Source organism: Hemiscyllium ocellatum, chromosome 13 (assembly GCF_020745735.1).
Source record: "Hemiscyllium ocellatum isolate sHemOce1 chromosome 13, sHemOce1.pat.X.cur, whole genome shotgun sequence".
Taxonomy (NCBI): Eukaryota; Metazoa; Chordata; class Chondrichthyes; order Orectolobiformes; family Hemiscylliidae; genus Hemiscyllium; species Hemiscyllium ocellatum.
The window spans coordinates 22,499,732-22,786,658 of NC_083413.1; the positions used below are offsets into that span (position 1 = coordinate 22,499,732).

General features: G+C 43.7%; 6 protein-coding genes across 7 annotated transcripts; 5 read left to right on the forward strand and 1 right to left on the reverse strand.

Moving 5' to 3' along the window:
* The first annotated feature begins 33,101 nt into the window (after positions 1–33,101).
* LOC132821704 (arginine-glutamic acid dipeptide repeats protein-like) lies at positions 33,102–34,820 on the forward strand. The gene has a single exon (XM_060834410.1). It carries the CDS (start codon positions 33,102–33,104, stop codon positions 34,818–34,820), a length of 1,719 nt encoding a protein of 572 aa, XP_060690393.1.
* A 7,084-nt stretch (positions 34,821–41,904) lies between these two features.
* On the forward strand, positions 41,905–57,992 carry dynlt2b (dynein light chain Tctex-type 2B). The gene is made up of 5 exons (XM_060834064.1): positions 41,905–41,992; positions 43,480–43,613; positions 47,287–47,356; positions 53,111–53,174; positions 57,794–57,992. The coding sequence occupies exons 1-5, from the start codon at positions 41,949–41,951 to the stop codon at positions 57,839–57,841; spliced, it is 360 nt and encodes a 119-aa protein (XP_060690047.1). The 5' UTR covers positions 41,905–41,948; the 3' UTR covers positions 57,842–57,992.
* Positions 57,993–73,344: 15,352 nt separating this feature from the next.
* LOC132821804 (choline-phosphate cytidylyltransferase A-like) lies at positions 73,345–122,641 on the forward strand. 2 transcript variants are annotated; one of them, XM_060834614.1, is made up of 9 exons: positions 73,345–73,416; positions 82,460–82,588; positions 91,376–91,475; positions 93,283–93,399; positions 97,153–97,304; positions 100,917–100,995; positions 110,084–110,226; positions 112,003–112,191; positions 116,182–122,641. In XM_060834614.1, the coding sequence occupies exons 2-9, from the start codon at positions 82,460–82,462 to the stop codon at positions 116,377–116,379; spliced, it is 1,107 nt and encodes a 368-aa protein (XP_060690597.1). In that variant the 5' UTR covers positions 73,345–73,416; the 3' UTR covers positions 116,380–122,641. The 2 variants fall into 2 exon arrangements, with proteins under 2 accessions (XP_060690597.1, XP_060690596.1); XM_060834613.1 differs by lacking the exon at positions 73,345–73,416 and adding an exon at positions 73,469–73,539.
* Positions 122,642–122,808: 167 nt separating this feature from the next.
* Positions 122,809–158,725, reverse strand: LOC132821805 (organic solute transporter subunit alpha-like). Its single transcript, XM_060834615.1, has 9 exons — positions 158,694–158,725; positions 150,327–150,418; positions 149,054–149,208; positions 144,007–144,080; positions 141,438–141,596; positions 135,806–135,917; positions 132,956–133,102; positions 128,837–128,942; positions 122,809–124,870 (listed from the first exon to the last, which is right to left on the reverse strand). Exons 1-9 carry the CDS (start codon positions 158,723–158,725, stop codon positions 124,707–124,709), a joined length of 1,041 nt encoding a protein of 346 aa, XP_060690598.1. The 3' UTR covers positions 122,809–124,706.
* Positions 158,726–185,732: 27,007 nt separating this feature from the next.
* On the forward strand, positions 185,733–218,449 carry LOC132821806 (tumor necrosis factor ligand superfamily member 10-like). Its single transcript, XM_060834617.1, has 5 exons — positions 185,733–186,025; positions 208,760–208,936; positions 209,153–209,198; positions 212,793–212,912; positions 216,040–218,449. The coding sequence occupies exons 1-5, from the start codon at positions 185,903–185,905 to the stop codon at positions 216,513–216,515; spliced, it is 942 nt and encodes a 313-aa protein (XP_060690600.1). The 5' UTR covers positions 185,733–185,902; the 3' UTR covers positions 216,516–218,449.
* A 31,875-nt stretch (positions 218,450–250,324) lies between these two features.
* On the forward strand, positions 250,325–284,116 carry ghsra (growth hormone secretagogue receptor a). Its single transcript, XM_060834065.1, has 2 exons — positions 250,325–251,105; positions 283,812–284,116. Exons 1-2 carry the CDS (start codon positions 250,325–250,327, stop codon positions 284,114–284,116), a joined length of 1,086 nt encoding a protein of 361 aa, XP_060690048.1.
* Positions 284,117–286,927: the final 2,811 nt, after the last annotated feature.

A 286,927-nucleotide genomic window follows, 5' to 3' on the forward strand; every position in this document is an offset into this window, starting at 1 on the left:
CAACAGCATTGTACACAGACCCACTCCCCGAGAGCTCAGTACTTAATCCTACTCCCCGAGAGCCCAGTCCCCAATCTCACTCCCTGAGAGCTCAGTACACAATCCCTGAAAGCTTAGTACACAATCCCACTCCCCAAGACCCCAGTACTCAATCAAACTCCCTTAAAGCTCAGTACCCAATCCCAATCCCCGAGAGCTCAGTACTCAATCCCACTCCCAACTGCACTGTACCCAGTCCCACTCCCCGAGACTCAGTACCTAATCCTACTCCCAGAGAGCCCAGTACTCAATCACACTCCCTGGGAGCTCAGGACACAATCCCACTCCCTGAGAGCGGATACCCAATCCCACTTCCTGAGAGTCTGTTACCCAATACTACTACCTTCGAACTCAGTCTCCAATACCACTCCCCAAGAACTCAGTGCCCAATCCCACTCGCTGAGAGCTCAGTACACAATCCCACTCCCCAACAGCTCAGTACACAATCCCACTCCCTGAGAGCTGGATGCCCAATCCCACTTCCTGAGAGTCTGTTACCCAATACTACTACCTTCGAACTCAGTCTCCAATACCACTCCCCAAGAACTCAGTGCCCAATCCCACTCGCTGAGAGCTCAGTACACAATCCCACTCCCCAACAGCTCAGTACACAATCCCACTCCCTTAGAGGTCAGTAGCCAATCCCACTCACTGAGAGCTCAGTATCCAATCCCACTCCCTGAAACCTCAGTATACAATCCCACTCCCCAAGACCCCAGTACTCAATCTCACTCCCTTAGAGCTCAGTAACCAAACCCAATCCCCGAGAGCTCAGTACCCAATCCCACTCCCCAACAGCATTGTACACAGACCCACTCCCCGAGAGCTCAGTACTTAATCCTACTCCCCGAGAGCCCAGTCCCCAATCTCACTCCCTGAGAGCTCAGTACACAATCCCTGAAAGCTTAGTACACAATCCCACTCCCCAAGACCCCAGTACTCAATCAAACTCCCTTAAAGCTCAGTACCCAATCCCAATCCCCGAGAGCTCAGTACTCAATCCCACTCCCAACTGCACTGTACCCAGTCCCACTCCCCGAGAGCTCAGTACCTAATCCTACTCCCAGAGAGCCCAGTACTCAATCACACTCCCTGGGAGCTCAGGACACAATCCCACTCCCTGAGAGCGGATACCCAATACCACTACCTTCGAGCTCAGTCTCCAATACCACTCCCTGAGAACTCAGTAGCCAATCCCACTCCCGAAGGCTCAGTCCCCAATCTCACTCCCTGAGAGCTCAGTACACAATCCCAATCCCATTCACCGTGAGTTTAGTACCCAATCCCACTCCCCAACAGCTCAGTACACAATCCCCGAGAGCTCAGTACACAATCCCCAAGAGCTCAGTACACAATCCAACTCCCCAAGACCCCAGTACTCAATCTCACTCCCTTAGAGCTCAGTAACCAAACCCAATCCCCGAGAGCTCAGTACCCAATCCCACTCCCCAACAGCATTGTACACAGACCCACTCCCCGAGAGCTCAGTACTTAATCCTACTCCCCGAGAGCCCAGTCCCCAATCTCACTCCCTGAGAGCTCAGTACACAATCCCTGAAAGCTTAGTACACAATCCCACTCCCCAAGACCCCAGTACTCAATCAAACTCCCTTAAAGCTCAGTACCCAATCCCAATCCCCGAGAGCTCAGTACTCAATCCCACTCCCAACTGCACTGTACCCAGTCCCACTCCCCGAGAGCTCAGTACCTAATCCTACTCCCAGAGAGCCCAGTACTCAATCACACTCCCTGGGAGCTCAGGACACAATCCCACTCCCTGAGAGCGGATACCCAATACCACTACCTTCGAGCTCAGTCTCCAATACCACTCCCTGAGAACTCAGTAGCCAATCCCACTCCCGAAGGCTCAGTCCCCAATCTCACTCCCTGAGAGCTCAGTACACAATCCCAATCCCATTCACCGTGAGTTTAGTACCCAATCCCACTCCCCGAGATCTCAGTACACAATCCCCGAGAGCTCAGTACACAATCCCCAAGAGCTCAGTACACAATCCAACTCCCCAAGACCCCAGTACTTAATCTCACCCCCTTAAAGCTCAGTACCCAATCCCAATCACCGAGAGCTCAGTACCCAATCTCACTCCCTGAGAGCTCAGTACCCAGTCCCACTCCCCAAGAGCTCAGTACCCAATCCCATTCCCCAACAGCACTGTACCCAGTCCCACTCCCCGAGAGCTCAGTACCTAATCCTACTCCCAGAGAGCCCAATACTCAATTGCACTCCTCGACAGTTCCGTACCCAATCTCACTCCCTCAGAGCTCAGTAACCAAACCCAATCCCCAAGAGCACAGTACTCAATCCCACTCCCCAACAGCATTGTACACAGACCCACTCCCCGAGAGCTCAGTACCCAATCCCACTCCCTAAGAGATCAATACCCAATCCCACTCCCCGACAGCCCAGTACCCAATCCCATTCCCCGATAGCCCAGTAGCCAATCCCACTCCTCTAGAGCTCAGTACCCAATCCCTCTCCCCGAGAGCTCAGTACACAATCCCACTCCCTGAGAGCTCAGTACACAATCCCTTTCCCCGAGAGCTCAGTACCCAATCCCTCTCCCTGAGAGCTCAGTACACAATCCCTCTCCCCGAGAACTCAGGACACAATCCCACTCCCCAAATCCTCAGTACTTAATCTCACTCCCCGAGAGCCCAGTATCCAATCCCACTCCTCTAGAGCTCAGTACCCAATCCCACTCCCTGAGAGCTCAGTACACAATCCCTCTCCCGGAGAACTCAGTACCCAATCCCTCTCCCTAAGAGCTCAGTACCCAATCCCTCTCCCTGAGAGCCCGGTACCCAATCCCCCTCCCCAGGAGCTCAGTACACAATCCCCCTCCCTGAGAGCTCAGTACACAATCCCCCTCCCTGAGAGCTCAGTACACAATCCCACTCCCTGAGAGCTCAGTACCCAATCCCTCTCCCTAAGAGCTCAGTACCCAATCCCACTCCCTGAGAGCTCAGTACACAATCCCTCTCCCTAAGAGCTCAGTACCCAATCCCACTCCCTGAGAGCTCAGTACCCAATCCCTCTCCCTAAGAGCTCAGTACCCAATCCCACTCCCTGAGAGCTCAGTACCCAATCCCTCTCCCTAAGAGCTCAGTACCCAATCCCACTCCCTGAGAGCTCAGTACCCAATCCCCCTCCCTGAGAGCTCAGTACCCAATCCCTCTCCCTAAGAGCTCAGTACCCAATCCCACTCCCTGAGAGCTCAGTACACAATCCCCCTCCCTGAGAGCTCAGTACCCAATCCTCCTCCCCAGGAGCTCAGTACATAATCCCAATACCAATCCCATTCCCTTCAAAGTCAGTACCCCTATCTGTCTGCCAACCATCCAGTGACCATCTCACAGGATCCCAGTCCCCCACAGTGTCCAGTTCCATCCCCAAAACAGGTTGACCCCTCATGCCCTGTAGCACCCAGGTTCCCACTGCCCTGAGCCAGCCTGAAGGCTGCTCCTCCATATCCCATTCTCCAACTGCCCCCTAACGGCTGCTCGCGTGAGCTGGGGCGGGGCGATGCGTTTGGGGCGTGCATTGGGCGTGGCTACAGTCAGTGGGTGGGTCATGGGTTGAGGAAAGGAGCGGGAAGATGAGTCGCCCACCTGTAGCGGGATAACATTGGTGGGCGTGGTGTGGCATGAGGTGCGGCTCGAGGAGGGCGGGGCGATGATGGAAGGGCGGGGCGTGAAGGGAGGCGAGCGCGCTGCGACGGGAAATAGGGTGGGCGATGTGGCAGCTCGTGCTGAGAGGGGGGCGATGTTTACCAGGGGCGGGGCATACGTGGAGGGGCGGGGCGAGAGGCAGAACAGGGCGGACAGCCACTTGATTGAGTGAGTCCAGGGGCGGGGGCATGGAGAGAGGGGCGGGGCTTGAGGCAGAACAGGGCGGACAGCCTCTTGATTGAGTGAGTCCAGGGGCGGGGCATGGGGAGAGGGGCGGGGCTTGAGGCAGAACAGGGCGGACAGCCACTTGATTGAGTGAGTCCAGGGGCGGGGCATGGGGAGAGGGGCGGGGCTTGAGGCAGAACAGGGCGGACAGCCACTTGATTGAGTGAGTCCAGGATAAGAAATGGAGTTGGATTACGACGGTGGAAAGGAATGGCAATTGGAACAAAAAAGTGAAGGCATAAGTAGGACTAGGGAAATATGGGAATGGAAAAAGAGAGATAGGATGGAATGAATGGAGTGGAATTGGATAAGAAAGAGATGAAGGGAGTGTCCATCGAGAATAATTGGGAAGAGACTGAGGAATTGGAAGAGATGTATAAAACATGAAAGATGGGAGGATAGTAACATGGAATAGTGACTGAGGAATTTGATGAAGGGCTTATGCTCGAAACGTCGAATTCTCTATTCCTGAGATGCTGCCTGGCCTGCTGTGCTTTAGCCAGCAACACATTTGCAGCTGTGATCTCCAGCATCTGCAGACCTCATTTTTTACTACTTAATGGTAGACAATTATCCAACATTGTATTCACCATCTCAGCAGCAGCATTGAGAAGTGAACATGTCGATTTATACATGTCCAAACCAATCTCCCTTTATGATTTGGAGATGCCGGTGTTGGACTGGGGTGTATAAAGTTAAAAATCACACAACACCATGTTATAGTCCAACAGGTTGGGCTATAACCTGGTGTTGTGTAATCTCCCTTTATGCTGAGACGGGTCCGCACAAATATGCACCATCGCTGCTTGAATTAATGCAAGATCCAACTTCTCTTCCTCAACTTTCATTTCTTCAGCTCTTCTTCACAAGTGCCGAGAAAGCCCAATAGGACTGCAACAAACACCTGTGGCTAGTCAGGGGCAGAGGTAGCGGAACGAAGTGAAAAAGGAGCACGGGGGTTATGAGATCGAGATCCCAGTGTTGAACGCTATCTAAATTGACTATGTACCACACATGTCTGAAGGAGGACAGGGTCAGATTCACTTGCACTCCACAGCATTCACTGTTACCTGAGAAACATAATGACAAACCACCGAGATTGCATTAATATGTGGGGAGGGGGGAGCTATAGATGTCTGGAGAGATGAAAAATGAAAGAACAAGTTCCCCGTCAGCTGTAGAGAATACTCTTGTCAAAGAACTTGGGAGCAGATTGCCCGCAGTAGGAGAAAAAGAAATCCACATGTAGAGGGTAAAAGCCTTTATTCAAATCTTACCACTATCGCAGTTTCCACGTCTGACAGCTACATTATCAATCGCTGTGTCGCCATATTCAGTGCGTCCACGAACAGCCTCGAATATTACCTATAATATTAACAAAAACTGAAAATCCGTTCAATTTGTGAATCCACGACAAAAATGATCCACATTGTGCAGTGCTAGCTCAGCACTAATGTACTCTATCACTGCCTGAACAAACATGATCCATTTTCCCTTCCGTTTAAGATTTCTTTGGTTCCCCTTCTGAATGGCATTTGTTAAGATTCCTCAACAAAATTAATTGTGAAAATTGTAAACTCGCATAGGGATAACAGGAAGCAGAGAGTATGCAAAAACACCTGCAATGTTAGCACGTGGAGAATCACATCTGAGTGCAGATCTGATCCTGTACTCAGTCTTCCAAGGGAATTGTACTCCACCAGTCCTGGACAAGATTAGAAATTTATACTTGGAGCCTTATAGAGTCATAGAGATGCACAACATGGAAACAGAACCTTTGGTCCAACTCATCCATGAGGACCAGATATCCTAAATTAATCTGGTCCCATTTGCCAGCATTTGGCCCATATCCCTCTAAATCTTTCCTATTCATGGAACCATCCAGATGCCTTTTAAATTCTGTAATTGTACCAGCCTCCACCACTTCCTCTGGCAGCTCATTCCATACACACACCGCCCTCTGTGTGAAAAAGTTGCTCTCAGGTCCCTTTTAAATCTTTCCCCTTTCACCTTACACCTATGCCTCTAGTTTTGGACTCCCCTACCCAAGGAAAACGACCTTGGCTATTTAACCTATCCATACCCCTCATGATTTTATAAATGTTGATGAGAAAAATAAAATAAACCTTGCCAAGAAGAATAGCTGAGAAACTAACTGAATGAACTTATGCATCTACAGAGTGAGAAAGATTAATTTTTTTTGTCATTGTGATTAGTTTAATTGTTGGGCAGAAACAAAGGGGTTGAGAATTGATTAGTTGGAGTATGTTTCCTTTGTGGGACAGTAGCAAGCTAAAGGTCACAGTTTAAAGCATCAGTGCCACTGTTTGCAACAGAAATGAAGATTTCTTTTTTTCAGTGGCATGTTCTTCAGTGGTATACTATTCCTCAGAAAATAGTGGAGGCTGGTTCATTGAATATATTCAAGGTAGGTTTGGATAGATTTTCAACAGACAAGGGATTCTAGGGTTATTTAATATGATATTTAGTACTAGCTTCCTTTTTTAATAAATTATTTTATAACTTAACCAACCCATGGGGTTGGAGTAGCATATTAGCATAAATAGAAGATTGGCTAAGTAATAGAAGACAGAGTTAAAATTAAGGTGACAATCTGTAACTAGTGGTGTGTCACGGGGACTAGTGTTAGGGACAGAATTATTTACATATATTAATGTCTTGAATGAGGAAAGTGAATGTACAAGTTTGCTAATGACACAAAATGAGTGGGAAGGCAAGTACAGAGGATGACACAAGAGTCTACAAAGGGACATAGACGGTTTAAAAGAGTGGCAGAAGAAACATGATGGTGGAAAAGTGAGGTTTGGCATTTGGACAGAGCTGAATATTATTCATGATTTGGAGATGCCAGTGTTGGACTGGGGTGTACAAAGTTCAAAATCACACAACACCAGGTTATAGACCAACAGGTTTAATTGGAAGCACACTAGCTTTCGGAGTGTCGCTCCTTCATCAGGTGATAGTGGAGGGCTCCAATCGAGTGTTACGATCGAGCCCTCCACTATCACCTGATGAAGGAGCGATGCTCCGAAAGATAGTGTGCTTCCAACTAGACCTGTTGGACTATAACCTGGTGTTGTGTGATTTTGAATATTATTTAAGTGGGAAAATACTGCAGCACAAAGCGATCTGAGGGACTTGGTCCGTGCATCACAAAAGGCTAGATTCTAAGTTCAACAGGTAATTGGGAAGGCAAATGGAATGTTGGTCTTTATTTCAAAGGGAATAGAGAACAAAAATAGAGAAGTCTTGCTAAAGCTATACAAGGCACTGGTTAAACCAACCTATAATTCTATGAAGAGTTTTAGTCTCCTCATACAAGAGAAATGTACTGATATGACAGTGAAGAGAAGTTTAGTTACATTGACCCTGAGAAAGGAGAATTTCTTATGAAGACACGTTGAGTAGATTGGGGCTGTACTCTTTGGAATTTAGAAAAATAAGAGATGACCTTATTGAAACGTACAATTGGAGCCTTTACATGGTAAGTACAGAAAAGTTGTTTTTTCTTGTGGGAGAATCGAAGACCAGAGGACATAATCTCAGAGTAATGGGCATATTTAAGACAGAGATAAGGAATTTTTTTAAATTTCAGAATGTCATGAATCTGTATAATTCATTTCTGTAGAGGCTAGGTCGTTAGATATATTCAAGGCTGAGATAATCAATAAGGGAATCAATGATTATGGAGAAAAGGCAGGAAAGTAGAATTGAGGCTAATCAGATCTGCAATGACCTAGGAGAACGGCAGAGCAGACTTCGCTTCCATATCTTATGTTCTTATGATCTTATGATATAGAGGGTTAGGCAGGAAAGTAGACATGAAGCAGCAGCCATTTAAACCATTGTTTCATTGAATGGTGGAGTAGGTTTGAGGGGCCGAATGGCTGATTCCTGCTCCTTGTTCTTATGTTACATGTTTGTATTATTCTCAGCCATAAGCAGCTCAGAAGGAATGTGATGAAAGATCCTCAGAGCTGGCGGTCTGACTGTGGACTCTTTTATATGAACTAGTGAGATTTTCACAGTGAAAATACAAAGGAAAAGTCATAATGTCTTTGTGCAAGTATATAATCTGGTTATAATGACACATTTTACAGACCTGTATGTTGGACTTTGTTGGAAAATTAACTGTTCTTGAAGCGTACAGCCAGGAGGAGCCCTGATTGCCTCTTTCACTCCACACCTCTGTTTCAGTTGCATAGTCTGTAACCAACACCTTCAGTTCATTTTGGTCCTCTGATCCCATCATGTGGTACCAAAAATCGATGCATATTTCCCCAGACACACCGATCTCCTTACTCTCCAACCTAATGGATCCAGATGGAGCAAAATTGCTGGCTTCCTGATAAATGAAGAATCCATCTAATATACAACAATTCAAAAAAGAAAAGTTTCAATACAACTTTTAACCAGAGTACCATAATTCCACAGTGAACTTGCCTTTCAGTCTGAAAATCTTGTAGTCTATCTCCACTCTTTGACTTGAGTCTATGATCTAAACTAACATGTTGTTGCCCTCCTGCCTCTGAATCTTAACACTGAGGATTTAAACCCCAAGCATTGTGGGAACACTGCATGTTTGGAGGCACCATCTTTCAGATCATGAAAGGAAGGAAAGAAAGACTTGCATTGCAGTAGTGTCCTTTTTAAACCTCAGATCTAGCCAAAGTCCCTTTACAGCCAATGTAATGCTCCTGAAAGGTGGCCACTATTCCTCTTCATCCACTGAGCTGATGATGATCTAGGTCATCATCTGCAGCTTTGGATTTCACTATCGCAAGGTAAAAATGCAACAGCAAATGCGTGACCTTGTCACTGTTAGAACAACAGTGATGATCTGTTTTAGAGAGGCAAATTAAGTGGTAAGTATTGACACAGACACCAAGGATAATTCCTTGCAGTTTGTCAAAATATGCCTGAGGAAGCAGACTGGGCGTCAGTTTAACGTCTCATCTAAAAGATGGCACCTCTGACAGTGCAAAGTGTTTTCATTTTATTTGTTGGTCTTCCATGGAATGGGGGCATCATAGGCAGGGTGAGCATTTTTTTGCCCATCCCTGGTTGCCCTTGAACTGAATGTTTTGCTAGGCCTTTGCATTTAAAAGTCAACTACATCATTGTGGGTCCAGAGTTGCAGACCAGAGAAGGATGGCAGATTTCTTCCCCTAAAGGGAATAACTGAACCAGATGGGGTTTTTTTTACAATATTCAATAATAGATTTCATGGCCATCATTAATAAAACTAGAATTCAAAAGTTTTCTTACTGAATTTAAATATCATCAGCTACTTTGAACCCATGCCTCCAAGGCCATTAGCCTGAGTCTATGAGTTTCTAGTTCGGTGACATTCATGTGAGGATTTTGTCATCTTGTATAGAGTACTGGTTAAGAAATAAAATGGAAGGGAGTTATATGGAAAAGGATTCAGCACCACTTGACAAATGCATAACATACCATAAGCTACTAGGAAGGATACAATGTCTATTTTGAGTGGATTTGGCAATCTAACTGTGCACAAAATTACATTTGTTTTGAGAAGCACTTTTGCTTGATTTTCACTTATAGTAGTTTACACATCATTAAACCCGAAATCTGCTGTGAGCCAACTTAATTGAGCAGTATTATGAAGCATAATTTAAAAAATAATGCTTCAAAATGTTTAATGATGCTTTGGTTGGGCAACTTTGTGCAATTTGCTTAACACAAGTCAGATAAAGGTAACAGTTGTTAAATCACATCCTCAATCCATTGTCAATAAGTAGCTGATTTTAAATCACTGAAAATAGCTTCAGAAAACTTAGAGAAACATTTCCTTCTAGTCCTTTTCTTAGTAAGTTGAAAGGAAGTGATGTTCAAAATTGTTTTAACATTAAAACTGAAAGACCTGCGAATTCTGTAATTCAGAAACAAGAATAGAAGTTGCTGGAAAAGCTCAGCAAGTCTGGCAGCATCTGGGGGAAGAAAGCAGAGTTAGAGTTTTGGGTCATAGAGTCATAGAGGTATGCAGCATGGAGACAGATCCTTCAGTCTAACTCATCCATGCTGACCAGATATCCTACATAAATCTAGTCCCATTTGCCAGCATTTAGCCCATATTCCTCTAACCCTTCCTATTCATTTACTCATCCAGATGCCTTTAAAATTTTGTAATCATACCAACCTCCACCACTTCCTCTGGCAGCTCATTCCATACACGCACAACTCTCTGTGTGAAAAAATTGCCCGTTAGGTTCCTTTTATATCTTTCCCCTCTCACCTTAAACCTTTGCCCTCTAGTTTTGGACTCCCCCACCTCAGGGAAACACCTTGGCTATTCACCCTATTTATGATCCTCATGCTTTTACAAATGGTCTATAAGGCACCCCTCAGCCTTTGATACTCCAGGGAAAATAACCCCAGTCTATTCAGCCTTTCCCTTAAGCTCAAACCCTCCAACCCTGGCAAAATCCTCAAAACTCTTCTCGGAACCCTTCTGAGGGTCACTCGATCTAAAACATTGACTCTGATTTCTCTCCACAGATGTTGCCAGACCTGCTGAGCTTTTCCAGCAATTTCTATTTTTGTCCCTTTTTTCAAATTGCCTGTTAGTGACCTTGTGCCCAAAGGTCAAACCTGGAATTGAAAGTCAGTAATGGGTGGGCGGCACGGTGGCAGTGGGCGGCACGGTGGCAGTGGGCGGCACGGTGGCAGTGGGCGGCACGGTGGCAGTGGGCGGCACGGTGGCACAGTGGTTAGCACTGCTGCCTCACAGCGCCTGTAGACCCGGGTTCAATTCCCGACTCAGGCGACTGACTGTGTGGAGTTTGCACGTTCTCCCCGTGTCTGCGTGGGTTTCCTCCGGGTGCTCCGGTTTCCTCCCACAGTCCAAAGATGTGCGGGTCAGGTGAATTGGCCATGCTAAATTGCCCGTAGTGTTAGGTAAGGGGTAAATGTAGGGAAATGGGTGGGTTGCGCTTCGGCGGGTCGGTGTGGACTTGTTGGGCCGAAGGGCCTGTTTCCACACTGTAAGTCTAATCTAATCTAATCTAATAGTCATGAAGCTATCGTCAATTTTCCCGGAAAGAATGGAAGGAAATCTTACCGGATTTGGCCAGTTGGTGACCCCAGACCCTTAGTAATATGGCTGACTCATAATTGCCCTCTGAAATGGCTAAGCAAACTATTCCAAGGCAAATTCAGAAGGCAATTGGGGATGAGTCAAAATGCTGGCCTTGCCATGTGAGTGGATACCACATCCCATGAAATAACGCATTTTTTAAGAAAAGCATGGCTTGGCTAATAAAATTGTACAAAATAGTTTTTTTTTAGATTCAATAAAATATAACTTTATGCTTATCACTGATAATATTTCAGATGATAAGTTTGCACATATTGCTAAAACTAACAAAAGTAACTTGCATTTATATTGTGCTGTCGTCCTAGTGAAATATTCCAACTAGCAGTTGTTAAATAAATTTTGTCGCTGAGATACCAAAGAAGATTTTAGGATGGCTAACTGAAAGCTTGGTTAAAGTTGTTGGGTTTAAGGGGCTTTTTAATTGGAAAAGGGATGCTGAGAAACTTGGGGCTTCAACCAAATCTCAATTTTGAGAAATCTCACCTCCATTCGGATAGTCTCCATTTGGACCTGTTCCCAGTGTGGGTGTAGCATGCTTGTTCCTTATCCAATTTCCACTGTCACCCTTGCAAGTTTGGATCCAGTCACAAAATGGTCTTGAGTTGTTGTTGAAATCACATCTTGTGATGTAGTCTGGAATAAAGACATCAAAATGTACAATTTTTATTTTTTAGCTTTTTCACAGACTGACAAATAGCAACTGGAAGAAGAACAACAATTTTTTGAGATACACAAGAACAGAAAAGGTCCTGAAAACACTTGTTCAAGTCTAGCAGTACCTGTTTTTTAAAATCATGGCCATCGCTGACCAGGACAACATTTATTGGCCATGTCTACTTGCCCTGCAGAAGTGAGTGCTTTCTTGAACTGCTGCAGCCTATGGGCTGCAAGGACACTCACTGTGGTTTGAGGGAGGGAGTAGTAAAAGTTTAACCCAGCGACAGTGAAAGAACAGCCAGCATGATATGGAGTGTGACTTGTGGGCAAACTTGCAGGAAAGAATCACCTTTAGTTTGCCCTATTTTTAACATGTATAAAAATATATACTGTGGCTATAAAAGGAGATCGTAGCCTGGGAATTCTACAGAGAGGAACTCATTCTCTGACTTCGCAAACACAGTCCATAATCTACATGATACAAGTCCAGAAAGTGATGGAGCTCCTTGGATGCCGCCTGAACTGCTGTGCTCTTCCAGCACCACTAATCCAGTGATAGAATACTTTTCATTTGCATAGATGCATGCAGCTCCAACAAGACTGAAGAAGCTTGACACCATCCATAGCAAAGCAGGACACTTAATTCATACCCCATTCACAACCTTAAACATTCGCTCCCTCTGCCACTGATGCACAGCGACTTCAGTCTGTACCATCTACAAGATACACTCCATTCTCCGAGAAAAATGGCAACAGAGTAGGATGCTCCAGCTGGAGCTCCTCTTCTCCCCCCAATACTTTTCTTCTTTTTCTTTTTTTTACTCCCGCTGTCCTCCCCTCTCTCGGCTTCAGTCATCCAATTCCACCCACCGAAGCAGGGTTGGCGGTCGGTGGAGGTGCCAGCAGCCAGAGCAGTGATGGCAGGGACCACTGGCCTAGTGTGAAGGGAAGTAACCGCCAGCAGTCAGACCACGTGGAGGCCCCCTGCGCTGGTCTTCTAAGGAGAACCTTTGGAGAGAGACTAGATGCTTGTCTTTTTAATTTTGCTTCTTGCTTTTCTGACCTATAGTCATGCTGTGTACAGCTGTAGTATAATTTTTTTTTCTTCAGTTCTCTATTCTGTAACTAAGATTGTACTTAGTTATCTTTGTACATAAGATTGCAGTGTAAGTGGTGACTTATAAACTGTTCACTGTACTCATTTGAATATGTGTGACAATAAAGCTAATTCAATTCAATTCATTTCTTTGACAGTATCTTCCATTCTGACTCCCAGGAAGACCCATAACCTTTATAAAATGATATGTATTTCCAAGGGATAAAACCAGAAATTACTGGAAAAGCTCAGCAGATCTGGCAGCATCCATGGAGAGAAATCAAAATTAATATTTCGGGTCCAGTGACCATTCCTCAGAACTCTGGGACCTTCTCATAGAGTCAGATAGCAAGACTGTTACTGCAAGACACCAACAAAAAACCAACATTGACTAGAAGTAACTTAATAATCAACACTAAACTGCAGATAAGATATTTCTTCGTAATTTGTTAACACTGTGCTCCTAGGGTGATGTAGTTTGATACTGGTGTTTTGGAGATACTGGTGTAGGACTGGGGTGGACAAAGATAAAAACCACACAACACCAGGTTATAGTCCAACGGATTTATTTGGAAGCACTAGCTTTGGGAGCGCTGCTCCTTCATCAGGTAGCTGTGTTGCTTTCAGCTACCTGATGAAGGAGCAGTGCTTGGAAAGCTAGTGCTTCCAAATAAATCTGTTGCACTATAACCTGGCGTTGTGTGATTTTTAACTTTATGTTTGATACTATCTCCTTCAATGATAAAATGGAGTCATCCAGGAGGGGAATTGGATCTACTACAAGGTCTACTTTTATTAGTGTATATTCACACACACATGTCATCCTTTGAAAAGTAATGGAAGATGGTAGGAGGTTACTGGACTGGATATTGAACCCATTGAACTGTACCATGAACATTTCTTACATGGCCAACAAGTCCTGGCATAAGAGTTGACCCTGAGATACAATTCAGAGGCAGTGATGCTGCGGCACAAAAAGACCTCCAGATTCAACGTAATAATATTAAATCTATCAAAACAAACCCATGTGATCTACTCACTATGGAGATAGAAACTCAAATTGAAACTTATTCAATGTCAGGCTCAAGCTTAAAAGATTAACTTCTCACACAAACTTTCAGAAATGAAAGCTGCACTAAATTTATAGATTGGATGCAATTTCAGCAGAAATGCATTCTTATGGTTAATATTTAACTTTATCAGTGTCTCTTCACCTAGGCTTTCTAGGGGAATTTTGCGGTATCCTTTCAAACAAGACTTCCCTTCACTCAGTTGTCAGTGTGTCCTCTGATGATCGTTTGATTATTAACCATCCACATACGTTTTTTTCTTCTAATTTGGATCTGAAGTCAGATATAGGCCAATACAAATTATAAATTTCTTTCCTGAAGGGTTGAGTGAACCAGACGGGTTTTTACAGGTTAACTTTCAAATTCAAATGTTGAATTTGCTGAATTTATATTCTGCAGTGATGGGATTTGAACCCATGTCTCTGGAGCATGAGTCTTGGCCTCCAAATTAATATTTCAATGACTTTATCACCACAGCAGTGTCTCACCTATTTTGTCTATGTGGTAAACCTTGAACCAAACTTTGATAAAACTTCATAAGCACGAGAGAAAGAAATTAAACAATTGAGGCTTTATTCTCAACAGTAACTGAGGATAAGGAACAAGTTTGTAGCCTGATGTTCACCTTCACTCTGTCTGGTCCAAAGCTAGCCCTTTTAAATTTCTGGTTCTTTGTTAAATTTATCAGGATTGAGACCCACCCAACACAGTGTCCATGTCTGCAAGTCAAGCAGGAGGCAAGTTATTGAAAAAGACTGGCTACCAATGGAAATGGTCACCGATGGATAACTAAGTTATAATATATAAACATGCACCTCTTAATCCAATAGTCTTCTGACTCTCAGGGAGTCCCTCTCCCACTGCAAATCCCAGGTTATTTCCTACTCTATGCTACTTTCTCCCCGCCCCTACCCTCCTCTCATTTATCTCTCCACCCTTCAGGCTCTCTGCCTGTATTCCTGATGAAGGGCTATTGCCCGAAATGTCGATTTTACTGCTCCTCGGATGCTGCCTGAACTGCTGTGCTTTTCCAGCACCACTGATCCAGAATCTGGTTCCAGCATCTGCAATCATTGTTTTTACCTTGTTGATTTTAACCCTACTGCAAATCCTCTTGCAAGGATGTCTGCCTTGAAGAAGTTTTCCTCCTCTCTCTACAAGAATCTCAGGGAGTCCCTCTCCCACTGCAACTCCCAGGTCATTTCCTACTCTATGCTACTTTTTCCCCACCCCCACCCTCCTCTCATTTATCTCTCCACCCTTCAGACACTCTGCCTGTATTCCTGATGAAGGGCTTTTGCCCGAAACATCGATTTTGCTGTTCATCGGATGCTGCCTGAACTGCTGTGCTTTTCCAGCACCACTAATCCCGAGTCTTCTGATTTCAGCCTGGTCCTATATAATCTTTCATATAGTTTCCTAATCTACCTATTGAACGATGTTACTACACACCTCTAGAGTAGGTGGAACTTGAACACATGCTTCCAGCTCACAGGTAGGGGCAGTAGCTGTATACCATAAGACCCCTCCAAGATATTCTTTCAAAGCAAATTCAACCAAATTAACATTAATTAATAAGTGCCAGTTCCTTAAAGGAGTAAAAAATAGCAAATCCTCAAATTAAGTTTATGAAAATTGAATTAGAATTTAGTGTGGCAGGTCAGGATGAACTCAAGTCCCAATAGTGCCTGATGGACCTATATGTAGGAGCAAACGTGATTCCCCTGTTAAAGCCCAAACATTGAATACAATTAAATAATCAAATATTTATACAGTCAACTTATGTTCAATTTGAAGCACCCTGTGCACAGTATAATATTGGCTTGATGCAAAATATAGCTCGATCGATACTGCAATAATAATGTGCCTCAGTCTCAATCCAAGAAGACTCAATCAACCTTATTATGCTGTTTATAAAACTCATATTTTAGCTAATCCATTTCATTCCTTTGCATTTTCTGTGAAGATATCCAATGAGAAAAGCAAAATAATTTCAATCAGAAGAATAAAAACCAACAAAAATTTCTGACTTAGAGTCAGGGTGTTGTCGTGTTGCTATTTTAACAATTCTAATCTTGTATTGTACACTGATTACTTCTATCAATGCTGCCCCAGACAAACATATCTGCGATGGGTGGTTTGGTGAGAAAGGGTTACTTCTTTTGTGTTGGCTTACACATTCTGTGCTGTAGGCCTTGTGCGCTAAGTGCAATGTCCTCATGATTTAGATAGGTGGGTCTCTTGAAGTATTATTAACCTATGCTGGCTGGTGGACTTTGAGATGAGATGCAGTCACCAGGAAATGCCAGAAGTGTAAGTTATTCTTTTTTGATTACTTTATTACTTTCTCTCTGAGCAGGAGGAATAGGAATGTCCCTTGTGGCCCCAGAAGGAAATAGAAAATCCTGACACCGTTCAACAGAAGTAATCTCTCCTGCTTCTGCTCTCTATAAAAAAACACTTCACAGAATTGCCAAAGAATGAGGCAGAAGGAGGCCATTTGGCCCATTATGACTGAGCTCACACTCTCTGCAGTTTAACTTATTGCCATTGCCTCACCTTTCCCACAATCCTGCACCTTGCTTCTATTTAAATAATCCTCAAATGCACCTTTGAATACTTCAATGGAACCTGCCCTCATTGCATTTTCAGACAGTGCATTTCAGACCCTAACGACATGCTATGTGAAAAATAATTTTCCCACCTTGCTTGCATTTGCTTCTTTTGCAAACTGCATGAAAACCTCTTGATCTGGTTGTCAATCTGTTTATGAATGGGATCTTAGTTACCCATCAGTGACCTTTTCAATTGGTAACCAGTTGTTTTCAATAACTTGCCTCCTGCTTGACTTACAGACTTGACTTATAGTCTTGACTTACTAACAAAGACCCAGAAATTGACAAGGGCTACCTTTGGACCAGACAGAGTGAGGGGGAACATCAGACTAAACTTGCTCTTTATCCTCAGTTACTGTTGAGAATAAAGCCTCAATTGTTTAAATTCTTTTTCTCATGCTTATGAAGTTTTATCAAAGTTTGATTCAAGGTTTACTACATAGTCAAAATAGGTGAGACAGTGCTGCGGTGATAAAGTCATTGAAATATTAGTTCAGAGGACCAGAGTCATGCTCCAGAGACAGGAGTTCAAATCCCATCACTGCAGAATGTAAATTCAGCTAAGACGTTTGAATTTGAAAGCTAACCTCAGCAAAGGAGCTGAGAGAAACCAGAGTCTGTTGTATTAGAAGGTGCATGTTTGTAATGATTTGGAGGTGCAGGTGTTGGTTTGGGGTGTACAAAGTTAAAAATCACACAACACCAGGTTATAGTCAAACAAGTTTATTTTGGAAGCACTAGCTTTCAAAGCGCTGTTGCTTCATCAGGTGGTTTGTAATGTACAACTAAAGAAAAGCTTGCAAAGATTGGCTTACGTTCTATTCTTCATTGTCTAGCTGTCTGGTTTAGGACAATATGCAATGATTTCCAGCAAAACCATTCCTGATCTCAATGAACATAAACAATGGGTTATCCTTCTCCCCACCCCAGAACCCACTGTTTAAGCAGAACATACCTGCGTCTGGGATCCAAATGTTTACCCTCCTTTCTGAGTGTGATAGGACCTCCCTGCTGTGTTTAAAAAAAAAGACATATAAATATTGCAATATTAAAATGTTTAAAATTTTACATGAATCATAACAATTAAAAATCAAAGTATGAATTTTGTAAATGTTCTTCAACCTTCCCCTCCATGTTGGACTATTTATGTCAAAAAGAGCATGGAATGTGCAGCTCAAAAACAGATGGATCAGCCCATTATGACTGTACTGGTTGTTTTCCTCGCAATTCCTCTTTTATATGAACATAACAAGATAAGAGCAGAGGAAGGCCACATGACCCAAGAGCCTTCTCCATCTTCAATAAAATCATACCTGACCTGATTACTCTACATTCCTGCCAACCCCTGACAACTTTCACCCCCTTGCTTATCAAGGATCTTTAAATCTCTACCTAAAAAATATTCAAAGACTCTTCTTCCACCTCTCTTTTTGAGGAAGAGAATTGCAAAGACTCACAACCTTCTGTGAGAAACACTTTCCCATCTGTCTCTGAAATGAGTGATGCCATTATTTTTACAGTGACCCATAGCTTTAGATTTTGCCATGAGGACACATCCTCTGCACACCCATTCTGTTATGATCCTTCACAATCTTATATGTTTCAATCAATTTGTTCCTTAGTCTTCTAAACCCTAGCAGATATAAACCTAGCCTGTCTCAACTTTCCTCATGACATAATCTACAGATTCCAGGTATTAGTCTATAAATGTTTTTGAATTTTTTCCAGTGCTTTTACATCCTTCATTAAATATGGAGACCCATTTCCTAATTACTTGCTGTACGTTTTGATGTTCATGCATTAGAACGCCCAGATCTCTCTGCATCTCACAGCTCTACAACCTCTCACCATTTAGTATTTTTAAATTCTGCATATCAAAATTGACAATTTTACACCTTCCTATATTGTACACCTTTTGCCAGATTTTTGCCTACTCACTTAACCTATCTATAATCCTATATAGCCTTCTTATGTCTCCTCAAAATTTACTTTCCTATATATCTTCGTATCATCAACAAATTTAGCAACCAGACCTTTGATTTCTTTATTCAAGTCATTTAAACAACTTGTAAAACTTGAAGACCTGAGCACTGATCACTGCGGCACACCACTTGCTATAGCTTGTAAACCATTTACACCCAGCCCCTACTGCCTGATAGGGGGTCAGTTAGCTTGGCTAAATGGCTGGTTTGTGATGCAGTGTGATGCCAACAATGTGGGTTCAATTCCTGCACTGGCTTAGGTTACCATCAACCTCACTCCTTGTCTGAGGTGTGGAGACCATCAAGTTAAACCTCCACTGTTGTCTCCCAGTCTTATGGTCTGGTAAGACAGCTGATAGCTAATCAATCCTCTACCCATGCCAATATGTTATCTTTGCGCGCAGCAGCTAAATGATAAAATGGGGATAATGGGGTGAGTTTCTCTCCAGGGCCAATTTGCCACAATATTTCTCCTCCTCACCACCACATCAGTACGTGGAGTGCAGTATTGAAGGTATGCTTCGCTGTTAAACATGCCACGTTTCAGTAAGATGTGAATTCAATACTCTTCTGAGCTAGTAGTAAAATAAAATCCCTGCCATTCTTCTGAAGAAGAGTCCTGTGTAAGGGTCAACACTTATCTCCCAACCAACAACAAAACCCATATAAACTTGTCATTGATTTCGTTGTTGTTTGAGGGCACTTGCTGTGTGTGCGAATTGGCTGCTATATTACAACCATTAACTACGCACAAGTGGATACAAAACATTTGGAATGTGGAAACTTATGCACAACTGCCGAAGAATGAGTTGAGAAAGAATGAGAAATTGGGAAAAGAACCAGAGAAAACATGAGAAAAGCATTTACATCACAAGTTATTGTCAGGATGTGCTGCCTGAAAGTATGATGGGAGCAAATTCAATGATAGCTCTTAGGCAAAACAGAGTTGGAAAAATCTCTAGGGCTACAGTGAGTTAGAAAGGAGAGTGAGTCAAATTGGAAAGTTCTTTCAAAAGTTTAACAATGACATGATTACCATAATAGTCTCCTCCTGTACTGTATGTTACTTAGTCTGTTATTTTTGAATTGCTTTGTGTTTTGTAGTTGCCTTTAATCCTCACCTATTTCTACACTAGAAAATGGCTCAATACATTATTTGGAGTTTTTTGTCTCTGTAACAAATCTTTTTTTTCTTATTTATGTTTGTTTTGTAATTAGACATTTCCCCCTGGTTTGTCCAACTGTACATTATCCATTTGATATTTCTATGTTTTAATCATTTTTTTCATATTCCTTATAATAATCTGTATATTTAAATATTGCTTGTTGCTGCATTTCCTCTTTACACTCCAACTGTCTCAGCTTTGTGTGATATATTTTAGTTCTTGGCTAGCCTTTCTAATTTTTTAAAAAATATCCACTAAAACTATTGATTCATTTCTGAATTGTTTAACAAATTTCACATGCCCTTTTTTTCCCTTCTTCAATGTCCAAAGAATATTGAGAATAAATATTGTACTCGTTTCTCCATCCTGATAAAGAGCTGAAAATCAAGTCCACACCTGGCCATTCCGTTTAGCTCATTATTGTAGAAAGCAAGAAGATTTGCATTCATATATTTTGTTCATAGCAATTGGATTTCTCAAAACTTGCCAATCAAGTATTTTTGAAGTGTAATATGTTTATAGCATCTGACAAATAGCAGGTTGGCAATCACCAGATAACCTTTTGTTTTGTAATGTTCCCTCAGGGATAAATATTGGCCAGGATACTGAGAGTGAAGAACTCTCCTGTTCCTCTGAGAAGCAGTGACCGTGAATTCTTTTACATCCACTTGAGCAGACAGGCGGAGGGTCTCAGTTTCAATGTCTCTACCAAAAGAAATGGCATCTCCAACAATGTAGTAATCTCTCAAAACTGAACTGCATCATCAGCTTTCATTTTTGAGCTCACACCTCAGGGGAATCTTAAACCCAAAACTTTGTGATAGCAGACATAGGAACGCCAAAAGAAAACAAGATCAATATCCAGTTAGTTCACCTTATTATTTGAGTTGTCGCATAATACAAATGATGCGAAGGTGCCAGTGTTAGATTGGGGTGGACAAAGTTGAGAGCTTGATGCTGGAAAAGCACAGCAAATCAGGTCAACTCTAATCTTCAGCCTCACTTTCTCCTGGAGTGGACAAAGTTAAAAATCACACAACATCACGTTGTAGTCCAACAGGTTTATTTGGAAGTACAAGGTTTTGGTGTACTCACTACCTGACAAAGGAGCAATGCTCCGAGGGCTTGTACTTCCAAGTAAACCTGTTAGACTATAACCTGAGGTTGTATGATTTTTAACATAATATAAAAATAGTGATCAACTGTGATTAGGGCAGTACAGTGGCTCAGTGGTCAGCATTGCTGCCTCACAGCACAAGGGATACAGGCTCGACTCCTGCCTCAGACCACAGTCAGTGTGGAGTTGGCACATTCTCCCTGTGTTTCCAGGTGCTCCAGTTTTCTCCACAATCCAAAGGTGTGCAGATTAGATGAATTGGCCAAGCTAAATTGCCAGGTGTGTCAGGGATGTGTAGTTAGGTGAGTTAGTCAAGATAAATGTAGAGTAATAGGGTAGGTAATGAGTCTCAATGGGTTACTCTTTGAAGGGTCAGTGTGGACTTGTTGTGCTGAAGGGCCTGTTTTCTCACTGTAGGGATTCTATGATTCAAATCTCTATTAATATATTGATTACAGACCCATTGTGAGATGAGAAAAAAGAAGCCAATGATCTAGAAACTTGGGAATCAGAAGTCCAAAGTAACCTGTTCTTCCCAATTCTCACTCCTTTCAGCACATTCCTGACACAACTGGCAACCCAATTTTGTAAAGAAATCTATCTATTGAAAACAGAATGTTTGAGAGAACCTTTACAGTATTAAACAATCAACCGTGTTTCAGTGCTAATAGTACAGATGATAATGTGCAAATCATTGTCATTGTATTGTTTGATAAATAATGGGAATATTGGATTTTATTGTAAGGGGATGGCCATTCAGCCCATCAATCTGCTCTGCCATTATATATGATTGTGATTGATCTGATTGTGGTCTCAACTCCACTTTTCAGTTTGCACCCCCATAACCATCAATTCCCTCACTGTCAAAAATGTCTAACTCAGCTTTGAATAAGTTAATCTTTCAGCCCTCTCTGAGGGAAGTCATGATTTGAAGTGCCTGTGTTGGACTAGGATGGACAAAGTTACAAATCACACAACACCAGGTTATAGTCGAACAGGTTTATTTGGAAGCACTAACTTTCGAAGCACTGCTTCTTCAACAGGAAGTAAATTGGATGGTCCTACTGTGAGTCAGAATTGAAATTTCACCTTGCAAATTTTCTCTTTCTGTCTGGTGATTTTAGTGCCTTGATAGGGAAGAGTGGGGAGTCATAAACTCTAGATTATGGTACCAGTCTGTGAATCAGTGACACATTGAAGACTAATAGCATTTCATCTGAGCTGCGATGGCACCTATTGTTAAAGCTGTCTTAACAGAGAATGTAACTTTAAAAAAGTTCTGCATATAAAGGAACTGAAACTAACATGATCATTCTAAAAGATGAAAGACTTAAACTAAATTTGTTTAATCTTACATTCCATGACACTGCAATCCTGTTACTATAAATTCTGTGACTTATGATTCTGCTCCACAACCACCTGATGAAGAAAGTTAAAAATCACACAACACCAGGTTATAGTCCAACAGGTTTAATTAGAAGCACGCTAGCTTTCGGAGCGACGCTCCTTCATCAGGCGATAGTGGAGGGCTCAATCCTAACACAGAATTTATAGCAAACATTTACAGTGTGATGTAACTGAAATTATACATCGAAAAATTGATTGTCTGTTAAGCCTTTCATCTGTTAGAATACAGTGATAGTTTCAGTTCTTTATGAAAACTTTTGCTATAAATTCTGTGTTAAAATTGAGCCCTCCACTATCAGCTGATGAAGGTGCATCGCTCCGAAAGCTAGTGTGCTTCCACTTAAACCTGTTGGACTATAACCTGGTGTTGTGTGATTTTTAACTTTGTACACCCCAGCCCAAATCCTGATGAAGAAACAGCACTTCGAAAGCTAATGCCTCCAAATAAATCCTGTTGGACTATAACCTAGTGTTGTGTGATTTTTAACTTTATCTCTGAGGGAAGTGAGTACAATAAAATAACAAAACACAAAAGGATTTGCTATGAGGCATTGACTTGACTTTGAATGTATGGTTCCTAAAATATTGAACAAAGCCTCTAATAGAGCAGAACATACATTCAACTGACTGTAAATTCTGTGTCTATAGGTTTCTATCTTTTGGTACATTTGGAAGATTTAACAAAATATTTTTAGAAATGAGACCTTTAAATACAAGTATAAATAACCAGACTCTGGACTTCCATCAATGTTCCATAAATAGGTCCTGTCCATTAAACCTGTACCTTTTATTGGTAAATTCACACTTAACACTTGTCCATTGCATTGATTGAATATATTATAAAACACTGAGGTAATAAAGAGTATTAGGCAACTGTCCTGAAATGTGCATTCCAATTCTTGGAACTGGTAATTGCCTTTTGACTAAGGAGAAACTGTCATTGTACTCTGAGTGAAGGAACTAAAGTTTAACCTTCACTGATAAGGAAAACGTAGCAGGAAGTAAAATGGATGGCTGAACTGTGAATCAGAAGTGAAATTTCGCCTTCGAAATTCTCTTTCTGGCTGGTGATTTTAGTGCCTTGACAGGGAAGAGTAGGGAGTCATAAGCTCTACTTTCTGGTACACAACCAGTCTGTGAGTCAGTGACACTTTAAAGACTAGTAGTATCATGCAGAAAATCAATTGTGTAATATATTAAACAACGGCCGTGGCGGTGGAGTAAATTGGTTAAAATAATTCACATTGCCATTACAGAGAGAGGATTATTCAGTGAGCTGTACTCCCACCAGGAATTACGGGCGGCACGGTGGCACAGTGGTTAGCACTGCTGCCTCACAGCGCCTGTAGATCCGGGTTCAATTCCCGACTCAGGCGACTGACTGTGTGGAGTTTGCACGTTCTCCCCGTGTCTGCGTGGGTTTCCTCCGGGTGCTCCGGTTTCCTCCCACAGTCACAAAGATGTGCGGGTCAGGTGAATTGGCCAAGCTAAATTGCCCGTAGTGTTAGGTAAGGGGTAAATGTAGGGGTATGGGTGGGTTGCGCTTCGGCGGGTCGGTGTGGACTTGTTGGGCCGAAGGGCCTGTTTCCACACTGTAAGTCTAATCTAATCCTAGCACAATACTGTAGAGCAGAGAGGTGAGCTCTGGCATTGATTGATATGTCTAAAATCATCTTTGGAGCAAGGGAGAGAAGGTGGAAAACTCTTCCCCTCCAACTATCAGAATTTCTCACCAGGCTGGAGAAGAACAGAAACCAGGCAATCTTAAGCTCCCTACCAGACTGTGAAACTCTTTCTTTCAAAGGCATAGATCTCCATAATCAGGAGAACAAATTCAGAGAGGATTTGCTTCTTTGGAGGTCACAGTCCAATTGTCTGGAAATGAAAAGTGTTCATCAGGGAATGATGTGATTAGACCTGCCTGTGATGAACTCCACTTCTTCACCCCTCGCCCCCATCCCAACCTCTATCCATTCCACCCTCAACCTGTCTGCTCCATCCACTACTCTGTTTTGACTTCCCTCAGGCACGAATGGTATTTCATATCATTGTCTGTCAATGAAACAGCTAATGAAGAGGCAACCTACCTTTTCTGTGATGTTACAACTTGCAGAAACAGCAGCTGAACTATGATTGGCACTAGGAACATGAAGCGTGCCATTTTGAATAGAGTTATACTCAGATCCAGGCATGTGGTTTCATAGCTGACTGCTTTTCCTTTGCTCTGGGAATGATTCTCTTTGCTGGGCTTGCTGAATATATAGCAGCAACAGATCAAATGGCAATAAAACTTGGAAAGCCCTCAGTTACTAATCAATTTATGAGCATCGCACCTAAGAATTGGTGTGCTAACTAGCAATGAATCATATGCAAATGTTTCAGAAAGAGTTTCACTGTGCTTGGGGTGCAGTTTACCCAATGCACTCTTACATATCACAATGATTAAAGCTTTCCTAACTCTGCTGTTTTAATGCTTTCCTGAAAGACAGCATTTCTTTAGCAACTTCCATGATCTCAAGCATTGAAATACTTTGAAAGTGATGTTGCTGTTCTAACACAGGAAACACAACAGACAATTTGTGCACAGCAAGATCCCACAAATCATGATTTTGCAGATAATCAGGGTTAGTGATGTTGTTTAAGGGATCAGCACTGGTTTGGATAGCAGGAGCGATACCTGCTCGTTTGTTTGTTTCAATATTTGCCTCTGAGGGTAACCAGGGGCCTCAGAACAATTCAGTTGAAAGATGAGACCTCCAATAGTGTAGCGCTCTCTCAGTGCAGGACTACAACGTCAGCCCAGATTATGTGTTTAAGATTCCAGAGTGACATTTCAACATTTGGACACTTGTTTTCTTAATTTTGATGGACGGTCATTGACTAGAAATGTTAACTTTGTTTCTGACTCCACATACCCTGCCAGATCTGCTGAGTATATCCAGCATGTTTCTTTTGATTTCAGACTTCCAGCATTGGCATGTATTTTACTTTTGAATTTACACCTTCTGACTCATGGCTTCTCCAACAGTTGTTGTGAAAATATCCATCTATTTATATTGATTGTTTGGTTCTGTTTTAGCAAAATTTATTAGGCAGAAAAACTTGACGCTGTTCAGACTTACTGCAACATTTTGGCCTACCTCACTGATAGTTTGCTTATCATTTCTTATGTATTCTTAATAAAAGACTTTTTTTTCCATGTTATACATGAGTAAATTAATCAATCCTACGATTTTGGTGAAATAGATGCACAGGATGGAAAATCATGGATACAAAAACAACTTATGTTTATATCTCACATTTAACATTGTGAAATATCCCAGGGGAGTATTGATAAACTCAGTATGAAGTGGAGCCATTGAGGAAGAGGTTAAGACAGATAAGATTTCAGTTTTTAGGAGCATCTTGAAAGAGGAATGCTAGAGAGAGAGAGCGAGAGCTGTGGGGGGGAGGGAGGGGGTGATGGTGGGGCAGGGGGGAGGAGAGGGGAAATTCTCATTTTAGAGCTTTGGGCCCAGGCAGCTGAAGATGTGATCGCCAAATGGTGGAGTGATAAAATCAGGGATGCTGGAAAGGCCACAATTTAAGGAGAGCAAATACCTCAGAGATCTGGACGGGCGGAGGAGATTTCAAAGTTAAGGAGGGCTGATACCATGAAGGGATTGAAACAGCAAATTTGTCTGTTTTAAATCCAAGGCCTTGCTGAACTGGGAACCAGTATAAGTCAATAAGCTCAGGGGGTGATGGCTGAAAGACACTTATGATGATTAGGACTTTTTATGCAGAACTTTCAGTGAATTTTAGTTTATGGAGCGGACAGATGTGAGGCTGAGCAGAATAATTTGAACAAGGTTTCAGAGGCATTCATAATTGTAGTGTTGTCATCCTATTTTCATTCACAAGGGAGGCAGTGGTATTGTGGTGAAGTCATTGGACGAATAATCCAGACACCCTGGTTAATGTGTTCTGGGGACATGGGTTCAAACCCCATCACAGCAGGCCAACCACCCTTCTCTGCTACGGCCTACATGTGTCTTCAAACAGCAATGATGGCTCGACCTGCTCTCCAAAATAGCTGAGAAAGTCAATTAGTATGCAAGGACAATTTGGGATGAGCAAAAACTTTGCCAAGTACATCCATATCCACTACAAGAATAAAGGAAAATACCTCTATTGTTTGACCAATATCTCTCCTGTCAAATGTCTGAATTCATCCCAACCTCTCGTGTAGAGAAATGAAGGACTCCTGGCCAATGCAGCTACTCAGGGTTAAAATTCATCAAGTGTAGCAAGACAAGACAGTGGTGTCTTGTGGGGCAGTGGTACACTGAAATACCTGGTCTACCTCTGGACCAGACTAGACCCGGATTCAAGTCACACCTTTATTTTAATTCACTCCTGGGATGTGGGCATCACTGGCTGGGCCAGCATTTATTGCCTATCCCTAGTTACCCTTGAGAAGGTGGTAGTGAGCTGTCCTTTTGAACTGCAGCTGTTCATGCTTTTTTTAATTTCAAAAATGTACCTTATTAATAAAAAAAATTCCATACATGGTCACTAGAGCAGTTCAATTTTGTAGACGTCTTTACAAGTGTAGAACAACAAACCCAAGGTATTTCTTAACTGATTCAAGATTACATTTACATAAGTTTGAGGCACCAGGAAGGTCCAATAACTGAACAGATCCCTCATTGTACTTTGGCCAAAGTCCTCAAACAGTGGTCTTTCCCTGCTGCACCTTGACAGCAGATGTCCCATGTATTCTTGGACATTGGAATGTGTCAGTCTACAACATTCACTCAAGATCAACTCCTTGATCTTGAAGGTCAACAAGTTTCAGGCAGAGAGTGCCTTTCACCAAGTTGATGGTCCTCCAAGCACAGCCAATGTTTGGATTGGTGTGGGTCCGGGTGAACAGAGTCCTGTGTTGCACACCTGCTCAGGATGAACCTTGACTAAAACCACTGCATTGCTCTCCAAACTTCCTTTGTGGAGAAATTTGCAAAGAGAAACACCTTTGACCGCAAGTCCATCAGGAAGTGGTCAGTATGTAGTGTCCTTGAGACCCTATAGGAAAAGGAGAGGATGGATCCTGTCAGTCATTTGGCAGAATGCCTCCTCACTAGAATTTTCCAACAAGCACCAAGACATCACTCGGCTGCCTGTGAGTTCCTTCATGTATGCCCAGAATCGGTACACTACTGCACACTGCCCTTGGAGGGGGTGGGGTGGGGTGATGGGGGAGGGGTTACAGACTGTCACACGCTGCTACAGTCCATGTGCTGTCGATAAACCCACAATGCCTTTAGGGAGGGAATTCTAGAATTTTGACCCAGTGACAGTGGATGAACAATGCTCTGTTTCCAACTCAGGATGGTGAGTGGCTTGGAGGGGATCTTGCAGGTACTGGTGTTCCCATGTATTTGCTACCCTTGTCCTTCTGGATGGAAGTGGTCAAGGGTTTGCAAGGTGTGTCATAACATCTTTGCACAGGCTGATTAAAGAATATCTGAGAGACAATGAGAATAACAAATATCCTTTATCAGAATGTTGTAGGTTTTCTTTTCTTTCGTACAAGACTTTCTCCAGTATGGTGGAAGGAAAGAAAACTTGTTCTTTTGCTGATTACAAAACAAAAAGGTTTGTCACAGAGGAAAGTTTCCTTCAAGGTTACTTGATACACCCAGACCACTGAGCTATTCATTGAATAAATATATCAAACAGATATTATGAGTTAATTTGTTACAGATGCAATTGACATATAACACAGCATATATAAGAAGTTAATATTTTGTATGAGGTTCAATTTTGCCAACAGGTCATTTACAGAAAAATGTGAAATAAGATTGAGAATAATACAAGTTCATATTTCTAGGTGCATTTACAGTAAAATGTTGGCCAGAGCCAGCATAATATGCAAATAAGTAAGGATGTTGTATAAGTCTTGCACAATTCTCAATCACACCTGGCTCTTTAAGACAGGGTTAAAGAGATCACGTGTGTACGAATTCAGTTCATATAACACTTCTCACCATCGATTACAACACATTGTTCAGAATAGCCGCTGGCCTTCACCTTGCTTATCTCTCTGTATAACCATGGGTGAACAAAGTCTAATAGGTTCTCAATTATTGCTGGCGAGGAAGACATATCAATGAAGTAAATTCTAATCCAAGTTCCTGCACACAATTTCTCATGTCAGTTTGTGCTTGTAATCATGGTTCTGCATCTACAGCTGGTTTCAAGATCAGGCAAAATGAATACTGGTCTGAAATTCCACTGGAAATCCACTAAGTGTTAATTTCAGCAATTTTGAAGGTTTCTCTGAGGTCTAGCAAGTTATCACACACAGTTGTTTGCTGCTCACCTCATTACATATGCACTGTGCCTTGATGGTGTCGTTGTTGTGCTATCTTGAGTTCACCAGTGACAGAAATACTTCTGCTGTTGAGAACTTCCAGGATTTGCACAGCCAAGATTATATTTAAAGCTCAGATGTGCACCAAGTCAAATGCTGGAATATAGGAATAAGAATAGCTTCACAGCGTGTATAGTGGGAGCGAAATATCAAAGAAATGCTTCAAAGGGCATATAGGTGGCATGAGTGATAATATATTTCAGGCAGAATACCCCATATTTGTAAATGTTTTGTTGTTTTACATCATTGCCTATCTGATCATAAAATAGAATCCCTACAGTGCGGAAGCAGGCCAGTTGGCCCATCGAGCCCATACTGACTGTCCAAAGAACAATGCACCCAGCCCCACCCCTCTACCCTATCCCAGTAATCTCTGCATTTCCCATGGCTAATCCACCTGTCCTGCATCCCTGCACACTATGGGCAATTTGACATGGCCAATCCACCTAACCTGCACATATTTAAAGACAGAAATCATACAATAGCAGGTTAAAGTCCAACAGGTTGATTTAAAATCACAAGCTTACAGAGCGTGCTCCGAAAAAAAAACCTGCTGTCATGTGACTTTGTCCATCCTAGTCCGACATCAGCAAATATAGTCATAGAGATGTACAGCATGGAAACAGACCCTTCGGTCCGACCCGTCCATGCATCGCAACCTAATCTAGTCCTACCTGCCAGCACCAGGCCTATATCCTTTCAAACCCTTCCTATTCATATACCCAGCCTGGAGGAAACCCACACAGACATGAGGAGAATGTACAGATTCCACACAAACATTTTCCTAAGGTGAGGATTGAACTTGGTCCCATGGCGCTGTGAGGTAATAATGCTAACCACTGAGTCACTATGGGCAGCCACCTGCTCAGCTATCATCAAGAATCAAGCTATGAGAGCTAATTGTCCACAGTTTCATTGTTTGTTTGAACCTTGTATAAGGGAATGCTAATCTTTCGTGGATGACTAGCATGGCATCGTGTCTTGGTGGTGTATGCTAGAACTCTGTGGGAAGCTACAGAAGTGATTGCTGGGCCCCTTGCTGAGATATTTGTATTGTCAATAGTCACAGGTGAGGTGCCAGAAAACTGAGGGTTGGTTAATGCGGTGTCACTATTTAAGAACGGTGCTAAGGACAAGCCAGGGAACTATAGACCAGTGAGCCTGACATTGGTGGTGGTTAAGTTGCTGGAGGGAATCCTGAGGGACAAGATTGACATGTATTTGGAAAGGCGCAGCAGGTCAGGCAGCATCAAAGGAGCAGGAGAATCGACGTTTCGGGCATAAGCCCTTCTTCAGGAATGAGGAGGGTGTGCCAAACAGGCTAAGATAAAAGGTAGGGAGGAAGGACTTGGGAGAGGGGCGTTGGGAATATGATAGGTGGAAGGAGGTTAAGGTGAGGGTGATAGGCTGAAGAGGGGGTTTGGGCGGAGAGGTCGGGAAGAAGATTGCAGGTCAAGAAGGCGGTGCTGAGTCTAAGGGTTGGGGCTGAGAAAAGGTGGGGGGAGGGGAAATGAGAAAGCTGGAGAAATCTGCATTCATCCCTTGTGGTTGGAGGGTTCCTAGGTGAAGATGAGGCGCTCTTCCTCCAGGCGTCATGTTGCTATGGTCTGGCGATGGAGGAGGCCAAGGACCTGCATGTCCTTGGCGGAGTGGGAGAGGGAGTTAAAGTGTTCAGCCACGGGGCGGTTGGGTTGGTTGTTGCAGGTGTCCCAGAGTTGTTCTCTGAAACATTCCGCAAGTAGGCGGCCCGTCTCCCCAATGTAGAGGAGGCCACACCGGGTGCAGCGGATACAGTAAATGATGTGTGTGGAGGTGCAGGTGAATTTCTGATGGATATGGAAGGATCCCTTGGGGCCTTGGAGGGAAGTGAGGGGGGAGGTGTGGGCGCAAGTTTTGCATTTCTTGCAGTTGCAGGGGAAGATGCCGGGAGGAGAGGTTGGGTTGGTGGTGTGTGTGGATCTGACGAGGGAGTCATGGAGGGAGTGGTCTTTCTGGAACGCTGATAGGGGAGGGGAGCGAAATATATCCTTGGTGGTGGGGTCTGTTTGGAGGTGGCGGAAATGACGAAGGATGATACGATGTATCTGGAGGTTAGTGGGGTGGTAGGTGAGGACTAGTGAGGTTCTGTCCTGGTGGTTATTGGAGGGGCGGGGTTCAAGGGCGGAGGAGCGGGAAGTGGAGGAGATGTGGTGGAGAGCATCGTCGATCATGTCTGGGGAGAAATTGCGGTCTGGGTTATTCGGTATTGGAATTGGTCCTCCTGGGAGCAGATGCGGCGAAGGCGAAGGAATTGGGAATATGGGATGGCGTCCCATATTCCCAACTATAAAAACACCATCCCATATTCCCAATTACACCCCCTCTCCAGCCTATCACCCTTACCTTAACGTCTTCCACCTATCGTATTCCCAACGCCCCTCCCCCAAGTCCCTCCTCCCTACCTTTTATCTTAGCCTGCTTGGCACACCCTCCTCATTCCTGAAGAAGGGCTTATGCCCGAATCGTCGATTCTCCTGCTCCTTTGATGCTGCCTGACCTGCTGCGCTTTTCCAGCAACACATTTTTAAGCTCTGATCTCCAGCATCTGCAGTCCTCACTTTCTCCGATGTATTTGGAAAGGCAAAGACTAATTAGGGATAGTCAGCATGGCTTTGTGTGTGGGAAATCATGTCTCACAAACTTGATTGAGTTTTTTGATGAAGTGACAAAGAGGATTGATGAGGGCAGGCCAGTTTACATGATTTAGATGGACTTCAGTAAGGTGTTCGACAAGTTTCCCATTGGAGACTGGTTAGCAAGGTTAGGTCTCATTGAATGCATGAAGAACTAGCCATTTGGATACAGATCTGGCTCAAAGGTAGAAGACAGAGGGTTGTGGTGGAGAGTTGCTTTTCAGATTGACCTGTGGAGTGCCACAAGGATCAGTGATGGGTCTACTACTTTTCATCATTTATATAAATGATTTGGATGTGAACAGAGGAGATATAGTTAGTAAGTTTGCAGCTGACATCAAAATTAGAGGTGTAGTGGACAGTGAAGAAGTTTACCTCAGATTACAACAGAATCTTGATCAGACGGGCCAATGGACTGATGAGTGGCAGATGGAGCTTAATTTTGATAAATGTGAGGTGATGCATTTTGGGAAAGTAAATTTAGCAGGATTTATACTTTTAATGGTAAGGTCCCAGGGAGTGTTGCTGATTAAAGAGACCTTGGAGTGCAGGTTCATAGCTCCTTGAAAATGGAGTCGCAGGTAGATAGGATTAGTGAAGAAGGCATTTGGTATGCATTCCTTTATTGGTCAGAGTATTGAGTACAGGAGTTGGGAGGTCGTGTTGCAGCTGTACAGAATGTTATTTAGGCCACTGTTGGAATATTGTGTGCAATTCTGGTCTCCTTCCTATCAGAAAGATATTGTGAAACTTGAAAGGGTTCAGAAAAGATTTATAAGGATATTGCCAGGGTTGGAGGGTTTGAGCTATAGAGAGAGGTTTAATAAGGTGGGGCTGTTTTCCCTGGAACGTCTGAGGCTGAAGGGTGACATTATCAATGTTTACAAAATCATGACGGGAATGGATAGGGTAAATAGACAAAGTCTTCTCCCTGGGGAGGGGGAATCCAGAACTAGAGGGCACAGGTTTAGGGTGAGAGGGGAAAGATATAAAAGAGACCTACGGGGCAACTTTTTCACACAGTTGTGCATGGGATGACTTGCCAGAGGAAGTGATGGAGGCTGGTACAATTGCAACATTTAAAATGTATCTGGATGGGTATATGAACAGGAAGGGTTTGGAGGCATATTGGCCAGGTGCTGGCAAATGGGACAAGATTGGGTTGGGATATCTGGTCGGCATGGACGGGTTGGACCAAAGGATCTGTTTCCGTGCTGTACATCTCTTTGACTCTATGACCTTGTCATTGTTCAATGTGGGAGTATCACTGACTGGAAACCTTCAAAAAGGTTGAAAATGTAATTTATTGAACAACAGCAAAAACAGAAAAAAGGGGGAAGAAAGATCTGTACTTGCTTTTGAGAACAAAAAGGGCAACTTGCCTTTTGAATATCACCAAAATTATTGTCGATGAATGATCACAGCACCCAGCTCACATCTATTGAAACCAGATGTCAATGAAGTCAAGCCTGGCTTGTGCCTAATGCTGAAGTTCCTGAAAGTTGTGTTCCTCCTGCTCAATGTCCTCAACTTCCTCTTCAGAAGACTGCTGTGGTTCTCCCAGCTCTTCAGAGTCCAACCACCCCTCTTTAACTCTCCACTTACGGAGGACACAGCATGCGGTGTGCTCTGCCTGGACTGGACTCTCAGGCTACAACCTGACTATTCTAACCACTAGAATCAGATTTTAAGGAGGACCATCATCGGCTCCGCCCTGCTCTGCATTGTACCTGTGCTTGACCTTCATTGGGGGGTTGTGGAATGTAGCCATCAGCCATCATTGCAGACGCAGCTCTCATCCCCCAGCAGATGTCCAACCATCGTCCCTCAGCAGGTATCCAGCTCTCGTCTCCCACTAGGTATCCAGCGTTCGTCTCCCAGCAGGTATCCAGCCAGCCCTCGTCTCCCAGCAGGTATCCAATCCTTGTCCCCCAGCAGGTATCTAGCCCTCATCTCCCAACAGGTATCCAGCCTTCAACCCCCAGCAGGTATCCAGCCCTCATCCCTATGCAGGTGTCCAGCCCTCATTCCTCAGGATGTATCCAGCCCTTGTCCACCAGCAGGTATCCAGCGTTCGTCTCCCAGCAGGTATCCAGGCTCTCATCCCTCAGCAAGTATCCAGCCCTCGTCCCGCAGCAGGTATCCAGCCCTCATCACCCAGCAGGTATCCAGCCCTTGTCCCTCAGCAGGTATCATGCCCTTGTTCCCCAGCAGGTACCCAGCCCACGTCCTTCAGCAGGTATCCAGCTCTTGTCTCCCAGCAGGTATTCAGCCTTCATCCCTCAGCAGGTATCCAGCTCTCATCTCCCAGCAGGTATCCAGCCATCGTCCCTCTTCAGGTATCCAACCCTCATCCCCCAGCAGGTATTTGGCCCTCGTCTCCCTGCAGGCATCCAGCTCTCGTCCCTCAACAGGTATCCAGCTCTCGTCTCCCAGCAGGTATCCGGCCCTCATCTTCCAGCAGGTATCCAGCCCTCGTCCCCCAGCTGGTATCCAGGCCTCATCTCCCAGCAGATGTCCAGCCATCGTCCCTCAGCAGGTATCCAGCTCTCGTCTCCCAGCAGGTATCCAGCGTTCGTCTCCCAGCAGGTATCCAATCCTTGTCCCCCAGCAGGTATCTGGCCCTCATCTCCCAACAGGTATCCAGCCTTCAACCCCCAACAGGTATCCAGCCCTCATCCCCCAGCAGGTGTCCAGCCCTCGTTCCTCAGGATGTATCCAGCCCTTGTCCACCAGCAGGTATCCAGCGTTCGTCTCCCAGCAGGTATCCAGGCTCTCATCCCTCAGCAAGTATCCAGCCCTCGTCCCGCAGCAGGTATCCAGCCCTCATCACCCAGCAGGTATCCAGCCCTTGTCCCTCAGCAGGTATCATGCCCTTGTCCCCCAGCAGGTACCCAGCCCACGTCCTTCAGCAGGTATCCAGCTCTTGTCTCCCAGCAGGTATTCAGCCTTCATCCCTCAGCAGGTATCCAGCTCTCGTCTCCCAGCAGGTATCCAGCCATCGTCCCTCTTCAGGTATCCAACCCTCATCCCCCAGCAGGTATTTGGCCCTCGTCTCCCTGCAGGCATCCAGCTCTCGTCCCTCAACAGGTATCCAGCTCTCGTCTCCCAGCAGGTATCCGGCCCTCGTCTCCCAGCAGGTATCTGGCCCTCATCTTCCAGCAGGTATCCAGCCCTCGTCCCCCAGCTGGTATCCAGGCCTTGTCCCCCAGCAGGTATCCAGCCCTTGTCCCTCAGCAGGTATCCAGTCCTCGTCCCCCACCAGGTATCCAACTCTCATCTCCCAGCAGGTATCCAGCCCTCATCCCCAGCAGGTATCCACGTCTTTTCTCCCAGCAGGTATTCAGCTCTTGTCTTCCAGCAGGCATCCAGCCCTTTTTTCCCAGCAGGTATCCAGCCCTTATCCCCAGCAGGTATCCAGCTCTCATTCCCCAGCAGGTATTCAGCCCTCGTCTCCCAGCTGGTATCCAGCCCTCGTCCACCAGCTGGTATCCAGCCCTCGTCCACCAGCTGGTATCCAGCCCTTGAACCTAAGCAGGAACTTGGGATTTCTCAAGACTGTTGCCATTCCGGATAACTGGCTCGGCGTTGTAAGATATGATATGTTGATCACAGATTATTTGCAGTTTGATTGAATGGAACCCTTTTTTTAATTAACAAGTTAGGCTTTGATATTCAGAAGACAACATGTGTACGTAGTCTAATGTGGTGAGAATGGGGGATGTCAGCTATATTGGCAAAGCCTTGTGCCCAGGCTGTATCACTGACCTCTTCATGGGGGAATAAGATGCAGCATTGCGATCTGGCATAAATGTCATCAAGCAGCAGAGCCTGCACTTTAAGTTTACTTCAATATTTCGCTAAAACACTCTCTATTTTAAAGTTAATATATATGCTTTCAACTTTGTAACAATATTAAACTGATTACTACAGCTGGGTTATGAGATTTGTTTACAATTTGCCGTTGTGAGTTTCATTCATTCATATAATTTCAAATAAGCGTTGTTTTGCCAGTTTCTTAAAGGGATATTTAACCAGTACATACTATTTGGGGAAACTGCTTGGTGTTCTATAATGTGTTCAGGCCCGGAAGATGGTTGGTAAGGGATGATTAATAATATAATGTTTCATGGAGACATGATGGCGGGGATGATATTGTTCTGTGTGCTACACTTATTCAGATGTAGCAAAGGCTGATAAGATGTGAAAGTGCAGTAATGGATTTGAAAGTGTTGTTTTAAATTTGGTCTGTCCTACGATCGAAAAATATACTGCAGAACCGCAGTTTTATGAACGAATGGAACAGTGTTACTAATGATGAAATGGGAACACAGTGTTCACTTGTGAGTGGGTTAGTAAAGGAGTTATGAATGAATGAGTGTTTACGAGTGTGTTAGTGAAGGGCCCTAGAATACAATATCTCAAGGGACCACTGGGGCTAATTTTGAGCTTATTGAATGTTTTAAAATTTAATGTGTTGAAAATACAGGGATAAGGAGGCTGATTTGATTTGCCTGTCTTTGTGTCATAACAAATATTTATAACAAGATGCTTGCAAATAATTCTTATATTGTGTAATATAGTGATTGTTTTCTGATCCTGTTGGGTGCAATAAACTTTGAAATTCTTCAGTTAAAAGTACATTGGCAGTTTCATGTGAAAATGTTCAGTGACTGACCACTTTGGTACCAAGATTGCAGAAGTAAAATTTACGACCTATCAAGTGAGGTTTCACTCCGGGATCTGACTTGTCCAGTATTAATTTGGGATCATAGTATTAGGCAAGAGGAAGTATTAATGGAATTAGTATCCTGAAAAGTGAATAAATTCCCAGGGCCCGAAGAATGCACCCCAGGCTATAAATAGAAGCCAGAGAGGAAATCACAGATATACTCATTTTCCAATCTTCTCTGACTGCAAATGTGGTGCTGGAAGATTGGAGAATTGCTAACACTGTACCTATGCTTAAAAAATGGAGGAGTGACAGACTGAACAATTACAGGTCAGTCAGTCAATCTTGGTACTGTTCAAATCATTGGAATCAATTCTGAGAGACAGGGTAAGCTATTCATGAGAAAGAGATGGAGGAATAGAGGACTGTCAAATTGGGTTTGATAGGGAAAGATCATTTCTGACAAACTTGTTTGAATGTTTTGCTGAGGTAACAGGGCTGATTGATGAAGGTACTGCAGTTGATGTGGTCAACATGGAGTTTAGCAAGGCTTTTAATAAGGTCCTATGTGACAAACTGATTTTGAAGAAAAGCTTTTGGAACTTAGGAAATGTAACAAGCTGGATACAAAACCGGCTGAATGGCAGGAAGCAAAACGTTACTGACAGGTATAGGTGACTGAAATTGTGTGCACAGGACTTAATTCAAGTCCCCTAGTTTTTATGGTACAGGGTTAATGATTGAACTGAATTGTAGGAGGCATAATCTTGAGGTTTTCAGGAGATAAAAATTGGCGGCAAGTTTAATAGGTGGGATGGGGTTGGGGGTGGAACATAGCTGGACACTTGAGGAAGATATCACTGGTTGGGGGACAGACAACTAGCAAATGGAATTCAGTCTGGAGAAGTGTGAGGTGAAGTATTTAAAGAAGTCAAGCAAAGCAAAGAAATACACAATAAATGGGAGGATATGACTGACATTATAATAAATGCCCACAGATCTCTGAGGATGAATTGAAAAGATTGTATAGGAGGCAGACAGAATACTTTATTAGCAGATGTATAAAATATGAACATAAGAGCAGGGAGTTGATGCTGGAACTGTGTAAATCATCATGTTAGGCCACAATTTGAGTACTGCAAACACCTCTAGTGATCTCAGTACCAACAGGATGTCATTACCCAAAAATGGATGCTAGGTCTAGGATAGAGTGGTGCTGGAAAAGCACAGCATGTCAGACATGGAGCAGGAAAATCGACGTTTCGGGCAAAAGCCCTTCATCATTCCTGATGAAGGATTTTTGCCAAAAGTGTCGATTTTCTTGCTCCTCAGATGCTGTCTGACCTGCTATGCTTTTCCAGCACCACTCTAATCTAGACTTTGATCTCCAGCGTCTGTAGTCTTCACCTTCACCACTAGGTCTAGGATGTTGCCAAGACTGGAAAAATGCAGCAGTGAGAAAAGATTGGATAAGCAAGGATTTTTTTCCTTGGAACAAAAGACTGAGGTGGAGGTTGATGTTTGATTGAGCTGCATAAAATAGTGAGGGGCCAGGATAGAGTGAATGGGAAAGATCTACTTACTTTTGCAAAAAGGCCTTTGACTATGGGGCATAGATTTAAAGTGATTAGTGAAAGGATTAGAGAGGAGAAGAGGAAAGATATTTAGTGCAGATGGTGGTCAAGCTCTGGAACTTGCTGTCTGAAAGCATGGTAGAGATGGAACCCCTCAAATCAATTAAAGAACGCCAAAAATCACACAACACCACGTTTTACTCCAAAAGGTTTATTTGAAACCACAAACGTTTGGTGCCTCACTCCTTCCTCAGGCAGCTATCACAATTAAAGAAAGACACTGGAGTATGCAGCTAAAATTCTTTTACTTGGCAGGGATATATACTAAATGCTGGAAAATGGGATTAGGCTGCTGGCCTGTTTTTCAGCTTCATACATGCAGAGTGACATGCTTCACTGTCATAAATATTTCTACATTTTCTAAATATGAGAAATATCAGAAGTGGGAGAATGTGATATGGGAGGTGGGTGGGGCAGAAACAGGAGGGAAATTGCACCCTAGGTGGCCAGCTGAAATGCAATGGATTGTATGTTTATGAAACTTGTACCTGCTTGCTATCCTGTAATAAACAGCACCTAATTCAAGATAAGAGCCTCTTTGTTTAGATGACCAGGTGATATGAAAGTTTCAGCAGCTAGGGTGTGCACATGATATACCTGCTCCAGCCCCATAAACCTGCATGCTACTGATAATTAGAAACTAAGCGTACTCGGAGACAGATTCCACAACCCTTTGAAGTCGAGAATTCCAAAGGTCACATACCTCTAAGTTTTTTTTAAAAAACTTCTCCTCCTCTGAAATCTGTCGGAGAACACCTATAGCATCAGGCCGGCTTTTCAGCACAGGTACGGGGAAGGGGGAATACTGTGTACCCCCGCAGTAAGAGGGAGACTTGTGTACCTGGAGGAGGAGGGAAGGAGAGAGAGAGCGTGTAACCTAAAGGAGAGAAACCGAGGATTCTTTATTTTAATTGTTGTCTCCTCTGATTTTAACATCAGGTGGTCAGAAGAATCAGTGGTAGGCAGCAAACCTCTCTCTGTCTCTCTCTCTGTCTCCTGTTTGAAATGTGGGTGTCCAATAAATTCTACACCTCAGTATTTTGATTACCTTCCACAACGTTAAAAACTGAATTGTGACCATTTCTGAACATTTAGATCCAGCTTGATTTTCAGGCAAACTGAACGTTTTGTTTAATCAACCTACGCAGCTGTCAACAGTTTTGAGTTTGTTAACTTGAAATTGTAAGAATTCGTCAAACCCTAGCTGGTGGTGTACTGACCATTGGTCAATAAGGATGTTTCCCCCTTTTCTGGTTAACATCGTCTCTTGTGTATGTGTGAGCATGTTTGTTTGAGATTACATAGGCTATACTTCTAATTCTGGGTTATAGTTTAAATTTTAACCAGTTTGCCCCTTGTTTTTGTTAGAATACCAATAACCTTTGTATTATAACTCGTTTGGATGAGTGCAACATCAACAATACTCGGATGTGGCCTTGGCTGGAGGATTTCAGCTGTGTAGAGAGACTAGATAGATTGGGGTTGTTTTCCTCAGAACAGAAAGCTGAGGGGAACCCTGATTGAGAAGTACAAAATAGTGAGGGACATAGATAGGGTGAATGGAAAGAAGCTTTGCCTCTTTGGAAAGGGGCCTCTTTCAGTGTTGTAAAGCTCTCTGACTCGGAGTCAACCTTGACACCATTGAGCACAAAATAACCCACTTGTTTGTTGCACCATTAACCACCTAAAACATTTGCTTTCTTTACCATTGATGTAAAGTGGTAGCAGTGTATATTACTTGCAAACTGCACGATTGTAACTCAGAGGATTCCACAACAGCACCTTCCGAACCTGTAACCTCAGCTATCTAAAAGGACAACAGCAGCAGATGCATGGGAGCACCACCACCTGCACTTTCCTCTCCAAGTCTCTCAGCATCTTGACTTGGAGGGAAAGTGCATTCGTGTTCCTTTCTCACTGGTCATTCCTAACAGTAGTGTGGGAGTCTCAACACCATGTGGACTGCAGCGGTTCAAGAAGGCAGTTCAAAAGCACCTTCGAGGGTAATTAGGAATGGACAATAAATGTTGGTCCAAAATGTTGATACCAAACTCCTGTTAATGTGGACAAAGAAATTCTGTACCCTAACATTTTCAGGGGAGATGGGCAAGTAATTGCTAAATCAAAAAAAGCTGTTGCCATGATTCACTATATATTAGTCTTTTGTTGTATAAAACGGTTATAGCTGTGGTGTAATAAGGCTCAGACCAAGTGCACATTAACTGTTAAAGCTGTGGGCTGAATGTACTAATTGCTAACATAATTGTCATTAGGTTCAAGACAGCTGTTGTCAAAGGGAAGATCAATAATGTGCTGAAGGAAGAGTTATCAAACAAGGCTTATAATCCAGAGGAAGTTCCTTTCATGACTAGGAAGATTGCAGAGGCTATAAAGACTCAAGTAAAAGGTACTGTATGTTTGTAGTTGAAGAGTGTGGTGTTGGAAAAGCACAGCTGGTAAGGCAGCATCCAAGGAACAGGAGAGTCGACGTTTCGAGTATAAGCTGATGAAAAGCTCGTGCTCGAAATGTCCATTCTCCTGCTCCTCGGATGCTGCCTGATGGGCTGTACTTTTCCAGCACCCCACACTCTGACTCTGATCTCCAGCATCTGCAGTCCTCACTTTCTCCTAATTGTATGTTTGTGTCCCATTGTGTCCATACTTAAGCTAACTTTACAAGGTACAATTCGGGTGAGTTGGGACTTCAAAATTGTAATTCATACTGCTTAGAACATCTCTATCCACTGGAAATAAACAGCTTTTGTATATTTAAATGCACTAATATAGCACTTTCAACTTGGTAAAACACCTCATGGTATTTCCAAAGAGAGCATTAAGGAGGAAAATCCAAAACTTGGGGCTGAGACAGAAGAAAACTATGGATGCTGAGAAAGTAAATTTGAGAATGTGGAAGAGACCAGAATTAGAGGAGGGCTGTAAAACATAGTTTTTAAACATCTATTTTCAGGAAAGTGGCCTTTCTTTATGTATATGAGGCACCCTTGCTTGGATAAGCCCATTCTCTAGCAGAAGTATTTGAGACCTGACAATTGTCTATTGACAATCATTTCTATCTTGATTTGTGTGGCTATGTATCATTGCAGATTTTGGCCAGACATTGACATTTGGAGAGTCATGGGAGCACCTCAAACTGGAATTGCACGTTGTAATTATGCACTATCTTCAATACACATAACTCCATGGGAATTCCTGGGAAGTTGAATTTTCTGTTTTTGGAACCCTCCAAATTAAAGCTGGAGAATTCAGAGAGTTCCAACTCAGAGATTAATAGCTATCCAAGAAAGGTTAGAGGATTAGACATTTGCTTTGGCTCCTGAGTAGAAATTAAACCAATATTCTGACTTATCACTGATCTCTCCACACCTCAGCTATACCTCCTCAAATCCCCTATAACTGTGCCGGGTGTCTGACAGTACCCCAACACTCCCTAACCCAGGGAAACATCTTATTCATACACCTACACTGTCTATTCCTTTTAAGTATTTAATTCAATTTTATCAACAGGAAACCCACTGAACTGTGACACATCATCAAATTCAACCTTAGCTTTTAAATCATTGATCACTGAGGGTGGGTTTCTTTTACTCTTTGTAAATATCATCTTTGCAGAGTTATTGTGGTTTTTAGTGCTGTGCCAGTGTGTCTGGGATTGACAGGAATATGGTTTGAATTCTAGATTATAGTTTAGATGTTAACTAGCTTTGTCATTTGGTTAGAGAAAAAATAAGTTTTGGATAAAAACATTGATTCTGTTACATCACATTTGCTGCTTTTACGAATCACTTTACATCTAGGCATTCTCATTCTTGTCTTCTAGATTTAAAAAAAAACCTGATGAAGGAGTGGCACTCTGAAAGCTAGTGCTTCCAATTAAACCTGTTGGACTACAACCTGGTGTTGTGTGATTTTTAACTTTGTAGACCCCAGTCCAACACCGGCATCTCCAAATCATGTCTTCCAGATATTGTTGCTTGGTATTGACGCTGCGGAGCATTTTTCTGATATTGACCTTCTATGCTCCCATATGATTTGAAGCCCTCTGTATTCTGGATTGTGACATTTTAATATGACGAAAAGCATCCCTCCACCTGGAGAGATAGGGATTGTTTTTATATTGAGGTTGAAGGGGCAGTAGAGAGGATTGACAGGGAGCAGTAAGCTTGTGGGAAAGGGTGGTGGTGAGACCAACTGAACCCCGGTACTAAGTAGAAGAGAAATGTTCCTATCGGAGCGAGAGGGGGACGGACAGCAAGCGGGGCGGAAGTGCATGGGGACCGGCTGTGGCGGGGCGGAAATGCCTGTTGCTGGGGCGACCGGGCCTGCGGTGAGATGTCGGAGAACACCTATAGCATCAGGCCGGCTTTTCAGCACAGGTACGGGGAAGGGGGAATACTGTGTACCCCCGCAGTAAGAGGGAGACTTGTGTACCTGGAGGAGGAGGGAAGGAGAGAGAGAGCGTGTAACCTAAAGGAGAGAAACCGAGGATTCTTTATTTTAATTGTTGTCTCCTCTGATTTTAACATCAGGTGGTCAGAAGAATCAGTGGTAGGCAGCAAACCTCTCTCTGTCTCTCTCTCTGTCTCCTGTTTGAAATGTGGGTGTCCAATAAATTCTACACCTCAGTATTTTGATTACCTTCCACAACGTTAAAAACTGAATTGTGACCATTTCTGAACATTTAGATCCAGCTTGATTTTCAGGCAAACTGAACGTTTTGTTTAATCAACCTACGCAGCTGTCAACAGTTTTGAGTTTGTTAACTTGAAATTGTAAGAATTCGTCAAACCCTAGCTGGTGGTGTACTGACCATTGGTCAATAAGGATGTTTCCCCCTTTTCTGGTTAACATCGTCTCTTGTGTATGTGTGAGCATGTTTGTTTGAGATTACATAGGCTATACTTCTAATTCTGGGTTATAGTTTAAATTTTAACCAGTTTGCCCCTTGTTTTTGTTAGAATACCAATAACCTTTGTATTATAACTCGTTTGGATGAGTGCAACATCAACAATACTCGGATGTGGCCTTGGCTGGAGGATTTCAGCTGTGTAGAGAGACTAGATAGATTGGGGTTGTTTTCCTCAGAACAGAAAGCTGAGGGGAACCCTGATTGAGAAGTACAAAATAGTGAGGGACATAGATAGGGTGAATGGAAAGAAGCTTTGCCTCTTTGGAAAGGGGCCTCTTTCAGTGTTGTAAAGCTCTCTGACTCGGAGTCAACCTTGACACCATTGAGCACAAAATAACCCACTTGTTTGTTGCACCATTAACCACCTAAAACATTTGCTTTCTTTACCATTGATGTAAAGTGGTAGCAGTGTATATTACTTGCAAACTGCACGATTGTAACTCAGAGGATTCCACAACAGCACCTTCCGAACCTGTAACCTCAGCTATCTAAAAGGACAACAGCAGCAGATGCATGGGAGCACCACCACCTGCACTTTCCTCTCCAAGTCTCTCAGCATCTTGACTTGGAGGGAAAGTGCATTCGTGTTCCTTTCTCACTGGTCATTCCTAACAGTAGTGTGGGAGTCTCAACACCATGTGGACTGCAGCGGTTCAAGAAGGCAGTTCAAAAGCACCTTCGAGGGTAATTAGGAATGGACAATAAATGTTGGTCCAAAATGTTGATACCAAACTCCTGTTAATGTGGACAAAGAAATTCTGTACCCTAACATTTTCAGGGGAGATGGGCAAGTAATTGCTAAATCAAAAAAAGCTGTTGCCATGATTCACTATATATTAGTCTTTTGTTGTATAAAACGGTTATAGCTGTGGTGTAATAAGGCTCAGACCAAGTGCACATTAACTGTTAAAGCTGTGGGCTGAATGTACTAATTGCTAACATAATTGTCATTAGGTTCAAGACAGCTGTTGTCAAAGGGAAGATCAATAATGTGCTGAAGGAAGAGTTATCAAACAAGGCTTATAATCCAGAGGAAGTTCCTTTCATGACTAGGAAGATTGCAGAGGCTATAAAGACTCAAGTAAAAGGTACTGTATGTTTGTAGTTGAAGAGTGTGGTGTTGGAAAAGCACAGCTGGTAAGGCAGCATCCAAGGAACAGGAGAGTCGACGTTTCGAGTATAAGCTGATGAAAAGCTCGTGCTCGAAATGTCCATTCTCCTGCTCCTCGGATGCTGCCTGATGGGCTGTACTTTTCCAGCACCCCACACTCTGACTCTGATCTCCAGCATCTGCAGTCCTCACTTTCTCCTAATTGTATGTTTGTGTCCCATTGTGTCCATACTTAAGCTAACTTTACAAGGTACAATTCGGGTGAGTTGGGACTTCAAAATTGTAATTCATACTGCTTAGAACATCTCTATCCACTGGAAATAAACAGCTTTTGTATATTTAAATGCACTAATATAGCACTTTCAACTTGGTAAAACACCTCATGGTATTTCCAAAGAGAGCATTAAGGAGGAAAATCCAAAACTTGGGGCTGAGACAGAAGAAAACTATGGATGCTGAGAAAGTAAATTTGAGAATGTGGAAGAGACCAGAATTAGAGGAGGGCTGTAAAACATAGTTTTTAAACATCTATTTTCAGGAAAGTGGCCTTTCTTTATGTATATGAGGCACCCTTGCTTGGATAAGCCCATTCTCTAGCAGAAGTATTTGAGACCTGACAATTGTCTATTGACAATCATTTCTATCTTGATTTGTGTGGCTATGTATCATTGCAGATTTTGGCCAGACATTGACATTTGGAGAGTCATGGGAGCACCTCAAACTGGAATTGCACGTTGTAATTATGCACTATCTTCAATACACATAACTCCATGGGAATTCCTGGGAAGTTGAATTTTCTGTTTTTGGAACCCTCCAAATTAAAGCTGGAGAATTCAGAGAGTTCCAACTCAGAGATTAATAGCTATCCAAGAAAGGTTAGAGGATTAGACATTTGCTTTGGCTCCTGAGTAGAAATTAAACCAATATTCTGACTTATCACTGATCTCTCCACACCTCAGCTATACCTCCTCAAATCCCCTATAACTGTGCCGGGTGTCTGACAGTACCCCAACCCACCGGGGCTATCCCCTAAATGATCTACTCAACCCATGGGTGCCAATAACCTCACTCCTCCCTGACGCGCTGACTCCACCCAACCCACCCAGAACCCGACGCCCTCTTCCAAAGGTTGGACCTGACTTCCCCTGACATCCAACCTACTTTAAGCACTCATCCACTTACCAGGCGCCCTAATATCATACATGTCTGATACCTGGCATGCTACCAACCTCACTCACATGGTGCCTTACCCCCTCAACTGCCACCCTAACCCCACACTTACCTTACATACATCCCCTTTTGTAGGACCTAACAAAATATGTGCTGCTACACTTTGAAATCTCAGCAGTCTTGCTTCTGCATATGGGGGTGTGGTTTCTACACTGATTTCTTTTGCTGCTAGATTTGGGAATTCCTGCAATAGGAGAGCCTTGTCCAGGTACCTCGAGTGCAGGATACACTAGAAGATAAGTTGGCAACTTTTAATTGGATCGAGGTCGGAAATAGGGTTTCTGAATTCGATTAGAATATCTGGCTATTATTTTCACCCAACACTTTGAAATACTATTGAGCTACTCTGCTTGTTGCTGTCAAAATAAAAGCCATCCCTTACGGACCTCCAGGACCTGAGTGACATGGCCAATAGTCCTGCCCGCACCCATCCTAAATAAAAAAATCTCGAGGTGAGACCGTTTTACCATTCATTGATTCAGCATCCTCGAACCTTTTCGGTCCCCATCACTTGTTTGTTTCGCCTCTCCTCCATTGCTCCTGAATCTATTTATCATATTACCTTTTAATTTCTCAAATGAACTGCCCTTGTCTGCACAATCTCAAACTGCCTTTGCCCCGCCCATGTCACGCCTTCTATTCTGGCAGCCTGATTTAAAATGTCTTGTCATCTTGACTCAGTGGGTATCATACCTGCCTGTGATTCACCATGTTCTAAGTTCAAGATACATTCCAAAGCTAGAGCACAAGGATTAAGGCTCAGTGCTGTGTTGTCAGACAATGCTGACGTTTGATTAAGATGTTAAACTGAAGCCCCACCTGCCTGGTTGACCGAATGTATAAGATCCAATGACAATATTTCAAAGAAGAGCAGTGAATTGTGCCCAAAGTTCTAGGTAATATTTGGCCCTCAGTCAATATCACAGAGAATACACAAATTATCTGGCTATTGTCAGACCTTGAAATGTGTTGCTGGAAAAGCGCAGCAGGTCAGGCAGCATCCAAGGAGCAGAAGAGTCGATGTTTCGGGCACGAGCCCTTCTTCAGGAATGAGGAAAGTGTGTCCAGCAGGCTAAGGTAAAAGGTAGGGAGGAGGGACTTGGGGGAGGGGCGTTGGAAATGCGATAAGTGGAAGGAGGTCAAGGTGAGGGTGATAGGCCGGAGTGGGGTGGGGGCGGAGAGGTCAGGAAGAAGATTGCAGGTTAGGAAGGCGGTGCTGAGATTGAGGGATTTGACTGAGACAAGGTGGGGGGAGGGGAAATGAGGAAACTGCAGAAATCTAGGTTCATCCCTTGTGCTTGGAGGGTTCCCAGGCGGAAGATGAGGCGCTCTTCCTCCAGCCGTTGTGTTGCTATGGTCTGGCGATGGAGGAGTCCAAGGACCTGCATGTCCTTGGCGGAGTTGGAGGGAGAGTTGAAGTGTTGAGCCACGGGGTGGTTGGGTTGGTTGGTCTGGGCGTCCCAGAGGTGTTCCCTGAAATGTTCCGCAAGTAGGCGGCCTGTCTCCCCAATATAGAGGAGGCCACATCGGGTGCAGTGGATGCAGTAAATGATGTGTGTGGAGATGCAGGTGAATTTGTAGGAGACAGGCTGCCTACTTGCGGAACATTTCAGGGAACACCTCTGGGGCAGCCACAAATTCACCTAATTGAATAGGGTGGTGCTGTTTTCCATGGAGCGTCAGAGGCTGAGGGGTGACCTTACAGAGGTTTATAAAATCATGAGGGGCATGGTTAGGATAAATAGTCTATTGGGGTGGGGCAGTGCAGAACTAGAGGGCATAGGTTTAGGGTGAGAGGGGAAAGATATAAAAATGACCTAAGGGACAATGTTTTCATGCAAAGAGTGGTACGTGTATGGAATGAGCTGTCAGAGGAAGTGGTGGAGGCTGGTACAATTGCAACATTTAAGAGGCACCTGAAACATTATATGAATAGGAAGGGTTTGGAGGGATATGGGCTGGGTGCTGGCAGGTGGGACTCGATTGGGTTGGAATATCTGATTGGCATGGACGAGTTGGACCCCCGAAGGATCTGTTTCCATGCTGTACATGGCTATGACTCCATAACTTAAGAGAGTAGGTGCCTGATCTTCTCAATCTCTCCTGGTAGGACAATAATAGAGTCATAGAGATGTACAGCACGGAACCAGACCCTCCAGTTCAACTCGTCCATGCTGACCAGGTATTCTAACCTAATTTGCCAGCACTTGACCCATACCCCTCTGAACCCTTCCTAGTCATATAATCTTTCAGGTGACAATCTAATGAATCTGTTGCATTCACTCCAAGGCAAACTTACACAGTGCTCCACCAATGTCCTGTGAATTTTAAATTTATTATGTATGATAGCCATTAGCTTTGCTTTAGAAACTTGGATTCAAAAGCAATAATGTTTCACATTTTGTGTTCTATTTCTGCAGAATGCGCATTCGAGCGTTACAAACTGGTGGTTCAGGTCGTTATTGGAGAGCAGCGAGGTGAAGGAGTGAAGTATGTTACTTATTTATCCTGATTTGCTTTAAACCTGGCCCAATGATACTTGGTATTACATTTCGATCATCATCACAAGGTGCTCTTTCTTTGGATTGGTGTTCTTTGACCTTGCCAGTGAGGCTGTTCAAGGAAAACCTGCGATTGGTATGATTTGCAGCAGAGATCTCTAGGGGCATGGGCAGGGGTAACCACAACAGTTGAAAGCTTCTTCCCAACTGTATGCTGGCTAGTTGGTTAGCTGAATTGGTTGGACAGCTGGTTTAATTCCGACACTCGCTCAGGTTGCCATGAAGGATTATCCTTCTCAATCTCTTCCTTTGCCTAAGACATGGTAAAACCACCACCAGTCCTCCATCTCTAATGAGGGAACAACCCGATGGTTTGGTAAGACTGTGGTGACTTTACTTTTTGCTGGCTAGTTTTAGTTCCTTCTAATGACCTCACTGCCCCAAATATCCACTAACAGAACACATAGCAGGATTTTCCCTGTGATTTTCAGGACCGTTTGTACTCTGTGCCTCTCTTTATTAAGCCCAGAATTCTGTATGCCATTTCTTTTCTTCTTTTACTTTGAAGTAAAATCAGAGTAAAATCATTGACTTTCGTTTTGCAGTTTTTCTAAACTACTAAACTGTGCTCGCCTGTTTACCTGATTAACCACTTACCGAATATGATCTCCGACCGTCAATGATTTATCTACATAAACCAACTGTGTTGCTGCACCCCCTTTGTGTCCTTTCTTACTTATTGTCTCTTTAGTCTTTTGATAGAAACGTATCACTTCACATTTCTTTGTATTAAATTTCAACTGCCACATGTGCTTCTATTTCACCAAATTGTCAATATCTCTTGAATGTATCATTGAACTCCTCACTGTTCACAATGCTTCCAATATTTTAGTCACCTACAAATATTAAAGTTGTGCTCTCCATACTCTGTGACAGCAACCTTTCACCTCAGATGGTTGAGTTTGTCCCATGGTGCCCATCTCCGTGTTAAGCATCACCTGGTGTAACACAGGAACCCCACTCTGGTCTAGCAGGCTTTGCTGCAATTGCAGCACACAATGACAAAAATTGACTGTCTTCTGTTTTATCTGGGCCCTTTCCTTGGCCAACTGAGCTTTATGTTTTATGTTGCCCCAATCAACCGCTTTCGAAACAATCAGCTTCTAGAGGTCATGTGTATCAGCAACTGTCTCCTAGTTGATAATGTCATTTTCAGATATCCTTGTAGAGTTATGGATGCTGAAGAGGCTGTGACCCAACAGCCAGTTCTCCATGTATACAGAAGGACATATTACAACCAGTATCCATCTGATGAACATTGCTGAGCCATGGTAAATTACATTAGTTTTGCAAATAATTTGTGCTGATGGAATTAGCTCCAGAACCTCTGAATGAGTGACTTTGTACCAAGAGATGCTAAGGATATATCTGAGACAGTGAAGGCGGAAACTGTTTAGCCAGTTTCCTGCCTAACATACATTGTTCTCATCTCAATCTTGTAGAGGAATGCACTGAAGACACAGGCTTGGCAGCTTACAGTTTGTTTTCTCAGGTAGGTTGCTACCAGTCAACACTCTCTTAAACAGCTTGGCCATTATCGCAGCAGCTATTGCAATACATGTATTAATTTCAGCGTCAAGTGACAGATAGCTGGTGATGACAGAGCCTAGATATGTGAAATTATCATTTAGCTTGAGAATCACATTTTCAATGATGGATAGCAGTATTCTAGACTGTGACATCTGTCTTCCTGATGCTGATGGTCAAAGCAAACTCTTTTCTAGTGTTACTTAGCACTAAAGGTATTCATTAGTGTGGTATGCTAGTGTAGTATTATCATGGTGGATCTTGGTGTGCCTTTGTTTTTGATCCCAGGTAAGCCAGACTGGCAAGTTTTCTTTCCGTTCTGGTATGCAAGTGCATGACCTCCGTGGAAAACATAGTACAGTAGCCATCAGAAGAATAATCCAAAGAATACTGAGACCTGAACACTACCCTACTTTATTCCATTATGGACCTCAGAGCTCCAATGTTGCCCCATCATAGTTTGCCTTATTCATCATGTTGCCATAGAAATGTGATCACAATGAACAGCTTTGACAGGCAGCCAATTTCCTTGAGCAGTTTAAATTGACAATTTCTGTTCAGCTTGATTGCTTTGGTGAGATTCGTGAAAACAATATGTAAGTCAAAGACTGTAATGTAAATTAAGGTGGCTTGCTAGGTCATTTCAGAGGGTAGTTAAGAGTCAGCCACACTCATACGAGACTGGAGTCACCTAGAGTGAATAAGGACACCATAGTTCCTTCTATAAAGGTCTTCCATTCAGCAGATTTTTTTTAATGATAATTCAGCAGCTTCACAGTTACCATGGCTGCAACTGGCTTTTTACAGCAGATGGTATTTGCTGCAGCAGTTTAGTTTTAACCAGTATTGCAAATTTGCTCTTCTACGCAGTGTTTTATGCGATTTCTGTTTTTAAAGGCCTTCCACAATCTATCCTTGCTCTGCAATGTTGGGTATTAGCTTTCTGGCTGTTCCCTACAAAAGTAGGGAAAATGTACTTTTACATACTGCTATTCAAGCCTCAGGACAGCCAATGGAATGCTTTGAAGTGTAGACTCTGTTTGTCATAGGAAACACAGCTATCAATTTACACACGGCAAGATTTCAGAAACAGCGGTATGATGATCATCACAAAATTTTGGGCTCATTGATGTTAGCTGAGGGATAAAAATCATCCCAAGATGTATGGGAGAACTCTTACTGCTCTCCTTCTTAACATTCCATGGGATGTTTTAAATCCACCAGAAATGATACATGGAGCTTCTGAAAGGCAGCACATCTGGCATTGCAATGCAGGACTCCCTCGACCCACAGCTCACCAACTCAAACACGAGTGTGATTCTTTTACTGATGCAGTTGAAAAATGTTGTTTCGAGTAATTCTTTTTATATCTTTGATGATATATCCAAGTAACTGGTTTGTCTGGATAAGAACAATTTCTCATCATTTACTTTTAAGAGCGAGGTCAGATATGAGTTATTTCTCTTTAGAAAATTTCCATGCATATTTCACATTCTGCCTTGAGGTCATGCACAACATTCTTAATGTATTTATCAGCCAAAATCATGGATACACTGTAGCACCAACAACTAGTCATTCTGGTTTAAAGCCTGTCCTAATATAGCAATAAGGAAAATGTTTGTGGGGGAAAAAACATTTGTAATGTGATACATGCTACTATGAGAGTAGCTTAGAAACCTTTAAAGTGAAGATAGAAAAGCTTGCAAGGAGAATAAAAAGTTAAATTGACAAGAGTTAAATGAAGAGATCTGGGTGAAGACTGGAGCTGACCATAAGTTTAGACTAATTTGGAAAAGTACCTGGTTTTATATACCACTTTGAAAATGAACCTTCCAACTGAATGAGCAAACTTAGATCCAGAACCTCAACCTGAGCTACAAATCTTCTCAAATCTCGCTAAATAATACAGAACTGAAAGCTAATCTCAATCATGGTGACCATGACGAGCTCATTGATTGTAGTAAATCCACCTGGCTCGCAAATATCCTGTCTGGGAGGAATTCAGCCATCCCTATCTGGTCTGACAGGCCTGTGACTCCAGACCCAAAACAATGTGATTGACTCCTAATGGCTAACCAAGTCACTCAGTTCAAGGGAAGTCAGGGATGGAAGATAAATGTTGACTTTGCCAGTGATACCCACGTCTTGTGAAAGAATAAACGAAATCCTGAATGAGCTTCAATTTTGTTTATCCATCAATGTCATGAGGAGAGATGAGGGCTGAGTGTTCGGTTCCTGGCAGAGGCTGATGATGGCTGGGATTAATGATTGAAAAATCGGTAAATGCTCTTCATTGTTGATTCATGTAAATGAATAAGTGGTATATCGGGTGTCTTAATAGTAATTCCCCAGTTTTTGGTTCCTGCAAGAAATAGCAGTGTTCTCAGTGTAAAAAAATCTCTCCTCCTTTAAGATGTCCCTTAAATCTTACCTCTGTAACCACCTGCTTCAGTATTTCTTAATGGAGCTAAGTAGCAAGTTTTATTTAACCGCATTCCTCTTGCTAATTTGTTGTTTATTGAAAACTCTATACTTCCAGATCTCTCTGTTCCTGGGTCCCCTTTAGAATGTATCCTTTTTTATCTTTTCTCATCCTCCCTATCAAAATATATCATACATGCTGCATTATGTTTTATCTGGCCATGTGTCCATCCCATTCCTCAAGCCTGTTCCTTCCGAGTCTATCACTATCCTAACAGTTACTTCCAAGTTTTATGTTCGCTGCAAATTCTTAATTGTACCCTGTACATCCAGGTGTAAGCTATAAGTATAGGATAGTGAAGAACGGGAATGCTAACATCAGTCCTGGCACGCCCCATTATAAACTGTTGTCCTGCCTGAAAAATAACCATTGACCAATACTGAATTTACTGTCATGCAACTAACTTAATAATCATGCTGCCATTTCCCCGTTTGTACCATGGGTTTTGACTCTGCTGACTAGCTTGTTATGTGTCACTTTTTCAAATGCCTTTGGAAACATGATATCATCGCATCAACCATACCACCCTCATCAACCCTTAAACTGTTCCCTTATCTAATAGCTCAGTCAAATTATTTAACCACAATTTTCCCTAACAAGTCCGTGCTCGCTTTCCTCAATTAATCTAATTTGTCCACACCGTTATAAATCCTGCCCTAGATTATTGTTTCTGAAAACTTTCCCAGCATCAAAGTTAGAACAGATCTGTGGGGACTTGTGTAGCACAGTGGTAGTGTCCCTATCTCTAGGCCAAGACCTGTGTTCAATTCACCCCAAAGATGTGCCATAACATGCCTATTACAAGTTGATTGAAGTATCCAGAACTGGTTTGTAGTTACTGGGTTTATCCTTGCATCCCTGTCCAATAAAGGATGAAATATTTGCAATTCTCCAATTTTCTGTTACCACCTGTATCTAAGGATTGAAAGATTATGGCAGTGCCTTTGCAATTTTCTCTCTTTATCCCCACAGTAACAGAATTGTCTCATTCTGTTATCAACCAGGAGAAAGTGAGGACTGCAGATACTGGAGATCAGAGTCAAAGAGTGTAGTGCTGGAAAAGCCCAGCCAGTTAGGCAGCATCCGAGGAACAGGAGAATCAGCGTTTCGATTCCTGACAAAAGGCTTATGCCTGAAACGTCGATTCTTCTGCACCTTGGATGCTGCCTGACTGGCTGTGCTTTTCCGGCACCACACTCTCCAACTTTAGGTAAAGCCAGCCTTTCTGATACTTTCTCTTCAATTTTTAACCTAGATGGTATCTAGACTAACTCCTCCTTCACTTGGACAGCATCACCTTCTTTGTTAAAGACTGATCAAATGTATCCTTCTTGTACCTCAGCCATGCTATCTGCCTCCGTGTGTAAATTCTCTTTTTGGTTCCTGGCCTTTCACAACACCTTGTATGACAGTTTGCATGTAGATGGCTTTAAATTCCCTTTGCCATTATCTTTTCAGTTCTTCCTTTGCTTTTTTTTAGTTTCAACTTCTTTCCTGAATTTTCTGTATTCAGACTCGTTCTCACTTACTTCAGCAACTTAATATCCATTGAATGCATCCTTTTTTAAGTTTCATCTGAATCCACTTCTTTCAGTGTGTGGTGAACAGTAGCTTTGGTTGCTGTATATAAACTTTGGTTGTTACTATATTAAAACAATTTTTTGTTTCCTTTAGAATGGCTGCACGGTGCTTCTGGGATGCTGACACAGATAACTTTGCACAGGACGTATATATGAATGTAAGTGTCGCCAGTGCAATAATGTGCACATTGGGGAAATATCTATAGTAAGGATTTCCCCTTGACCAATAATTGTTTCACCTCTGCTTTGCTTTAGTTAGTTGACAGATTAAAAAAAAAGTTAATGTTTCTCTCTATGGCAGGGGACCAAACATGGGTGTGTAGGAAGTGCAGACTGAATAAAAGACTACAGTTCATCTCAGTCACCTTTACAATTCCCGGTGGTTAATGAACAAATGATAATTAAGTTGTTGATGAAGAATAATCAATCGCTATCAATTTATCTCCAATGTCATGGAATTTGAACTTGCATTCTCTGGGCCATTAGTTCAGATGTCTGGATTACTCATCCAGTAATGTAACAACAGCTTAAGTACCCATAGCAGTACCATATTACTCGACATATGACTGTGGCCAGTGAATGTTGTCAGGCTTCTCAGCGTGAGGGAAATGGAACCAAACCCAGTCTCTCTTTAAATAGTTTCTAATCAATCTTTTTCAGGGATGTTGTTACACATCTTAAGAGTAAGTAGGACCTAGTCTTCTGGCTCAGTCATAGGGATGCTACCACCGCATATCAAGAGCCCAGTTCCTGTCAGCACACTCCCAAAATGGTTATTGGACAATGACCAGAAGCAGGTCTCAGATAGTTGCCTCCCCTCAGCTGCGAGTAATCAAATGAGGAGCAAGAACAAACTGAATCAAACAAACCGCACAATTCAGTTCCTTAATGTCATTATCAAGTGGGGAAAGCAGTGTAGTTTTCCTAGTTGATGGGTGTGATGATACAGATGGATGGGTCTCATTGTTACCATTTAGCTGCCCAATATCCAGCTTCTCTGTTGCTAATCCCAGTATAATATGCTTGCTCTTCCTCTTTTTGAAATCTGTACTGTATTGCATTTAGACTGATCTTGTCCTTTTTTTTAAATTTTGTGCTCCTTTTCTGGATTTCTGAAAGAGGCAAACCTCTTTCCTCCCTCCCCCCTATCTCCTTCAATCCTGGCATCTCTTACTTATTGACCTCACCATCTCTCCACCACTATTAGCTCTTGATGGCAATTGGCACACAGCTCTAGCTCACTGCCATCTCTCTTGATACCTCTAGTAATACACATTTCTCATACTGCCTATCCAACACACAGTGCTGGGTGATTGGAGATTTCCTGCATATAAATTCTGGGAAGACCAAAGTTGTTGTCTTGAGTTCTTGCCATCATCCCTGTCCTGATCAACTATTTGAATCCAGTTGTTCACTACCCTGAGTTCCTACATTGCCCTTATAAAGTCTTCCAGCCTCAGATCTGGATCAACGTCTAGACTGCCAGTTTTCACATTACCTAACATTCACTCCTGTCTCAGTTCATCTACTGAATCAATCATCCATGTCTTTGCTAACTCTGGACTCGACCAGTTTCCTAATTTCTACCTTGTGTAAATTTGATTTCATCCAAGACTCTATGTTATAGTCTGCACAAAGTTGTGTTCACACGTCATCCCATATCTCATTGATATACGTTAGTTCTTGATCTGGCTGGATCAAAATCCTGAAATGTTTTCCCTAATAGTGCTGTGGGTGGACCTACCCCACATGGATTGCAGCTGTTCGAGAAGCCAGCTCACCACCACCTTCTCAAGAACATTGAGGGATAGGCACTTAATGCAGAAAAAACCCACATCCTGTGAACAACAAAATAACAAAACTTGAAATTTCGTTCCCAAAAAACATGCAAACTTCCTTAATTTTGCTGAGATTGGAAGTTATCAAAGATGTGCGGGTCAGGTGAATTGGCTATGCTAAATTGCCCGTAGTGTTAGGTAAGGGCTATATGTAGGGGTATGGGTGGGTTGCGCTTCGGCGGGTCGGTATGGACTTGTTGGGCCGAAGGGCCTGTTTCCACACTGTAAGTAATCTAATCTAATCTAATCTAATCTAATCAATACCTAAAATTCTTATTGTGGTGAGATACTAGAGACCGTATCCAAGATGAAAAGAATGAAGGACTTGTAGTTCCTTTACCACTGTTTAGCATCCTAAAGAACTACAAAACATAGGTGATAGGATAGTCAATTTGTGCAGAGTCAACTATCCCATGCAATTATGAGATGTTAACCAAACAAACCATTCTTGGATGTTGGTTGAGGGGGATGGAGTGGGAGGCAGAGGGTGGGGGAGGGGATGTTAAATATTGGGAACAGTGCTGCTATTCTTTGAAATGATGGCTATGGATTTGCACTTCCTGAGAGGTTGGTTTAATATCCCATTTCAGAGGTGGTATCTCAGAGAGGGCAGCACTCCCATATCCCACCAAAAAAATTTTTAAAAGGGTGAGAGAATTTGCCCATTCCTAATTGCCCCAGGTGGGTGTGAGCCTTCACCCTGAACCTTTCTGCTGCAGTTTTGGCTTGAAAGGTAGTGAACAGTCACCACATTGCTGTAGGTGGATTTGGTAAGGATGGAAGATATTCTTCTGTAAACTGCATTAGTGAACCAGGTGAGTTTTTAATGACAAATTAATGATAGTTTAATGGTCACCATTACTTTTAGGGTGTAGGTTTGCTCACTGAGCTGTAAGTTTGATATCCAGACGTTTCATTTACCTGGCGAGGTAACATCATCAGTGGCGACCTCCAAGTGAGGCGAAGCTGTTGTCTCCTGCTTTCTATTTATATGTTTGTCCTGGATGGGGTTCCTCGGTTTTCTGGTGATGTCATTTCCTGTTCGTTTTCTGAGGGGTTGATAGATGGTATCTAGATCTATGTGTTTGTTTATGCCATTGTGGTTGGAGTGCCAGGTCTCTAGTAATTCTCTGGCATGTCTTTGCTTAGCCTGTCCCAGTCAAAATCCGTGTGTAGGGCTACGAGGGAGAGAGGTTCGTGTCTTTTTGTGGCTAGCTGGTGTTCATGTATCCTGGTGGCTAACTTTCTCCCTGTTTGTCCTACGTAGTGTTTATGGCAGTCCTTGCATGGAATTTTGTAGATGACATTGGTTTTGTCCATGGGTTGTACTGGGTCTTTTAAGTTTGTTAGTTTTTGTTTGAGAGTGTTGGTGGGTTTGTGAGCTACTAGGATTCCGAGGGGTCTTAGTAGTCTGTCTGTCATTTCTGAAACTTCTTTGATGTATGGTAAGGTGGTTAGGGTTTCTGGCTGTGTTTGGTCTGCTTGTCGTGGTTTGTTCTTGAGGAATCTGCGGGCTATATTTTTTGAGTATCCGTTCATCTTGAATACGTTGTATAGTTGGTTCTCCTCTGTTTTCCGAAGTTGGTCTGTGCTGCAGTGTGAAATGGCTCGTTGGAATAGTGTTCTAATGCAGCTTCGTTTGTGTGTGTTGGGATGGTTGCTGGTGTAGTTAAGTATTTGGTCAGTGTTTGACGGTTTTCTGTATACGCAGATTTGTAGTTCTCCGTTGTCCATTCTTTCAACTGTGATGTCCAGGAAAACTCGCATTCCTGGACATCACAGTCGAAAGAACGGACAACCGAGAACTAAAAACCTGCGTATACAGAAAACCGACAAACACTGACCAAATACTTAACTACACCAGCAACCATCCCAACACACACAAACGAAGCTGTATCAGAACACTATTCCAACGAGCCACCTCACACTGCAGCACAGACCAACTTCGGAAAACAGAGGAGAACCACCTATACAACGTATTCAAGATGAACGGATACTCAAAAAATATAGTCCGCAGATTCCTCAAGAACAAACCACGACAAGCAGACCAAACACAGCCAGAAACCCTAACCACCTTACCATACATCAAAGAAGTTTCAGAAATGACAGACAGACTACTAAGACCCCTCGGAATCCTAGTAGCTCACAAACCCACCAACACTCTCAAACAAAAACTAACAAACTTAAAAGACCCAGTACAACCCATGGACAAAACCAATGTCATCTACAAAATTCCATGCAAGGACTGCCATAAACACTACGTAGGACAAACAGGGAGAAAGTTAGCCGCCAGGATACACGAACACCAGCTAGCCACAAAAAGACACGACCCTCTCTCCCTCGTAGCCCTACACACGGATGAAAAAAACCCACCATTTTGACTGGGACAATACATCTATCCTGGGACAGGCTAAGCAAAGACATGCCAGAAAATTGCTAGAGGTCTGGCACTCCAAACACAATGGCATAAACAAACGCATAGATCTAGATACCATCTATCAACCCCTCAGAAAACGAACAGGAAATGACATCACCACAAACCCCAGGAACCCCATCCAGGACAAACATATAAATAGAAAGCAGGAGACAACAGCTTCGCCTCACTTGGAGGTCGCCACTGATGATGTTACCTAGCCAGGTAATGAAACATCTGGATATCAAACCTACAGCTCAGCGAGCAAACCTACACCCTAAACCTCAACCTGGGCTACAAACCTTGCAGTCACCATTACTAGTTATGGCATTTCAGTTTCAGATTGGAAGCATTTGAAACTCTGCCCTCTGGATTACTGGTTCAGTAACGTTATCTCTTATGAGTGGAATTGAGAGTGTCAGCCTGCATTTTTGACTCCAGGCTGACCAATGCCTGTCAAGCCATAATAATGACTGTATGTCCAACATGTCTTAATTTTGTATTAATACAATTTGTCTGTTTTCAGGACAGCCTGTTCTGTGTTGCTGCTGCCTTTGGCTGCTACTACTATTAGCAAACTTGAAGGATCTGTCTGGAGCCAGCGTTTTTAATAACAATGTCTTTATTTGAATAATTTAAAGTTCTGGATGACAGATTTTATAACAGAGTGCTTCATAATGTAATGGATTGTGCTAAGAATAAATACATGTAGTGGTTTTGTTAAATTCTTTTGTCTCTAAATATGAAATATAATCTGCACAAAGATTATGCAAAAAATGCTGGAATGTTTGCAGCATATCTATTGGCATCTGAATAATAAACAAATGACAGGTTGACAATATTGACATTGACACTTCTTCAGAGCCATAAACTCTCAACCAGTGCCAGTTATGACAGAGGCTACATACATAAACTATTTGTGCCCTGTTGACGTTGCCCTGATTGGTGAAAGGTCACCCAGCAACCAGGAAAATATGCCCTTTTTCAAACTGTGCTCTAAACAGCATAAAAACTGCCTTGACTCTGTTGCTGTCTGGAGAAAATTCAGAAAGACCTTTTCTGTTTTGAAATTTGGCAGCCAGGATGTGATGGTTCAGCACGACTAGCCATAGTTGTCCTGCAGTGATAATTTCACACCTGAGGAGGATTTATTGACCTTAAAGAGCACAGAATAGTACATCAGTTCAGTGACGGGCACGCAAACTCACATTTATGCAGCAAGTCCTCTGCGTTTGATTCATGCTAGCCACAGATCCCTGAGTGTTCAGTCACAAATGGAGCGATAAATTGTGTAACGTATACATGAAAGAATTGAATAGGATGGGGAGCATTTCTGGGAGTTGAAATGTGATATGAAACAGGGAATATTAACCCCAAACATTTGGTCACAACTGGATGTGGGAATGTGTTGGAAACTGGTTTAACCTGTTTATCAGTTTTGAAAGAAATCAGTTTTGAAAGAATGGTCAGAGAGAACTTGTCAAGAGGTTTCACATGAAACTAGGTCTTGCAATTACTGAGCTGTCATGTATAATTTCTCAGAGAAAGTGACTGCAGATGCTTGAGATCGGAGTCGAAAAGTATGGTGCTGGAAAAGCTCCCCTCCCACTCCACCAAGGACATACAAATCCTTGGCCTCCTCTTCCGCCTTGGGACCCTCCAACCACATGGGATTAATGTGGATTTCACCAGTTTCCTCATTTCCCCTGCCCCTACCTTATCCCAGATCCAACCTTCTAACTTGGCACTGCCCTCTTGAACTGTCTGACCAATCCATCTTCCTTTCCAACTATCTGCTCCACCTTCCTCTCTGACTGATCACCAGCACCGCCTCACTTTCATCCAGCTATTGCATTCCCAGCTACCTTCCTCCCCCCAGCCCCACCCCCCTCCTATTTATCTCTTAGCCCTCTTGGGCCACCCCTCATTCCTGATGAAGAGCTCATGCTCGAAACGTTGACTCTCCTGCACCTCGGATGCTGCCTGACTGGCTGTCCTTTTCCAGCAACACACTTTTCAACTCTATAATTTCTCAGCCATGCAGAGGAACTGTGTGGGTCACCATTGTGTCAGACCATCATTGTCTCGATATAATTTGAGCAGAAATGTGACGTCGTAATAATGTTTAAACCATCAGTATTCACATTGGCTAAATTCTATGAAGTTGACAGCAACCCAATAGCATCTGTGCTTGAAATTAAATGCAAAGATCCAGAACTTGCTGTCAGGGATTCGTTAACCATCCATGCACTGTGCTGATGACATTTCTGCAGACAGCATTTTTCAGAACTCTCTGAACTGAAGAGCCTTTCCTTTCTGTAAAATGGCAAAGTTACATCTTGCTGCTGAAGTGTAACTAGGTTTTTAACAATGTATCAGGTCATAACTATTGATGAACAACCTCTCTGGCCTAGTGTGACACCTCATTGGGATTGCACGTTGGATGTAAAGCCCGGCTATTCCCAAATTTGTCATACAAGTTTTTTTAAAAAGCCCGCAGTTTACTTGTCAGACATGGGCTAACAAAACAGACCGAGTTTCTGCACTTAACAGGAATGAATATTTATTACAAATAAATTGGATTTAAACCACTGGTAAATATCAATGAATTGTTGATATATACCCTTGTAGTTGAACTCTAGCCCCCCTAACTGCATCACCTCCCCCAGACACACACACTGACAGACATGTACAGAATTTCATTATATACACATGCTCTGATGTCGTCCAAAAACAACCACCCCTACTGCTGAACAAAGTTGCTGTGTAAACAACTTAGAATGAGTTTCAGGAACATGAATTTGAGAAGTGTAACAATTCCTTCTTTAATCCTTTGCTGTAAAAGTGTTTTTTTTCCATTTCATTCCACAATCAAAAATACAGAAAAATAAAGGGATATGTTTTTACATGTGACATCAAATCTCATACTTATCTAAAGTCAATTTTTTTTTACCATTTATATTAATTAATGATTTAAAATTTCTTTATAAGTTTGCTTATTTCTGCTTCGCTTGTGTCCTCCGAATCTTAATTTCCTGAAAAAGTTGCAAGAAGGAGAAACAACTGCCTGATTTGCTGTCTGTGCGAATATCTCAGTGCGTTTGCTGCTTATGCTAGTTAATGACATCGCTGTTGTTGCATGTCTGGTGAACTCCTTAACTTGGCAACAGAGTCAAATTAATGTTTGAAAACTTGAAATCCATATAACAGCAATCATCAGATATGCAGGTCAGGTGAATTGGCCTTGCTAAATTGCCGATAGTGTTAGGTGCATTAGTCAGAGGTAAATATAGGGTAGGGGAATGGGTCTGGGTGGGTTACTCTTCGGAGGGTCGGTGTGGACTTGTTGGGCCAAATGGCCTGTTGCCATACTGTAGGGAATCTAATCAGTCTTTGAGGTCAACAGAGAGCACTATCATTGAGCTACTGACTGCAGAATCTAGCCTGGAATTTGTATCTCCAACTTACCAAGTACTGAAGATTGTGCTTTGAAGCCCTGACTGAACATCACTTTTTCTTGTCTGTGTAAGATCAATATCATGAATAAGGCAGAAAGGTTTCCTTAAAAAAATCTTTTTTACTTTTCATCTTACAACCAAAACAACACTGTTCCGTCTATATTCATACCACAAACCCGTACAGCTCAAAGTTACTGTTGGTATCATTGCAAGAGTTAATTGATGCAGTAACATTCATGTCTTCAGGAAGTCAATATGTACTCTACAACTTATGCGACACACTTTGTAATGGAGAGAAAACAGCAGGCTCCGTGCCCACAGCACAAGCTTCCACAACAGCAACAAACAAATTTGTTTGATCAGATCAAACAGGGCAGAATGCTGTAGATGCTGGAAATCTGAAATAAAACCAAAAAATGCTGAAAATGTTCAGGTCTAGCAGTGTCTGTGGAAAGAGAAGCAGATTGATGAGCTTTTGTCAGAATAGTTTAGAGCAAAAGAGCTGGGTGGGACAAGAATAAAAGGAATGTCTGCATACAACAGATCGTAAGAGGAGTTAGTCTTCCAGGGAAATTGGAAGTAGAGACGGTGCAAATGAAAGAAAAGGAGTGCCTCCAGTAGCCTGCTGCTCACTGAAAGTGAAAATAAAAGATTGACTAAAACATGCAATGCAAAAGAAAGAAAACATAAAATTGTTGCATCTGGAAAACTGCAAAATGCCTAATTGAAAAAATTAGTGTGCACAAGGGTAAAAGGGCCTGAACCCCAAAGACTTTAGTTCTAATGACATTCATAGTCTCAGCAACAATGTCTATCATACCAATGTTGCTATTATACAATAAATCTGCTTAAGGCAAGACCCTCTTCTTGTTAGAATGCCAGGTGATTTTCTCTACTACACTAAACCAAGCAGACCCTGTAGATTACCACCATGAAAGTGGATCATAACAGTAAATCTACCAATGAATCTCACATCATAATGAGCTGTGATGAGGATTCCTCTTGCGACAATTAGTTGCTATTCCTGAGGCTTATACTGAGATTCACCAGAAAACTGGATAGTAAGATTGCTGACCATTGCTATGCTTATTCCAAAAGACGTCGTCATATTACTCTCTGTCTTCAATTCCCCTTCTCCAAGACTCCTAATTTTATCATGGATCACCCAACATATCCATAGTCATGGAGTGCAGCCCCTGCTTAAAGTTTTTCAATTTGTCCTGGTTGTGTTATTTCAGAAACCTGGTCACACTACATTAGCAGCAATGTTATCAATCTACCTTCTCCTATAATGGCTCTCAAATTGGACTATGCATTGGCACCACTACAAGGCCCTTGAGAAGTATCATTAATACTGTTTGAGAGAGGATGTTTGCATCAGTTGGAAGGACATCAGCACTGCTTGAGCAAACCATAAGCATCCAAATCAAGTCCATAATTGTCTGAAACTAGCTTCATCAGATAGGCCATGTGCTTAAGATGTCTGAGTTCCAATTACCCCCAAAGCATATCTTCCTTGCCCAGTTCAAGAAAGGCACTCCAATGAGAGGAGGGTAAAAGAAGCTTTTCAAAGATTCTCTGAAGGCTTCACTTAAATGCAACATCCATTTCAACATGTGGGAGACCCTTGTTCAGAAGGAATTGACTTGAAGAAACCTCCAGTATGAAGGGTCACAATTCTTTGAGAACACCTGTTGGCAAGAGGACGTATGGAAAAAGAACCAGAGAAAGGAACACCAGCGATCTCAAGGCTAAAGACCAATTCCAACACCCGGAAACACTTGCCAAGTGGAGATGTGGCTCTATGATCAGGCTCATCAGCTATGCAAGGAACCACAGAACCCATGACCAGTGACGGAATTTCCTAGATGGACTATCATGCTTGTTCACAGGTGATTCCAATGACAATCACTCTGTCCTCATGTTAAATTGCACAAATGTTGATCTACCATTTGTGTCCAAAGGCAATTTCCTTTCTCCTCCTCTTCCTTCTGGTACTGTTCACAGTCATGTGGCTCCCTCTGGTAGAGAGTGACTCAGGCTGTAAGAGGTTGGACATACATGTGCCTTCCAGCTGATTCAACCCATTCGAGTAACCACGGCCACTCAAAATGATAGCCATGACCAGCCTGGTCAGGAGCAGGAGCTAGCTATTCAACTCGATAAATTCATTTTCTTAAAATCTTCTGGATTGCTCTCAACAAGAGTTGGATGTCAACCCTGGCAAACTGGGAGGGTTGCTAACCCTGTGGAATAGGTTGAAGTTAGGAAAAATAGAATGAAAACAAAGTGGAAATTTAAAGTGACAGGCTTTTGAAGCTCGTGGGTTCAGTTTTTGTTCTGCAAAGTGATCAATCTTTGTTTGGTCTGCCCATTGTATGGGAGGCCATTTTATCAGCAGTGAGAAAAGAAAACTAGACCTATGTAAGTACAAATTCATCTGTTTTAGTGACATTGGTAGAGGGATCAATATTGGGCCAACCCATTTGGCTCTACTTTGGATAGCATGAGGAGAGCTTTTACATCTACCTAAGAGGACAAACAGGTACTTGGTTTAATACCACGTCCGAAATGTATCAACTTTGACTCCCCTCAATATTGGCACAGAAGTGGCAGCAAGGATCAAGAATGCAGGTGGAGGTGGACAAGTATGTGAGGAGTCAGGCTTGAGTCGACAGCCTCTGAGCCCGTGTTTCCTGTAATTGATTTTGCACCTGTATGAATCTTCGAGGTCTGTGTGTGGTCACAGATTCCAGAAGTGGAAATCATTAACCACCATGCTGATTGAAATGAATGGAGCTTCCCAGCAACAGTGCAGTTTCAACAACATGTTGCTTTGAGCGTGGAGGTTGCATAAAGGCCACAAACCAAGTGCTGCACTGTCAGAGGTGCCATCTTTTGAATCAGGAATTAAATCAAGGATTATTCCACCTCTTTAGGGTGCAAGAGAGAGAATGTCTTAGTGAACACCTAAAACAAATGATATGAACATTATTATGACACGGGGTAAACCCTTCAGCTAATTAAATCAAACACACAGAAAAGTTCACCTTGCCTCGTAAACTGTTAAAGTAAACTTTACCCACAGAGGTGAATTCTTTATAGAGACCAGGTACTAACTCCATATACAGTCCCTGCCTAGGCTGTGCACTCTCCTGCAGCTCCTTGACTTTTCGTGGGGTTTCCTTTACCACTTTCACCAGTGTCACTGGCTTGGCCTCTTTTACCATATCTTTTCCCACAATACCTTTCTTTAATGATGAGCACTGTGAATTTACAAGTCCCACTTTACCGCAGTGGAAACACCTGAGGCCTTTCACCTCCTTTCCACCTTCTTGGGCTTCTTTTGTAACCTGTGGTAAACAATTGCCAGTGATCCCTACTTTCTATTTCACTGTGTAGGGTCTCCCCTTCTCTCAATTTCTATCCCACACAGTATGAAATTCTTACTGGAAGCTAAACTTTGTCTTATGCACCAACGTATATTCGTCTGCCATCTCTGCTGCTCTTTTCACTTCTTGAATTTTCTGTTCATCCACTTGAATCCTTATCATCTCTGGAAGTGAGTTTTTAAACCCCTCCAGCAGAACAATCTCCCTTAGACCCTCATAGGTTTTATTTATTTTCAAGGTTCTCACCCATCGATCAAAATGACTATGTTTAATTCTTTAGAACTCAGCACAAGTCTGACCTGGCTCTTTCTTTATGTTTCTGAACCACTGTCTAAACTTCTGGTACCAATTCATAGGCACTCAAAATAGCCTGTTTGACCTCTTCATAATCTCTTGACCTTTTATCTGACAGTACTGCAAATACCTCACTCGCTCTGCCTTCCAGCGTAGACTGAACTATCATTACCCACAAGTCCTCTGACCACTCCATCTGCCTAGCCAATTTTTTTGAATGAAATAAAGAAGGCTTCAACAGCTTTCTCATCAATGTGGTAGTGTTTTAACATATTTGCAGATATCACTATTTTGTCTTTTAATCTCCATCCTGTCAACTTGACTTTGCTGACTAAGTCACAACTTCTGATGTTCAAACTCTCTCTCTTTCTCTCTCCCTTTCTTCTTTCTCTCTTTCTTCTCTCTCACTTTGTTCATCCAAGAGAATGAGCTCACTTTGCTTCTTTCTCTTTGTTTCCCCCCTCTCTCTTTTTCTCTCTCTGTCTCTTTCTCTCTCCTTTTCTTTATCTTCTAACTCCATTTTCCTCGATTGTAGTTTAAGGTTTTCTAACCCAGTGCACTTGTCTGTTTCTCTACCACACCTAGCTGTTTGAGTAATTCCCTTACAATTTCAACTTTACTTTTGTCCTTGGTTAAACCTAATTCTAACCTCTGCTAATTCTAAAAGTAAGGACTTTTTATTTCCTTCTAAACTTTCTTGGCAAATTGGGAATCATCTTCAAATCCCAGAACCTCTTTAGCAATTTTCAGAGCCATTTCTCTCACTCTTAATCTTACCAACCACAAATAACCGAATTTAAATAAATTGTCTCACCTACATTTTATTTAAAGATCTAGGACACTAACCTGCAAGTGTTTAAATCTGCTGGGATCTTTTGTACCCCAAATCTATTCAAATCTGTCCAAATCTCTGATTGGATCTGTCTAAATTTGTCCAAAGCATGGACCCAAGCCCCCAAACTGTTATGACATGGGGCAAACCCTTCTGCTAATTAAACCAAACACACAGAAAAGCTCACCTTGCCTCAGAATCTGTTATAGTATGGGTGACAGAGAACTACCCAAATTCCACTATTTAAAGAAAAAAGAACTATTTTATTCTTTAATTCCAAAAGAAAACATTAAACAACAACTATTTACAACTGTTAGTCTCCTTTCTCTTAAAGATTTGTTGTCTACCTCCCACTCTATAACAATACTGATCCAATAAAGCCCTATTAAATTTACAGCAAATCAATTTTCAAAACCAGACCACGGTCGTCACTTCCTTTGTTGTAGATCTTCAAAGGTCATCTTTGGTCTTCTGTTGCAAAGATATTTCATTCGAAAAGGTACCTTAGAATAGAATCCCTTACCCTATATTTACCCCTGACTAATGCTCCTAACCTATACATCCCTGAACACTATGGGCAATTTCTCATGGCCGATTCACCTAACTTGCACACAGAGGAAACCCACACAGGCACAGAGAGAATGTGCAAACTCCACACAGATAGTCACCCAAGGCTGGAATCAAACCCAGGTCCCTGGTGCTATGAGGCAGTAGTGCTAACCACTGATCCACCGTGTCACCCCACCTTTTAGAGAGTGTGCTGAAAGGAGTTGTTCAAATGGCAGATGGTGCTCTTTCTCTGGCTAACTGTCCAAAATGCCTCCTTTTTATACACCAAAATATTGGATTGTCTCATTGGTTTGATTTTGTCAAAACAGTAAAATTCAAATTCGATTGGGTTTTACTATCCTGGGACATAATTTAAACTGATTGGCTAAATTTGAACTGTTGTGAAAACAACTCAGTATCTGACTTACAGCTAAAATGTTATATCATCAAATTGTTCAGTACACTTTGTGCCTGCAGTCAGTCACATGACAGGTACTTGACAGCTTTTCCACTTTCACTCTCCCTTAAGGTACAGTACATGCCTTCAACTTCATAAAAACATTCACTCAATTGCTGTTTATTGGTGTTTGCTGTGCAAAATTTAAATGCTATGATTCCTACATTACAAAAATGACTGCATTTCAAATTTTATCTGGATTTGATTTGATTTGTATTACTGTCACATGTAATGAAGTACAATGAAAAGTATTTTTTGCGGGCAATCTAGGCAATCATAACTTACATAATTATAACTGGGTAACACAAGGCAGAATACAGTGTTACAGCTACTAAGAAAATGCAGAGAAAGATCAATTTTAATACGCAAAAGGTTCTTTCAAAAGTCTGAAGAAGCTGTTCTTAAATCTGTTGGTACGTGTTTTCAAACTTTGTTATCTTGTGCCTCATGAAAGAGGGTAGAAAAGTATATAACTGGGGTTGAAGGGGTTTGATTGTTTTGGCTGCTTTCCTGAGGCAATGAAGGGAAGGCTGATTTGCGTGATGGACTGGGCTGCATTCACAACTCTATGTAATGTTTGCATTCTTGGACCCAGCAAATGCCATATCAAGCTGTGATGCAACTGGATAGTATACTTTCTATGGTCCATCTATATAAAAATTGGTCAGAGTCATTGTGGACATGCTGAATTTCTTCAGGCTTCTGAGGAAGCAGATTTGCTTTCTTGACTGTAGTATTAACTTGGATGGACCAGGGGAGATTGTTGGTGATTTTACTTCTTGGAACTTGAAGCTTTCAGCCACCTCCATCTCAGCACCACTGATCCTGACAAAGGCATGTCCTCCACTCTGCTTCCTGAAGTTGATGACCAGCTCCTTTCTTTTGCTGACATTGAAGGAGAAATTGTTGTCTTTACACCATGCCATTAAGCTGTTTGTCTCCTTCCTGTACTCTCTCTCTTCTTTGTCTGAGATCAGACCCACTACAGGGGTGTCATTAGCAAACTTGTAATTGGAGTTAGAACAGAATTTGGCCACACAGTCATGAGTGTATAAGGAATACAGTAGGGGGATGAGTATACAGCCTTGCTGGGAACTGATGATGATGATTATCGTGGAAGAGGTGCTGTTGCCTATCCATACTGATTGTAGTTTGTAGATTAGGAAGTTGAGTATCCAGTTGTACAGTGGGGAGCAGACTCTTTGGTCTCAGAGTCTGGAGATAAGTTTATTTGATTTATGGTGAGGAAGGCAGAGGTAAAGTCAATAAACAGGAATCTGATGTAAGTATCCTTGTTGTCCAGGTGTTCAGGGGATGAGTGTAGGGTGGGGAATGGCATCTGCTGTGGACCTTTTGTGATGGTCGGTGAACTGTGGTGGACCAAGGCACTCTGGAAGGCTGGAGTTGATGTGTGTCATTACTAACCTCTTGGAGCACTTCATAATGATGGATATCAGAGTCACTGGGCCATAATCATTAAGGTGGGCTGCCTGAATTTTCTTTGAAATCACAAGGTTTCAGAGCACAACCCCTTCATTAGGTGGAGTCCAACTGACAAAGGGGCTGTGCTCTGAAAGCTTGTAATTTCAAATAAACCCGTTGGACGATAACTTGGTGTCATGTGACTTCTGACCTTGTCCACCCCAGTCCAACACCAGCGCCTCCACATCATGATTTTTCTTTGGCAATTAGATGATACCAGTCTTCTTGAAGCAGGTGAGAACCTCAGATTGGAGTAAAGAGAGGTTAAATGTGTCTGCAAATATTCCTGCCAGCTGGTCTGTGCAGGATCTGAGTGCACAATCAAGGTCTCCATCCAGGCCAGTCACTTTCCATGGATTCATTTTCAAGCAGATTTTGAAGTGCATTTGAATATCATTAACTTGGTAAAGGTTCTAAATAAATGCAAATCTTTCTATTTTTCTTTCAATATTATGCCATTAACAATCTTAATATGTCTCAGTAAAAATATCTATAATAAAGTGTAGATGCTTGAGATAATTCAACACTGATTATAGTCTGCCCTTAATTTAGAGGTTAATGCCTACATAATAATGTCTGTTCTTCAAAGCAACCTGTTGCATGGGAAATGTTTATGAGACATTTTCAGGACATGATGAGATGTTATATTCATGGAAGTCTGTAATGACCAACAAATACTGTCTACTCTAGAGTTTCATAAGTGAGCCAAGCCTCTCACTCTGTTCCAACCATAGCATGAAATGAATGGTCAGCAACTAAGAAAAATACTCCTTAATCAGTAGGTACATTTTGCAGTACCTAATAATGGCATGTCCACAATGTAAAGTGAGTCTTATGATTGCAACCTCCTAAGAAAACAGAGATTGTTATCTAACCAAACCACAAAGTTCTACAGACCAGATATTAAGTGGATGAATGTAACCAGACAACTGTCTCAGCTCATCCTTACCCTTCTCATACCATCTGACTGCCTTTACAATTACTCCCTCCATGTAGAAGTGATACATCTGGGTCTACACTTTTAGAAGGACTTGAAAGCTTTAAAGAGTATGGAATAGTTCCAAGATTGTTTCAAAGACTGAAGGATTATTTATATTACTGGATTGGAAAAATATGCCATCTTCTCTTAGCAGCAAATTTAATAAGAGGTTTTATAATTATTAAAAGACTTACATTTATATAGCACTCTTCAATATCACCAGATGTCTCAAAGCACTTCCAAGTCAATTTGGTACTTTTAAAGTGCAGTTACTGTTGTTATTTAGGAAGCATGGCAGCCAGTTTATACATAGCAAATTCCTACAAACAACCACATGATCATCTGTTTCTAAGATATTGACTGAAGGATAAACGTAGGCTGGGACACCAGGAAAAAAGCCTTGCTCTTCTCCTGAAGAGTGCTATGGTAATTCTCTGATTGCCATTATTCTCACTTTGTGATATTTGTTACTCTTGCCTGTTTGATATAGTTCACTGCTATCAACCATCCCTTAACTATACTTCATCTGGGGCCTGTCCTATGATGGGTGAGAGAGGATGCAGCTCCATTTGTGGAAGACCGCTGGTCCATCTCCCCTAAACATCTCTGATTTTAAAAATACAGGCAGGCTAATCATTGTCAATAATTCACTCCATTTGGACCTTAAAGATTGATAGATCTTATATCTGAGGACCATTAAACCTGGTTCTGTTTTGTGGATAATTTCTCTGCTGGAGATCTTTTCTCTCTGTATATTGTTAAAAAAAAAGGCACAAAACCAAGTTAGAAAAAGAGAAAATTGTGCAAATGAGCATTTTCTCCCTCAATTTTGGAAAAATAAATATGCAGCATTTCTTCATTTTGAAGCATTTCAATTGTCTTTCAACATAAGAATTTAAGAAACAGGAGCAATGTAGGCCATTCAGCCCCTCAAATCCACCTTCACTATTCTATAATTTCATGGATGATCTGCCTCAGGCTTTAGCTCCTCTTTCTTGCCGGCTCATTATAGCTCTCAACTCTCCAATATTTCAAAAGTCTATGTACCTCCTATTTAAGTATCTAGTGATCTAGATACTTTTATTCCTGATTCAATCTCATTCCTGATGAAGGGCTCATGCCCGAAACGTCGAATTTCCTATTCCTTGGATGCTGCCTGACCTGCTGTGCTTTAACCAGCAACACATTTTCAGCTCTAGTGATCTAGTGTTCAGTCTCTGGGGTTGAGAATTCTAGACATTCCAGACATTATTACCGTTGGGAGAAGAACTTTCTTCATATTTCAGTGTTAAATGATAATGTCTTACATGGGACCTTCTCAAGCAGCTTCCCCTTACCAACTCTACAAGTTACAGCCTCAAAAAAATTTCAGTTGATTTGTCAATCATAATTTCCCTTTCAGAAATCCATGTTGAGTCTGTCCAGTCCTGATCCCATTTCCTGAGTCCTCTGTCATTGAATCTTTTGCAATGGATCCTTGTATTTTAAACCCTGTTTTCGCTCTATTTCCTCCTTTTGAAATAGCTGCTTTACATTAACCACCCTCTAATCCACAGGAATTATTCTGGAGGTTATAGGTGGATATTTAGCCACATATTCATCTGATATATCCCACTATTTCTACTCTGACTACTAGCATGTTGCACTGGTAGTAATCCTGATATCTCTACCTTTGAGGTGCTACTTTTTAAGTCACTTCCTAACTCCTTATATTCTGGTTTTAAGACCTTGTCCATTTTCTCCACCTCTGTTGTTGATGCCAATGTATACCATGACAGTTAACCCTCACACTCTATGTCCTACAGCAAGTCTGGAAACATCCTTAACCCTGCATTAGGGAAGCAACATACCATCCTGGAGTCTCAATTGCAGCCACAGAAATGTCTATCCATTCCTCTTACAACTGAAATCCCTATTACTATAGTTATCCCACACTTACTCCTTCTCTCCTTAGCAGCAGTTCCAATCGTGGTGCAATGAATTTGGCGAATGCTACTTTCCTCTGAGAGGCATTCACCCTCAACAGCATCACGTGATATATCTATTTTGTAGGCAAAGGGACACTGGGGATTCCGGCACTGCCTGTATAGTTTGCTTTCCCTGCCTGATGGTCATCCATTCTCTCGCTGCCTGTGAAGTCTTAGCCTGCAGAGTGACCAGTTGTGTTCCATGAAACTCCCAGCCTCACGAATGGTCCATAGTGTTACCAGACGCTGCTCCAGCTCTGAAACCCAGGTGCAGCAGCTGGAGACACTTCATGCAAATGTTCTGGTCTGGGACACTAGAACTATGCCCAACCTCCCACAAGGAGCAGGAGGTGATTACCACGTTCTTGAGCTCTCCTCCCATGTCTTACCCTTTTAAATTCTTAGATTGACCTTAAAATGAAGTATTAATTACTTTTGGAACTTCTTCAACCTCTGCACTGTTGCCATTACAAATTATAATCCAAAAATAAAGACTTTACAAACTATGTGATAAAAATAGTATAAATATTCACCTGCCCTGACTCAAGTATTTAGCTGTTCCCTCTCCCTAGGTGACCTTTTGACGTTTTTGCCAAACTTCTGCTCTGTGAATTTGAATGTAGAACATACTAGACCTTCTAAACTAGACCTTCCCACTACCTATGGATGAAAAATATTTCCTCACATTCCCTTTAAATCTGCAGGCCCTTACCTTAAATCTTACAATATTATACATCTCCCACGTCCCACCTCAGTCTCTGCTCCTCACCAACCACCCCATCAATCACCGCATACAATGCATCATCGTTAAACACTTCCGCCAACTTCAACTACATCCCACCACCAAAGACATCTTCCCCTCCCCACCCCTCTCTGCCTTCCACAAGGACTATTCTGTTCGGTAAACCTTGATTTGCACCACTCTACCCACCAACTAACCAACCCTCCTGAACATCCAGGACCTTCCTCTGTAACTGGAAAAGATGCAAAATCTGCTGGCACACAACCCTTTTCACCTCCATCCAGCGCCCCAAACAGTCCTTCCAGGTGAGACAGAGGTTTACCTGCCTCTCCACCAACATAGGCGAAAGTGAGGACTGCAGATGCTGGAGATTAAAGTCGAGAGTGTGATGCTGGAAAAGCACAGCTGGTCAGGCAGCATCCGAGGAGCAGGAAAATTGACGTTTCAGGCAAAAGCCTCGATTCTTATGCCTGAAACGTCGATTTTCCTGCTCCTCGGATGCTGCCTGACCTGCTCTCCCCCAGCATAGTTTACTGTATCCAGTGTTCCCGATGTGGTCTTCTCTGCACTGGGGAGACCAAAATTCAACTAACAGAATGTTTCACCAAGCATCTCAGTCGGGCCCACAGTGGCAGACCGGACCTCCCAGTCATCACCCATTCTAATTCACCCTCCCACTCGCTTTCTGACATGACCATCCGTGGCCTCCTCCATTGCCACAATGAATCAAATCGCAAATTGGAGCAACGACACCTCATCTTCCGTTTGGACAGCCTATAGCCCGGAGAACACAACATTGAGTTCTCCAAATTCAAATAACCTCCCTCCCCATCCCCAGACTCCCTTCCCAGCTCCTCCCTGTCCATTCCCTTCCATTTCTCTCAGCCACCAACCAGGATGGACCCTCTACCTGTCTTTGTCTATACCCACCTCTCCACACCGTCCCCACCACCCCCTTTATCTACAGCTTCCCTGACACTCATCCCCAGAGCTGAAGCAGGATTACACCCAAAGTGTTAACTTCTCCACCTCCTGAGGCTTGCTGTGTTCCTCCAGCCTCCTGCCTGTCTATTTAGGATTCCAGCTACTGCAAATTTTTTTCGTCTCTAAGAATCACAGTCTGTCCAATCCCTCTTTAGAAGGAAAACTCTCCAACCCCGACAATATTCTGGAAAATTTCCTCTGTGCTCTTTGCAGGGCAATCACGTTCCTGTTATAATGTGGATTCCAGAACTGCACACAGCTGTGGCCTCACCAGACATTGGTGATTAGGGATAGGTTACTTTCTGCAATACTGTGCAGGAGGCCATTCACCCTTACCAGCTGGGCAGCTACTTTGCAAAGTGCATGTTAATGTCTGAAGCCTAGCTTAACAATAGTGTATGGAAAAGGTGGGCAGATGGATTTTAGAGGTAAAAGCAATGACTGCACTTGCTGGAAACCAGATTCCGGACTTTGGATGCTGTCTGAACTGCTGTGCTCTTCCAGCACCACTAATCCAGAAAGATGGATTTTAGAATCTGAGAATAGAGTGTGGAGGAAGGGGAGGTGAAGGAAAGGACTATACCACCTGGAGGAGGAGCAACAAAGACTGGGAGGAGTGGCTGACGTAAGAGGGCGGAGTTAGGACGGGCCCGGGAGTGGGCGGGTCCATTCTGCGCGTGGTCAGGGGACTGGGCCTGTGATTGGCTGGACTTGTTGTAGGCGTGGTCAAAACCCTGGAACTTTGAGTGCGTCGGTTGTGGGCGCGGTCACAGGACTGTGCCTGTGATTGGTTGTGTGGGATGTGGGCGGGGTCGATGTGTGGCCGCGTCGGTTGTGGGCGTGGTTGAGGCGTTCGGGGTAAAGTTGTGGGCGGGGTCGATATGTGGCCGCGTCGTTTGTGGGCGGGATCGAGGCGAGTGGGTAAGGTTGTGGGCGTGGTCAGACGGCGGGGTCGGTGATTGGCTTCAGGCCGAGTGGAGCGGCGCGGCGATCTCTTGGGGTCGGAACCTTAGGTCGGGCGAGTTGTTCTTCCATCCGTGTGGCGTCTTTCCGGTTCCGGCTCGAGTGTCCGCCCACAAATCGGTCCGTGTTCTGGGTTTGACGGGAGGTGGACGGGGAGGCGGATGGAGTGGCGGGTAAGCGGGGTAAAGGTGCTGGCGGTCCTGACGGTCCTGACGGGCGGTAGAGTCCGTTCCCGGATTGGGCGGTCCCTGACACGGAGCGGTGGCGGGTTTGATGTTTGACAACCGGGATCAGCTGCCGTCACTGAGGACCCTTCACCGCCAACCCCCGGGGGGGGGGAAACAATGTCCATTCCCAGGGCCACAGGTCCTCAGAACAACTGCTGCCATTCCCCATACTTACCCCGACCATTGGTGTACTGAGGGAGTGCAGCACTGTCAGAGGGTCAGTACTGAGGGAGTGCAGCACTGTCAGAGGGTCAGTACTGAGGGAGTGCAGCACTGTCAGAGGGTCAGTACTGAGGGAGTGCTGTACTGTCAGAGGGTCAGTACTGAGGGAGTGCTGTACTGTCAGAGAGTCAGTTCTGTGGGAGTGATGCACTGTCAGAGGGTCAGTACTGAGGGAGTGCTGCACTGTCAGAGGGTCAGTACTGAGGGAGTGCAGCACTGTCGGAGGGTCAGTACTGAGGGAGTGCTGCACTGTCAGAGGGTCGGGACTGAGGGAGTGCAACACTGTCAGCGAGTCAGTACTGAGGGAGTGCAGCACTGTCAGAGAGTCAGTACTGAGGGAGTGCAGCACAGTCAGAGGGTCGGGACTGAGGGAGTGCAGCACTGTCAGCGAGTCAGTACTGAGGGAGTGCAGCACTGTCAGCGAGTCAGTACTGAGGGAGTGCTGCACTGTCAGAGAGTCAGTAGTGAGGGAGTGCCACACTGTCAGAGGGTCAGCACTGAGAGAGTGCTGTACTGTCAGAGGGTCAGTACTGAGGGAGTGCAGCACTGTCAGAGGGTCAGTTCTGTGGGGATGCTGCACTGTCAGAGGGTCTGTACTGAGGAAGTGCTGCACTGTCGGAGGGTCAGTACTGTGGGAGTGCCGCACTGTCAGAGAGTCAGTACTGAGGAAGTGCTGCACTCTCAGTGAGTCCAGTACTGAGGGAGTGCTGCACTTTCTGACAGTCAGTGCTGAGGGAGTGCAGCACTGTCAGAGGCTCGGGACTGAGGGAATGCCCCACTGTCACAGTGTCAGTTCTGAGGGAGTTCAACACTGTCAGAGGGTCAACACTGAGGGAGTGCCATGCTGTCTGTGAGGACTCAGCTTGGCATGTTGACTAATCCGTTCTCTGATGAAGTTGCTATGGCTTTTGTTTCCACAGTTTCCCCTCTTGGTTGTCCTTTTGTTTAATACGGCAGTCTTTTGGGGCAGACATTGTGTGTAGAATACTTGTTCCTGTGACATCATGAATGGTGAGCTGCTGCCCACAATCCTCGGGCTCCATTCATGAGCTCACAAGAGTTGCGAGAAGGTGACTTTAGACAGATGCCTGCATGTTGGCTCCTTCCCCAGTATTAAATCTAAATTGATCGACAGCACGGTGCAACGAAAGAGCCAACAGTAAGTGTAGACATCTGGGTTTCTGAAGCATGTGAAACTTGGGCAGGGATGTTTGGTCAGTCATTTAAAGACTGTTCAAGAGTTTTAAATTCATAAGTTTTGTCTACACCCCCAGCTGTCGTTCCAGTTGGCTGTTACACCCGCCCACACTATCTGGCAGCTTCACTGAGGCATACTTTTGTAACCTGTCATTTGCAAATGGTCTCTGGATTTACCATGGTTGATTTAATAGCTGATTATCTCACTGCTATGAACACTTTTTGACAGGGAATGTACGCTTGCTTTGATGAACTCATTCTATCTTTGAATTTGGGCTCCTGCAAGTGGTTCATGATGTGTGGAGCATAGGATGTGTTATTATTTTCAGGAGGTCCCTTGTCTCTGTTGTTGTTTAGAAGCTAAATATAACATGCAGTGTTTTTAAAGCATTGCAGCTGCTCTGCATAGGTGCTTGACCGCACACGTCCCAGCAGAGCTCCGCTTGCTTTTCCAAAATCGTTCCCACACTGCCAATTCTGTTCTTTTCAAGCATAGCTACAGTTTACTGTTATAGTTTCAGAAGCATTGCATCTATTTTGCACACAGCATGCTTCCCCAGGTGAAAAGTCCAATGATTTATTTTAATGATCTAGGACCAACGTTTTCTCCAGACACTGAGATGGGTTCTGCTGCTGTTCTGTGCAACTATCGCAGAGGAATGTTTTACTCACGAGTAGAAAGATAGAAACTTGGAGTCAGATCTGGTCTGCAAGGGGAACCTCCAAAGGTGCAGCTGATCCTCAGTAATGCATTAACAGGGCAACCTGGATGACATGTTCAGGTCCCTGGACTGTTGTGCTTAACCCATGAATTCCTGACTTGACGTCAGCAGAATTAACAAAGTCTTAACAAACAGAAAGAAAGAGGAGACAAATGTTCAAACCTGGACTGGAATTGGAGTATTGTTTGAGCTAGTGTGCTGTTTCTCCCCCTCCATCTTTGGGATTGAGTCTGGCATTAGAAATGTAGTGGCAGGGGGTGACTCTGCTAACTTTGTGCTGAAGAAGATCATTCTGTTGTGCTGTAGACTGCAGATAGGTGGTTCATGCATGTAAACTGCATGTGGTTACTCATAGCTGCTTATTTGAATTATCTGAATTAACGCTTTCCTGTTATTCAGCTGATTATGTCATATTCTTGGGTGAATTGAAATATTTTTGAACAGAAGAAATATTATCGGTGTGTTGCAGATATGAGGTGGCTTGACTACGTCAACCTGCAATCAGATCTTGTTGGAACCCCTGGGCTCAATTTCAGCTTCACTGCCCATTGGGAGGGTTGACTTGTGGGAGGGTTGACTTGTGCAAGAGTAACATTTGGGATGGGTTTTAAATCCATACTCTCATCAACTTGCGGTTGTGGAGACTGTTCCCACCAACCCTATCCACAAAACTGGCACAAGTGGAACCGAATACATGTGCATGCATGACAGAACTAAACAGCTGCCTTCAGTGCTGCATTATTCCATGGTTCTATCAAGTAACTTTATACCTGGTTGAGTTTGACTTGAGTAGAAAGTGACTGTTAAGTGCGAAGAACTTGGAGTTTTAGCTAATATTTGGTGTTTAGTCTATTTCTGAAGTATATGATAAATTAATTGGTTTTCAGTCAAAAGTGCAGTGAGTGCCTTTAATCTGAGATTGACCAGTACTTGATTATATAATGTAGTCTATGACCCCCCCTTCACTGCTCTTTAGGGAAGAGAAATTCATGGACTTAATGAACTGCGGAGGGAAAGAAAACTCTCCTCATCTCTTTTGGAGATGCTGGTGTTGGATTGGCATGTACAAAGTTTGAAAAAAATCACACAGCACCAGGTTATAGTCCGACAGGTTTATTTGGAAGCACTAGCTTTTGAAGCGCGGCTCCTTCATTGGGTGATTGAACCACCTGATAAAGGAGCAGCGCTCTGAAAGCTAGTGCTTCCAAATAAACCTGTCGGATTATAACCTGGAGTTGTGACTTTTAACTCTCCCCATCTCAGTCTTAATTGGCAGATCCCTTCTTTTGAAACTATCCCCTTGTTCTCTACTCCCCTACAAGAGAAATGTAATTTTGGCAATTGGCTTATGAATGTGGCTTTGTTTTGCTACAACACTCTGCATTCACTCTTGAAGATACAAGCAGTATAATGTACAAGGTTGCAATGGCTGGGCTCCTGTAGCTATTTATGTGGAGCTTGCCCCGGTCCTGAGGTGGAGACTATGTTGCAGGTGCCCGGGCCTACTCGTGGAGACATCGTGCTCACCAGATTCTTGGGCAAACTATGTCAGCAGAAAGAGTCAAGTGCTGTCAAGAGTGGCGAACCACTGGCAGAAGCAAAAAGATAAAACTCAAACAGGACGTACACTGTAAGAGGCTGTGGATTTCACAAATGCTACCAGCGATCGTGGGAGTGGTGAACACTTCCTTCCAGATTTCCAACTTCTCAGGATTATTATCATTTCATTGTGGCTGGCTGCCAAGGTTTGAGAGATGATCTGAATCAAGTAAATGGTTAGGTGAGCCCAAGTTGCAGTTTTAAATCAACTGCATGTTGAAGGACAAAGCAAAGACTCTGGGAGCTGGGCTGTCATTGGAGCTGGGATGGTGCGCTGTCTTTATTTACAAGTGTTTAGAAATTCACAAGGAATAAGTGAGGAAAGCTTGACCCATAAGTGAAATGTTGATAATGCAGCATGAGTTGGGTATCGTTGTTGCTATGAGTTGGGGGCATTCGTGGTTACAGTACAGGCAATGCAGTTGTAAGTATGTGCCCAGCGAGGTTCCCAAACAGTTTCAAGCGATTCCTGAACAGATAATTGGTTTCTTGACGTTGTTTGAGGGATCACTTGCAACCTTACATACCCAGTCAAGCTGCTTTGTTGACCAAATGGTGGTCCACTTTGCCAGAAAACGGTTCCAAGGTGATGTCATAAGCATTTTGGTGGAATCGTCATTAGGAGAGCACTACCAGAGACCGGAGTTTGGAACAGCGGGCAGTAAATCACCCTTCACGTCTGTACCATAGTTTCAGCTGCATTTTGGTTAGTTGCACTCTATCTTCCTAGTCAGAACATCATATTAAATTCTCCCTGTGTAATCTAAGCTGTCATTCCAGTGCAGTTTGGAGGAAATGGTACCATGTTGAAAATGCCATCCTTCAGATGTTAAACTGATGCCCTGTCTGTCCTCTCGGGCAAATGTAAAAGATTTCCTGCACAATCTCAAAGAAGACTAAGGGTGTTCCTCTGTTTTTACTCCTTAGTCATCATTTTAAACCATGACCTGATAATTTATATAATTTATTACACAACACCAGGTTATAGTCCAATAGGTTTATTTGGAAGCACTAGCTTTCGGAACGCTGCTTTTTCATCAGGTGGCTGTCAATACTTTGAAAGCCAGTGCTTCCAAATAAGCCTGTTGGACCATAACCTGGTGTTGTGTGATTTTTAATTTTGTCCTCCCGAGTCCAACACTGGCTCCTGTAATTCCTGATAAATTATCACTTATTTCTCTTTGTGAGATGTTGTTGTATTAGTTTGGCCACTATGTTTCAAAATTGCAACAAACTGTCAAGAAAAGTGCGGGTTAACTGCTGAGTTTCCTATGTTGTTGAAGTTCTTTTTTCATTCACAGGATGAGGGCGTCGCTGGCGAGGCAGCATTTATTGCCTGTTAGCACATAAGGATGGCACTTTCCTTCCCAACAGGACATTAGTGAACCAGATGGGTTTTTCTGACAATTGACAATAGATTCATGGTCATCGTTAAATGGCAAAATGCTTAATTGGCTGTAAGGCACATTGAAATTTCTTGAGGTCATTAAGGGTACTATAGAAATGCAAGTCCTTTTCTGCATGGGCAGTCCTTGTACTGCAGTTATGATAGTTGATGATTGTATAGAGATCTACAGTGACGTTCTGTTTGAGAAGTGTAGTTGTGAGACTATTCGCAATGTGTGAGATATGCAAAGCTCTTGAGAGAGCAAGCGTGTTGAACTCTAAATTCTTAAGCTCTTTAATCTTCTTAAATGCAAGATGTTATGTGTTGCAGGACCTTGCTAGATGTTTGTGCAAGTTGTTGTAATATATACGATTGGGAACAAAATGATGATAATTGTATGCTCGAAGTGTATATAGGCCCCCAGACAAAGGGAACTGGAAGAGCAAATATGAAGGCAAATTGCTGAGAAGTGTAGAAACAATAGGGCAGTCATGGTAGGATTTTTCAACTACCAAAACCTTAACTGGACCAGTTCAGTGTAAAGGATACTGAGGATCCAAAATAGTTAAATGATCTAAGTCTAGGATAATAAAGGGAGATTGGAGTGTAGTCGAACAGATAGAATTAGGTGATTAAAAGGCAATAAAGATGGCATTAAATGCTGACCTAGACACTGGCACCCACATTCCATTTACAAATAAAAAAAGAGATGCTTTAGTATCCTACTTTGGCTGAGATCTTGGCTGTAAGAACAGGGAGTTTAGGCTAGAAGTATGGAACCCATTAGTCAAACTGTAGCTGGAGTGCTGCACACAGTTCTGATCACCATATTGTAGGGAAGGTGAGATGGTGGTGCAGAGTAGATTAATGAGGACATTGCCAGGCTGGATATTGTTTTCTTCTTACAACAAGAAAGCTAAGGAGATGTTCGTATGACAGTATGAAGTGTCCAGGTAGATAGCATAAATAGTAGCTATTTCCATTAGCAGAGAGATGTCTAACCACAGGGGCATAGGTTTAAAGAATTGGCAGAAAGATCAGTGCACTGGCTATTGAGAGTCTGGACCTCAATGCCTGAAGGAGTGTTAAAGGTAGATACCCTCACTGCATTTAAAATTAGATTGGACACACACTTGAAGTGGCGTAATCTACAGGGCTCCAAACCAAAAGTTGGATGATGGAATTAGATTGGATACTTCTTGGCGAGTTTGGATACAGTGGACTGAATGGTCTCCTTCTCAGCTGCAAATCTTCCTAACTTTCCTCTGGACTGAGTGTTAGCCTTGCCCCAGCATGTTATGCACTCAAGCTGAAGTCAGAACTCTCGGGTTATAGGGTCATAGAGAAGAACAGCAGGCAAACAGACCCTTCGCTCCTCAAGATCCATTCCAGGTACAGGAGGCCCATGACACTGATAAACTGACACACCCAGTGGCAGTACTGGGGAGTCTGTTGAAGGTGATGACTTCTGAACCAAGAATCCAAATCTGGCCTCAGATGGAGGTGAAGGATCCTCAGCTGCGTTTTTACGAAGTGCAGGGGAGCATGGTTCCTTGGCCAATATTTATCCCTCAGCCATCACCATTTAAGAAGATGGTCAGCTTATTGTCAAATGAATGGCTATGAGACCTTGCTGTGCATAAATTGGCTGTTGTATTTCCTGCTTCAAGTGTATTTCATGAGCTGTGAACTGTAGGATGTCCTGAGGTTACGGAAGCAAATTTGTTCTTTTTCGACCTTTGCTCTTTTCCATGCACTGCTCTGTCCCACTTACCGCACCATGACTCAGTGACCTCTGTCCCATGTCTGAATGTGTACTTTCATCCATGCTTTTTCTCACTGGGTCCTTTTAATTACTGTTTACCGAAGGTTAAGTTGTTACATTAGTGTTTGGCGTGGTGCTGATGTGACATTGTAATGTGCTGAACAATGTGATCTAGCTTATTATGACACTGATTTGTATTTTATATGGAATCTTTAAGGTCATAAAACACCCAATGGTATGTGGGATGTAGGCCATAAGGACAAATTGCCTTTGAGTTTGATACAACTGAGGCACCAGTCAGTCTTTTTAAGTAAAAACAAATGTTGCTGGAGAAACCTAGGTTTGGTAGCTTGTGTTGAAAGGTACAGAGGTAACATTTCAACTCCAATGTGACCCTTCTTCAGAACCCATTCTAGAAATGCCATATGGGGAGTTGAATTTCTCTGCATTGCCTGGATTACTAGTCTGGTAACGCAATATCTAATTCTTATACCGTGTCAAAGGTAGCAAGAGCTAAGCTGGAACTGAGTCATTTCATGGTAATTATCATGCTTCAGTGTTTGGGATTGAACCTCTGTGTGAGGGTGAGGCTCTGATTATCCTGGGAGCCACACCTTTGTTATGGCAAGGAAGTCTTGTAGAAAGTGAGTTACACCATCTATTCTGGAGCTAGTCCCTAAATTGCTGGAATTAAACAGCTATCTTTACTGTGGTGCATTCAGGATAGAAGTGGTGCAACATTTCAAGCCTGCTGTGAAATTTGAGGCACACGCCTATGCTTTTACTGCTGGTGGTTTTTTAAAAAATAATTTGTGAACATGGGCATCGCGGGCAGAGTCAACATTTATTGCCCATTCCTCTCGCTGCCCTTGAGAAGGTGGTGGTGAGCTGCTGCCTTGAACATTTGGGACCATGAATGTATCTGACATGTTATTTTCATGTGTATTTTGTTACAAAATGCAGTGACGAGTATAGTATGGTGCCTCTACTTTAAAACAGTGCTATTTTAAAATACAGAAAAATAAACCAAAACATAGAATATAGAGGCAGAAGAGTAAGGAAATAAAGTTCAACTTTACAGTCCTTCTTGTTAAGTGCTCAGGCATAGGCCGGGAGTGGCTAGCCACCAATCCCCTTGCATGAGTCCTCGCTGGACTTAGCCAATGCAGCTGCCACTGATGCCACCGAGTCCCACATTGGCCTAAACTCTACCCTACCATTGCCGCCAAGAGTCTGGGCCACCTCGGCAATGCAGCCGCCACCAATGCCATCACTGGATCTCATACTAGGCCCAAACCTGCCTCCACTGCTGCCTCCCTGAGTCTGTGTTGGATGCAGACCCAATGGGGAACCCTAACTCCAGTCTGCCACAGCAGCCATGAGTGATGTTGGGCCAGAAGCTGCCGGAAACCCAAACTCACCTCCGATGCCTCTGCCCGAGTCCACACTGGGCTCACCTCATTGTTGTTGCTACGACCAAGCTCTTCACCACAGGTATGTTTAAAAAAAAGTGGGGTAAAAAGGAAAGAAAGTGGATAGAGCAGACCAGCTCCATGCTCAGGAGCCATATTCCATCCCCACTTGCCATTAATGTATTTAAAAATCTGTTGATGATTCTCCACTGGGATTTTTGAACTGTGGACGTTGTGTTGTATGATTGACAATCGTTTTGTGCTGGGTTTTATAAAAGCACCTAGCTGACTTTCACTCCCTCTCCTGGGAATGGGCAGAAGTTGACCAGACTTCTAACTTTGATTGGACCTAGTTGCTGAGTAGAAACTGTTGTTGGAAAATAGGCAAAAGCATACGCGAGGCGCATAGCTGCTGTGTTGTTTTCAGTTTGGCTGTGTTTGGACCCCCATCTAATCCTTATGGTAATCCGATTTTAAAATGCATTCGTTGTTTCAGCTTGTGTCAATCAGATTAACATCAGAATTTAATTTGTTGATTTGCCTTTATCTATATTCGCTTCAGATGCCTAATGAGATGGAGACGATGCCAGTTATTTCCAAATCAAACTCCAGAAAGAGACGGAAGGATGGAATAGGACCCAATGGCACCACTGATGATGATGATGCCAGCCCAATGAAAATTGCACGACCAGTACGTATGGAGGCAGTCGCCCACTTACAATGATATAACACGGGCCTAACAAAACATCATTGTACAGTATAATCATGGGGTATACTGATATAAGATGTTCGGATTAATTTCAGGAAGCTTATAGCAGTGCGTTATTTACCTGACGATAATTTAAAACCTTGAGCTTTGCTTTATTTATTGCTTAAAGATTCACAGCCATTTATGCTCCTCGTTGACATATCTTTGTTTCCTTCTTCCTTGCATTCTTATCCAGCTTCCCCTTAAGTGTGCCTGTTCTGGACACATCAGTCACATTTTACAGCAGGCTCCACATTCTCATCAATCCAAAGTACTTTTTTTTTAAAACCCAATACTGGATTTTCGACTGGCTGTCATGGCCTGTAGAATTGGTATTTCCTCACATTTGGAAACAACTTGCTGATCTGTGCTATCAAACTCATTCATAATTTAAAAAACCTGCCCAAGGCCATCCCTCTTTTTTTCCTATAGGAAAGGACGCTAGCCTGTTCCTCCTTCCCTGTTCTTTGTACTTCTCAGTTGTGATAGCATCCTTGTGAATCCTTCTCGCACCTTCCCTTCCTCATTTTATAATACAGAAACCAATCCCCTTCGGTGGTCTAGCCAAAGTTCAATGCATACAAACCATGTGAATGTACAAATTAAGAGTAGGTCACTTGGCTCCTTGAGCCTGCTTTATCACTCAATAATATCATGGTCGATCAGGTCACTCCATTTTCCTATCTACCTCTGATAACCTTTCACCAACCCTCCACCCCACACAAGTTTAACATAATTCTTCTTCTCTCACTAAGGATGACCCCCCACCACCACCACCCCCCAACCCTGGCTCCCAGTGGTGTGTTTGCTTTATTATCCATTGCTGTTTTGTAATTTGCATGCCAATAGCTCAACATCTCTGTTCCTCAAACTCATTTGGACCTATTGTTCATGCTGTGTATGACCTCCCCCAGTTCTTCCTGCCAAAATATTCCAGCTCACAGTTATCAATGTTCAAATGAATGTGCTAATTACACACACGTTCTGAAACTTTATCATTGTCTTACGAAATCCAATATGTTGTGCTTCAGTTTGCAGTGAATTCTGTCCACGGTTCAGTTATTACATGGTTTTGTTATCATTGGACTCCAGTGACTCTGTTATAATGGACTCCCATTGCATTTATTGCATTTTGTTTCTCTTGTTAGCTACACCCCCATTGTCATGTGCAAATTTTGGAATTATGCTTTTGAATGACAGGTATTTGGAACTTGCAAGTAAACCAATCAACCTTTCTGTCCACTCCACCGTTCGATAGAATGGCCGATTTGAATTCTGAGTCTAAAAGATTCACTTTAATGGTGAATAATAATGGAGTGTCAATTTCTACACCTTGCTAATCTGATGAGTTACCCTTACCACTGCTCACTCATAGACTCGCTTTCACAGACTTTCTCACTGACTTTCTCATCTGAGAGGACAGGTGAGACCTCAGTTTAACATCTCATCCAAAAGAAATCTAATGCTGTGGCATTCCCTCAGCAGAGTGAGAGCTTGGACTTTTGTGCTCAAATCTCTGGAGGTGAAAATGCTACCCTGAGCTGTGACTAACACTGGGCAGCTAGTGTCTATAGATTGCTGGACACTGAGCAAACAATGTGCTCAGGAGAGGAGAGAACAAAAGATGTTTTCACTCTGTATGCAAGTTGCTGACTTTTTGTGATAAGGCTATTTTTGAAAGTGCAACCACCCTTAAAACACAATTCTAATTGTTCTTCCGCTGGGTGTTGACATTAGGTTCAAGTGTAGAATTTGTGACAAGCGTTCACAACAGAATGTTCCCTATTATTATGAATTATCAATATGTACGGGACATTCTGACATTGACATGAGCTTTTTGGCCCAACTACTTCACTTGAACCCACCCTGCCCCTCATTAAATTTTTTAAAATGCGATCATGGGTTGCTGGTGTGCCTGGTAAAGCCAATCATTATTGTTCATCCCTGATTGCCCTTGAGAAGAAGGTCGTGAGTTGCCTTGGACCCTTGCAGTCCAAGTGGTGTGGTTATACCCACAATGCTGTCGTGGAGGGATTTCATTTCCAGAATGGTGCTATGAATGGTGATATAATTCCATATTGGGTATTGTCTATGATTTGGGGGGAGCTTGGAACTGGTGGTATTCTCATGTGCCTGTGGTAGAGGCCACAGTTCCTAAAGGATTGTCCAAGCAGCTTTAATGCATTACATATTGGATCTTGCAGATGGTGCACACTGCCACTGTGTGCCAGTAGGGGAGAGCGGTAACGTTAAAGTTGCTGCTGATCAAGTGAGCTGCTTTGACCGAGAGGGCATTAAGCTGTTTTTTTTTAAGTATTATTACTGCTGCACTCAACCAGAAATTCAGATTGAAGTCACTTATGATAACTGGGTTGCCATGTTCCAAGCTTCTCTCTCCTGATAAATACCATGCCATGCTTTCACTAATATTCGGTGGTCTATAAAGAGCTCCAGTCAAAGTCTGCTGTCCTTCGCTGTTTCTTAGCTCCACCAAAACAATCCAAACTTTGTTCCTGCACTCTGAAATTCTCCCTTGCAAATGAACTAATGCCATTCCTTATTAGTAATGCTAAGTTACCTCTTCCTTTTTAGTTTTCCTTCATGTTGATTTTCTGGGATATTCAATTCTTAATCTTGGTCACTCTGTAGCTATATCCCTGTAATGGCACTTAAATTGTATCCACTTGCCTCAGCGTGTGCATTTGGTTCATTCAGATCCTTTAGCCAGTGATGCTCGATGGGAATCAGTAATATGCCGGCTCAGTCAGCAAAGCCAACGTTTTGTACATAAATAAAAAACAAATCCGTCTGTCTTGAATTTTTCTTCATTCAGTTCTTTTAATACCTGTCATTGCTTTGTCTGTCTTCTTTCTTTGTTTGCTACTCTTCAACTTCCTTTTAGTAATTTTGCTTCTTTGAATTGAAACACTCTTGGGTTCACATCTCCCTGCCAATCCAGTTTCATCGCTCCCTAACAACACTAGCAAATCTCCCTGTGAGGATGTTTGGTCCTGGTCCTGCCAAATACAGCCTGTCCATCTTTTATCAATCCCAATGCCACAAATCTGATGCCCTCCCTCCTACACCAGGCCACATGTTCAGATTTTTTAATTCTCCAGTTTTTATGCTCACTAGCATGTGGGACTGAGAGTAATCCTGAGATTGCGACTTTTTCAGTTTCCAACCACGATTCCTGCGTTTGCTTTGAAGACCTAATTCAACTTTCCACCTAAGTTATTGTTATCATTGTGAACCATGGGCTTTGGCTCTTCACTGTCCCTAGAAGTGTAGCCTATAGCAGTTCTGTGATATCCATGATCTTGTTCCAGGGAACAACCTCTGCCAAGTTTTAGTTTAAATCCTCCTCAATAGCACGAGCAAATCAGTCTGTAAAAACTTGGCCCTAGTCTGTTGAAGTACAACATGTCTGATTTATAGAGGTCGCCTCTGCCCAAGAGACAGTCCAAATGTCCCAGCAATTTACGGCACACATCCTGTACTCCTCCACGTCCCTACCCGCTCGCCTGCCCACTATATACATGTTTACGCTGTCACACTTGAGTTATAGAGTTATAAAGCACAGAAACAGACCCTTTGGTCTAATTTATCCATGCTGACCAGATATCCTAAGTTAACCTAGTACAATTGGCCCATATCCCCCTCAACCCTGCCTATTCATGTACTCCTCTAGATGCCTTTTAAATGTTATTATTTTACCAGCCCCGATCATTCTCCTCTGGCAGCTCATTCTATACACACAGCACCCTCTGTGTGAAAAAGTTGCCCATTAGGTCCCTTTTAAATCTTTCCCCTCTCACCTTAAACCTCTACCGTCTAGTAATGGATTCCACCACCCTGAAGAAAAGAACCTGTTTATTCACTGTATCTGTGCCCCTCATGATTTTATAAATATCTATAAGGTCAGCCCTCAGCCTCCGATACTCCAGGGAAAGCAGTTCCAGATTATTTAGCCACTCCCTAAAACTCAAACCCACTGAGTCTCAGTCTCTCTGTCTCTCTTTTTCTCTCTCTCTTATGCGCATGCTTTCTCTCTCACGCGCACAGTTTCAAGGCCAGTTGTCAAAAGTGATGAATTATGGTCCCACGTGAAGTTTTAATGAGATTTAAAGACCCATCGTGTTGCTTACATTTGGGGTATTGTTGAGCAATCCATGGGATCTAACTTGATCCCTGCTATTTGATGTGTTCTTTGGGATGTACAGTTGCAAATTGTTACCCATGTTTACCTCATGTCAATACTGAATGTTAAATATGAGGTCTGTGGAAAGGTTAGATTACCATTCCACCTGTGCTCAAATTTATAGTTGTTCATTCAGAAACATGGAATCTTGTGGCCTTATCCTTTTAGTAGGTGTCTGGGATTTCACACTTTGTCCACTTTTAAAGAAAATGTTACTAGCCCCTAGCTAAATCATACATAAATTTCATGTTTGGTCTGGTGACAGGCTGCAGAAATGTCTTTGTTTCCCTAACTATTGAAACTCCTATTACTATTCTATGCACCATCATTTTTTTTGAGCCCGTCTTCAGTGTTGCTGGACTTGGCACTGGCTGCACTCTCCAGATAACTGTCATTTTCTTCAGCAATCAGAAATGAATCTTGGAGAGTGAGGTATATTCTCAAGAGACTCTTGTCTCTTTCTACTTGATTCCTTCACAGTTCCCCATTCCCCATCTCCTTGCATGCTCCAAAGATGTAGTTAAATGCATCTATATACTTGGTATTCACATCTGCACCTGTGCTTGAGCTGCTGCAATGTATGACACTCTCTGCATTTTTATCCAAGACACTGGGAGCATTCTGAAATTCCCTAATTGCACAGGCCATACTCACGAGCTTGGTACTCCTCTACCGATTAGATGATCATCCTTGCTACTTAAGTGAGAGTTACTAGCTGCTCAATTCTGTTGCCATCACATAAATGAAGGACAACTCAATACTTAATCTTATTTTTTTTAAAAATGCAATTTTAATTTCCCAGTTGCTTAGATTAACTATCCAGAAAAGGAGAAAGGGAAACATGGCTATGTAGTTAAAACTCAGCCTTTTAAGATAATATTCAATTCCTGTATTCTTGATACCAACATGCATAACCTCACTATCTTCCATCAGTCAAGTGTTTGCCCAGTCTCTTAACTTGTCTACATTACTTTGTAAACTCTGCCATCTTCATTACTCCCCTTCCTACCTATTTTTGTATAATCTGCAAATTCGGATACAGTGTATTCATTTTCCCCATCTAATATATTGTAAATTCAAGCAGGATAGAAAAAGAGAAAACAATGAATGTAATGTTTTTTGGATTTTCAGGTTTCATACATTATGCTACTTAGAATACCCCATAATGTTAGAGGTGGTTTGCTAGCACGGATAAAACATTGACTGTCTAACAGAAGCCATGATGTAATGATGCTGGTGTTGGACTGGAGTGGACAAAGTCAGAAGTCACGTGACACCAGGTTGTAGTCCAACAAGCTTATTTAAACTCTCAAGCTTTCAGAACACTCCACCTGATGAAGGAGAAGCGCTCTGAAAGCTTGTGATTTTAAACAAACCTGTTGGATTATAACCTGGTGTCACATGATTTCTGACTTTAACTAATAGAGGACGGAGTTGAGATAGGGGGACTATTTTCAGGATGGCAACCTGTAATTTGTGGAGTGCTGTAGAGATCAATGCTGGGACCAGAGCTATTTTCAATATATATCAATGATTTTAGATTTGAAAAATGAATACTGGCAGCCACTTTTGCAAATGACAAAAACAAAAGTAAGGACACCATAGTCCCAGAGGACCAAAGCTCTTCTCTCAGGGCCTGGTGGTGAATTTAATCTGAGGCTCACCACACCTCTGCTGAGGCATGAGATTAAGGTGAGAGGACCTTCATGGTTACTTCAGCTGGTCTGGGAAATGAACCCATTCTGTTGGCATCACAAACCAGCTGTCCAGCCAACTGAACTAACCAAACTCCATAAAAATAGCTCCAGAGGACCAGAGAGATGCTCTCTCATCAGAGAAAGTGAGATGACAGGCGGTGTTTTAACCTGAGGATCACCAATCCTCAGGTGAGAGTGAGGAGAAGGAGGAGGGACTATCGTGGTAAACTCAACCGGTATGGAAATAAAACTCATGCTGTTGGTATCTCAGTATCGCAAACGAGCCATTGGCCAACTGAGCTAACTAACTTCCGTCACTCAGTTAAGAAATAGGTGGGAAGGCAAATAGCAAGGATGACAAAGTAATTGCAGGGTCGACTTGTTAAGTATGAGAGATATTCCTGATGAAGGGCTTATGCCTGAAACGTCGACTGTCCTACTCCTCGGATGTTGCCTTACCTGCTGTGCTTTTTCAGAGCCACACTTTTCAACTCTGGTTAATCATGAGAGCGGATGGAATGGAATGTGGGTAAATGTGAGATTGTGTGCATTTTGGCAGGAAGAATAGAGAAGCTAAATTTTATTTGAATGGAGAAGGACTGCAGAAAACTGCAACACAGATGGATTTGGGAATTTTTCTGCATTAATCCCAAAAAGCTAGCATATGCGCTCACCAGCTAATAGGGAAGGCACGTGGAATGTTAGTCTTTTTTTCAATAGGAGTGGAGTACAAAAGTATGGAAATCTTGTTAAAGCTACACGAGGCAATGGTCTAACCACAGCTGGAATTCTGAGAGTAGGTTTGGGCTTCTTATCTACGGAATGATATACTGGCATAGGTGGCAATCCAGAGAAGGTTACTAGGTTGATACCAGGAATGAAGGGGGATTGAGTAGGTTAGACCTGTCCTAATTGGAGTTTAAAAAAGTGAAAGGTGACCTTATTGAGACATACAAGATTCAAGCATAAATACAAGGGTTTATGCGGGGACGTTGTTTCCCTTTTTGGGAGAGTATGGGACCAGGAGGCATAAACTCAGAATAAGGTGCTGCCATTTAAGGAGGAATATCTTCTCCGAAGGTAGTAAATTTGTGGAATTCTTTACCATAGAATGCTGTCGAAGTTGGTTTGGTAATTATGTTCAAGGCTGAGACCCCTAGATTTTTAATCTTTAAGGGAATCGAGGGCGATGGGGGCAAAAGGCAGGAAAGTGGAGTTGAGGATTGTCAGATCAGCTGTGATCTCATTGAATGAAGGAGCAGATTTGATGGGCTGAATGGCCTGGTAACGTTATGGTTTGATTTTGTTTTTCTTTCACTTTTTCAAGCTCTATACCCAAGTTGGCTCCAGCTCTCAATTTTCCTCTTCACTAAGTGAAGTGTCCCAAGCATTGGCTTCTACTTATCTTCTCCCTGGTGCTCCTGTTTATTTCAGGTTTGCTGCTCTTTCTGATTCTCTCCACTGGATCTGTAGATGTTGAATAGGCTTTGGGGTTTCAGGAGCTGGATTACTTGCTGAAGATTTCTAATGTCTGACCTACCAGTGTATATGGGATTGTCCAGTTCAGTTTTTAGTCAATGGTGACTGCTGTCCACTGGGAGATTGAATTAATGGATGCTTAATAGCCTTAAAAATAATTTATCAGTTTATGTTACATCAAGAGTTACCGTGAGGGAAATCTGGTCTTTAGCCATCTGCTTTGTAGAGATGGCTTTCTACCTGTCCTTTCATTCTCTGTTTAAATTTAACCCCTCCTGTTAAATTATAACATGTTGTGACCCTTTGCTGATCAGGTTCTCAATCTATTGGTTCTTGATGAGTTGCTTTCCTGATTGTTATCAGTTACAGGTTAGTTCAACCAATCTAGACGAAGCAATGAAAGGCTTGGAAGAAAACGGTCAACCTATTAAGTCTGTGACTTCATTTAATTTGATTGGTCCATTTACTTGCCATTGCTGCATATTCTTCAAAACCCTTACCTAACAAAAAATACATTGTTCTGTCCTGAGAATTTCTATTGACCCTCTGCATCCACAATCCATTCAGAGAGCGAGAGAGCACGTGTGTTTCAGGTTACCAGGACTCTTCGTGTGTGGAAATACATCCCATTACCACTGTTGAGTAGCTCAATTCTAATTTTAAGGTTATTCCCCCTATCCTATTCTTGATTCTTCTCATTTGAGAAAATTGTTTCTCTGCTTCTTATTTTGACCTTACAATTACTCCTCTGTCTTTCCCAGGGCATTTCACACACTATTGAATTTGTTCACTCAATGAGGTCTTACCAATGCTGCAAACTGAAGCATCAGTTCCAATATCTCAACTTTACAATCTGTCACCCCTCCCCTCCTCATGAAAAAGGTCAACGCAGATGAAGGTGAGGAGAATTTGTCAGTGACTGACAATAACCTCCTGATGCTTTTATAGCACAAAAGATGGAAAATTAATTTACTGTGCAAAACCATGTACAGTGCCTGTTATCAGTATTTGTCAGTCTCTAGCATCATAGGTTTCTCTCCTCAATGGCCTTTTGCCTTCCTTGAAGAAACTACCCTATGATCACTGCCATCTCCATACTTGCTTTTTTGCTGCTTGGCACTGCTATTGATTGGCTGACAGGAGGGCAGCACCCACAGTTTCTTGTCTGGCTGCATCTTGATGGTGTTCCTGAGAGTGATGGTTTTGCGGAGTTGGCTCTTAGTGGATTCAAGTAATGGAGTCTCTTTCTTTGGGCAATTCCCTGGGGTCCTGTAGGCCGGTTAGTTAATTCTAATTTCTGAAATGGAGTCCTGCCAGTGACCGGGTTCCCCCTCTGCACTGTTTCCATTACAGACCCTCTCACAGCCGGCACCCTTTGCAGACGAGAATGGAGTGAAGAGCAGCAAGCCATATGAACGTGTGACATTGGAAGAAGCAAAGATTGGGACTCCCCGTGAGTATGGAAACCACTGCCATTGTCCACAGCTTGCTGCCCTCTCTTTCCTTCACCAAAATATACTTTGTGGAAGAATAAGGTGGGGGGTGGGGGGGGCGGGGAATTCGTCTAATTTACAGCATAGACTGCTCCTGGAATAATTCCGTTAATTCTGGACACCAGACCCCAGAAACAGTAACCTGACTGTGGAGAATATGTCGCAGATTCACTAAGATAGTGCTGGGGCTAAAAGGATTGCATTATGACCATAGGTTGCCCAGATGTGATTGCATTCCCTTAAATAGAGAAGGGATGATGATGATCAAATTGACACAGTGAAGGGAATGGAGGGATTCAATCGGGTACATGAAAAATCATTTTCTGTGATGGCTGCAGCTCAGTGCAAAGGGACATAAACCCAAAGCCTTTTCAATGGTGATGGCAGAAAACACTTGTTGATAAAAATTTTTGGAAACTCCACTTCAGAAAACTGTTGAAGCTTTGAGTTAGATGATAGTTTCAGAAATGCAACTGATTTTTGGCAGATAAAAGTAATAAGGGGTATAAAATCATGGCCTCTTGTTCTTGTGTTGTTCTGACCAGACTCTATGTCAAGTAATGGAGATTTGAGATGGGTAAGCAAACTGGCGAGGGAATTTTGATTTGGTAATGAGGCTATTGGATGCAGAGAGCTGTTGACTTTTTAGTTTAATGTACAGCAGCTCGCCAGCACCGTCTTCAGGGTAATTAGGGATAGACAATGAATGCTGGGCTTAGATTAGGATGGTGCTGGAAAAGCACAAGTCAGGCAGCATCCGAGGAGCAGGATAATTGACGTTTCAGGCAAAAGCTGAAAATGTGTTGCTGGTTAAAGCACAGCAGGTCAGGCAGCATCCAAGGAATAGGAAATTCGACGTTTCGGGCAAAAGCTCTTCATCAGGCAATAGAGCCTGATGAAGGGCTTTTGCCAGAAATGTTGAGTTTCCTGCTCCTCGGATGCTGCCTGACCTGCTGTGCTTTAACCAGCAACACATTTTCAGCTTTTGCCTGAAACGTCAATTATCCTGCTCCTTGGATGCTGCCTGACTTGTGCTTTTCCAGCACCATTCTAATCTAGACTCTGGTTTCCAACATCTGCAGTCCTTGTTTTTACCTAATGAATACTGGGCCAACCAGCAATGCTCCCACTGCCTTAAATATTTTTTTAAAAAATTTACTGGGAACCACCAAATGAAGTAATTTTTTTGTTCAGTGATGGAGAAGTTGCAACATTTGTCAATCCCTTGGTCCAGTAGTGTAGTGGTTATGTTATTGGTCTAATAATTATAAGGGAAGGGCAAAGGAGATTCAAGTTCATATTCCATCACAGCAACTTTTTTTTATCAATTATTGTCATGAAACTGCAACACTGTCCTAATTAACAATTGCGTCAGTCATCCTTGCTCAGTCAGGTCTATGTGGACCTGAGAATCGCAATCAGTCATGCTGTTATTGAATGATGGAGAAGCACAAAGGGCCAAATGTCCTACTTTTTGCTTCCAAGTCCTTTGTTCCTGTGCACCACTCCAAATCAGCAGCGAGTGCCCTCAGAAGTTTCACGAAGGCTGCTCACCACCACCATCTCAAAAGAGAAGAAGACTGGGCATCAAATGCTGGGTGTACTGGTGGCATTCAGACTCCAAGAATCATATAGTGATGAAACATAGTAGAAGGAAACTTGGCCCATTCTGCACATATTGAGAATTAATGGAACCAGATGATGATGATGATGATGACGACAATAAGATGAAACACTGTGCAAATGAGAATCTCTCTTCTGCTTCAGTGGATCGCCCAGTTCGAGTGTATGCTGACGGAATCTTCGATCTTTTTCACTCGGGACATGCACGGGCCCTGATGCAGGCCAAGAGTCTTTTCCCAAACACGCATCTAATCGTAGGAGGTAAGGATTATCCTTGTGAATGTTTATTGTCTTATTAATACCACTTACTGATTGACTTATATTGGAAAAAGGGGTCCTTCTTAAAAGTAAATTATTTTTGTATTTTTTACTTGGAACTTTCTGCGTGGCCTGAGTGTTACAGCAGTAACTAGCCTCCATAAGTACAAAGAAAACTCTAGTATATAGAAACAAGGTGTAGGTGATAAGAATCACTGTGGTATATCTAATGCCAAAGATTTATTGGGCATAACACTACCCTATTACCATTATTGTTTGAGGAAATACGTTTTGTTCATAGAATGCTAAACTAACCCTGACATGATGGTGGGCAAGCGGTCAAAGGCCAACCTGGCATCATGCATACCTAACAAAAGCAGAAGTTGCTGGAGAAACTCAGCAGGTCTGGCAGCATCTGTTGAGAGAAAGCAGAGTTAAAAGTTTGGATCCTGTGATCCTTCAAGTCACAGGACCCGATCTGTTACCTGTACTTTGGCTCCACAGATGCTGTCAGACCTGCTGAGTTTCTCCAGCAATTTCTGTTTTTGTTTTAGATTTCTAGCATTTGCAGTATTTTGCATTTCGGTAAGGTCTTGAGAGGCCTTGACATGTTGCCTGTCATATGGATATTTCCCTCTTTGAGGAGAATCTAGAACAAGGAGTCATAGAATCCCTACAGGGCAGAAAGAGGCCATTCAGCCCATCAAGTCTACACCAACCCTTTTGATCAGCATTCCACCCAGACCCAATCCCCATAACCCTGCATATTCCACATGGCTAATCCACCTAACCTGCATGGATACTGTGGGCAATCTAGCTTGGTCAGTCTATTGAACTTGCGCATCTTTTGGACTATGGGGGGAAACCAGAGCACCTGCTGAAAACCCACAAGTCACTTTATAAAAATAGAGGAGCTCATTCAAGACAGATCAAGAGAATTTCTTTTTCCCTAGAAGGTCATGTGGCTTTGGAACTCTCTGAAAGGCAGAGAAGTAGAAACGTTGACGATTTTTAAGGTAGAGGTAGGTAGATCCTTGATGAGCAAGGGGGGTGTGACAAGTCAGTGGTGGTAGGCAAGAAAATGGATTTGAGCTTGCAGCTGGGGTAGCCATGATTTTATCAGATGACAGAATGGGCTCAAGGGCTGAATGACCTATTCCTCCTCATTTGCATGGAAAGTGGCAAATAACTTTCTGGAGCCTACATTCCTTTCTCAAACAATGCTGCAGAATACAACTTGTCATTTGCTGAACCTAGGGGAGGTATGTACCTATGCATATTTTAGCTGTCAAGTTTGCCAAACTATCAATGGTTGCACTTCAGAAAGTATGCACAACTGGAAAGTGCTTTGGGATGTGCTGGGGCAGTGAGAGGTGTTATATAAGTATACGTTCTCTTTTCCTTTATATTCATCTGGGGATGAGTCAATATTGACTAGAATGAGGAGTCCAGCTGAAGGTTCACTTGCTTTGGTTCTTGCTTTCGGCGTTTGTCATTCAGCAGCAATCTGGAGAAAAGAAATTAAAAACATTGTTTCTATGTCAGCAGCGTCAATTTGCAGCGTAGCTCTCTCCCACCTAAGATGGAAGCTTGTGAGTTTGTAATCCAGGTAAACTCTCCAGTTCTTAGGGAAGTGCAGCACTGTCTGATGTGCCATCTTTGTTATGAGGTCTTAGACCAGGAATCTAATTGCCTCCTTAGGTGGATGTAAATGATCACATGGCCTGGATTTTGAAGAAGGATTGGAGATTCTCCCTTATGTCCTGGCTAATAAGCATCCCACTACCAATCTCACTTAAACAGTTATGTGGTCATTATCACATTGCTACCCTTGGGAACTTGCTGTATGCAAATTGGTTGTATGTTTCCTCATTACATTGGTGACCACATTTCAGAAGATACAAAATTGCCCATTAAAGTACTTTAATTTCCTGGCGTTGTCTTGGGTGCTGAATGGTCTATTTTAATTTTCCAATATTATCTGTTTCTGATTCATTAACAGTTGGAATTTGTCTTTTCAGCACTAGTCAAAGGAAATGGGGTTGGCTGACCAGGAAATTTAGTCTGAGCCTTTAATCTCTTCAATGTTTCAGTCTCTTTACCACCCAATACAGTGATATAGTGATGGGGAGAGACTACAAAAGCTGGGGCTGTTTTCCTGACAGCAAAGAAAGCTAAGAGGAGATTGAATTGATTTGATTTGATTTATTGCCACGTGTACCTAAGTACAGTGAAAAGCTTTGTTTATGAGCAACACAGGCAGATCATAGTAAGCAAGAATATACAGATCCTCGGGTCGGGGAAAAAATGATTAGAGGCATAACATTACAGTGTGTGTGCTAGGCAAGATCAGCATTATTTGCAGTTAGACAGTCCCTTCATCAGTCTAATAACAGCCAGGAAGAAGCTATTCCTGAACCTGCTAGTGTGAGAGCGTGTGTGTGTGTGTGTGTTCAAGCTTCTGTGTTTTCTGCCTGATGGAAGGGGTTGCAGGAGATGTTTACCGGGGTGCAATAGGTCTTTGATGATGTTGGCAGCCTTTCTGTGCCAACGAATCATGTAAATGGATCCCTGGAAGGAAGGTTAGCTTCGGTGATGGTCTGGGCTGTGCACACAACCTTCTGTAGTGTCTTATGGTCCTGGGCAGGACACTTGCCATACCAGGCCGGTATGCTTTCAGTGGTGCATCAGTAAAAGTTGGAGATGGCCCTTATGGACATGCCGAATTTCCTGAGCTGTCTAAGGAAGAAGATGCATTGCTTTGCCTTCTTGACCATCACATTTGCATGGGGTGTCCAGAACAGGTAGTTGGTTATCATCACTCTTAGGAACATTAGAAGCTGAAGGGTTTTGGTAGAGTTGATGGGTCGAAGCTGGTTTCACAGACAGGAGGAGATCGGTAATCAGATATCGAACATTTAATGTTAATTGGCAAAAAGATCCCAGGAGAAAATTTTTTAAAATTAATTAAAAAACACTTCTGATTATCTCTAAAACGAATCTCAGGTATTCATGATCCTGTTATTGTTACCTGCTTTGATGGCCTCGCTGGAAACTCGAGGCAATGTAAAATGGGTGAAGGAAGCCTGGGTGGCCTTTACACTTGAAAGCTGTACTAGAAATAGACTTATTCTCAATGAAACTGTCCATGCAGTAGGAGCATTATACCAAATCCATTTGTCTCAAAGCAGAAGTTGGCAGAAAATTGGGCAATTTATCATATGAGAACTGGCTGTCCTTCTAGAACAGAGAAAGCATGGGATTAAAAAGACTGTTCTTGGGTTGTTGCCAGAGGATGCACTCAGTGAGAGTTGTACGAGCACCCAGAACCTGAGTCCATTGCTGCACTTTAAGATCAGCATTTCCCTTGGTCCTTGGCTCTCTGCCCCATTATGGGTAATCTAAAATCTTGGAAAAATCCTAAATGTGGTCTGGCCTATTTCCCAAGGGTGCTGGATTTTGGAAACTGAATTGAGAGAAAAGTTAGGCTGTTCTGGATTGCAAGTTGGATTAGAAGCTGCAGTCTCAGGATACTGCTTGAACTTTCTAGTGCCAACACTTGGATTTGACTAATTTAATACCACAGTGGTACTTGAACTTGTGGTTTCTGGGTTTCTGGTCCAACGTCCTCTGATACCTTACCTGGAATAAGCATTGCAGATTTCCGAGCAGAGTTCAGGTGAGTTAACATGCTGAGACCAAGCTCGAAGTTTTAAGCAGCCTAACTGAACCTTGTTTTCTTCTCACCTTTTGCAGTGTGCAATGATGACCTGACCCACCAGTTCAAAGGCTTCACGGTAATGAACGAGGCTGAGCGGTATGATGCAGTCAGGCATTGCCGCTACGTTGATGAGGTTGTAAGAAACGCACCCTGGTCACTTTCGGCTGAGTTCCTGGAGATGCACAGGGTAAGCTTTATTTTTAATTCAGATGGAATGCTGTCTGCCTCAGGAAGTTCAAACTGGCTTAAAGCACAATTCAGCAGCAATTTATCAAAGTGACTAGTTATTGCTAACAATGATGAGCTGTTTCATCTCGTCCAGAACACTGCAACTGGAGGATGCTGCTGGCACGTGTAAGCAAATCAATATCTAACCTGTCCATTATCAGTTCCCTGCAAGTGGAAGGGGTGGCCAGGGTGAAGAGGTGGTGACATGATGATAGTGTCACTGGATTAGTAGTTCAGAGGCCCACGCTAATGCCCTGAGGCATTGGGTTCAAATCCAACCACAGCAGCTGCTGGAGTTTAAATTCAATGAATCAAGTCTGGGATTAGAAGCCATTTCAGTCATTGCAACTGTGAAACTATCATCTATTGTCATTAGATCCCATTTGATTCACCAATGTCCTTCAGGGAAGTACTTGTAACTCCAGACCATATATTTGGCTTGGGTGTCAATGGCTGGGCCAGCATTTCTTGCCTGTCCGTAATTGTCTTTGAGAAGGTGATGGTGACCTGCCTCCTTGAATCTTATGGTCCGCAGTACCATTGGCAAGGAAGTTTCAGGAATTTGAACTAACACCACTAAAGGAATAACAATATGTTTCTAGGTGGTAGAGGTATGAAAAGAGCTGTTGTACGAGACTGTGTAAATAACTATAGTGCATCATGTAGGTGTCATGGTGCGTCAGTGATGGTAGGGGTGTCAATTATTTTGTCCTGGATTGTGTCAAGCTTCGTGATCATTGTTACGACTCCATCAATCCAGGCAATTGGGGAGAATTCCATCACAGTCCTGCGTGTGCCTCATAGATATTGGAAAAACTTCAGGGAGTCAGGAGGCGAGTTACTCACTGCAATATTCCCAGCCTCTGACCAACTCTTGTTGCCATACTATCTGTACGGCTGGTTCAATTCAGTTTCTAGTCTGTGGAAACTCCAGCATGGGGAGGGGGGAGGGGGGGGGGGTTGTGTGTGCTTTAGTGATGCTGGTGCAATTGAATGTCAAGATGCGATGGTTAGACTTTCTCTTTTTGGAGATGACTACTGCTTAGTACCTATGTTTGCGATATTATTCACCATTTATCAGCCCATGCCTGAATGCTGTATATGGATGTACGTTTCAAATTATGCTTCACATCCTGCTGTCGTCATTGAAACACTCCTCTTTGAAACTTATGATGGAAGGATGAGCTTGCAGAAGATGGCTATCCTGGCAGTAATGTCTTTGGAGCTCAATAATCTTAATTCAAAGAACACAATCCTCTTCCCTTCTGCTTAGTATGACTTCAACCAAAGTAGTGTTTTCCCAATTTCCATTGACTTCAACTTTGCTAGGCCGCCTCATGACTCTAGATATGCCAAACCACTTCACAGGTTTTGAAGTACGTTTGGAGTATGGTCACTGTTTTAGGGACCGAAGCAATCAGTTCTCTTAGTTGCTAAAAACCGAAATGTGATAATGACCAGATGATCTGTATTCGTAATGATGATGCTTGAGGAATACAGTCATAGAGATGTACAGCATGGAAACAGACCCTTCGGTCCAACCCGTCCATGCCAGCCAGGTATCCCAACCCAATCTAGTCCCACCTGCCAGCACCCGGCCCATATCCCTCCAAACCCTTCCTATTCATATACCCATCCAAATGTTGCAATTGTACCAGCCTCCACCACTTCCATTAGCAGCTCATTCCATATGCATACCACCCTCTGCGTGAAAAAGTTGCCCCATAGGTCTCTCTTGTATCTTTCCCCTTTCACCCTAAACCTATGCCCTCTAGTTCTGGATTCCCTGACCCCAGGGAAATGACTTTGTCTATTTATCCTATCCATGCCCCCCATAATTTTCTGAACCTCTATAAGGTCACCCCTCAGCCTCCAACGCTCCAGAGAAAATAGCCCCAGCCTGTTCAGCCTCTCACTGTAGCTCAGATCATCCTTGTAAACCTTTTCTGAACCCTTTCAAGTTTCACAACATCTTTCCGATAAGGAGACCAGAACTGCACGCAATATTCCAACAGTGGCCTAAACAATGTCCTGTACAGCCGCAACATGACCTCCCAACTCCTGTACTCAATACTCTGACCAATAAAGGAAAGCATACCAAATGCCTTCTTCACTATCCTATCTACCTCAACTCCACTCTCAAGGAGCTATGAACCTGCACTCCAAGGTCTCTTTGTTCAGCAACACTCCCTAGGACCTTACCATTAAGTGTATAAAGTCCTGTTAAGATTTGCTTTCCCAAAATGCGGCACCTCGCATTTATCTGAATTAAACTCCATCTGCCACTTCTCAGCCCATTGGCCCATCTGGTCCAGATCCTGCTGTAATCTGCAGTAACCCTCTTCACTGTCCACTACACCTTCAATTTTGGTGTCATCGGCAAAATTACTAACTGTACCTCTTATGCTCGCATCCAAATCACTTATGTAAATGACAAAAAGTAGAGGACCCTGCACCGATCCTTGTGGCACTCCACTGGTCACAGGCCTCCAGTCTGAAAAACAATCCTCTACCACCACCCTCTGTCTTCTACCTTTGAATAAATGTTGTCCAAGGAGTCTTGTCTCCTCATTATTGATTCATAAGACATCTTGATAGCAGGAGATTCAATAATGGTAATGCCGTTGAATGTCAAAAGGTGATAACACTCATGCCATTAAGACAATGAGGTAGCGGTGCAGGCTCGAAGGGCTGAATGATCTACTCCTGCACCTATTGTCTACTTGTCACCTACTGGACTAAGATTGAATGTTGTCTAGGTCTTGCTACATTTGAATGCTGACTGATTCAGTAGCTGAGATGTAGTAAGTGGTGCTTAACAATTATGCTATCATCTATGAACATCTCCTCTTCTGACTTTATGGTGGAGATGAAGTTATTTAATGAAGCAGTGGTGATGGTTAGGCCCAGCACAGTTCTTTGGAGATCTCTTGCAGGGATGTTCTTGAATTGAAACGATTGACTTCCAGTGGCCATCAGCACCATTAATTGTGTTAGGTATGACTTTAACCAATGGAGAGTTTCCCTTTTTGATGAAGACTTCAGTTTTCAAACTAGTGCAATAGCATTTTCACATTCATGTCAGAGGACAGTCAGAGCCTTGGTTTAACACTGATCTGAAATATAGCATTTCTGATAGCATACTGTCAGTAGTCTTGACTTAGATTTCTATGCTCAAGTTTTGCATGGATTAAACTCTCAACCACTTTACTCTGAGATTTATAAAGGCAACTCCTCATGTTGTGTTTATTTCATTGAGCATGTGAACTGGCTGCTATTCCAGTGTGAAAACTTAAGGTATTGCATTGTCAGAGTCAGTGCCAAAACTAGCGATGTGGCACTCTAGTGTAATTACAATGTGACAGGTCTATGTAGATAGTTGCAGTGATGAATATTAAAGTAGGAAGTTGTAATGAAAGAAGCTGACACAGTATGTGACAAAAAAAAATAGAAAATAAGGCCCTAAGGGTAGCAAATGCTCATGTACATGAGTGGGAACTATTAGATGCTACAAGAAATTCTGAAATGTATTTTTTAAATCAGACTTTTAAAGATTTTTTTTCTATTGTAGATAGACTTTGTGGCTCATGATGACATCCCATATTCCTCCGCAGGAAGCGATGATGTTTACAAACACATTAAAGACGCAGGTATGTATATAGAACATAGAACAGTACAGCACAGTCCAGGCCCTTCAGCCCTTAATGTTGTGCTGACCTTTTATCCTCCTTTAAGATCAAACTAACCTACATACTCTTCATTTTACTATCATTCATGTGCTACCCAAGAGCCACTTAAATGTCCCTAATGTATCTGACTCTACTATTACGGCTGGCAGTGCATTCCATGCCCCACCACTCAGAGGAACCTATTTCTGACATCTCCCTTAAAACTTCCTCCAATCACCTTAAAATTATGCCCCCTCATGATAGCTATTTCTGCCCTGCGAAAATGTCTCTGACTATTTATTCTGTCTCTGCCTCTCATCATCTTGTACACTTCTATCAAGACTCCTGTCATCCTTCTTCACCAGCGAGAGAAGACTTTGCTCCCTCAATCTTTCTTCATAACACATGCCCTCCAGACCAGGCAGTATCCTGGCAAATCTCCTCTGCACCCTCTGTAAACTTCCACATCCTTCCTATGACAAGAACTGGACACAATATTCCAAGTGTGGTCTAACCAGGGCTCTATAGACCTGCAGAATAACCTCACAACTCTTAAACTCAATCCCCCTGCTACTGAAAGCCAGCACACCATATGCCTTCTTTACCCTATCAACTTGTGTGGCAACTTTGAGGGATTTCTGAACATGGACCCCAAGATCCCTCTGTTCCTCCACACTGCCAAGAATCCTGCCTTTAACCCTGTATTCTGCATTTAAATTTGACCTTCCAGAATGAATCACTTTTCCAGACTGAACTCTATCTATCACTTATCAGTCTAGATCTGCATCTTGTCCAATCCTCTCCAATAATTTGCCCACTACAGATCTAGGACTGACTGGTCTGTAATTCCCAGGGTTATCCCTATTCCCTTTCTTGACAAGGGAATAACATTGCTGAAAATGTGTTGCTGGAAAAGCGCAGCTGGTCAGGCAGAATCCAAGGAACAGGACAGTCGATGTTTCGGGCATAAGCCTGTCTTGAGGAATTCTTCAGGCTTATGCCCGAAACGTCGAATCTCCTGTTCCTTGGATGCTGCCTGACCTGCTGCTTTTCCAGCAACACATTTTCAGCTCTGATCTCCAGCATCTGCAATCCTCAATTTTTCCCCAAGGGAATAACATTTGCCACCCTTCAATCACCTGGAACCACTCCAGAGGACGCAAAGATCATTGGCAAAGGCTCAGCAATCTCTTCCCTTGCACCTTGGATATATCATGTCTGGTCCAAGGGACTTATGTATCCTTTTTAAAAGATTTTCAGCATATTCTTCTTCTTAACATCAAAGTATTTGAGCGTATCAGCCTGATTCATACTGTCCTCACAAACGACAAGGTCCCTCTCAGTCATGAATACTGAAGCAAAGTACTCATTAAGGACATCCCCTACCTCCTCCGACTCCAGGCACAAGGTCCTCCCCACTATCCCTGATCAGTCCTATCCTCCAGTCTGGACATCCTCTTGTTCTTTACAAAAGTGTAGAACACCTTAGGGTTTTCCTTAATCCTGCACGCTAAAGCTGTTTCGTGCCCCCTTCTAGCTCTCCTAATTCCATTCTTCAGTTCCTTCCTGGCTGGCTTGTAACCTTCTAGAGTAAAAAGTGAGGTCTGCAGATGCTGGAGATCACAGCTGCAAATGTGTTGCTGGTCAAAGCACAGCAGGTGACGTTTCGAGCATAAGCCCTTCATCAGGAATGAGGAGAGTGTGCCAAGCAGGCTAAGATAAAAGGTAGGGAGGAGGGACTTGGGGGAGGGGCGATGGAGGTGGGATAGGTGGAAGGAGGTCAAGGTGAGGGTGATAGGCCGGAGTGGGGTGGGAGCGGAGAGGTCAGGAAGAGGATTGCAGGTTAGGAGGGCGGTGCTGAGTTGAGGGAACCGACTGAGACAAGGTGGGGGGAGGGGAAATTAGGAAACTGGAGAAATCTGAATTCATACCTTGTGGTTGGAGGGTTCCCAGGCGGAAGATGAGGCGCTCCTCCTCCAGCCGTCGCGTTGTTATGTTCTGCCGGTGGAGGAGTCCAAGGACCTGCATGTCCTCGGTGGAGTGGGAGGGAGAGTTAAAGTGTTGAGCCACGGGGTGATTGGGTTGGTTGGTCCGGGCGGCCCGGAGGTGTTCTCTGAAGCGTTCCGCAAGTAAGCGGCCTGTCTCCCCAATATAGAGGAGGCCACATCGGGTGCAGCGGATGCAATAGATGATGTGTGTGGAGGTACAGGTGAACTTGTGGCGGATATGGAAGGATCCCTTGGGGCCTTGGAGGGAAGTGAGTGTGGAGGTGTGGGCGCAAGTTTTACATTTCCTGCGGATGCAGGGGAAGGTGCCAGGGGTGGAGGTTGGGTTGGTGGGGGGTGTGGATCTGACGAGGGAGTCACGAAGGGATTGGTCCTTGCGGAACGCTGATAGGGGAGGGGAGGGAAATATATCCTTGGTGGTGGGGTCCGTTTGGAGGTGGCGGAAATGACAGCGGATGATACGTTGTATGCGGAGGTTGGTGGGGTGGTAGGTGAGAACCAGTGGGGTTCTGTCTTGGTGGCGGTTGGAGGAGCGGGGCTCAAGGGCGGAGGAGCGGGAAGTGGAGGAGATGCGGTGGAGGGCATCGTCGATCACGTCTGGGGGGAATCTGCGGTCCTTGAAGAAGGAGGCCATCTGGGTTGTGCGGTGTTGGAACTGGTCCTCCTGGGAGCAGTTTTTGACGTTTCGAGCATAAGCCCTTCATCAGGAATGAGGAGAGTGTGCCAAGCAGGCTAAGATAAAAGGTAGGGAGGAGGGACTTGGGGGAGGGGCGATGGAGGTGGGATATTTTTGACGTTTCGAGCCTTCTAGAGCCCTGTATGATCCTTGCTTCCTCAACCTTAATTAAACTTCTTTCTTCCTCTTGACTAGATGTTCCACATCCCTTGTCACCCAAGGTTCCTTCTCCCTACAATCCCTTCCTTGCCTCAGTGGGACAAACCAATCCAGCACTATCAGCAAGTGCTCCCTAAACAATCTCCACATTTCTGTCATGCATATTCCTCAGAACATCAATTCCCAATTTAGGCATCCCAGTTCCTGCCAAACAGCATTGTCATTCCCCCTCCCCTAATTAAATACTTCCCCGACCTTTTGTTGCTGAAACTGTGTTCATTGGGTACCATTCTTTCTCAATACAAACCCAAACAAGCAGACAAAACACGTCCAGAAACCCTAGCCACTCTCCCCTACATCAAAGACATCTCGGAAATGACTGCCAGACTACTCAGACGCCTTACCATCACGGTAGCGCACAAATCCACCAACACACAAAAACAGCAGCTAATGAACTTGAAAAACTCGATACAGACAATGAGCAAAACTAATGCCATTTACAAAATACCAGGCAAGCACTGTGACAAACAGGCAGAAAACTAGCCATCAGGATACATGAACACCAACTAACCACAAAACGACATGACCCTCTCTCACGTATATCCTCAAATACGGATGAGGAAGGAAACCACTTCGACTAGGACAAGCCAAATAAAAACATGCATGATAATTCTAGAAGCATGGCATTCCAACCGGATCTCTATCAACAAACACATCGAGTTAGACCCCATTTACCACCCCCTGAGAAAAGGAACAGGAAGTGACTTCACCACAGCATCACCACAGGAAATGACATCACCAACCCAAAGAAATCCCAAACATATAAATAGAAAGCAGCAATTTTCAGAATTGCTTTGCATGTGGTCCACTGAAGGTGTTACCTAGTAAGGTAATGAAATGTCTGGAAATGAACCTTTCAGCTCAGCGAGTAAGCCTACATCAAAACTTCAACCTGAGCTACAAATCTTCTCAAAACTCACTTCCCCTACCGTCTGTTTCTATTTCTTTCCATGAGTATAGTAAAGGTCAGAGAGTTGTGATCACTGTCACTGAAATGCTCTCCCACTGAGAGTTCTGAGACCTGGCCTGGTTCATTGCCAAGCACCATATCCAATATGGCCTCCCCTCTAGTTGGCCAATCTACATATTGTGTCAGGAATCCTTCCTGGACACACAGACAAAAATTGCTCCATCCAAACTATTTTAATAAGGAGGCTCCAATCAATATTAGGGAAGTTAAAGTCACCCATAACAGCAACCTTGTTACTTCTGCACTTTGCCAAATTCTTCCTCCCAATCTGCTCCTCTCTGTCTCTGTGGTTATTGAGGGGGGGGGGTCTGTAGAAAACTTCCAATAAAATGACTGCTCTTTTCCTGTTGGTTTGAAGATAGGTGGGTCTCCATGTTCAGGATATTAGGACTTGTAATAGGCCATTTGACCCCTTGAGCATACTATACCATTTGATTAAAAAAAAGATTGATTTGAGTGTAGTCTCTACTCTCCTGGTTTATGAACATACGTATGAGGTGTATTCGGAGAGCATTTGGCCCCTAGAACCTGCTCTGCTATTTGATAATGTCAGGCTGCTCTCACTGTGACTTCTATTTTCGTGTCTGTCCCTTGTATCTTTTCACTCCCTTGTCAGACAGAAATTTGTATAATCTACATTTGAAAATATCCGAAGAACCTTCCTAAACTGTTCTCTGGGCAAGCCAATTTCATAACGTGACAACTGATGTTGAGGAAAAAATGGCTTCACCTCTGTATTAAATGGGGTTCCCTTGTTCTTAAGATGCATTCCCTAGTTCTAATCTTGCCCGCAAGAGAAAACATTTCAGTATCTACCATGTCAATTTTCTCCAAGTTATTAATGTTTAATTAGATTGCTTTTCATTTTGTCTAATCTCCAACTGATAATGCCTATCCCGTCCACCCTTTCCTCATCAGACAACTCCCCCATCCCAGGATGGCTTAAGTGAACCTTCTCTGCACTACTAATGCAATTGTATTCTTTCTGAAATAAGGAGACTGTACGCTATTCCCAAGGTGGTGTCGTTGCCTTGTGCAGCAAGAGCCAAACTTCCATAATTTCAGAAACATAAAACATTAGAGCCAGAGTAGGCCATTCAGCCCTTTGAGTTTGCTTCGACATTCACTGCAATCATGGTGGATCATTCAACTCCCATCAGTCTTCCTGCTTTCTTTCATACCCTTTGATTCCGTTAGCCTCAAGAACTATATCCAACTCCTTCTTGAAAACATTCAATTTTTTGGCCTTAAGGACTCATGGCAGAAAATTTCACAGACTCACCACTTTCTAGGTGAAGATATCTCTCTTGTCTCAGCCTTATTTGACCTACTTCGTTTCCTTAGACTCTGACCCCTGGTTCTGCACTCCCCGGTCATTGTGAACATGGTGTCTCATCCTCTTAAAATTTTATAGGTTTCTTTTGAGATCCCTCCTCATTCTTCTGAAGTGAATATGTTCCTCATGTACTGCATTCCATTCTCCCTGCAATGAACAGTAACATTGCAGCTGTCTTCCTAATTACTTGCTGCACTGACATAAGCACTTGTTGAGATTCATGTACCAGGAAACCTGGATTCCTATGTCCCACAGAGTTCTGAAACCTCTCTCCATTTAAATAATATGCTCCTTTTCATTCATAGCTACCAAAATGGATAAGTCCTACATTATAATGAATCTGCCAAACTTTTGCCAACTCACTCAACCTATATGTATGGCTTTGCAATCTCCTTGTATTCTCGTCAAAAATTATTTTCCAATTTATCTTTGTCACATCAGCACGTGTAGCAACTGTACATTTGGTTCCTTTATCCAAATCATTGATATACTATATATACTCATGTAAAAGTCAAATTTTGTAGGCTTTTTTTATGGGGTTGACTATTAAAAGGATACTGCTATTGAGGGGCTGAAATTGACGCTACAGTCCACAATACAGCATTACTAGCAGAAGTCCATTTAATCTGTAAACAAATAAAGGAAAAAAAAACACACCGAATTACCGTAGTATGATTATATTCCTTGAGTGCTACAGGGGAACTGAGCTCAGCTGGGCTGTACCCAAAGGGAGTTTGCCACCTGAATCCTAAACTTTTGCAGCAAATTGGTATAAATTGTACATCAAAACACATAATAACACAAAAAAATCATTTCCCCACTGTAACGTTAATGTTCAGGATAATACCTTGGATCAAATATTAATCTGTTATTTAAAAGTTGACCCTCTCTTTTTGGCCAAAATATCTGGAATTTTCATATATGTAAAAGTCGACCCTTGCTCTTCACAGACCAACATTTGATTCAAGGTATTATCCTGTACATTAATGTTACAGTGGGGAAATGATTTTTTTGTGTTATTATATCTGTTCAATGCACCTACTCTTTTCATATTTCCCATTATTAATTTCCAGGCACATTCTGCAGGATGAATGCTCTCTTGAGTTTGTTCTTGCCTTTTTAACAAGCTGTAGAAACTCCTTAATATATATTTTTGTTACTTGCTAGCTTTCTCTTGAACCCAACTTCTCCGCAGTTTTTTTTTAAGTCATTCTTTGACTTTTTTTATGTGCTGTCCATTTCTCTAACCTGCCACTAATTTTCATTGAATTTTACACTTTTCCTTTTAATTTGTTCCTGTATTTAACTTCCATAGATGGTAATGGGTGGTTCATCTTTTTCCTTGAGTCTTTCTCACTGGAAGGTATGTTTGCTGTGTATGAAATATCTATAAATGTCTGCGACTGCATCTTTTCTGACCTATCCTTAACCTAATTTTCTAGTTCACTTCAGTCAGCTTTATCTTTATACTCTCAATTACTTAAATTTAAATTTGAAATGCTCTGGACTCAATTTTCTCATCCTCAAATTGAATCTGAAATTGTTATGGTCACTATGACCCAGACATGCCATTGCTAAAAAGTCTTAAATTAATCCTATTTCATTGCATATTACTAGGTCAAGAGTAGCCTGTTCCCTGGCTATAGAATGAATTGTTCTATGTAATTGTCCTGAAAATTCTTCCTATCTCTTTTCGTGTTACTTAGAAGCTTTCTCTTGTACTTTAATTCTCCTCTATTAGTCACTCTTTTGATTTTGTTTTGACAGTGTTCAATTTTCTGACCTATGAGTTCAACTTCCACCTAATTTTGCCAATCTGATTCAACCAATCTATTTGTAGATTGGAAAAGAAAATTCCCAAAGATATTTCTGGACCTTTCTCACAAGCCACTGTTTTTATTTTCTGTTCCCGAGTTGATTTACTGTTTGGATACCTATGACTACTCCCACCAGTAACATCTTACCTTTGCTGTTTCTTATCTCTAACCTAATAAATTCCACATCTTGACCTTTAGAACTAAGGTTAGGCTTCTGCTGGTTTACTGCGATCTTTATTACACGTAAGGTAAGTATGATAGACCTTTAATTGGAATTTTGGAATTTGTTTCAAGCATTCCATGGTCAGCATAGCAAGATACAGGGTAAATATTTCTCAGTACCAAATCTTAGTTCAAGCTGTCCACTATGGTGATTTGTTCGGATGGCCAGGGAGAAATTAATGCAGAGCAAAAACATAGCCTTAAAACGTTGCTTGAAATATATTTTAATGGCATAAAATCAGTACTCACTCAGAGAGCCAGTGCAGTCACAATGGCCAAATGAGAAGGTGGTGGCCGAGTGGTATTATTGCTGTACTATTTATCCAGAGATCTAGGTAATGTTTTGGGGACCTGAGTTCATGTCTCCACTATGGCAGATGGTGGATTCCAATAAAAATCTGGAATTAAGAGTCTAATAGCCATTATCAGTTGTCAGAAAAACCCATCTGGTTCATTAATGTTCTTCTTAGGGAAGGCAATCTGCCATCCTTACTGGTCTGACCTATGTGCGAGTCCAGAGCCACAGCAATGTGGCTGCCATTTAACTATCTTTTGAACAATTAGGGCTGGTCAGCAACGCCCACATTCCATGAATGAATTTTTAAAAATCTATACTGCCCTCTGTACTGTTGATTATTTTTCTTATTGTGCATATATCCTACAGTAACATAACACCATAGACAGCAAAATGCTTTCTGTCTGACCATGCCATCAAACCACAGTGTTCATTTGATCCATTTTAATTGCTATATCTGAATCTGTTTGTTGTCTGACTCTTTCTGGAATTTGGTTCACGTTTTCTTGCCTCCACTGGTAACACTGTACTGAGTAAGCGGGATTGCCATTTCCAACTACCTCATCGTTGCTGAGCTAACCATTGTGCACATGACTCATGCAAGAGCAATCAAAAAGAGAGGGCCAGTTACTTGATAGTTAGGAACTTGAATCTTGTTGAAGTTGTCTAAGTTGTTCATCTTTAGTACGTCAGGACAAACACAGAAATGCTAAATTTCAAACAGCAGCAGTTTGTAGGAAGGGGCAATGGTTATTGATTGGTTGGCATGTTGACTGTTGGATAAGACATTGCCATGGGGCAGTGCCAGCTGTCCAATCTCGAAGCTTTACTAAAGAAGGCACAGGATTGAAAATGTTCCTTTTGTTTACAGTGGCTGTATTCCTGCAGGTCTATGTATGTCTCAGCCAGTCAGATTTGGTTTGCTAGCTAGTCAGCACCTCTCTTCTTCTGCACTATAAGTTGCTGTGATTATTTGTTCGAAATTCGCCTTGATGAGTGTAAGACAAAAGCCTTTGACGACTTGGCCCAGTTTTCAGCAATGTTCGAGTCTCACAATTGTACAGATACTCAAGCAGTTGAATATTTGACTGTTGTCAGCTGTGGCTCAGTGGATATCATCTTACCTCTGAATCAGAAGGTCATGGCTTCGTGATACATTTCAGAGAATGGAGTTCATAAACCAGACTGATTTTTCAGCAAATGTCAGACTTTTTTGATAAAATGTTAAATCAAGGCCCAGTCTGCCCTGTCATGTCAATGTGAAGTATGCGATTTAACAATGTCATTTAAAGAGCAGGGGAATTATCTCTGTCCAATGCAGCAAAACAGATTATCTGATGTCACCATGATGTTTGTGGGAGCTTGCTGTGTGAAAATAGGCTGCTTTGTGTTCTCCATCTAATAAATGCACTTAGCCATAAAGGACTTCAGGGGTTGTTTGAAGTGTTGAACGGTGTTTTTCAACCGGTACCAGGGAATATTTCAAGGTTGAATGATCTCCTAAACATTCTACTCTGTGTGACCTACAGGTATGTTTGCCCCAACTCAAAGAACAGAAGGAATCTCCACATCAGATATCATTACCAGAATTGTGCGGGATTATGACGTATACGTGCGCAGAAATCTGCAGCGTGGTTACACTGCCAAGGAGCTTAATGTCAGCTTTATAAATGTGAGTAGTCATTCCCGGAGAAGGGAATTCAGGCTCAGAGATTCATTCCCATGTTCCATGCTCACTTCTGGCATTGGCAGTAAGCTTTTTAATCATCAAGCTTTGGCTGTAAAGAACCACCTGAGTCAGTGAAAGACACGTGCACTGCACCCCCCCTCTGCCCCATGCCCCCCTCACCCCAATAGCCTTACCACTGCCTGCACTGGTCCCACCAATGGAGCAGTTGCCACTCTATAGGCACCACCTCTTCATGGCTGGGCATGCTGTGCCAATGCTGCCACCGATACCGATGCCAGGTCTTGTGCTGAAACCCACATTGACTCCACCACCAGGAATCCCCAGCTCAATTGTTGGCTCAATAACGTCAGGAATTCCAGTTCCAGGCTCATCACATTGCTACCATTGCAGCCAGGGCCTTGCCAACACCAGAAGACCTCATTCCAGACCGACTGCAACCAGGAGTCCCTGGCTCCACTCATGGGCTAGGTGCCGCCATTGTCTCGCCATACGTCCCACAGTGACGACCCTCTTCCGTGATGTTGCCTCGCAGGTGCCGCCATTTTGAAACATTCATTGCTTCCTCTGATCACTGGAGGAGCCTTGCTGCCGCTACCGCTGCCACTGCCACTGCCAGCCCTAAATCGCCAGGAGGGCACCTTTGCCACCGCCAGGCCCAATCACCGGGAGGGCGTCCCTGCCACCGCCAGGCCCAATCACCGGGAGGGCGTCCCTGCCACCGCCAGGCCCAATCACCTGGAGGGCGTCCCTGCCACCGCCAGGCCCAATCACCGGGAGAGGGGTGGGGGGTTGTCCCTGTCGCTGGTCCCACCATCTCTGACTGCCTCCACTCCAAAACATGGCCCTCTGTAGCTGCCACACTGATTTCGCCTGCTAATCCACCACAAAAGGCTCCAAATAAGAAATAAGCAAAAGAGGAAAAATGAAGTACAAAGAAAAGAAACAGTGCATGGGAGCAGCTGAGCCCTGGGCACGAGCCTGCACGCAGCCCTGCTACTCCACCATCACCTTCTTCACAACACTGCTCCAGTGAAACAGTTACGAGGAGGAGCCTCAGTCACAATGAGGGCAAAGACAAGAATTTAATGGAGTATTTAAGGAGAAACTTCCCCTGGTGGGAAGGGTCAGTAAGCAGACTTAAGATAATTGGCAAAGAAAATACTGGGGAACTAAAAACTTTTATTGGTATGCACTGAGTTATGATCGGAATGCATGACTAAAAGGCTGCTCTTCCACAATCTAGTGTACTCTCTTCCTTGCTGTGTGCTGTCACGCACTCGTGTTTTCTCTCTCTCTCTCTCTCTCTCTCTCTCTCTCTCTCTCTCTCTCTCTCTTCCCCCATCTCTCTCAGTCTGTGTGTCTCTCTCTCTCTGACTGTCCGTCTGTCTGTTGCTCTCTCTCTCTCTTTCTCTCTCTTCCCCTCTCTCTCTCTCTCTCTCTCTCTCTTCCCCCCCCCCTCTCTCTCTCCCCGACTGTCCGTCTGTCTGTTGTGCTCTCTCTCTCTCTCTCTCTTTCCCCCCCCACTGTCACACTCTCTCTGTCTCTGTCTGTCTCGCGCTCTCTCTCTCTCTCTCTGTCTCTCTCTCTCGCATATGCACTCTCTCTCTCTCTCCCCCCCCCTCTGTCTATCTGTCTGTCTGTCTCGCTCGCTCTCTCTGCCTGTCTCACTCCACCTGCTCCACATTTCCTCTCATGCTCCTGCTCACTTTCTGTTATGCTGTTGCTTTCTGACTTCCTTTCATGTTCTCTGCTTTCCAGGAAAAGAAATACAACTTGCAAGAAAGAGTTGACAAAGTGAAGCAGAAAGTTAAAGATGTGGAGGAGAAGTCGAAGGAGTTTGTTCAGAAGGTTGAGGAGAAAAGCATTGATCTGATTCAGAAATGGGAGGAGAAGTCAAGAGAATTCATCGGGAACTTCCTGGAGATGTTTGGGCCGGAGGGAGCCTTGGTAAGGATTTTCCCAATTAGCGGCGCAGTTTAGTAACAATAAATGTAAGAATGATTGAGAGGAGAAGAGTTTATTTGGTTATCATCAGAATCTCAATTCCTGGCCCCAGACCCTCTGTCTCTAAATGATTTCATAAACTTTATCCATTAGCGGTGAGGCACATGAAATCCTTCCAAATAGCAAAGACGTATAGCTGAAGTTTGACTCTCTCTGGGAGCAAGGTAAACATAATCATTTGCAATTTCTTTGTTTTCTATTTAAAAGATAAGCACTGAGGGAGGGCATCACTTTCCCACTTTCTTCAAATAAATAGAACCTTACCCTGGAAGGCGGTAAATCAAATCTGGAGTTGTTGAGTAAGTTGGACTTCAACAGATGGAAGAAACTTTAAAGGGCTACAGCAAAGGGTTTGTTTTGTTAATAAGGGCACCACTGGGTAAAATAAAACATGATGAAAAGAGCAGGATAGTTCAGGAAAGAATTCTAACTAAATAGAAGATTACATGTTATGATGAAAAAGAAACTCACATTTATATAGCACCTCTGGACTCTCCAAAGAGCTGATTACTTTGAATTATGGTCAATATATTAGTGTTAATAAGACAGAGAACACCAAGAGAAATAAAGCCTTTAATGATCAGGGAACACTTATTTTCTCTATGTAACTAATTTCAAGTTGAGGCTGGAAGACTGGCTGCCTTTTCTTCATTCTTCCATGGAATGAAGGTGCCACTAGGAAGTTCAGCATTTGTTTCCCATCCCTGTAAGCCTCACTAGAGCTGCAATTCAGAGTCAACCACATTGCTGTGGGTCGAGAGGCCCATGTAGGCCAGACCAGGTAAGGATGGCAGGTACTCCTACTTAAAAGACATTATTTAATCAGAAGGATCTTTACAATTGACCATTGTCACAGTCACATGACTGACACTTTTAAATCCAGATTTGAAAAAAATTGCTGGAATTTAATTTCCACCATCTGCCATGGTGCAATTTAAACCTTTGTCCCCCAGAGCATTACCGTGGATTATTAGTCCAATGATATTGCGACCTTGCCACCACCTCCTTCCCTATACAAAATTCCATCCAAACTGGTGAAAATGAGATGCTGGCCAATGAAGGCACAGCTCTAATGGAAGGGTGCAAAATTTATCAGTAGGCAGATGGGGCTAGTTTAGCTTGGGATTATGATTGATGTGGACTGGTTGGACTGAAGGGTCTGTTTCCATGCTGGGTGACTGTTTGACTCTGGGAGAAGATTTGCATTGAGTTTAAAACCTTTCATCATTTCAGGAGATATACTGCCTGTGAAGCGCTTTTGAAGCGCATTCACTGTTATAATGTGGAGAAACATGATAGCCAAAGTAAAATCCCACAAGCATCCATGTGGCATAACCTGCTCTGTCTTATGGTAAATGTTGAATGACTCGAGACACTAAGGCGAATTCCCAGGCTCCTCTTCTAAACAATACCCGCAACATCTTTGGTGTCTGTCTCAGGGCAGAAAATGTCTTGATTTAATTCTGACAGACTGCATCTCTGATTCAGCAGCACCCACAGAATACAGCATTGGAGTGTGAGCCTTCATTTTGTACTTGGGTCTCTGGAATCTAGGACAAAGCTGCCATCTACATGGCTGTACAACCAGAGATGGAAAATGAAGTCTGGCTTTGAGGCAACTAGGGACTTTGAGGTGGAATGAAAGTAACAAGAAAGCCTGTGAATCTATTAGAAAGCTACAAGCAGCTAACAGACACAGCATTGTCTGATACAGCATCGAGGAACTGGAGAGGCATTAGCCATGAAACCAATGAAGGTAGCTGGGTCCAAAATAATACAAGCCCAAGAGGAATGCTTCTGCATGGGTATGTAGTTGGAGTCGGTGCAACATTTTTAAAGAACGAGAGGGGGAGGATACGATAGTGGTGTCTTTTGATGAGTGAAATAAATGGAATTAGAAACTATATTGGTGAGGTGACCTTCCTCTTTGGAGAAGAGATAATTGAGAGCTTTTGTTCAATGTGATCAGGTGAGGAGTTCAGATGGCATGGATTGGGAGGAACCATTGGTGAAATAATCAGAAAACAAAGGGCAATGTTGCAAAGGAAGCAGTGAATAGATGAAGATTCCCTTTATATAGTGCATAGTTAATATCTGTAATGCACTGCCAGATTTTTTATTCATTATACGTGGGATGTAGATGTTGCTGACTGAGCTAGAATTAATTCCCCACGTGCAATTGCTCTTGAGAAAGTGGTCGTGAGCTGCTTTCTTGAATCACTGCAGTCTGCAGTATTTTTACACAGTGACACTGAAGGAACTGCGATATGTTTCCAAGTCAGGATGGTAAGTGGTTTGGAGGGGAAATTGCAGGTCGTGATGTTCCCAAGTATCTGCTGCCCTTGTTCTTCCAGGTGTTTTGTTTTATTTATTCATTCGTGGGATGTGGGTGTCACTGACTGGTCAACATTTATTGTCGACCGAAGCTGCCCTTGAATTATCTGGCTTGCTAGGGAATTTCAGAGTACAGTTAAGAGCCACCCACATTGATGTGAGTCTGGAGTCACAGGAGGTCAGACCAAGTGAGGATGGCAGATTTCCTTCCCTGAAGGATGTTAGTGAGCGGGTAGGGTTTTGTCGACAATTGTTTCATGATCATCAGTAGATTGTTAATTCCAAATTTTTTAAAAATTGAATTCACATTCCGCCATCAGCCACAGGGTGGGATTCAGACCTGGGTCCTCAGAACATTAGCTGAATTTCTAGGTAAATCATCTGGTGGTAATATTAGGCCATCACCTCCCTGCCTCCCTTTGTCATGGTAGAGGTCATGCATTTGCAAGTTGTCGAAGGAGGCTTGCTGAGTTACTACAGTGTATCCCGTAAATGATATGCATTTATTAAACTGTGTGATGGTGCTGAGAAGAATGAATGATGAATGTGGGGAATGGTGTGTCAATTAAGCAAGTTGCTTGATCTTGTATGGGGTCAGGTTTCTTGAATATTGCTGGAGCTAAACCTATCTGGGCTCGTGAAGCGTATTCCATCACATTCCTGACCAGTGTCTTATAGATGATGGACAAGCTTTGAGCGTTGCTCAGTTTTGGAGGAAATTGAATCATTACCTGAGAATGAAGGATCTGCAAAGATATGGGGAGTTGGTCTGCAAAGGCATGAGGTGAATTGCTTCTTCAGGGATCAAGCGCAGACATGATGGGTTGAATGGTCTATGTTGTAACCTATCTGAGGACTGCATACATGTCTCAAATCCCAGCCCAGCATGAAATCCCCACTTCGCCCAGTGAGAAGGTGTGGAGTAGGGTAAAAATTAACCATGCACCCATCACCTCTTCTAGATGGTTTAAGCTAGTTTCAAGGACTGTGTTTCCTCTGTTCTCACTGACTTTCATTGGCTCCCAGTCTGGTAATGTCTTTATTCTTGTTGTCACATTCAAATATCTTTGAGGCTTCAGCCCTTCTCTATCTCTTGTATCTTTTCTGACCCTTCCTGCCCCATTTGAATTGCCCCACCATCAGCAGCCTGCTTGAACCCTTCAAATCAATCTTTTTGACGATGCATTGGCTGCATTTCCCAATATCTCCTTCTGTGACTCAGCATCCTGTTTGAGGTGGTAATCACAGTGGTGACACGCCTTGGAATGTTTTTGCTAAATTAGATGGGAATTTAGAATAATCTACCCCCAAGAGTTGTGCACACTCAGATGTTGCTTACATTCAATGAATAGACTTTTGGATGAAAGAATCGAGGAATAGTATAGGAACATGTGTTGAGGTAGAAGATGAATCATGATCTAACTGAATGATAGAGTGGATTCTGTGGGGCCTCCTGCTCTTACGTACGTTTCTTAATGATGCTAGATAAATGTAAGTTGTTGTTGGAGAGAACGGTTGTGAACCCATGTTGGTTTAAAAATGTCTTAAAGTTTTTTATTTCATTCACTGCTCCCCTCCCACCCCACCCTCGTAAAACAGAAACATATGCTGAAAGAGGGCAAAGGCCGAATGCTGCAGGCGATAACCCCGAAGCAGAGTCCGAGCAACAGTCCGGCCCGGGAGCGTTCCCCATCGCCCACTTTCCGATGGCCGTTCTCCAAGACCTCTCCGCCCTCCTCGCCGAAACCGGAGTCGGACGCGGCTGGCTACGACATCAGCGATGACGATTCAGAGTAAAGGTCTCTCTCTGTCTCTCCCGGAGTCTTTGTTTCACCCTCAACACCTGTCTCCTCCAGAGTCTGTCTATCGATTTGTCAGTGATCCACGAGGACTGCAGGCTCTAGGCAAGTGTCACTCTCCAACACACCCACACAGAAAAGGAGTTCACACAAATAGGATCAGGTTGGACTTTGGAATTAAAACATTAAAAACAAAATAATTTTCCACAGGAAAGTAGCTTGAACGATGTAAACATTTATTCTTTTTAGCAAATTAAACTAATTTAAAAGAATCACTGTAAAGATCACAGAGGAAAAATGGTTTTCTTTTATATGTATGAAAAATGGTTTTCTTTTATATGTAAGGCCTTGTGTTGTATCTGAGTATCTGCACATCAAAATGTAATGTGTGTTTCTAACGTATGAGGCTAGAAATGTATGCTCGCCTCGGTTTGGTGGCTGAAAGACTTTTGTGGGATGGGGATGTTGTGGGTGGGGGGCGTGGGGGGGATTGTGTTTGTATCTGTTCATGGGCTTTCCCCTGCAACTTTCATCCAGCTGAACAGTTCTCCCCGTGTGGAAAGAGCTGCAACTTGCCAGTCACTTGCATTTCCAACTTCACCAGTCTCCAGATTTGAAATCTCACCACCCACTCTGCCTTATGCCCCATCTCACTGAACTGGTTCAGTCAGCTTTTATTGAATCCAAGAGGGTCATTGAAACAAGGGTGTTGTCAGCTCAATACTGCAGCCATGGGATGTGATGCACTGGAGGAGATGAGACAGAATTAGTGTGATGGATATACCCACAATGCTGGCTGCTGCATATTTACAAAAGGTGGTTTAATGACAACTCCTTTCTCGTGCAACAGTTGAGATTCCCTTCCTGTAAGCCACCTTATGGTTTGTCTTGTGTGTAGGTATACAGTGGAGATCCGGGCTGCGGCATGTCAAGGCAGACTTTCCGATAGGTTAAAGGATTTGTGTACAACCCGGGTGTTGTGTCTGATCTTTCCATTTCTAATGGAGCATGCACTATTTGTGTGGAGGAAAGTCTCTGCTGCAAATCACTGCCATCAACCGGTTTCTCCTGCACTCGACAGTTTGAGCGTGCTGGTATATAATCGATCGTTTTTGCACTTTGGAAGCTTGGACTACTCTCGAGGTGAAGCCCTTGTGGGTTTTCTCTCCTGTTTCATGCGCTTAAGAAGAGCAGTCCATGCTCTTTTCAATGACTGTCCTGCAAAGTACGATGAGGTTAAGGACTGAATCAGAATACTCTTTTTGGAATTCCAGTGCTCAAGATTGGTGCATGTCTTGTACTTGTCTGCACACTGCCCATGGACAAGGAGATGTTGGACTGTGTTCCCAGCCTGTACTATCCTTTGCTTTCTGGCTGCACACTTATGCACGTTTTCCCAGGATTGTCAGTGTTCGCGTGCAGACTGGTACCAAACATTCTGTATTCATGCAGCCTCTCTGCAGAAGTTAATTTAAGGAACGAGATTGAAATAAATAAGGATAAACACCCTATAAATACAAAGCAGGATCCGCCAGTCCTTTAAGAGAACAGTTTGGTATTTTAGATCCTTTATTAGAACTGCCTGTGTTTAACTAAAGCTTCCGATTGCTTCTTCCCTCATCCCCATCAATTTTCACTGACCTACATGTTTCCAGTAGGTCCTCAATTCAGATTTCTTTTTTTAATAAAAACACCTTGCCAGAGGTGCGAGTTGTTGTCATTCAACTCTAAACTCGCGAGCTGACGGTATTACCAGTCCTGCATGCTCTGTCTTTCCTTTATTCATTCTCAAGGTGTGGGCATCATTGGTGAAGACCAATCCCTAATAGTCCTGCAGAAGGTGGTGGTGAGCTGCCTCTTGAACAACTTCAATCCATGCAGTGTACCCCTAGAGCCCTTGGGGAAGCAATTCCAGAATCCTGTGACACTGAAGGAGTGCTGATATTGTTCCACGTTACAATAACGTGGTTTGGAGGGGAACCTACAACTGGAGGTAATTGTGTGTTTGGCAGTTGCTGCCTAAGGGATCTGGTGTGTTGCTGCAGTATATCTTGTAGGTGGTGCACACAGCAGCCAATGTGCATTGGTGCGGTAGGAAGTGGATGTTTATGGTTGTGGATAGGCTGCCTTTTTGTGGAATGGCTTCGAGCTTCTTTAGTGTTATTGGCACTACATTTATCCAGACAAATGGAACGTTTTACCCCATGGCTTTTGCAGTTTCCTGTATCCTTCAGCAATGTCTTGATGTCACGTGGAACTAACTAAATTGGCTGATGACTGACTTCTGTGATGGTGTGGCCTCAGGAATAGGCCAAGATGGAACAGACACTGAATGCTTCTGCCTGAATGTGGTAGCTAACACTGAGAATGTGGAACTTACAGATTGGTGTCTGCCATCATTAACAATAGGGTGCTCAAGGAGCCGCCCCCTCCTGTTGGTTACATTTCCATCCCCATTCACAAGTGCACATGCAGAGCTTTGACCAGAACTATTAATTATAGGGTGACTGAGCTCTATCTACAACATACTACTCCATTATTAAATGTGTGTCTTGCTGTTTTGTAACTTGACCAGGTTGACGTAAAGGATATATTGGGAGTAAAGTTACAGATTGTGGTTGATGGCCCACTGGGCCTCATTGCTGCTGTGTTTTGAGATGCTCAATCTGCTGTCAATCTTATTTCCTTCAGCAATGTAGGCATCCCATACAATATGGTGGGTGTTATTCTGTTTGGTGGTCAATCCCTTCATGGACAGGTACATCCACCAGGGTGAGAGAAATCAGTTTATTTTCCCCTTGTTAGTTCTCTCACCACATGTACAGGTGCAGCTTGACAGCGGTGAGCTTCAGGACTTGGTCAGCTCAGTCAGTGGTGGTACTGCTGAGCCACATTTGGTGAACTCCAAGACTCCTTCCACAGAATCTGCCAAACCTACAACCTCTACCATCAAGAAGGACGGGCATGGCATACATGGAAACACCACACCTGCAAATTACAGGAAATATGCTGCCATTCCTTCAGTGTCAGTGGGTCAAAACCCTGGAACTCCCTCCCTTAAAGCAGCATTGTTGGTACACTATACCTCAAGGAGAGCAGTTTAAGAAGGCAGCTCACCATCACCTTCTCAAGTGGAATGAATGCTGGCCCAGCTTATGATGCATACAGTCCCCACAACTTAATGGAAAAGAAAACTGAAGTCCCTTAATTAAAGCACATTCTGTGTCCTTGCCACCCTCCTCCTTTATGTGGAGGAATCTTGATTTATTGCCGACTGGGCAATAATTAGCCAGAGCCTTCCTTGTCCATCTTTGACCTGATGCTGTGAGACTTCAAGGAGTGTGGGATCAATATCGATAACACCAAGACCACTCGTGATTGTATACTGTGCCTCCAAGACTTCTCCTCACTGTCAACACCTTTACCTCTGGTATCACCCAAGGAGTTGTCTTAACCACCTCCTATTTCTTGTCTACATGCTGCCCTTAGCTCCTGTGGAGCACATTAGAACATTTTGAAAACATTCAAAAACAATGTGTCAGCTGCCACATGTCTGTTGATGACACCCAGCACTACCTCCACTCATCTTGACCCCTCCATAGTCTCTACATTGTTGGACTATTTGTCCCACACCTTCCAAATAAATATTAACAAGACTAAAGCTGTTGTCTTCCTGAATGATCTCTGCTCCCCAACTAATGACTCTTCCCCCACCCACCCAATGGTTGTTACTGAGGACTGAAGAATCAGGCTATTTATGACCTTGCTGTCTTATCTGACCCTGACATGTGCTTCAATAATGCATCCTCATAGTTCCACCTCTGACATTATATGACTGACCCTACCTCATCTCATCCACTGCTGAAATCCTCATTCACACCTTCGTTTGCTCCACACCTGACTTCTCCAGTGCCATCTTGGCCAGCCTCCCTGTCTACTCACTAAATCTAAGATGGTCGTCAATTCTGCTGCTTGTAACTAACTCATGTTAAGTTCTGCTCCCCCAATCTGCCCTTGTTGACCTTCGTTGGCACCCAGTGTTCCCATCCTTGTTTTTGAACCTTTCCATAGTTCTGTGAACTCCTCCAGCCCGATAACCCTCTGAGATCATAATTACAGTAATTCTTGCTTTTAGAGCATCACAAACTGCAATTGCTTCAAAATTGGTGGCTGTGCTTTCAACTGCTTGGCCTGAACCCTGGAATTCCCTTCCTAAACCCCCTCCAACTCCATATCCCTTTTTCAAATGTCTCTTATGATCTACCTCTTTTGTTAGCTTTTTGGAATCTGTCCTCATATTTCTTACTCCGTGTCAAATGTCTGGTGAAAATGGCCTATGGGGCAGGACATAACCAGGCAAGGTTACAACAGGAGTCTTGCATATTAACTGGGAAGTTGGTATCTTTAGGTATGATCACATTGGACTGTAACTTGGTTAATCTGTGGAATTGCTATCCTGATTTTCACAGATTTAACAAGGAGGTCTCAGGTTGTGCAGTTGGATGGCACGCTGTCTGTCCTGTTGTTGTAGCTTTGCTTTTTGTAGCTCTCTCAATAACCAAATGATTTGCTCAGCCATTTCAGAGTTAGCCACATTGCTGTGGGTCTAGAGTCCAGTGTAGGTAAGGATGACAGAAAATAACAAAAGCTGCAGATCACAGCAGGTTAGACAGCATCCATGGAGAGAGAGCAAACTGACGTTTCAACTTGCGATGATTTTTCATTAGTATGATAGATTTCCCACCCTAAAGGACATGAGCGAGCCAGATAGGTTTCTAATGACAATCCGGTAATAGTTGATAGCTTATTTTTCCAGAGTTATTTTAACTCTGCAGCTGTCGTGATGAAATTTGAATTCATGCTACTATCATTACACCAGGCTTCTGGATCACTGACACAATGATATAACCACTGTGTGTAGTAGCCCTCATTGCAGGACAGGAGAACTTCAGTTATAAAGATGTTTGTTGTTCTGTGCGCTGGGCTGTGTCTGTATCATTTTTCAGGTTTGTTGAAGTTATGCTGACTTTATTTAAAATAAGATCATAAGGCTTTTTGACATGACCAGCACTATAAATGAGATGAATTCCACGTGCTATCTGACTGTTATTCCATTGCATGTTGTACTCTAACAGCAATGGATTGGGCTGCACTGAAATCTGCATTTCTCTGTGTCGTTTCTGTCTTACTATTTTCAAAACATTTTTCAAAACCTATGAGTGTTTGTGTAGGGCCCTTCATGATTATGGGATATCCGAAAACACTTGGCATGCTGATCAAGTGGTTTACGGAGTTCAGTCACTATGTTGTAATGTCAGGAAACGTGAGAGCATTGCCAAACTCCAGGCTCTCTGCAGTTTTCTGCTGTCTCGATGCTGCTTCAATGCTGAGGCCAGAGTTGCACTGAAATAAGCTTGTTGAATTTGTCTAAGGGCCAGAAGGACACTCATCTGTCATTGAGTTGGGGGGGTACTCCCTTTGAGGGGAAGTGGGCTTGCTGGCTGCGAGAGCCCTCAAGTTGGGAACGATGACCACTGCTTATTGAGTAAGCACCGCACCCACATCCTCTCTGCTCACTGGGAGTCCCGAGGCACGACATTGCAGACCTGGCTACAATGGCTACAAAGCTTTAGCTTCTCCACCAGCAGCTCGCTCATGACAAACTGGTTATTAGCTGTGTCAGATTGATCCTGACCCTCAAAATGTCACATCCGTAAGACGATAAGATGTTAGGACCAGAAGGAGACCATTTAGCCCAGTGGATCTGCTCTGCCATTCAGTGTTATCATGGCCGATTTCTGGGGGTGGACTTAATGTGTGGGGGGTGTTGGGGAGGGTGGAGTGTGTGATTTGCTTTTTCAGTCAAATCAGGAGTAGCCAAACTCTACAAACTCTTCCGTGACTGTTGGATGGCAGATGGAGTGCAGAAGTATTTCTGTCTTGGTGTTGTATTTTTAAAAGTCCATATGTTATTTATGCAATACAATGTTCCTGTGGGCAATCCTTGTGAATCATTTAAATTTATACATGAAAAAAATGATAAGATTTAATCTTAGACCTTTTGTTAAACTTGGGTGGTTGAGGGCACAGGGAGGTTAAATTTACCATAGTTGAAATGCAAGGTGCTATAAGATCGGCTTTGAGCTGAGATTTTTAATAGAGATGCATGTTGTTGATAAATGGATTTTGTGCTGATCTTTTAATCAACTTACAGCTGTTGAACAGTGGAAATTGTCTGATTAAACAGCATTAAACTGAAACTCTGTCTGATGTCCCTTTTTACCCCTCTCCTGATGAATTGTTATCTTCCAGCAGAAAGGTTTTTCTGCCCTTCCTTTTCGGAACGTGAAACTCACTCAAGTTGCAAGTCTCTCAGCAACTGCATTGCCAATGTTCCAAAGTGTGGACCTACCCCACACCACCTCAGACTGTTTGATCACCATGGGAATGATGGAAGGATTCCAGTCCTGTTCTCCTCCTCTACCGAAGAAACAGTGACAGCAGCAGTTAATGATGATGCGGCCAATCTGGAACGGGAACCTGGGCTAGATTTTCACTACATCCACTCCCCCTGAAATCCCCAGGAACTGAAACTTGATCCACCACTGTCTTGAACATTCTCAAAGACTCAGCATCTGCTACCTTTTCTGCAAGAGGCTTCCAAAGCATCTTTAAAGCTTGAGTGAGAACCTAGATCTAGGAGTCACTGTTTACAAATAAAGGGTTACCCATTTAAGACAGAGTCAAAGTGTGGCACTGGAAAAGCACTGGGGCAGGGCGGGGTGGGAGTTGAGCAATTCTCATCTCTGTCTATCGCATTCTATCTCTGTCTATTCTCATCCCATTCCTGATGAAGGGGCTTACCTCCAAAGCATCTGTTCTCCTCAGATGCTGCCTGACCTGATGTGCTTTTCCAGTGCCACACTCTTCTATCCTTTATTTATCAGCAGTGACTCCTAGATCTCGATTCTCACTCCAGCTTTGAAGTGTAGATGAATGAAACGTGGTTTCGTGAAACTCAGGATGTGGAACAGTAGCAAAAGGATGTCTGCTGTTTCCATCCTGTTTAGAAAGTCTCAAATCGAGCGAGTGTCATCTCAGGATAAGGGTTCAGCCACTTAGGACTGAGATGAGAAGTGTCTCCACTCTGTGTGTTGGGAATTGTCTGTCCCAGAGGTCAGTCAGGAGCCCTAATGTTGACTCGAAGGACTGTAAGGCTGCCTCCTCCATTTTCTTATCATATCGAGCACCTCCCTGTTCCTCTAATTGCTAGCTTGGGCTCAACAACCATAGTCAAAAGGTCCAGAAAGATTGTGGTGATGTTGGCATCAAATGTTGGTACTTGAGCCAAAAAATAGGATAAGGGGGACAAGGAAGAACTGTCACGTCTACAGCATGGAATAGTGTATGTTTATCTTGATAACCAATCACCTGACCTTTGATTTCAAAATCACAGGATATGGGAATGTGTAAAAATTTGCATCTTTCACCTAAAGATCATAAGGTTTAGGATGAGAGTGGGCTATTTGGCCTATTGAGGCTGATCTGATATTCCTCAACTCCACGTTCCTGTCCTTTTCCCCATAATTCTTGATTTCCTTACAATTAAAATTGCACCAACTGGTAATGCATTTATACTGCATTGGTCACATCTTTATCCTTCTACTGAAATAATTCTAACAGGAAATTGCTTTTATGTTGGCCAACCATTCTGCCCCAGGAGAATCATGAGGGTTGAACTGGGGTTTCAAAGGTTCAAGCCAACCAGGTTCATGGAATGCACTGCCTGAAAGTGGCATATTCAGTGGTCACTTTAAATAGGGAATTAGACAAATACTTAAAAGGTTGGAGTGGAAAGAAAATGCTGGAACTGAGGTAAGAGCAAGAGGGAGATCATTGTGAGCTCCAATGAATTGACTTGAATTGAATTCCTCTTGCACAGAGCTGTTACTGGTACAATGGGCCTAATGGTCACCCTGCTGTATTGTAAGGATGGTTCAGAGGTTATGCTGACCCACAGGCTGAGGAGCAAAAAGAGAAGAGAATCATTTCTAGGATGGCACCTCCGACAGATCAGCACTCTCTCAGTGGGCAGTATCAGCACAGACAATGTGCCCAAATATCGAGAGTGGGGTTTGAGCCCGTACAAAGTTCTGACTCAAACCTCTGTGTGTTGGAGGAGGGGGGAAGGGGGTAAAACGTAAAAGGCAGCTCAGTGTAAAATTATACTTTTTAAACTGTTTGGTTTGTTCAGTTCAGTATTATCGATGCCTCCTGGTTAGGTTGCTGTTTTGCAGAAGACATTGTCTATCCTTCAGTGGTGACCTAATTTGTCAGAATGTTCTGTTGGCATTTCCTTTCCTCTTTGCCTTGAGATTCAACCGTGTCCAGTGCTCTGTATCCCGGCTGATCATCCTGCTTCCTGTATGATACTCGTGTGAGCATTCCTACCAAGAACATCTCTATGATTAGGAGCTGGTTATTCATGACTGTGAAGGAAGAGAAAGTTCTGGAGTTAATATTTCATGCAAAGTAGCAAAATGGCTTAGTGTTTAAGATGTTTAGGAACAGGATGTAGCCATTCAGCCCCTCGACAATGGCTCATCAATATCTCAACTCCACCACCTACCATTTACTCAAAACCCATAATCCACTTGCCCAACGAGATCAAGAGACGCAATTCCCCCACCTGAGGATAAAACCTTTCTGTCCAGATGGTGGTGTATTGGTAATTTCAGAGGCCCTGGGTAATGCTCTGCAGGGAAGGGGTTCAAATCTCACAACAGCTTTGGAAAGGGTTCAGAAGAGATTTACCAGGATGTTGCCTGCTATGGAGGGAAAGGCTGGGGGACTTGTGGCTGCTTTCATTGGAGAGAAGAAGGTTGAGAGGTGACTTAATTGAGACCTACAAGATAATCAGAGGGTTAGATAGGTTGGACAGTGAGAGCCTTTTTCCACATTGGTGGTGGCTAGCACGAGGGGACACAGCTTGAAATTGAGGGATGATAGATGTAGGACAGATATCAGAGATAGGTTCTTTAGTCAGTGGTAGGGGCATAAACTCACCAACTTTAAGAGCATTTAAATGGTCATCAGATAGTCATGATTGAAAATGGAATTGTGTAGGTTAGATGGGCTTCAGACTGGTTTCACAGGTCAACGCAACATCGAGGGCCGGAGGGCCTGTTCTGCGCTGGAACATTCTAGGTCTGGATTTGGAAGCTACGTTCCAAAATGGTGAGTATGAAATGATCATTGATAGTTGTCAAAGACCCATTTGGTCACTTGAGTCCAATGACGTCTTTGGGAGAAGAGTAAATGAACTCAATGTTAAACTCTGTGCATCTCTCCACAGATGCTACCACACTTTGTTTCTTTTCAGGTCTCCAGCATCCATGATCCTTTGCTTTCATCTGGTTTGCTGATTTTGTTTTTGTGCGGAGGGAAATCGCTATCCACACCTGGTCTGGCCCACGTGTGAACTGAGATCCACAGCAATGTGGTTGCCTCTTACCTGCCCTTTGAAAGGGCCCGAGCAAGCCTCTCAATTAGGGATGGACAATGAATATTGGCTTTGCTGACAATGCCCACATCTATGAAAGAGTGAAGGGAAAAAGCAAAGGAGCTCTTTTAATCATCACTTAAAGAGCTTAATTGAGCAATCTTATTCCTGAACTCTTAGATTAACCCTTTTAGTACTGGTAGATGTTTGGTCATTCTCTGCTGTATCTCCAGCAAGGCCATTATTTCCTTCCTGAGGTGTGGAGTCACAGAACTGAACCCAAACTCCAGATGGGGTCTAATCAGAACATGGGGACAGCTGTATTTACACCCCTTTGAGATAAAAGCTAATATTTCATTCTACTTTTTAATTCAATAGGATTGATGACATCCATAATCCTCTGCAGGAAGTGATTGGGTTTCCACATACGTTAAAGTCGCAGGAACGTGTTTGACCTGGAGATGGTCTGCTGTCCATTACTGCAATTGTTATGTTCCTGAGAGACATTGTTAATTGTGGGGAGTGAAATTTATTCCAAACAGTCCCAGTCAGTGCAGGAAGGTGCAAAGTAAATATCTTATACTGTCACTCTCGGATCTTATTACAGCTGTAGCATCTCCCTCATTCCACCTATTCCCGTGATTAAAATAGTTGAAGAGTTTTCATGGACTGAAACTAATCCTCTGGTCAGAGAATCAAGAAGCTGAAAGAACTGGGCCACGGGGGAGTGATGGTGAAAAAAAAATACATTTGCCCCTATAAAAGGTATTGGGAGTCAGGAAATGTCTCACTTTCTCTCTTTTCCCCAAAAACCTGCAGTTTGGGGGTCAGTTTAAAATCTCTCAACCATTTTTTTTGCTGGTTGAAGGTGTTAATGGGGGTAAATGTATTGAAGGTGTAGATCAGTAATGATCTAAGGGAATGGCTCCTTCGGGTTTCTAACTCACTCATTGTCCAGCAATGGAGTCAGCTGCCTAATGAGACTCAGTATAATGGACTGTTTAACATACTGGATAGTAGGGAGCAGAATGCCCTCTAGGTTTGTGCCCTGCTCTTTGCTTGAATAACTTTGGTTTCAATTTAGCAGTGATACAATTGGTCCCGTAACCCCAGGTTTGGAGGTTTGTGAGAAGCTGTGGGTGGGATGGAGGGATGCAGAGAGAATATTGTGGGAGTGGAGTGTCAGCACAAAGTGGGTTGGAGTCAGCACATTGGCTCCTGTCCATATTCAGAAGCATGTACAGTGGGTGGGTGTTTTCCTGTGGGAATGGAGAAAGGGGCAGGAATGTTCCTGCCCAAGTCTCCTTCATCATTGAAAAATATTCCAGGAAGGAATGGGGTGAATCACGACTTGAAAGAAACAGATGGTTATTAAAGAGTGAGTGAACATGAAGCAATAAAAAAATTCTCTTAAAAAGGCATGATTTTAGACTTGGTGTGTAAGTGTTCCTGACCAGGACAGCATTACTTAATTGCTTATTGTTACCTAAGGTGAGTGATCTTCTCTAGTGGTCAGGGATACTTACAGCACTGAAAGAAGCCATTCAGCCCATCGTGCATGTGCTAGTCAACAAAGATCTGACTGCACAATCCCAATTTCTACCCGTTGACCCATTGCCCTGCAGACAATGGCATTGCAATAGTCTCTAACCCAACCAGTTTCAGACAGTGATTCCAGACTCCCAAAACCCTCTGAGTAAAACATATTCTCCTCGCCTCTCCTTTTAGCCTTAAGCCTATTGGTTATTGAGCTCTCTACTAGTGGGGAGACGCAGAGACCATTACGGAGGGAAGTTGAGGTTCTGTCATGGCAGTGAGTGACTGGATTTGCAAACAGGCGCAGACTGGGTAAGTACAGTTTCTTTCTTTCCTGAAAGGACATTAGTTAATCATTTTGTGTTTTTACTACAATCCGACTGCATCAGCATCACTTTTCAAGAGACCAGCATCTTATGTCCTTTGTTTCTTAAATTCAAATTCTCAAGCCAATACTGGAGGATTTTGACTCATTATTATTGATCCAGTAACTTAACCCCCAACTACTGAAGTTATTGATGTTTGGGTGGGGAGGTTGTGAATAGAATCATGGTCATACAGCACGGTCAGAGAGAGGCTTTGGTCCAACTCATCCATGCCAACCGAATTTTGTAAACTTATCCCATTTGCCTGCATTTGGCCCATATGCTTCTAAACCTTTCCTATTCCTTAACCTGTCCAAATCTCTCTCAACCGTTGTAACTGTAACTGTACCTGCATCTACCACTTCCTTTAGCAGTTTAGTCCTCATATGAACCAATCTCTGTGTGAAAAGGTTGCCCTTCGGGTCCTTTTTAAATCTTTCCCCTCTCACCTTAATCCTTTATCCTCTCATGTTAAAAGACCTCGGTTGTTCAACTTATCTATGCCCCTCCTTATTTATAAACCCCAATATTGTCACCCCTAGGTGTCTGACGCTCCAGGATAGAAAAGTCCCAGCCTATCCAGCCTCTCCTTAAACAAGATTGACAGCAAGCTGGCTGAGACATTAGGCCAGGTGACCAAAAGCATAGGTTTTGGGGTTTGCTTGTAAAGGAAGAGAGAGGTGGAGAGGTTTGGGAGAGACTATTAAATCTTCGGACTCAGATAGCTGAAACCACAGTTGCCCGAAGGTGTAATGATGAAAATCAGGGAGGTAGAAGAGGTGGGAATTGCACACAGTTAAAGTTGGGTGAGGCCACGGAGAGATTTGAAAGGTAGGAGCAATTTAGATCAATGATGTGTGATTGTAGCTCAGTGAACGCACGGTATCACGTGAGACTAGGAGTTAATAAGCCACCCACTGTGTTCCCAATCTGCTGTAGATCACAGCAGCTGGAAGGTGGGGTTTTGGGTCCTCTATCCTGCCAGCATTCCCCCCCCCCCCCAAGCCCCAGCTGAGTCCCACCATGCTCTATTCCAGATTGAAGTTACATACGTTGTGCTCTGGTCTTTGAGGAGTAGGGGGGTGAACAGCTGACGTGTCCAGCTCCTGCCAATATGTCGAGGATAGAATTCTGCAGCGAGGACAGGATCAAAATCGCCTGTGAAAGGTGAGAAAGGGAAAGTGTGTGAGGAAATTTGCGAGAAACCATTTTCCTGTCCTGTTAATAGGAAGAAGCAGATGAATTCTGGATTAGGGCTAACACTTGGAGCTAGACTCTGGGAAAAAGCTATCCTGAACCTCTTCGAATTGTGACTTTAGCGTCCAGTTGAGAATGCACATTGTTATTTAATCTGAAAATGTGGTCCTCTTTGAAAGTGCAGCACTGTCTCTGAGCTGCAGCTGGAAGTATGGGCTCACGTCTCCAGGAGGGAGGCTTAAACCCACAGGTTCCAGATGCACTGGCAGCAGCGCCGCCCGCTTAGAATTTGACCATCCTTATCCTCACCATTCCATGGTCATTCCCAAGGCCGTGGTGGTATTATCTCTCCCTCTGGGCCACAACACCCAGATTCAGGAGGTGTGTTGTAACATCTCTGAACAGGTAGATTATAAAGTAACTATGGAGAAAGTGAGGACTGCAGATGCTAGAGATCAGAGCTGAAAATGTGTTGCTGGAAAGGTGCAGCAGGTCAGGCAGCATCCAAGGAACAGGAGAGTCGACGTTTCAGGCAAAGAAGGGCTCATGCCCGAAACGTCGATTCTCCTGCTCCTTGGATGCTGCCTGACCTGCTGCACCTTTCCAGCAACACATTTTCAGCTATAAAATAACTATGTCAAGAATGTGGTGCTGGAAAAACACAGCAGGTCAGGCAGCATCTGAGGAGCAGGATTCTCCTCACGCCCAAAACGTCGGTTCTCCTGCTCCTCAGATGCCGCCTGACCTGCTGTGCTTTTCCAGCACCACACTCTCGCCTCTGATCTCCGGCATCTGCAGTCCTCCTATAAAATAATCATGGTCAACGTTAGTGTTTATACTGCACCCGCATCTCTTCCCACATCTCTTCATCTCACCCTGTCATTGTGAACTTGCTGATTCTTCCTGATGCTCTTCTGTCCTTGCAGCTCCTCAGTATGGACTTGTTGGGCCGAAGGGCCTGAGTCCACACTGTAGGGAATCTAATCTAATCTAATCCTGCTCTGATGCTGTCAGCCTGCAATCGTGCAGTTCCTGTTGGCTGGTTTTCAGACAATCCCGTTGACTGAAAGATTTTAACTGCTACATTTCTAATCCATTTACTTTGTTGCATTTTCTGATGGAGATGCAGCAGGCCGTACACAGCGTCTATTCGAGAGACAAGGCGAAAACCTGAACCTGGATTCTCCTCAAAACGATTCCATCCCCCGTTCACCAACCCCCCCCATGCTGGCTGTTTTTGTGTACAGTTTTATTGGCAAGTCGACCAGTAATGCAGAATCCATGTCCAGAGGTGAGGTGAGAGTGACATCCCTTGACATCTGACATCAATGCTGCATTCAGCGAGTATAGTATCAAGGAACCCTCACAAAACTCGAATCAATGGATACGAGGGGTAAACTCTCCATTGTTTAGAGTCATATCTGACACATAGGAAGATAGTTGTGGTTATTGGAGATATCTACAGGGGTTTCTTAGGGGAGTGTCCTAGGCCCAACCATCTTCAGCTGCCTCATCAATAACCTTCCCTCCATCATAAGGTCAGAAGTGGCGATGTTCACCGATGATTTCACAATGCCCAGCACCATTTGCAGCTCCTCAGATACTGAAGCAGTCCGTGTCCAAATGCAACAAGATCTGGACAATATCCTGGCTTGGGCTGACAAGTGGCAAGCAATGTTTGCATCAGACAAATGCCAGACTATGACCAACACCAGTGAGAGGCAATCTAACCACTGCTCCATGGCATTCAACTGTGTTACCATCACTGAATCCCTCACTATTGTTATGAAGATGTGGGTGTACTGTACCTTTAAGAGAGTTAAAAGCTAGTAGAACTACCCAACATAGCACCAAGTGTTTTGAATAAGGTAACAGTGTAACACTTGGTCAAAAGCTAGGTTAGCTGGTTGCCTGGAAATGACAAAACAGATCCGAGTTAGGCCAATCAACATAAATTATATCCCAAAAATTATCAAATTCCAATCAAGTTTGAATTTAGTATATTGACAATCTTAAAAGCTAATGACACAATCTGATGTTTTGGGGGTATACGTCCAGGGAAAATTGAACAGTTGGGAGGAGAACTGCCAAACTAACGACATCTGCAGGCTGTCTGGAGACTAGCTCTCTCTTTATCGATCTATGACCTGTGAAGCATAATCCCTAAGAAGAAAAAAAGAAGACACGGGAAGATCCAAATAGAAGACTTGACAGCTGGCTGGTTTTGAAAACTTGAATTTTTGGTAAATCTTAATCAGGGGATTTTATTGGACTAGTATTATAGAAGGGAAGGTGAAATATAGGTTAGAGAAAGGAGTAGTTAGTTAATTATTGTCTATTATACTTTAAGAAGTAGAGTTGTTAATTTGTACGTTAAATAGTTTTTGGACTCTCGAGTTTTCACAGGTTACTGCATGGGATAAATCTTTTCCACGTTGCTGGTTTAAATTAAGCAGGAGGGTTTACCCCATGTTGTAACACTATCAATTTCCTGGAATTATCATTAACCAGAAACTCAACTGGACTCGCCACACACATGCAGTAGCTACAAGATCAGGTCAGAGGCTGCGGCAAGTAACTCATCTCCTACTCCTCAAAGCCTGTCCACCATCTACAAGGCCTAAGTCAGGAGTGTAATCGCATACACCCCGGCTGCCTGGATGGGTGCAGCCCTAACAACACTCAAGAAGCTTGACGCCATCCAGGATAAAGCAACCCGCTTGATTGGCACCACATTCATCAGCTTCCACTCCCTCCACCCCTGACGCTCAGTAATGGCAGTGTGTACTGTCTACAAGATGCACTGCAGAAATTCACCAAAGATCCTCAGACAGCACCTTCCAAACCCACGACCATTTCCATCTAGAAGGACAAGTGCAGCAGATACATGGGAACACCACAGCCTTCAAGTTCCCCTCCAAGCCACTCAACATCCTGACTTGGAAATATATCGCCGTTTCTTCACTGTCACTGGACTAAAATCCTGGAATTCTCTCCCTAAGGGCACGTGAGTCAACCCACAGCAGATGGACTACAGTAGTTCAAGAAGGCAGCTCACCCCCACCTTCTCAAGGGACATCGAGGGACTGGCAATAAATGCTGGCCAGCCAGCGACGCTCACTCCCCACAAAATGAATGAACAAGAGAAAAATACGCAGTAAGACTTGCACTGCCATCAGACTTTGATTGACAAGTGTCAAATAATGTTTGTGTCACTCAAGTACCAACTCCAACAAGAGAGAATTAATCTTTATCCCTTAACATTCAATGGCATTATTGTCATAAAAATCTCCACTAGCAACATCCTGATGGTCACCATTGACTAGAAACTGAACTCATCTCGCTACATAAATACCGTGGCCACCAGAGCAGGTCAGAGGCTAGAAATCCTGCAACAAATAACTCCCATCCTGACTTCCCAAAGCCTGTCCACCACCTCTAAGGCACAGGTCAGGAGTGGCATGGAATACCTCCCTACTTGCCTGGATGGGTACAGCTCCACCAACACTCAAGAAGCTTGACGCCATCCAGGACATTGCACCACATCGGCAAATATTCAATCAGTCCATCACCGATGCTCAGTAGCAGCTATCTGTATGATCTACATGTAGAAATTCACCAAGGTCCTTAGACTGCCCCTTCTAAACCCACAAGCCCCCCCCCCCTTCCATTATTCACAGTTTCTTCACTGTGGCTGGAATTCCCTGCCTAAGAGAGACAAGGCAGCAGCTTATTACTACCTCCTCCAGGGGCAACTGGGGATGGGTATTAAATACTGGCCAGCCGGCGACACCCACATCTCTGAATGAATTTTAAAAATACTCTGGCCTTGTCAGAATTGTCCACATTCCAGAAGTGAATAGAGCAGCTCTTTAAAAACTAACCCTCACTCCTTACCTAGGCCTAAACCCGGGCTTGGGTTCCATCTGCCAAACCCCACGTCCTGGAACAGCGTGTGGTCGAGAGTCACTCACCTGAAAGAGTGCAAACTTGGCCTTCAGATTCACATCTGTGATGTACTGTTTCGCCTCTCGGAAGAGGATACTTGTAGGCCAAAGCCCGAGGATTGTGGACACTCCCAGAAACAGATTGAGCCAGAGAAAGATGCTGGTTGAAGATAACTGAGGCAGTAATGCAACATGGGGGAAAACAAAAGCGGAAAAAGGGATGAGAGATGTTCCATGGATGGTTCAAGCCCTGACAGAACCTGAGAATGAAATGTTGCTGTGGTGTACACGGGAGCAGAGGTCTGCTGGGAAATTCCTGATCTCTGAAATACTCAATAAAGCTGTGAGATAACACAGAGATTTTCCTGCATCTTCACACACCCCATCTACTGTGTCCATTGCTCTCGATGTGGTCTCCTCTACATTGGGGAGACAGGACGCCAACCAGCAGAGCGTTTCAGGGAACATCTCTGGGACGCACACACTAAAGAACCCCACTGTCCTATGGCTGAACACTTTAACTCCCTCCTCCCACTCCGCCAAGGACATGCAAGTCCTGGGCCTCCTCCACCACCAAATCCTAACCACCCAGTGCCTGGAGGAAGAATGCCTCCTCTTCCGCCTTGGGATCCTCCAACCACATGGGATCAATGTGGATTTCACCAGTTTCCTCATCTTCCCTGCCCCACCTCATCCCAGATCCAACCCTTCAAATCAGCATTGCCCTCTTGAACTGTCCTACCGGTCCATCTTCCTTCCCACTTATCTGCTCCACCCTAGTCTCTGACCTATCACCAAATCCCCCACGTCCATCCACCTATCACATTCCCAGCTGCCTTCCCCCCAGCCCCCCCCCCCCCCTCCCATTTATCTCTCAGCCCCCTTTGCCCACAAGCCTCATTCCTGATGAAGGGCTTATGCCTGAAACGTCGACTCTCCAGCTCCTCGGATGCTGCCTGACCAGCTGTGCTTTTCCAGCATTTTGACTCTGGCAAATAACAAAAGCACAGACAATATTGTTTTACTGAGTCATCATTGTGCAGAGGGAGGTCACTTGGCCCATCAATTTCATGTGGGACAATCCAGTCAGTCCCGTTCCTCTGCTCTAGCTGCACTTTGGCTGGAAGGATATTATTTAAATGGAGAAACACTGCAGAAAGCCACAACGCAAAACACTTTGGCCTGATAATCTCCTTGTTTACCCACCCCTTTCATATCTCTCTCTCTGTCTGGGCTCTGTCTCCACCTATCTGATGCAGGATTGCTTCTGCCTCCTTATATTGCAGATATAAAGGCCAGCATCCCACTAACTTGCTCCATTATTCCAAGGGCTTTTGCCCGAAATGTCAATTTTCCTGCTCCTCAGATGCTGTCTGAACTGCTGTGTGTTTCCAGCACCACTCTAATTCAGAATCTGGTTTCCAGTATCTGCAGTCATTGTTTTTACTGTTATTTTCTGTACCCATTTACAATATTTTAAAGATCTATGCACCTGAACTCCCAAATCTCTTTGGCCATCCACTGCATTTAACTTCTGGAAAGTATCTTGACCTCTCCTTTTTTGGTCTTTTGCTTACATTGAACTCCATCTGCCATCGTTTCTCACATCCAGTTAAGCCTATCACTATCCCTTTGTAATTTTAACTATCACCTACACTGTCTACAGTGCCACCTAACTTAGTGTCATCAGCAATAGATATAGGGTCAGCTAGCATCAGATAATAGGAAGGTCTTTGGAATGTCAGACATTAATTCAAAGGGAATGGGCCATGGAAATAGGGAGTGAGAAGAAACTCAGCAGGTCTGGCAGCAAGGGTGGAGAGAAAACCAGAGTTAATGTGTCCAGTTCAGTTTGGATTGTGGGAGAATTGTATTAGACTCAAAACATGAACTCTGTTTCTCTCTGGCTACAAATGCTGTCTAGTTGCCGATTCTCTCCAGCATTACTTTGTTTTTATTTCAAATCTTCAGCATCCGCATCATATTTTTAATGATATTATGAATGTTAAAATCACTCAGAGTTGTGAATGGGAATGCCACATGATAACCCTGGTTACTGTGGTATCCTGGGCAGAAAAGCCCTGACTGGGAGATTAGATTACTTAGTGTGGAAACAGGCCCTTCGGCCCAACAAGTCCACACCGACCCGCCAAAGCGCAACCCACCCATACATTTACCCCTTTACCTAACACTACAGGCAATTTAGCATGGCCAATTCACCTGGCACATCTTTGGACTGTGGGAGGAAACCGGAGCACCCGGAGGAAACCCACGCAGACACGGGGAGAAGGTGCAAACTCCACACAGTCAGTCGCCTGAGTCGGGAATTGAACCCGGGTCTCTGGCGCTGTGAGGCAGCAGTGCTAACCACCGTGTCACCCACGAGGAGAGAGAGAGAGAGAGAGAGAGAGAGAGAGAGAGACTAAGAGACTAAGAGAGAGACTATCGTCATCTCCCAGAACTGACTCTGACCTTGGATGTGCAGAGGTCACCTGTTCCCATAGCGTTCCCATGGCTCGTGTGCAGGGGAGAACTGGGGCTGAGACACATGTCCCACCGAACAGAGAGGCTGAGTGGAGCCCTATTGAAAGATTTGCATTCTCATCGTGCCTGTCACCACCTCAGGTGAAGTGAATGAATGAAGTGCTTTTGAGGAGTTATAACGGAGGAAACACACCAGCCAATTCCCACAGAACAGCAAGATAGTCATGACCAGTTAAACTGAATTTTGTGGACTGTAAATATTGATCAGGCCATTGGAGATCCTGCTGTTTTTCGACATTGGTATTTTGGAACATTCAACCAAGAGGGCAGGCGTGAGCTGGGTTTAGCTTCTTACCGGACAGTCAGACACAATGAGGTTTTTATCTCACTCACATCATCCGGATCATACAAGCCATTCGTCCATAAAACAATTCCCAGAAAATAAATGACAGGTCGAAGAAAAGCTACTTGGAACGATCCCATCACAAAAATCTTGAATTTCTTCCTGAGCAGATGAAAAGTAAAATTCGGGTTACTTCACAAATTTCAGAAACGGGCAAGGATTATCTGCTATGGTAAAAGATCCCAAGACATTTCACAGGAACATTATTTGACCCTGAGCCACGTGCAGGCAGTATCACAACATGGGACAAAAGGCTTTGTCAAAGAGGGGAAGGAGCACCCGAAAGGAGGAGAGGTTCGGGAGGGATTCCCAGAGCTCAGTGCTGTGGCAGCTGAGAGCATGGCTTCTTACAATGCAGTGATTAACATCAGGCAAGCACAAACAGCTCCAGACTGTGCCTCGGGCCCAGGTACCTGCATTGCTGGGTTCCAAACACTTTCATGGAGATAAAATTAGACTTTAAGATCTGGACATCTTTCTTCCCTTTTGGTCTTCTTTTATTTCCATTGATGTAATTTTAAAATTTGGGTCGTGTAACCATGATGGCTTTAGGGAATAGTGACTTTGTACCCTTCCCCTGAACTCATGTACTTGAGTACATGTGACAAAAAAAATCTAACTCTAATTCTAAATAGTGGGTTTGAGACTGATGTAGAGATCTTGGAGGGTTTGATTTGATTTATTGTTGTGACATGTACCTAAGTACAGTGAGAAGTTTTATTTTGTGAGCAGTACAAGCAGATCATAGTAAATAAGGACATACAATCATAGAGTTCTTAGACAGAACGAAGCAGACAAGGTTATACTGCACAAGAGGTTCACAAAGCAAGATCAACCTTCACAAGATTAAAATTATTTGAAATTAGAGGGGTCCATCAGTCTCATAACAGTGGGGAAGAAGCTTTCTTTCACCTTCTGGTGCATGTGTTCAAGCTTCTGTAACTTCTGCCTGAGGGAAGAGGTTGGGAGAGAGCATTACCGAGGTGGGAGGGGTCTTTGATCATATTGGCAGCTTTCCTGCAGCAACAAGAAGTGTAAACAGACTCCATGGATGGGAGGTTGGCTTCTGTGATGGTCTGGGCTGTGCACATCTTATGGTCCTGGGCAAAGCAGTTGCCATACCAGACTCTTAGACCCGGATAGAATGCTTTCTATGGTGTATCTGCAAAAAGTGGTGAGAGTCATAGAGGTATACAGCATGGAAACAGACCCTTCAGTCCAACTTGTCCATGCCAACCAAATATCCCAACCTAATCTAGTCCTATTTGCCAGCACCCGGCCCATATCCCTCTTAACCCTTCTTACTCATATATCTGTCCAGATGCTTTTTAAATGTTGCAATTGTACTAGCCTCCAGCACTTCAATATGCCCAATTTCCAGAGCACCTGAGGAAGAAGTAGGGTTGTTGTGTCTTGACTGGAAGAGATTAGAGAGATATGGGGAGCTAGGCTTTGAAGGTATTTGAAAACAAGGAAGAGAATTTTAGTGGCGAGCTGTAGCTGCGCTGAGGGCACAGCAGTAATGGTGTTATCATGGCATAGGCAACATGGGAGAGGAGGCACTAATTAACCAGTTTATTTGTTACTTCCACCCGAATGCAGAGACAGTGATCTGTGTGTTACCGCTCTGAGTACAGCCAAATGCAAGGCATCTATCATTGTAGGAATATGGTCGCACCCCAGATCCCTTTATTTGCGAAGTCAATTAATGTAACGTGGTAAAAAAATTCAGCCTTGAAGTTGCGGTATTGCTGATAGCCACCTGGTGGTGCTGCTGCTCCACATTAGTGCCAGAGCAGGCTTGGCAGTATTTACTCTTCCTCAATCCCAGGTAAGATCTAATCATGACTGGAAAATCTAAACTTTAAATAAAAACGAACCTGCATGCAAATAACACGTTATCACCTGTTTAGAACAGCATGACCTTTGGAAGGCCATTCACCCCTCCCCCGCTCCTATAATATAATCAGGGATACATGCTGAACTCTGTGTTAGCTCCATCTCCCTATCCTGGTTTCATAATCCCAACGCCCTTCGCCAACAAAAATCTATCCATCCTGGATTTTGAAAATTCAAGTTTTTTTTCTGGGGGAGGGAGTGTCATATGCTAAGAACGCAAATGTTAGTGAGATGCTGGAGTATTTGAGAAAGTGGTATCTGTGGAGACTCATTGAAGATAAGGACTGGGGCTGTACACAGAGCGGTAACACACAGATCACTGTCTCTGCATTCGGGTGGAAGTAACAAATGACACTCCTGAGACACAAACAACAATGACCATTTGAGGCACAGCCACTGGAACCCAGACTCCCAGAGTTCATTGAGGCACAGCCACTGGAACCCAGACTCCCAGAGTTCATTGAGGCACAGCCTGTGGAACCCAGACTCCCAGAGTTCATTGAGGCACAGCCACTGGAACCCAGACTCCCAGAGTTCATTGAGGCACAGCCTGTGCAACCCAAACGTCCAGGGTTCATTGAGGCAGCATCCAGGGGCTATCAGCAACAAAGGCATTGAATGGACAGTGTCAACCCATCGAGGCTCCTCCAACCAGACAGTTTCAGATTCCCACTCCCCTCTGCGTGGGCAAGTGTTTTCTTATATTCCCCCAGAAACTGATAGTGAGGGGGTGGCATACACTGTCACCATGGGAGACTAAGCATAGTTCCTGTAACATAAAGGCAAATGTTAGCTGATTGAATAAGGAAGAATTCAGTGGTCTTTTCTCACAGCACCTGGTAGTTACATACACACAACAATCACAGGCACTGTCAGGGTCAGAGCTGAGCAATTCAAATATGAACAGGAGCTCACTTCCATTAGCATACCATGCTGCAAGTGGATAGAGCTCAGGAAGATGGAGAATGAGAACCTCATACCATTGGGTGACATGCTGACCATATATCGCACATTGCCCACGAGACAGAATACAACATGAGTGGTGGTGTGGGCGCTTGCACTCCCTTTTGCTTTTCTAGAGAGCCTTCTCCTCTGTTTTTGGCTGCTGATCTTTGGGTACCCACTGTGGGGTGGGGGGGGGTGTAGGTCAGAGGATCTCCTTGTGGGTCTGCTCCTGGGCCTGGCCAAACTGGCCATAAACAGATCCAGGCAGCGGGCTATGGGAGGGGTCATTAGGGCCGACTGCCTGCCCCACTTCCGCGGTTACGTTAGAGCCCGGTTGTCTCTGGAGAAGGAGCATGCGGTGTCCACCAACACCCTGGAATTGTTCAGGGAGAGGTGGGCGCCGCAGGGAGTGGAGTGCATTATTTCCCCCTCCACCTCTATCTTGATTTAACCCCTGCCCTCCCCTTCACTGTTTGATCACACAGTGTTGCCCTTTGATGTGAAGGGCACTGCTTGCCACTGGCCACTCGGGTGTTTCTTTTCTTTCTGGTGGTGGAAACTGAATAAAGATTCGTAACTAAAAGGGTAAAATTTGATCTTTGAGTTATTAGAAGCATTGGGACCAATTGGATAATTGGTTCAAGGAGTCAGTCTGGGTGTGGTGGCATGAATGGCCTCATTCTGTGCTATCCCATGTCGCAGTGGTTCAATGAGAGGATTTCCTGCCTGGCATTATTGACATCGGACTTTGCAAATTTCACAAAGTCCTGCATTAGTGAGGGAAGGAGGAGAGGAGAGTTTAATGTTTCTGGGAAGGAGGTGGTGTCATGGCAGCACAGTGGCTCAGTGGGTAATGCTGCTGCCCTAGTGCCAGGAACCCGGGTTCCATTCCAGTCTCGGGCGACTGTCCGTGTGGAGTTTGGGTGTTGGGTTTCCTCTGGGCACTCTGGTTTCCTTCCGCTAACCAAAGAAAACTTGATTGAGTTTTCTGAAGAAGTTACAAAGAAGATTGATGAGGGCAGAGCAGTAGATGTGATCTATATGGACTTCAGTAAGGCGTTCGACAAGGTTCTCCATGGGAGACTGGTTAGCAAGGTTAGATCTCATGGAATACAGGGAGAACTAGCCATTTGGATACAGAACTGGCTCAAAGGTAGAGGACAGAGGGTTGTTTTTCAGACCGGAGGCCTGTGACCAGTGGAGTGCCACAAGGATTGGTGCTGGGCCCTCTACTTTTTGTCATTTACATAAATGATTTGGATGCGAGCATAAGAAGTACAGTTAGTAAGTTTCCAGATGACACCAAAATTGGAGATGTAGTGGACAGTGAAGAGGGTTACCTCGGTTTATAACAGGATCTGGACCAGATGGGCCAATGGGCTGACAAGTGGCAGATGGAGTTTAATTTAGATAAATGTGAGATGCTGCATTTTGGGAAAGCAAATCTTAGCAGGAGTTATACACTTAATGGTAAGGTCCTAGGGAGTGTTGCTGAACAAAGAGACCTTGGAGTGCAGGTTCATAGCTCCTTGAAAGTGGAGTCACAGGTAGATAGGATAGTGAAGGCGGCGTTTGGTATTCTTTCTTTTATTGGTCAGAGTATTGAGTACAGGAGTTGGGTGGTCATGTTGCAGCTGTACAGGACATTGGTTAGGCCACTGTTGGAATATTGCGTGCAATTCTGGTCTCCTTCCTATTGGAAAGATGCTGTGAAACTTGAAAGGGTTCAGAAAAGATTTACAAGGATGTTGCCAGGGTTGGAGGATTTGAGCTAAGGGAGAGGCTGAACAGGCTGAAGCTGTTTTCTGTGGTGCATCGGAGGCTGAGGGGTGACGTTATAGAGGTTTACAAAATTATGAGGGGCATGGATGGGGTAAATAGGCAAAGTCTTTTCCCTGGGGTCAGGGAGTCCAGAACTAGAGGGCATAGGTTTAGGGTAAGATATAAAAGAGACCTAAGGGGCAGCTTTTTCACACAGAGGGTGGTACAGGTATGGAACCACACAGAGGAAGTGGTGCAGGCTGGTACAATTACAATATTTAAGAGGCATTTGGATGGTATATGAATAGGAAGGGTTTGGAGGGTTATGGGCCGGGTGCTGGCAGGTGGGACTAGATTGGGTTGGAATATCTGGTCGGCATGGACAGGTTGGACTGAAGGGTCTGTTTCCATGCTGTACACCTCTATGACTCTATGTGCAGGTCAGTTGGATAGGCCATGTCTAAATTACCATTGTGTCCAGTGATGGGCAGGCTAGGTGGGTGAGCCATGGGAAATGCCAGTTAAAGGGATAGGGTGGGAAGGAGTGGGTCTGGGTGGGATGCCGTTTGAAGGATCGATGCAGATTCGATGAGCTGAATGGCCTTGATCTACACTGCAGGAATTCTATGAATGGAGATGTGACTGGATCAGTAATCCAGAGGCTTATGCCCTGGGATCATGGGTTCACATCACCACCATGGAGCTGGTGCCATTTCAATTCACGGCCTAGTCTCGATGATGGGCACCATGAGACCACTGCCTGTTGCAAACACCCATCTGATTCACTGGTAGCCTTCGTGGAAGGCAATCGCACCTGGTCTGACATGTGACTCACAGTGATGTGAGTGACTCTCAATTGCTCCCTGAAATGGTCAAGGGATGTATGACAAAGGCAACCCAGCCAGTGACTCCAAAACCCCCAACAGGAAGAACTGCTATGGAAAGGTGCTACAGAAATGCATGTCCTTTGTCCGGTGTGACTGGAAATGTGGTGTGTGAGTGTGTGTGACCTCTCACCTGGTCATCTTCATGCGAGGTAGACACGGACAGCAGCAACAACAAGGTCCTGTACTGATCGCTATGGTGACACTGTCTAACCGCTCCAACATGGCTTCCTGGCCCCCATAGGCTTCCACAATGACCAACAGCAGCAGGTAAAAGCAAACACCAAAATACCTAGGCAAACAAAATTGACGGGAGAACGTTTGTTCACATTTCACAAATCAAACATCGGGTCAAGCTTGCAATAAGCGGGACGATCAACGACAATAGGTTTATACCGAGAGTTACAGTTCACAGTCAAGACATGGACAGAGTTAGGATCTATGTTGTGTATTCAGGCCGGGTGGAGGGGCCACAGCTGGTTATGAGGGATTTGGGTTGGTTAATTACAGTCAGGTCAGTGAGCTGGAGGCAGACTGTGTGTTAGTATCAGGGCGGTGTGTGAGAGTCAGGGCGGTGTGTTAGTGTCAGGGCGGTGTGTGAGACTCAGGGCGGTGTGTTAGTGTCTGGGTGGTGTGTTAGTGTCTGGGTGGTGTGTTAGTGTCTGGGCGGTGTGTCAGTGTCAGGGCGGTGTGTTAGTGTCTGGGTGGTGTGTTAGTGTCTGGGCAGTGTGTCAGTGTCAGGGCGGTGTGTTAGTGTCAGGGCGGTGTGTTAGTGTCAGGGCGGTGTGTGAGAGTCAGGGCGGTGTGTTCGTGTCTGGGTGGTGTGTTAGTGTCAGGGTGGTGTGTTAGTGTCTGGGTGGTGTGTTTGTGTTTGGGCGGCATGTATTCAGTGTATGAACAGTGTGTTTGTGTTTGGGCGGCGTGTATTCAGTGTATGAATGGTGTGTTTGTGTTTGGGTGGTGTGTATTCAATGTCTGGACAGTGTGTTTGTGTCTGGGCGGTATGTATTCAGTGTCTGGATGGTGTGTTCATGTCTGGGCGGTCTGTATTCGTTGTCTGCACGGTGTGTTTGTGTCTGGGCGGTCTGTATTCAGTGTCTGGACGGTGTGTTCATGTCTGGGCGGTCTGTATTCGTTGTCTGGACGGTGTGTTTGTGTCTGGGCGGTGTGTATTCTGTATCTGGACGGTGTGTTTGTGTCTGCGCGGTCTGTATTCAGTGTCTGGACGGTGTGTTTGTGTCTGGGCGTTCTGTATTCTGTATCTGGATGGTGTGTTTGTGTTTGGGCAGTGTGTATTCTGTATCTGGATGGTGTGTTTGTGTTTGGGCATTCTCTATTCTGTATCTGGATGGTATGTTTGTGTTTGGGCAGTGTGTATTCAGTGTCTGGATTGTGTGTTTGTGTCTGGGCGTTCTCAGTACTGTATTCAGTATCTGGAAGGTGTGTTTGTGTTTGGGCAGTGTGTATTCAGTGTCTGGACGGTGTGTTTGTGTCTGGGCGTTCTCTATTCTGTATCTGGATGGTATGTTTGTGTTTGGGCAGTGTGCATTCAGTGTCTGGATGGTGTGTTTGTATCTGGGCGGTCTGTATTGATGTTTAGATGGTGTGTTTGTATCTGGGCGGTGTGCATTCAATGTCTGGATGGTGTGTTTGTGTCTGGGTGGTCTGTATTCACTGTCTGGAAGTGTGTTTGTGTTTGGGTGTTCTGCATTCAATGTCTCGACGGTATGTTTGTGTCTGGTGGCGTGTATTCATTGTCTGGACGGTGTGTTTGTGTCTGGGTGGTCTGTATTCAGTGTCTGGAAGTGTGAATGCAGAACGCCCAAACACAAACAATGTCTCGACGGTATGTTTGTGTCTGGTGGCGTGTATTCATTGTCTGGACGGTGTGTTTGTGTCTGGGTGGTCTGTATTCAGTGTCTGGAAGTGTGAATGCAGAACACCCAAACACAAACAATGTCTCGACGGTATGTTTGTGTCTGGTGGCGTGTATTCAGTGTCTGGACGGTGTGTTTGTGTTTGGGCGTTCTGCATTCAATGTCTCGACGGTATGTTTGTGTCTGGTGGTGTGTATTCATGTCTGGACGGTGTGTTTGTGTCTGGGCGGTCTGTATTCTGTGTCTGGACAGTGTGTTTGTGTTGAGCGGTGTGTATTCAGTGTCTGGATGGTGTGTTTGTGACTGGGTGGTGTGTATTCAGTGTCTGGACGGTGTTTATGTGTCTGGGCGGTCTGTATTCAGTGTCTGGACAGTGTGTTTGTGTTGGACGGTGTGTATTCAGTCTCTGAGCTGTGTGTATTCTGTATCTGGACGGTGTGTTTGTGTCTGCGCGGTTTGTATTCAGTGTCTGGATGATGTGTTTGTGTCTGGGCGGTCTGTGTTCACTGTCTGGACAATGTGTCTGTGTTTGGGCATTCTGCATTCAATTCTGGACGGTGTATTTGTGTCTGGGTGGTGTGTATTCAGTGTCTGGACGGTGTTTATGTGTCTGGGCGGTGTGTATTCAATGTCTGGACGGTGTGTTTGTGTCTGCATGGTTTGTAATCAGTGTCTGGATGGCGTGTTTGTGTCTGGGTGGTGCAGTTGTGTCTGGGCGGTGTGTATTCTGTGTCTGGATGGCGTGTTTGTGTCTGGGCGGTATGTATTCTGTGTCTGGTATATCCGATGCAGGGTCCCTGGGAGTGACGAGTGCTGTCCACTTACGTGGCTGCCATCATATTGATGAACATGATTGCTCGAGGAACCCAGAGGCCAATGCAGGACACGATCCCGATCACCTTGGAGGGTAAGAGAAACAGTCACTGAGGGTTTACTCAGAGCACGAGAGTGAAGAGTGTGAAATACAGCTTCCACCAGGGGACCAACCTGAGGGACAATAGAAGCAACTCACTGCCAGACCCTGAGAGAGCTCTCTCTCTGCCTGAACAGTCCCATCCAACCCCTACCTCAGCCTCTAGCAATGACAGAGCTTAGAGCTGGTAGTGGTCATTCAGCCCCTCCAGCCTGCTCCACCATTTAATCTGATTATGGCTGATCTCATCCTCACCCCCATCCACGTGCCTGTCCACTCTCCCTAACCATGGCACTGCTGCCTGGCACCATCACTGCACTAGGTTCGATTCCAGCCCTGGCTGACAGTCTGTATGGGGTTTGCACATGCTCCCTGCGTCTGTCTGCGTTTTCTCCGGGTGCTCCTGTTTTCCTCCACTGTCCAAATTGCCCCGAAGTGCCCAGGATGAGCGGGTTAGGTCTATTAACTATGGTAAATGTGGCATTATGGGGATAGGGTGGAGGGGTGTGTCTGTATTCGATGCTTTTAAGAGGGTTGATGCAGACTCAATGAGCCGAATGGCCTCTATCTGGACTGCAGTGATTCTGTGATTATTAATTCAGAATCATCTCTCTCCCCAGTGTCTCAGTATCAAATGCACTCCGGGGCAGTAAATTCCACAGACACATGAATCTTTCATCACTGCTTTAATCTCTACCCCTTCGTCTGAAACTATTCTCAATTGCCCCACTAAGGGAAAGATGCTCTCTCTCAATCCCTTTTGTCAATTCCCCCTTCACGTTTTATAAACCTCAATCCAATCCCCTGTCATTCTTTGAAACTCGAAGGAGTATGGGCAGTAACTGTTCAGTCTCTCCTCAGGTTCAGGAATAACTAATTGTCAGCGATGACAGAAGAATCATGACTTGGGAAAATGGCAGATGAATTCATTGACGAATAATAGTGAAAATTTAAACCGGGGAACCAGGTAGGACACAGCCAAGTTTACCGATAATTCAAAGTTAATGGGGGAAATAAGATGTGAGGAGGTTACAAAGGGACTGCAAGGGGATGGAATCCTCACCTTTCCAAATACATGTACATCCTGTCCCTCAGGATTCCCTCCAACAACTTGCCCATCACCGACGTCAGGCTCACCGGTCTATAGTTCCCTGGCTTGTCCCTACCACCTTTCTTAAATAGTGCTACCGCACTAATCAACCTCCAGTCTTCCGGCACCTCACCTGTGACTATCGGTGATACAAATATCTCAGCAAGAGGCCCAGCAATCACTTCTCTAGCTTCCCACAAAGTTCTAGGGTTCACCTGATCAAGTGTATTTATCCACCTTTATGTGCTTCAAGACACCCAGCACCTCCTCCTCTGTGATATGGACATTTTTGAATATGTCACCATCTATTTCCCTACATTCTGTATCTTCCTTGTTCTTTTCTACAATAAATACTGATGCAAAATACTTGTTTAGTATCTCCCCCATTTTCTCCGGCTCCACACAAAGGCTGCCTTGCTAATCTTTGAGGGACCCTATTCTCTCCCTGGTTACCCTTTTGTCATTAATGTATTTGTAAAACCCCTTTGGATTTTCCTTAACCCTATTTGCCAAAGCTATCTCACGTCCCCTTTTTGCCCTCCTGATTTCCCTCTTAAGTATACTCCTTCTGCCTTTATACTCTTCTAAGGATTCACTCGATCTATCCTGTCTATACCTTACATATGCTTCCTTCTTTTTCTTAACCAAATCCTCAATTTCTTTAGTCATCCAGCATTCCCTAAACCTACCAGCCTTCCCTTTCACCCTGACAGGAATATACTTTCTCTGGACTCTTGTTATCTCATTTCTGAAGGTTTCCCATTTTCTAACCGTCCCTTTACCTGCGAACATCTGCCTCCAATTAGCTTTTGAAAGTTCTTGCCTAATACCATCAAAATTGGCCTTCCTCCAATTCCGAACTTTAATCGTTAGGTCTGGTCTATCCTTTTCCATCATTATTTTAAAAAGTGGCTTATTTCCCGAGAGTAGGTCACGTTTTGCACCTTCTCTAGTAGGTACATCCACATACTGAATCAAAAAATTTTCTTGTACACTCTTAACAAATTCCTCTCCATCTAAACCCTTAACAGCATGGCAGTCCCAGTTTATGTTTGGAAAGTTAAAACCCCCTACAATAATCTCTCTGTTATTCTTACAGATAACTGCAATCTCTGTACAAATTTATTTCTCAAATTTTCTGCTGACTATTAGGGAGTCTACAATACAATCCAAATAAGGTGATCATCCCTTTCTTATTTCTCAGTTCCACCCAAATAACTTCCCTGGGTGTATTTCCGGGAATATCTTCCCTCAGCACGGCTGTAATGCTATCCCTTATCAAAAATGCCACTTACCCTCCTCTTTTGCCTCCATTTCTATCCTTCCTGTAGCATTTATATGTTGGAACATTAAGCTGCCAGTCCTGCCCATCCCTGAGCCATGTTTCTGTAACTGCTATGATGTCCCAGTCCCATGTTCCTAACCATGCCCTGAGTTCATCTGCCTTCTCTGTTAGGCCACTTGCATTGAAATAAATGCAGTTTATTTTATCAGTTCTAACTTGTTCTCTGCTTTGTCACTGCCTGCCCCAACTGTTTGACTTGCTCCTTTTCCCAACTGTACCAGTCTCAGATTGATCTCTTTCCACACTATCTCCCTGGGTCCCCCCGCCCCTCCACCTTACTAGTTTAAATCTTCCTGAACAGCTCTAGCAAATCTCCCTACCAGTATATTAGTCCCCTTCCAAATCAGGTGCCATCCATCCTTCTTGTCCAGGTCACTTCTACCCCAAAAGAGATTCCAATGATCCAAAAATATGAATCCTTCTCCCATACACCAGCTCCTCAGCCATGCATTCATCTGCTTTATCCTCCTATTCCTGCCCTCACTAGCTCGTAGCACTGGGAGTAATCCAGACATTACTACTCTCGAGGACCTCCTTTTTAAATTCCTACCTAACTCTCTGTAATCACCCTTCAGAATCTCAACCTTTTCCCTTCCTATGTCATTGGTTCCAATCTGATTGAGAACATTCTGCACCCTCTCTGAGATATCCTTGATCCTGGCACCAGGGAGGCAACATACCATTCTGATTTTTCGCTGTTGGCTGCAAAAACATCTGTCTGTGCCCCTCACTAGAGAGTTCCCTAACACAATCGATCGCTTGGAACCTGCCGTACCCCTCAGTACATTAGAGTCAGTCTTGATACTAGAAACTTGGCTGTCCATGCTACTTTCCCCTGAAAGTTCATTCCCCCTACATTTTCCAGAACAGCATACTTGTTTGAAATGGAGATAACGACAGAAGTCTCCTGTACTACCCGTCCACCTCTCCTACCTTTCTTGGAGTTAACTCATCTACCTGACTGTATCTGCAGCTTTTCTCCCTTCCTATAACTGCCGTCCATCACACCCCCTGGCTCTTGTAAATTCTTCATTGCCTCCAACTGTTGCTCCAAATGATCCATGCAATATGAAAGGATTTGCAAGCAATGACATTTATTGCAGCTATAATCCTCTGTAACTTGTAAACTCTCCTGAAACTTTCACATCTGACAAGAACAGCATATCACGCTACTAATGGCCATTTTGCTCCTTTCAATCTACAGATCCAGAAAATAGCACCGTCTTATTGCTCTAAAAAACATTGCTTTAGGCTAACTTATGGCTTATATTTTTAAAATGCAATCAAGAGACAGATTCCAATAAAAGACATATAATCAAGGAAGAACCCACTCTACTCACTATTGTAGATTTACAGCAAGGCTATACCGAAAACTATTCCCCTATCTGTTTCTGTGCTGTGACCTCTCCCAAATAGGTTCCTCCAAGATCAGTTGTGAATTTCACCGTTTGTTAAGTTTCCCGAGACACACCCCAACACATGAATTCAAACAGCAACGGCAGTAACTGTGCAGATTCACTGCTGTGTCAGTTAGCAGTGAGATTTTCTTTCTCTCTCTCCCTCACAGACCATGCCTTTGTCTGTCTTTCTCCCTTTTAAAAGGCTGTTGCATTGACTTTTTTTTTAAAGTTTGAAAACAATTGCAACAGCATATAAAACAGTAATCGCTGCTCTTGGAATTTAAGGAAATCACCTCCAACAGTTAAAATACCTCAAGAAAGCAGCAGCCTGTTTCAGCCAGAAGTTTTTCCTGTCCTCCATCTTGGATTGCCTGTATTTGGTCCATATCCCTTCCAACCTTTTCTGTCCATTTACCTGTCCAAATATCTTTTAAAAGTTATAATTGTACCCAACTCAACCACTTCCTCTGGCAGTTCATTCCGTACATGTACCACCCTGAGAAAAAGTTGTCCTTCAGGTCCCTTTTAAATCTTTCCTCTCTCACATAATCCTGTGCCCTCTCGTTTTGGACTCCGCTACCCTGAGAAAAAAGATCTTGGCTACTTACGCTATCCATACCCCTCATGATTTTATAAACCTGTATAAGGTCACCCCTCCGCCTCCTATGCTCCAGGGAAAAATATCCCAGCCTACCCAACCTCTCCTTATAACTCAAACATTCCAGTCTCGGTAACATTCTTGTAAATATTTTTTGATCCCTTCCAGTTTAATGATACCCTTCCTATAGCAGGGCGACTGGATTTGTACACAGCACTCCAAATGTGGCCTCACCAATGTCTTGCAGTCTGTGTTGGCAAGACATGGAGTATTATCTGTGATGTCATACACTTTGAAAGAAACAACAAAAAAAGAGATTTTGTTTTAAGTTGTAAAAGTTTGGAAATTGTTGGTGTTCATAAGGATTCTAGTGTTTTTCCACATGAAATACAAAAATACAAAAGGAGTGGGACAACTGTCACAAACATCAGCAGAGATCGGATGGGCTGAATGGCCTGTACATTCAATGTGGCTCCTCACATTTTCTCACCAGCAACAGTCAATGTTGTGCCAAAAGTAAACTTACGATCGGTGCTGCACTGATCCACACTAAAGTCTTCACCTTGATGAGACATGACACTTTCTTCAGTAAATAGTATGTGTTCTCCAAGTAGATGACGAGAGAGAGTGCAGTCAGGGCAGTTAGTGCAGCAAAGACACCAATATCCAGCCAGCTCAGTTCTGTACAAGAACAAGGGCAAGAAACAAAAAGCTTAGAAACTTTCCCATAGAAACTACTGCTGCCATGAAGCAGGTCCCAGAACTGCTCCAGGCACTAAAATCATTTCCATCGCAAGCCATGGTCTGGATGATAGAAATCTTGCTGCTGTGTGTTACCACACCATCTGAGGTAGTGCTCACAGTAATGAGGGAGTGCAGCACTCTCAGAGGTGCTGTCCTTCCATAGATGCAAAGCTGAGCTCCCAACTGAACTTCAAAATGTGCTGCTGGAAAAGCACAGCAGGTCAGGCAGCATCAAAGGAACAGGAGAATCGACGTTTTGGGCATGAGCCCTTCTTCAGGAGGGCTTAACACATTTTTAAGCTCTGATCTTCAGCATCTGCAGTCCTCACTTTCTCCCACCTGAACTGTAAAGTGAATCTAATCTTCAGCAATGGAAGAAGAACTTGAGATTTCTCCCTGACACCCCAGGCCTAATAATTAAAGGTTGCTGAGCTTCTCTCAGAACTGATCTGGTTAACGTTAACTCTTTTTCCCTCTCCCCAGATGCTGCCTGAGCTGCTGAATTTTATGTTTTTATCGTTTCAGATTTCCCATTGTGGAGAGTCTTCACTTGCTGATTAATCTTCTCGGGGCACAGGGCCCAGGACCAGAAGGAGATAATTGAGCTTGCTCTGCTATTCAATGAAATCATTGGCTGATCTGGTTGGGATCTCAGCCCCATTTTCACGCCTAGCCCTTGATTGATCTTTACTTCCTCGTCAATCAATCGTCTCTCTAAGTCAGCCTTGAGTCTGTGACCCAGCCTCCAGTCCTCTCTGGGAAGAGAATTCCACAGATTAACAATCCTCAGTGAGGTCACATTTCTCCTCAGCTGTCTTGATAGGGAGATAATTTCTTCTTAAACGATCTCCCCACTGGTTTTTCCAATAAAAGTAAACATGTCTCCACCCGAGCTGGGCTTTACACTGGCCAATAAGAACCCTTGTCATCCCTCCAAACTTCAGCCTGGCCAATGTCACTTCATTGTGATAACATCTAAAGGTTGACCTTCACCTCCACCCCTTCCCCTGGCTCTCTCAATTAAAGACCATTTGAAGTTGGTATTTGGGACTTACGTAATATAAGGTCAATGGATCTCGGAGGAGGCAAAAAGCAGGCTGCTGAAACATTGTATTTCTCAATTAATTCAATGATGTCTTCTGAAAGCCTTTAAAACAAGTTAAACAAAGAAAAGTCAATGATTTGGTAGCACCGGTTGCTGTAGATGGACCCACAATACCATTAGGAAGTCAGTCCCAAAAGGTTGACCCATCGACAGGGAAGGAATGGCAATATATTACCAAGTCAGGATGGTGAGCGACTTGAAGGGGGTGGTGTTCCCATACATCTGCTGCCCTTGTCCTTCTAGATGGAAGTGGCTATGGGTTTGGAAGGTGCTGTCTGAGGATCTTTGGTGAATGTCTGCAGTGCATCTTGTAGATAGCACACACTGCTGCTACTGAGCGTCAGTGGTGGAGGAAGTAGAAGTGGTGCCAATCAAGTGGACTGCTTTGTCCAGGTTGGTGTCAAGCTTCTTGAGTATTGTTGGAGCGGTACTCATCCATGGAGTATTCCATCACACTCCTGACTTGTGCCTTGTAGATGGTTGTCAGGCTTTGAGTTACTTGCTGCAGTATTCCTAACCAGTGACCTGCTCTTGGAGGCACTGTGTTTATGTGGCAAGTCCAGTTGAGTTTCTGATCAATGGTAATCCCAAGGACGTTGATAGTGAAGGATTCAGGGATGGTAACATCATTGAATGTCAAAGGGAGGCAATTAGATTGTCTTTCTTATTGGAAATAGTCATTGCCTGGCATTTGTGTGGCATGAATGTTATTTGCCACTTATCAGCCCAAGCCTGGACAGTGTCCAGATCTTGTTGCTTTGTATTGTTAATTTAGGGCTAAGTTCTGACCAGGATATTAGCAAAGAACTTCCCAGCTCTTCTCCAAGGTAGAAGATGGCATGGAACCATGGACTCTGAGTGGCACATTACATTGGACAGATGTTGCAACATTGCAACACTGCTGCAGTACAGCTCGAGAGCATTGGTCTAGGCTTTTGCGCTCAAATGTCTAGGGTGGGACTTGAACTCAGAAACGTCTGACTCAGAGGTGACAGTGGAACCCAATGAGCCACAGCTGAGGAGGTTGTGTGGTGAGGCACATGTGTAGGGTTTTAAGGGTCTCACCTGGTGTTGATATGGGAAATGTGATTGTCAGAGAGTAGACTGTCACAGACCACTGCCTGACGGATGGGCTTCACCACTGGGTTTTGCTTGTATTAACAACAGGCAGCACGGATCTGTCAAAGATTAATCATGGTTCACTAATCAAATGCAAATGTTTCATGGCATAACAGGGAAGGTTGATGTCGGAAATGTGGGGGATTTTATCCACTCAGATTTGAAGAAAACATTTGAATATTTTTCACATGAAAGACTGATTAGCGACGTTGAGACTCTAGGAATAGGAGGGTCAGTAGCAAATTGGATCAAAAATTGATTTATAGGAAGTGTTTAGAGGGATATGAGTCAAGTGCTGGCAAATGGGACTGAATTAATTTGGGATATCTGGTCAGCATCGATGAGTTGGACCATAGGGCCCTTTTTCATGCTGTACATCTCAATGACTCTAATAGAGTATTGTCATTTAAGACCAGAAACATCAAGTCACAGTAAATGATTGCATTTCAAACTGGATGGTGATAAACTGGTGTTCTCCGAGAGTCAGTTCCCGGAATTATCAAATCCCTGCAAAACAGATGAAGGCCATTCACTTCATACAGTCATAGAGATGTACAGCATGGAAACAGACCCTTCGGTCCAACCCGTCCATGCCAACCAGATATCCCAACCCAATCTAGTTCCACCTCTCAGCACCTGGCCCATATCCTTCCAAACCCTTCCTATTCATATACCCATCCAATTGTCTTTTAAATGTTGTAATTATACCAACTTCCATCTTGGCTGTTCTGGTTCTCATTAGGAGTGTTTCCCATACTGACTGTCTCCTGCCATCTCCCCACACCCCTGAACATCCTTCCTCTCAAACACTGAGGGCTTTAAAAAATGTTTTAAAAATTGCAACATAGAACGAAGCCACTCTGCCTATTATTTGTGCACCCCCTGAAAGAGAAACAAAACAGCCTCAGCCCATTTTCCAGCACTTGGGCCATGTTGCTGGAGATTATGGGGCTACAGGTAGATATCTTTTTAAATAAGTTGAGGGTTTCAACTTCCACCATCCTTTCAGGCCGTGAGTTCCAAATCCTGACCAGTCTCTACAGAAAATGTAGAATCCCTACAATGTGGAAACAGGCCCTTTGGCCCAACATGTCTACACCGACACTCCGAAGAGTAACCCACCCAGACACATTCCCTTATCTTATTACTCTCCACTTCCTCTACTAATGCACCTCACCTACAAATCTCTGAACACTATGGACAATTTAGCATGGCTAATTCACCCCAGCCCACACATCTTCGGACTGTGGGAGGAAACCGGAGCACCCGGAGGGCACAGATCCAAAGGAACATAGCAAGTTCGATATGAAATTGGCTTAGTGGTTAGAAACAAAGGGTTTGTGGATGCTTTTGTGACTGGAAGGATGTTTCCAATGGGGTTCTGCAGGATTCAGTTCCAGGTCCCGTGTCTTTAGCACCATTTAAGAATTTGGACTATTTTTTGCAGATGGCACAATCAAGAGGTTTGCATTGATGTTTATAATTGCCTGCAAGACTGATAATGAGGAAGGAAGTTGAAGACTATAGGAAGATATCAGTTGGCTAGTCAGCTAGCCATAGAAGTGGCACATGGAATTCAACCCAGAGACATGTGAAGAGATATTTGGACATGGAATTCCTACAGTGTGAAAGCAGCCCACTTGACCCACCATGTCCACATTGACCTTCCAAAAAGCATCCCACCCAGATCCAACCCATCCCTGTAACCCTGCTCCCCCAATGGCTAATCACCTAACCCACACATCCCAGGAGACAATGTGTAGCATGGCCAATCCACCTAACCTGCACATCTTTGGACTGTGGGAGGAAACTGGAGCACCTAGTCAGAGGTCCACCTCTAAAGAGTGTGTAAGGACAGGGAGACCTGAGAGTTCATGCGCCTCAAGCCCTGAAATTGTTGAACTCGATTTTAAGTCCAGAAGAGTGCAAGGTCCCCAAACGGAAAGTAAGGTGTTGTTCTTCCAGCTTGTACTGAGCTTCACTAGCGCTCTGCAGCAGCCTGAGACAGAGATGTTGGCCAGAATATTTTAAAAATGCAAAGGAAACAAATAATAAAGAGGGAAAAAGGAAAGCACAGCAGGTCAGGCAGCATCCGAGGAGCAGGAGAATCGACGTTTCGGGCAGAAGCCTTTCATCATCCTGCCCATTCCTGATGAAGGGTTCCTGCCTCAAAATGTTGACTCTCTTGCTCCTCAGAGGCTGCCTGACCTGCTGTGCTTTTCCCGCACCACACATTCTCCCAGGCTGGTCTTTATCCACTCCTTTGTGAGTCCAACTGCTTCTCTCTCTATCTTTGATGCTCTATCTCCACCTATCAATTAACCACTCACCCCCCTAACTATATACACACACACACACACACACACTTTTCCTAGCTACCATCAGTTATGAAGAAGGATCACTGAACTCGAAAATGTTCACTCTGATTTCTCGCCACAGATATTGGCCAGACCAATGGAGATTTCCAGCAATTTCTGTTTTCATTTGAGAGAATGTTAGATGTCTTTTTACTTCACTAGTGGGATGTGGGTGCCGCTCGCTGGCCCAGCAATTATTGCCTGTCCCTAGTTGCCCTTGAGAAGGTGGTGCTGAGCTGCCTTCTTGAACCGCTGCAGTCCATGGGGTGTAGCAACAACGAAAAGCATAGAATTGTGTAATAATGGGTAATGGATAATGGTCTGAAGGTTGGATAGAGTAACAGAAAAAAGCAAAGGAAATGATGGAAATCTAAAATATAATGAACGACTGAGGATCCTGGGATTGTATTCATTAGAGTTTGGAAAGTTGAGTGGAGATCTAATAGAAATTTACAAGGTAATGTATGGCTTAGAAAGGGTGCTGGGAAAGGATGTTGGGAAGTTGTTTCTGTTAGGCGGGATACTAGGACCTGTGGGCGCAGCCTTAGAATGAGAGGGTGTTAATTTAAAACAGCCAGAGAGTGGTGGATCTGTGGAATTCATTGCCAAGGAGCAGTGGAGGCCGGAACGTTAAATGTCTCCAAGGTAGAGATTGATAAATTCTTAATCTCACAAGAAATTAAGGGATACGGGGACAGTATGAGTAACTAGCGTTGAAATGCCTATCAGCCGTGATTGAATGGCAGAGTGGACTTGATGGGCCGTATGGCCTTCCCTCCACTCCTATTTCTTATGGTCTTATGATTAATAAAGGAGGAAAAACTAAAGTGCAGTTACAGCACACCCACAATGCTGTTTTGGGAGGCAGTTTCAGGATTTTGACCTTGTCATAGTGAAAGGGCAGTGATAGAACATAGAACAGTACAGCTCAGTACAGGCCCTTCGGCCCTTGATGTTGTGCTGACCTTCAATCCTACTCTAAGATCAAACTAACCTACATAACCTTAATTTTACTATCTTCCATGTGTCTAACGAGGAGTTGCTTAAATGTCCCCAAGGTATCTGAGTCTACTCCCAATGATGGCAGTGCATTCCACATACTCACCACTCACTGAGTAAAGAAGCTACCTCTGACATCTCCCCTAAAACCTTCCTCCAATCACCTTACAATCAGGTATTGTTGCAACTTCCAATGGTGAATGGCTTGGAGGGGAACTTGTAGGTGGTGGTGTTCCCTTGTATCTGCTGCCGACATGCCCCTAGATGGTAGCGGTCATGTGTTAAGAAGGTACCTTTAGAGGAACCTTCATAATTGCCTGCATTGCATTCACATTGGTGATGGAGGGAGTGAATGTTTGTGAATGTGATGCCAATTGAGTGAGTTGGTTCGTCCTGGATGCTAGGAGAAAGTGAGGACTGCAGATGCTGGAGATCAGAGTCGCGAGTGTGGTGTTGGAAAAGCACAGCAGGTCAGGAAGCAGTGTGGTGCTGGGAACGCACAGCTGGTCAGGCAGCAGTGTAGTGCTGGAAAAGCACAGCTGGTCAGGCAGTATCCGAGGAGCAAGTGTTTCGGGCGTTTTGGGCATAAGCCCTTCATCAGGAATGAGGCTGGTGGGCCAAGGGGACTGAGAGATAAATGGGGAGGTGGAGGGGTGGGGTGGAAGTGAGGCTGGGGGGAAGATAGCTAGGACTTTCCTATGGTCTCCGACCTATCACGTTTCAACCCCCCACCTCAATCTACCTATCACCTTTCACCCCCACCTTCATCTACCCATCACCTTTCACCCCATCTCTATCTACCTATCACCTTTCACTTCCCACATCCATCTACCTATCACCTTTCACTCCCCACCTTCATCTACCTATCACCTTTCACTCTCTCACCTCCATCTACCTAACACCTTTCACCTCCCACCTCCATCTACGTATCACCTTTCACCTCCCACCTCCATCTACCTATCACTTTTCACCCCCCCACCTCCATCTACCTATCACCTTTCACTTCCCACCTCCATCTAGATATCACCTTTCCCCCACCTGCATCTACCTATCATCTTTCACTTCCCACCTCCATCTAGATATCACCTTTCCCCCACCTGCATCTACCGATCACCTTCCCCCCACCTCCAACTACCTATCACCTTTAGGCGGAAGTGAGGACTGCAGATGCTGGGGATTAGAGTCATGATTGGAGTGGTGCTGAGACCAGCTTCCAACCTCCCATCCATGGCATTGTGAGGATGGCCTCCCTGTACATGGATGACGGTGCCGTTTTCTGCTCGGATCCACTGTCCGTGTACAGACTAATGTGCATATGTGACCAGTTCAAACAGGCCTCGGGGGATAAGGTAAACCGGGGAAAAGCGAGGCCATGCTCTTCAGGAACTGGGCCGACCAATCCTTGAGCCCCTTCACCGTCAGGACTGACCTCCTGAAGGTGCTGGGTATTTGGTTCGGGGGGGCTGGGGCGTGCGCCAAGTCTTGGGAGGAGCGTATCAGCAAAGTGAGGCAGAAACTGGGCAGATAGAAGCTACGGTCGCTCTCCATTGCGGGAAAAAACCTGGTCATCAGGTGTGAGGCACTCTCATTGCTGTTATAATTGGCTCAGGTCTGGCTTATTCCCAAAACCTGTGCCACTGCAGTCACCCGGGCCATCTTCCAATTTATATGGAGATCAAAGATGGACCCAGTCCGAAGGGACTCGATATATAAAGATCTGGCAACGGGGGAAAAAACACATCCAATGCCACCCTCACCCTGATGGCCACCTTTGTGTGAGGCTGCATCAAGATGTGCGTGGATCCCCGGTACGCAAACACCAAGTGTCACTACGTACTGAGGTTCTACCTGTCCCCGGTGTTGCGAAGGATGGGCCTGGCTTCGCTGCTGCGGAACGCTCCGAGTAGTTGGACTGTTCCGTATCACCTGTCCTTCATGGAGAAATTTATGAAGAAAAACACCTTTGACCACAAGTCCATCAGGAAGTGATCAGCACGTAGTGTCCTTGAGACCCTTCGGGAAAAGGAGAGGATGGATCCTATTGAGCGGTTCCCTGAGCAGACTGTCAAAGTCATTTGGTAGAATGCCTCATTGCCAGAACTTTCCAATAAGCACCAAGACACGGCTTGGCTGGTGGTGAGAAGAGCATTGCCTTTATGCACGCCCGGACTCTCACCGCACCACATGCTGATCTCGAAGCGGCTGCGGGGGGGACGAGACTGTCACACACACCTCCTTCTGGAATGTGCAAATGCAAAAGAAGTCTGGAGAGGAATGCAGTGGTGTTTGTCGAGGTTCATCCTGAGCAGTTCTGTGACGTGGGACTCCGTGCTGTACGGTCTGTTCCCCGGGACGCACACTGAGACGAACATCAACTGTGCCTGGAGGATCATCAACATGGTGAAGGACGCTCTCTGGGCGGTCCGAAACCTGTTGATCTTCCAGCTGAAGGAGTTGACCCCGACTGAGTGTTGCAGACTGGCACATTCCAAGGTCTAGGACTACGTGTTGAGGGACGCTTGAGGGAAAGCCCACCGTGTAACATCTGCCCGCCTAAGAAGAACAGGGGCCCGTGCAATCATTTGGGTTCCACTGACGCCTCAGCTAAATATATGGATATATGATTGATAACCATACAGACCTGTATATAAAAATGATAAATTCTGATCTCCGTGTGCAAATGTTTACGTATGTATGGCATGACCAACTGTACAGACCATCAAATTATTTTATGAATAAAGTATATTTTGAAATTTAAAAAATTGTGAGAATGTTTCAGTTCTACATTTTGCATCTCCGTCTCAAACATGATGATGTAAGATCATCCAAAGGGGTAACAGCATTAGACCACTGACCAATTACCCTTCGTATTCAGGGATGTGTAGGTTAGGTGCATTAGCAATGGGAAATGCAGGGTTATAGGGATAGGGTAGGGGGAGGGGTCTGGATGGGATACTCTTCAGATGGTCGGTGTAGACTTGGGCCGAATGGCCTGTTTCCACACTGTGGGGATTCTATGGATTTGGCTGCTCAACCCTGCTGTGCCATTCTGTAACATCAATCTGTGACTTTAACTCTATTTCCCAACATATTCATTTTAAATTTTATGTCGTCAGAGTTCTTGTCCTCCTTTTCAAATGCCTCTCTGGCCTTTCTATCCTTATTGCTGCAAATGTGTTGCTGGTCAAAGCACAGCAGGCCAGGCAGCATCTCAGGAATAGAGAATTCGACGTTTCGAGCATAAGCCCTTCATCAGGAATTTCTATCCTTATTGCCTATAACCTCCTGCAGCGTTACAACCCTCCAAAGTCTCTCTGCTCCTCCACTTCCTGCCTCTTGTCCAGCCCCAAATTTCACTGCTGCACCATCTGCCGGGCTCCGGAACTTTCTCCGTACACCCCTCGGACTCTCTCCCCTTTGGTAAGAAGCTCCACAAAATCTGCTGCTTTGACCAAGTCTTTGTTCATCAGTCCGAACATCTCTACCCGTATTCAAAATGAGGTAGCTGGGTACGTTTCACTGTGTTAAAGGCCATGTACAAACTCTAGTGATCGTGGTGTTGTTTTTGAACCAAGTTAATCAAACCAATATCTCAACGTTCGGTTCGTTGCTGTTTGTGTGATCTGCCAGTCTGCCACATTTCGAAAATTGTACTCCAACTCAAGAATTGCTGCATTAGCTGTGATGTGAAAAGGTTGTGAGAGATGACACACAAATATAGATCTGTCATTTTACACGCTGTGCAACTGGGGTTCCACACTGTCTACACACAGACTGTTGGCAGGTCATCATTTTAACCGCAAGTCACTGTACACATATGAACATTTACCTAACTCTGTTACCTGGGGACTTCCTCAGGGTAAGCAATTCCCATCTTCTTTGCGATGTCAGTATCTTGTACAGTCCTGTCTCGAGAAGCCTGTGTGTGTGTGAACTCTGATACATTCCATGGACTCACTTCACGCAACATGTTTACCAAGCTGGGTCAGGATTTTACAGAGTATTGAACTCCAGAACCTCTAGAGTAATCAATCTCCAACCGTCACAATATTTTATACTTTGAACTTTTGACTGTGCAGGTATAAAATTGAGAATGTGGTGCTGGAGAAGCACAGCAGGTCAGGCAGCATCCAAGGAGCAGGAGAATCGACGTTTCGAGCTAAAGCCCTTCATCAGGAATGAGGCTGTGAGCTGACAAGGTGGAGAGATAAATAGGAGGGAGGTGGGGCTATAGAAAGGTAGCTGAGAGTGCAATAGGCAATTGGAGTTGGGGGTAAAGGTGATAGGTCGGAGAGGAGGGTGCAGCAAATAGGTGGGAAGGAAGATTGACAGATAGGACAGGTCATGAGGACGGTGCTGAGCTGGCAGGTTGGAACCAGGGTGAGGTGGGGGGAGGGGAAATAAGGAAACTGGTGAAGTCCATATTGATGCCCTGGGGTTGAAGTGTTCCGAGGCGGAAGATGAGGCATCCTTCCTCCAGGCGTCTGGTGGTGAGGGAGCGGTGGTGAAGGAGGCCCAGGACCTCCATGGCCTCGGCAGAGTGGGAGGACGAATTGAAGGGTTTGGCCAAGGGGTGGTGGGGTTGAATGGTGTGGGTGCCCTGGAGATGTTCCCTGAAGCGCTCTGCAAGGAGGCGTCCAGTCTCCCCAGTGTAAAAGGGACCTTTGGGGCCTTGGATGGAGGAGAGGGGGGAGGTGTGGGTGCAGGTTTTGTACTTCCTGCGGTGGCAGGGGATGGTGCCAGGAGGGGAGGGTGGGTTGTTGGGGGGCGTGGACCTGACAAAAGTGTCCCGGATGGTCTTTACAGAAAGTGGATAGGGATGGGAAGGGAAGGGATGCTGGTGGTCTGTTTGTAGGTGGTGGAAAGTGCAGAGGATGATGCGATGTAACCGGAGGTTGGTGGGGTGGAAGGTGAGGACCGGGGGGGGAGTTCTGTCCTTGTTGCTTTTGGAGGGGTGGGGTACAATGGCAGAGGTGCAGGGCGTGGATGAGTTACACTGGAGAGCATCATCAACCACGTGGGAGGGGAAATTGCAGTCTTTGAAGAAGGACGCCATCTGGTGTGTTCTGTGGTGGAACTGGTCCTCCTGGGAGCAGATACGGCAGAGGCTGAGGAATTGAGGATAAGGGATAGTGTTTTTACAGGAGGCAGAGTGGGACTCTGCTATCCTTGTGATGTCCCTGTGCTGGAAGTGTTTGATGGGGACTGTGCAGAGGAAGTTTCACTCTGTATCTAATCTCATGCTGTCCTTATCCTGTCAGTGTTTTATTGGGTTTGTGTAGTGGAAGTTTGCTTCCGTATGTAACCCCATGCTTTCCTTGTCCTGGGAGTGTTTGATGGGGGTGGTGTCGAGGGAGTTTTACTCTATGTGTAACTCCGTGTTATCCTTATCCTGGCAGTGTTTGATGAGGATGATTTAGAGGAGTTTTTATTCTGTATCTAACCCTGAGTTGTCCTTGTCCTGGGAGGGTTTGATGGGGATTCTGTAGAGGGAGTTTTACTCTGTATCTAACCTTGTGTTGTCCTTTTGTATGAGCAATAGCTAAGCAAAGTCACAGTAATACTGCAAGCAGGTGTTAGGGTAGCTGAAACTTTTAAGAGTGGGGATAATTCAAGAGAAATGTTTGCTGTATCTTTGTGAATACAGGCTGAGGCAATAGACCCAGCTTTTAAAATGTTAGCACAGTCAGGTCACACTGACGTAGAGGCTGAAGAAGTTCCAGACTGTTACTACATTAAAAAGAGTTTGTTGAAGAAATGGAGATATTTTGACATGCCTGCAGATGAAGTATAGATGTTGTTCATCAAATAGAGGTACCAGCCAAATTTCATAAAGAGATATTTGCAAGTATCGTGTAAAATTCCTAAAGCCGGTTGCATAGGAACATGAAAAATGTAGTCATCAATAAATAGGTATCTTACATAGCCGGGACTTGATAAAGATGTAGTACAGTTCTTTCAAACATGTCATACGGGGTGTTAGATGGTAGGAAAACCTTAACTTGTCAAATCAGAACCTTTGATACCCATATCAGGTTTTGAAGATCGATTTAGCCAAGTGTCAGTAGATTATGTGGGATCATTACTGAGAACAAAGGCAGAACATCAGTGTAGATAGTTTCTTATCAACCTATTATGAAGTTGAAGGCATGTACTGTACCTTGAAAGAGTGTGGATACTGTTCTGAACTCAGAGCTTACAAGCACCTGTGTGGTATGACTAGATGGCAGTCTCAGAGTGTACTGGGAAATTAAAAATATGTAACATTTGGCTGTAAAATGGATACCTGACAACAATTCAACCAATCAATTTAAATTATGCCCCAGGATACTAAAACGATTGAGTTTGAATTTATCGTTTTGCCAACATCGAACCAGTGAGACTATCTGATGTTGGGGATATAAAAATGCAGACATTCTGAAAATTGCAGATGAGCAACTGCCACCGAGAGAGAGCCAAAAATGAGGAAACACTCTCTATCAAAGGTACCTTTGTCATATGAAACATTCGCAGTAAAAAAAGAAAGACAATGACCCAGAGAGATCTTCAATTGGAAGAAGAAAGACACTGAAGGTGACAGCGGCTGTGTGGTTTTGAAATTAAGTTGATGTAATTTTAATAAGTGTCTTATTGGAATAGCATATAGTTATAGAGTTGGAGGCAGGTAATAAGCACTTAAGAGAAAGGGGGACTTAGAATTGAGAATAGTTGTTTAATGTTCATTTTTACAGTTAAAGAATAAATTGATTTTTAAAAAAAATAATGTAATTTGGGGGTTCTCTGTCCCTCATACTTTAACAGATTACGAGACAAGGTGAGCTTTTCTGGATGTTTGGTTTAATTAACAGAAGGATTCACCGCCATGTTATGACAAACCTGTTCAGAGATGTTATTGCACACCTCTAGACTCGGCGGGAATTGAACCCCAGAGTTAGAAACACTGACACTCCACCACAAGAGCCCCTTAAGACATCAGTATATCCTACATTTATGAATAGGGCAACAGGATTCCCGGAACACTCATACATAAGAACATAAGAACTCGGAGGAGGAGTAGGCCATCCGGATCATAGAATCTGCTCTGCCATTCAATAAGATTATGGCTCATCTTTTTGTAGACTCAGCTCCACCTAGCCACCCTCTCATTGTATCGATCTATGAACAATCCAAAAAGAGTCAGATCAGACTTAATACATTAAGTGTTTCTCTCTCCACAGATGCTGCAAGACCTGTTTAGTTTCTCCAATACTTCCTGTTTTTATTATAAACAAATTGGCTTTATACAACTGATCATATATTTCAGACAAATAATGTAAATGATCTTCCCAGATTTGGCTAAAAGCAGCCAAATTGTTAACATAAATGATACAATTAGGCAGTCTATCGATCACTTTATTGGTGAATCATTGAATTGTTGCTGGCGAACCTTTTATTCATGACTTTATACTGATGAAATCCATCCATTGTTACTAAAGCTGAGATTTCCTCAACTCTATCAGTTAATGAAACTTTGCAAATATCTGTTAGCAAATCAGTTTTTGTGACAAATTGTGTGTACACAATTCAATCAATGCAATCTTCCAATTGAGGATTAGGATGTGTGTCTGCTTTCATTATCACATTGACTTAATGATATCAGTATCTTTGTGACATATTCAGCTTTGGCACCACCACTTTCTGTAATCTGCACCTATTTTGACTCCGTTTAATAATGTCACTGTCCATCACAAGCTTAATCTGTTCCCTCACCTGAGCGAATCTCTCTGAGTTGAGTCTGTATGAGTTTTGTTTTATTGGTAATGCATCCCTCACAATAGCAGCATAAACAAAACTGGTTTTCAAAGCTTGTTTCCATAAATTGATTAATTAATCTCTATAAGCCATCATGTGTCATTTTGGTAACTTCTTTGGAAGATTAAAGATGATACTATCTACATTTCAAATGCATCTGTGGAGGGTTAGCCTTTGAATTTTCTGTTTCTAATTCATTCTTTGATTTCTCTGATGTTTCTGTTTTGCTCCCTACATCTTCGCTAGTGGAAATACACTTTTCCCATGATGCTATATGACCATAGGAAATAGGAAGATGTGTAGCCATTCAGCCCCTTGAGCCTGCTAAATGATTCAATAGGATCATGGTTGATCCAACAATTCTTACACTGACTTTCCTGCCTTTTCTCCATAACTCTTAATTCCTCAACTGATCAAGTATCTATCTAACTCAGCCAAATGGATTCTAAATCTTCTGAGCCAAGACCATCCCTCATAACTCTCCTCATTTCATCTCTTACTTACAGTGCTACCCCAACACTATTCCCTCCTGTCTTTCTGAAAGGTCTAGAGTCCCTGAATGTAAAGTTCCCAATTCTGATTTCCATGTAACCATGTCTTTGTAATAGCTATGAGATCATATCCTTTAACTTCATTTGTGCCATCAGTTCATCTACCTTATTCTAAATGCTTTGTGCATTCAGAAACAGAGCCTTTAGGATTGCCTTTTTGCTGTTTTTAATAATCTTAATGTTACTTGTATTGTGGCACTATTTTGTCTCTCTCTTGATTACCCTCTCAACCATTTTTGCACTTTACTGTTTTCTCATTACTGTAGTTGCTTCTCTTTCCCTTGTCACCCTGCTTAGGCTTCTATACCCATTCCCCCCTCCCCTGCCCCCACTTCTTGTATAAACCTACCCCAAACACACTAGCAAATACTTGCCTTAGCACATCAGTCCTAGTCCAGGAAACTGTCCAGTTCCTACTGGTCCCATCTCCCCTTGCACTGTCTTCCCAGTGTCAAAAAATCGGAAACCCTCTCCCATGCACCATCTTTTCAGTCGCGCATTTATTTGATATCTCTGTGATGTACAGGAGCCGATGTTGGACTCGGGTGAACAAAGTTTAAAAATTACACGACACTAGGTTATGGTCCGACAGGTGTTGGACTACAACCTGGTGTTGTGTGATTTTTAACTCTGATATATCCTGTTAGTTCTACACTGTCTAGCACATGGCATTGTTGGTAATCACGAGATCACTACCCTTGAGATCCTTCTTTCCAACATACTTCCTAACTCACTATACTTAGCTTTCAGCACCTCTTACTATTGTCCCTATCACAATGTCTTTTTAATAAGTTGACATAACACACATCATTCCTGATGAAGGGCTCCTCAGATCTGCCTGACCTGCTGTACTTTTCCAGCACCACTCTGATCTTGACTCTAATCTGCAGTCTTCACTTTTTGCCGACATGACACACTTGCTGAGCCTTTCTTCTGTCTGAGGTAGTCCCGACATAACTTCCATCATTGAGTTTCTGTTTAATTTGATATGGTCCAGTGAACTTCTGCTATTAATGAAAGAGGCAGTAACACTACTACCTTGTTTTGTGATTGGATTTGACTTGATTTATTATTGTCACATGTACCGAGATACAGTAAAAAGTAGCATTTTGAACTTTCACCTTTTTGCCTGTTCTAGTTTTCATTATTTGTTGGCCAATTCACATGCATTAGTTTCTATTTCTTTGAGACACAGTTTATTAGTTGTGTTTCTCAGCTTTAGTTTATCAGCTTCTCGTTAATTAACCCCTGGATGTCTGCAGGGAGTGCCTCATGGTAGAGCTCAGATGACTAGGTAAGCAGGAGGTATCTTAATAAAGTATTGCATTTCTATTACAAACAGTTGGCTGCTGGTAATTTAAATTTTCTGAGAGTGAAACTCGAGGTGGGGCGATTGAAGTCTGGTATAAATGTGAACAAAAAAGACTATAGCGTGTCAACACTTACGTGGCTGGGGTAGCTTTTGTCTTCGAAAGAAAGCCAGGCAGTAATAAATATGCACAGAGATTCAGTCAAAATCACTGGCTGACAATAGACTTGTTTTTGCTGCTCTCTCTTGGAGCCAAATGTGAAAGCAAAGTAATATTGTATGTTGATAGCACTTAACGCTTTTGAGACAGAGGGTTATAGCTTTGAGCCCTGAGTCTGCAGACATGAGTTAAAAAAAACCCATTGAAACTCCCAGTCTCAATAAGGAGGGGACGTTGCACTGTCAATGATGCCAACTCTTTGTGAGACATTAAACAGAGACTCCCTTGTGTTTGTTCTAGTAGATGTAAAAGGTCCCATCCCCATTATTCCAATGGAGCATTAAGATCGTCTCCCTCATTTTTAGCCTATATTTTGCACCCAACTGACATCATCCAAGAGAAATAAATTATCTTGTCACTGCTACATGTGACATCTTACTGTGCATAATTGGTTGCCCTGTTTCCTACGACAGTAACTTTGTGTCTGGCAGCATAGTATACAGCCCTCTAATGTTAGGGATTTCCTGATGTATACTGAAGCACTGGCAAGGCATATTGTCAGTAATGGCTGACCAGGAGGCATCCCTGCTGCTTCTACATTGGGCACATTGGAAGGAGTAGGAGATGGATTGGTCAAATCACCAACAGTCCTTCAGTGGCCCGAGGTAGGACTTGAACCAGGAATCTCTGGTTCAAAGGCAGGTGCACTCTGCCACAAAGCCCTCCTCAACAATACTGACAACTGGTCGAGAAAATTATTTCACGGTCAGTTAGTTGCCATGGGAAATCTGGAGGTTGTAACTTGGCTCTGTGAGTTCAGAACGGTTGTCCGAGGAAGCTGATACCAAAACATTTCCTTTGTCTTCACCAAAGAACAAAAAGCATGGACGATAAGTGGCCTCTCGTTTGTCTGATCCTCTCTGGACAGACCCGCAGTGTGGTTGTGGGATAGGAGCAATTGTGGGGTGGAAGGGCCTGCTGACTCCCCTCTCAGGGTGGTATCACATTTGATGCGGGAATCCCCATGCCTTACTCAAAACTCTGATTCCCACACCTAAAGAAGGACTGAACTACTCACACAGGCAGACTTAACAATCATAGAGTCATACAACATGGAAACACAGACCTTTTGGTCCGATCAGTCCATTAGGCCATTAGTCACTCAAGAATTTTAACTGTTTACCTGCCTGGGTATCACTGGGAAGGTTAAGATTAAAACACGTCTTGCATTCCACCCTGGCTTTGTTTTGGGATGTGATCTTGGTTGTGGATTCATCCAACGTCACAAGTCATTTTTATAAAGCACTTTTCATGCTGTAGGTCCCCCACTGAGGTGTGTTTCCAAAAGTGCTTTAAAGGATGACAGAGGGGTAGCAAGGTTGCAGGAGGGATTTACAGAGCTGAAGATTTTGGCAGTGACAGGACGGAGAGGTTATATTTGGGGAATGCATGGAAGGCCAGAAATGGGGGAGTGCCGAGATCTTGGAAGGAAGTTGAGAATGCAATAGAAACTGGGTGTGGATGTGGATGATGAGAAATCTGTAGTCTGTGATTTCCCTGCTTTTAGATTCACTTTGCAGTAAGTTGCACAGTAAGTTGTTTTTCAGACACACACAACTTTCAGTTTCAAGCTGACTAGTCAATACACTGCCCAGCTTTCTCTCAGACTTTGGACTGTAACCACAACTGAAGAATTTTTTAATGCTCAGAACCTTGTGGGATGCTTTATTGAACAGACTATTGCCTGGAAACCAAAGTGTCAGGGAGAGCTGGCAAAACAGATTAATCCCAAATCATGGCTTCATAGTTTTGAAGGCTACTTCAAATGCATATTCAAACATTGTTTAAAATAAACCAGGAGTTTCTGCCTGTGTAATCTCCTTAGACAGTGAGCTCCAAATTTACATCCCCTTCTAGTTGAAATAATTACTCTTCAACTCCCCTCAATTGCTTTCACATTAATGCCCTGATTATTGAACTGCCTGCCTATGGACATCGGTCCTTCCTAACCACTCTATTTCCCCCTCATTTCTATGCCCACAGACAGGCTTGACTCATAGCGCCTTGACTTCCAGGCAGCTCCGGAATCCACCACAACTGGAATGAAGAATGACCCTGTTGGCTTCAATCTGTTCCATATTGTTAATCCAGCCAACTGCCCCAACCTGGCTCCTGGGAAGTCCGAGTTAGGACACAGAATGGTATAGCGCAGGAACAGATCCTTCGGCCTAACAGGTCTGTGGCATTCTAACCTGATCCCATCTGTCTGCACATGGTCCATATCTCTCTATTCTCTGCCTGTTCATGTGTCTGTCTAAATACCCCTTAAACTTTGCTATCGTATATGTTTCTACCACCACTCCAGATAGCATGTTCTAGGCATCTACCATCCTCTGTGTAAACAAAAGATTTTCCTCACACCTTCCTTCTAACTTTTCCCCACTCCCCTGATAAACCTATGTCGCCTAGTATTTGAAATTTGGACCCTGGTAAAAAAGACCCTGATAATCCATCCTATCCTTGCCTCTCATAATTTTAAACACTTTTCTCAGGTCACCCATCAGCCTCCAGTGCTTCAGTGAAAACAAGTTTGTCCAACCGCTCCTTGTAGCTAATACACTCCAATCCAGGCATCATCCTGGCATTCCTGAAGAAGGGCTTATGCCCGAAACGTTGAATCTCCTGTTCCTTGGATGCTGTCTGACCGGCTGCGCTTTTCCAGCAACACATTTTCAGCATCATCCTGGTAACCTCCTTTGCAGCCTGTCCAAGAACAGGATGTCATTTTGGACTGAGATTAGGAGGATTTTGTTTTGCTCAGAGGTTGGTGAATCTTTGGAACACTTTACCGGGAGGGCTGTGGAAGCTCAGTCTCTGAGAATATTTAAATTAAAAGTTGAATATTCTTTGATTATGAATTGTATAAAGAATATGGGGACAGAGTGGGTAAAAAGCATTCAAGTGACTAACCAGCCATGACCATATCAAATGGCAGAGTAGGCTTGATGGGCTGAATGGCTGCATCTTTTCTTGTGTTCCTAAATCACAGATGGATTTGTGTACATATAGGAACAACATCCTGAGGGTTACCATTGACTAGAAATTGAACTGGAGTAGCCATGTAAATCGTGTGGCTACAAAAGCAGATCAGAGGCTAGGGATATCTCCCTTGAGTAATCCATCCCTTAACTCTCCCAAGCTTGTCCACCATCTACAAGTCACCACTTGGTTAGGTGAACACCTCTCCAACTATACTCAAGACGCTTGACATCATTGAGGACAAAGCAGATCTCTCGATTGGCACCACATCTGTGCTCAGTAACAACACCCTGTCCCTATCGACAAGGTGCACTGCAGAAATTCATCAAGGTTTCTTCTTAAGCACCTTCCAAACCCATGACCACTACCATCCAGAAGGACAAGGGCAGCATATAAATGGCTACAACACCATGTATGAGACCCCTCCAAGCCATTCACCAACCTGACTTGAAAATTTACCTCCATCCTTCAGTGTCATTTGGTCAAAATGCTGGTACTAACTGCCTATCAGCAGTTGGTTCAAGAAGGTAGTTCACCATCACCTCTCCAGGACAATGATGGAGAGGTAATGGCCCCCACATCCCAATAAAATGGAGGCCATTCAGCCAGATGAGCCTGTTCCATTGTCCATAAAGGTCACAGCTGATCTATATCTTAAACCAGTTGGATTCTGTTATTACCTCAGTATCCTGACTGGGAAATGTGTTACCCTTCCCTCAATGTCAAAGTCCTGGAACTCCCCACACCGAATGGCATTGTGTGTATATCCACACCAAATGTACTGTAGCAGTTCAAGAGAGCAGCTCACCACCACCAATTAGGCTTGAACAATGGATTCTGACCCAGTCAGCAACAAAAACCTTTCATTCTCTTTATTATCAAAAAGGTCGATCTTGGTCTTGATATTTTCAACGAACATTATTTTTTGAGAGGCGAGAATTCTCGATATCTACTCCCCTTTGTCTGACATAATCCCCTAAACAAGCTGGCTTGAATTTTAAGGTGAAATTCAAAATTGCTTCACACATGGTCAAAATACATCCTGTAAGGATTATCATTTATAGTAAAATGAATCTAATCTGCAAAGGGCCCTGGTTCTTTGCCATTAAAAAGGAGAGAAAGGTGTCCCTCAGCTGTTCAAACTCAACAAAATAGGTGACGCATATTTGCTGATTCATTTTTCAAGTCATTGCCTTGACCAATCAGAGTCAAACTGCCTGGTTTGAAATTTAAACACAGCGTCTCGGTTAACTGTCAAAGTGATGCACTAGTTTCCCATTCTCTGCCATGTCCAGGGAAAACAACGTGAATCATGCAGGGCATCTCTGGGCTGTCGGTGTTTGCCCGGGTGCACAGCCACTTTTCAAAGGTGGCGCCTGGAATTCTCTGATGTCCCAGCATTGATAAGTACCTCTGGCTCCGACCAGTGAGACCTGGGTTAACAGCAGACGAAAAGGGACTGTGGGGGTAGTTAATGAGGCAGGTTTGGAATGCTTCCACAAGGAAACTCACTGGGCCTCATGGAAAGAAACCCTCCATAAAAGTCGATGGAAAACACACTGAGCCAAAACACGGGACAATTTCATCTTCTGGAATGTGATACATTTTGATCGGATTCATACTGAAAAACCTATGCCTTTGGCTGGTATAGAACATAGAGATATACTCTCCGGGTAAGGGGCTGACAGTTGCAGTTTGAGATGAGGAAAATAGCAATGTAGGAACAGTGGAAGGTAGCTCAGCACTGGGGTCAGTTGGCTGAATAGCTGGTGCACAGAGATGCCAACAGGGTGGATTCATTTCCTATATTGATTAAGATGACCGTAAAGGACTCTCCTTCTCAACCTCTCCCTCACCTCAGGTTAAAGCATCACCAGATGTTTCTGTCATGAGATAACAGCCCAGTGGTCTGGTAGGACTAGAGTGACTTTACCTTGACTTACCAGGTCTGTTGCTCCAGATCATCTACCTCAAGACTGTTCTATTCACATATCCTTTGATTTCATTACTTACCATGAATCTATGAATCTCTGACTTGAACATTCTTAATGCCCAAAACTTTACAGTCATCCATAGAGTATGTCAAAGATTCATTACCCTCTGAATAAAAAAAATCCTCCTCAGCTCATGGTTGAATCTCTTATTCTGAGAGGGGATCCCTTGGTTGGAGAATCAGAGAGACCCGAACAAGGCTGGGACTAAAGGGCCATACTCAGCTCAGGGAAAGGGACAGGGGTGATTTGGATGAGAATAAAAATTAGTATAAGAGAAGGAAAGGACAGAACAAGAATAAGTGCCAGAGCAAAGAGAGATAAAGATAAGATTAATATTTCAGGAACTGTTAGAGGAAGTATGAACAAAACTCTGATTGCACAATCAAACCAGGAGTCACAAAGATAAAAAAAGAAATTTGAATTGGCAATAAAACAGTGGATTGAACAGCAGCAGGTCCAGATGATAGGAGTTAGCAATAATCTGCCAGTCATCCAGACAGCTGGTTCCATGCCCATTACATTAGGAACAAAGGGCTAATTCTTACACTTTCTCGCCGTCAGTTTCATCAAGTTACTCGTGGCGCCAAGTAAGATCTCTCAACATATTTTACAAATTCACTTCATTAACTAACTACCCCAACCCTTGATGCTCCCTTACCCGATTCTACCAGTCCTGAAACAACTTACCATTGCTGGGATATCCAGGAATTCACTGGCACCCTTGGCATTGGTGCCACCATTAAAAGATGGTTGTGCACTGGGACAACCACTGTCAGGCTGGGGGCTGCCCTACAGGCTCTCTTATATCTGCCCGAGACTTGACAGGGAAGGGTAAATCGGCACGCTGCTTTGCGGGCAGGGTCCTGGAGATTCTGCTGGATGGTGTGGTGCGTGGGCAGGATGTGCTCTTTCCCCAGGACCACAGAGGAAGTCACTACATCATACTGTGCCAGACTGCTCTGACATTGCCATCTGGTGAGTGCAGTCTCAGCCATCACAGGTCTACAGTCTGTAGGAAAAGGTGAATGACCTTCCCCACTCTGCCAACATAACTGCCTCCATCTTCTCCCTCTGACCTGATGCTCGCTCTCTCTCTCTCTCTCTCTCTCTCTGCTACTGCACCAACGTTCTATTGAGGATCATGCTCTTCCACTCTCAACATTGCTTGCAGTATATTCTCTCACTTGCCCTCACCCACCCCAACCCCTGGTGCCATCATTCCTACATGCCCACTGTGCTGCCTACTCACTCACTCAACACCTTCACTAAAAGTAATGGCTATGCTGCCCACTTGCTTCTCCTTCAATACCTCCCTCTATCTCATTTCTGGAGGATAACAGCCCACAGGAGGCCTGAAAGGGGGTGTTGGGCTGCCCAACATTTGGACCATCATCCCTTTCGAGAAGAGGACTCTTATTCTGACCTCTCCAAATGGCTGACTGACCATTTCCAAGTCTCTCAATAGTAGCAAAGCCAGCTTATAGGGTCAGCACCCTCTGACCGAAGGCCTTCTCTATTGAATTGACCAAGGCCTGCTGACAACCATCGCAAGCTTCTTGCCTTGATGTCTGCATTAAATGCCACAGCGAGATAGAAGACTCTAAGTCTATTATCTCCAGCTGTGGGGCAAGATGCAGACAGGCAAGGCAAGGATGCTGTGAGCATCCAGCTTGGCTCAGCATGAGTGTGTGAGCGCTATGACAGCAGGTGTATAGCCTGGAGCTGCAGCCTGGTCCAGTCCATGAGTGTGTATGTGTTCCTGAGTGTAATGTGTCTTTGCAGCATCATGACAATGATAGCTGCTTCTCCAGCCTGAAGTACAGTATTGAGTGAAGAAGCAGAGGAGCAGTGATGGACACTGCTCTCTGGTCAGCGTTATCTTGCTGATGGCTGAACTTCTCATTACAAGGTTAGAAATATCATTAAAAACAAGGTGTTAAAATGGGAGTTTCTCACTTTCGCCAGCATAATTGGTAAAGGCAACATATTTCAGATCATATTCAGCAGAGTTTTCTGGAAATATATATTTTAGAGACAACTAGTGATAAACCCAATTTAGATGAAAAATCCCACAGAAATAACTTTGAAGAAGATCAAGGTGTCTATGGTGTAGGAGCAAATTACTGCAGATGCTAGAATCTGGACTGGTGGATAAGCACATGGATGATGATGGGATAGTGTAGGAGGATGGGCTTAGATTTGTTCACAGGTCGGTGCAACATTGAGGGCCGAAGGGCCTGTTCTGCGCTGTATTGTTCTATATTCTATGTACTGAAACAAAAAATGCTGGAAATCTTGGATCATCAGGTAGAATCCATGGAGAGGAATCTAGACTCAAACATATTAGCTTGCTCCCTCTCCATGAATTCTGCCAGACCTGTTGTGACTTTCAGCCAAGGTGTCCATAGTGCCCTTACTGGTATTTGTTGCTGATTGAAAATACGTTATATGGTCATTGTCACAATGTGGAAACTTGTTGCATGCACACTGCCATGTTTTCAATTTTACAACAATAACTATGTTTCAACAATTGCTTCTTTAATCATAAAGTATTATGGAAAGTACTGAGGTTGCTATATAAATGAAGGTTTCTCTTTTCCAAATTGCAGCCTGAATAGAGCACTATAAATTCTGATCAATGTCTCCTAGAGTCATAAGAGATTTGCAGCATGGAAATAGGCCACTCAGCCCATTTTGTCACTCCTGGCTCTTTGCAAGTGTTGTCCAATTAGTCCTCTCCCCTGTTCTCATGAGTCTAAACTGGAAATGCCATTGGTCTCCTGGTTCAATTCGCCGAGGTTCTCTACTCATTCAGTCTCCACACTCTAGTATAACTCCTTTCACAGGAACAGATCCATTACCTCAAACTCTGTGGAACTGAATCATGCCGGATTTCTGATATTCCCACATTTTGGGTCAGGCCGTTAGAGCCAAGCCAGGGTGCATGGGGTCAAGGGTCGCTCAGAGCATGGAACAGAAAAGTGTGGGCAGCGAATAACTGCAACGCAGCTCAAAACGGTAATGTCCATTTCATGAAAGAATACGATAAAAATGTCCTGCTTTCTGGTTTTGATGTAATTTACCTATTCTGATCAGTCCCTGTCCTGCATGAAGTACTCGATCCCACTCCAGAAAGGAAATGGGTGAGGTTATTTGCAGCTATATTAGTCATTGATGAGAAAAGTTTTCCAAATACAGAAAGTCCATTATTGAGAAAACCAGAGAGACAAATCAGGAAGCAACATGACTTTCGTTTTTATTCTAAGAGTAAATAAGTTTCTGTCCTTTGGAGCAAAATTACTGAATGGTGTAACATTTGTTTTGATCAAAGAGAATCCAAATAAGTTGGTGGAGAATGGGTCATGTCTGATTTATCTGAGTGTTTTAGGGAGGGCATTAGTGAGGTGACCAAGATGATAGATTCTATGGATTTGATTCTATGGACATTAGTGGGGTGACCAGGAAGAAGATGGATTGACACTCCAGGCTTAGAGAAGGCCTTTAATTGGATTCACTTATAAAGAGACTGGTGCATAATAAAATATCTATTGTCCAGGAAACATTGTTTCCATTACAACATTGTAACATGGTGGCTGGGAATTGGTTGGGAGTGGTAGGCCTGTCCTCTGATGTGACATATACCCCTGGAAAAAGATTCATCTTGTGGAAGTTAGGTGATGACTGACAATTAACTGCCAAATTTGGTTTCAGCATGATGCCTGGACTTGTCGGAGTCGCTATCCAGTTTATGTTTAAGCAAGATTTCGCAATTATCTGTCAGCTATCATTCAACATCATCTGGTATAGTCTTTATGGCAAAGTTTCTACTAAACAAAATCCACTTGCTTACCAATCAGCACCCGATTCTCATCCCCTTTATGTTAGTATTCTTGCAAGTTGTCTTGACTCGTGCAGACATAAAATCTTTGAGAAAATTGTTTTCACAGCAATACTCAAGAACAACAAATTTATTGATGAAGAGTCACCATAATGAAATGTCAACTCTGCTTTCTCTTCACAGATACTGTCAGACCTGCTGAGTTTTGCCAGTAATTTCAATCAAGCAACTGGATATGACAAACATTGAGCTCTGGAAAATGGTACTGGAACCTCCACATTTCAACACACATTGAGGGAGGTAGTGATTCGCTTGTAATAGCACTATACTGCTAATCTGGAGAGCCAGGATCAAGTTCTGGCACTATGGGTTTTAATCTCACCTTGACAGATGTTGAACTTTAAATTCAATAAAAATTTAAACTAGAAAGCTTGTATAAAAACCCACTAATAAGTCGCACAGTGACAGAAATCTGCTGTCCTTACCCGGTCTGGCCAACGTAGGACTTCAGATTTACAGCAATATGTTAGACTCTTAATTGCCCTCTGAACTGTCCTACCAAAGTCATTCAATGGCAATTAAAAATTGGCAAGAAATATTGGCATTGCCAGTGATGTCAACAATCCACACCAGAACTCTTCTTTAAAAAAAATCTGTTTGAAGGAATAGAGTTGTATATCCACAATGATACCATGTCAAGAGACACAGTAAGTTATGGAAATGGGCATGGCAAGTTACAATGGGACATGGGCAGTCTAAGTGAGTGGACAAACTTTGATAAGAGTTCCAATTTAGGAAGTCATTCACATTGGATCTGTGAAAGACAAATGGCACCATTGTCATAATGATGGGAGTCCAGGCGCTGTGGGGGATTAAAAGGTGCCCGATGTACCCAAATCACTGAGTGTTCGTGAGCAGCTCCAACGAATAAGCAAAGAGGTGAATGGAATCTTGGCTTTATCTCAACAGGACTGGCATTCAAATGTGAGGAAGTCACACTTCAGCTGTCCAGAACTGTGGCCAATCCCTGTCTGGAGACATTGCATTCAGTCTGGGTACCACACTGCCATCACTGAAACACAATATGTGATCCTGAAACAGAGCTGTTCACTCCTGAGCACTCCTTATATATCATTTTACAGAATAGAGGAACTGGAAATCTGAGAAGACCATACTGGAAAGCTGGAGTAGAATTACCACAGGTATATGCAGGGCTAGGGCAGATGAAGACAGAGTATCACATCATTCTGTGTTCTGGAAGTAAGCCAGTAGCATTTATACCCAGAAAACTCTATCATCCACTCTGGCCAAAGGTAAAGAAAGACACTGAGTGTATACTGAAGCTTGGAGTTACCTCACCTGTGACAGAACCAAAAAGCTGATGTTTGGCCTGGTCCCAGCACCAAAACTCAACGGATGTATCACAATCTGTGTACACAGTGAAAGAAAGAGTTGAATGTGATTTACATTTTGTACTGTACGAGAGCTTCATAAACTTGGAAAAAAGTTCAATCTTTCTGGGGCTAAATGCCAAGTGTGGCTTTTGGCAACTACCTCTTGATCAAGAGTCTAAATTGCTTAAAACCTTCATTCCATGAGATGGGAAGTTTTGTTTCAAGACATTATTCTTTGACATTGTATCAGGATCAGAAATCTTCCATCCGACATCAAGAATCCATCAGAATTGGATGGAGTTGTGAGTCATGTGGATAATGTCCTGGTCCCTGGATCCACTCAAACAGATTTTGATGCTAAAGTTTGAGTTGTGATTTGGAGATGCCGGTGTTGGACTGGGGTGTACAAAGTTAAAAATCACACAACACCAGCTTATAGACCAACAGGTTTATTTGGAAGCACTAGCTTTCGAAGCTTGATGAAGGAGCAGCGCTCCAAAAGCTAGTGCTTCCAAGTAAACCTATTGGGCAGCACAGTGGCTCAGTGGTTAGCACTACTGCCTCACAGGTTCAATTCCAGCCTTGGGTGACTGTCTGTGTGGAGTTTGCACATTCTCACCAAATCTGTGTAGGTTTCCTCTGGGTGCTCCGGTTTCTAGAGGGAAATGGCTCTGGATGGCTTATTCTTCAGAGGGTTGGTGTGGACTTATTTGGGCCAAAGGGCCTGGTTCAACACTGTAGGGAGTCTAATCTGACTATAACCTAGTGTTGTGTGATCTTGAAAGTTTAGCTTTGCTTCAATGCTTCCTTAACTCAGGACTCAGTCAGCAGCAATTAGTCATGTTTGTTGTTGAGTCTATCAAGTTGGTTGGGCATACTGTGGATGCATTTGGTGTTAAAGTTTGATTTGATTAGATTCCCTACAGTGTGGAAACAGGCCCTTCAGCCCAACAAGTCCACACTGACTCTCCAAAGAGCAACCCACCCAGACCCATTTCCCTCTCTCTAATGCACCTTACACTATGATCAATTTAACATGAGCAATTCACTTGACCCATACATCTTTGGACTGTGAGAGGAAACCCACGCAAACAAGGGGAGAATGTGCAAACTCCACATAGACTGTTGCCCAAGGCTGGAATTGAACCTGGGTCCTTAGAGCTGTGAGGCAGCAGTGCTAACCACTGGGCCACCGTGCCACCCGATCCAGTCTGCAACTCCAAAGATTCAACTTCAAGTTTGTAAATTTCTTGCACATCCTAGCTGTCATCCATGAGCAACTACATCAATTGTTATGACAGGAGAATCATTGGTGCTGGGAGGAAGCACAATCCAGGCCCTTTGAGATAGGGACTGCTATTACCTGAGATTTGAGCTCACTATGACCCAGAGCTACATATGACCAATGCTGCAGATACATCTTTGACAGGAGAGGGAACTGAACTTTTTCAGGTACTGATGAATACACCATAGACCAATGGATGCATAGACCAATTTACTCTGGGTCCTGGTCCATGACAGAGACTGAATAGAGGTATACAGTGACAGAGAGAAAAAGCACCACCTGTTACATGGGCTTGTGAAGTACTTACACATAATTTTCATGCCTTCCTTTTCAAGACAGAAGCAGACCACATGGCCTTGTCACCAACAAGTGCCTTTCTTAAACACTTAAGGAAGAGCACAAATATCTCCATCAGTGCAATGATTCAGACTGAAGATGATGAGATTTGATGCAAAGACTATATGTGTTTTGGGAAAACAGCTGACTAAGCAAGATGCTTTGTTCCCTATCACCATGGCAGAGCTCATTTCTCTTACTACTTTATACCTAAGTGTTTTTCTGTGCTGAGGTACCTTGGTATCTAATATGGCGCTATGTATAGTGACATTGTACACTTTTCACTGTACTGCTGTACTTCTGTACTTGAGTACATAGAGTCATAGAGCCATAGAGATGTACAGCACGGAAACAGACCCTTCAGTCCAACCCGTCCATGCCGTCCAGATATCCCAATCTAATCTAGTCCTACCTGCCAGCACCTGCCCCATATCCCTCCAAATTGTTCCTATTCATATACCCATCCAGACACCTTTTAAATGTTGTAATTGTACCAGCCTCCACCACTTTCACTGGCAGCTCATTCCAAACACGTACCACCCCCTGAGTGAAAAGGTTGCGCCCAGGACTCTTTTATATCTCTCTCCTCTCACCCTAAACCTATGCCCTCTAGTTCTGCACTCCAACCCCCCCCCCCCCCCACCCCACTTCACCAAGAAAAGACTTTGTCTATTTATCCTATCCATGCCCCTCATAATTTTGTAAATCTCTATAAGGTCACCCCTCAGCTCCAATGTTCCAGGGAAAACAGCAGCCCCGCAACCCCCCACCCCCTTATTCAGCCTCTCGCTTTAGCTTAAATCCTCCCACTCTGATTTGCCTTTCCAAAAGTAGAGGACCCAGCACTGATCCTTGTGGCACTCCACTGGTCACAGGCCTTCAGTGTGAAAACCAACCCTCCACCACCACTCTCTGTCTTCTACCTCAGTTCTGTATCAAAATGGCTAGTTCTCCCTGTATTCCATGAGATCTAACCTTGCTAACCAGTCTACCATGAGAAATCTTGTTGAACTCCTTACTGAAGTCCATATTGATCACATTTACCGCTCTGCCCTCATCAATCCTCTTTGTTAGTTCTTCAAAAAACTCAATCAAGTTTGTGAGACATGATTTCCCATGCACAAAGCCATGTTGACTATCCCTAATCAGTCCTTGCTTTTCCAAATACATGTACATCCTGTCCCTCAGGATTCCCTCCAATAACTTGCCTACCATCGACGTCAGGCTCACTGGTCTACAGTTCCCTGACTTGTCCTTACCACGTTAGCCAACCTCAATGACACAAATATCTCAGCAAGAGGCCCAGTAATCACTTAAAAAAACATAGAACATAGAAAAATACAGCGAAGCACAGGCCCTTCGGCCCTCGATGTTGCGCCGATCCAAGCCCACCTAACCTACACTAGCCCACTATCCTCCATATGCCTATCCAATGCCCGTTTAAATGCCCATAAAGAGGGAGAGTCCACCACTGTTACTGGCAGGGCATTCCATGAACTCACGACTCGCTGAGTAAAGAATCTACCCCTAACATCTGTCCTATACCTACCACGCCTTAATTTAAAACTATGCCCCCTCGTAATATCTGACTCCATACGTGTAAAAAGGTCTTATGGTCAACCCTATCTAAACCCCTAATCATCTTGTACACCTCTATCAAGTCACCCCTAAACCTTCTTTTCTCCAATGGTGAGGCTTCTTCTGGAATACCGGGCCAGTTCTGGTTGCCCAGTTATAGGAATGATATTATTAAGCTGGAGAGGGTTCAGAAGAGATTTACCAGGATGTTGCTGGGTATGGAAAGTTTGAATTATAAAGAAAGGCTGGATAGGTTGGTACTTTTTTCACTGGAACATAGGAAATGGAGGGGTGACCTTACAGATGTTTGTAAAATAATGAGGGGTATAGATACAGTTGATGTCCTTTCTCTAGGATTGGGGATTTCAAGACTAGGGGACATGAGAGGAGAAAGAATTAAAAAAAAGAGATGAGGGGCTTTGTTTTGAACACAGAAGGTGGTTCATGTGTGGAATTAATGTCCTGAGGAAGTAATGGATATGGATACAATTACAATGTTTAAAAGACATTTGAATAAGTACACAGATAGGAAAGGTATGGAGGTATGTAGGCCTGAAGAGGGCAGGTAGTTTGAGATCATAGTCGGCATGGACTGGCTGGATCAGAGGGTCTGTTTCCATGCTATATGATTCTATAAGTGCAAATGGTTAGCTCTTACTGTCCCCCTCCCTGAAGATGGATATTTTGAACATGCCCTCAGGGATGAATCTCTGGCTAAATGCAATGTCTTTTTTTTGGGCTAGATTTTCATTGTGTTTCATAGAGGGTTTCTCTCTATGAGGCCTACTGGGGGTTTTCTTTTGCATGGATGTCTCAGATGCACCTCATTAGCCACCTACCACTTTTGAGAACATGGAATAGATAAGCACCTCTGTGAATGCTGTCATTTTGGAAGCCTGGTCTTGCCCCTGGTCAAGCATTGGCAGTCTGGAGTTGCTTTCACATGCAAGGTAGTGGTACAGCAGCCATAGCCCAATGCTTCTGACAGCACAGAGGTGACAACAGACAGTGTCGTGCACATGTGATTCCACAATGCAACCCCAAATCACTGTTTAAGTACCAGGCTACACACTTTACCATTTTGTAATCACATCTAAACTCACAATCCACTCAAAGCCGCTACTACTCTATCCCCAATGACCACTGCCGCCCAGCATCACACCATTGTTCAATGTCGGGTCATTGCACAAAGGAAGGCCTTCATTTGATGTATAATATTAACTTTTATTTACAGGAACCAGTACATCAAACATAAATCAAATCAACAGAGGCTGCATTTTTCCCCCTCCCCTCTCCCAGCACACAAACTGCTTCAAGCAACAAGACTTTTACAGTCAATCACTCAACCCAGCTCTCATCTGCTGGATCTGGTGTCAATTAAGTCCTATATGGCATGTCGCATCCCACAAAGCTGTGCTCTGTCATGCACAAGGGATTGTTTCTCCTTCTAAACATTCTCATTCTTCTCTTTAGAAATTTGCTACTGCTCTCCCAGTTCCTCAACATTCATCACATTCCCTAGTTGTCTGCACCATATGTGCAGACAGCACAACATGCTAGGATTATGCAGTACACTCAGTCTAGAGTAAATGCACAGCCCCATTATACTAGTCCAAGCAGTGAAACCGCATCTTTATAGACCTATCTCCTGCTCTACTGTGGCCTTGGTTAAAAATGGGCTGCACTGCATCTCTGCTCCACAACGTCAGGGGGCCTGCATAACAAAGTCATCAGCCATGTTTGCACAGGTTAGCCCTTGTCCCCTAATAACCAGCCTTGTAGGCACCTGGACTCTTAAACACAGTAGGAACAGAAGAGTTCTCCAGAATGTAGAGTTGTAGCAGATCCCCGCTTACTGAGCACAGACAAAGTGGTACTGGTGATCACAGATCACTTGCACATTAATGGAATAGAATTCCTTCTATTGGATGAATGCTGTAGTGTTGTGATATGGTCTACTCAGTGCAATATGCAGATGGTCTATTGTGCCATGCACCTGGGGAAAGCCAGCAATGTTGCTGAAACTTACTATTCAGGCTGTAGCACTGACATTGTCACAGGGAAATGAGATGTAGAGGTATAATCTTGCGCAGATGGCATTGGTGATGTATTTGTGGAGATTGATTGAGAGATTCAACACAGGTCCCCTTTGGCTCTCTGGAAGGAGCCAGTTGCAGAAACATTTAACATAGCTGATACATTGACAGCTATCAGGCCAGGACAACCACCCATTTGACAGGTTGCATATCCCATTGCAGCAGCCGCATTGCTCACAAATCACATTTTGGGATATCCAGAGCTGTGGTTGCAAGGACAAAATTGGGCATCAAGCAGTAATGACTCTGGTACTATGTTGCCTTTGAGGAATCCTGATATGCCCTTCAACTGTGATCTCTTCATTTAGTGGAGGCTTCTGCTACAGGTTGCTGCTTCTCTGGGGCTTGTTAGCACATTGATTCCTCCTCCATCTCTGAGATGTTGTTACATGGAAGCAATCACAACATTCAATGTTTGGGTCCATTGGTTATGCTGGCACGCACCTGTATTAGAAACAAAAGCTTCCCACAGAGTTCTAGGGTACACCTGATCAGATCCTGGGGATTTATCCACCTTTATGTGTTTTAAGACATCCAGCACTTCCTCCACTGTACTATGGACATTTTGCAAGATGTCACCATCTATTTCCCTACAGTCTATATCTTCCATATCCTTTTCCACAGTAAATACTGATGCAAAATACTAATTTAGTATCTCTCCCATTTTCTGCTGCTGCACACAAAGGCGGCCCTTGCTGATCTTTGTGGGGTCCTATTCTCTCCCTAGTTACCCTTTTGTCCTTAATGTATTTGTAAAAACCCTTTGGATTCTCCTTAACGTTATTTGCCAAAGCTATCTCATGTTCCCTTTTTGCCCTCCTGGCTTCCCTCTGAAGTATACTCCTACTGCCTTTATACTCTTCTAAGGATTCACTCGATCGAACCTGTCTGTACATGACAATAAAATCTAAAATCAAATAAGGCGATGTTGTTCTTGTTGAAGAGTTTGCATGGCCACCAACCACAATGCTACCAGTAACAAATCAGCAACTTAGAGATGCCCAGAAATCAGACAAAAACTGCATTCAAGTCAGAGACTACTGCATTAACGGATGGTAAGAATACACCTTCCCATTTTTAGACAGTACCAAGGACAGCTAGGACACTTCAGTTTAGTGAATGATTTTATCAAAGGAATTGGTCACTCTGAGAGCCCGAACACTCAACTCACTGCATCAGTAAAATCAAGACTGTGGTGTATCACAAAGCACCAAGTCAAAGCAAGAACTTCTTTTTATTTCCAATCATTCGTGAGATGTGGGCATCGCTGACTGTGTCATAATTTATTACCTATCACTGGTTACCGAGAGAAGGTGTTCATGAGCTGCCTCCTTAAACTGCTAATGATCTCAAGCTGTTTTACCCATGCTGTTCATCATTTGGAGACAAGAGAGTCATTGTTGTTGTGGTTCTGTTCGCCGAGCTGGGAGTTTTTGTTGCAAACGTTTCGTCCCCTTTCTAGGTGATATCCTCAGTGCTTGGGAGCCTCCTGTGAAGCGCTTCTGTGCTGATTCCTCCGGCACTTATACTGGTTTGAATCTGCCGCTTCCGGTTGTCAGTTGCTGTCCGCTGCAGTGGCTGGTTTATTGGGTCTAGATCGATGTGTCTGTTGATAGAATTTGTGGATGAGTGCCACGCCTCTAGGAATTTCCTGGCTTGCCAAACAGAGAACAGTCAGGGAATTCCTAGAGGCATGGCACTCATCCACAAATTCTATCAACAGACACATCGACCTAGACCCTATATACCGGCCACTGCAGCGGACAGCAACTGACAACCGGAAGCGGCAGACTCAAACCACTATAAATGCTGGAAGAATCAGCACAGAAGCGCTTCACAGGAGGCTCCCAAGCACTGAGGATGTCACCTAGAAAGGGGAAGAAACGTTTGCAACAAAAACTCCCAGCTCGGCGAACAGAACCATAACAATGAGCACCAGAGCTACAAATCTTCTCACAAACTTTGAAGAGTCATTACTGCCATCTTCCATTCCCCACCAGCAGGAAAATCTTTCCTGTATCTAACCTGTCTCACCATAGAGTCAGAGATGTACAGAACAGAAACTGACCCTTTGGACCATGCTGACCAGAAATCCTAAATTAGTTTAGTCCTATTTGCCAGCACCCAACCCACATCCCTCTAAACCCTTCCTATTCATATACCCATCCAGATGCCCTTCAAATGTTGTAATTGTACCAGTCTCCACCACTTCCTCCAGCTGTTTGTTTCATACATGCACCATCTTCTGCATGATAAGATTGCTCCTTACATCCCTTTTATATCGTTCCCATCTCACTTTAAACCTATGCCCTCTAGTTTTGGACACCCCTTACCCTGGGAAAAGGACGTTGGCTATGCACCATATCCATGCCCCTCATGATTATATAAACCTCTATAAGGCCACCCCTCAGCCTCCGACACTCCAGGGAAAACAGCTCCAGCCTGTTCAACCTCTCCCTATAGCTCAAACCCTCCAACCTTCAAGTTTCACAACATCTTTCCAGTAGCAGGGATATGGGAATCGAATGTAGCATTCCAAAAGTGGGACAAAGTGAGGGAGAAAGAGGATGAGAACCATTCCACTCAAATATGGAACTCTAATCAACATCATAAAGTTAAAAATCACTCAACACCAGGTTATAGTCCAACAGGTTTATTTGGAGTGCTTCCAATTAAACCTGTTGGACTATAACCTGGTGTTGTGTGATTTTTAACTTTATCCACCCCAGTCCAACACCGGCATCTCCAAATCATGGCAACATACTTGATTGTTTGGAATCAGTGTGGATTTGAGACCAAACTCAAAATGGACAAAAACCACACCCATGGTCATACTTCATTCAAACTAAAAATTATACGTTGCGATGGATCAGATTTAGACAAATTTCCACATAGGATGAGCCTTCCCCAGTTGAAACAATCATCGACACAGTGAAAATGACCAGAGTTGCTGCTTTTGTTAAGAGAGCCAGATGACGGCCTTAATATTAAACCAGAACAATCTGTCAATTCTGTTTCTGTCCAGCAGTGTCTGAGAAGTCACGCAGAGGATTCAAATTCCAAATCTCCTCCAAGGAAGCTGAGGGCATATTCAGGTTGAATCATGAAACTGAATATCCTTGTAAAATAGAAACTGAATCCGAGACTCAGATAATATAAATAGTAGAATTGGAAACTTGAGGGGTGATGAGGGGCTATGGCTGCCTGTGTGAGACTTCCACTGAGACACATTTCACCATAGGAGGTGATGCAATGCCATGAGGTCTCGCTTTTATTTGGAGCCTTGTGGTAAGATGAAGGCGCAGATTTTTCCTGAAGAATGTTGCTGTTTTTCTTTCTTTCACACATGGGACGTGTGGGTGTTACTGGCTAGGCCAACATTTATTACACATTCCTGATTGCACAGAGGGCAGTTTAAGAGTCAACCACATTGCTGTGGGTCTGGAGTCACACGTAGGCCAGACCAGGTAAGGATGGCAGTTTCCTTCCTTAAAGGATGTTAGTTAGCCAGATGGGTTTTTGCAACAATAGGCAGTAGTTTCACAATCATCATTAGACTCTTAATTCCAGAAATGTTTAGAATTCAAGTTCTACCATCTGCCATGGCAGGATTTGAACCCATGTCCCCAGCACATTTCCTGGGTCTCTGGATTAGTAATCTAGTGGCACAGGTAGTTCTTCTATAACGTGATGGTTGCGCTGTTGTGCAATTCCGCATGATCAAAAAATCATGCTTTAGAAACAGCGCTTCAACTGTTGGCGGTGTAACAGCATTACAGCCTAACACACACTTTAAAAGTTCACACTTTAGAAACAGTGTCCCCAACTCATCAATCGCATTACAGCGAATTTGCATTAACAAAAAGCGCAGTATAGCAGAACGACCTATAATACCACTTGGCCATTTTCTTGTTTTTTTGCCTCAGTCCGCAGAGTGTCTTGATTTATTTTTAGCAGCAAGAGACCATGAATATTATAAAATGGGGAAATCCCTCCACACACAACGGGTCGTGAAAATCTCAGAACTCTTTTCCGCAAAAAGACTGCAATGGAGTTTAATGTCTGAACGTCATAGAAATCTGGATGGGTAAGATTAATGGAATAAAGCCAGGTAGATGAATGGAGGTATAAACCATCTATGTCTAATTGAATGAAAAAGTCAGAAGTCACAGAGTCATAGAGATGTATAGCACAGAAACAGACCCTGCAATCCAACTCGTCCATGCCGACCTGATATCCTCACCCAATCTAGTCCCATTTGCCAGCACTTGGCCCCTATCCCTCTAAACCCTTCCTATTCATATACCCATCCAGATGCCTGTTAAATGCTGCAATTTTACCAGCCTCTACCACTTCTTCTGACAGCTCATTCTATGCACGCACCACCGTCTGTTTGAAAATGTTGCCCCTTAGGTCCCTTTTATATCTTTCCTCTCACCCTGAACCTATACCCTCTAGTTCTAGACCTATACCCTCTAGTTCTAGACTTCCCCACCCAGGGAAAAGACTTTGTCTAATGACCCTATCCATGTTCCTCATGATTTTATAAACTCTATAAGGTCACCCCTCAGCCTCCGACGCTCCAGAGAAACAGCCCTGCCTGTTCACCCTATAGCTCAATCCTCCAATCCTGGCAACATCTTGCAAATCTTTTCTGACCCCTTTCACAACATCTTTCCGATAGGAAGACCAGAATTGTGCACAATATTCCAACAGTGGCCTAACCAATGTCCTGTACAACTGCAACATGACCTCCCAACTCCTGTACTCAATACTCTGACCAATAAAGGAAAGCATATCAAATGCATTCTTCACTATCCTATCTAACTGCGACTCCACTTTCAAGGAGCTATGAACCTGCACTCCAAGGTCTCTTTGTTCAGCAACATTCCCTAGGACCTTACCATTAAGTGTATACGTTCTGCTCTCATTTGTCTTCCCAAAATGCAGCACGTTGCATTTATCTAAATTAACAGCAATAGTTTACTTGAAATCACAAGCTTTCCAAGCGCTGTTCCTTCATCATGTGAGATGTGACCTTCTGGGCATCTGCCATATCCACCCAAGTGCATCTTCCTCTCCACTTTGACCTGACAAAGGAGCAGTGCTCCAAAAGCTTGTGATTTCAGACAATTGAATGACAGATGGGCTGAATGGCCATCTTCTTTTGTGAAAAGCACAGTCACTTGCAGTGAATTGCAAAAGGTAGCCTCACTGGAAGGGAACATCGAGGAGTGTGGTAGGACTGGAGGAGGTGAAACAGGATTTGAGACAGCTTCGTGGGGGGGGGGGGGGGGAGCTGGGTACTCATGAAATTTGAAGTGAAATAGTTGGGTTTATAGCTCCACTTTTTGATATCTGTGAGGTCGAATATGCCAGATTTGTGGAATACAATTCCCTGTGCTGGGATTACTGTTCTGAATTCCTCACGCAACAAAAGCCTGAACTCCGATCACCCGCAACTCCTGGTGAAACTGAAAATGCGAGCGTCTGTTTTGTTCTGGGAAATAGAAACCGATGGACTGAACAACAGTCCCGAAGGGAATTTTTGCAGCTCGCCCCTTAACTCCTCCCCCTCCTCGTCTTGTGTACACTTTCTGCACAAAACCGTCTCGCCTGAAGTGGAAACATTTCCAACACAAGGAGCTGCCTGAAAATAAACACGGCTCTGCAGTTCAGCATGGGGAGCAGCAGCAGTTCGGTAACCGCTCAGAGACTGGGCTTGGTTCTGGGTTCTGTCCTCTTGCTGCAGTGTGTCTGCATGACCGTGACTTTCCTATACTTTTCCAGCGAGTTAAAACAGGTAGGCAGCAGACTGTTTCATACCCCTCTCCCCACCGGCAGACCTCGCTGTCAGTTGCACAGTGGACAATTCAGCTTCGAAGCATTTTGGAAAGTTTGCAGGAGGTGGTTGTAAGAGGAGGGAGCGCTCCCAGTAAGATAATTCGCAGTTGTCCCCCCCCGGAGAGGGATTGATAACATTCAACGCTTTAAAGTCGGCGGTAGCAGCAAATGCTGGCGCAGGCGCGATGGGCGGAATGGCCACCGTCTCCACCGTAATAATTCAATGCACTTAATCTCTCATCCGTATCGGATTGCAGAGAATAAAGACATTTCCGCAGTTTTGTTGCATAAGTGCAACATGCAAACAATTATGCATTTTCCAAAGCAAAAAAAAATGGGATTCCCTAAAAATAACTCTTTGCAAAGAAAATCAAAACATCGAGAATGGGATTTGTAATTGCAGCCTGTGGATACATAGTTTTGTGTGTTAGAACTGTGCAGGGAGTTGGTCACTACGTGAAACATCCCTCAGTCTCTGAAACTATTAGGAGGTTTTTTTTAAAAAAACCGTCAATAAAATTACTGAATCTGACCCAAAGTTCGGTGAGAGGTCACCTCTGTTCGAGTGAAAACAAAGCAATTTTGCCAGTCGGAAGGAAGCCAGCAATTTTGAATCAAACGAAAATAAGGCTGATTGTTTTGTTTTCATTTTGCAGCAGTTGGAATATCGCAGCCAGCTCCAAAGAGCCACAGATTTTTTTTGCTGGTAGGGTTGTTTTTCAGTTGGAGAAGGGAGGGGTTTTTTTTTGCTTAATCAAACCTATGGATAAGTTTTTACCTGCCTTCACAACTCCTGTGTGTGTTTTTAGGCTGGATTAGCCTGCTCTGCATGTTTGAGAAGGGATAAAATGGATTTACCTGTCACAGGTGGAGGCACGAGGCCAGCTCCTTTTGTTTACCACTTCACTCTGCTCAATGTTGTGTGTAAAAGGGGGGCGGCAGCTAGGAATCCTGTCCATGCTTTAGGGAAACCTGGCTGATGTGCCTTTTAACTCTCAGCCTGGCTTAGTTACGCAGAAGCCTAATTGCACACAATACAATCCCAAAGCGAGAATGTGACCCATGGCGATCTTACCTGTCTATTCTGCTGCTGGTTGAGAGATGATGATTGGAAGTAACTCCCTTGTTGATATTTTAAATCGTACCCTGTGGCATCTTCCACCCAAGTGCATGCAGGTGGGGTCCTATGTTTAATGATTTGAAAGATGACACATTCAAAGATGCAGCACTCCCTCAGCACTGCCCTTGGTGTGCCAGTCTTGATCTTTATTCTCGAGGGGGGTGGGATTGGAACCCCAATCTTGTTCCCCAGAGAGCTGCTGAATGACTAACACGAGGCAAAGTCTTTTCCCTGGGGTCAGGGAGTCCAGAACTAGAGGGCACAGGTTTAGGGTGAGAGGGGAAATATATAAAAGATACCTAAGGGGCAACTTTTTCACACAGAGGGTGGTACGTGTATGGAATGAGCTGCTAGAGGAAGCAGTGGAGGCTGGTAAAATTGCAACATTTAAGAGGCATTTGGATAGGTATATGAATAGGAAGGGTTTGGAGGGATATGGGCAGGTGCTGGCAGGTGGGACTAGATTGGGTTGGGATATCTGGTCAGTATGGATGGGTTGGACTGAAGGGTCTGTTTCCATGCTGTACATCTCTCTGACTCTATTCTCTGATTGCTTAACTGTTGGATTTTGATGTAGGCAGATGTTGGTCTGTTGACCTGCAGTTCAAAATATTGCCAGTAAAGAGCCTTTGAATATCATAAGGCTGTAATAGGTGATATATAAATACATTTCTGTTTTGTCTGGTCGCAGTACAAGCAGCAGTTTGAGGTGGATGGCAATTACCTCCGTTCCTTGAACTGGTTAATGTTAAAAATCACACAACACCAGGTTCTAGTCCAACGGGTTTATTTGGAAGCACTAGCTTTTGGAGCACTGCTCCTTCATCAGCCGTTTAGCATTTGTTTGAGATGCTGGAATCCGAAATACACAGGCAGGAGGCTGTAGGAGGTTCTCCCAGCCTCCTGCGTAGCATTTGTTTGAGACAGGCATGGCTTGGTTAATGAGTGCACCCTTTGGGAGAGGGTACGGTGCAACCAGGAGAAGCCTGATCCCAGCAGGGGGTCAGTTGAAAAGTTCTTTTCATTGTCTAAGCCTCTCTCTTTTAATTGCCTCAAACAACAGTGTAAACAGCTGTGGAGCTAGGAGAAAACAAATGACTTGAATTCTTGCCAATTCATTTCTAACAACAAAGAGAGGCAATGAACTTTGTATGCCTGCTCCTATTTAAGGACACCAGATATTTCGCCTGGGGAAGATTACAACCAACGTTCTCAAGATTAACTTCACCAACTTTACAATCCCTCCACCCCCAGCCTTATCCCATGTACAGCCCTCTCCCTCCTCCTCGTCTCTCTGACCTGACTTTACCTTCCTGACCTGGCCATCTTCCTACTCATCTATCCACTCCACCCTTCCCCGCTGTTCAATCACAATAACTGCCCCAATCTGCATTCAACTTTCACTATCCGTCCTACCCCACCCCACCCCCATCTCCACCCCCTATCTCTGCGTACTTCTGGGCACCCCTTCCCCTCCCCAAACCTGACAAAGGGTTTTGACCTGAAATGTTGACTCTCCTGCTCCTCCGATGCTGTCTGTCCTGTTATGCTTTTCCAGCCTCACGTCTATTGACTCTGACCTCCAGCATCTGCAGTCCTTACTGTCTCTAAGGAGTGAGTTTAACTGAATGTCAGTGTTACCCCCTGGTTACTCACTGCCTTTGCAGAAGCAGTAGCCAGAGGCCAATTGTAACAGTGAGACCCAATGTTTTTTGGATGTTGGATTATTTCCCATTGTTTGGAATAGTTAAAGATACTCCAAACAGAGAAAATAAATTTCCAGAATGCCACTCCCCATCAAACCCAGGAGGATTTTTATAAAAATGCAGTAACCTTCAAAAGAGGTTTCTTTTGCTTTTTAACTTTTTTTAAACACTTTATTAAGTTTTTTTAAAGTCTCAGATTTGAGCGACACAAACAGCATAATTTGACCAGGAAGCATGAATTGTCCAGTTGAACAGCAGAGACAGTCACTTCCCAATTGGCTAGGGTTGGCAGGGTGTTGCCATGGTTCATGTGGTGGGTGCCCAATGGGGAGAATGAGCCAGATGGGGGCAATTGCAGGCCAAGAGGTCATGTGGGGAAGGCTCCACAACTGTGTCCAACCAAGGTGGGCACCATATTGGGACCAGGCAACGGAAATTGGCTGGAGTTCCCACATCCAGATTGTTACTGAGGTGTCCTTAGTCATGGAGCAACCATGTGTGGATCAGACTGAGAACAGGATTGGGGTTGGATATGAATTACAGCCTGTTGCCCCCACACCACCCCAACCCCCATCTCCCAACAGTTGAAGCACCAGCCACTTGCTGTCAAATTGGCTTCTTGATTGAACCATCAGAAGAGAATAAACATCCATGAGAATTCTGAGGGTATGAAGAGTGTAATGATATCAGCCAGGTGGACCTTATAGAAAATGAGTTCCCTGTTTGGGATTGTTAATCAGGAAGCCCTGGCTGACATATAAACCGGCATGTCAAAGAGGTTCTGTTCAGTCTGAGAGCTGGCTCTGAGGGAGCAGGATCAGTGTCGGGACTCTCCATGTATAAATAAAAGGGTGACTTGGGTAATGGAATACAGGGCTCTGTGGAGTTAATTCAGAGAGTCTGAGGAAAGATCAGCTGATTCCACTCCTCAGACTGAGGTTTACTGAGCTGCATTATATTAATTACAGGAGAAAGTGAGGACTGCAGATGCTGGAGATCAGAGCTGAAAATGTGTTGCTGGAAAAGCGCAGCAGGTCAGGCAGCATCCAAGGAACAGGAGATTCGGCGTTTCGGGCATATGCCCGAAACGTCGAATCTCCTGTTCCTTGGATGCTGCCTGACCTGATGTGCTTTTCTAGCAACACATTTTCAGCTTATATTAATTGCAGCATAGTCCATGGGAGTTCAGAAGGTACCATTACAAGTGATCAAAGGGACCACTTTATTTATTTTAATCTCAGTATCTATTTTGATTGCAGGGCTGGTTTTTTTTTTACCAACGTCACTTGCCCCTTGAGAAGGTAAGAACATAAGGAACTGGAGCACACCATTCAGATTTAGACCTTCCAGCCTTCTCCACCATTCTTTCAGGCCACGAATGATCTCCAAATTCAATATCATTTCCCTGCAGTTTCCCCTTAAACCCTGATGTTTTAAATATTTCATTCTCAATAAGGGACCTTTCATTTGCTCTCTGACACAGAATATTCTAAAGGTTGATCACCCTCTGAGTGAAGGAACAATATCCGTTCTAATTTATCTACTTTGTTTGTATTGTACTGCACACTCCTTTAAGATTGCTGCATGGCCACAGTACCTCTTAAAAGGACTGCCTTTTGCACGTGGCCTGAATACCAGCTTATGGACTATCTGGACTGGCTGTGCCCAACACAATGTCAAGGGAACATTGCTGCTGAGCTGCCTTCCTGAGTCGCAAGGAAGATGCAAGTTAACACCACCGCCATCCAGGCAGTCAGTTGAAGGTGACTCCTCCATTTCTGATTAATTCCTTCCCTAAGCCTCTCTTTAATTGCCGTGTGCAATAGTATCAACAACTGCAAATTGAAGGTAAATAAAAACGCTTGGATTCTTGCCAATTCATACTAAAAGCAGCAAGAGCGAGCTCAGGTTGCTGGGGGGTGGGGAATAGGACGCTCGTTAAGAGGGTGCTGGAAGAAAGTGGAACTCTGCCATGCACTGGAGGGAGGGATCTGTAATCTATTATTGAGGCCTGTGAGCGAGCTGGACTGCAAGGAGGGGCAAATATTCCTGAAACATTTCCGTGTCTAGTGGAACTTAATTCTGGAATGCATTCTGCAGTGTTGACTTTGACCTTGTTTCCATGGTTGTATGTTTATATAAGGTACTTTGACCATTGGGTTCTGTGTTGATTCTCCCAAACAGCTGGTACCTACATGAGTGTACCACTGAGGTTTCTTGTTTTCCCACTGAGCTGTGGGCGCTACTCTTTTACCCAACTGATGCAAGTTTGATTCCTGTTTAGTGAAACACTCAATTTTTCTAATGAGTTTTGCACAACATAGGCACGTCACAAAGCATTTCATGCTGGCGCACGTTTTGAAACGCAGTGACATTTGATGTGCGGGGAAATTGGCAGCCAGCTTGTGCAGACAGTCTCCCTCAAACAGCAGTGTGTTCAATGACTGGATAATCGCTTTCTTTTAATGATGTTATTGAGAAATAAATATTGGCCTGGACACGGGGAAGAATGTTTCTGTTGTGGCACCCATAAGATCAAAGGTTCATAAGAGGTAAGAGAAGAAGGCCATTCAGCCCATCAAATCTGCTCTACCCTTAAGTGAAATCATGGCTGGTCTGGTAGTCCCCACCTCCACTTCCTTACCTTTTTCCCATAACCCTTGATTCCCCAACTATTTAAAAATCTATCTTGAGTATACTTAATGATCCAACTTCAATAGCCCTCTGTGGTAACAGATTTCAGATTCATTAAACTCCAAAAGAAGAAATTCCTCCTTGTCTCTGTCTTAAAAGGCAGCACCTTATTCTGAGATCACGTCCCCTGGTCCTAGACTCTCCCACAAGGGAAAACAACTATTTGACAGCTACCCTGTCAAGTCCCTTGAGACTCTTGTATGTTTCAATGAGGTTCCTGCTCATTCTTCTAAATTCTAATGAGTACAGGACCAACCTACTCAACCTCTCCTCATAAGACAGTTGTTCCAGGCTACTGAATTTTCTCTAGACTGCTTCCAGTGCCACATCCAAAGATGTGCAGGTCAGGTGAATTGGCCATGCTAAATTGCCCGTAGTATTAGGTGCATCCGTCAGGGATGAATGGAGGGGAATGGGTCTGGGTGGGTTGCTCTTTGGAGGGTTAATGTGGACTTGTTGGGCCAAGGGCCTGTTTCCACACTGTAGGGAATCTACTCTAATATCTTTCCTCAGATACCAGGCTGAAAGCTGCCCACTGTATTCCAGCTGTTCTCTGACTTGTGCCTTGTACAGTTTTAGCAAAGCTTCCTTGCTTTTCTAATCCATTCCCTTTGCAATAAAGGTCAACATTCAATTTTCCTCTCACTCAATTTATATGTGATTGTTGTACATGGCCCCCAAATCCTGATGTGCTGCAACTTTCTGCAGTCTCTCTCCATTTAAATAATATTCAGCTCCTTTGTTCTTTTTGACAAAGTGCACAACTTCACATTATCCCACATTATTGTTCCATCTGCCAAGTCTTTTGCCCATTTCCTTAACCTGCCCATATCCCTCTGCAGGCTCTGAGTCCTCCTCACCATTTGCCTTCCCTCCTATTTTTGTGACACCCACAAACGTGTCTGCGTGGGTTTCCTCCGGGTGCTCCGGTTTCCTCCCACAGTCCAAAGATGTGCGGGTCAGGTAAAAATTGGCCATGCTAAATTGCCCGTAGTGTTAGGTAAGGGGTATATGTAGGGGTATGGGTGGGTTGCGCTTCGGCGGGTCGGTGTGGACTTGTTGGGCCGAAGGGCCTGTTTCCACACTGTAAGTAATCTGTAAGTAATCTGTAAGAAATCTGTAAGAAACCTGGCTGTGCCACTTCCACGTTCCTCATCCAAGTTATTAAGATGTGTTGTAAATAATTGTGGCCCAGCACTGAGCTCCGTGGCACTCCACTAGTTACAGGTCACAGCCCTGAAAGTGCCCCTCTCATTGGAGCTCTCTGCCTACTATTAGCTAGCCAATCCTCTTTCCAGGCTAAGAGACTGCCTCCAGTATCTTGGCTCTTATTAAGTAGCCTGACACGTGATACCTTCTGAAGCACCTCCTGAAAATCCAAATAAATTACATCCACTGCTTCCATTTTATCTGTCCCGATTACTACCTCCTCAAAGAATTTTAATATATTTGTCAGGTATGATTTTCCATCATGACTCTATTTGATGATATTATGCATTTAGTGTCATAGAGTCATAGAGATGTACAGCATGGAAACAGACCCTTCGGTCTAACCCGTCCATGCCGACCAAGTATCCCAACCCAATTTAGTCCCACCTGCCAGCACCCAGCCCATTTCCCTCCAAACCCTTCCTGTTCATATACCCATCCAGATATCTTTTAAATGTCGCAATTGTACAGCCTTCACCACATCCTCTGGCAGCTCATTCCATACCCATACCACCCTCTGCGTGAAAAAGTTACCCCTTAGAATTCTTTTATATCTCTCTCCTCTCACCCTAAACCTATGCCCTCAAGTTCTGGACTCCCCGAACCCAGGGAAAAGACTTTGTCCATTTATTCTATCCATGCCCCTCATAATTTTGTAAACCTCTATAAGGTCACCCCTCAGCTTCCAACGCTCCAGGGAAAACAGCCCCAGCCTGTTCAGCCTCTCCCTATAGCGCAAATACTCCAACCCTGGCAACATCCTTATAAATCTTTTCTGAACCCTTTCAAGTTTCATAACATCTTTCCGATAAACTCCATAAACTTTTGATCAAAAAGTCTGTAAGGCACAGCTTGGGGTGCTTCCCACCCGATAATGTTGAAAGAGCAGCATATACCTGTCAATCTGTAATCGTCCCTGATACAATGAGGGAACTTGTTACTCCTCCCAGGCGGATTCCTGGCCCAGTCTCCTGTCCCGATGCAGCCCAGAAGCTCTCGTTGCCAGTCCTCTGCTCCCATGGCAAAGGGATTGAGAAACAATACACACCATGTCCCTGTGTACCAACAGCGCCTGGAACTGTAGAACCCATTAGGGTGAAACCATTGTCATACTTCCCCGGAGGGCTGTGGCAGCCTCCATTTTATTGTTTTCATCGAGGGAGCTTCTCGATTGCCTCCGTATTTCATTCTGAGAGCTCTCCAGTTCTCTCACTATTGAAGTGACACACAGCTCACTATAGTTTTTATTGCAAAGGTGAAACTGAGAGGACTTCCTTTGGGAACTGAAGCATTCCTGATGAATAGATCGAACAAGAGGCTTGTTAATTAAAACTATTCTTTCTGTTCAGCAACACAATACAGTGAATTGTTTTGCCTGTATCATTTACAGTCACCCATCTTTCGGCCTTTATTTTCAACACTGGGATTGTGGAGACTTGGTGCTGATGGTAGCAAAGAATAGGAGGAGGTCATTTAACCATGTTAGCCTGTTCCAAATTTCCTAAACTCATGGCTCATTGGTATCTCAAAGAGACAAGGATTCAATCTTTGGATATTAAACAACGATTGCAGAGTTAGCAACTAAGCATCAGTAAGATGCACAGCATCAAATCGCCAAGCCTCTGTTAACAGCACCTTCCAAACCCTTGACTTTTACCATCCCCAAGGCTAAGGGTAGCAGATACAAGGGAACACCACCCACTGCAAGTCCCCCTCCAAGTGACTCACCATCCTGACCTGGAAATGTATCGTCTCCACTGTTGTTGAGTCAAAGTCCTGGAATGCCCCCACCCAGAGCATTGTGGGTTTACCGACAGCACATGGACTGCAGCAGTTCAAGAATGCAGCTCCCCACCAAATTCTCAAGGGCAATTAGGGAACGGCATTAAACTGGCCCCAGCCAGCGGCGTCCATATCTGGTAAACAGTTACGGTGCAAATCCAGATGTTGTTGGTGGGTTTTGGGAGTCTCGACAATATTGAGGAATGTCTGCTTGCTGTAAAACATGGGGGAAAGACCCGGTTAAGGCCATGACCTGTTCCTCTTGGGCTGGCTCCCAGTTCCCAGTTGGGACACATCTGTTGCCAACTGCGTAAGGGGCATTATGCCGAGTGGATCTGGACTGGGGTCCTGTTGACCAGGCTGCCCTCCTCAAGTCCCTGATCACCAAGATCCTCAGGTTGACAGGCAGCCCGGCCCAGGGCAACGATAACACCCACATCCTGCCCCTCCCCCCCGCTGCCTGCAGCTCACTGTCCGCAACAAGGAGGAGCTCAACAAGCTGCTGGGACGGGTCACCATTGCCCAGGGCGGCATCCCACCCAACATCCAGGCTGTGCTGCGGGTCAAGGGCATAGGCCTCCTCAGCAAGGGTTAAATGGGATCAGACATGGGACACAAAAACCAAAACAGAAAAACACCATTTAATGAAGGGAGGTGGTGGAGTTGCTGACTCTGGCAGATAGGGCAAGCAGAGGGTATTCCAGCGAGGGGTCTCAGTTGGTGGGATGGTGTAGATGGGCTCTGTGCCATTAGATAAGAGACTGGCTTCCATTCTGGTCAGGAAAAGTTTATCACCTGGAGTGGGGGTCAGAGCAAACTCGCTGGAATAACAGAGTCATTAAAAGGGTTAATTATGAGGGCAGATAGCATCGACTAGGCTCATACTTCTTCAAGTTTAGATGTTTACACTGATCTTGTCCCAATGTTTAAAACAGAACAGTGAATTGATAAAGAAATGAGTTCCTTTGGTTGGTGGCTTGGATGGGAGGAGCAGGAGGTAGATTCGTCAAGGCTGTTATGTGGAAGCACCTGTTCACAGACAGCGAGTGAAAATCTGGAACTTTCCACCCAATAAAATTGTTCAGGTTGGGAGCAGCTGGGGGGTGCGGGGAGCAGCTGCAATTTGTGAGAGAGTTTTGTTGGGCAAGGGTGCTCCAAGACATGGTGTAAAGTTGGATTGGGTGAGTTGACATAGAGGCCAGCCATGATCTCATCAAATGGCGATACAGGCTCAAAGGGCTGAATGGCCTCCTTCTGTTTCTGGGAAAGGGGAGGAAGTAGGGGGAGGTCAGTACTCCAACTTTCGATGCACAGCTGTGTAATTGTTTCAAAGAAATGGAATCCCACTTCTAAAGAAAACACATGATATGCTTTTGCAACTTAAGCTGGCTTGGCTAGACAAGTGCAGAGGCTGGGAGGAGTGGATGTTCCTGTGTGGTAGAGTGTTCTTGTCTCAACAGAGAAAAGCTGCCTTTTGGAGGTAGAGTTGGAATTGATCCATCCTTGTGGTGAATATTGCTGAATTCCGATTAGTCTGAATGAGTGGGTGCAGAATATCCTTAAACTTAAACTTAAACTTCACGTTGCAGTATTAGGGGCTTAGCAGCATTATGTCATTGAGTCATACAGCATGGACATAGACTCTTCAGTCTTAACCCATCCGCACCGACCATCTTCCCAAACCAAAGCAGTCCCACATGCCTGCATTTGGCCCACATCCCTCCATGGAATTATCCAAATGTAACTGTACCTACATAAACCATTTCCTCTGGCAGTTGATTTCACACACAAACCATTCTGTAAAAATGTTACCCCACATGTTCTTTTGAAAATTTTCTCCTCTCACCTAAAAACATGCTCCCTTGTTCTGAACTTCCCTACCCCAGAGAAAAGATTCTTGTTATTCACCTTGTGTATACCCCTCATTATTTTATAAACCTCTATAAGGTCACCCCGCAACCTCCTATACGCCGGTGAAAAACATTCCAGCCTGTCCAACGTATTTTTATAATTCAAACTCTCCATTACTGGCAACATCCTGGTAAATCTTCTCTGAAACCACTGCAATTTATTAATATCCTTCTTATAGGGCAACCAGAACTGCACTCAGTACTCCAGAAGAGGCCTCACCAATGTCATGTTATGGGGTCAGTTATCTGGACTGATATGATTAGAGATTTAGTGTTCGATACTATTGCGGCTCCTGGGGAATTTCGATCTCAATGATTTAAATAAATCTGAAATTTGTAAACGTATATCAATAACAGCGTCCATGAAAATGACTGGACAGTTGTCAAAACCCATCTGAATCACTGTCCTTTTTAGAAAAAAGGTCACTGCAGTCGAAATGTTAGCTCTGTTTTCTCTCCACAGATACTGCCAAACCTGCTGAGTTTCTCCAGCAAATTTGGATTTTCTAACTGTTTCTGGATCATGAATTCACCTTGATAGAAGGAAATCTGCAATCCTTACTTGAGCTGGCTTACCTGTCACTCCAGACCCACAACTGTGAATGGGGGAGCAAGCCACTCTGTTGTCTTCATTAACTTGACCTATCACTAATTTCTCAGGGAATTAGCTCATAATCTGGCCTCACACTCCCAGGGCAGCGCTGAAGAGGTGCTGTACTGCCAGACTGACTGTCTGTTGGATGATCTGTCAGACCCTGCGGTCCCCTGTTGATATTTATCACTCAACTAACACGACAGATTATCCACTCATTCACCACATTGCAGGAGCAAGTTACTGCAGATGCTGGAATCTGTACTGAAGACAAAATCAGCGGGTTAGGCAGCATCTATAGAGAGAAAGCAAGCTAATGTTTCGAGTCTAGATGACTCTTCCTTCATCACATTGCAGTTTGCAGGATCTTGTTCTGTGCAAATTGGCTGCTGCATTTCCTACATTACAACAGTGACTTTTCCAAACGCTCTTCGTTGGCTATGGAGTTCTCTGGCCTGAGTTGAAGTAGATTAGATTAGACTAGACTAGATTCCCTACAGTGTGGAAACAGGCCCTTAGGCCCAAGTTTAGTGAATAAATGCTAGTCTTTCTATCTCCTCCTCACAATTTCTAAAATTTAGAATTTAGGATTATGTTTAATATCACATCTACTCAAACGCAGGAATACAGTGAAACGTTTACAATGTCATCTCTGATGGAGCCATCTTAGGTACAGAGTACAAATCTTAGATACAACATAGACAAATAAAAAAAAGTTACATGTCCTTACAGTGATACATAGTAGAAGTTAGAAAATAAGAAACAGTTAAAAAGATAAACATCACAGTCAGATAAACAGATTACAGATACTCATTACATTAAAGGGGTTTCCACACATAGTGTAAAATATCCCACTGACTCTTGGGTTATAGTTTTATATCAATATGATAAGAAATAGCTGCCCTTCTAATCCTATTCATTCTAACAAGCATTGTACAGAATATAGTGGAAAAGACCTGTCTGGTTACAGTAGTCTGAAATGAAGAATGCGTTCTGCTTGTTAGGTCTGTCTGAATTGCTTCCTGGCTATTCCAGCCTTGGGTGAAGTTAATGTCAAGTCTGCAAACCAGACATAAAAGCTCTGCATTGTCAACAAAGATTCTTTCTCACTCCCCCTCACTCCCTAATTTTGCACTGTGCCCCGTTACATCTGAGCTGTGCGAGTTTGCATTGGATTTTCAATGATGACAGGGTGAGCTGTGATGAGAGAGAGAGAACATTAGAGTGGGAGCAGTGAAAGATCTGAGAAGAATCTTTGACCTGTTTGGTGATTCAGTATTGAATTGCTACTTCTACATTCCCATCCTCTCGTCAGAAGCTATCTCCTCAGTTAGAAGGGTGTAATTAGAGGGTCCAATAGCAAGGTTGTGGTACCAAAAGCTTTTCATTACTATAGTAACTTGTGCAACTTCAGAATACCTCTAAATGTTTTACAGCCAATGGGATGTAGGAAACAAGACAGATAATTTGCATACATCAACTTCCCAAATGCCCCCCCCCCCGCCCCATCCGCACCCCTCCCAACAAATGTGATATTAGTCAGATAATTCATGTCAGCTGATTGAGACTGAAAGACTGGTCAGGACAGACAGAGAACACCCCTGCCCTCAGAATTGTGCCTTGGGATCAGTTATGCCCATTTGAGCAGGTAAGTAGGGTCTCTGTTCTATATCGCATTGAAAAAGCAATGCTTCTGACAGTACTGCAGTAGAATGTCAGTCTTGGCTTTTGTGCTCAAGTCCTGGAGAGTGACTGAGAGCCATGTGTCAAAGCTCAGAGAGCTACCAACTGAGGGAGAAGAAGGGGTCTTGATTGGAAAGTTAGTGCAGCAGAGGGGTTAGTTTCCTAATCCATGAGGACAGAACAGTAAAACTGATAAATGAGACACACTGGCACAACTGGTCCTGTAGACTACAAAATAAATTGTGTTCGTTTCCAAGTCTTGGTGTTTTTTGATTAGATTTTCCCTCTGGGAATCTTTATCTTTTTTTAACTTTTGTTTGAAATATATAATTTAGAAATATATAATGTAGAGGTTAATACATGATCCATAGAGGCCTGAAACTGTCCCACCCTGTTCTATTGTTTGGGACAATGACAAGACTCCAAATTGTGGCCTTTGACCAAGTCTTGGTGTTGAGCCTGTACATTCCCTAAATATAGTAGAGCTGCCTACTGACTGATCAACATCCTCCTTTTGTCTCCAGCAGTGGAATATTTATAATTTCTGTGGGAGTTTTATTTCGCTGCTGACTCTAGGCTAACTGGAGAGTTTTGTCAATTTTCAGCGTGATCCTGCGCTCTCCAAGTTAAAAGCTTTCAATCTTGTGGATTAACACAAATATATTTTCTGGAGAAATCCAGTGCTGGGATGATTTCATTATTGGAGTTGCTAGGGGTAATTGGGGGGAAAGCTTTTCCTCAGAAGGGAGAGGCGATGATCTGATAGGAGTGTAGGAAGTTAGAGTTAAAGTGATATCATCTTGTGAGTTTCCCAACTGATGTAATTGTCGGCTGAAGAGGAAAATGAGCTAGACATTCCAGCTGCTCACAATGCTTAGCAAAACCCAGCAACTAAAACCCAGCTAACAGCAGTTTAAAATCACCATCAACAATTGCTCCACAATCACATCACAAAATCGAGTTCAGACAAACTACTCTGCCCCTGCCTCACCACCTAATGACTCACTGCAGGATCTGCCAAGGCCTATAGGAGACAGGATTTTTAAAAAAACACTGACGTATGTTTGTCATATTTTGAGGATTTGGCACTGATGAGACACAAATTAATTGTGACCACAAGTCCCTTCTTGTTTTCTACAGGAAGTCTCAGGGCTGGTTAACTTTACAGTGAGTTTGGAAGGAAATCAAAGCCAAAGTTTTGTTTATTTCAAGGAGACAAAGGGAATTTAAAAAGTTCCTGTAACTTCACAGTTTTAACAGGAGAGTTTGAGCATTGACAAAAACACAGAGCTCCTTCTTGGGTTGCCCTTTGGTAGTTTGATCTGCTGCTCAGTGAAAAAGAGAGATAAATGGGGTGTTTTACTCAGAGGTAAAGACTGTTTGATTGACAGCCAGAAATCATTCAGTTGGGTAACAAAGAGCTTGCCAGCTCTCGATTGGCCTAGCAAGGCCTTGTTGGGAATTAATGGCAGCCCCCGTGAAGGCATGGCTCTGTGGAGGCAGAGGTTCAAGAGACACGCCTCTCTGGACTACTGTTACGAAGCCAGCCAATGGACTCCATGGTTCTAGCTATTGGACAAGTCAGTTCCCAGCATGAAACTTGGCTTGATAGATCATAATATTTGCAATTTGCTTACTATAGTCATGCACTATGTTTGCAAGAGATTGCCAATGTACTTTTAACAAATGAACATCAATGCTACCACAACTCACTTATTTCTTAAAAGGGGATTCTCAAACTCTTTTTCCTAAGCCTTGCATTTCTGAAGCTTTCCTCTTACCAACATTACACTGCTCAGGACCTCTGTCCTGACTGTTTGGAGACTGCTAAACTGCTGCTACTGTAAAAGAAACCTGCACACTTACTGCAAATGGACCTTGGTGGAAACCTGCTTGTGGCTTTGGTTAAGGTGAGACCTGAGGGTGTTACACATGATCTTGACAGGTTGTGGTCAGCGGTGTGTTGAGCCATGGTGAGTGGGACCACCTTGCTGCTGAAGCCTTGTCCCTCCTTCATAGCCAGTGAGACACAGGTCTTCCTTTGCCAGCTCATTCCCTGAGGACTGCAGTTGGGTTTTCCGTCATGCCTATCAAGGGTCAAGGAGCTCCTGATGCCATGATGTATGGGGTATTCAGAGTGGACAAGACTTTTTGCCATGTCATCTCCACACGGAGATGATATGGCATTCCTGATGAAGGGCTTATGTTCGAAATGTCAGCTATCCGGCTCCTCAGATGCTGCCTGACTGGCTGTGCTTTTCCAACTCTCCACTTTTTGACTCTCATCTCCAGCTAAACTCTCTGCCTAAATTGAAGTCCCTACAATGTGTGTGCCCTCTCAATAATTGTTCACCTGACTCAGTTTGTGCCATTAGAGAGATATTTATGGCACTGTAAACACACTTTTCAGTCTTTACTTGACAGTTTAAATGTTACCAGTGGCATTTTTTAATCACATGATAGAATTCCAGGCATACTGGCAAACAGCTATGACCTTCAATGTTATTAGAACACAAAGCCTTTCCCAGGCAGACATAGCGATTGGTGAAGCGTTAACTCATACTTGTGTGGGGCGAGGGTGTGGGATCCTTTGTCATAAAACTGAGATACCACAACAACCAGGATGGTCATGGTAAAGGGAGATGAACTTGTATTTATGTAGCCTGGCTTACTACATCCGCCTGTAGCAACAACTTGAATTCACATGACACCCTTAACAACTACTTGTATTTATAGAACACTCTTCGCAACAACTACTTACACTGACATACCAAAGGTATGTGACAAAACACATGATGATACCGAGTCCCAAAAGAAGTTATCAAGACAGATCACCAAACCTTTGGTTAAAAAAAAATCTTGAAGAAGGAGAGACAGGGAGAGAAGTTTATGGAGGACTTTCCAGACCTTGGGGTCCAGGAAGCTGAACACTGACCTCCACTGATGTAATCAGGATTGGAGGAGTGTGGAGATTTTGGAGAGTTGTAGGATTGGAGAAGTTTATAGAGATAGAAACATTTCAAAATACTTCATCCACATTGCACCATGGGGCCTGAGGTGCCAATTGCTGCTCAGTGGAGACCCAGGAAGCCAGGATAAGGCCTGATTGGCAAACTGTCATGTTGTTCAGTAATGTTAGTCAAGGAGCGAATCTTGATCAGGACACTGGGAGATTTTCTGCTATCAGATACAGCAAGTCAATATGACTGTACCTTTCCTTCATGGGCCAGCTTTCCCCATCGCCTCCCCCATAACAATGGTACACGAGCATTCTCTTATCACAGAAGAATTGAGGCATTACACCCAGCCCCATACAGACACATACTGACAGATGCACACACAAACAGACACTTATGCAATGATGTACATGTACAGAGGGACAGGCACACATACACATACATAGACTCACATACTATGTCATACACACAAACCCTCACATACACAGACAGATGGACACACACACACACACACAAAGACACGTATACATCGACTCGCACTCTCATATGCAAACCCTCTCACACAGACAGACAGACAGACACACATAGAAACGCAAGCATAGACATATGCGCTCTGTCATACACACAGCCCTCACACGCACAGACAGGCACACACATAGACACAAAGATAAACACATGTGCTCTCTGATACACAGAAACCTTCACACACACACAGATACACACTTTGCTTTTTCATGATTGTCATTGGGGGAATGGACTGATCTGGACCAATGTTAGTTGCTCATCCCAAATTGCCCTCGCATTGAGTGGCTTACTCACCCATTTTAGAGGGCAGCTAAGGATCAGCCTCATTGCTGTGGGTATGGAGTCATATTACAGGCCAGACCGGGTAAGATTTCCTTCTCTAAAAGACAGTAATGAACTGGATGGGTATTTCCAATTGATGATAATTTTAATGCAGCAACAAATGCTTAGGTCAGTATTTATCCTGCACCCAGCATTACAAAAGCCATTGATTTTTTCATTATCACATTACTGTTTGAAGGAGCTAGCTGTACAGACATTTCCTGCTGTGTTACCCGACCAGGCAGCAATGATTAGATGTGTCGCTGGAGTGATTACCAAACACAGTTCGGCATTTTGTCAAGATGATGATAGATCAGGTAAACAGAAACATGGTCAAAGCAAGTTAAAGATTGAGAGGGAGGTGGAGAAGGAGAGGGGTTAATGGTCATTGTCTTCAGAAGCCTTTTGTGACCTCCCCAGAATGTAGAAAAAGCTGTATCTCTTTCTTATATTTGTGCATACTTTCCATTGAACATTAGGAGTGTTACTGTGAAATCTGATCTCTGTTGTGGTTCCCTTGATCGGTTGAGACCTGCTTGGCCAGTTGTACTCGTAACTCAACATTCACAGAGCTGAGTTCCTGCTCAAGGCTGGCTATTCCAGTAAAAGCATAAACAGAGACAGAATTTGCATGTCATGAGGCACAGCACCTCTCACGAGCTCAGAATGCTTTCAAGGTTAATAATATAGTTCTGAAGCTGTAATAAATCTGAATCTGGGATGGCTACAGCATAGAGGAGGCCATTTGGCCCATTGTGTCGGCCCCTTGCCAGATCACTTCACCTCGTACCATTCCGTCCCTCCATGCACCTCAGCAAAGTCCTTCTTTTCAGGTAATTGACCAATGTCTTTTTGAAAGTGGTGATGGAAACAGCCTCCACCACATCCTAACCAGCTGCTGTGTGAAACAATTTCCCTACACCTCGGCTTCAATTCTATTACCCTTCACATTAAATCACTGTCACCTGGTTCTCAATCCTTCCGCTAATGGGAACAATTTCTCCTTCTCTACTCTGTCCACAACCTCCCCATGATTTTGACAATCTCAAGTAAATCTTCTCTCAGCTAGAACGTAGAACATTACAGTGCAGTACAAGCCCTTTGGCCTTCGATGTTGTGCTGACCTGTGGAACTGATCTGAAGAAGGGCTTTTGGCCGAAACGTCCATTTCGCTGCACCTTGGATGCTGCCTGAACTGCTGTGCTCTTCCAGCACCACTAATCCAGAACCTGGTTTCCAACATCTGCAGTCATTGTTTTTACCTCCAGGAACTGATCTGAAGCCCATGTAACCCACACTATTTCATTATCATCCATATGTGGATCCAACTTATCATTTAAATGCCCTTAAAGTTGGCAACCCTTACTACTCTCTGAGTAAAGAAACTATCTCTGATATCTGTCCTATATCTATCACTGCTGAATTTAAAGCTATGCCCTCTCATACTAGCCATCGCATTCTGAGAAAAAAGGTTTTCACTGTCCACCCATTATCTTGTATGTCTGTATTAAGTCATCTCTTAACCTTCAACAAAAACAGTCTCAAGTTCCTCAACCTTTCCTCGTCAGACCTTCCATACGACATAAGAGTGGAAGTAAGGCCATTCGGCCCATCGAGTCCACGCCGCCATTTAATTATGGCTGATGGGCATTTCAACTCCACTTACCCGCACTCCCCCCCCCCGTAGCCCTTAATTCTTTGCAAGATCAAGGATTAAAGATCCCTCTGTACCAGGCAACATCCTGGTTAAAAAAAAAACTGTTCCCTGAGAAGAACCTGACCTGTCTTCTCTAATCTTTTTCAAAACTGAAGATCCTCACTGTTTTTTGAATCTTTGCTGCATCCTTCACTTCCTTCTGATAGTGTAATGTCCAGAACTGGGCACAATATGTACTTGTAAACGAATGAGTGTATTTTGAAGGTTCACCCATAATTTTCTTGCTTTTATATATGTTTGATTTGATTTGACTTACTACTATCACATGTACTGAGGCACATCGAAAAATGTTGTCTTTTGTGCTTTACAGGCTGATCGTAATGTAGATATTCTGTGTCAGGGTAACAGAACAGAGTGCAGGGTACAGTGTTACAGCTGCTATGTCTCTATTTATAAACCCATCTAACCAGTTTTTCCCACTGTCCTGCCACCTTCTGTGGCTTGCGCATAAACACCCCCAGGTCCTTCACTCCTGAGGTTTGGTCCTTTTTGTGGGAAATCCCTATCAGGCCATTCCAGTCACTGAGGAGGCGTTTTGTAGATGTCTGCTGCTGCACATACCTCACTTGCCCACTGGTCTATTCCTGGGTCTGGTCAAGGTGATCATTCACAGATCTAGACAGGAAGATTCTCTTCCCTGGTTTCATCTGCACCTGGAGAAAGTGAGGACTGCAGATGCTGGCGAGCAGAGCTGAAACTGTGTTGCTGGAAAAGCACAGCAGGTCAGGCAGCATCCAAGGAACAGGAGAATCGACATTTCGGGCATCTGCACCTGACTGTTCATGGAGAGGGAATACGCTGAGTATGTTTGAGGCCGTCCATAATTAATGGGTACCACAGTAACTGGAATGCTTCATCGGCCGCAGTAACGTTATTTTAATTTAACGTGTTTTTGGTTAAGGGATAAATATTTTCCAAGGCACTTGTCGAAATAGTGCTCTGAGATCTTTCAGGTTCACCCTTGGAGGATGAACAAGCCTCACCTAGGCCACCTCCAACAGTGCAGCACTCCCTCAGTACTGATCCTCCAACAGTGCAGCACTCCCTCAGTACTGATCCTCCAACAGTGCAGCACTCCCTAAGTACTGGCATCATGACTATTAACTTGAAGTAGAGTTTAGGTTTGAGTGGTGCAGGAAAAGCGCAGGAGGTCAGGCAGCATCCGAGGAGCAGGAAAATCGATGTTTCGGGCAAAAGCCCTTCATCAGGAATGGAATGATGAAGAGCTTTTGCCCGAAACGTCGATTTTCCTGTTCCTCGGATGCTGCCTGACCTGTTGTGCTTTTCCAGCACCACTCTAATCTAGACTCTGGTTTCCAGCATCTGCAGTCCTCACTTCTGCCTATTAACTTGAAGTCGCCCACAATCCTCATTATAAAAGCTCAGATTTACTAACTTTTAAATTCTTTCTCAAAATACTTTTTATGATTTATAATGGATGTTGAGGGCAAAATGTAAATTTGCAGATCCTAAGCTGGGGGGAATAGTGAATTGTGAGGATGATGCTAAGTGACTTCAGAGTAACATTGACAAGTTGGCCAAATGGACATACGCCTGGCAGATGAATGTCAATGCAGAGAAATGTGAGGTAATGCATTTTGGTAGAAAAAACTTGGAGAGAGAATGCAGGCTCAGTGGTATAACTTTGCGTGGCGTTCAGGAGGGGAGGGACCTCGGTTCTCTGAATGTGGCCAGACAAGCTGAAAGTTTTGAAGGCATATCGAACCCTGGGTTTATAACTTGAGGCATATAGAATATAAAAGCAAGGCAGTGGCGCTATATCTCTATGAATCACAGATCACATTTGAAGCATTGTGTTCAATTCTGGAACGATGTTAAAGCCCTGGAGATAGTTCAAAGGAGATTTACTAGAATGACCCCAGGAATGAGGGGTTTCAGATGCAAAGAGAGATGAGAGAAATTGGGCTTATTCTTCTTGGAGCAGAGAAGATTAAGAGGTTACCTTGTTGAGATGTTCAAAATTATGACAGGGTCAAGAAGGATATTCTGAGTCCACTAGTCGGTATATTGGTAACTAGGGGCCACAGTTTCAAGATTGTCAAAAGCTAGGAGTGAGATAAGGAGAAATGTTTTACTCAGAGAGTTATTAGGATTTGGAATGGGAGAAAGGTCGAGACAGACTCTGTATGAGGTTTCAGAAGAGAGCTGGATGTACGTTTGAAAGTAGTGAGTTTTGATGGCTATGGAGATGGGGCTGGAGAATGGGACTAGCTGGGTAGCTGATGTGGGTATAATGGCTGCTTCTGTACTGTACAATTCAACGATTCATTGACTTTCAGTAAGAATTACAATTGGACTCAGCTGAGCAACTTAGCAATGTGGAACTATTTGTGCTCTCTTTGTATGTAATCATGGGTTTTCTGGGGTGCGTCCTCATTCATGCAGATCATCACCAAGTGGTCATACAGTAGGAGGGAAATTAAATCATGAAGTAAGTACTGGCTGGAATTCAGCTTAGGTTTTGAAAGCTTGCACATCTATAATCACAGACCTTGGGGTCAATGGAACATGGGAACAAGAGGATATCTATCAACCCATAAGGCTGTTCTGCTAACGGCACATTTGTACCTCATCTCCATTTATTCTCTTCCATTCTCTTTGCTATCCTTGTCTAAAAAGAAAACAAAAGAATCTTTACAACAGCCACTAGTTCTTCAGGGAGTGTGTTCCAGATTCCTGTTGCACATTGTGTGGACAAATGCTTCCTGACTTCACCCCTGATTAGGGTTTAAAATTAATCTTAATGTTTTGCGCACCCCCCCATTTTGGATTTCACCACCAAATACAGAAACTAGGGGCAGGAATAGATCCGTCAAGCCTGCTCTGCCATTCAATGTGGTCATGTCTAATCCTGTTCCTCAATGACATATTCCTGCTTTCAGCATTCCCCTTGATGCCTTGAAAATCTAAAGACACATCTGTCTCTTTCTTGAACATACTCAGTGACCTGGCCTTGCTGTCGCAAACTCCATACGTTGACCAGTCTCTGCGTGATTTCCTCTTCTCAGTGCTAATAAGCCTATCATGAATCCCCAAGTTCTGGACTCCTCATCCAGCGAAGATACCCCCCCTGCATCTAGTCTGTCCTGTCTTGTTAGAAGTTTTGCTCTGTCTGATCAATTAAACACTTCAATCACCTAAAAGGCCCAAACTATCTCTTAATCTTCTGTACGCAAGCAAATGCAAGGTCATGAAACATTTCTTCATAGCTTAACCCTTTCAAACTCCTTGCCTTGTTCCCTACAGCAGTGGTTTTCAAGTGCTGTGCTATGCCAGGTTGAGAAGTGGGATGGGAAGTTCTGGGGAAGCAGTAGCACTCTCCCTGAGCGTCGAGGCTGGGTCATGCATCTGACCTCCTCAGGAGGCTCAATGCCTAGTATTGAAAACGTTAGCTGCTGATGCCAGGTGTACCCATCGACAGCTCGTGTTCCTGCAATGCCATCCCGTACCATGCGTGCATTCTGAGGAAAATGGAATCGTTTGTCTCATTAAAGTGTGCCTTGACACTGAAAAGGTTGGGACCCCACAGCCCTCAAGGCGGACTGACAGCTGGTGGTGTCTGCTATCCTTATCCTTCTAGATGGTGGTTGTCACAGGTTTGGAAGGTACTGTCGAAGGAGTTACTGCTGCTGCTGCTGCTGAGTTGCTGCAGTGCACCTTGTAGATGGTACACATTCCTGTGCATTGGTTTTGTAGGGAATGAATGTTGAAGATCGTGGATGTGGTGCCGATAAACCCCGGATGGTGTTTTCATATTTTCATCTGACATTATCTGTAGAATTATCACTCTGATCAAATTTCCTTCCACATTCTTGCTATGATTGGTGTGACTTGTTAGGTGAGCGGTGAAAGATAGAACATTGGATCCTAGCCTTTATTCATTTACAAAGTGTGTAGAGCGTGTACCTGTACAAAAAGCCCCTTTATTCTTTGAATAACCAAATTAAACAGAACGAGTGCAGACAAAACGAGTGCCTGTGTGGGTTTCCTCCGGGTGCTCCGGTTTCCTCCCACAGTCCAAAAATGTGCATGTTAGGTGAATTGGCCATTATAAATTGCCCGTAGTGTTAGGTAAGGGGTAAACATAGGAGTATGGGTCTGGGTGGTATACGCTTCGGCGGGTCGGTGTGGACTTGTTGGGCCGAAGGGCCTGTTTCCACACTGTAAGTAAACTAAACTAAACTAATCTAATCTAACAATGCATCAGATGCACCGTGCCTCTTTCTGCATCAGCAGAGGTGAGGCCCAGTTAGTAGCCACCACCTGAACCAGATAAATATGCAAGGGACAGAACACACTGGCTCCTGAAACCGTTGAAATTGTGAGCATTGATGGATGTATGGGGTGGCTTGATGCCTGCATGTGATAGACTGGCAGGATATGGGCAATAGGACGAGGTTGTTCAATGGAAAGTGCTCTGCTTCATCTTGTATCTTTTTATTATGCTTCATTCCAGATTCAGGAGACATTCTCAAAAAACAACATGGCCTGCCTGATGGACAACATTGTCGATCTTCAGGCTGATGCCTTGGCAAATGAAGAATTCGCCGACTATCCTCGTAGAGAGAAAATGGGACGCGATGAGGAGCTATGCTGGCGGTTCCGAGCTCAAATCTATCAGTTGGTGGAAAAGGTACAACACCATTAACCCCCATTTGTGTAGTGTCTTTCAATCAGAAAATCCTCCCAAGTAGCATCATGGGACTGGAGAACAATAATGTTGGACTGATGATCAAAAGCTTGTTAGAGAGGATGCATTTAAGAAACATTTTAACAATGGAGTGAAATCTTTATTTGGAAAAATACGATTTTGTTTTAGTCTTATTTCTGTTGTTAAATTCTTTTACAGACTGTATCCAAACGATATGATCAGGACATGTCTGTAATTGTAAAAGGTAAATACATTCTGATTCTGTAGTTTTCTTCCTTAAAAAAAAATATTTTTAAAAATGTCTTCTATGATTTTCTTCCATGGGAAGTATTAGAGTTGCTTCTGTTTTGATGTGTGAATTTGGAAATAAATTTCTTCTGTTGAGACAGAGCTTACAATCTTATGTATTGAAAAGGTACTAGAGTTAGGGTCAGTCTCTTACAGCTCATTCTTACCCGTGAGTTCTTGAAGATTATGCTTTCAAGACATAGTCCAGAATCTTGAGTATGTAGAATAAGCTGGCAGACAATCACAATGGAGCATTGAGTGAGTGTCACTCTGCAGGAGGTACCATCTTTTACATAAGACATTGAACCAACTCCTGTCTTCGCTCTCAGGTGGAGGTAGAAGGAACCCAAGGCATTGTTTTGCAGAAGAGCAACGGAGTTCTCGGGTGTTCTTGTTAATATTCATACCTCAAGCAACACCATTTAAAACAGATTCTCTGATCATTATCACATAAGAGCTATACAGCACAGAGAGTCCATTCATCGTAGCATGATTTTGACCACCTTTATTACTGCAACTCACTGTTATATATCAATGTACTGTATCAGATGACCACATATCTCCAGCCCACATCCCCAGTGTGCTAGTTAACCCTTTATCAGATGCGATTTGAATCCTTGAATTAGTATGAGCCGCAGTGTGTCACCGTACAAATAGATGTTTTGAATATCAGTACCTGATAACCGGGCAGAAGGAATTAAGTTGGCGATGCAGGCTATGTTGAGAAATCACGTGAGAGTTTAAGGTATGTTGTATAGGGATAGCTGGAGAAGGACTCTTGCCTAAACGTCGATTTTCCTGTTCCTCGGATGCTGCCTGACCTGCTGTATTTTTCCAGCAACAAGCTCTCAACTCTGATCTCCAGCATCTCCGTCCTCACTTTCTCCCAGATAAATGTCCCCTGCCTAACCTTGACCAGTTTGCAGTTTATATTTCCTATTACATGATGAGCTGAATAAAGGAGATCAGAGTCAGGGAAAGATTTAACATAACTTTACTGAACACTTCATCAAGGAAAAAATGATCAGACTCTACTCTTGTACTTTAAATATACTGTCTAAAACTCTTATCAGTTCTTTCATAGGGCTGTTCAGTAAACAGTCTTAAATCTCAAAGTAAACAGCCTCCAATCTACACTAGCTCTCTAATTCTGACACAAACTTCCCTGGATTCACTGCACCCTATCCACAGGTTCCTACCACTATATTTGAACTCTTTGTCTGAAAAGACTTTTGCCCAGGGTTGCTTCTGGTCTTTGGGTCACCTGATCAATGTGGTTTCCCTGGAGATACCATTCAGGAAGATGCAAAAACAGCAAACCAGGGTTCTCGGTTTACCCCCCCCCTTTTATATCCTTCTCTAAGATTTATGGCCTGCATCCAATCTTAGGATCGTGTCAGGGCAGGTGATGTAATGGGGTGACTACTTCCTGTGTTTGGAGGTCACAGAACATGGTTTTGAACCTTCACCTGTCAAATGCTGTCCTTGTCCATGCCCTTTGACCTCCTACTGAGCTGGGTGCCACACAGTTTGCGTACCACTCTTATGACATTCTAGCAGCTTCACTGGAGGTGAAAACAGCAGCTTGTTCTGAAACAATGTGGCCATTAGCACCTGGCCTTGCAGTTCTAGGCAAGCCTGGAAGAGAGGCAGGTGAATCACTGTCTCACCTGGAAGACAGAAGTTCACCTGTCTCTTTTACAATCAAGTACTCCCGATGTGGTCTTCCCTACATCGAGGAGACCAAACGTAAACTTAGGGAATGGTTCACCGAGCATCGCAACAGGGTCCACAGGAGCTGACCGGACCTCCCAGTCATCGCTCATTTCAATTCCCCCAACTACTCCCTTTCCAACATGACCATCCTTGGCCTCCTCCATTGCCACAATGATCCACACTGCAAATTGGAGGAACAACAGCTCAGCTTACGCCTGGGCAACCTACCGCCCAGAGGACTCAACATTGAGTTCTCCAACTTCAAATAACGTCCTTCGCCATGCCCTGACTCCCTTCCCAGACCCCTCTCTCCCTTCCACTCCTCCTTGTCACCAACGGGATTCATTCCTCCCATTAATCAACCAGGTGATACCCTCTACCTGTCTCCACCTATCCCCACTTCACCACCCTGCCCACGCCTCCCCTATTAGCACTTGACCCAATAGTTCCAGGCCTGCCCGGTTTTGAGAGGAAGGTGATTGTCCAAGGCCTAGCTGCGTGAGTACTGCCTGTTCCCAGCTCTGCAGGTTGTAAATTGCAGACTCCACCAAATGTAAAAGCTCATGATGAATTACCAACATGTCAGTAACAATCCGAGAGGTGATGGGTCACCTGACCACAGGCACCATCCACACAGAGCAGACCCTGTGTGATTGCCAACAAAAGTGGTGACCACCCATGCCCACAGTTGTGGTTTATTTATATTAATTGGTGGATAAATCAAAGCCTGTTGTGGGAGGGATTTCACAAAGCTTCAAAGATAGACGTATGCACCGATACCAATGGTAGATCTCCCTTTAATGTCCTCTGCTGTAACCTCAGTTACTTCAGCTTTTCTAAATAACCAACTTTCCTCAGCCCTGGTCCGATTGTATTTGATCTCTTGGATTTTAAAATACAGGATTAAACAGAAGCCATCAACCCCGCAAAAATATTCTGTGTTCCAATTTTCCTCTGACGTGGACAACTTCATACTTCATCACATTATACTCAAGCGACATGTTCCTGTGCACTCACTGAAGCTGCCTGGACCCCCTTGGCAGTCTCCCTGTGCATTTTGTATTGGTATCAAACTTGGACGTATTATATTTATTATATATAATCTTTATTAACATCCTTCCTCAAGCCAGTATTTTAGAAATGTTTATCCTAATAACTTCTTTGCTTACATGCTGTGCTTCTGTTTATAAAACTGACTAACTCCTGCATCTACCTTTTCTACAGCCATCTCAACTTGAGCTGTTAGCTTCAAATATTTTTTATGTCTAGAGCCTCAAATCTCTTTGTCCTCTTTAATTTATTTGGTTTATGTCGTGTGCTTTCATTTTCCCTTCCAAAAGACATCACTCTGCATTGCTCTGTGCTCAAATCCATCTGTCATGTGGATGCCCATTTTGTTTATAATGTGTGTTTGCAGGTGTCACTACCTATCCCAGCATTTATTGTCCATCCCATTTACCAGTGCGTCCCTCCTGAAATCGATCCTCCTCGTTATTCACTTCATTTGATTTTTGTATTAATTCCACAAATTGATATTGTGCCTTATACATGTGTGCTGAGGTGTGGATTTATATCAGAAAGAGTGGTGTTCCTCATACCAGCCTCTAGGTAACACAACCATGTACCTCTCTCCTGTGTGAAAACCAACTGTACACCACTCTTTTCTGTCTCTGGCCAGTTTTGTAAGCATGCCCTGTGAATCTTATCTGCTTTAATTTTGCTGACAAGCCTGTTAAGTTGTACTTTACACAAAAGGCTCAGAGGGAGGGATGGAGCTAATGTGGGTATCACATCTATCCCTGAATTAATGTGTGATCACTTCCTCTTCTTTTAGGTGAAGTGTCTCGTCTGATTCCATATCTGAGTCAACTGCAATCAGGCACACAGCCAACTGTCCAAAAAATCGCAGCTCATCTGACTGGAAATCATCGGGGCAAGTCAACTCCTCTGGGAGGTGAGACTCTGCTAAGATTCTCCACCAGTAACTTCCCTCTACAACAATCACCAGCTTGCAATCTCCTTTGATGCTGGCCACTTTGATATCATCTGCTTTTTCCCATTTTCCATCCAGTGTAAATGATGAATAACCATGGTCAAAGCAGTGATGACTGGAAGACTGCTTTATGCCTTTCTCCAATCTGATGAACCTTTTCCCCAAATCTCTGACCTTTTTTAGCCAAGTTTCCATCCACTTGGCTATTTGTTGCCTGACACCACATGTCCTAACCTATTGTGCAAGTCTAAAACCCTCGTGGCCTTTGTCTTCCATGTATTTAATGACCAAACATCCACAGCTCTGTGGGGTAGAGAATTCTAAAGTTTTACAAGCTTCTGAATCAAGCAATTTCTCCTCATCTCAGTCCTGAATGACCAACTCCTTATCCTGAACCTTTTGAGAACTGAGGGAAACAAGGGATATGGAAGAAAGCAGGAAAATGGAGTTGAATGTAAGAGCCGCCATTATTGTTTTGATTAGCTGAACAGAGTAGAGGGACTGAATGGCAATCTCCAGTTTCCATTATGTTAATGAATTGTGAATTCTGAAAATTGGAGGAAGATTGAAGAAGAGTGTGGGAAGGAAAACAAAAGAAAATACATACAGACCTGAGTATATCTTGCAGCATTTGCAACAAATGAAGTAAAGAAGAGCATAGTCAGCATTGCCTGACAGCCAATTTGCACATAACAATCTCCCTGAAAGAATGAGGGATGTTATTGATTAATCTGGTTTTAAGATTTCCTCACTAAAACTCCCTCACAACTATCATCGGGAGTGTCAGCCAAGATGATCTGCTGAAGTTTCTGGTCCTGGGTCTTAATCCCACAGTTTAGATCAGAGTGGTGCTGGAAAAGCATAGCAGGTCAGCCAGCATCCGAGGAGCAGGAAAATTGACGTTTCGGGCAAAAACCCGTCATCAGGAATAGATCAGGAATCAATCCCACAACCTACTGACTTAAGTGCTGGAAACACTGCTGACTGGCCCAGGGCTGACAATTATTTAAGCAATGTCTCTTCAAATAGTCATCAGGTGAATGTGGTATGACAACGCAAAGTCTGATGTGTTGATATTGCAGTCAGCACTTTTCTAGAGTAAGAAAGTTTACAACAGAGTTACAGGCAAAAGCTGAGGTAAGGGTTGAACATCTGGCGAGGAAATTTTTGAACTTCCAAATAAGAACCTGCCACTTATTAGGCTGTGAGGTTTAAATTAAGGTGTGATGTTTCATAGATTAGTTTTATATTCCATGTTTAGAGGATTAAGAGAATTTCAGAGGATTAAGAGAACTTCAGTGGATTAAGAGAACTTCAGAGGATGAACAGAACTTTAGGGGATTAAGGGGGAGAAAAGTTATTTCCTCTGTTTGGAGGAAGAGGGTAGTGTCCAGAACAATGAGGCAGAACCTTCAATGTCAAGCCAGGCCATTCAGGGAGAACATCAGCACTTAAAGGGTAGTGGAAATCTGGGACTCCCAAGAAAGCATTTGAAAATTTGCAAACTGAGAATAATATTCCTTGTTATGAGAGCGAGTTAAGGTGTGGTTCAACTGTAATGTAATAGAATAATAGAACAGGCTGAAAGGGCCAAGTGACCTTCTCCTGCTCCTGTGGGTGGAATCTTTGCCTTTTGTAAAGCTTCGAGCTTTGGGACAGGTCAGAATTGTGTCAGTAGTTTCATCATCAATAGGCTGCCTCTGACTCCACTATTTGGTTCCGGGTGTTGGGTTGATGGGTGGGTCTCTGAGAGGCCACAGCTCCAGGAAGATTGTAGTCACAGTGAGAAAGGTGCGCATTGCTGAGGTTGGTAGGGAAACTTGTGAATCCCTTGAAATATCTGAAGTGTGCTGAAAATTCAAGCAGTGACGATTTTCGATAGCTGCCAGGGTAGCAGTGTGATTATAGAATCCCAACGGTGTGGAAACAGGCCCTTTGGCCCAACAAGTCCAGACCGACCTTCCGAAGAATATCCCACCCAAGCCCATTCCCCTAAATCTACCCTTGACTAATTTACCTAACCTACCTTTCCCAGAGGAAACCCACACTGACATAGGGAGAACATGCAAACAATACACACGGACAGTCGCCTGAGGCTGGAATCGAACCTGGGTCCCTGGCAATGAGAGGCAACAGTGCTAACCACTGAGCCACCGTGCTGTCTTTGATGGATCACCCTGAGGCAGGAACCCACTTCCAAATCTGCCTCTGCAGAAAGAGGCCTTTCGGCCCATCGAACCCACTCCACCATTCAATGCCACCATGGCTGAGATTTTGTCTCAACTTTGCTTTTCAGCCGGCTATCTGGGAGGCCATGAGGGGAGGTGGTAGCACAGTGGAAGTGCCATTGGGTTATTAATCCTGAGATCCAGCTAACAATTAGGTTCAGATCCCACGGTGGCAGACAGTGGAATCTAAATTCCAACATAAAAGCCATGGAATTGTAGTCTCTATAATTGTGGCCATTATATCATCTGCCATATTGAAGTAACTTGTTCCCATTTTCAGAGCAGTGCTCTGAAAACCTGTTATTTCAAATAAACCTGTTGGACTAGAACCTGGTGTCATATGACTTCTGATGTATAATGGTGAGCATGGTACTGTTTTATGATGGTCGTAGAAGACCATCTGGTTCACTCATGCTCTGCAGTCCTCACCTGGTTTGGCCATCCTGTGACTCCAGACCCAACAAGGTAGCTGCTTCTTAGCTGTCCTCTGAAATAGTGGAGCAAGCCACTCTGTTCAAGATGGGCAGCAAACACTGGCTTTGTCTGGTGAGCCTACATCACGTGAAAGGATGTATTAAAATAAAATCCGTCCTATATTCAGCAATCAACAAAACTTTGAGATTTTAAAGATTCGAAACACTTTGGAGTGAAGGAGTTTCTCCTTAAGTCCTGAACTCCTGATCTTGAGACTGTGCCTGCTGTGGTTTGGGTTCCCCGTAGCCCCTCAGTCCCTTTCTGAATCCTGTTGGTTTCAATGGGATCATCTCTCATTCTTCTCAGCACCAGACGTGAGGTGCTGTTAGGGTCATGAGACTATTCGAGGCTGTGTCACTCAGGATTTATCATTGTTACTGTTGCAGACTCAGTGTCAAGACGACTTCAGGGGCAGAAAATACAGATGTGGGAGCCACGGAGAGGACCGGCATTTCTGCACAGCGTGGAATACAAAAACGGAGAGCTGATTATCCTGCAGACCGGACTGTATTATATCTATGCTCAGACCTACTTTCGATATCGCGAAATCACAGGAGCGGGAGACTCCCATCCAGGTGCCTTGCTGTCAGTTTCTGGGAACACTCAGATGGTCCAGTATATTTACAAAAATACAGCCTACCCTGACCCTATCCTGTTAATGAAAAATACCAGGACAACATGCTGGGCTAAGAACAGGGAATACGAATTACATTCCATTTACCAGGGTGGCCTGTTTGAACTCAGATACCTTGATCGAATATTTGTGACTGTCAGCAACATCAGCTGGATTGACATGGCTGATGGATCCAGCTTCTTTGGAGCGTTCTTTGTCAGTTATACACTCGGGGAAGGAGGAACATAAAAGACAAAAAGACTTTGAATGCCATTGGGCTCATTTGACTCTTGATCTTGGTCATGACAGATGTCACAGTAGACTGTCTGGGGATCAGCTTAGCTTTGCATGTTGTCCATCCCAGTTTGCAGACACATGTCATAACTGTGCTTTCAAAGTGGCCACTCAGTCCTTCAGGAGCTGAGGACAATAACATCCAGCTGAGAGTAGTTGTGGGCGACTGGATTGTGGTGTCAGTCCCCATTCCTCCCTGGGGTCTGGGCTCATGTCCAACTGTTGCATCTGGCTGTGGAAATCCAGTGGTCACTGAGGTTCAGCAGCCAAGACCCGGAGCTCAAAGTGGACATTGAGGCCACCACAGTAAAGTCCCCTTCCTTTGGCGCGGCATTGGCTATCTCCTTTGGAACTATGGCAAAGATATGGTGACAGGCAATGGAACGTGTAAAGTTATGGGTCTGAGCAGAGCAGAGGAAGCTTTACACTGCATCTGACCTGTGCCATACCTCACCTGGGAGTGCCCAGTGTCATCGCCAAGATGCCAGTGTAAACGGATCTGTTCCCCAACACAAACACTTGTTAATGTAGCAAATGGGTCATTTCATGAGCTTGTGAGCCATGGGTGTTCTCATGTGCACATGAAGTGACCCCTGACCTTCCCTAACAGGAACACCTTGCTCCCATGCTCTTTAACATGAAAGTGCGAGCAGATTTCTGAATCCTTACAGCCCAGCACGAGTTCACAAAAAGTGATGGACTCAAATCGGGAGTGCTCCGAAAGAATTTGCTTTAAACAACAGCCTGAGTGAGATTGAGAACATTAGAAGTGAAGGGGATGCCATTATCCCTGACTTTGCTAACTGCTGTTTTCCGATTGCCCAGGCATGTGACTGGTTAAAGTTGCAGTCTTGAGTGTGTCAGGGTTGTGTTAAAAAAAAGTGTGAGGGGCCTTTTGGATTCAGCGTGCACATTCAACTAATGAGCAAGCACAGGGAGTGAGAAAACAGTGTGCAACTCTCCAGTGTGTAGATAATAAGAAATATCCCGAGTGAAATGATTTATGTATGTACAGGAAACTTTATTTTTTTACATTCTCACCTATGTCTTTCAATGATTGTCAAATATGTTTGGTGCTGTTGGGATAAACAATGCAAGGAGTTCAGGCAAAGAGAAAATTCGTGAGACAAAGCCATTAAACATCCCATCTGTTCAGCTTGACAGTTGAAAATTTAGAGGGCTCTGCTAAAGTGTGTAACCATCCCTCCCCATTAATCAATTTCCCTAACCATATCAGGAAATTCCATCGGAAACAGGGAAGGCAAGTTCCAGCTTTTTTTCACAGCCACAAACAATTCAAAATAAAAATTAGGACAGAGGGTCCCGAAGGGGCACCTAAACAAAAATGGAAGCGCCAAAGGAAATGTAGACAGCTACATCAAAAGTTTGCACCAAGGAGTGTCGATTGAGTCTGAATGTAAGGGTGTGGGAGAGATTTTGATAACTTCCCATCTGCTGGAGATATTCAACTTGGCTTTTATCTACACCCTTTAAGGGAGTCAGTGTCCAGGAAGTAACAATTGATTGGTTTTGACTGTTGCAATGATTGAGGAAGGAGTCACTTTGACCCTCTCTGGGAGTGTCGGAATCAGGAACACTTCCTGCTTCACTCCCCATCTTGTGTTTCTGCATTTCGTTCTTGCCTTGTGTCTGTGCCTCACTATCTCCCACACCAGCCCTGCCAGAACACTCAATGCTCCTCATACCCTGGGGTAAGCACACTTGCAACCAGAGCTCATTAAGGCTTCGTGGGAAGTGTCTCGTAAATAGTGCTGCTTGAATACTGTCTCATGGATGTTGACATAATCTCTTATGTAAATGGTAATAATCTATAAGTCACATGTGAATGTTTCAAATACACATATGATTAAAGTTCTGTTTTATCTTTATCTGTGTGACTATTATTGGGTTTGATTAGATTAGATTAGGTTAGATTCCCTACAGTGTGGAAACTGGCCCTTCGGCCCAACAAGTCCACACTGACCCTCCGAAGATTAACTCACCAGTCCCATTTCCCTCTAACTAATGCACTTAACACTACGGGCAGTTTAGCATGGCCAATTCACTTGACCTGCACATCTTAATTGTTGGAATTACAGGCCAACAATAAGGAGACACTGTTCCCATAGGTCAGTAGGGTTGATAGTTAAACATGGAGTCATAGAGACGTACAGCATGGAAACAGACCCTTTGGTCCAACTCATCCATGCTGTCCAGATATCCTAAATTAATCTAGTCCTATTTGCCAGCAATTGGCCCATATTACTCTGAACCCTTCCTATTCATGTACCTATCCAATATTGTATTGTACCAGCCTGCGCCACTTCCTCTGGCAGCTCATTCCATACACGTACCACCCTCTGCATGAAAACGTTGCCCCTTAGGTCCCTTTCAAATCTTTCTCCTCTCACCCTAAACCTATGCTCTCTAGTTCTGGACTCCCCCACCCCAGGAAAAAGACCTTGTCTATTTATCCATGCCCTTCGTGATTTTATAAATCTCTATAAGGTCACCCCTCAGCGATTGACGTTCCAGAGTAAACAGCGCCGGCCTCTCTCTATAGCTCAAACCCTCCAACCCTGGTAACATCCTTGTAAACCATTTCTGAACCCTTTCAAGTTTCACAATATCTTTCATATAGGAGGGAGACCACAATTGCACACAATATTCCAAAAGTGGCCTAACCACTGTCTTGTACAGCTGCAACCCCTATACTCAATGCTCTGACCATACCAAATGCCTTCTTGACTATTTAGCTGCAACTTCACTTCCAAGGAGCTATGAACTTGCACTCCAAGGTCTCTTTGTCCAGCAGCTCTCCCAAGACCTGCCCTTTAAGTGTATAAGTCCTGCTGTGATTTGCTTTTCCAAAATGCAGCACCTCACATTAATCTAAATTAAACTCCATCTGCCACTCCTCGGCCCATTGGCCTATCCGATCAAGATCCCACTGTACTCGGAGGTAACCTTCTTCGCTGTCCACTATAACTCCAATTTTGCACCTCATCTGCAAAATTAAAAACTATACCTCTTATGTAAATGATTTGGATGTGAACATAAGTAACTCAAATCAGTGGACCCAGCATTGATCCTTGTGGAACTCCACTGGTCACAGGCCTCCAGTCTGAAAAACAACCCTCCACCACTAACCTCCGTCTTCTACCTTCAAGACAATTCTGTATCCAAATGACTATTTCTTCTTGTATTCCTTGTGATCTTATGTTGCTAATCAGTATACCATGAGGAACTTTAACGAATGCCTTACTGAAGTCCATATAGATCATGTCCACCGCTCTGCCCTCATCAATCCTTTTTGTTACTTCTTCAAATAATACAATCAAGTTCTTGAGACATAAATTACCACACACAAAACCATACTGATTATACCTAATCAGTCCTTGCCTTTCCAAATACATGCAAATCCTGTCCCTCAGGATCGCCTCCAACAACTTGTCAGACTTACCACCACCGATGTCAGGCTCACTGGTCTATAGTTCCCTGGCTCTTTCTTACCAGCGTTCTTAAACAGTGGCACCAGATTAGCCAATCTCCAGTCTTCCAGCACCTTACCTGTGACTATTGATAATACAAATATCTCAGCAAGGGGCCCAACAAACACTTCCCTGGCTTCCCACAAAGTTCTAGGGTCCACCTGATCAGGTCCTGGGGATTTATCCACTTTTATGCGCTTTAAGATATCCTGCACTTCCTCCTGTGAAACATGGACATTTTGCAAGATGTCACTATCTATTTCCCTACATTCTATATCTACCATATCCTTTTCCACAGTAAATACTGATGCAAAACACACATTTAGTATCTCCCCCATCTCCTGCGGCTCCACACAAAGGCCGCCTTGCTGATCTTTGAGGGGCCCTATTCTCTCCCTAGTAACCCTTTTGTCCTTAATATATTTGTAAAACCCTTTGGATTTTCCTTAATTCTATTTGCCAAAGCTATCTCATGTCCCCTGTTTGCCCTCCTGATTTCCCTCTTAAGTATACTCCAACTTCCTTTCTACTCTTCTAAGGATTCACTCAATCTGTCTATACCTTACATATGTTTCCTTCTTTTTCTTAACCAAACCCTCAATTTCTTTAGTCATCCAGTATTCCCTATACCTACCAGCCTTTCCTTTCACCCTAACAGGAATATATTTTTTCTGGATTCTCGTTATCTCATTTCTGAAGGCTTCCCATTTTCCAGCCGTTCCTTTACCTGCGAACATCTGCCCCCAATCAGCTTTTGAAAGTTCTTGTCTAATACCATCAAAATTGGCCTTCCTCCAATTCTGAACTTTAACCTTTAGATCTGGTCTATTTTTTTTCCATCACTATTTTAAAACTAATAGAATTATGGTCGCTGGCCCCAAAGTGCTCCCCCACTGACACCTCAGTCACCTGCCCTGCCTTATTTTCCAAGTGTCGGTCAAATTCTGCACCTTATCTAGTTGGTACATTCACGTACTGAATCAGAAAACTTTCTGGTACTCTTTAACAAATTCCTCTCCATCTAAATCTTTAACACTATGGCAGTCCCAGTCTATGTTTGGAAAGTTAAAATCCACTACCATAACCACCCTATTATTCTTACAGATAACTGAGATCTTCTTACAAATTTGTTTCTCAATTTCCTGCCGACTATTGGGGGGGGGGGTCTATAATACAATCCCAATAAGGTGATCATCCCTTTCTTATTTCTCAGTTCACCCAAATAACTTCCCTGGACATATTCCGAGGAATATCCTCCCTAAGTACAGCAATAATGCTAACCCTCAAGAAAAAATGCTGCTCCCCCTCCTCTCTTACCTCCCTTTCTATCCTTCCTGTAGCATTTGTATCCTGGAACATTAAGCTGCCAGTCCTGTCCATCCCTGAGCCATGTTTCTGTAACTGCTATGATATCCCAGTCCCATGTTCCTAACCATGCCCAGAGTTCATCTGCCTTCCCTGTTAGGCCCCTTGCATTGAAATAAATGCAGTTTATTTTATCAGTCCAAACTTATTCTCTGTTTTGTCCCTGCCTGCCCTGACTGTTTGACTTGCTCCTTTTCCCAACTGTACCAGTTTCAGATTGATCTCTTTCCACACTATCTCTCTGGGTTCCGCCACCCACCCCCGACCACACCCCCACCTTACTAGTTTCAATCCTCCCGAGCAGCTCTAGCAAATCTCCCTGCCAGTATATTAGTCCCCTTCCAATTTAGGTGCAATCCATCCTTCTTGTACAGGTCACTTCTACCCCAGAAGAGATTCAGATGATCCAAAAATTGTGAATCCTTCTCCCATATATCAGCTCCTCAGCCAATCATTCATCTGCTCTATCCTCCTATTCCTATCCTCACTAGCTCGTAGCACCAGGATTAATCTAGATTTTACCACCCTCAAGGACCTTCTTTTTATCTTCCTGCCTAACTCTGTATTCTCCCTTTGGAACCTCACCTTTTCACTTCGTATGTTGTTAATTTCAATGTGTACTTCAATCTCATCCTTGTCCCTCTTCTCTTTGAGAATATTCTGCACTCTGTCAGCAAGATCATTTATCCTGGCACCAGGGAGGCAACACACCATTCTGATCTCTCGCTATCGGCTGCCAAAATGTCTATCTGTGCCTCTGACTGGAGAGTGGAATCGGTCGCTTGGTACCCTTCATTACATTAGAGCCTGATCTGCTACCAGAAACTTGGCTGTGCATGCTATATTCCCCTGAGAGTCCATCATCCTCTACATTTTCTAAAACAGCATGCATACTTGAGATGGGGATAGCAACAGGATGCTCCTACACTACCTGCCTCCCTCTCTTACCTTTCCTGGTGGTAACCCATCTACCTGACTGTATCTACGGTTTTTCTCCTTTCCTATATCTGCCATCCATCACAACCATTAGCCATGGTAAATTCCTCATTGCCTCCAACTGTCGCTCCAAATGATCCATGCAATTTGATAGGATTTGCAACCAAACACACTTACTGTGGACATAATTATCAGCAACGTGGAAACTTTCCCTAATCGCCTACATCAGACATCTTCAACTGCCTCATCAATAACTTGCCTCCATGATAAAGTTAGAATTGGGGTTGTCCAGTGATTATGGCAGAGTGTTTTCAGCACCATTCAGCTCCTCAGATACTATGTGTTAGTTCCATATACCGCAAGAATGGATAGCATTCATGTTTGGCATGATAAGTCACCAATAATATTCGTACCTTACAACTGCCAGGCAAGCAGTATCTTCAACAAGAGAGAATCTGACCATCTCCTAGTGACGGCAGTACCACTGTTGAATCATGCCTCACTTATCAACAATGTCAGGATTATCATGGAGCGTCTGGACCATACATATAAATACAAAGGCTACAAAAGCACGTTGGTCAGTAGTTAGCACTGCTGCCTCACAATGTCAGAGACCAGAGTTCAATTCTAACCCCAGGTAACCATCTGTGTGGAGCTTGCACATTCTCGCGTGTCTGTGTGGGTTTCCTCTAGGTGCTCTGGTGTCCTTCCACAGTCTGAAGGTTGGGTGAATTGGCCATGGGAAATGCAGGGTTACAGGGATAAGATAGAGGCTGGACCTTGATGGGCTGCTTTTTAAAAAGGTCAGTGTGGACTCAATGGGCCAAATGACCTGCTTCCACATTGTAGGGATTCTCTAATTCAAAGAGCTGGTCGGAGTCTGGGAATTTTGCTGTGAATAATTCACCTCCAGAATCCCCAAAACCTGTCTATCATCTGCCAGGTACAAGTTTGGAGTGTGATGGGATACTGAGCTCTTTCAAACCATGCAATATGGTCAATGTCATCCAAGAGAAAGCAGCCTAGTTCTTTGATGTCCCATCCACCACCTTCCCCATTCATTGCCTTTCCCACCGAGGCTTCGCAGCAGTAGCTTGCACCTTGTACAAGTTGCATTCCAGAAAATCTCCAGGGTTTCTTAGATAGCACCTACCAAACCTGTGACCTCTACTGCTGACAAAGACAACAGATGCCTGGAAATACTACTGCTTGCAAGTTCTGTGCCAAGGTACTCACTATAAATTGCTGTTCCTTTATTGTTGTTGTTGTGTCCAAATCCTGAATTATGAAAAATTAGTTAGATATCTCTAAGATGTGTCATTTGGAGGGGAACTTGCAGATAGTTATTTTTCCTAGTACCTGCTACCCTAGCCCTTCTAATTGGTAGAGGTCGCAGGTTTAGGAGAGCCTCATTGGTCTCCAGACATCTCGCTGTGTTCTGGTATGACTTGCAGCTAATTACAGCTTGGACTTGTAGTGTTAATTTCAATTGTCTCTGCAACTGACGTACACACATCGATACCATTCCCTGGGATCCAAGTTCAACACTGGAGCCAGCTTTTCTCATCTATCTCTGAATGTGGACATCATTGACAAGGCCAGCAATTACTATCCATCCCTAATTACTTCAGAGAAGGTGACAGTGAACTGCCATCCTGAATTGCTGCAGTCTGTGGAGTCTGGGGACAGTAACTGTGCTGTTTGGGGGGAGTTTGGCAGAGCAACACTGGGGTCAGCTGATTAAATTGGGAGAAAGTGAGGACTGCAGACGCTGGAGATCAGAGTCGAGAGTGTGGTGCTGGAAAAGCACAGCAGGTCAGGCAGCATCCAAGGAGTAGGAGAATCGACGTTTTGGGCATAAGCCCTTCATCAGCCCTCATTCCTGATGACAGGCTCGTGCCCAAAACAACGATTCTCCTGCTCCTCGGATAGTGCCTGACCCGCTGTGCTTTTCCAGCACCACACTCGTGACTCAGCTGATTAAATTGCTTTATTCAGAGTCCCAGCATCCCAGAGATTGTGGAGTTGTATTGGTGGAATTTAAGAACACTTTTTGGGTACATACATGAAAGTTTGTTATACCATTAAATATAAAGGAAGGACTGTTATTTGCGTTGTATGGTATCTCAAAGGAGTGCAGACATCCACACCAAACCCATTTTTATTGGGTTGTGTGATGGAAGAGATTTTTAATCAATTCACTATCATGTAAGCTCACTATCATGTCACCCACTGGAAAGGGCAAAGATTCTGCCATCACATGGAGATGGTATCTCCCACACAAGCTGCCACAGAATGACAGTTCCACATCCAGACTGTTACACAGAGACTGACATTGTCAGAGAGAAGAAGGCATTGTCTCACACACACACACACACACACACGCACATACAGAGGCTAACTTTTCACAGACAGACTGAGTGACTTCAAATAGCACATAAACTAACAAATAGGGCAGGACCTTCCCAGGCTCTGAATGATGTAGGCTTTGGCAAGCAAGTTGGGAGAATCATGTGAGATTGGCCCTGAGGAATTTCCTATCGTGAGGAGTAAGAAGTCCTATTTTCCAACCAAATGATGACCGGAGAGATGTGATTATCTTGAGTGAGCAGCGAGAGGTCTGGTTGTTGGAGCAAAACACTGCAAATGCTGGAATCTGTACTGAAAACAACAACTTCTGCAGAGCACAGCAGGTCAAGCAACATCCATGATTAGAGAGAAAGCTAACATTTTGGGTCTAAATGACTCTTCATCAGAGCCTCTGGGGTACATCTATTTGCATAAACTAGCACACGAATTATTAATTAATTATTAATTAATCTTACTTTATTGATACGCAGTTTCCCATTCTCTGCATAAAAGCCAGATGGTGACAACTCCTGACATGAAGGTCAGAGTAAGTCGCTGATGACTGTAGCTCACTGGTGACTCCTCTGGACTTCCATTAGATGCCAATGTCTCAGGCACACTCTGTGAGCATCAACTGCATGCATCTCCTTGTCCAGCAGAGGCAAAAGCAGGTGCCAATTTCTATCGGTCTGACATGTCTGGGCCAAATAAGACAAGCTGCGCTTTAAAGTTGGCTCTGGCATCAAAATCTTGAGTGGCCAGTACCTCCGTCCATGGTGAGTGGGAGAATGCGATCAGTGGGGCACCATCAGGGTGCTCAGGTAATGAGGTGGGTTTTGGAAGATAGAGTGAGGAAACTCACTCGAGCATAGGAAGAGGAACCCGCCACGGAACTTGCCAAAAAATAAAACTTAGTTGATTTTCGGTAAGATTCATCTGAGAGTTTAACGGGCTAAAGTTGCCCTGCAGAGACTGACAGTTCCAGAGAGCTGCCAGTAAGTGGCAGTGTGAGACCAGAAATGTTCAGACATCCCTGTGCAATGCTCCATCCTTGGAAGCCAATTTGAAATGCAAAAAATACTGACCAGCGATGGAATATTCTTGGGACACTACAGGTGGTCTGGAAATTTATTAATAAATAGTTTCAAACCACAGGGCTGCTGATGTTCTTGACTGTGCTGATGTTTACATAATTCTGGATTAGTGATGCTGGAAGAGCACAGCAGTTCAGGCAACATCCGAGGAGCAGTAAAATCAACGTTTCGGGCAAAAGCCCTTCATCAGGAATACAGACAGAGCCTGAAGGGTGGAGAGATAAATGAGAGGAGGGTGGGGATGGGGAGAAAGTAGCATAGAGTCCAATAGGTGAGTGGGGGAGGGGATGAAGGTGATAGGTCAGGGAGGAAGGTGGAGTGGATAGGTGGAAAAGAAGATAGGCAGGTAGGACAAGTCATGAGGGCTGTGCTGAGCTGAAAGTTTGGAACTGGGGTGCAAATGTGGCTGGAGTAGCGACTCTGTTTCAGAACATGGTTGAAGAGCTTCAGGGGGCAGAGGAAATGACCTGGGAGTTGCAGTGTGAGAGGGACTCCCTGAGATTCTTGTAGAGAGAGGAGGAAAACTTCTTCAAGGCAGGCATCCTTGCAAGAGGATTTGCAGTAGGGTTAAAATCAACTAGGTAAAAACAATGACTGCAGATGCTGGAACCCAGATTCTGGATTAGTGGTGCTGGAAAAGCACACCAATCAACTCATTTCTCTCCTGGAACTATTTCACCCAGTGTAGAATATTCTATGTGATTAGGAACTCATTTTGCATGTGACAGAGGGAGTGAAGTTGATTTCAGGATACAGCCATACCTACTTCCTGACCTGAGTGGAACAGAAACTGAACATAAAAACTGCCACCAATTAATGGGCCATCAACTTGTTTAGTGCTCTTACCCAACACCTATTCCATGACTCTCTCAACTGAATTAAACTCAGCACAGAAGTTTTAATCTAAAATATCACCTCTTTAAAACTATCTTGTCAACAACATTAGCAAGAAACACTGCATTTATACAGTGCATTTCACAACCTTGGGATGCTCCAAACAACCTTTCTGGCAGTGATGCACTTTCAAAAATGCATTTCCACATTTGAGCTATTGTGGGAAAATGTTGAAGACTTTCAAGAAAGATGTCGATATAGTTTTTGGACTAAAGGGTTAAAAGGATATGAGAGAAAGCAGGAACGAGGTACTGAGTAGCTGATAAACCATGATCATATTGAATGGCAAACTTATAATCATTATATTTATATGCCAAGTCTAGCTGAGTTTCTGGTCAATGGTAACCCCCAGGATGTTGATGGTGGGGATTCAGTAATGATAACACTATTGAATTGATGGTTAGGTTGGCTCATATTGGAGATGGTCATTGCCTGACATTTGTGTGGTGCTTATATTACTTGCCACTTGTCAGCCCAAGTCTGGATACTGTTCAGATCTTGATGCATTTGAACATGGACTGCTTCAGTGCCTCAGGAGTCATGAATGGTGCTGAACCTTGTGCAATCATTGGTGAACAGCCTCACTTTTGACCTTATGATGGCGAGAAGGTCATTGATGAAGCAGCTGAAGATGGTTCAGCCTAAGAGACTACCCTGAGGAACTCCTGCAGAGATGCCCTGGAGCTGAGATGACTGACCTCCAATAACCATAACCATCTTCTTATATGTTGGGTATGTCTCCAACCAGCAGCAGATTTGCCCCAGATTCTCATTGATGCCAGTTTTGCTAGGAGTCCTTGATGCCACACTCGATTGAATGTGGCCTTGATATCCAGGGCTGTCCGGGGCTGTCACTCTCACCTGTCACTGATTGACCACTGATTGACCGAGGCTGTAATGAGATCAGGAGCTGAGTGACCCGAGTGGAGCAATCCATAATCATCTTGAATCTAATGGAGTTATGTTTTCCTATTCACACTTTAATGCCTGGCTTCATTATCTAAAATTAAGCCAAGGATCACTCCATCTCTCATTGGGCCTTTCATGTTCTGACTAATAAACTTCTTTTGGATGTGTTTTAAGAATTTTGCTTTTGCTAAACTTGTCACACAGTAACTGCTCAGTTAATGTTGGGGAAGTTGGACTGCCACTACCATTATCACTTTGCTGAAATATGCTTAGTTACTTTTCTATTTCTGTCTTGTAAACAAGTTGATCTAATTTACCCACCTGACTCTCCCCAACCTTCAGCCCCTCTTCCTTTCATCAAATCAAAAATGTTGCTTCTAACTTTAGAAGTGAAATCCAAATTGGCGTCAATCTGAAATCTCTGGTGTTCACTCTTGTAAATCGTGGCAGAATTTTACATCACCTTCAGGTGGGTTTGCAGACAGAAAGACCATTGCAATTATGTCGATATCCTTACTACTGCCTGCCTCTAATCCAGACACGATTATATGGATATCAACAATCAGTCAGCTCAATAGCCCTCACCCCAATTGAAGTCTTTAAGCGACCATCAAATGAGCACTTGGGGGTGATACTTGCCTGGCTGCAAGGATGCACAGTGGAGGGCTTTTAGGAAACTGAAAGCATGTTGATATAAGTTGATTTTTTAACTTGTTTTACTCAACACGACCTGGCATTATTGATGCAACATTGCTTCGGGTCTGTGAGAAGGATTCACAGATTATTTTCTTGGTCTTCACCTCAAGACAGAAAGACTCCACAATGTCTTTATGACACTCGTAGATTCTAAGGAGTGAGTAAAAATGCCTCCATGAGTACGATGATTCAGATTGAGGATGATAAGGTTTGATAAAGAGACAGAGTCTATTCCAGGAAATGGCAGACTATGACAGAGATTTTGCTCATATCCCCGTGGCAAGGCCAGCACAAGGTGATGTACTTTTTGTTGAAAAGCTAGAAACCTTAACATCAATAACAATCGTTGCCGGGGACAGGTCAGCAATTAGTTCAGGGTTGCACAGAACTCAAAGCATACTGCAGCAAAGGATGGCCCCCAGTCTCACTCTCAGAGAGATCGCCTCAGTATAGTGGCTGATTCATTCCCTTGTGATTGAAAGATTGGTCATTCTGAGACTTGATACATTGCATCAATTGCACCAAAGACGTTGGTGTTTTACAAAATGTCAAATTACAAATGTTTGGTTACCGGGTCTCTCAAAATCACTGGAAGCCAATGATCTTGAGTTGTATCACTGTTGCTTTTCATTATCGGGAGACAAAAAAAGCCATTAATGTCGTCTTTCTTTACATCATGATCAAGGGAACATCCTGGGGTAGACATGTTCAAACATTCAGATAAGGTGCTCTCGATCATAGTAGAATGTAACTCCAGATAGGTAGAAGTCAACAATTATAGGGTCACAATCTGAAACATCAAATACACAGATCTTTGAAATACATGGAATCCCAGGCCTTGTCACCTCAGACAATGGTCCACAGTTTCCCAAAGAATATTTTAGAGAGTTTACACCATCATATGGATTGTCCATACAACCTGAGCTATCTTCAAGATAATGGTGACGCTGAAAGAATCGATTGCACAGTAAAAGCATTACTGATGAAGAATGATGACATCTAATTTGCACTCCAGTGTTACATTCTAAAATGACCGAGTATCATGCGTACGCTTCATGGGAAGAAGACTGAGTGCCCAATTCCCTACTCCCGCACACAATTCCTCATGCCATGTGTACAAGGACTTCTTCTGTCGGGCAGGGTCGGAGACCACAGAGAGGGCTCAAGTTCCTAAACCCCTCCAAAGAAGCTGAAAAAACGTTCAGGTGCGGCCATGGAAATAAGCCAGCAAGTATCCTTCTAACCGAGGTCAAAGATTCAGGAGGAGATGTAATATAAAGTGCAGAAACGGAGATCTGGGTGGGGAGATCATAGAATCCCTACAGCAGGGAAGCAGGCCATTCATTCCATTGAATCCACACTGCCCAAAGAGCATCCACCCAGATGTACCTCCGCTACCCAATCCCTGTAAGCCTGTATTTCCGATGTCTAATCCACCTAGTCTGCACATCCCTGGACACCAAGGGCAATATTAGTAGGGCCAATCCACCTAACCTGTGCATCTTTGGACTGTGGGAGGAAACCAGAACACTCAGAGGAAACCCACTCAGACACGGGAGAATGTGCAAACTCCACACAGACAGTCACCAGAGTTTAGAATCAAACCCGGCTCCCTGACGCTGTGAGGCAACAGCACTCACCACTGAGAGCCACTGTGTTGTCCTTTGCGATAGGGTGGCTAAGTCTGAACTGACTGTGATGCCACTGAGACTCAGAGGTGGTATATCACATGAGCTTGCTCTTTCTTGCAGCAAGATGAAGTGAATAAAAGATGTTTCTTAATTAAAGTTTCCTTCAGCATACTATAAATATTCATGAACAGCAGAATGAGATGAAGATTATTATAGAATGGATACTCTCTAAGCCAGGATGAATACTCATGTTTCTCCTGTCCTCAAACAAATATTTCCTGATTGGATTATTTTAGCGATTGTCTTGTATAGATGGCCTCTAACACTCTCTGTATACACAATGTCATTGCAAACATCAGGATCCATTCACACCGCCACATTGGATTTTCCAGAGGAAGGATCCTAGCCTATCCATTCTCTCCCCGTGTACAGACCCTCACAGTTTCGTTCTTACTCTGAATAAATAAGTAATGAAAATGAGGACAAAAAGTCTGGCATAGAACGTTTTGGAAATATTGTATAGAGAAGTCCTGAGAAAGTTGACTTGGTGGCATGACTGTCTATTGAAGAGGAGGCAATGATATATAAAAGATTAGGTGTGCAGGGGCCAAAGATTAAAGGATGGGAGGACAGAGCTGTACTCCTGATGTGAGACTGGTTCAACCCCAGGTAGATATGAATGAGGCCCAGGAGCTCGAATTAGCATGGCCGCTTGACTTCGTCAAACAGCCCAGTCTCAGTTGCCCCTGAGATAAAGTTGGCATAAATTCTCCCTTCAATGACAGGATAGTTCTCCATGACTTCGGCTTTCATAGCTCGTCTTGCTCACACGTCTCTGCTGGGTATAGCCTGCAAAATGCAAAGCTACTGACTGAAATCTCACTCACAGAGGCCAACACAATGCTGGGGTTTTAAATATGTCATACCAGTACAGATTCCTCTGCTTGCAATGTATGTATTTTGTAAATTATGGATTAAATAAATAAAGAGTAAACCACTCTCTACACTGTCCTAATGAAACTCCTCCAGAACAGGTACACCACAGTAAAAGCAAATCATGGCAGCATCTGTAAGGAAAGAAAAGAGCTGGCGTTTCAAGTCTAACTGACCCTAACTGAAGCTAATCAGTATTCATAAAAGAAGTGTTAAAGAAATTAATGGGTTTAAAGACTGACAAATCATCAGAGCCTGATAATTCACATCCCCAGAGTACTATAGGAGTTGGCCCTGGAAATACTGGACGCAGTGGTGGTCATCTTTCAAAATCTGATAAACTCTGTAGCAGCTTCTACAGATTGGAATGTGGAAAATGGTACCTCACTATTTAAAAAGGGAGGGAGAGAATAAAACAGACAATAACTGACCGGTTAGTTGACCATCACAAGTGGGAAAAATACCAGTCAGTTATAAAAGTCAAAATAATAGAACATTTGGAAATCCTGAATGGGATTGGGAAAGTTAAAAATCACACAACACCAGGTTATAGTCCAACAGGTTTAATTGGAAGCACTAGCTTTCGAAGCAACGCTCCTTCATCAGGTGGTTGTGACAATCACCTGATGAAGGCGCAGTGCTCTGAAAGCTAGTGCTTCCAGTTAAACCTGTTGGACTATAACCTGGTGTTTGTGATTTTTAACTTTGTACACCCCAGTCCAACACCGGCATCTCCAATTCAGGATTGGGAAAGCCAGCATGGGTTTCTGAAAAACAAATACTGCACCTGTCACACAGTGTGTTTAAATTCTTATATTCGGCAAAAGAACTGTGAGTCGACTCTTCATAACGATGCCCAATAATACTCATTTATTTGACACAATTAATATTAGAAGAATAAAGCATACTATAAACTAATGAAAAAACACTACAAACTATCTTATGCTTTAACTTTGGATGATCATATACCACCACACTAGATCTAGGCCGGGCTCCACGTGGTGATGTCGTCTGGTCTTCTCCCGAGAGTCTCAGGGGTGTCGTCTCTTTCAGTGGTCATTCTCGCATTATGGCTCTCCAGTAACCACTCCTAAGGATGGTGTGGTCGTGATTCGTAAACTCCAAAGACTTCATGCCCTTTTGGGAGGGTGTTGAGTATTTTCCAATGGATTGATCAGGTTCAGTCACGTTGATCAATTGGACCTAACGAGGTGTTGGCACGCTGAGGGCAAGGTGGTCCTTAAGTCTCCATTACTGGAGGTGCTGGGTGCATGTAACCTCCACCAAATAAGGGTACGAGACGCGTCCATGTCTGATACACACCTCGATGTTTCCGATTGTCCTGTGAGTGACATTCTATTGACCCGTTCAAACCCAAATGCAGGTATGCAATGTAAGCTCTGTAGCTAGCAGGTTTGGTTGCAAACTCTCTGGATTCTGTAACAGGTGGATTGACACAGTCACTTCAGTCAAGGCTGACTTCATTTCCCAGCATACCTCAGCCTTTGTCCACTTTATCAAATAAATTTATCACTTTGAGCAGCCTGTCCGGCCACACAAATCATGCTTAAACAATTTACTGGAGTTTTTTGAGGATGCAGCGAGTGGAGTGATAAGGATGAACCAGTGGATGTGGTGGATTTGACATCCAGATGACTTTTGATGTTAAAAGATTAGTGGCCAATATTAAAGCAACTGCAATGGGAGCAATATGTTGCCTGGATTGAGAAGTGGTTGACAGACAGGAAACAGAGAGTAGGAGTAAATGGGTCTTTATTCGAATAGTAGGTAATTTCTTCTCAGATGTCGTAAGGATCAGTGCTTGGGCCTCAGCTATTCACGATATTTATAAATGACCTGGTTGAAGGAAGCAATGAAACTTTTCCAGTTTACTGATAACACCAAACTGGGCAGGATTCGGAGAATGCATAGAGGCTTCAAAGTGATTTAAACAAATTGAGTAAGTGGACAAACGCATGGCAGATACTGTATGAATGGTTAAAGTTGTACAAGTAACTGTAAAAACAGAATTGCAGAGTATTATTTAAATGGTGATAGGTCAGAAAATGTAGATACACAAAAGGATCTTGTATGTCCTTGTACACCAGTCAATGAAAGTAGAAAACAGGTATAGCAAGTAGTTAGAAAGGCAACTGGCATATTGGCCTTCATTGCAAGTCAATTGGAGTCCAGAAGTAGGGCTGTCTTACTGCAGTTATTGAGGTGCTTTGGTGAGACCTCACCAGGAATACTGTGTGCAGTTTTGGTCTTCGATCGAGGGAGTGCAGCAGAGGTTTATTGGGTTAATACTGGGGATGGCAGGACTGTTCTGTGAGGATAGATTGATTCCACTAGAGTTGAATAGGATCAGAAGAGATCTGATTGAAGTGAGTAAAACTCTAACAGGACTGGACAGACTCGATGCAGAAAGGTGTTTTCCCTGGTTGGGGAGTCTCAAACCAGAGATTACTATCTCAGGTTGGGGTGGGGCAGAGGGGTAGGGGAGTGAACCTATGAAATTCTCTACCACAGAAGGCTGGGGAGGCCAATTCACTAAATATATTCAAGAAAGAGTTACTTTTTAAATAGATTTTAAAAGCATCTAGGGGTATGGGAAGAAAACAGGAATATGATCTCGCATTAGAGAATCAGCCATGATCATATTGAATGAGCTCAAAGGACTGATTGACCTACTCCTGTTCCTAATTTCTATGTTTCCATGTTTACTCTCCCTGATCTCTGCAATGCTCTGACTCCAGGCCCACTTGTTTTAACCAACCATCCTTTCAGTAAGGAATACAAACCCTGGAATTATCCCGAAAACCCTCCTCCAAATCTTTCCTTTGGAGATGCGCCTTAATGCCCACTTCTTTGATGTAGCTATAAGTGACTAGTCCATATGTTGGGTTTTTATTTGTCTGGTTGCATTCCTCTGAAATTCATTGGGCATTGAAAGTGCTGTACAAACTCTAAGTTTTAAGCATATGAAGGTTCCTGTTATATTTAAACGAGTTGCATTTAAATATTCCACATTATTGTGCACGAAGTTGTTGCATAATAGAAATACAAGATGCTACAAAACCAGCCCATCTGCTTTAGTCATAGACACTGACTGAACCATGGATTGGAGGAAACTCAGGGAATGGTCTGCAACAATTGAATAAAATGCCATCTTGCTGCCTGTCTCTGTCTGCACAACTGAGCCAGAAACCAGAACATAGATATTCAAATACATTCATGCACCAGCTTGGAATATTTTAGCAGATTCACTTCTGACAGTGGCAGTGATGATTAGATTTGCAGGAGGACTGATCAGTGTGAATTGGTGCTATGGGGTCAATGAAGCTTATCACTGGAAGTTTTCAGTTAGCTCTTTGAGAAGTTGCTCTCCTCTTTCCATACAGAGTATTTGGCTCTGTTATCTATGAGACCAGCTGTTCCCTTGAGCTTCAATAACCTGTACTTCAATTGCAGCTCTCACCAACTCAGAAAATCCCAAGTGCTATGGAAATGCTGAAGGGTTTTTGAAGTGTAATATATGAAATATGACAGATAATTTATACAGAACAAGATCCCACAAATAGCATAGCAATGTGGCAAGGTAGTCTGTTTTAGAAACATAGAATATAAGACTATAAGACCATAAGACATAGGAGTGGAAGTAAGGCCATTCGGCCCATCGAGTCCACTCCACCATCATGGCTGATGGGCATTTCAACTCCACTTACCCGCATTCTCCCCGTTGCCCTTAATTCCTTGTGACATCAAGAATTTATCAATCTCTGCCTTGAAGACATTTAGCATCCCGGCCTCCACTGCACTCTGCGGCAATGAATTCCACAGGCCCACCACTCTCTGACTGAAGAAACGTCTCTGCATTTCTGTTCTGAATATACCCCTTCTAATTCTAAGGCTGTGTCCACGGGTCCTAGTCTCCTTGCCTAATGGAAACAATTTCCTAGCGTACACCCTTTCCAAGCCATGTATTATCTTGTAAGTTTCTATTAGATCTCCCCTTAATCTTCTAAACTCCAATGAATACAATCCCAGGATCCTCAGCCGTTCCTCGTATGTTAGACCTACCATTCCAGGGAACATCCGTGTGAATCTCCGCTGGACATGTTCCAGTGCCAATATGTCCTTCCTGAGGTGTGGGGACCAAAACTGGACACAGTACTCCAAATGGGGCCTAACCAGAGCTTTATAAAGTCTCAGTAGCACAACGGTGCTTTTATATTCCAACCCTCTTGAGGTAAATGACAACATTGCATTCACTTTCTTAATCACGGACTCAACCTGCATATTTACCTTTAGAGAATCCTCAACTAGCACTCCTAGATCCCTTTGTACTTTGGCTCTACAAATTTTCTCACTGTTTAGAAAGTAATCCATGCTTGTATTCTTTTTACCAAAGTGCAAGATCTCATTTTTGCTCACATTGAATTCCATCAGCCATTTCCTGGACCACTCTCCCAAACTGTCTAGATCCTTCTGCAGCCTCCCCACTTCCTCAGTACTACCTGCCTGTCCACCTAACTTTGTATCATCGGCAAACTTCGCTAGAGTGCCCTCAGTCCCTTCATCCAGATCATTAATATATAACGTGAACAGCTGTGGCCCCAACACTGAACCCTGCGGGACACCGCTTGTCACCGGCTGCCATTCCGAATAAGAACCTTTCATCCCAACTCTCTGCCTTCTGTCAGACAGCCAATCCTCAATCCATACCAGTAGCTCACCTCGAACACCATGGGCCCTCACCTTGCTCAGCAGCCTCCCGTGTGGCACCTTATCAAAGGCCTTTTGGAAGTCTAGATAGACCACATCCACTGGGTTTCCCTCGTCTAACCTACTTGTCACCTCTTCAAAGAATTCCAACAGGTTTGTCAGGCACGACCTCCCCTTACTAAATCCGTGATGACTTGTTCTAATCAGGCTCTGCTCTTCCAAGAATTTAGAAATCTCATCCTTAATGATGGATTCTAGAATTTTGCCAACAACTGAGGTTAGGCTAATTGGCCTATAATTTTCCATCTTTTGTCTTGATCCTTTCTTGAACAAGGGGGTTACAACAGCGATCTTCCAATCATCTGGGACTTTCCCTGACTCCAGTGACTTTTGAAAGATCTCAACCAATGCCTCCGCTATTTCCTCAGCCACCTCCCTCAGAACTCTAGGATGTAGCCCATCGGGGCCAGGAGATTTGTCAATTTTAAGACCTTTTAGCTTTTCTAGCACTTTCTCTTTTGTCATGACAACCATACTCAACTCAGCCCCCTGACTCCCTTTAATTGTTGGGATATTACTCATGTCTTCCACTGTGAAGACTGAAACAAAGTGCTTGTTAAGTTCTCCTGCTATTTCCTTATCTCCCATCACTAGGCTTTCAGCATCAGTTGAAGTGGTCCAAGGTCTACTTCTGCCTGTCGTTTGTTTCTTATGTATTGAAAGAAACTTTTACTATCATTTCTAATATTACTGGCTAGCCTACCTTCATATTTGATCCTCTCCTTCTTCATTTCACTCTTTGTTATCCTCTGTTTGTTTTTGTAGTCTTCCCAATCTTCTGATTTCCCAGTGCTCTTGGCCACTTTATAGGATCTCTATTTTTCTTTAATACATTTCCTGACTTCCTTTGTCAGCCATGGCTGTCTATCCCTCCCCGGATAATCTTTCTTTTCTTGGGGATGAACCTCTGTACAGTGTCCTCAATTATACCCACAAACTCCTGCCATTTTTGCTCTACTGTCTTCCCCGCTAGGCTCTGCTTCCAGTCTATTTTCATCAGTTCCTCTCTCATGCCCTCATAATTGCCTTTATTTTACTGTAACACCATCACATCCGATTTTGCCTTCTCTCTTTCAAACTGCAGACTGAACTCTACCATATTATGATCGCTGCTTCCTAAGTGTTCCCTTACTTTAAGATCTTTTATAAAGTCTGGTTCATTACATAGCATTAGGTCCAGAATAGCCTGCTCCCATGTGGGCTCCATGACGAAATGTTCCAAATAGCCATCCTGTAAGCATTCCATGAATTCCCTTTCTTTGGATCCACTGGCAACATTATTTACCCAGTCCACCTGCATATTGAAGTCCCCCATGATCACCGTGACCTTGTCTTTCTGACATGCCTTCTCTACTTCCCGGTACATGTTGTGCCCCTGGTCCTGACCACTGTTAGGAGGTCTGTACATAACTCCCATTATGGTTTTTTTTGCCTTTGTGGTTCCTCAATTCCACCCACACAGACTCCACATCATCCGACGCTATGTCATTCAGTGCCATAGATTTAATTTTGTTCTTAACTAACAAGGCAACCCCACCTCCTCTGCCCACCTCCTTGTCTTTTCGATAAGTTGAAAATCCTTGGCTGTTTAACTGCCAGTTCTGACCCCCCTGTAACCACGTCTCTGTGATGCCTACCACATCATAATCATTCACGATGATCTGTGCCATTAATTCATTTGCTTTGTTATGAATGCTACGAGCATTCAGGTAAAGTGCCTTAATGCTAACTTTCTTATCATTGAGCCCACTCTGCCATTCACCAGGATCATTGCTGACTCTCTAAATCAATGCAATTCTCCCACTCTATTCCCATCCCAGTTGACGTCTCTAGCCTTTGGAAATCTATTTCTTTCTTAAATATATTCAGAGACATGACTCCTATAACCTCCTGTGGTACAGAATTCCAAATATTCACCATCCTCTGAGCAAAGAGGTATCTCCTCATCTCACTCCAAAATGACTTACCATGTCCAGGGGAAACATCTCCTCTGCATTTAGTCTGTCTAGGCCTGTCAGAATTTTGATGAGTTGCCCTTTTATTCTTCAAAGCTTCGTCAATGGAGCTAGTACAATTGCAATATTTTAAAGGCTTCTGGATGGGTATATGAATAGGAAGGGGATATGAATAGGAAGTGGATATGGACCGGGTGCTGGCAGGTGGGACTGGATTGGGTTGGGATATCTGTTCGGCATGGACAAGTTGGACCGAAGGGTCTGTTTCTGTGCTGTACATCGCTATGACTCTATGACTCTGTAACCCCAGTCAACCCAATTTCTCCTTATCAGACAAAGGCGCACAGGAATCAGTGTGATTGTGTTGTTCGAGCAATGAATATTCACAGGAGAATTGTACTGAGTTAGACGATCTGCCATGGTCATGTTGAATGGCAGAGTGTGTGCGAAAGGCTGAATGGCCTAATCCAGCTTTTATAGTCTATGTTTTGAAATCAACCCAACTGGCCATTATCACGATGTGACTTGTGACCAGCACAATGGTTGGGAGGTCCCTTGTTCCTGTTCAAAATGGTGATGGTCAGAAGTTACATCCACCTGAGAGAACAAGAGGAACCTCAGTTTTAAAGTTACCTCAGAAAGTGAGCATCTCCCTTAAGACCGGCATTGAGAACCATAGCCTATTTATTTTGAAAAGCCTTTCTGTGAATGACCAAGTGCAGCTTGGTCTTCCTCAATCATTTTCTTCCCATCCTCTCTGCCGACAATTGAATGGCATGGCGGCTCAGTGGTTTGCACTGCTGCCTCACAGCACTATGGTCCCAGGTTCAATTCCAACCTCGGGCAGACTATCTGTGTGGCGTTTGCACGTTCTCCCTGTGTCTGCGTGGGTTTTCTCCGGGTGCTCTGGTTTCCTCCCACAGTCCAAAGATGTGCAGGTTAGGTGAATTGGCCGTGCTAAACTTCCCATAGTGCTTGGTGCATTTAGTCAGAGGGAAATGGGTCTGGGAGGGTTGCTCTTCGGAGGGTCGGTGTGGGCTAGTTGGGCCAAAGGGCCTGTTTTCACACTGTAGGAAACCTAATAAGCACTATCCTTGCTGCCAGCTGCTGAGGCTTATGGGGGGGAGACCCTCACCTTCACCACCTTGCTGGTTCATATTGGTGAGCTATTTAACTACATGTGGCATCATTGTTGCAGTTGCTGCTGTCCACACACGATCTCAATGTGGGTGCAATGGTTTGTCTGTGATCAGCTCAGATCAGCTTGGACTCTTCTGCCTGTAGGCCTTCAATAATCTCTGATGAACGTGAATATTTGCAGATCATTCTCAGTAGACAGAAAAGACAGAAAATGAGGTAAAAACAATGACTGCAGATGCTGGAAACCGGATTCTGGATTAGTGGTGCTGGAAGAGCACAGCAGTTCAGGCAGCATCCAACGAGCAGCGAAATCGACATTTCAGGCAAAAGCCCTTCATCAGGAATAAAGGCAGTGAGCCTGAAGGGTGGAGAGATAAGCTAGAGGAGTGTGGGTGTGGGGGGAAAGTAGCATAGAGTACAATGGGTGAGTGGGGGAGGAGATGAAGGTGATAGGTCGGGGAGGAGAGGGTGGAGTGGATAGTGGAAAAGGAGACAGGCAGGTAGGGCAAGTCCAGACAAGTCATGGGGACACTGCTGAGCTGGAAGTTAGGAACTAGGATGAGGTGGGGGAAGGGGAAATGCACAACATGGTTGAAGAGCTTCAGGGCAGAGGAAAAGACCTGGGAGTTGCAGTGGGAGAGGGACTCCCTGAGATTCTTGTAGAGAGAGGAGGAAAACTTCTTCAAGGCAGGCGTCCTTGCAAGAGGATTGACAGTAGGGTTAGAATCAATGAGGTAAAAACAATGACTGCAGATGCTGGAAACCTGGGAATACTCAGCTGGTCTGATGGCACCTGGAGATAGAGAAATAACGTTAACTTTTCAGATCAATAATCTTTCAACGTCAGGTCTCATACACATGTAGCCCAATGCCTATGACTCTGTGTATGAGTGTGTAGCATTGTATATATTTCTGCCAAGAACTCAGCATAGGTTGAATATACAACTGCACAGATAACAAGTTAAGAAATAGGAGTATGAATAGACTATTCAAGTCCTCAAGTTGCCCTACCCTCCAACAAGATTATGTCTGATCTGCCCCCAAACACTATACCTCTTTCAAGCCTTCTGTAAGAACCTTCAACTCACCAATATTTCAGCAATCTATTTACCTCCTACAGCATTTTGTAACAACAGATGTTCGGCTAACTGGCCTATAGTTTCTTGACACTTACTTGGAGTGGTGCAATTTCAATAACACTCAAAAAGCTCCACACTATTCAGAATAAAGTGACCCGTTTGATTGTTATCCTGTCCACCACCTTCCTCATTCATTCTTTCCACCGGTAATGCACAGCAGCAGTGTATGTACTATCCACATGATGCGTTGCATTAAATCATTAAGGATTCTATGAAAGTACCTGCCAAACCCATAACCACAACCATCAAGAAGGACAAGGGGAGCAGACATATGAGAATCCCACAGCCTCAAAGTTCCCCTCCAAACCACTCACCATCCTGACTTGGAAATATGTCACTGTTCCTTCAGTTTTGTCAGGTCCAAATCCTGGAATTCTCCCCCTCCCCCCAGCCCCAATCCTGTGATATCTCCCTGGGGTAGTGCTTTGAAAAACAAGCCTAATCACTGGATTGCTCAATTTTACCTAAAGGAACATGTACACCAGGTTTTATCATTAAAAGAAAATAACTATTTATTGGAATCAAATTGTATATAATGAATGGCAAGAAGGAAACATGAATTATTGTAGTATAACTCCATAATTTAAACTCTACCCCTTTTAAAGGTTCACATACAGAAATAGACACATAGAAACAATATAAGGAGAAGGAAGAAAGCATCAGAGAAGCATAGTTCTGGCAACAGTCTGGATCACAGATCGTAATGAGTTGTTTTATTTCGGTTTTATTCATGCCCCTTCCTTTGTTTGCTAATGACACTTCAGATTTCAGTCTCCCAATTACTGAGTGAGGGTTTTATTTTTCAGTGCCCCTTCTAGTTCTGAAGAAAAGTCATTTTAGAACTATTTCTCTCCACAGATGTTGCCAAGCCTGTCAAGTTTCTCCAGCATTCTCCGAATTAGCTTCCTCTTTCCCCTGTCAACAAAGGGATTCACTGAGTGTGGTTCACAGCAAAATGAAGAGTGAGAACTGCTATCAAGAGATCTTCCATGAATTCCCCGCACAGGAGGGAGAGAGAGACTGAGCTGCTTTCTCTTTGTAGGCTAGAAGTCTCTCCTCTATTGTCACGTTGTGACCATTTGCCCAGGAGTTAATTAAGAAGTTGTTACTATCTAACCTACACCATTCTATTATTATCCGCATGCAAGTCTAATGCCCATTTAAATGCTCTCAACATCGGCAAGTCTACTACTGTTGCAGTATGTCTCCTAGTGTTGGCCTTCATCATCCGAGGAAAAAGGCTCTCACTGTCTATCTAACCCTCTAATTATCTTGTATGTCTCGATTAAGTCATCTCTCAACCTTCTTTTCTCCTTCTTTATGGTCATTTTTCCTTCTTTATGGTCATTTAAGCGGGCATTGGATAGGCATTTGGAAGTTATTGGGCTAGTATAGGTTAGGTAGGATTCGGTCGGCGCAACATCGAGGGCCGAAGGGCCTGTACTGCGCTGTATCCTTCTATGTTCTATGTTCTAAAACAGCCTCAAGTCCCTCAGCCCTTCCTCATTAGATCTTCCTTCCATACCAGGCAACATCCTGGTAAATCTCCTCTGAACCTTTTCCAAAGCTTCCATATCCTTCCTATAATGCGGTGACCAGAACTGCACACCATAGTCCAGGTGCGGCCTTACCAGCGTCTTGTACAGTTGAAGCATGACCTCATGGCTCCGAAACTCAATCCCCCTACCAATAAACGCCAACACACCCTATGCCTTCTTAACAACCCTTTCAACCTGGGTGGCAATTTTCAGGAATTTATACACCTGGACACTCAGATCTCTCTGTTCACGTACACTGCCAAAAGTTTTACCATTAGCCCAGTACTCTGCATTCCTGTTATTTCTTCTGAAATGAACTGCCTCACACTTTTCCACATTAAACTCTATTTGCCACTACTCCACTCAGCTCTGCATCTTATGTATGTCCTTTTGTAATCCACTACTCTACCTACCTTAGTGTCATCCGCAAATTTACTAACCCATCCTTCTATGCTCACAACCAGATCATTTATAAAAATGACAAACAGCAGTGACCCCAAAACAGATCCTTGCGACACACCATTGGTAATTGAGCTCCATGCTGAACTAGCCTCTGGGCAATCAGGGATGGCCAATGAATTCTGGCCTAATTGGTGATATCTGAATCCCATGAAAGAACAAGAAAAAGATTCTGTGTGTAACCATCTGGCTGTATGTGTAAAGCTGACTGTATCTCAGTATTTTTGTGACTGTATCTCTAAAACAGTCTGTGACTCTATCACTGGTCAGTCAGGCACTTAATTGAACAGTCAGAGGCCTTCCCTGGGGATCAAGGACCCCAAAGACTGAGGGCTTACCTACTAAGGACTACCACGCAATTAGTAGTCATCAGTGTGATGTATGAGGTAGATGACTGCAGCTGGTACAAACCCAAAGGATTACCATAAACATGGGGCATCTCAGACAGGACTGCACAGTGGGAGCAATTATTTTAGCTCTCACTAAAAACCCCCAAATTCCTGGTGCTGGGTACCTCAGTCAGGCAGTGACTGACTCAGAATGAGGAATGTAAATCCAGCCACACCATCTGCAGGCCTACAAGTAACCCCATCATGATCTATGGGCAAGCCCCCTGCCCATATTGTGTGAATATCAGCAATAGCTGGATGAGGGATTAGTGCCCATTAATGGCCCCCTCCCCCCAACCACCCTACCACTAAACTTGGAATATTTATGTGCTGGTGTTTTTTGTGTGTGCACATGTGTATGTTGCTTGTGTGTCTGTGTCTCTTTGCATATGTGCCGGTGTGTATGTGTGTGTGTGTCTGTGTGTATGTCTTGGTCCGTGTGTGTGTGTGTGTGTGTGTGTGTTTCTTTGTCTATGTGTGTGTCCGTATGTGTGTGCGTCTTTGCCTGTGTGTGTGTGTATCTGTGTCTGTGTGGTGTGTCTGCACGTGTGTCTGTCTGTGTGTGTTTGCGCGTGTGTTGATGAGGGACACATTTTGATTGCATACGTAGGACGATATAGTGTAAAGACTGAATTGTTTTATTCTTCTGTGTTTTTGATTGTGCACTAAAATTGGAAAATAATTATTTTAAAAGCTAAGGATTATTGAATAATTAATGCACATTTTAAAAGCAAGTTACATGGGTTGCTGATTTTGCTATGTGCTCAAGCAGTGTGGACGAGGTTTGCAGATGAGTGAGAACTAAGGGGTGGGTACAAATGGAAGTTCAGCTGGCAGCAAGGAGCTCATTGATTTATGAACTAGTGACCAATTGTTGATTGGCTCCCAGATAGCTACACAGATAGGGGCATGAATGTATGGGCAGGAACTTCTGCAGCCAAAAACATCTCAACCTTAAAAATATCCTTCATTCCCTTAAAACTGTACCTTTTAAAGAATAAGACAGAGGCCATTTTAAGTGTGAACCAGACACCCTATGGCTCCTACAAACAAGTGAAAGTACATAGAGAAGGACGATTGAGCAGCAACATTCTGTTCAACACAAGGATAATCACAACAAACCCTGTCATTTCCCATTCTGGATTAGTGGTGCTGGAAAAGCACAGCAGTTCAGGCAACATCCAACGAGCAGCGAAATCGACGTTTCGGGCAAAAGCCCTTTGTTTCCAGCATCTGCAGTCATTGTTCTAACCCTGTCATTTCCCAATCTTTCCCTCTAAACATAGCATCCATTTGTTTCTTCTGTTTGAATCTGCCTGTATCTCTGTATAGAGGAGGAGTTCATGTTAGGGGGTTAGAGTTTTAACTAATATGTCATTATATGTTCAGAATTGTTTAACCCTTAGCTAGAATCAATTTGTTTGTAATACATAATAATTCTTGTTCAGTACCTGGTGCACTCTTTCTGTCAACCTGGCTCTGACAGCAAGGTAAATTGGAGAATTTTGTATGCTTTTATAAAACCATTAACTTTTGTGAAAATTCTAGGAATAGTAGGGCTTAACTTCCAGCTTGCTATCCCAGTGAGGTGTGCCAATCAGCACAATTGCACTTCCCTATGACTGAGATTGTAAATGCTACAATCTCATCAATACCAACATAAAGACCCTCCATGTGATTCACAATTATGTCCCCAGAGACTCGCTAACTGATGAGAGAGCAAAATGACAACAAGCAATTTAGATAAAGGAGAGCCAAGTGGACGTGATGTATTTGGATTTCCAGGAGGCCTTTGACAAGGTGATGCATAGGAGACTGTTGGAAAAAGAGAAGAGCCCATGGTGTTTGGTGCATGAACTGCCTGACTGGGAGAAGGCAGAGAAGGGGGATAACTGGGGTCTTTTTCAGGATAGCAACTGATGACTAATTAGTTCCATAGGAGTTAGTGTTGGAACCACAACTATTTGCGTTATACATCAATAGTCTGGACAAAGGAACTGACGGCAGTGTTGCTAAGTTTGCAGATGACCCAAAGGTAGGTGGAGGGATACGTACTGTTGAGGAAAGAGGAGTGCAGCAGAAGGACTTGGACAGGCCAGGAGAGCGGGCACAGAAGAGGCAGAGGAATATAATACGGGAAAGTGGGAGGTTGTGCACTTTGGTTGGAAAAATATCAGACTGTTTTCCAAATGGAGAAAGGCTTCGGAAATCTGCAGCATGAAGGGACTCGGGAAGCCTCATTCAGGATTCCCTTCAGGTTAACGTGCAGGTTCAGTTGGCAATTAGGAAGGCAAATGTAATAACAGCATTTATTTCGAGAGGGATGGAATACAAGAGCAGAGATGTGCTGCTGAGGCTGTATAAGGCACTGGTCAGACTGCATTTGGAATATTGTGAGCAATTTTGGGTCCTGAATCTAATGAAGGATGTGCTGGTATTGGAGGAGGCCCAGAGGAGGTTTACAATAATGATTCTGGGATGAAGGGCTGTCATGAGGAATGGTTGAGGACTCTGGATCTGTACGCGATGGAGTTTAGAAGAATGAGCGAGAATCTCAATGAAACTTACAGAATACTGAGAGAGTTGGATAGGATGGATGTGGGAAAGATGTTTCTCCTGGTAGCAGAGATGAGGAGCCAAGGCAACAGCCTCAGAGTGAAGGGATTGCCCTTTAAAACTGAGAGGAGGGGGAATTTCTTAAGCCAGAGGCTGGTGAATCTGTAGAGCTTATCGCTGCAGGAGGCTGTGACGGGTAAGTATCTTTAAGGCAGAGATAAATTGATGAATAAAAGGGTTACAGGGAGAAGGCAGGAGAATTGGGTTGAGAAACATATAAGGGGAGAAAGTGAGGACTGCAGATACTGGAGATCAGAGCTGAAAATGTGTTGCTGGAAAAGCGCCGCAAGTCAGGCAGCATCCAAAGAGCAGGAGAATTGACGTTTCGGGCATGTTTCCTGAAGAAGGGCTCATGTCCAAAACGTCGATTCTCCTGCTCTTTGGATGCTGCCTGACCTGCTGCACTTTTCCAGCAACACATTTTCAGCGGTTGAGAAACATATAAGCCATGATTGAATGGTAGAATAGACTTGATAGGCCAAATGGCCTAATTCTGCTGCTATATTGTCTGGTGGACAGCGCGTTTGCAGGCTGGTGCACACCACCACAATGGTCAGCAGTTTGTAAACAGGCACACAGCAAAAAAAAACAACTCAGACTGACCTTGGTCACTGCACCGAGCTGAATGAATACATTTGTTAAACATCAGCTACTCAATCTTCAGCACACCTCAGCTATGTGAAGCCACCTTGTTCAGAGTCATTGAGCCACAGAGATATACAGCACGGAAACAGACGTTTCAGTCTCAGCCAGAGAAAGTGACGACTGCAGATGTTGGAGATCATAGTCGAGAGTGTTGTGCTGGGAAAGCACAGCAGGTCAGCCAGCATCTGAGAAGCAGGAGAATCAATGTTTTGAGCATAAGCTCTTCATCAGGTCATTGTTTCAGTCCAACTTGTGTATGCTGACCAGATATCTTAAATAAATCTAGTCTAGCACTTGGTCCATATCCCGCTAAACCCTTCCTATTCATATATACATCTAGATGCCTTTTAAATGCTGTAACTGCACGTCCTCTAGCAGTACATTCTTTATCAGCACCACCCTCTGAGTGAAAAAGTTACCCCTTATGGTCCTTTTAAATCTTTCTCCTCTCAACCTAAACCTCTGTCCTTTAGTTCTGGACTCCCCCACCCCAGGGAAAAGACCTTGTCTATTTATCGTATCCATGCCCCTCATGATTTTATAAACCTCTGCAAGGTCACCCCTCAGCCCCTGACATTCCAGGGAAAAGAGCCTGTTCAGCCTCTCCCTATAGCTCAAATCCTCCAACCCTGGCAACATTCTTGTAAATCTTTTCTGAACCCTTTCAAGTTTCACAACATCCTTCCTATAGGAAGGAGACCAGGATTGCACACAATATTCCAAAAGTGGCCTGACCAATGTCCTGTACAGGTGCAACATGACCTCCCAACCCCTATACTCAATGCTCTGACCAAAAAGGGAAAGCATACCAAATGCCTTCTTCACTATCCTATCTATCTGTAACTCCACTTTCTATGAACTATGAACTTGCACTCCAAGGATTCTTTGTTCAGCAACACTCCCCAGGACCTTCCCATTAAGTGTATAAGTCCTCCCCGGATGTGAAGAGCACTGTTCGCAGTGTGTCCCTCAACTTGCATTGCGAAAAGATTAACAAGGCTCGTTAGACAGTACCTTCCAAACCCATGACCAGTACAGCCCAGAAGGTCAAGGTCAGCAGACACACATGAACACCACCACCTTGAAATTCCCTCCAGTTACTCACCATTCTGACTTGTTCCTTCCGAATCATCGGCGCAACATCCTGGATCTCACTCCTTGACTGTATCTCTCTATGACAGCAAATCTAAAACTGTTCAGCATTAACATCAGACAAGGTGTAAAAAGATTACCATCAATTATTTCCAGAAGAACTGCTGATGCTGGAAATCAGAAACAAAAACAGATATTGCTGAAACAGCTCAGCAGGTCTGGCAGCATCTGTGGAGAGAAACCAGAGTTAACGTTTCAGGTCTGATAACCCTGCCTTAGAGGAAGGGTCCATTTCCGTTGGGCAAGCAAGGTTAAAATCAGGAAATTAATGGTATATGTCTATTTGCATGTGTGCTTGTAGGAAGATATCTCTGACACCCCTCATTATTGTGTGTGTGAGCAATAGATAGGCGGAGGGAGAGTTTCATTCACTTTATTCTTTCAAGGTGTCATTGGCAAGGCCAGTATTTGATGGCTATTCCTAACTGCCCTTGTCAGAATGCAGTTAAGAGTCAACCACATTATTGTCAACCTAGAATCATCTGGATTAACAATCCAGTGGCAGTCTACAGATGCATCCATACCTGCTGAGTTTTACTGGTAATTTATATTTTTTTAAAGAATCACAGAATTGTTCATGTACAAAAGGAGGCCATGGAGCCCATCATGACTCCCCAAATGAACGTCACACCTCATGCCATTCTTTTGCTTCTCCCCATCCTATTCAAATAATAATTTAATTCCCTTTGGAATACCTCAACTGAAACTACCTGCACCACACTCTCAGGCAGTCCATCCAGGCTCTAACCACTCACTGCATGAAAAATAATTCACTAAATCACCTTGCTTCTTTTACTAACTGCTTTGAAACTGTGGTCTCTCATTCTTAATCCTTCCATGAGTGGAAACCTTTTCCTTCTGTTCACTCTGTACAAACACCTGTTCACAGAATCCCTAAGGTGTAGGTAGAGGCCATTTGGCCCATCAAGTCCACACCACTTCTCTTGGAGAGAACATACCCACACCCCCACTCTACATTTACAATGGATAATACACAGAGCCAAACATCTCGGGACACTATGGGACATTTCAGCATGGTCCACCTGTACATCTTTGGCTTGTGGGAGGAAATTGGAGCACCCAGTGGACTCCCACTCAGATATGGGGAGAACGTGTAAACCCCACACAGACATTGCAAGGCTGGAATTGAACCTGGATCCCAGGCGCTGAAAGGTAGTAGTGCTAACCCCTGAGCCACTGTGTTGCCATAGTTTTGACAATCTCAGTCAGATCTCCTTTCACTCTTCTCCACTACAGTCAATCCTCATAACTGAAGTGCCCCATCCCTGGCTCCACTCACATAAATGTCTCTCCAATACCCTACATCCTTCCTAGACGTGAACGCAATGGCCCAACTGAGGCCAAAATAATGTCTTTACAAGTTCAGCATCACCTCCTTGCACTCTATGGCCCTATTTATGAAGCCCAGAATACTGTATGCTTTATGAACATCTTCCTGCCCCCATCCTGCCACCATTAATGGTTTACACACATATACCAATCGGTCTCTCTTTTCTGGCATACCCTTTGGAGTTATATTTCAGAATTCCAGTATTTGCAGTCCTGTTTTTCTGCTTTTAACTTCAAATCATGGGAATTTGAGTGGGATCTAGCCTATCGTTTGCAGTTCCCCAAGCAATTTAGCCTTCTTTTTGATAACATTTAGTGAAATTGATCTGTCAAGTGTCAGTCATTTTTCCTTTGTAACTTTCTCTCCAATGAGAGGGGCCATCCATCGAAACAGTTTGTCTCCCAGTCCCAGGCTGTGTTTTACTCCAAACCTGCTGTCCAGGATTTATTATACACCAACCTGCACGTTCTGTGGTTCCCCGCCCCCTGCCCCTCTCTCTCTCTGAGTAATTGTGTGTGAGTTAGCTGGGAATCTATCAGTTAGGAGCTGCAATCTCCCTGGTTGGTTGGAGCACGGAGAGCTCTCTGTTTATCAGTTGGGGGATAATGCAATCTGCTTTGCCTTCCTTTCTCTTTGTGGTTCTCCTCCAGTAACAATTTCACACAAAACAGCTGCTTGTTTGGTGTTTCAATGGATTTCCATTCACAATCAGAGTTAAAATTGGACCAAAGGGCCAGTTAAAATCTGGACAAAAGGTAAGAATCTTTCCATACTCAAAATAGAAAGTGACCTCTTCAACATCTCAATCTGAGAGATTTATTGTTTCTTTTTTATTGCTGTTTGTTACTTTGTCAATGTTTAATTTTAGCTATTATCAAAAATTTAATTACTTGACTATTTACTTATTTTCATTTATAGCAACTTTTTTGATTATTTTCAGTATGTTTATTATGATTGCTTATTACCTGATTAATCTCCCTGTTTGTTAACTTTAGATATGGGCATTCCAATAACTCTGTCTCTGTTGCTGTCCCTGGCTTATTGTTTTTGTCTGTCAGTGTCTCTGCCTCTTTCTCATTGCCTTTCTCTCTCGTCTCTGTCTCTGTGTACTGGCTTCTCTCTTTCTGTGTGTTAACCAATGTTTCTCTCTCTTTTGATCTCTCTTTCTCTCTCTGTTTCTGTTGGTCTCTCTCTGTTAGCCTCAGTCTCTCTCTCTCTCTCTCTCTCTGTTAGCCTGTCTCTTCCTGTTTCTGTTTTCTCTCTCTCTCTCTGTCTCTCTCTCTCTCTCTCTGTCTCTCTCTGTCTCTCTGTATTAGCTTTGTTCTCTCTTCCTCTGTAGTAACCTCTATTTCTCTCAGTCTTTGTCACTCTCTCCCTGTGTGTTAGCCTCAGTCTTTCTCGCTCCCTCTCTCCGTATGTTAGTTGCAATCTCTCTCTCTCTCTCTCTGTGTTAGACTCAGTCTCTATTCTTCTATATTAGCCTCAGTCTCTCTCTGCTTTAGCCTAATTTTCCCTCTATCTCTGTGTCTCATAAGCCTATGATATTATTTTCCTCTGTCTCCCTGGCTTGAAGTCAGATTTCTCTTTGAGTGCGCCTTTTCTTCTCTCTCTCTCTCTTTCTCAATCTTTCTTTTTCTCTGAGGGAATAAAGCCACCCCTGACACTGTGCAGGATTTTGCTTCATTCCTGAGCTGGATTTTGTTTGGTGAATAGAATAAGTTGTCTGGGATTTGAAGGGAATCCCGGGAAGATAAGAACTCCGCTCCGCAGGGAATAGGGCACGGGACAATGGGTGGGAGGCACCTGGAAAATGCAATTCTTGAACTGAAGGAAGTGTGATCAACTACAGACAAAGTACAGCAGAAGAATAGGAAGCTATGGAGCATGATAGAGTCAGTGACAGAGACACACAATGATAGGAAAATACAGGGATAGAGATAGATGGAGAGAAGGAGATGGACATAGAGAATTAAAGAGGTAGACAGAGATGTGAAATTAAAATAAACTTATGGAGAAAGAGAGAAATTGAGAGACACTGTCTCTGGGCTGACCAAATTCCTAGCACAACACTGGCTGCGAATGGTAATCTTCTCACTCCTCTCCTTTGTAGATAGGACGTGGCCAGAAGATGTTCCCAGGGATTCGGCAGATTGGCCCAGTCTTCAGTTTCCTGCACTTTCCTAATTGCCCTTGGGTGCTGAGATGGTGAGGGTTTCGAGCAGTCTCCCCCATGCAGCCTGACAGTGCACTTGGACTTCCCACCAATTACCCCAAGCCCATGTTGTGTTAGCAGCATGTCCAACCGTTCCACCAACATGAACTGTAGTCAGAATTGCAGCCTCTATGACATGGACTATTTCGATAGCTACTCTGATTACCCTGTCAATATCTTCCCCATTCCGATCTTGACCGGGATCACCATTACCTGCATTCTGTTGGCATTGATTGGCATCAGCGGGAATGTCATGACAATCCTGATTGTGCTTAAGTTCAAAGACATGAGGACCACGACTAACTTCTACCTGTCCAGTATGGCCTTCTCAGATCTCTTCATCTTTGTGTGCATGCCCCTGGACTTGTACAGGATTTGGCAGTACAGGCCCTGGAACTTTGGCAACTTGCTTTGTAAGCTGTTCCAGTTTGTCAGTGAGAGCTGCACTTACTCCACCATTCTCAACATCACAGCCTTGAGCGTGGAGAGATACTTTGCCATTTGCTTCCCACTCAAGGCCAAAGTGGTCATCACCAAGAGCAGAGTCAAAGGTCTCATCTTTTTCCTCTGGTCAGTGGCCTTTGTTAGTGCGGGGCCCATCTTTGTTTTGGTTGGCGTTGAGCACATAAATGGAACTGATCCCCTCTTGACAAACGAATGTAAGGCCACGGAGTACGCGGTCAAGTCCGGCCTCCTGAATATCATGGTTTGGGTGTCCAGCATCTTCTTCTTCCTGCCCGTCTTCTGCCTTTCGATACTCTACAGCTTAATTGGGAGGAAACTGTGGCGACGCAAGAGGGAGAGCGTGAGACCCAGCATCAGCAGCAGAGAGAAGAACAACAAGCAGACAGTGAAGATGCTCGGTAAGCGTTTAGAGAAATGACCTACCTTTTTGTAGCGCCTTTCGCAACCGCGGTACATCCCAGAACTCTTTCCAGCCAAACAAGTACTTTTAAGCTAGTCACTGTTCTAAACTTTCACAAACACCAAAATCACCAGAACTTTCTGTGCAGTGCTTTTCAACTATCCTGCTATTGTCAGTCTAGAACCATAGGATTCCTCTTTCAATGTTCCTGAAAAGCAGAGATATTGAATCTTTTCAAGGCAGAGGTAGATTAATTCTTGATAAACAAGAGGATGAAAGGTTCTCAACAGTAGGTGGGAATGCGGATTTGAGGTTACAGCCAGATCAGCTATGACCTTATTAAGTTATGGAATAGTCGGGAGGGGCTGACTTTGCCTACTCCTGTGCCTAGTTTATATTTTTGTATTTTCCTGAAGCTGAGTGATGCAGGATAAAATTGGAGCCAGTCTTTATATACATTTATGCATTTATGTTAGAGATATAAAGCAAAACATACACCTCCAAATCAAGTGGCTGCTACTTCAGTCTGTTCAAATTTACAGGAGCACAGCTCATTTCTCAGTTCCTGCTCGCCAAGTACATACAAATGACAGCAAGCCCCAGCCCACATTTCAGTGTTTTTCAGTCTCTTAACTGTAATTCGAATACACAACCTTCTTGACTAAGATGGGAGTGTTCGCCTCAAGCCACACTTACACTAGAGAGAAAGATTATACACAGAAACCAATCTCCCGAGGCTCCAAAGCCTGTCCACTGTCGGCAAGACACAAGTCAGGAATGTCATGGAATACTCCCCATATGCTTCTATGGGTGCAGTTTCAACAACACTCAAGAAGCTTGACATCACCTAGAACAAAACGGTCCACTTATTTGGCAGCCCATTGATCTCCTTCAATACTCACTCACTTTGCCATCAATGCACAGTGGCAGCTGTGTGAGCATCTCCAAGATACACTGCAAAAACTCACCAAGTTTCTTTTGACAGTATTTGCCAAGTCTGTGACCTCTACCATGTAAACAAACAAGGGCAGTCGATTCATGGGAACGTGATTGATGAGGGCAAGGCAATGGATGTTGTCGACATGGACTTGAGCAAGGCCTTTGCTAAGGTCCCTCATGGCAAGCTGATACAGAAGGTAAAGTCACATGGGATCTGTGGGGAGCTGGTAAGACAGGTACAGAACTGGCTTAGTCATAGAATACAGAAAGTAAGGGTGGAAGGGTGCTTTTCTGACTCAAGATCTTTGATCAGTGGTGCTCCACAGGAGTCACTGCTGGGACCCCTGTTGTTTGTAATAGATATAAATGCTTTTGCAGGAGAACCATGATGGTTTTATTAGTAGTTTGCAGATGAAACAAAGATAGGGAGAGCTGTGGATAGCAAGGAGGATTGCTAGAGGATACAGCATGATATCGATAGGCTGGAGACTTGGATGGAGAAATGGCAGATGGAATTTACTGCAGACAAATGCACCTTGTAAAGCCTAATGCCGGAGGGAAGTATACAGTAAATGGCAGAACCATTAGAAACATTAACATACCAAGGAATCTGGGTGCATGGGTCCACTGTTCCATGAAAATGGCAGCACAAGTGGATAATGTCAAGAAGGCATATAGCATGCTTGTCTTTATCAGTCAAAGCATGGTGTATAAAAATTAGCAAGTCATGTTGCAGCTGTATAGAACTTTAGTTAGGCCGCGTTTGAAATATTGTGTATAGTTCTGGTTGCCACATTACCAGTAGGAGGTGGAGGCTTCAGACAGGGTACAGAAACTGTTTACCAGGATGTTGTCTGGTGGGAGCGTATCAGCCATGAGGAGAGATTGGACAAACTTGATTTGTTTTCACTTGAACGTCAGAGGCTGAAAGACGATTTGTAGAAGTTTACAGAATTATGGGAGGCATGGATAGAATGGATAGGCAGAATCTTTTTCCCGAGGTAAAGTAGAAATGTCATTTACTGGGGGAAATAAGTTAAAGGTAAAAGGGGGTAAGTTTAAAGGAGATGTGAAAGGTAAGTTTTTTATACAGAGAGTGGCAAATACCTGGAATGAGCTGCTAGAGGAGGTGATAAAGACAGATGTGATAGCAACATTTGAGAATCACCTTGACCGACACACGAATAGGTGGAGAATAGAGGGCTAAGGACCGCACAGAGACAAAAGGATTTTAGTTTAGAAAGTCATCATGTGTCGGTGCAGGCTTGGTGCTGTACTGTTCTTTGTTCCTTGTTCTCTATGTCTCTAGTTTCTTATTTCCCTCTCAGTCATACACCACCTTGACTTGGATGTACTCTGCTGTTCCTTCACAGTTGCAAGCTCAAATTCCTGGATCCTGCTCTCTAACAGCACTGTGGGTGAACCTACACCCCAACAACAGAGCATTCAGGAAGGCAGCTCAGATTGATACCGAAGGAATAAGCGATACATTTCCAAATCAGGATGATGAGTGGCTTAGAGGGGAACTTGCACCTGGTGGTGTTCTCATGTATCTGCTGCTGTTGTCCTTCTAGATGGTCAGGCTAGAGGGCTTGGAAGGATCCTTTGAGGGAGACTTGTTGTGCATCACATAGATGGTACACATTCCTATCATGGTGCTTATATCGAGGAGTGAACAACATAAATATAGTCACTGAGGCAGTCTTACTGTTTGAGACAGAGAGCATCTCACTTCCAAACATAATAGCAATTAGCACAGGAACCATGATCAGGCACAGGGGTGGTGCATTGTCAGATGTCAATACTGAGGAAGTCCTGTACTGTAAAACAGCCACGACTAAGCATTGTCAGATGATCAGTACTGAGGTACTCCTGCTCTGTCGCAGTGTCAGTGCAGAAGGAGCACGAAACTGTTGGTGAGTCAGTGTGGAGGAAGAGTTGCAATCAGGGAGTGCATCACTGTCAGAGAGTCAGCACTGAGGGAGTGCAGAACTGTCAGAGAGTCAGTACTGAGGGAGTGCAGCACTGTCAGAGGGTCAGCACTGAGGGAGTGCAGAACTGTCAGAGAGTCAGCACTAAGGAAGTGCAGCACTGTCAAAGAGTCAGCACTGAGGAAGTGCAGCACTGTCAGAGTCAGCACTGAGGGAATGAAGAACTGTTAGAGAGTCAGCACTGAGGGAGTGCAGCACTGTCAGAGAGTCAGTACTGAAGGAGTGCAGCGCTGTCAGACAGTCATTACTGAGGGAATGCAGCACTGTCAGAGAGTCAGCACTGAGGGAGTGCAGCACTGTCAGAGAGTCAGTACTGAGGGAATGCAGCACTGTCAGACAGTCAGTACTGAGGGAGTGCAGCACAGTCAGAGAGCCAGTACTGAGGGAGTGCAGCAATGATGGAGGATCATTACTGAGGTAGTACAGCACTGCCAGAGAGTCAGTACAGAGAGTGCTGCATTGTCTGAGGGTCAATGCTGAAGGTGTGCTGCACCGTTGGAGTGTGTGTACTGATACAGCACTGCATTTTTGACAAGTCAGCACTGAGGGTGTGCTGTTCAGTAGGACATCAATTCTGAGGGAGTTCTGCATTACTGGGTGGACAGCAATATCATAAAATATTCCATGCAGCATGCAAAGGAGCTGTGCTTATATCAATATCAGATTGGACCTGATCTTATCAGATAGCATAATGAGCTTGAGGAGCCAAATGACCTACAAGTGGTTCTAAACTCTTTTTATGTATATGTCCTGATCAATAGTTATTCTTAAACCAACATTATTTGAGCAGCAGTGTGAAAACTTTCTGTATACGAATTGGCTGTCGTTTCCTACATTTTAACAGTGACTATGCTTAGTTAGATTTAAAAAGGTTTTCAATAAAAAATACTTATAAAAAAGGCACTTAGTTGGTTGTAAAACACTTTGAGACACCTGATGATCACTAAAGACACTACAGAAATTCAAGATCTTTTGTTTGTCTGGTTGGTGGCAGTAAATGAATTAATGCTCATGCGGATACAGTGTTCAAAATATGCCATACAGTTATAATAACCCAGACATTGTGGTTGAAGTGACAGTGAAACTGTCAGCATTTATGGTCATTACACTCTGAAACTGACAGTGGTTTCTGTAACCCACCTACGCCTAGTGCAGTGTGATAATTCAGATAGATCTCTCTCCTCCAGGATATGCTGATGATATTCTTGCAGACAGAAGTCTTGGGAAGTTATTTGTTTTGCTGTGAAATTTTTCTGTTTCTGCTGGCAGAAAACCTTTGTAAAAGTTGCTCCTTATTGAATGAGGTGTAACTGGGTTTTTGAAGCTGCAGTGAATCATAATTATTGCTGAACAATACCTATGATCCTGAAAATATAACTTCTATCATTGAGAAATGTCAGACTTCTCCATTATGATAAGGCAATTACATTTATTTTTAAAACATTCCTATTGTATTTCAACTTCTACTTCAATACCTTGCCATCTTTTCACTCTCCGTGAAATGATTTCAAGATGATGGATTCAGTGCGTAATGCTCTGGCTTGCTGTCTGTGAGAATTCTTTAATTTAATTGGTTGCTTAGTTCACACAATGACACCATCATTACTGGATGTTGGTGGACCCGCTGATCCTGGAACTGAATTAATATCTGGGAAGGTGAAAATCTAAGTCATAGAAATAGCTGGATATTACTGGTTCTCTTAAATTAACTGTTTGTGCAGCTATTTGTGCACTTGTAAATGTTCAGCGACTGCTGCCCAATCACAGAATCACAACTTACAATCGTCACTGTCTTACTAACTGCATGAAAAAGTAACTTAAGGTGATCTATTGAATTGATGATGTGATGAAACAAAGAACTGCAGATGCTGAAAAATTGCTGGAGAAACTCAACAGGACTGGCAACATCTGTTGATAGGAAGCAGTGTTAAAATTTTGGGTCCAGCGTTAAAATTTCTTCAGAACTGTTAGTTACTAGGAACAGGCGATATTTATGCTAATGATGGATGGGTGGAGAGGAAGCCTAGAAAGGACAAGGCAACAGCCATGTCTGGCCCATTTCCTGCCCTCACTGTTTCTCTTTCCACCCACCACAGTGATGGGGTCCCTCTGGTCCTTATTTACTACCCCACTAACATCCTCATCCAAAGGATCATTAGCCGCCATTTCTGCCACCACCAGACACATATTCCCCCCACTCCTCTTGTCAGCATTCTACAGGGACCATTCCCTCCAGCACACTCTGGTCCATTCCTCCTCCACGTTTAAAACCTTCCACAGCCCCATGGTACCTTCCCATGTAATCCCAGAAGGTGTAGCACTTGCCTATTCACTTCCTCTCTCCTCATGGCCTAAGGCCCCAGACACACTTTCCATGGGATACCTGCACTTCATACAGTCTGGTCTACTGTATTCACTTTTCACAATGTGGTCTCCTTGACACTGGAGAGACAGAACGCAGACTGGGTGCCTGCTTTGTGGAACACCTACATTCTGTCCACAAAAATGATATCAAACTTCTAGATGCCTGCCACTTCCAGGCACCACCAATACCCCAGATCTCTGTCTCAGGTTTGCTAAAGTGCTCCAGTGAAGCTCAGTGCAAGCTGGAGGAAAAGAACCTTCGTATTCTGCTTGGGGACCTTGCAACAATCAGCACTCGATATTGACTTAATTAATTTTAGAGCCTGAATACATTCTCCCATGCCCCACGGGCCTGTCAATATATGGGCTTTTTTTTAGGACAGCCAACCCATTTTCATCTGTTTGTGATTCTCGTTATCAGCTTTTCTTTCTCCTGGGCATTGTATCATCCATCCCTTGTTTCTGCTGAACTGTCATTCTGTCTCTCTGGGTTCCACCTCCACCCATCTGCTCACTCCCTGCCATCTGGAGAAATCCCACCTTTTCCTATCTCCAATCAATTCGAAAGAAGGTCTCAAAACATGCACTCAGCTTTCTCTACACAGATGCTGACGAACCTGCGGAGTTTCTCCAGCAATTTCTGTTCTCGAATTTAGAATATGGTTCGTTTATATTTGCAGGAAGCAACATACATTCATGTGTGGGAAGATGTTCTCTGCAAACGAAAGGCATATGTTCAAGCCTTGTGCATCTTGTGAATTATGCTGGACCTTCGGGACCCTATAATACTATGTTGCTTTCTCCATGGGAGCAGCTCAGCTAATCAGGGTTGACTTGACAACCTATCAGCACCTTTTTCTCACATAGCATAAGTTGTCGCCATCATTTGAAATTTGGCATTCTTGCGTTTGTCCTGAAGACAGAAAAAGCATTGACACCATCACTGTCTTTTCAGCCATTTTCTAATTCTACACTGCCCATATCAGAGTGTTTGGAAATGGTTAAATTGGCTGAGACCCTCCTCACTGGAAATGAATGAGGGATAGACTAAGAGAGACTTCTAAACTAATTAAATGGTTTAATAGGGTAAATATAGGGAAAATATTTCCACTTGATGGGTGAGAAGAAATAGATGTAATGCATACAAAATTGTTACTAATAAACCAGAAGGAATTGAGGGAAAATGTTCTTACCCAGAGATAATTAAACTATAGAACTTGTGACCACGAAGGAGTAGTTGGTATTGATGAATAGTATTGATGAACTGACTGGTAAAATGAACAGAATGATATTACATTACTTACAGTGTGAAAACAAGCCGTTCGGCCCAACAAGTCCACACCGACCCGCCGAAACACAACCCACCCAGACCCATTCCCCTACATTTACCCCTTAACCTAACACTATGGGCAATTTAGCATGGCCAATTCACCTAACCTGCACAATTTTTTTGGACTGTGGGAGAAAACCAGAGCACCATGGAGGAAACCCACACAGACACAGGGAGAATGTGCAACCTCCACACAGACAGTCGCCTGAGGCGGGAATTGAACCCAGGTCTCTGGTGCTGTGAGGCAGCAGTGCTGACCACTGTACCACTGTGCCACCTATGATATGCTGAGAGGGAGAGATGGATGAGGGGAGGCTCACTTGCATCATAAATGGCAGCATAGACCAGTAGGGTCAAATGGCCTGTTTCCATGATGTTGAATTCCCTGCCTAAGAACTCCAGGATATCATAATTGGACAATTCTTTGTTCTTTATTTGAACAGACAGGTTACTGAGTTTTAATAATAGAAAAATTTTAAACAGGCTATAAAGCTGTGAATATCCAGAGGAAATAATTTCCCACAGTTCATCTGATCCTCTGTTCCTGTGCCAATCCTTGTAAACTTTAAACCCCATTTCCTTTGAGATTTTTAATAATGTCAGTCATTTCAGGCACCTAGTCTGACATGAAACACTCCCAAGGCAGGCGCAGAGCAGTATTTACAATTTAGGAAAGTCAACCCTACACTGTGACCAACAAACATTCTCAGGACAGGTACACTGGGGTGGGGGGTTAGGTACAGAGTAAATCTCCCTCATTTAAACTGAAAGTAAAGCTCCCATGACACTCCCCATAAAACAGTGACAAGAAGAGTTTAATTCAAATAAATATGAGGTACAGCATTTTGGAAAAGCAATTCAGAGCAGGACGTATACACTTAATGAGTGTATAGAGAGAGTCCTAGAGAGTGTTGCTGAACAAAGAGACCTTGGAGTGCAGGTTCATAGCTCCTTGAAGGTAGAGTCACAGGTAGATAGGATAATGAAGAATGCATTTGGTATGTTTTCTTTTATTGGTCAGAGCACTGGGGGGTCATGTTGCGGCTGTACAGGACATTGGTTAGGCTACTGTTGGAATATTGCGTGGATTTCTGGTCTCCTTCCTATCAGAAGGATGTTGTGAAACTTGAAAGGGTTCAGAAAAGATTGACAAGGATGTTGCCAGGTTTGGAGGATTTGAGCTATTGGGAGAGGTTGAATCGGCTGGAGCTGTTATCCCTGGAGCATCGGAGGCCGAGGGGTGACTTTATAGAAGTTAATAAATCATGAGGGGAATGGATAGGATAAATAAATAAAGTCTTTCCCTCGGGTAGGGGAGTCCAGAAATAGAGGGCATAGGTTTAGTGAGAGGAGAAAGATATAAAAGGGAACTAAGGGGCAACTTTTTCACGCAGAGGGTGGTACGTGTATGGAATGAGCTGCCAGAGGAAGTGGTGAACGCTGGTACAATTACAACATTTAAAAGGCATTTGGATGGGTGTATGAATAGGAAGGGTTTGGAGGGATATGGGCCAAATGCTGACAAATGGAACTAGATTAATTTAGGATATCTGGTCGGAACGGACGAGTTGGACCGAAGGGTCTGTTTCCCTTACATCTCTATGATTCTAAACACTCCCTGCCTAGGGACAGCATAGGATTAGATAGAGAATAAAGCTCCCTCGACACCGTTTCTATCAAACACTCCCAGGTGAGGTCTAGCATGATTTAGGTGTATAGTTGAGTAGTATTTATGTTGTAGGATTTGTAATCCAAACCCATTGATTAGTAATCCAGTGTGTAGAATTTAATATCCCACTGTGGTGCTTCGAGAATTTGAATCACTGTTTTGAAATTGGGAAATAAAAAGTCAGTTTCTGTATAATTGACCATACATCTTTTGGAATAAAACCCATAAGTATTGCAGATACTTAATGGGTCTGGCAGCAACTGTGGAGTCAATGATTGAAGCTGTATGTGACTCTTCTTAAGAACTGAAGGAAGGTAGAAATACAATGGATTTTATGCCATTGAAAGCGGAAGGGCAGCCTGAACAAATGGGAAGATCAGGGACAGGATCATCATGGAATCCTTACAGTGTGAATCAGGCCATTTGACCGAAGCTAAGAGCGTGATGCTGGAAAAGCACAGCGGGTCAGGCAGCATCTGGACAGCAGGACAGTCGACGTTTCAGGCAGAAGCCCTTCATTAGGAAGATGCTGATCCTTAGCATCAGCAGTTCTCACTCTCGCCCATTTGACCCAAGTCCACACCAACCCTCTGGCGAGTAACCTGCCCCTACCCTATTACTCTGCATTGAACCCACACATCCTTGGATACTATGGAGAATTTAGCGTGGCCAATTCACTTAAACTGCACATCTTTGGATAGTGAGAGGAAACCGGAACACCTGGAGGAAATCCAAGCAGACATGGGGAGAATCTGCAAACTTCACACAAACAGTCAGCTGAGGCTGGAATCGAAACTGGGTCCCTAGTGCTATGAGGCAGCAGTGCTAACCACTGAGCCACCGTACCATCTGCAGGTGATTGGTTAGCAATGATGTCATGGAACAAAAGATTAAGGATTGATAATGGGTGCAGTAAAGAGGCAAAGTATTTGTGCAGAGTGAGTGATATTAGTGGAATAGTAATAGTGCTATCCAAAAGCAAAAGCAGCAGAAACAAAGTTCACACTGGTAAATGTAAAAAAAAAGATTTCAACAAAATCAAAATGAAGGATTGTTGAAGTTGTAGAACTCAGTACTGAAGCTAAAAGGTTGTGAAGTGCCCCCCAAGTGGGGGGGGATGAGATGTTGCTAGGATTTCACTAGAACACTGCATCAGGCCAGCAAGACAATGGATAAAAATGGTAGGACATGCATGTATACTGTACGAAGGTGCTCCACAAAACTGCACTCACTCCACAATTGATCTCCCTATCCTGTACTACAATGAGCGAGGGACAAGCAAACTGTTCCTTCACAAAAAAAACCCCGTAAGAACTGCAGATGTTGGAAATCTGAAACAAAAACAGAACTTGTTCGGAAATCTCAGCAGGTCTGACAGCATTTGTGGTGAGAAATCAGACTTAACGTTTCGGGTCACTGATCCTTCTTAAGAACTGATGGTAGCTGGGAAAAGACAAAGTGCTAGAGATCACAGTGGGTCAGGCAGCATCCATGGAGAGGAAGCAAGCTAATGTTTAGTGATTAGATGACTCTTAGCTAGGAAAAGGATGGCTTTTGTACAGAAGATGGGATGGGGGAGAGGGGGTGAAGGGTATATGATAGGTGGAGATAGAGTCCGAAGGGAGAGAAAAGCAGTTGGAACAACAAAGGAATGATTAAAGGGGGAATGAATAGCTGCTAATGGGACTATTAGTAACTGACAATGGGTAGTTTGTGGTAGCAGCCCAAGGCCTGGTGTGTGGGGATGGGGGAAAGCATGGTAAAAGGTGCTCAAGGCCTAAAATTGTTGAACTCGATATTGAGTCCAGAAGGCCGTATAGTTCTCAAATGGAAAAAGAGGTGCTGTTCTTCATGCATGCACTGAGCTTCACTGGAGCACTCCAGCAAGCCCAAGACAACGACATTGGCCACAGAACATAACAGTGTGTTGAAGCAACTGGAAGCGAAGGGTCTTTTTTGTGTTCTGCGAAGTGGTCACCCAGTCTATGCTTCATTTCCCCAACGTAGAGGAGACCACATTGTGAGCAGTGAATGCAGTCGACTAGATTGTGTGAAGTGCAGGTAAAGTGCTGCTTCACTCGGAAGGTGTGTTTGAGCTCTTGGACACAGGTGTTCGACGGTTACAGGGAAAGGTGCCATGGGCTGTGTAAAACCATTCTTTGCCAAGCTACCATCAATTCTGAAGAAGGGTCATTGGACCTGAAATGTCAAATTTGATTTCTCTCCACAGATGCTGAGCTTTTCCAGCAATTTCTGTTTTTGTTTCAGATGATTCCTTTGGCTGGAATGGGTGGTTGGGCCTAGGACAGCAAGGGGGCAGGAGTAAAAAGGCAAGTATTAAAGCTCCTGCAAGGGCATGGGAAGCTATCATGGGAGGAAAAGGAAGTGTTGGTCATGACGATATTGGTGAGGGCATGATCCTACTCAAATGGTGAAAGGAGAGGATGGAGGATGAGGATGATGAGTGAAACTGTCCAATTGTAGTGAAAATCAGACTTGCTTACTAATGTCCTTTCAGGAAAGACCCCTGATCCAGAGTAGTCCATATGTGACTTCAGTCTCACACCAATGTAGTTGATTCTTTGCTTCCTTTTGTAAGTGTGGTGGCTCAGTGAATAACACTGCAGCCTCCCAGCATCCAGTAACCAGGTTCGATTCCACCTTCAGCTGACCATCAAGTGTTGAGTTTGCATATTCTCCCCGTGTTTCCTCCTACAGTCCAAAGATGTGCACATTAGATGGATTGGCTTTGGAAAATTGCTCATAGTGTGTAGGTTGGGTGGAATATCCCCGGGAAATGTAGGGTGACACTGATGGGTTTGAGTGGGATGCCCTTTAGAGGGTTGATATGGATTCAGTGGGCCAAATGGTCTACTCAGCACTACAGGGACTCTTTGAAGTGCACTTGCAAGCTTTTGTCTCAAACTGCCCTGAGCAGATCAGGAAAGATTTAAATGCCTTTCACCCCCAACCCATCACCTTCTTAGATCAATCAGGGAGGAGTAACGAATGGCAGCTTTGGCATTGACATCGGCATCTTTAAAACAAATGAGGAGAAACACCATGAAGGACTGAATGTGAAAGGTGGCTAGCACGTACATTCTTTCATTGCTATTGGCATCCCTATGCAGCCAGTTGGAATGCTCTTTTGAATTGCAATACAATCAATGCAGGGGAATCACTCAATAATGGTAATGATATTAACAATATTTCCTCAGTGATGGATGCAACTTCAGATTTAATGAGTTAAAATTGATAATTTGCCTCAGTAAACGTCTTGATCCTTTTCTGATGGATCACGTTTCTCCAGCAGACTGCCTGGCTGTCTCTGCAACCAATTTGCATGGTCTGCTTCAATTCCCACTCCCAGACTATCTCATGATATTTGATGACATGGAGTCAGAGAAACCTTCAAAACAGCAGGAGGCCATTCAGCACGCCATCTCAAAAATAAGGGCTCATGGTTTAGGGAAGTTTATTAGCGTGGAGAGAGGATTGGTTAAAAGTTAGAAAATCGAGAATAATAAAAAATAATTTTCAGGCTTTTACTTATGGGGTTTTAGAAGCTTCAGTGCTGGGTCCTCACTAATTTGCAAACAGTTTTCTATCCGAATTAAATGCTCATGTCTTAGGCAAAGGATCAGAGTGTAATGGAGTCACACTCTGTGTGAGTTAGGGTGGCACGATGGCACAGTGGTTAGCACTGCTGGCGCACAGCGCCAGAGTCCCGGGTTCAATTCCCGCCTCAGGCGACTCTCTGTGTGGAGTTTGCACATACTCCCCGTGTCTGCGTGGGTCCCCTCTGGATGCTCCGGTTTCCTCCCACAATCCAAAAATGTGCAGGTTAGGTGAATTGGCCATGCTAAATTGCCCGTAATGTTAGGTGAAGGGGTAAATGTAGGAGTATGGATCTGGGTTGTATACGCTTTGGCGGGTCAGTGTGGACTTGTTGGGCCGAAGGGCCTGTTTCCATACTGTAAGTAATCTAATCTAATTTGTGGATGATATACAACTAGGGGGGCCCATTAGCTCTGAGGAAATGATTGCATTTACCTGGTACCATGGAGAAGATGGCTTAAGGCAATGGTGCTGAAGAAATAGATAGGCAGCCACTTCAGGATTGTGCCCTGATAGAATCCAACCTCTGGGGGGTGAAGGTTGTTCCGGGGTGTACTGGGTCAGCTGCCCACCATTGAGACGTATGAACAAATTAATGGCAACAAATTAATCCAATAAAGAGCCAACTTGCAGCAATGAATCCCAATGGAATGAAGGGATGTGGGAACAGGATACTGGAGCTGAGGGAGGAGAAGATCAGAAACGACGCTACAGAATGTGGAGTATGGTGAAGGGGTAAAATGATTGGGATGATGATTGTCAGATTGAAAATCCAAGGATAAAACACATATATTGAGGAGTCACAGGGGAAATGGGAAGAAACTAAAGCAGCAAAGAGGTATTATGAGCAGAGACTAGCAGTGAATATAGAAGAGAATCTAAGTCTTCTCAAGGTGTGTTATGAGTAAAAGTGTGGTAACATGTGGTATAGGACTGATTAGGGACCAAAAAGGGCATCAGTTCCTGATGAAGGGCTTTTGCCCAAAACATCGATTTGTGAGCTCCTCGGATGCTGCCTGACCTACTGTGCTTTTCCAACACCACACTCTTGATTCCGATCTCTAGCATCTGCAGTCCTTACTTTCTCTATTTATATATGGAGGCAGGATACACAACTGAGGCATTAAATGAATACATTGTATCTGTCTTTATGAAGGAAAAGGCTACTCCCAAAGTCATAGTGAAAGTTATTGAAATGCTAAAATGGCTGAAATTGATATGCTGGAGGTATAAAAAAGGCTGGCTGTACTTACAGCCGGTAAGTTACCAGCACCAGTTGAGATGCATCTGAGGATGCTGAAGTGAATAAGGGAGGAAATTGTAGAGGCACTAGATATCTTCTTCCAAATCTCCTTAGAGAAATGGTTCTAGAGGAGAATTCCAAAACGTTGTGCCCTTTGTTGATTCAGTGTGTAGGGATAAATCCAATAGGTGCAGGTCAGTCAGTTTAAATTTGGTGGTGGGCAAGCTTTCAAAAACAATAAATTAACACTAAATTAATCGTTACTTGGCCATTTAAGAAAAGCCATCAGATATTTGTTCAGGGTGACTTGTGTTTGACTAACCTTGTTGACGTTTTGGTGAAGTTATTGAAGTGGTTGGTGAGGATAATGTGGTTGATGTGGTATATATAAACTTCCAAAAGGTATATGATAAAAAGCCACATCATAGACTTGTCTGTAAAGTTGATGTCCAATGACAATACAAATATAAGATTGGCTAATTGACAGCAAACATGAGAGGAGCAGGGAATTTTTTTTTCCCTTTGGACTGGAGGAGGATAAATAGTGGAGTTCTTCTAGGGTCAGTCTAAGAATCAAAGCTTTTCTTAATCTATAATAATTACCATACTTGAGCTTATGGGACACAATTTCAAATTTAACAGAGCACACAACATTTGGAAATATTGTGAATTGTGAGGAGGATAGTGATATAATTCAGGAGGATAGAGAGAGCTTGGTGGAATGGATAACATGTGGCAAATAAACTTTAATGCAAAGAAGCATAAAATAATTTATTTTTGCAAAACGAGTGAGGCTGTGTAAAATAATGGATGCCATTCTCTGATGTGTATGCCAACTCCATTTACTTACCTTTGCTTCATAACCCTTGACTGGCACAGACTTGATGGGCTGAAAAGCCTTTTTCTGTTCTGTCAACATCTATGATCCCATAACTCTATCATTTCAATTCCTTTCTAGTAGTTGATACAACAGTTTGACTTCCTAGGGCATTTCAGAGTGTAGTTAAGAGTCAACCACGTTGCTGTGGGTCAGGAGTGATACTTGGGCCAGACCAAGTAAGGATGGCAGATTTGCACTGGTAAACAGATGGGCTTTTATGACAATTGACCATGCCATGACCGTGCATTGCCATCTTTAGACCTTTAAGCAGCTCACCATCACCTTCTGAAGGACAACTAGGGACAGTCAATAAATGCTGAACCTTTACATGAAATGAAACTGCAGCTTGTTAAAGCGATATTAATACTGTCAATATTCACACCACTTTCTTATTGAAAGGGTTGAAGAGCCAGCTGGGAGCATTTCACTGGGATGTTGTTTCTTTTAACATGCTTTATGTTTTATCTTTATTCATTCAGGGGATGTGGGCATTTCTGGCTGTGCCACCATTTATTACTCATCCCTAATTACCTCCAAAAAGGAGATGGTCGGCTGCAGTCCATTTTGTGTAGCTACTCCCATACTGCCCTTACAGAGGGAGTACCAGGATTTTGACCCAGTGATACTGAAGGAATAGTGATATGTTTCCAAGTCAGGATGGTGGGTGGCTTTGAAGGGAACTTGAAGGTGGTGGTAGTCCCATGCATCTGCTGCCCTTATCCTTCTAGATGGAAGTCATTGTGGGTTTGGAAAGTGCTGTCTCAGGAGCCTTGATGAATGTCTGCAGTGCACTTTGGAAATGCAATGACTCCTACTGAAGTGAAGGGAGTGGATGTTTGGAGATGTGGTACCAATCAAGCCAACTACTACTGGATTTTGTCAAGCCCCCGAGTGTTGTCGGATCAGCATTCCTCGAGACAAATGGGAGGTATTGCATCATACTCCTGATTTGTGTCTTGTAGACGGTGAATAGACTTTGGGGAGATACGAGGTAAGTTACTTACTGCAAAATTCCTGGCCTCAAAACTTATTTTGTAGCCACAGCTAGTCCAGTTCAGTTTCTGGTCACTGGTAATCTCTTTTGAAGTGGTGGATCCAGTGATGGTGATTGAGTATCAAAGGGTGATGGCCAGATTCTGTCTTTTTGGAGTTGTGCATGGTGCTGAATGTTGTGCAGTCATCAGTAATGGCGCACCCCCACTTCTCACCATATGATGGAGGGAAGCCATTGATGAAGCAGCTGGAGATGGTTAGATCTAAGAAACTCCCCTGAGGAACTCCTGCAGAGATAGTGTGAGCTGAGAAGACTGATTTCCATCACTCCAGTAACATTTAAGAAGCTTGACAACCTCCAGGACAAAGCAGCCTGCTTGATTGGCACCACATCCACAAATATTGGCTCCCTCCACTACTGACGCAAGGTAGCAGCTGTGTGTACTATCGACAAGGTGCACTGCAGACATTTGCCAATGATCCTTAGACAGCATTTTCCAAATCCATGACAGCTCCATCTGGAAGGACAAGGGCAGCAGATACACGGGAACACCCCCACCTGCAAAGTACCAGAATGATATCAGGAATTAGGGATTTTAGACACAAGAGAAATTTGGAACAGAGGAGATTAAGTGGTGACTTTATTGGGGTGTTCAAAATTATCAACGATTTTGACAGGGTAAAGAAGGATACTCTGGTTCCATTAGTTGGTCTGTCAGTAACTAGGGAATCACAATTTTAAAAGTGTCAGCAAGAGAGCTAAGAGTTTGATATGGAGAAACTTCTTTACTCAAGGAAGTTCAGATCTGGAATGTCCTGGCTGGGAGAGTGGTGGAGGTGGATGTCATGTAAGGCTTAAAAAGAGAGCTAGATATGTATTTGAAAGTGATGAATTTGGAGGTCCACAGAGACCAGGTTGGAAATGGGATGAGCTGGATAGTCCTTTCAGGAGCTGGTACAGACACAATAGATTGAACGGCCTCCTTCTGTACTGTAAACTTCAACGACTTTAAGTGCCCCTCCAAGTAACTCACCATCCTGACTTGGAAATATATTGCTGTTCCTTCACTGTCGCTGGGTCACAATCCTGAAATACCCTCCCAAAGGGCATTGTGCATCAACCTACAGTGAATGGACTGTAAGGAGGCAGTTCACCATAACCCTCTGAAGGGCAGCTGGCAATGGGCAATAAATGTTGGCCAGAGTATGGTGCTGGAAAAGCACAGCAGGTCAGACAGCATCTGAGGAGCAGGAAAATGGATGTTTCAGGCAAAAGCCCTTTGTCAGGAATCAATCCAGGAAGGGATTTTGCCCGAAACATCGAATTTTCTGCTCCTCAGATGCTGCCTGATCTGCTGTGTTTTTCTCGCATCACACTGTTGACTGTAATCTCTAGCATCTGCGGTCCTCACTTTCGCCTGATAAATGTTGGCCAGCCAGTGACTCCCACGTCCAATAGTGAATTTCAAAAAGCCCACAAACATCTTTCCTTGTGCTAGTTATGACTTCAACCAGCAGAGTGTGTTCCCCTTTGACTCATTGACTTCAGTTTTGCTAGGGCTCTGTGATGGCGCAGTTAGTGAAATGTGACCTTGATGAGTAAGTAACTCTCATCTTTTGGATTAGTGGTGCTGGAAGGGCACAGCAGTTTTGCTGCTCCTCGGATGCTGCCTGAACTGCTGTGCTCTTCCAGCACCACTAATCCAAAATCTGGTTTCCAGCATCTGCAGTCATTGTTTTTACCTAAGTAACTCTCATCTCCCTAGGGCTTGATATCAGAACAGTGAAGAATTATGAACTGAATCCAATGTAAAAAGAGCACCCTTAAATTATTGCTGCACTGTTGTGTGCCATGCTCTCAGCTAACTGAGAATTCATTCTCTACACATTTCTGTCTCTCCCTGGCCTTTATTTTTGTTCCCTAATCAACCTGTTCAGAGATGTTATTGCACACCCCTAGAGCAGATGGAACTTGAACCCAGGTCTCTCGGTCCAGAGTAGGGACACTACCATTGCATTCTCCGTGGCCTTTTAAGAGTTTCCTACCTCTTCAATCAACCTCTTGGCCATCTGCCCTACCCTTCGTCATGTGGCCTTTGATGTCATTTCTTTCTCATAACAGATCTGTTGAGCCCGTGCGGTGTTTTCCTATTTTAAGAGTGCCATATGAATGATTAAATATTTGCTTCATTTTATCAACCAGTGAATAATCCAGATTGAATAAAATGATAATTAGCAGATAATATGATCTCAATCTCAATATTCAGTGGATTCAACCATCTCCAGCACATTCTGCTGCCTTCCAGCTCCCCTGAGTGACTCATCACTTTGGCTCTGTTGATTTGGTATAGATAAATAACAAATACCCTGGTTACAAGTTTTATACCTGTCCTAGGTGATGGCATGGTGCTGTACTAAGTGTGAAAAGCGAGTGTGGGATAATCGAGCCAGTTCACTGCCAACTATTTTGTTACGTGAAAATTAAGATCGATCCCACGCCGAGTCAGAGACAGAGTGAGGTAAATCACATATAATTGTCAGGTGAGCTTCAGAGTAAAGAACCAAGAGACTAAGGGAGAAATTGATTCAATGTACGGAACAGTGAGATCGATTGTTGAACTAAACGCATTATAAAACGATACAGCTTGGATTCCTGACGCACATTTCAAGACCATCGTAAAGCAGTGCACAGCCAGTGATATTATTCCTGAAGTGTACCAACTCTTTCAAGACTGGAAACTCAGTAACTAATTTACACCCAGCAAGATCCCAACAACTTCCTCATGAGGTAGCACCCCAAAATCACAGCACCTCCAATCAGCTGTAGGCCTGGATTTTGTACTCAAATCTCTGGAGCTGGGGTGGGGGAGAGAAATGGTGCCCATAAGCTACTGCCAGCCCATAAGACCATAATGACCAAGAGTAGAATTAGGCCTTTCAGCCCATTGAGTCTGTTCTGCCATCCAATCATTTAACCCCATTCTTCTGCTTTCTCTCTGGTCCCTTTACTAATCGAGAACCTATCTATCTCTGCCTTAAAAACACTCAATGACTTGGCCTCCACAGCTTTATGTGGCAATGAGTTCCATAGATTTACCATCCTCTGGTTCCACTTCATCCCAGGACTAAAGTGTTGTCCCTATATTCTGAAGCTGTGCCCTTGAGCCTTAGCCTGTCCTACATGTGGAAACATGGGTGGCACAGTGGCTCAGTAGTCAGCACTGCTGCCTCACAGCACCAGGGTCCTGGGTTCAATTCCCACCTGTCTGTGTGGAGTTTGCACATTCTCCCTGTGACTGCGTGGGTTTGCTCCGGGTGCTCTGGTTTCCTCCCACAATCCAAAGATTTGCAGGTCAGGTGAATTGGCCATGCTAAATTGCCGGGTAAAAAATGAGGTCTGCAGATGCTGGAGATCACAGCTGAAAATGTGTTGCTGGTTAAAGCACAGCAGGTTAGGCAGCATCCAAGGAACAGGAAGTTCGACGTTTCGGGCATAAGCCCTTCATCAGGAATGAGGAGAGTGTGCACCATGGAAGTTTGTCCTTCCTTTGAAAATTCTGTTCCTGAGGGATTTTTTTCCCTTTGGCTGGGATTTGGTTTGTATGAACAGAAGGAGGCCATTCAGCCCTTTGGATTTGTTCTGGATACTGTCTGGCTGGAGTTCAACTGCAACTACTTTTCTCACAAGTGGCTGCACAAATGTTTGAGTTAAACCCAATTGCAAGATGCAATCAAAAATATTTTAATAATCTCTCTCCCAATAACTTAATACATTCACTGAGTGAAAAAAGAAATGCAATATGAAAGTGGTTGAGACCAAAACATTGTCTGATTTCAGGAAGAAGTTGGATATGGCATTTAGGGCTAAAGAGAACAGAGGATATGGGAGGCAAGCAGGAACAGACTATTGAGTTAGATGATCAGCCATGGTAATAATGCATATGCAGCAAGCTCAAAGGGCCGAATGGCCTACTGCTGCTCCTACATTGTGTGTTTCTATGGACAGGGTGAGGTTCAGAACTAAATGAATGATGGACTGGTATGGAGGGACCTTTAAAGGTGAAAGACAGGATGTTTAGAGGACACTTAAGGGAAACATTTTACATCCTGTCGGTCTGCAATGCACAAACAAGGAGGATAGTTGAGATGGGTAACCTCACAACCTTTAAAAAGTACTTGTTTGAGCATTGAAAGTTTCATAACTTCAAGCAAATGCTGGAAGGTAGGACTAGTGTAGGCAGTATACCATAGGGTCTCTTCCCTACTGTATGATTCTAAGATTCTGTGAGTGTCCTCCCACTGTTCCTGTGTTCTAATGGGATGTACAGAGCATGTGCATCCTGCATTTTGTTTCAGCTGATGGTAGAGTGACTCTAGATTTGTTCGTCTCAGGTTGAGGTTCGAGTCAATTGTATTCTGCACTTCCAGTTTCCCTGAGACACTGAATACCCATGACCTTTGACATTTACTGAATGAGCTAGTTGCAAAAGACAATCACTTTCGTGAATCCTCATTAAGCATTTTTTTTCCCTTTTTGTTACCAACTGTTTCCCCACTAAGCTCTGTTTCTATGATTCTTTGAAGAATTCTCCAACAACTCAATTATTGGATTAAACAAGATCCTGGATACTTCAACTGTAAATACCAGAGAGAAAGACTTAATTTAAAGGTCACCATGCCTTTTATTTCAGTCTGTCTTCCTATCTCTATGTATGCACAGACTATTATTTCCTAAACCTACCCACAATGTAGGCATAGCTTGTTTTTTTTCTCTCAAGAATTGTTTCTCAATTTTTCTTTTTTGACTCCTGTAGTTTTCTGTAAATTGTAATTTTTTTTTGAGGCAGGTCCCTTCCCACCATGATTAATTTCAAATTTTCTTTGTTTTAACTTGTCGTTTCTCCTCCACGCCCAACTTCTGACTGGTCTCCCATTCCATGTACAGCCAGCAATTATTCACACGTGGGTTTTCAATCATGTATGTTGGATAAAGAAACACCAATTTGCAAAACAACTCCTGCATCAGTCTTCCAGTGGGAGAGATCACCGAGTCATGGTCAGAAAGGAAATCCTTGTAGATCGGGGAGCTGCACTAATTTGACAGTTTCTTTCAAAGAGCTAAAATTGATATGATGGACCAGATGGCCAATCTTCCAGACACCACCATCACAATTCCCTGGATACATCCTGCTCCCACTTGCAGGACAGACCCAGCAGAAGATGGGAAGGAGCTGCCTGGGGAGTCCTCAACGTTGACTTCAGACTCCATGAAGTAAGGATCATAGCATCAGGTCAACCAGGAAACCTCCTGTTGATTATCAACTACTTTAGTGCCCACCCACCTCCCTGCTAACTGATGAATCAGTACTTTTAGATTAGATTAGATTACTTACAGTGTGGAAACAGGCCCTTCGGCCCAACAAGTCCACACCGACCCGCCGAAGCGCAACCCACCCATACCCCCACATACACCCCCCACCCAACACTATGGGCAACCCAGCATGGCCAATTCACCTGACCCGCACGTCTTTGGACTATGGGAGGAAACCGGAGCACCCGGAGGAAACCCACGCAGACACGGGGAGAACGTGCAAACTCCACACAGTCAGTCGCCTGAGGCAGGAATTGAACCCAGGTCCCTGGCGCTGTGAGGCAGCAGTGCTAACCACTGTGCCACCGTGCCGCCCAACAGGGTGACAGGGTGCATCCTGTGAAAGTAAAAGATAACTCCCTTGCTCCTGTCGGATGAATGTTGTGAACCTTAAAAAGGTTCAGAAGAGGTTTATGAAAATGTTGCCAGGTTTGGAAGGTTTGAGCTACAGGAAGAGGCTGAACAGGCTGGGGCTGTTTTCCCTGGAGCGTCAGAGGCTGAGGAGTGACCTGAGAGAGGTTTATAAAATCATGAGGGGCATGGATAGGATAAATAGACAAAGTCTCTTCCCTGGGGTGGGGGAGTCCAGAACTAGAGGGCTTAGGTTTAGGGTGAGAGGGGAAAGATATAAAAGAGACCTAAGGGGCAACTGTTACATGTAGAGGGCGGTTCATGTATGGAATGAGCTGCCAGAGGAAGTGGTGGAAGCCGGTACAATTATAGCATTTAAAAGGCATCTGGATGGGTACATGACGAAGAAGGGTTTAGAGGGATATGGGCCAAGTGCTGGCAAATGGGACTAGATTAGGTTCAGATATCTGGTCGGCATGGACGAGTTGGACCGAAGGGTCTGTTTACATGCTGTACATCTGTATGCCTCTATGACTCAGTCCTTAAGGAAGATAGAAAGTAATGGACCGTCCCTTGCAAATCAGACATTAACCTGAGACATCCAACTTTGGGGATGGATATACCCTTGACAATGAGGATTATGGACACAATATTTACTCTTCTGGGAGACCCTAGCATTAAGGATCACTGTTTAAAAATTAAGGAATTGACCATTTGAAGTAGAAGTTATGCCAATTTCGTTCTTACACGATGTCATGACTCTTAGAAACCCTCTTCCTGAAAAACTGCTGGAAACAGAATTCTTGAATTTTTCAAGGCAGACATAGATAGATTCTTGATAAGCAAGGCATTGAAAGATTATTCGAATGTGGATTTGGAATGAGATTATGCTCAGATCAGTGACTATCTTATTGAAAGGTGAGGTAATTCGAGGGGCTAGATAGCCTACTCCTGCTCCAGATTCATGTTTATAAACAATCCCAGGGCACTACCTCAAAGCAGAACTTAGATGAGGAGAGTTAATGCAAGGTGGCTAAATTCACACATGACACCAAAATAAGCTTAAAAGTGTGTTGGGAGACAGACATATGTACAATGGAGACAAATAAATTGACTGTGTGCACAAAGAAATCTGGTAGACATAATATACTGTGGGAAAATTTTGGTCAGAAGAATAAAAAAGCAGAATATTATTTACATTGAGAACGACTGCAGAATTTTGAGGTACACAGGGTTCTAGGTTTTCCAGTGCAGGAGTTACAGTAGGTTGGGATGCAACAATAGCAAATAATTCAGAAGACTAATGGGATGCTATCTGTTATTATAAGAGGAACTGAACATAACTGTGAGGATTTATGCTTCAGTGATACAGGGCATTAGTGGGACTGCATTGTGAATATTGTGCACAGTTTTTACCTCATTTAAAGAAGGATGTAAATGGGTTGGTTGGGTTTTGGAAGAAGTTTACTTGATTGCAAGACAGAATGAGTGGGTTACCCTGAGAGGAAAGATTAAACAGACTGCAATTGGAAAAAGAGGAGTGATTTGATTGAAGCATATAAGACCCTGAACACTGGAGCTCTTGTAGCACAGTGATAACATTCCTATCTGAACCAGGATGCCTGGGTTCATGTCCCATCTGTTCCAGTGGTATGTCATAACATCTCTGAACTTGGTGTTTATTGTAACTGTAAAGATTGTTAATGTTCTTGACAAGGTGGATATGGAAGGGATTTCGTGCATGAGTTTGATGGCACTGCTTAAAAATTAGTGTTGCTGTTTCAGGACAGAGATGATTTTGTGACTTTGGAACTCCCAGAAAGCATTGGCAATGAGGGTCATTTAATATTTTTAAGGTAGAGACAGATTAATCCTTATTAGTGAAGTGATTTAAAGATTATGGGTGACAGGTGGAAATATGGAATTTGAAATGCAAACATATCAGCTGTACCTTAATGAATGACCCATGCCTGCTCTTAGTTTATACAGTCACAATGTATCCTGGTGTATTCTGTTCATTATTCATCCCTCAGCTAATGTCACAAAAGATTCAGATGATTTGATCATTATCACATTGCTTTTTTTGGGAGCTTGCTGTGCACAAATTGATTCCCATGTTTTCTACATGATGGAAGTGACTAGACTTTGAGATGTCCAGTGGTTGTGTATAGCATGATATAAATGCCAATGCCCGTTTTCCATCTCAGTGATATCAGCATGGACTGTGTTGGCAGTGGCATTACCAGTCACATTCCCAGTGATGGCATTTCCACCAGTACCCACAACCTGCCTAGGAGCAATAAAAAAAAGACTACCTAGGTCCCATTTTATTTTCCCTTCTGTTTTTGGAAAGGACTTGTGCAGTCAGAGAAAATGTTGGAGATTTTTTTACAGATCAAGTTTATACTGTGTGGGAGATATTTAATCAGGATTAGCCCTGTCATATACAACAGCTTGTAAAGGGTCTAGTCAATTTAATTAAGCCTTAGTTTATGCAGCACTGAAAACCTATTTATCACCATCTGTGTACTGGCAGCGAGAGCACAATTATTAAACTCCATGGTTGGGAGTGATTTTTAATTAATCTAATCTACTTTTTAAATGAAATCGAATGAGCTTAATTCATTAATTTGCAATGGCTAAAAGGTTATCTGCAAACTTTCATGAACAGTTACACACAAGACTTGTGACAGCAAGAAATAATTGGTATAAATTCTGCCATTCTTGATGTAATAGACCCTGATCCCATAGTCAGGCCATCTCTACACATATATACATGTAAACATGCTCACTCACAGACACACACACACAAACAACATCATTTGCACTCTCATACGTACACACAGACTCTCATTAAAACTCTCAAAAATACTCACTCAAATTCACATGCAAAGACGATCCAGTGATATTCAGAGTAATACACTCAAATATACTCACATTCACAAATATGTACCCAGACACTCTCTCAAACATGTATATTCACACACACAGATACAATCACACATACTCACTCACAATTATATATACCCACAAGCATATCTGCACTGACAAATGCCCTTACACATGCACTGAAAAACATACTTACTCACGGCCATGCACTCAAACTCACACATACTCCCTCACATATTCATTTATCTAGGCACACTCACTCAAACAGCTACCCACAAATGATACGTACTCACACTGTCTTTACTCACTAAGGTGGTGTACTGAAATCAAATCAAATTTCCGGAGTCATCACAAGCATGAAACTCTGGTCAAACCACTGAATTGCCCAATTTTACCTAACTGTCTAATTCAAGTTAAAAGAACATACACACAGGCTTATCATTGACAATAAAATAAATGTTTATTGCAATCAGCAATATTTTGAACCAACAGCAAGAAAGATAAATTCTAATTTATAAATCTGAATCTTAAACTCTACCACTTTTTAAAAACTCCGTGCACAAACAAACAGACAAAGAAACAAGACAAAGCATACATATTATAGGTGGGGAAGGAACATTATTAAAGCAGCACCTGTACAGGTCACCAGCACCATTGAGTTGTTTTGTTTGGCTTGCTTCCAAGTCTTTGCAAAAGGCTGAGATTTAAAAGACACCGATTCTCAGCCTTTCATTCACTAGTTGTGGATTTTCCCTTTCAGTATCTCTGAAGGGTTTTTTTTAACCTTTTCTCCTTTCAACCAAGGGTTTTGCAGAGTATAGTCATTGGAAAATGGAGAGTGGGAACAGCTGCTGAAAGATTTCTGTTCCTACTTCAGACAAAAGGGAGACTGAGAGACTGCGGTACCTTCTCTTTACAGGCTGGCAGCTTCTCCTCCATTGTCTGGATACAAGACTGTAATAATTTTCCCAGGAGCCAATCAAAAAGTCGTTACTGTGCTCAGCTGTCCTGAACCAACATTGCGGGTCAATTCAGAAACAGAGCAAATAGTTGTCTCTGAGTAAAGGTGCCCTGAAAACACACATACACACACGCACATACACACACTCACACAGACATACAGCGACACACACACACACACATGCATGCACACACACAGACATACAGCGACACACACACAGACATACAGCTGCGCACACATGCATGCACACACAGACAACAGTGACACACACAGACATACAGCTGCACACACATGCATGCACACGCACATGCATGCATGCACACATACAGCGACACAGACATACAGCAACACACACACACATGCATGCATGCACGCACACACATGCATGCATACACACACATACAGCGACACACACACAGCGACACACAAACTCTCATACACAAACACAAATACACACTCAAACACACAAACAGACTCCCCCACCCCAACCCTGCATATGTATATATGCACACTCAGTTGCCCATAAAAGCACTCACACTCAACACAAGCTTTCACACACAGGTTCACTACACAACCCCTCCCCTACACACCTATGCACATATTCACATGCTCATGTTTTCAAACACTCATATGGAGATGTCACTCATTCACATAAGCTCTCATGCAAATGTATGGATATACTACACTATCAAACAGCCATAAACACACTCACACACACCACTGTCCATAAATACTGAGACACACTGATGCACATACACTCTCCCAGTCAACCCTGCGTGCACGTATTCTCTCTCACAGATACATGCACAAATCCAGAGTCAAACATACATGCACTCTTACACTCTTAAAGCATTCAGACACTCGCTCTCTCATTTACACAAACACAAGCACATTGGTACAGTTTCCAGTGGGAGTCATTGCTGGTAAGTAGGAGTAATAACCTGAAGTCTCTCCAGGTCTTATGCCTGCCACTTGGTAAGCTTCTTTAGAACTACACCGCTCTGTGATTCTGTGTTCCTCTAATTCTGGCCATTCTTGCATGCAGCCTTTGAATAGTTGTTGAGCGAGGTAATGGTTCTGAAAAGGTTAATTCTGGAAACGGCAGTGAGCACCATCCAATCTGATGATGTCTTCCTGGTTTGAATGAGGACAAAGAAGAATAACGTAGGCTCTGGCCCAGGTCTCTCTCCACCCCCTCCATAATATAAATAATAATATAAAACTTGTCCACAGTTGCTATCTTTGCAATAGACTATGTCTCATTCAGAGAAGAGCCACTTATTGTTAAGACTCCTCATTAGTGTTTGATCCTCCACCTCCTTGCTACATTCCAATAAGGACCAGGAGGCCAAAGCTTTAAACAGCAGAAGCTTTATTAAGGAGGTGTTCACTTTGCAGGCAGCAAGGTTAGTTTAAGCTGTTTCCCACCTAAAATGCCTGATGTTGCCTTTGTTATGTTACATGACTGGACTCTCAAAGTAACAGTCAACATTACTTAAAGAAACACACAACATCACTTACAGAAACACACAACATCCCTCCTTATTTACATCAGAAGTGCTTGCAATGCAAGGATTCACAATCTTTACAATCATATATATAACAGGCAGTCGGCAAGATGTTCCAGAACATGTTATTTCCTGTATGGCTGTCAGTGCACCTTAAATGTCTATTTATTTTTCTCATTGCCTTTAATCTCTGGTGCTTTAAGTGTCCGAGCAAGATCATCTATCACTGTCTTTTCCTGAGATGACTGAATGTTCAGATGTTTGCACAACGTCATGGTGTTCTTCACTGTCCTCTAATCAGATGCTCCAAATATTGTTCTATCCTTGGGTATATCTATCTGGAGTGGTACCACAACCACTCCCCTCACCACCACCACCCCACCACCCCACCCACCATCGACGCTCAGTAGCAGCAACGTGTACTATTTACAAGATACACTGCTGAAATTCACCAAAGATCCTTTGACAGCATCTTCCAATCCTACGACCACTTCTATCTAGAAGGACAAAGGCACCAGATACATGGGAACATCATCACCTGCAGGTTTCCCTCCATGCCACTCACCATCTTGAATTGGAAATTTAGGCTGTTGTCATGGGTCAAAATCCTGGAACTCCTCTCCCCTCCCCCACCCCCCTTGGGACATTGTGGGTCAACCTGCTGTATATAGATTGCAGCCGGTCAAGAAGGCAGCCCACCACCATCTTCTCAAGGTTATTTAAGAGCTGGCAGTAAATGCTGGCCCAGCCAGCAACGCCAACATTACACAAATGAATACTAAAACTTTCCATTCTTAACGGCTTCCAATTCAGTAAGGGAGTGAGCCACTACCAGTCGGTGTAGACAACAGTATGTTTAATAACAAATCCCCTTTGAACTGAGAATCCTGGTTTATCTCTTGTCCTTTTTGTATCTTTTCTTCCGACTCTTCCTCTTCTTTACTTTTACGGTATGTTGTTCATGTTCCTTCTTCAAACACACCCATTCAATGTGCCCTTAATTTGTCACAGTTTCTGCCTGCAGCTTCTTCATTGCAGCAATTTGCTGCTGCGTCACCTGTTTCTCCATAACGACGACAGTTTCCTGTCTGCACTGGTGCTCATCTCTGAGCCGCCATTTTGTGAACTGACCTCAGCAGTTGAGCCTCCTTTGCTGCTTGTTCCTCTGAGACTGCAACTTTCAGTACTTCCTTTACGTCTCGATTTCTTTCTGTCAGTAATGCCTTCTGGAATGCTTCGCAGCTTAAATCACCCATCAGTCTGTCTCTGATAGCATCATTTCAGTTGTAACCAAATGTGCAGGATTCTGCTTCTTTCAAATTGCCATGAACTGGGAGATAGATACGACATCACGTTGACTGTGTTTGTGGAATCTGAATCTTTCGGCTTTAGTGAAAAATGTTTCTGTGGGATTCTTTGTATTTAGAGTCATAGAGATGTACAGCATGGAAACAGACCCTTCGGTCCAACCCGTCCACGCCGACCAGATATCCCAACCCAATCTAGTCCCACCTGTCAGCACCCCGGCCCATTTCCCTCCAAACCCTTCCTATTCATATACCCATCCAAATGCTTCTTAAATGGTGTAATTGTACCAGCCTCCTAAGTGAAATGATTGGCAATGCTATCTGCAGATCATCAGGTAATCCGATGATATGTATATGTACGTATGTATATAAAGGTGCTAGATAAATGCAAGTGATTGTAAGTAAGTATTGGTAGTTGAAGTGAAGTACTGAAGGAAAGGCAATGAATGTTGACTTTGGATTTGGAGATGGCCCAGGGAGTTTAGAACACAAGTTAAACATTCTGTTCATAGCCTCTTGTCCATTTTTTTATGAATACGAATGGAAAATTGTTGGAGTTATTTAAACATTCTTGGATATGTGTGTATGCAGATTACAGAAGATAAGTTTGTCCATGTGTACTTCGTCCTAAAAGCCCTGTATTTAAACCTTTCAATCCTTTAGATATCATGGAATCAATCTAAAACACTGAGCTGCTGTGTTTACTTGCTTGTACCAGTTAAGAGCATTCCGGAGCCATTCCCAACTCTGGGCTCCCCCTCCCCCATCCCCCAGGATTACGGGTTTTGCCAGCAACATGGTGAAAGTAAGAATTGCCGGACTGGATTCGCTGTCAGGAAGAGAAAGAAACTATTTTCTAAAGGAGGAGTAGGAACAAATTCCTGCAGATGCTGGAAGCAACCTGTTTTGAGAAGCAGGCCATCAGCTAAGGGGAAACTGGAGGTGGAGACACCGGGAGATAGATCCCTAGGAGGAGATGGTAAAAGCTGAAACAAACAGCCTACTGTTAACTTGCAGCCCGGCCTGAATTCTCCCTCTCCAGCCCGGGGGGCAATCTCCATAAAACAACAGTAGGGCAAGGAGGAGCTTTACAACAGTGTGCCCACTCTCTAAAAGACTGAATCACCTCATCTGGGCAAAAGCGAGGACTGCAGATGCTGGAAACCAGAGTTTAGATCAGAGTGGTGCTGGAAAAGCACAGCAGGACAGGCAGCATCCAAGGAGCAGGAAAATCGACGTTTCGGGCAAAAGCCCTTCATCAGGAATAGAGATGAAAGGCTTTTGCCTGAAACATCGATTTTCCTGCTCCTCGGATGCTGCCTGACCTGCTGTGCTGATTCACCTCATCTCCTACAATACATCTGGGCATTGCTCTAAAGTTCAAGGCGGGCCATTCAGGAGTCTTGTCATCCTGTACAAAGGACTGAAGTAATCTGAAACTCACAATTCCATGGATCCCAGCAATTATTTGGAACTTCTAAGACTTGAGTTGTGTAGATTTGTGTTGGGCAAGGATGTTGAGGAATACTAAACAGACATGGGTAAGTGGTCATGACCTAAGGGAATGTAGAAACTCACTGGGGTGAGGGCTGGTTGGCTTCCTCCTCTTCCCACGATCTCCTGGTTTCCATTGTAACCACAGCGGAATCTGTCATTTATGTATTGTGAGAAACAAAGCTCACTCACTTCAATAATTTCAATCCGAGACAAGATCTGAAGCAATCAGTATGTTTATTATATGCTTGCAAGCCTGGTGCCTGAAGTAAGGCACCCAGAGTTTAGCAAATACATATCTTATATAGGATTCACTACTCCAAACCCAGTGCCCATTACTATTGTTTATCTCTTGCCTTATCCGGCCTTGTGCATAACCAAGTACAAGTTTTACTCGGCCATTTCACCACATCCTGCTGTGGCCCATTGTTAGGTATATCCTCCTTCATGATTATCTACTTCCTCCACCTGTGCGATTTCCTCCCTTTCCCCAACCATATTGATCCTTATGACCTTTTAATTGGGGTTTGTTTTTGTGTTTTTGCAAAATTGGGAAACAGATGCTTTTTACTACTGCTTGTACAACCATATCTGGCTTAACCTACATCCTCACAGCACCTTATCTATTTGTCTACCATTGTTAGCAGGCACGTCTCATTCTTGCATTCACATTTTAGCTAATACAAAAACAATTATATATTTCCTCCACATAGTTTTCATTCTTGTTGATTCAGCTCTTGGTTAAAATAATTATACACTGGTGTGAGTGCACTTACCTTGCATTAGTAATTATAATTGCAGAAGTAACACTACTTTACCTATATCCCACATGTATTGAACAAATACTTGTGGTAATGTCTTGCGATAGTAACCTAGAGAGCCAAGCTAATGCTTCGGGGACATGAGTTTGACTCCAGGGTGGGAGCTGGTGGAATTGAAAACTGGGAAAACTGAGTAACAGTAACTCTGTTTCGAAGATCTGTCTGATCCTCCACTGCTTCAAAGAAGAAAATCCGCTGTCTTTACCTGGTCTGACCCAGATGTAAGTCCATATCCACAGTAATGTGGTTCACCCTTAACTGACCTCTAAAGTGGCCGGGTAAGCCACTCAGTTCAAGGGTAATTAAGGGTGAGCAACAAATGCTGGTCTTGCCAGTGATGTCCATAGAATAAAGTTAAAGAGAAACAACTCCACCCAAAATGAAATGATAGTGGGAGGGAGACGAGAGGCTTGGTTGAAAAGATAAGTTTTAGGGAGTGCTTTAAAGGAAAGGAGGAAGGTGAAAAGCTGCACAGAATTCAGGAGGCACAGTTGTGGATGGCAGGGTGAAAGGAATTGTACTTTTTATAAAATTCTTTCATGTGATATGAATGTTGCTCATCCTTTATTTCCTTTTAACTGAGGCTAACTGAGGCTAAGGCTAACAGATGCAACTAAAATTAACCACATTGCTGGGGTCTGGAGTCACATTTTAGGCCAGACCAGGTAAGGACAGTAGATTTCTTTCCCCAAAAGGAAATTAAGTAGGCTGTAATGACAGATTTCAATCCATGTTGTTGTGGTTCTGTTCGCTGAGCTGGGAATTTGTGTTGCAGACGTTTCGCTCCCTGTCTAGGTGACATCCTCAGTGCTTGGGAGCCTCCTGTGAAGCGCTTCTGTGATCTTTCCTCCGGCATTTGTAGTGGTTTGAATCTGCCGCTTCCGGTTGTCAGTTCCAGCTGTCCGTTACAGTGGCCGGTATATTGGGTCCAGATCAATGTGCTTATTGATTGAATCTGTGGATGAGTGCCGTGCTTCTAGGAATTCCTGGCTGTTCTCTGTTTGGCTTGTCCTATAATAGTAGTGCTGTCCCAGTGGCTACAAAACACTACATAGGACAAACAGGAAGACAGCTAACGATCCGCATCCATGAACACCAACTAGCCACGAAACGACACGACCAGCTATCCTTAGTAGCCACAAATGCAGATGACAAGCAACATGAATTCGACTGGGACAACACTACTATTATAGGACAAGCCAAACAGAGAATAGCCAGGGAATTCCTAGAGGCATGGCATTCATCCACAGGTTCAATCAGTAAGCACATCGACCTGGACCCAATATACCGGCCACTGCAACGGACAGTTGGAACTGACAACCGGAAGCGGCAGATTCAAACCACTACAAATGCTGGAGGAAAGATCACAGAAGCGCTTCACAGGAGGCTCCCAAGCACTGAGGATGTCACCAAGACAGGGGACGAAACGTCTGCAACAAATTCCTAGCTCGGCGAACAGAACCACAACAACAAGCACCAGAGCTACGAATCTTCTCACAAACTTTCAATCCATGTCCCTAACCTCTGGATTATTGGTCAAGTAACATTAACCGTCACACCACTGTCTCCCCATAGTCTGTGAGTGGCCAGAATTGAAGGGATGCACAGCCTTTGGAGCTCCGAGAGATAATGAGGTGCAAGGCAATGGTGGGGGAGTGGTGGAATTTGATGCGTTAAAGAACTGGGTGTCAATGTCGGTCAGCAAAAATAGGGGTAACCTGTGAACAGAACTAGTTGTAAATTGCCAAAGGAGCAGCTTAGTTGGGAAGAGCCAAAGTTTATGGAGCAAGAAATTCCACCAAGTGATGCAATAGTTGAGCCCAGGAACAACAAAAGCATGAGTAAGCATTTCAGCAGCAGCAGCAGGGTCCCAGATGAGCAGAGCAGTGCAGGGTAGGACTAGATGGAGGCGGTCTCATTGAGTACATTGTTAGAAGTTCAGCCGCCATCAAATCAGTTGGCCAAAGTTGTGAATGCTCTGGTTCAGCCTTAGACAGTAAACTAGAAACAGATGTAATCGGCTGAAGAGGAATGGATCTGAACTGTAATCATCACCCACCAACAAATTAACATTTATACAGCAGCCTTCATAACTTAATATACCTTCAAGTGGTTTACAACCAAAGAACTACGTCTGAATATTCACTGTTATCATGGGAGAAATGTGGCAGACAATTTGAACACAGGCAACTTTCCAGAGACAGCAATGCATCCGTAATCACTGGACGACCATTTTGATTGATTTCACAAATGCAGATCCCTATTAGAAGATCAATCCTCACAGTGATTGGTCATGTTGGATTCGGTTCTCTGGAAGATTAGCTGCTGCCATTCTCTTTCCCACAGGTGGGAGAGGAAAACAACCTGGTAAACAAATGACAGGAGACTCTTATGTTAAACAACGTGTAACTTATTGCATGATAGCAATGAGGTATAAGTTACGCTCATATAATAGACGTCATGACAGAGGTCATCAAGCAGATGGTAGGTCTTACTCCCTCCAGCTTCTAAATTGTCCTTCCACCAAGTCTCCCTGATATCATCACAGTGGGTGAAGTTAAACTACACAGCAGTATTAACCCTTTCAGATTTGTACATCCTTGTACTGCAGGCCCCAAAGCCAAATGATCTGCTCCTATTTGCTGAGTTGAAGGTGATCTGTTGCTTGTTGAGGGCACACATCTGGGTAACACGTAGCATCATTTGTGTCTCTTCACAAGTGGCTGATGGGTTTGTACTGTCTGTGGAGGAACATGTGAACAAACCAGGAGCAAAGATCAAAACCAGCAATGACTAAGCTTGCTGGAGGTAACAGATCACCAGACGTTGACCCTTTGTCTTTTCCAGTTACTGATCTTGTACAAATGTCTGCATGTCCATTGTTTTTGGTCATTTTAGAAGGAGATTTGCATCATGTTGAGGAGAGTTCAGCCTTTGCAATGCCTGACTAATCTTTGTTTCTTGCTCATTTCCAGCTGTCGTTGTGTTCTCTTTCGTGTTGTGCTGGCTGCCATTTCACGTCGGCCGCTACCTCTTCACCAAATCCTCTGAGGTGGACTCCCTTGAGATGGTCCAGATCAGCAAATACTGTAGCCTGGTCTCTTTGATCCTCTTCTACCTGAGTGCTGCAATCAATCCCATACTTTACAACATCATGTCCAAAAAGTATCGAGTGGCTGCTCTCAAACTGTTCCACGTCAAGAAGGCTCCGAGGAGAACTCCGTCAACAGTGAAGGATGAGAGCTGCCCAGCCTGGACAGAGACCAGTATATGCACTTGATCGTTGCAGAGCAACCAAGAGTTATGGTCATGATGTCCATTTGTAGCTATGCACAGCCGTTGGTTGCATGGGCTGTAAGGGTGTTACCCGAATGAGAAGGAGCATAAAATGGGCACCGAATTGATGGCTACAAGACAAGCAGCAAACAAAAACCCATCTGATTCTAAAGGATTCAGCACCCTTTTTGCCTTGCTTGTGTAGACTGCAGATCAAGATCATCCAAAACCACAAGTATTGGACTGCAGTTTTGATGCTAACATTTAAATATTTCAGCTGCTGCTCTGAAAGAAACTTATATTGGTATCCAGTCAACTGGTTAATTGAACTTACTGTGAGATAATGAACAGGGTACTATGGTAAGATATTTAGACTGTTGTAAATAATTCTTGATTTCACAGCCCGCATTGTGTGATGGAAGAGTTTCCAAAGGCAATTTCTGTTACATGAGAAGTATTTTAAACTAGTAAGAGTGTTTGCTGGGAAGACCATCAAGTTAAGCCATTACATACTGATGGTCACATGGCACAATAAGAATGGGTTCATTGATTAACCGCATCAGTCATTCTCCACCAACACAGCGACAACAATGAGTCAGGAAAACTCCCAGTGATAGAGCGCTTTGGAAACCAGAAGTCCATCAACCCAACTTGCCCTAATCCTAAATAAAATCAAAAAGTGCTGTAAAATTTCAACAGAACTGTTCCAACAGCTCTGGCAGGTTGGAACTGAAAAAGAGTCAATTGAACTCAAAACATTACGTCGCTTTTGCTCTCCACAGATGTTCCCAGACCTGCTGCATTTCTCTAGCATTTTCTGGCTGCTGTTTTCATCTGTTGTTCTTTGGTATTGGATGGCTTTATGAACATGGAAGCTTAGATACAACAACACACAGGTAGGAAAATTGCTATAGAATGTATGTACCATACCTAAATCTTACAGTGCCAAACTACCTAGGCACTGACAGTGTCAAAGCCTCAACAGTAAATATCCTGAGCCAAATTACCCAAAGCTAGATTGCGCCATAACAGATTGTCCTGGAGATACATTTACCAGCATCAAATCAACCAGCGTCAAGTTTCCTATCATTTAACATCATACTCCTGCAGCCTCCCCATATCCCTTGATATCCTCCAGTCTGAAATTACCTACCCCATATCCTGTGACATTGACTCCTTGTGCTGGATCCCTCTGCCAGCGGAAACATCATCCCTGTGGCCAGTATGTCCAGTCCTGACGTAATTTTATGTTTCAATTGGTCCTTTTGGATATCCTATTGCATTTTTCTGAACTCTAGCGACTACAGGCTTAGTTGAGCTAATCTCTCCTCAATCAAACTCCTACCATCCCAGGAATCAGTCTGATGAACCTGTGCTAAGCTCCTTGTCAAGCTAGTACAGCTGGACAATCCTTTATCTGAAATTCCGAAATCCAAAACGCTCCGAAATCCGAAGTTTTCCCATGAAGTTTTTTTTCTCCATAATGAGGTTGTTTGGCTTGCAGTTAACCCAACTCCATACCCACTCAACCCATGTCACCCAGATGTGACATGGCGGCATGGCCCAGCACTGACAGGCATCAGTTGTGACTCAGCGCTCCTCGTATTCACACGCGCGTCTGCTGCTCAGTAAGACTTTTTTTATTTCACAGTGAAAATGTCATTTATTCCGAAAAGTCCTGAAATCAGAAAAACCCCGAGGGTTTTGGATAAAGGACTGTGTACCCGTACATATTTCCTTGGGTAAGGAGCTCAAATCTGCACACAATACTCCATGTGTGGTCACACCAAGGCCATGCAGCTAACTGTAAAAATAATCCTTGTCCCTGGACTCAAGTCCTCTGGTGATGAAGGCCATCATACCATTTGCTTTCCAAACTGTATGCTGTACCTACATTCTTGCTTTCAATGATCAGTGTACAAGAACAACCAGGACCCTTTATACGTCAATATTTCCCATTCTGTCAGTATTTAAGTAATACTCTGCCACTTTTATTTTCTGATCAAAGTGGACAAGGTCATATGTATCCATGTGAAACCTCATTTGACCACTCCCTCACCCTGTCCCAATCAGCTTGAAGGCAATTTTACAAAGTAATATATTGTGGATGCTGGATATCCCAAATTGAATAGAAAATACAGAAAAAATAAACCCATAGAGATACACAGCACAAAAACAGACCCTTAGGTCCAACTCGTCCATGCCGACCAGATATCCCAACTTTATCTCATCCCATTTGCCAGCAGATTTGCAGGATCTGTGGAGAGATAGGTGGTATCAAAGTTTCAGGTCATGACTTTTCATCAGAAGCTAGTTTTAAATTTGGAGCTGAATTTTACAGACACTGTGTTTTCCTGACCCCAGTAAAACGTCAGACAGGAGCCAGTCCTTAACCCTGCTGGCTCCCCATTATAGTTTAGCTGTGGGAACAGTAGTAATTGTTTCACGGCCAGATTTCCATCACTATCCAAGAGCAAGTCCTGCCTTCGAGAGTTCCTGGCCCTCCAGCTAGTTGGCAGCTCTGTAGTCCTAGTAGCACCACCTGGAGCAGTGGCCATTGCTGGGATTACAGGCGCAGCCACCATATTGAGGAACCTTGAAAAGTTCAGGATTGGCAATCTTTTGAGTGGTGGGTGAGGCTGTTTTGGTGGAGGGGGCTGGGTTCAAGAAGATTTGGGAGATGAGGTGGAGAAGCTACAGGACAGTATGACTTGGGGAGTGAAAGCTTTTGTGAAAGGACCAGTGATGTCCTCAAAAGAGCTGAACGCTATCAGTTAAAGCCAATGGGCTTTCTGCATGCACAGTTCCCCTCTCC

Coding starts and splice junctions, on each gene's coding strand:
- LOC132821704 (XM_060834410.1), top strand. CDS start 33,102: ATGTCCAACCATCGTCCCTCAGCAGGTATCCAGCTCTCGTCTCCCACT.
- dynlt2b (XM_060834064.1), top strand. CDS start 41,949: ATGTCGGAGAACACCTATAGCATCAGGCCGGCTTTTCAGCACAG. Junction 47,357..53,110: donor CAGCGAGGTGAAGGAGTGAA/GTATGTTACTTA, acceptor TGTTTCCTTTAG/AATGGCTGCACGGTGCTTCT. Junction 53,175..57,793: donor CACAGGACGTATATATGAAT/GTAAGTGTCGCC, acceptor GTCTGTTTTCAG/GACAGCCTGTTCTGTGTTGC.
- LOC132821804 (XM_060834613.1), top strand. Junction 82,589..91,375: donor CAATGAAAATTGCACGACCA/GTACGTATGGAG, acceptor TTTCCATTACAG/ACCCTCTCACAGCCGGCACC. Junction 100,996..110,083: donor CAAACACATTAAAGACGCAG/GTATGTATATAG, acceptor TGTGACCTACAG/GTATGTTTGCCCCAACTCAA.
- LOC132821805 (XM_060834615.1), bottom strand. CDS start 158,725: ATGGGAATTGCTTACCCTGAGGAAGTCCCCAG. Junction 144,081..149,053: donor GGATCAGTGCAGCACCGATC/GTAAGTTTACTT, acceptor TTACCCTCCAAG/GTGATCGGGATCGTGTCCTG. Junction 124,871..128,836: donor CTCAAAGACCAGAGCACAAC/GTATGTAACTTC, acceptor CTTCCTTCACAG/TCATGAATAACCAGCTCCTA.
- LOC132821806 (XM_060834617.1), top strand. CDS start 185,903: ATGGGGAGCAGCAGCAGTTCGGTAACCGCTCAGAGACTGGGCTTGGTT. Junction 208,937..209,152: donor TCTATCAGTTGGTGGAAAAG/GTACAACACCAT, acceptor ATTCTTTTACAG/ACTGTATCCAAACGATATGA. Junction 212,913..216,039: donor CAAGTCAACTCCTCTGGGAG/GTGAGACTCTGC, acceptor TTACTGTTGCAG/ACTCAGTGTCAAGACGACTT.
- ghsra (XM_060834065.1), top strand. CDS start 250,325: ATGTCCAACCGTTCCACCAACATGAACTGTAGTCAGAATTGCAGCCTC. Junction 251,106..283,811: donor GCAGACAGTGAAGATGCTCG/GTAAGCGTTTAG, acceptor GCTCATTTCCAG/CTGTCGTTGTGTTCTCTTTC.